Source organism: Schistocerca cancellata, chromosome 9 (assembly GCF_023864275.1).
Source record: "Schistocerca cancellata isolate TAMUIC-IGC-003103 chromosome 9, iqSchCanc2.1, whole genome shotgun sequence".
Lineage (NCBI taxonomy): Eukaryota > Metazoa > Arthropoda > Insecta > Orthoptera > Acrididae > Schistocerca > Schistocerca cancellata.
The window spans coordinates 189,526,415-189,814,772 of NC_064634.1; the positions used below are offsets into that span (position 1 = coordinate 189,526,415).

The 288,358-nt window shown below is 42.7% G+C and overlaps 1 protein-coding gene and 1 pseudogene across 2 annotated transcripts; one reads left to right on the plus strand and one right to left on the minus strand.

Moving 5' to 3' along the window:
- Positions 1–17,571: 17,571 nt before the first annotated feature.
- Positions 17,572–162,098, minus strand: LOC126100950 (uncharacterized). 2 transcript variants are annotated; one of them, XM_049911612.1, is made up of 8 exons: positions 161,988–162,098; positions 50,005–50,059; positions 35,296–35,384; positions 23,189–23,284; positions 22,269–22,328; positions 22,007–22,093; positions 20,226–20,302; positions 17,572–18,273 (listed from the first exon to the last, which is right to left on the minus strand). In XM_049911612.1, exons 1-8 carry the CDS (start codon positions 162,045–162,047, stop codon positions 17,910–17,912), a joined length of 888 nt encoding a protein of 295 aa, XP_049767569.1. In that variant the 5' UTR covers positions 162,048–162,098; the 3' UTR covers positions 17,572–17,909. The 2 variants fall into 2 exon arrangements, with proteins under 2 accessions (XP_049767569.1, XP_049767568.1); XM_049911611.1 differs by having other exon boundaries at positions 22,269–22,331.
- A 3,529-nt stretch (positions 162,099–165,627) lies between these two features.
- On the plus strand, positions 165,628–165,744 carry LOC126102500 (5S ribosomal RNA; annotated as a pseudogene).
- Positions 165,745–288,358: the final 122,614 nt, after the last annotated feature.

Below are 288,358 nucleotides of genomic sequence, written 5' to 3' on the forward strand. Positions count from 1 at the left end.
CAGCTTGTTCATGAGGGACAACATTATCAGTCTGTTTCGGCATTCTAGAAGTAAAGATAACATCTCAATGAATAGTAGAAGCTTTGAGTTATGAACAGCCACACTGAGAGATTGAAAACTTCTCTAGCTTACACAGACATCTGTACGGCTGTGCAAGTTGTTGTTGTTGCTATTGCTGCTGCTATTATTGTCTTCAGTCCAAAGACTGTTGCTTTAATACAGCTTTCCACACTTCCCTATCCTGTGTAAGGCTCTTCATCTCTCTGAAACTGTTGCAGCATACATCCATTTGAACCTGCTTACTACATTAAAGTCTTGGTCTCCCCCTACAGTTTTTGCTTCTACACCTCCATCCATCATCTATTTAACAATTTCTTGGTGTTAGCCTCGTCGTATGATCGCTGCCTTGATTCCTCAGGATGTGTGAATTGATTCCATACAAGAATGCACAACCGATAAATACTTTCATAAAAATCTTTCTAATACTAAAGATTAAATTTAGTCCAGCAATATTAATTCTCTCTTCCAGGAAAACTTTTCCTGCTGTTGCCTGTCTACAATTTATAATCTCTTTACTCCTGGCATAATTAGTTACTTTGATAAGCGAATAGCAAATCTCATCTACTACTATATCTGATTTTGACTGCACTCCATTTACAGCTATAATGAATATTGGATATGTGGTCTTATATTCAGTAAGCATATATTTTAAATGCAGCATAACAATCTGGAACTGTGTCGGAAGTTGCAGCAAGACAAGAAATGAGGAATCAGCAAGGCTCCCCCACCTGAAACCAATTGGATCTTAAGACAAAAAGAATAAGATTGATTTTGCATGGACAGTGCTTGTGGGATGTATGTTGATTCTTGGAGGTGTTCTCTTACAGAGTGATGGACATGTCATGTTTTGTAATCCTGCGACAAACTGCTGTCGGTGATGTATCTGTGTGACACTGTGAAACCATCTTTCCTTCTTTAAACTATGCCTTCTACTAATCATGCAGGATGCTCTTTTAATTCAGATATTTGTGACAGGCTGCTGCTAGAAGAGTGCTCATTTGTTTTGCTTAATGTGTACAGAACCTAACAGGTACTCCATGAAGCCCAATAATCTCTTCACGAAGACTTGCCTATCTGAAATTTCTATATTCCTGTGACAGTCAAAACAAGAAACTGTACTCAGTAAAGCAGTTTAGCATTTTGCTCTTTAATTTATCACAGCCAGTGTTATCAATAAAGTAGAGGAATATAATGTGACTGGCTCTACATAAGGCAAAAACTTCTATTGTTCAATTTAATATATTTTTCAGAATGTAAATGCATTTGTGTAAAATAGTTAGAACTGCACACAAATACTAGAAGGTGAGCTTATGATACTGTAAGGACTGATTTATCTGTTTTAATATTGTGATAAGATTTAGACATTTGTAATACTGGTATCCATTAATTTACGTAGTCTTAGACTGCCTATGTGAAACAGAGAAGGGTATGGACACATTGGTCATACCTGTTTAGTATTTCGGCTATATATTATCTTTTGGGAAATTTGTTAAATTTTACATATTTCCTGATTACTGTACTTGGTTACTGCTGCATGTGGAGTAAAAAGTTGTGCACGGGACTTAAAATTTGCAGCATTCCAAAGAGAAAGAAGTTATTTGTGTACTAAGCTGTGTTGTATACTACAGGGTATATGCCCCTGTTCTTCATAAGTTACCATTGAAATTATTGTGTGTGTGTGCATTATTTGTCATGTTAACATGTTATATTGGGGAAGCTTTTTAATTAAAATATGCGGTATCAGAAAATTTTATACCTGCCATGGACTGTTATGTACTAAATCGTAAAAAAAATTCCATTAATCTTATAATAATAGTTCTACAGTTGTTCATTAAATAAGTAAAAGAGTTTGTAAGAATATGTTAAGAGAGTTGATTGATATGAGAACTGGAAGTACAGTATTAATCATTAATCGTCATTTTCGCAGCAGCTACAAATCTGCATTGTTTTATAATATCTGATGAGTATTTAACTGAATAATCAGGTATTGCTGTTGCTACAACTTATTTTTAAAATTTATAATACACACTGTGCAGAAGACTTACATGTTGACCAAAGAGTATATTTAAGGGATGGTTTATTTTTGTGTAACATGAGTAACATTTTTAAGCCACAGACAAAAAGCTGTAGGCTATAAAATGGATCTTTCATATCGCTGCAGTACCGTATTTACTCAAATCTAAGCCGCACTTTTTTTCCGGTTTTTGTAATCCAAGAAACCGCCTGCGGCTTAGAATCGAGTGCAAAGCAAGCGGAAGTTCTGAAAAATGTTAGTAGGTGCCGCCACAACTAACTTCTGCCGTCGAATATATGTAGCGCTACACATGCATGCTTTGGCATGCTTTGTAGGCACAAAGATAAATACTGGCGCCAAAACCTCCGCGTCAGTAAATAAATTAAAAAAAAAAAAGGTGGAAGACGAGCTTTTTTTTCTCCGCCCCGAGTTTAGACCACTGCATTTTCATACATTATCCAACGAAGTAAATACAAATTCCGTATTGTTCATCTCCGAATGTTGTAGAATTTCAATGTACTACGAAAATCCGACTGGCAAGACTGGGATGTTTTTCAATATGGGCAACTCTACGTTCTGAATTTTTTCCTAACTGTGAGAAGAGATGGTTGGTAATGGTAACCTGATGAAATGTGAATCACAAGCAGTATTCTCTTCACCATTCACCATAAGAATAATACGAATATAAACATTTTGCCATGTATTCTTCCGTGTTTGTTGCTATCTCATTTAAATCCTGTCTGCCTAATAAACTACGAAACTACAGTGAGACAACAGCAAACGCGGAAGAATATACTTATCGTGTCATGTTGATATTCATATTATTCTTATGCCTAATAGTGATACAGTCAGAAATGAAGTACGGCAACTGACTAGATTTTTAAATCTAAGATGACTCTAATTTCTGTGCAGAATTTGATGTACTAAAGAAGCGGCCGCAAAGATTTTCAAACGGAGAAAAATTTTCGCCTAACTCTCGTTCAGAACGTGTTCTATCATACGCAGCCTATTATTTGGTTCTTGTTGATCATTCTCAAAGAAAGCAGCAGTGTAAGTAACAACTTGACATTGCTTCGCTAATGAGACGATTCGCCTCTTTTTAGTTGTAAGCGGCGCTAGCGTGCACAAAAGCAAGCCATGCCGCGAGCGGCGACAGGCCGTAAACACGCACTATCAGAATGCGACAAACAATGCATGACACAATACAGTGATGCATTTTCAACTTAGAGTGACGTAAACACCTATAACAGAGAAAACGACACTTATCAGATATAAGCAAAATAGGCAATCAATTCAAACCAGACGAAGCACGTGAAAAAGGAAGGGTACCCGTATAAATACGGACGGAGCGCCTGACGCATAGCAGTGGCTACCTGGTAAAGCTTAACTGCTAAGCTTACGACTCGAACCAAATTACTGTAGCTGTATCGTCATTCATTCGACCTAAATTGTATCTCATATTACAATCGATCAACTTTGTTTCGATTTGGAGGTGCGGCCTAAAAATTTTCTCTCCCATTGAATTTCGAGTCTCAGATTTCCGGTGCGGCTTAGATTCGGGAAATTTTTTTTTCATGATTTCGAGTCTCATTTTTCTGGTGCGGCTTAGATTCGAGTGCGGCTTAGATTCGAGTAAATACAGTATATGTTCTATTGTGAAACTTCCTGGCAGACTAAACCTGTCAGCTATATAGGAGCTCAGACATGGAATCCTGCCTTATCAATTGAGTGATCCAAGTAGGACTCTCAAACTATTTTCACAGGTTTAATTATGCCAGTTGTTGAGTTTGTTCATTTACTGTTCACAGTGATAAATTTTGTGTTATTGATGGTCTCATTCATGTATATGGTTTGCAAGGCTGCCATAACCAGAGAGATATTGCTGGAAACTTTGATTCATCTGCCACTGCTACCAATTTGGAGGAGGATTCTAAAACTCTTTCTAATCAGCAATAAATTTCCACTCAGCAGTAAAATCGGTGGAAGAAAACTCCCATTATGCATGTGTACTGGCCACCTTAAAGTACAAAATATGAAATTCATATCTGGAAAAGGATGGATTCCTTCTCAGTGTAAAGATGACCTGTTAAGTTGTAGACGGGCACAACAAAAAGACCGTTGCACATTACAGCTTTCAGTCAAAGCCAATTTGGTGATGCTGGTGGTAAGTGTAAAGTGTGTGTGTGTGTGTGTGTGTGTGTGTGTGTGTGTGTGTGTGTGTGTGTGTGTGTCTGTCTGTCTGTCTGTGTATTTTCTGTGCTGAAGAAGGCTTTGGCCAAAAACCATAATGAGTAACAGTCTCTTTGTTGTGCCTGTCTACAATTGAGAAGGTCACTTTGTGGTGAATAACAATCTGTTCTTTTCCTAATATTGTTGGTATTCCAACCTGGAGTTCCCATTATTGTCACTGACTGTAAGCTTCCATATATTCAACACATCCACATAATATTACTTAATCTGTCATGTGCTTGTACTACTCTGATTGTAAATGGTTGTTTATATTTGCTTAACCTGCAAATTGCAATAACTGTGGTATCCCTTATTGGTAGCAGTGCTCACCTGTGAAATGGTACACAATGAAAACATGTTTTATATCAAACAAGTTATGCTGAGGGATTTTTTTTTTTTACCAATGTTGAAACATTTTTGTGCATTTAAAACAGTCAGCAGCATATCTTTCTGCACCCCTGAGAGGAAAGAGTGTTAGTCCAGTAAGATGTCGGGGTTCCATGTTTGATTTCTGGCTGGGTTGGGGATTTTCTCTGCTCGGGGACTGCGTGTTTGTGTTGTCCTTACCATTCCATCATCGTTCGTGAAAGTGGCTAGATTGGACAGTGTACATACTGAATTTGTACAGGCGCTGATGACCGCACAGTTGAGTGCCCCACAAATGAATCATCATCATTATCATTATTATTATCCAGTAAGATGTGCAGGAGAGATTCTGTTAGGTTTGGAAATAATGAGAGGAAACATAGGTTCTGGCTTTGCATCCCAGTCCAGAAAGAAATTGTAAACTGCCAGGAAGTTTCAATTTGTAGGTATCTTATTTATAGATTATTGGTTTCTTTGTTTACAGGGAGAAGTGAAATTTGATTTTTTTTTTTTTTTTTTTTTGGGGGGGGGGGAGGGGGAGGGGGGGGGCGCGGGATGGGATGGGATAGGTATTATATAAAGGTGGGTGGGAGAAAGTTTGAGACATTTTATCCATAACTGTCTTCATGGGTTTACTAATGGGTGCCTATGTATATTCCCTTTTCCCCTCCTCATCTGGATTTTGTATTTATGAATTGTTCCTCCACCTGAGTTGTGTCCCTGCTGTATGTCCTTACATGTATGCAATTGGTAGCTCTCACCTATAACTCATGCTTTCGGACAAAGCCAGAAGCAAGAATTTTGGTTATTTTTTGTAATTTGCTTTATAAAAAAATCGCCATTTCATTTGCAAACAGAACTACAATCTTTTAACACAGTTGTTTAAATCTTCATGTCTGCTAAATTACGGTGGAAGCTGCTAATTCCAAAAACTGTATATAATAGAAATGTTCCTTTAATGTTGTTGCTTATTTTGATATTATGTCTTTGTATAGTAATAGCACTTAGTTTTCTTTATAATAATATTTATTTAAGAATATTAAACCTTAAAATGATAGAGTACAAAAAAGCTTCTCTTCCATTTGTAGCTTTAACAGGACATTAGTCCTTCTTTAGAAAATAAAAGGTTTGTTGTACATTGGCTTTTTAATAAAAATATTTTTCAGACTGTTTAATTGTGTTTTTTTTTTTTTTTTATAACAATGCTCTTAACCCCACTTCAGTCTCTGCAAGAAGTTCATAACAGTATGTACAATGTGCAGAATGTGATGCTTTGCTTATAGATCTTGTTATGCAGTACTGGAAAAAACTGTATATGTCTTGTAAATAGTTAATCCTGGGTTTGTAATGATATTTCCAATCTGAATCTGCAACAGCCCAAATTTTGAAAAACTGAAATAATTGTACATTCCATGCAGCTGCACCACTTGATATACAGTTATTTTGTACAGTCTTTTTATAACTGGTAGTACAGTGTACAGAATTATCTTTGAGAGAAAAAAGTACACATTGTTTATGTGTTTTAAACTTCTTTTTTTAACATGATAGAGGGAAATCTTGCTTTGAATAGATAACTGCATCCTCTCCAAAAAGTCTGATTTTACTATTAATATTGTCTTCAAGATCATTAATATGCAATATGAACAGCAACAGCCCCAAACACACTGCCCTGGGGCACACCAGAAGTTACTTCTACACCTGACAATGACTCTCCATTCAAGACAACATGCTGTGTCCTCCCTATCAAAAACTCCTCAATCCAGTCACAAATCTCATTTGATACCCCATATGATCGTACTTTTGACAATAAGCATAGGTGCTGTACAGAGTCAAATGCTTTTCGGAAATTAAGAAATACTGCATCTACCTGGTTGCCTTGATCTAAAGCTTTCAGTATGTTATGCAAGAAAAGTGGGAGTTGGGTTTCACATGAACGATTTTTTCGAAATTGATGCAGGTTGGCATTGAGGAAGTCATTCTGTTCAAAATACCTCATTATGTCTGAGCTCAGAATGTGTTCTAAGATTCTGCAACGCTTCAATGTCAAGGATATTGAACAGTAGTTTTGTGGATCACTTCTACAACTCTTCTTGTAGACATGAGAGACCTTTTTCCAAGAATTGGTCATGGCTTTTTGTTTGGGGGATCTACGATACATTATAGTTAGAAGAGGGGCTATCTCAGTTGTAAATTCAGTATAGAGTCTGACAGGGCTTGGAGATTTGTTCAATTTTAACTATTTCAGATGTTCCTCAACACTAGAAAACTATTGAATTCATCTTTTCAGTTGTATGAGGATTAAATTGAGCAATTCTCCTGGGTTTTCCTTTGTAAAGGTACATTTGAAAATGGAGTTATACATTTCAGCTTTTCCTTGATACGCTCAATGCCAGGTCCTGTCTCATTCACAAGGGGCTGGATAATGACTTCGGTGCCACTAACAACCTTTACATATGACCAAAGTTTCTTTGAGTTCTGTGAAACGTCACTTGACAATATTCTCCTTTAGTAGTCATTGAAGGCATCACACTTTGCTCTCTTGACAGCCAAATGTTTCATTCAGTATCTCTCTCCATCTATAGTTCTACACTTTGTTTTACATCTATTATGCATTCATCTCTGTTTCTTTACAGTGACTGTAGACCACAGAGGTTCCCTAAGATTATGAACTGTTCTACTGGATACATATCTATCCAGTATATTGTCAACCATTCTTTTAAATTTGAGCCAGAGCTCCTCTACATGCATCAGACCTGTGTGGAAAGTTTCAAGTTCCTCAATGAGATGCGACAGAACTGAGTTTACGGAACATATAATCTTTCTGCTTGTTTTAGTTGTCGTTTGTACTTTGGTAATCATTGTTGCCACAACCACATCATGCTCACTGATACTAGTTTCGATGTGGACATGTTCAAAGAGGTCAGGTCTATTTGTTGCCATTAAATCCAATGTATTTCCATCATGAGTGGGGTTCCTATCTATCTGTTCTAGGTAGTTTTCAGAGAAGGCATTTAGTAAAGTTTCACAGAATGTCTTATCATGCTTACCACTAACAAAGCTGTAATTTTCCCAATTAATTGTTGGATGATAAAATTCTCCTCCGATGATTACAGTATGATTGGGGAACTTACGTACGAGTGAACTGAGGTTTGCTCTAAAGTTTTCGGTTACATCATGAGATGAGTCTGGTGGATGATAGAAGGATCCAAACATTTTAGGTTCACCCCTGATATTGAGTCTTGCCAAAACTATCTCACATGCATCTTCAATTTCTACCTCGGTGGATTCGAGTTCCTTGTCTACTACGACAAATACACCACCACCATTTCCCATTTGCCTATTGTTTCGATATATGCTTAAATTTCCCCCCAAAATCTCACTGCTATCAACTTCAGGTTTCAGCCAGCATTCCGCAGGTGTACAGGAAAATACATACAAGGCACTATAGTTAGTGAGAGCATTGTTCAATTTTGGAGTCCCCACGAAGTAGTTTGACAACAGGCATGAAACGAATTTAGAAATATGCTGCTAGGATTGTAACAGATTTGTATAGTGTATACAAAAGTATAACAGATATGCTCAAGGAACTTAAATCAGAATCTCTGGAAGAAATGTGCCATGGTTCTTGTCAAACCCTGCTACATAAATCTGGTGAACCTATAACTGCGACCATTCTGCAGCCACCATCATACATTCAAACAGGAATCATTAGAATATGACACTTTAGGTTTCAGTATGCGAATGGGACAGCACAGAAAATTAATAGTATGGGCACCAGGTACCTTCCTCATGCTCTGTACAGCAGTCTGAAGTATACGTCTAGACTGAGATGCAGAAACAATTTTTGCCTCTCTGTTCTTCAGAAAAACACGTGTTTTTAATGAGGCTGGTTCCTTTCATAGTATACAGCGAATGTGTCTAGGCCAGTCTAAGTTTCTGCTGTCCCAATTGTTTGCTTTATGCAATGGTAACTGAGTTGTCTGCACAGATAAAACTTTAGGTCCCTTCAGGAAGAGGGTGATCATTTATACATAATGTTAAACATGGTGCTAACACAACTGCTGAAGGCAAGCCATTTCTATGTTTCCTCTTTCTGCTTATCTGGCCTTGGAATTCTACAAAATGACCTTTATCAGAATGTTTGTACTGTTCTTTTTAGCGAGGCAGCTGTTTCAGGTGTTAATCTTCATAGGTAGTCTGTTTTGCATCCTCCTGAAGTACTGATCTTAAGCAGTATCAGAGTGTCTATGTCACCTATGTTTGTTAGGGTTTGGAGGAACTGCACTAATATTTTCATCCAGCATAGAAGAAACTTTTTTTCCAACCAATCTTTTTTAAGTTGTAGTTCCTTTATAAACAAACAAAATGGGCCTTATATCTGGTACATTACTGAGCCATGTTGACTTTCTAACACAGGTGTAAACATAGGGTAAGCACTGCTACACTATGTCTTCACTTGCAACGAGGAAATCAGGGTTATAACCTCAATAACTTTTCTACCATCATCTGCTGTTGCACATAAGGGAGATGTTTTGGGTTTCAGCCCAATGACAGCAGAGCTTAACTGTTGCCATCCCTAGTACAGCTCCACATGGTTCTACGGCAGTCAAAATTGGCCCTCACAATCTGTAGGTGGAGTTAAGCTGAATTCTTCATGTGGAGGTTTATACACAGATAAACAGTGCTGATATGATCTCAGTGTCATTTGTTTTGGTGTAATAGATACTTCTGTACTGCCCACCTAGCCTTTCAGCTATCAGCACCATTTCTGAATGATTTTGCAGGCCATCTCCGTCTGTTTCTTTAATGCACAAAAGAGCACATTTGTTGTCTCACATATATTATGTGGCAGTTGTTCTTTGGCTGCTGACATTACTTATTGATGTAGCACATATGGTAGGCTATAAAGAGGACTGTTTTTTGAATTAATTTTCCATTAGTGCTATTGGAGTGGAAATATTGGCCAGTAACTAATTGTTCCCAGAGTATCGCAATTTTAGCTCTCTTCAGGGAGGCTCCTTTCCTGTTTGCAAGTTTACAGGCACTCTCTGAAGTTCAAGACTTTGATTGTAGTACCAGTTATCTATCACCTAATTTCCACACCTGTTCACTGCTCATTGTCTATTTGATGTGATGAATTATTGGCTTTCACAATGTCTCTTTGGAGAGGATGCAGTTATCTATAATGAAGTACTATATGAAAGAAGCTGCATAAATATTCAGTCTGATCTTGATAAGGAGATTAGCAACTTGCTTCAAATGTTCAGAAATGTACAACTGTGCGCTTCACAAAATGAAAAAATGTAGTATTCTATGACTATAACACTATATCAATGAGTCAGTTTTGGAATTGGCCAACGCATACAAATACCTGGGTGTTAACACTTTATAGGTATATGGAATGGAATTATCACACAGGCTAAGTCATGGGTAAAGCAGGTGATAGACGTCTGTTTATTGGTAGAATACTGGGAGATTGCTCACAAATCACTTGTGCCACTCATTCTAGAATATTGCTAAAGTGTGTGGACCTGTACTAAATAGGACAGGCAGGGGATATTTAAAGTATATAGAGAAGGGCAGCACAAGTGGTCACAGGTCTGTTTGATCCATGAGAGTGTGTCACAGAGATATTGAAGGAACTGATCTGGAAGGCTCTTGAAGATAAGACGCAAGCTGTCTTGAGAAAGTCTACTAATAAAGTTTCAAGAACCACCTTTAAGTGATTACTCTAGGAATATACTACAACCCCCTACATATCACTCGCATAGGGATTGTGAGAATAAGATTAGAATAATTACTGCACATGCCGAGACATTCTTTCTGTGCTCCATACATGAGTGGAACAGGAAGCAATCGTAATAACTGGTACAATGGAACATATCCTTTGCCATGCACCTCATGGTGGTTTGCGGAGTGTAGATGTGGATATAGACATAGATTTCCCAGAACCCTTCCAACAGATTTAAGTCTTCCATTCACCTTCCCTAACACAGATTTTGCATTGTTATTCCTTAGTATTACACATAATAACTTATATGAGCTGATGTGCTCATGAAGTTAACCATTAATACTGTAATCAGATACTATCATATTGTTAAGGGCATATCTTACATTTATCGTAATTTGAAGAAGGCCGTTATTCATTACACCAATGGACACTATGTTAAAATCTTTTTGCATTTCCTTAAGTCATCTCCTGAGATAGGAAAACACCGAATCACTGAGCATTACATTGCTTAGAGGCCATGTTGGACTGCACCTAAATTTTTAAACAACTGTTTAAAATGCATATACATCTTAGCTAACTACAAAATATTAAAAAAATTACAAAATTTGTAATTTTTTTAATATTCAACAATATATTCAATAAAATTAGCACCAACTGCATAAAAGAAGTTTGGAGTTTTAACAGGTAAAGAAACAAGCTGAATTCAGGAGTCAGAATGTTGCTATTACAAAGCCACAGCCATAGCCTAACATTGTCTAACTAGACTTATAAGCTTCTAAATGTATGTATTTATAATTTTTTTTTGTCTTGTACTGTAACACGACAATGTATCCAGTTGTTGTTGTTGTTGTTGTTGTGGTCTTCAGTCCTGAGACTGGTTTGATGCAGCTCTCCATGCTACTCTATCCTGTGCAAGCTTCTTCATCTCCCAGTACCTACTGCAACCTACATCCTTCTGAATCTGCTTAGTGTATTCATCTCTTGGTCTCCCCCTATGATTTTTACCCTCCAATACTAAATTGGTGATCCCTTGATGCCTCAGAACATGTCCTACCAACCGATCCCTTCTTCTGGTCAAGTTGTGCCACAAACTTCTCTTCTCCCCAATCCTGTTCAATACTTCCTCATTAGTTATGTGATCTACCCATCTAATCTTCAGCATTCGTCAGCAGTACCCTCATGAAAGTGATCCACAAATCAGTAAAATGACTATTACGAGTGCATAGAGCACAATGGAACATTAGCAAGCTGTGAACAATATTATTTATCACATTTTATGAGATTCAAAGCGTTTGAGAAAGCTCTTTATTCTGTTCCAATCAAATCTGTGTTGGTAATCGTTGATAAACAAGAAACTGATTCTTACTATTATACGTTTATAAATACAATACTAGGAGAAATTGAGTGACAGACAGAAACATTTAGAAATTAAGTCTTCTTTTAAGTGTGCCTGCCTGCAGCTCGCACCACCTCTATGTGGTGAGCAGGAATCTGTCCTAATTAATATTTTTATCCTATCCCAGCTTTTCCAGGGTTTGATATTAGGAGAAAAGGTTTACACTATCCATCACTCAGCCCTAGTATGGCACAGAAAGGAGTGAGGTATTCAGCCATAAAAATTGTTGAATGATTGACCACAGAACATGCCAGTAACTTAGTAATGTATAAGCCAATGTTAAAGCTTCCATTACATGTCATCAGAATGATGAAAAATCCAAAATTAAATTATTAAAATTGAAGGAAGAGTCTGTCACGATGATTTGATGTCATCACAACCTTCTCATCATCGTAGAAGGCATTTTCAGATCCTCAAACTCAAAACACGAAGAATACTTATTGCCAGTTTTAACTTTTAACAGTGAGACTTTAATTATTAAAGCAAAAATCCATAGAAAAAAATAAGGTTTCTTGGCAAAGAACAGAGAGATGCATGTTGCAAATAAGCAGGAAACAAACAAGTGAATCAGGAGGGAGATTATATATCTACATATGTACTTTGCAAAGCACTGTGCCAGAGGGTCATTAGCATTGTATCACATGTTTGCATTTTCTCCATTACAATTGCATACGTAGAGTGGTATGAATGCCTCCCTTAAACACCTCAGCATGTGCTGTTGTGATTAGTCTAATCTTGTCTTTGCAGTACCTACAGGAGTGATATATAGGGGAATATAACATATCAAGATTCACTGGTCAATACTGGTACTTTAAACATTCTATACAGCAGTGGAATTTTGAAACATTCTATACAGCAGTGGAAGACATAATACAAATATTTTCAACAAAATTGTGGTTAATGCTCAAGTGACTTCTGTCTATGTCATACTGTATGAAGACAGGTGCTTTGCAAGAGCCCATGTCATGAAAAAACTTAAGTTCAAAGATAGTCCTAGGAGGGACCAATGTGAATGCAAGCTTTCTGATAAAAGGAGCTTCATGCAGCAATACCAATATAGGCACTTCAAGCATTATCGTATGTTTTGTCTGTTTAATAAATATTATTGGAAAGTGACAATGGTATTGGTACCACTTCTGTTGTAAACACCAGTTGGAGTAGTTGAGGGGGAGAGAAAGTAAAAGAGAACGTGGGACCCCCCCCCCCCCCCCCACCCTTTTTTATTTAAGGAAATAGCAGTCATCTCAAGGAAATGACCATAATTACTGAAAGTAAAGGTTCCAATAGCAAAAGCTTGAAACAATTAACTGCAGGGGAAAAAATGTTACTTAGGCTTCACTGAAGAGGAGAGAGAGCAAGAGAGAGAGAGAGAGAGAGAGAGAGAGAGAGACAGTAACATCGATGGACATTAATGGGAAAGGTTAAGGCAACATAATCAAACTCACAGTCAAAGGCAATCGTTTATAATATATTTCTCCCTAAAGTGCTCGCCTGTTTTCAAAGCATGTAAAACAATTGTTCTAGAATCAATGAGTTTAATTTTCAAGAAAGTGAGAGTTATTGTGAAAAATATGACTCGTAGTGATGTGTTTGACACCAGAGTAGATATAATCTTCATCTTATTCCTGATAGCTGCAAAAACTTGCATGCTCCCTGCTTATGGCAGCTGCTCCTCCAGATCATACTATCAAACAACATACTTCAGTCCTGACTTATCAATTTCTAATATATATCACGTGTACTAGGATTACTTCAAAGTGTAACATCCAATACTAGCAATGTGGCACTGTCTTGCAAGATTTTTGTGGTATAATTTGAGATACCATTTAAAAACCAAAGGATGATCCATTTTTCAAATGTAATTAGTATGAACTAAAGGCAAAACAAACAACCAATAAAAACTTGAATCTGTTCAGAATCCTCTTGCCAAGGAAAGGCATACTTACTGAAGAGTAATCACAACTCAGATTTTCTAATCTCTTATTTTATCTGTAGAAATTTATGCTTTCCCCTCATTTAATGAGAGGTTTTGCATTTTACATGTGACAGATATGACCTCTTAATATGACTAAATGTGAAACAATCACAGTGTGCCTGGAGTCATCCAGTTGACTTTGGCCCTATGGTGACTTCAAGGTCACTATTAATGCACAGGTAGTCTTAGACACATTCATGTCTGGCATATCAGTCTCGGTCAGCACATTTTAGACAGTACCCTTGTCAGACTCAGCCATTGTGTACTGCCATTGTCTACATCTTCATGGTTTGCACCAAAGATTGACTCATGGCATGCCACTGGAACCAGTTTCATTCTTTGTTGGCCCTGGCTACACTGGGGGTTGAGCAGGCCTAGTTGTGCCGACCTACCGTGGCGGTTGTAACTTCGTCAGCACGGACGACAGATTTGCCTCCTGTGCACTGAACAGGTGCTGCCATCAGCAGGGTCAGAAACGGAGCCTCCATCGCCAGTGCCCTTCCTCTTCAGTCCGCTGTTATCAGTGTCTGTGTTGGTACCCCTCATAGTGGACTCCAATGTCCAGTGGTTCCTGACCCTCTGCCACCAGTCGTGCCCACCAGTTGCACCAGAGTCCTCAGGCGGTGGTGGTGTCCTCATTGCACTCACTTTTGTCGTTACACGCTGGCCCGAGTGGTCAGGAACTTCTTGTGCTTTGGGGTTATGCCCCCAGCATAATTACAGATGTCTCTTCAGCCACAGCGCGATGGATGGCAATGCCTGTTCTTTCCTCAGCTGCAAAGAAGGAGCTTAGTAACCTGATGGTTACCACTGCTCACAGCAGACATATGTCAGGCCACTACAGCAAGCATAGTGCATACTGAAGTCCATATGGCATGCCCATAACTGCCCAAGGTGGCCGCTAGGGGCAGCCCATTCAATTACCAGCATCACCAGGTCCATCGTGCATGCACAGCATCACACCAGGTACACATGACACGGATAGCGTCTTTATAATGGCATACGTGGGCCTCCGGGCCCTTAGTGTGTTCGAAACATGTAAACTACTTTCACTGTATTCTTGCTGATGTCACTCCATGACCTGATAAATTGTGTTCTTAGTTAGAACACATAGTGTACGGTTTTTGCCATTTTCATGACATGTAGAAGAGATACTATTTCAGAACTCTGTAAAATAATGTCCGCTGTGAAAGAGATTGGTTCTTGACATCATTCCTATCATGTATTTTTAGAAAGAGGTATAATCACTGCATATTGTAATCTCTCTGCAAAAAGTCAGAAGTTAGCAATTTTTTAGACGTATTTCCTGAGCTTAACATGTTTTATCCCATAGGTACAGGTATGCCAATACTTTTATAGCTCCACATGTACTAAAATTATGCATTATAAGTTAAAATACCTGCTGTCTATAACAGCTTTCGCTCATTCAGTCTCCATACCGTTGTTGTAAATGTAGAAATTGATGGTAGCCGTGTAGTCAGCAAAAGTGACTATGTTGATTTGGATTGTGTTGCAAAATAATACCGGATATTGCATTTATGTCTAAAATATTCTCTGCACACCAAGACTCTATCTTCCATCAGTTGTTTATGGTGTTTTACCTGCACTGATGTACTCAGAAAAGGAAATTATTTATTTTTTATTTTTTGTGGGGTGATGGGACATCTTGACTGAGGGGAGATAAAAAAATAAAAAAAAACATAATTATCTTTCAAATCATGTAAACTTTTCTGTACAACAAAACAAATATAAAAATCATCAACAACATATACATTACAAAAATATACAGTACACTCCAAATTGATTTCCTTAATGACTATTAATCATTGGTAGACAGCAGTATGTGGTTGCACTATGAAGTGATAATGTGAGCCAGATTTCCAGAATGTCAACAGCAGCTTGTAACATTCTGCAATGTTTAATCAGGGTTGCCACAAGTTTCCCTAAGGGAAATTCCCTGATATTTTACTGATTTCCAAATGAGTTTTAGCACTTTTCCCTGACAAATTTTGAGTCTCAATGAATTGTTTCTAGATGGAGAAAGGCCAAATGGCATATATGTTTCTTAAAACCACTGATGTTATTTTATTTCAAAAAACAAAACACATTTGGTGACAAAAATATGCATTCCATTGGAGTCACAAGATAGATTTAATATACCTTCACTGATTTCAGAAATAACCTCAGAAAGAAGTAGTCCTCTTGAAAGAAGTGTACAAGGTGGGGTAAAGTTTTGAAAACCAACACTATCGCCAATAAGATGTTGGTTCTACTATGTTTGTTATTGTTGGTTATTACCCACTGTGTCATATTTTACAGATATTGTGTGATTTTTCTTTCAAGAAATACATGAGTATATAGCTTACAAAATGCCAGCAACTGCCACAATTTTCTTCTTATCATCCGTACTTTCTAATATATAAACTACTTCTGAAGTGCCAAAATGTACTAGAATAAGTAAAATTTCTATAAAACACTGCACGATACAATGTATTTGTGAGACAGTTGCATTTTCTGAAATACATCGCCCATGGCGTCTGGTGTGCCAAGGAGCACCGCAGTCCTGGATCCACAGATAAATCACGAAAATCGGCCACATTATGTCACACACAAACAGACCTGGCCTACAGGCAGATTGGTGAGACTAAATTCAATGGGCACAGACTGTACATTAGTGGAAAACAATAGGCTTCAGATTGGCAGGCCCGATCTGTTAGGTACCCACAGAAATGGCCTGTGATTTTGACCCATCATGGAATTCCACTGATGTGGCCAGCTATTCACATTCACAGACACCATGTTGATGAAATGAGACCATGGAGATCAATCCATGAAACAGATACCTTGCGTGAATACTCCGAGAATGAATACTAATGAGGATAGGTAGCAACTCACTGTAAAGATGATCGCTGAGCTGCAGACAGGCATGTAGAAAAGGTAATCACACTCTCACAACAAAATTTTTGGCCATTGCCTTTGTCAGAAAACAAGAGCGTGCGCGCTCGCACACACACACACACACACACACACACACACACACACACAAAAAATCACTCAGACACAACTCATGCACACGTGACCACTGTCTCCGGCCACTCTAGTTGGCAGCTGCTAGGCGAATGACAAAAAGTGGTGGCAGCACTGACTGCAAGCTAAGGGGAGTGGTAAAAAGGGGAGAAGCAGTAAGAATGAGGGAGTAGGGAAGTGGCACATGTACTCAGCCGCACCCAGCCAATGACAGTACATGACATCTTGGTAAACAAATCATTTCATCTACTCAGACAGAAACAAGATTTTTCCAGTGTTTTTTTTTCATATTCCCCTAATATTTCCATGATTTCTCTAATATATCATAAATTTCCTGATTCTCAGAACTTGTGGCAACCCTAGTAGTACAAAATTAAATTGAACATTCTCTGGTGAGATACAGACTAGTTTAGGGACCGTACCATAATTAATCCTTATTCAGAGATGCAAGATTTTCTTTCCCTAAGTGTTACTGACTTAATATATTACAAAGATTTCTAAGCAAAATCATAGTAACAAGATTCACAACATACAATAATAGAATTTATTGTCATTGGTAGATGTGACGTTCTTGTTCTCTGGTGCGACAGGCAACACAAACGAATAAAAAATTAAAATCCACAGACGTTTACTTACTCAGTATATATGGTGGACAAGACTAGTAAACCATGGTGCCTCTAATTATTTATTATGTGTGCATCTTAGCTTTGAATACCAGCACAAAAGAAGGAAAATTGTATCGTTTTCTCCTAACATCATCTTCCTCATCTTCTTGTGTGTGTGTGTGTGTGTGTGTGTGTGTGAGAGAGAGAGAGAGAGAGAGAGAGAGAGAGAGAGAATATTATGAATTCTGTGATGATGCTGCCTATGTCTAATAGATAATTAAGACATCCTTCCTTGGGATCTTAATTTCTTTAACCAGTTCTTGGTATAGAACTATTATAATCATTAAATTTTGTACATTTAGACAAGTACAAAAATCATTATCTGAAATGTTTGTCAGCCTGTAGCACCAGAAAAGGTACATTAATGTAATTGCTTTTCATTCTGTCATTATAAATATTTCATGTAGTTCTGCATAAATTCACATATCGAAATGGAATATAATCAGTCAAAGTGCCACATCACGTAGTCGATGTGCACCATCTATAGAATCTGCCAGTGATGGTCTGCTACCATGCATGACACCGGGACCCATTCGTGGATGCCACTGTCGGTTTGAAACAAGTTCTATGTTCCGCAGGTCTAAAAGTGAATGTGATCTCACAAGGCCATTGCTGGCTGACCCTTGCCAAGTTCTTATATCCACCATTGATCTAGTCCGTGTTAGCCGTGGTGGCCTTTGAGGTAGCACCTGAGTGGGGTTAACAGCCCAATGTCTTTGCAGAGCTGTATGAAAAGTGGAGGCATCAAATTCACTGCCTGAGCCTAGTGGAAGGTGCAGAGGAACAGCTTGTCTCACTGGGACCACTGCCCTGTAATCATAAAGATTAAATGTAATTCCTCGTTATTTAAACACCAAACAACTTTAATTATTATTGTAAGAAAAAATTAGAAAAATATGTAAGTCACAGTTTCAACAATGGAAAATCTAGATAGGAATGTAACAATATTATGAAAAGGATATCTGCTACTCACTGATATAGCAGAGACACTGAATCGCAGATAGACACAACTAAAAGACTGTCAGAAAGTGAGCTTTTGGCCAACAAGGCCTTCATCAAAAATACACAACAAAGAAAAAAAACACAAACACACGCATGCACACAAACGCAACTCTCGCACACGTGACCACTGTGGTTATGTGTGTCAATGGCGTCTGTTGTATATTTTTAACAGAGGCCTTATTGGCTGAAAGTTCATTTCCCAACAGTCTTTTTGTCATTCCTATCTGTGACTCAAGATCTCCACTGTATGGTGAGTAGCAACATTTCTTTTCATAACTGAATTACAATTTGAATTACCTGATAGTTAGTCTTTAAACATTTCTGCAAATATAAGCTGAGATCTTGCGTAACCATAGGAATTTCATTGGACGATCTCAATACTTGTTATTAAAACTTCTAACATATGTCATAAACAAAAGTATTTCTTTTTTTTAACCAGTCATTGATCAGGTACTTTGATCGGCCCTTGTCTAGCTGAAGATGAAGCATAGGTATACCTTGATTTTGATGTAATATACCAGTTATGTTTTGTCAAGGAGTGGTATCCAACAAGGTACTTAAAAAAAAAAGACCTTCATAACTCAGTTAAAAATTTTATATATGAGAAGGTATTTGATTACAAAGAGATTGGGAGTGAATAGGCTTGTAGCAGAGATACTGTAGGAATGTCAAAATCATGTCAACTTCAAAGACATGGCAGCTTTAAAAAAGGGGCCTTCAATCACTTAATCAAAATTGAAGGAGCACAAATTTTGAAAAATAGTAATTTCTAGCTTTTACTCAACCAAGAGCAAGCTCTCTTATACAGTACCTAATTTCCATTGAGATGGGGTCTCACCTACAGCTGATTGATGCCTAATGTTTAGACATATACAACAGTATAGTGTGTTAAAATAATTTAGTTGTATAGATAAAAAAAAATCTACTCAACAAACGGTGGCAGAAGACACACATAAAAGAAGGCTGTAATTGGGCAAGCTTTAGGAGCCAGTGGCTCCTTCTTCAGGCAGAAGGGGAAGGAAGAGGGCAGAAGGAAAAAGACTGGAGACATCTAGGAAAAGGGGTAGATTTCAGGAAAGTCACCCAGAACTGTGGGTCAGGGGAGACTTACCACACAGGGTGAGAAGGAAAGACTGACTGTTTCCATTGTAGTACAGCTTGTTAGCTACTTTTGAACTCCTGCTCTTTTTTTAGTGTAAGTACATACACTCAGGCACACAACAGCATTGACAGCCAAAAGCATGCACCTGCAGCTGCAGTGTGAGATGATGTACCTACACCAGAAAATGAGTGGTTGCTTGGAAGTTAGTTTAATATTAAATGCGCCACACATCAATCAGGTACATTTGAGTGGTTGCCTTACCTTATTTTTGTTTATTGTTAGCTTAGTAATTCCGAAATAATCATTGTAAGCATTAAGTTAATATTGTCATTGGTTACAGTCACTGAGACCTTTAATTGAATATTTATTCAATGGACCAATTTTTTTCTGGAAAAGGTGTCATGTGAATGTTGAAAGCAAATACTACTATCCATCAACATTATTCTGACCGATTGTCAGACCTGCCTGAATGATTGGTTTTTTTTTTCCCCTCACTCTATAAAACTTGGAAGATATCTTGCACTTGTGATGTAGTGATAGCTGGTATAGAATGGCCACACTGGTTCTCAGGATAGTTTGTATGGGCTCAGTTATTACAATCAGGCCATTGTGTACCACCTAAGGAACTACAGTAAAATGTAACACATTTTTCCATCACCTGTGTGGTGCCCTTGGAGATGGAGCAAGTGAACCTGAACCCATAAATGCAGCATTTTGTATCCCTTGACTCGAAGCCTGTAAAGACATGAAAGACTTTATTATAAACTTCTACAAATAGTCAGTTTACATTGAATATAGATCTCATCCAAAAAAATGAAGTGAAACCAACTCTGTGTTGTAATATTTCACTGCATTACCACTATATACATAGATTAAAATATCCATTTATTTTGTTTCCATTACTGCACAGTTCTAGCTGTGAAGATGCTCTCAAACACTTGCATAAGTAAAATGCATCAAAATAGACATAACAGGGTTGAAAACCAAGAACTCATCAAATCACACACTGGTGTAAAAGTTAGGAGCTTGTTCACTCTATCAGACTTCACAATTAACTCTCCAACAATGGTTGATTTTCCTGTATAAAATCACAGACCAATTTTATTCGATTATTAGAGTAACAAGAAAGCCAAAAATTGAATTTATAAATGATTTTTAATTGACATTTAATGTACATAATTGGGGAATGCAAAAATTGTTTTCAGTGTTATAAACAAAGGAGAAATTTATTGATAGTTTTGCTGATTGTGAGTGTGGGATATCCCGAAGCAAGATTCCACATACAGTTTGCAAAAATAGTTACAAAGTTGCAGGCACAAGAAGGTAGGTGTGTAAGTGTGTGGGTGAGAGTTAAGAACATGTAAAATGTGACTTATGATGTTCCAGAAAAAGAGTCAGGTGGAAAATAGTGGCTTCTGATGTACAAATAGCCCAGAAATTATATCTGATATGACAACTGCATACCCTGCAAAATCAAATGAAAAGAGCTGAACACACACACACACATTACCTGTAGCTGGAGGGTTAAAGGCATGACACCAAGTGCATCTAGTAATCCCTATTCCAGATCTTTGCACCACAGGAAAATCCAATGCAGCAAACAGAAATCAAATCTCAGATCTCTACATATATAACCAGCAATGCTAGTGACTAGAACATGTAGGTAGCCACTTTTATAAAACATTAACCCCCTCTCCCCCCAACGCACCCTCCCCCTCCCCCAACACACACACACACACACACACACACACACACACACACAAAGATGCTTCAGACCTGCAAACAATCACAGGAAGAGTGTGTATTTAAACTGGAAAACTAGCAGGAGTAAAATTTTGTATACTGTTTTGTATGACTTGCAGCATGCATGAGTCAGCCATTGGTGAGAGATTGGCTGATTACCTGTAATCATTTTTGTTTGTGTACATTAAAAAAATTTAAAACACAACTTTTTGACTTCATATGAAGTTACAGCTCCACTTCACCTTGACTCATGTTCTTTAGATGAAAACTGAAAGCAAGTCCACTCACCATTCTGGAGATTTGTTTTGAATCAAACATTGTGGATTCCTGCAGTGATAACGACGTCCAAGAATTTGTATGATAGTTACCTTAATTCCCTATTTAGTTATTTCAATGTTCAGACACTTTTTCAATACATTTGAGGTGCCAAGAATCACAAGGATCTAAGGCACATCATTGTCTACTGTGAGGTTTTAGCATTTATTCATGCTTCAGACATCTTTTGATCTTATGGTGAGTCAGGTTCACCCATGCCATAGGCCCACAATGTATATATGAACGTTCACAAAAAAGCTGTCTCACTGATTTCCCTGGTATTCATTTGAATGTGAGCTCAATGATAGTGTGCTTTAGGCATTTATGGTTCACAGCACCCCATATAAATTCTCATAGTAGTGTAAGATTAGCATTACTAACAGTATGTAACTGCTGAAGCGTTCGGAGAAGGTGCTTCTCTTCATGCCAACATCGATAGAGGGCTCTAACACAGCCAACTTCACCCACCTGAAATGAAAGAGAAAATGCGATCATGATTGTTCATAATTTTGTTAAGTACTACAGTTCAAGAACATACTTTACAGTTTTATTCTGTGATCTTTGAATGTTTAAAATATGATATTTTGCTTCCAATTATAAATACTTTAAGAAGCTTTTCAGTAACTGAACAAATTAAACTTACATTGCAAATTAGGCGACAGATCCAGAAGACCAGTTCTGTCATTCCATTCAATGACGTCAGCTGCTGAGGAAGAGTCAACACATCATAATCATTGTCTGTTGCTTAACAACTGCATAGTGCAACACTAATTGAAAAATAATTTAGTAGTTACAAATCTCAAGCTAACACAGCTTTCAATTATTTCTATATTTTGTGAATTAGCTTTACTCCTAAGAAAAATAAAACATCATAAATATAATCAATGTATAATTGAAAATGCAGAAATCAAACCTGAAAATTAGTACTATTTGTTCCAGAGCATGAACATTCACACAAACAAAGATGCCAATATCAGAAATCTAATATTCTAACATTGTAGCAGTTCCTTTGTCAAGAGAAAGCAATAGATGGCTACAAACCACAATAGCAAGACATAAAGTAAGCTAAACAGAAATAGATAGCAGAAATAAACCCAGAATCTGAATAGACAAAAAGTTCAGAAAATAAATCCAAAAAAACAGATTTATCTGTCAGTTGGCAAATGTGAAATAGTGATAGCAACCAGACATTTTTCATAAATTTTTAAATGAGTAAAACAAATTCTTAACTGTGTTGTCTTCCTTCTGTAATCAGTATAAATAAATATTTTGCAAGGCAATTCAAATAGGTCTGTTACAAGTTCCATTTAAAATGAGTTACGTAGAATATTGAGACAGTAAATAGAATTCATAATAGCAAATATTTTCTTGTTCCTTAACAGTTTTCTAACCTTCACTGCCGTGGTAGGCCTTTTATGAATCAGATTTCAAATATTTATTAAACACTACAAATCACTATAAACAATACATAATTATATCAAATAAACTGCAAATTTCAGAAAGCTAAGTAGATACAAAAACTTCATAAATTACAAAATCTATTATTTGAATTGTAGAACCTACCCAGAAATAGAGACTGAGAAACAAAACAAGTCCAGCCTCAGGAAGCGCCAAAATTACTGCAGTAAAAAGCCATACCAGCAATAATGGGGAACGTTTCTGTAACATACAAAGAAGTATATTAGTTTAGAAGAGAAAACCATGCTTCTTATAATTGTTTCTAATTTTTTTTATTTGATGACACAATTACTTTTTTATGAACAATTTAGGAAAAGAAAGGTTGCTACTTACCATGAAAAAAGACACATCAAGTTGCAGGCAGGCACAATTAAAAGACAATTGTTCCATGTCCTCAACTTGACATGTCTTCTTTATAGTAAGTAGCAATCTGTCTTTTTCTACATTGTTGATATTTCTACCTGGAGTTTTAATTTCTTATGAAACAATCGTAACCAGTTTCAGCCACACAGACCATCTTCAGATGCTAAGAGCAGCATTTAGTGAACAAATGTTGATGTGTCATCAAACACATCACGATGCATGAACATTTGTTCACTAAATGCCACTCTTAGTATCTGGAGATAGTCAATGTGGCTAAAAACAGTTATGATTGTTTCATAAAAATAAAGAAAGAAAGAAAGGGTCATCAAATAAACAAAAATTATGAAAAATCAGTCACTATCTCCTTAAGTGAAATGTCACTGAAGCCAAACTTCTTCACATTTACAAGAGACTGCAGTAGTAACTGCCATCATTTTACAAGTACGGTTCACTTTGAAGTTCAAAGTGTCACTTTATCCCTATGCAGTGGTCATGTTAATTTCAATTATTAACTGTCTGCATATTTTTCTATCTAATGCGTCACACCAGATGAGTGTAATCCCAATGTTTGTGTGGTAGAGTAATTATGGTGTACGCATATGTGGAGAAAGTGTTTGAGCAGCAATTGCTGACATAGTGTAACTGAGGCGGAATAAGGGGAACCAGCTCACATTCACTGAGGCAGATGGAAAACCGCCTTAAAAACCACCCACAGACTAGCCGGCACACCGGACCTTGACACTAATCCGCCAGGCGGATTCGTACCAGGGACTGCCATGCCTTCCCGCCCGGAAAGCAGTGCGTTAGACCACACGGCTAACCGGGTGGGTGCAAATGAAAGGATTAGTACCAGATTTATTTAACTTACTTAATTCCTTTTGCATTATTGAAGATGAGAATTTAACTATAATGAAAAAAGTAATTTATAGGAAATGTTACTTTTCATTTCATCATTAAATACATATTTTGTTAATTCAGTCCAGGCATTATAATGTAGAAGTCAAGATTTAAAATTAATAATCATGTTAAAGTCAAAATTACAAGTATATTTACTCTCAGATATTATTAATATTATTTTGGAATTATGAATACCTTGCTTACACCCATCTTGTGGATTAGTAGGGCCGCCTTTCAACAGCTTAAAATATATTATAAGAAAGAAGTCTTGCCATGGTAGGCAGAAGCTGTGGTCGTGTGTGTGAGTTGTGCTTGTGTGTGTGTGTGTGTGTGTGTGTGTGTGTGTGTGTGTGTGTGTGTGTTTTGTACTTAAGAAGGAGGCCTCACATGTTTAGCAGTCTTTCTTTGTGCCTGGCCTGGGACTCAACATCTCGACTATATGGTGAGTAACAATCTATCCTTTTCATAATATTGACATTATTCCATCCTATATTTTTCATTACAAAAATAAGGTAAGATCATAGCAATAAAATCATGCTTTGACAGGTGATGCTACTGGTGATTCTGAACAAAAAACTTCTAATAAACATAAGCCCTTTTCTTAACCATCTCCGGGTAAACCAATGAAAACAGCTAGGAATGGGAAAGGTGCAGGTGATGGTAAATGAAGATACTGTTATGTTATGGTTTGTTTAATTGTGTATGTTTCCTCACAGAAGATGTTCAAACAGTCCACTGTCAACTTCAATGCATGGAATGCTCTTGTAGACAAGTGTTGTGTCACTGGGCACAAGCATGTAAAATATGAGTGAGAAGTTCCTCTCTTGTATCCACTCTGTGCTTGTAGATGTCGTTCTTCAGCCAACCCCACACACAGTAATCCAATGGGGTAAGATCGGGTGACCTTGGTGGCCAAGCAATGACTCCATGGCAACCGATCCAACAGGATACATTGCGTTGAGATACTGGGTCACTGGCTGTAGAATGTGTAGGAGCTCCGTCATGTTGAAAGTACATACGAGCTCATGCTGCCAAAGGGATATCCTCCAAGTATTCTGGTAACACATTTTGAAGAAAGTCAAGATACTGTGTCCCAGTAAGATGGTTATTTAAGACAGCTGGACTGATGAGTTGATCATCAATAATACTGCAGCACATGTTGACTGAGAAATGTCATTGAAAATTCATTTCCACAGTAGTGTGCACATTTTCATTTGTCCATAAATGAGAGTTGCACATGTTGTTGATTCCATTGTGGGTAATTGACACATCAGTGAACAGAATATGTGGATCACACATTGGCAATGATCCACTGACAGAATTCTAGCTGAGTTGCAGTATCTCCTTCATGCAGATGTACACTCTGCTGATGAAAGGGATACAGACCATGCTCATGTACTGTGAGTATCAGTCATGTTGGTGGAATACCAAGTCGGGCAGCAATTCTTCTAGAGCTATTAATAGAGTTGCGTTCCACTACTTGAAGAATGTTTTCAACTTCATTAAGAGTTTGTTGTATGTGACGTTCAGAGACAACATTTACGCTAGGAGCTTACTACACTCACACAATCCATGACACACCCTGCTATCTGGCACTCTGCGATTCAGAAACCATTGTTGGTATTCTCGCACAGCAGCTCTGGAATTCCCATTGGCCAAACCATAGACAAACACCATGTCAGCATACTCTGCATGTGTGTAGATCTGTGGCATTTTCACTACACAAAACTGTATTCATTGTTCACTTATTAACACTGTAGTACCGTGCACTACAACAAGCACTGTCGGACTGAGACTTGAGGTAAACAACTGCACCATATGCAAGTGAACTGCATACTGACATGGTCAGAAAGGATGACACTACACGTTTCTAGTTGTTTTCATTGGTTTGCCCAGAAACGGTTAAGAAAAGGGCATATTTTTATTAAGAGTTTTTTGTTCAGAATCACCACTAGTATCACCCCTCAAAGCATGTACCTTTCCTCATGACTCACCTTGTACATTAATGATATAACAAGGCCACGTAACTCAAAGCTGGTGAATAACATTGATGATACATTATTTATTAACTGGGGCTGTGCTGAATAGCTAACTTTACAAAACAATAAAGAGAACTTTGATATGATCACAGAATATCTACACATGAATAAACTTATTTGAATAAGGACAATGTAAATGTAATTTATTTGTCTCAAAAACATACAATGTTTAAACTGTCTGATTTGTTATACAGGAAACACGTGAAGTTGAAACAGAATCATAAGTATCCTTTTCATACAAAAACTAAAAAGAAGAAAAGAAAATACATGAGAAAGAAAAGTCTGATACTAGTTTATAGGCAGTACTGGTTCAAGAACAAGTAACTAATACAATAAAACATACTGACTTTTTTAAACTGAAATGTTGTAAACTTTTGATAGGTTTATTGCACTACAACAATCACAATATCATGTTTAAATGTATCTATAAATGTGTTACTTTGTTCAAATGTGTTCCATAAATTCTTGTATGTAGGAATAGCACTTCTCTACTAAAATGTTGTACAACCATCTTTTCAGTGAGATCAGCTCTATCTTAAATATATTCCTACCTTTTAGTTCATCATAAATCTTTAATCCTGTGCACAGCAGTGTTCAGGCAGAAATTTTTAACCCCTGTGTTGAAGTACGAAATGTCGTGTGTGATAAGTGGTATAATTTTGCCTGAAATGATATTTTCCAAGAGCCTGGTCATTATTGTAGAGGAAAATCAAAATTTCATAAATGAATAGAAAAAGAATGGTTGGTATTTTTACATTTTTAAATATTGGGTGGCCTGAATTTCTCAGCTGGGCTACACACATTTCTGTCAACTTTCTTCTGAAGCATTAGAAGTCTTACGTTGTTGGTTCAATTTTCCCAGAAGAACTAATGCAAAGTAACTCTTTTTGTTCTTTTATGAGTGGAACCAGGTAAAACACACAATGAAAAGACTCGACAATTCAAGTTATTTACTGTGCCTTTCAACTTAAATGTTTGAAAATATAATATAATAGGATAGATAAAAAATCTAATCACCAAGTGGCGGCAGGAGAAAAATGTATAAAAGTTAAGGAAACCTGCAAGCTTTTGCAGCCAGTGGCTTCTTCTTCTGGCAGAAAGGTTGAAGGGGAAGGAACAGGGATGAAGGAGAACAACTAGTGAGGTTTAGGAGATGGGGAGAGTTACAGAAAATTCATCCAGAACTCTAGGTCAGGGGAGATATACTGGAAGATGAGAAGATAGGACTGATTGTTGGAGACTGCACCAGACAAAATTTGAAAACCTGTGAGCTTAAAAGTGGAAGACAGGATAATGAGTAAGATGGAGATTACTAACAAATCATCACACGAGAGTTAATAACAGCAGAAAGCCAAGTGCCTTTTATGTCAGAGAAATGGAAGATTGGGGAAAATAGACAGGTCAGAAAATAATAGATATAGACAACTAAAAAGGGAGTCAAGAAATGAAAAGAAGAAATACTAGAACTGAAGAAATTAATGGAAACTAAGGTCAAATGGTTGGTGAGAAACAAGGACATATAACAATTGTTCACACTTGAAAGTTCTGAAAAACTGGTGTCAGTGTGAAGAATCCAGGTGGCACATGTGATGAAACAGGCACTGATGACATGACTGTCACATTGTAAAGCATGCTCTGCAACAGGTGTGTTGCCAGTATACACTCCATGTCTATGACCATTCATCCTAATTGATAACATGGTGGTAGTCAAATCAGTGTAGAAGGCCAAATAGTGTTTACATAACAGCTAGTACATGACATGTGTCATTTCACAGGTGGCTCACACTTTGATAGCGAATGTTTTGCCAGTTACAGGGCTGGTACAGATGGTGGTAGGAGGGTGCATAGCGTAAGTCCTATAGTGGGTCCATACACAAGGGTAGAAGCTATTAGGCTACAGGAATGGGTAGAGAAGGAGCATTTGGCCTGACCAGGATATTGCAGAATAGGAAGTCATAAATCAGAGCACTGATGGAGTTGCTCATTTTTTGGAGGGATCAGCAGTACCAGTATTGGATGTGATGGCCCAGTAAATCTGCTTTTGAACTAGACTGGTGTGGCAATTATGCACAGTGAAGGCTGAAGTGAGAATGGTAGTGTGTTACATTTTGACTGTTGCCATCCTTTCAGTGTCAAATGTTCTGTCCCATACAGCTTTGGCATTCAAGGCAAACATATTTATTCTTATGCAGACTCTTTACAGCTATACACCAGCATTCTCACCTCTGCCTTTGATGGACATAACTACTCCACCAGCCTAGTTCAAAAGCTGATTTCCTTGGCCATCACATATAATCCTGGTACTTCCGTTGCTTCCAGAAACAACTTAGGAGCACACCTCCTCGCACTCAGTACTCTTCTGGTCTTGAATGTATTAATCAGCTACTTTGACAAGGCTATAACTTCCTAAAATCATGCCCTGAAATAGCATTCATTCTGTTTGACATTTTGCCTAGAATAGTTATCAGTTAGGATGAATGGGCATACACAGAGGGTGTATACTGGCAACATACATTATCCTGTTGCAGAGGATGCTCTACAACATGACAGTCATGGCATCAGTGCCTTTTTCACCACATGTGCCACCTGGGTTCTTCCCCATGACATCAGCTTCTTAAAATTTTGCAGGTGGGAACCGTCATACAACATGTCCTCAGTTCTCACCATCCACCTGGTCTTAATTCACATTACTTTATTCAGTCTCAGAATTTCTTTTCAGTAACTATTCTTTTCTTCACTCACTTCTGTATCTTTTTCTTTCTGACCTGTCTATTTTTCCCTGTCCCCATGCATGGTGCACTTATCTTTCTGCCCTTATCAACTCTTGCACGATGTTTTGTTAGTAATCCCTGTCTTATTTACTATTCCTATCTTCCACTATTAAGCTTGCATGTTTGCAAATCTCGGACGCTGTCCTCAGCAATCAGTCCTTCCTTCTCATCCAATCTGGGACATCTCCCCTATCCAGGATTCTGGGCGACTTTTTTGTAACTCTCCCCATTACCTAAACTTGGTCAGTCATTTTCCTTCAACCCTTTTCCTTCCCCTTCAACTCTTCAGCCAGAAGGAAAAGCCACTGGCTCTGATGGCTCACACATTTCCTTAACTTATATATGGATTTAAATTTCTGTCCAGACTTAAGTCTAAAATCTGCATATGGCTTATTTCTGTCATTTCTTGGTCACTGTGAGGTTTTTTAATTCCAACTATTTTTGGTGTTTTAGCTCTAAAAGTCTTTTGTGATTAAGGTATTGTTAAAAATTATAATCAATCTGAAATGGACTTTAACACTGAATCACTGTCTACAGCTGTGACCTGTGATAAACATAAATTTTTATACATGATTGATGAACATCTTACATGAAAGAACATATAAGCTCCATCTGTAAAAATATTAGCTGTAACATTTACTTATTAAAACATCTCACACATATAATAACTCCACTTGTCCTTAAACAAATATCATCATCATCAGTTATCTGCTATATTAGCAGGTCCTTTGCCTCTCCATTTTCTGTGATCCATTGCTTCCTTCTTAAGGCTGCTATATGTTGTACCATCCATCATGTCATCCAGTATCTGGAATCTCTTCCTTCCTCGCTTCCTTTTCCCTTCTACATAACCTTCTAAAACTGTTTTTATCAGCCCATCATTCTTTCTTAATATATGCCCACTTCAATTTCTTTTTCTTTTCTTTATTACATCTAGTAACTGTCTTTTCTCTCCCACTGTTCTCAGTACCTCTTCATTTTTTACTTTGTCCATCCAACATATTCTTTCCAGCTTCCGCCATGTCCAGATCTCAAAAGCCTCCAGCCTTTCTCTGTCTTTTTTCCTCATAGTCCATGTTTCAGCACCATATAGAAGAACACTCCATACAAGACATTTTATGAGTCTCTTTCTGAGTTCTCTGTCCAGACCGCTGCAGAAGATTCTCCTTTTCTTATAAAACGCCTCTTTTGCCATTGCTATCCTTGTTTTAATTTCTGTGGTGCACTTCTAGTCGGTGTCTATCCTGCTTCCAAGATACTTAAAATTTTGCATCTGTTCTAGTGTTTCTCCATTCGGCAAAATTTTTATTTCCTTATTTCCTCCTAGTGCCAATACTTTTGTTTTATTTGTGTTAATTTTCAGTCCATATTTTTTTCCGTTAGTTGCAATGGTGTCCACCAAATCCTGTAATTCTTTTTCCCCTGTGGCTAGAAGGACCATGTCATCAGCAAATCTCAAACACCCTACTCTTCTTCCTCCAATTTCTACTACTTTGTCATCTAATGAGCATTGGTCAATCATATTTTCCAAGTAGAGGTTGGAAAGAGTAGGTGATAAACAGCATCCTTGTCTTACTCCTTTTCCTAGTCTGATCCAGTTTGTACTTTCTCCTCTCACTTTAACTGAAACTTTTTGATTAAGATATAATGAATTTATAAGTCTTCTGGTTTTCCAGTCCACTCTCTTTTCCCTCATTATAGTCGCCAGCTTGTCCCAAACCACATTGTCAAATGCCTTTTCTAGATCGGTGAAGCACATATATCCTTCCTTTTTCAATAAACCTTTCTCCCAACATTCGTAGGAGCCCTATTGCATCTCTGGTGCCCATATTCCGTCTAAAGCCAAACTGCTCCTCGCCAAGATTCTCCTCCATTACTTTTTCAAGTCTTTTATTAATTATTCTTAACATCACTTTGGCTGCATGTGAAATGAGGCTGATTGTCCTGTGCTTGATCCTTGTTTTTTCGGTAATGGAATCATTACTGTTGTCAGAAAGTCCTCAGGCCATTCGCCACTGTCATATATTTTATTACATAACCTCAATATTTCTCTTATACACTGTGTATTAATACACCTACATTTACAATATGGTACTGAAACTTTGGCTGGTGCACCCACAGTCTACTTGGGTAGAATATTCAGGCTTCAGAAGAGAGCAGTTAATATAAGGAAATGCCAGTCCTGTATGGACTACTTCTTCAAGTATAAGTTATCGATTGTGTACACTTTGTATGTCCTTAAGACAATTATGTTTGTAAAAGAGATTGAAGAAATATGCTTAATGAATGAATAAATTCATAATTACAATAAATGATCATCATAGGATACTGAGTAATAAAAGAGCTACAGATCACAGCCAACATGCTGCTAGAAAGTTGGCAAATAAAGGCAAGTTGAAACAGTTCTTAATTAAAAGATGTTTATATTCACTCAAAGATTGATTAACTCCATTACGTTGCACTATTTTCAAATATTGCAGTTTGTTAGTACTGGTTAATAGTTATATAACAGTATCTAATGTGCTACTTGTTGTACAGATTTGTTATATTTGTGGCATGTCATCACTGTTGTAAATATTCAGAAAATGATAATGTCCAGTACTGTAAAGTAATTATGGACAAATGAAGATTATTATTAGTATTGTTATTATTATTATTATTGCTGTTGTTGTTGTTATTGTTACATTATCAGGTCAACTACAAAGTAATGAAACTTGTAGACCATGCTTGGGACATGTGTTGCCAGTCAGAACACTTCTCTATTAATGTTCAGCTTCACAAGAAGAATAACAACTGTATTTCCAAGCAGGTAACTATAATTATTATTAAAAGCATAAAAATGTGATTTTTTATTTTTTTTTTTTGTTCTTGGTATCGACATTCAATACTAACATTACTTATATTATACAAAACTGCCACACTGACTGTGTACACCTAGAGCATGTTCTGAATCAAGATATAAATTCTTTGTATGTAGCTCCAACTTCAAGCTTTATTTATGGGTTTATTATGGAAAGGATAGAGTGCTACTCACTATGTAGTGAAGATGTTGAGTCACAGGCTGGCACAACAAAAAAGACTGCTAAACAAGTAAGCTTTTGGGCAAAACTCATTCTTGTTCTTCTGGAGTAGACAATACACACACACACACACACACGCATGCACGCACGCACGCACGCACGCACGCACACACACACACACACACACACATGACCACCATCTCTGGCACTGAGGCCAGACGCCATGGCAGGCAGAGACAGTGGTCACATGTTTGTTGTGTTTTTATGAACATCTGTGTGTTTTGTCTACTTCAGAAGGCATTCAGGCCGGAAGCTTACATGTTTAGCAGTATTTTTGTTGTGCCTATCTGCAACTCACATCTCCACTACATGATGAATAACATTCTATCCTTTTCATAATACTGTCATTATTCCATCATGAATTTTCCATTGTTTTATTTATGGTATGTTGCATCCTATATTTTCACCATTAAGTTTCATTAAACTTGTGACATTTCTCTCAAAGGGAACACATGTCACCTGCATGCAAGCTAAAGAATTTCCTCTAGACAATAACGCTTCAGTTGACTAGTAGAGTTATTGTACATCTGGAGGATGGGCACCCTGTATGGGTTATGTGTTGCTGGCCTGCAGGATGAGTGATGTCTGCACAATGAAGGTACCGTTAGAAGGGATCTGACACTACCTATCATCAAACATGTCATACAGTTTTGTAGATATTGGCAAACTCAAAATTATGCAGCAATGCTTTTACGGAAGGACATTCTTGAAGAGGACGCATTTCATTTTCTGCGGGAAAAGAGGGCATTATGGAACAATAATGAAAGTTGATAATAAATAAATAAACTGGTAACATGAATAATCTGAGCTGGTCAGTCAGATGTTAGAATATGCCCAGTGCAAATCTTGCAGAATATTAGGGAAGAGCTGTACTCCTACTGTGGGACAAACTGCTGCTAGGCCTGATGTAAGGCACTTAACCTTGTTATGGAGATTATGATAATGAGCATTTAGGAAAGACTTTCAGTGAGAGTCATTTCTGGTAAGTGTGTCACACAGTTAAACTAAACTCCCATCACCGCCATAGCAGCCACCCAGGAGATGCTATTGTATGAGTATTGTGACAACTCACCCTCGCATGGGTAATAAAATAAACTGAAGCACTCCAGTAAAAGCCCACCTACCAAAGTTTATTTGTCTCAAAGTAATAACTAACATACCAGAAAATGACTTTGACATAATTATTAACACATTATTTTATTAATAAATGGAAAGCACTAGTTTGATTTTGTTCTACGGTATTATTTTTATTCTGTTAATCACTTTTCAGGTTACAAGGCCATCTTCAGAAATTTACTGACTAGTCAGTAAACGAGTGTGTGTGTGCGTGTGTGTGTGTGTGTGTGTGTGTGTGTGTGTGTGTGAAGATGGCCTTGTAAGCTGAAAACCAGTCAATACAATTAAAGTATCTAATACTGCAGAACAAAAGCAAACTAGCGCTTTTCATTTCTTATAATGTTTCTCTATCAAGAAGCGGCAGAAGATTCAATTAACTTGATCATTATTTTATTGTTTTCCTTTTAATCTTAGTGTGTGATGGAAAGATGTCAATTGTTTCAGAACAGGGTTTGTAAATAGTAAGTGCAACAAATTTAGCTATGATCCAGAATAAGATAAATTTTGAGAAAATAAAAGTGATTGAAATATACTCTAATTACATTCTTGCAGCTATTTCACCTTTTGTAATATTGACTGCAAATGTCACACTCAAATGAAATGTTATCAAATGTAATTAATATAATTTAGCTACCTAAAATGAACATAGCAAATCTGTAATCATTAACAAACTTTCAAAGTAGGCTTAAAAAGCACTTCCTACACAATCAACATACAATTTTTGAGTCTGTAGTGTTTATACTCTTTTTTTTTGTGGGAACCTGCATTTATTGAACTGACTAGAGGAATTTTTTTCCTTCGGTATAACCAAAAAAATAGAAGTTTTGTTGATTAAATTACAAGTGAGAATATGTTGAAACAGTGACAATTTGTAATTTTCCTCAGTAAACTGGGCTTTATATTAACAATAGTTTGACAGAAAAGGCATGTCTACTTACTAGCCATCAAACAGAAACAACTGAAGCAGGTATGTCAAATGTACATGTATAACAATAAGGTGGAAAACAATCTACAAAGGCTATGTAGATGACAGTCATTTTTCCATTTATTAGGGATAGAAGCCATCGATTGCATTTCTGACTTGTATGCTTCGCCAAAGTCAGTTGAAAGATGCTTATGGCTTAATATAAAAAATACAACTTAATTATATATTTATGCACAACATGTCCAGCTACATTTCTTACTATACCAAAAGGTCTCCTTGTTAGTATGTTTAGGGATCTTAAAGCATGCATTAACACTATAGAAAAATTAGAAATATTAAATTTTTAGAATGTTTAAATGTAATTGTTCAATTGGTTCTTATGGTTATTAGTTGCTTCTCATTCAGCATACTTGTCCTACAAAATATTACTCTGGAATCATCCAGGTAGATCACCTTACTAAATACAGCAATGAAAAACATGTTACAAACCACAGAGGCATAATGTTTTTTTCAGTTTTCTTCCTGAAATGAGACAATTGCACATTGAAACTGAGTGTTCAGAAATGGGAGTACACATAAAAGATTTTACTTATGTGTAATAGACTTGTTCATCCCTCAAGTTCTGCAGACTCCATCAAGAATAAGAATCACCAGGGATGTGTAATGAGACACAATATATATTAAAAAAAGACAGTAAAATTTGAGAAACTTAATTTGTATACCATATTAACAATAAACTACCACTAAAGTGCTTAGCATGACATCTGTAACAAAAACATTTAGAGTGACTGATTGTTGCTTTACGGAAGTTCTTAATATGTAATATTAATCATGCAGTTACAAAAACCACTTGAATTATTAAAAAAAAAAAAAACATTTAGAATCTTTGTAAGACAATCACAAACAATTACCAAGATTAATAGTTGGGATTAAAAGGAAGTGTCAATGGCTGGAGGAATTACACAATTTTTGTATCATAACAGTACAAAAAAATGCAAGTAATGTATTGTAGTAAACTTACTGCTGTCAGGCCATGGAGCAGTACAGCAGCTAGAATGAAAGACAGGAGGTAAGCTGCACACAGAAGGTATGCTGGTGCAGGTAGGCGGACTGAAACAGATAACACACCAGAAAATTTAGCCCAAGTAATTTCACTGTGTGAGAGAGAGTTTTAGCTTAACTGCTTGGGGCAGATTTAGACTGGTAACCAGATTCATTGTGTCAAGTGCAACTATCCACAAATGCCTACAATTTCATAAAATCTTATAAGAGACCTTGATCAGTGTTAACTGTCATGATTAACTAAACTGAAAGAACAGTTCTGCACTACCCCAATATTATGGTGATCAAGTTTCTGACAATGAAAACTGGTTCTCTGAGAACATGGAGAGTTTATATAAATGAAATTTCTTTTCAGACAAAAAGAATGCATTGAGATTCATGACTGGCAAATGCAGGAGAGCTCACCCAAAAATTCTGCCCACTTGTAATTCAATGACCCAACTGGACAGACTGTTAATATAGTAGCATTTTGATGTTTAATGGATACATGATATAAACATAATGCTCTGTTTGTAAAAACAGAAGAAATATCATTCAAGATTAGTAAAGAAAAACTTGCAAATAGATACATGTTGAAGTGAGTGACAGACTGACCATCTCTTAATCAACAGATTGATCAGTTTTACCAGTCAGGCATTGAAACATGTAACTGTTTAGTGGAAACAGAAGAATAATAGAATTCACAGTCTGTATCACTTTTTTATTTGTGCCTCATTTCGTGATCATTAAAGGCCTTGCGTGAAAACAGAATATAAAATCTTAGAATTCCTAGCTCTGTTCAACTGCTGAGATGAAAAACACTAATGTCTGCTAATGTTATCTAGTACAGAAATGATCCAAAATTTAACATCGAAATCAGCATGTTTTTCAGAAACTCTTTGTGCTTTGTACAGTCATGGCAGATTTATATGGATTGGTTGAAGATAGTTGATGTTGACTAAGTAGGATATGCAATACACAATATACCATATAACATTTTAGGCTCAATAATCTTTACCTAAGGAAGCACCAACCCAGCGCACAAAAGCCATTCCAATTAGATGCTGCACCACGAAAAAGTACAGGTGTGGATTTGAGGAATTCTTGTAAATTTCATGCAGCTATGGCTAGAAGGTAGTTACTAAGGGGCCAATTTGCACATCGGATGGCAGGCGTGGGTAATGTTGATATTTCACAAGTGATTCTGTGAGGCAGTTTTACAAAACGGCTCACAGGCAGGAAGGCACAGTCCAGTGTGCACTATATACAAGTGAGAAGTAATCAGGGCAGCACAGGGTACTGATGTGCTGTGAACAACCCATACATTCCAGTCACAGCAGCACCTAGTGATCCGTGTGTAAGGTCTGAAGCGAACTGAGGAAAGCTGATGTTGTAATTACTAAGGAGCGATCCACTTGAGCCCTCCAGAGGAACTACATCAGGGGCATAGGGAAAAGATATATAAATATGAGAGCCTGGAGGCTCAAATGAGGCAGTCGTGTCACCATTCTGTCTGCATCTAGACCCAGAGAGAATGACGATTGTTTAAATTGCAGCCAACCACGACGACCTTCTGGTGATAGATATCAGTGGCCAACTTTCCCACTGAAGCTACCTCCAACCTCTGCAGCACAGATGCATCGTAGTTGTGGTGGGGTACGCCACACCTTGGAGCTGCACCAGTTCAAGGAGCGAGAGGGCTGCTGGCCTCTGCTTCCTGTGTGACATCACTCAGCAAACTGCAAGCTGCCGAGTTACAGACTCACAGCCTCCCGAGTGTGGAATTGTCTGCGGTCACTGACCGAGCTGCTAAGGCTCAGTACAATGACAGTAGCCAGCTGTTTCCCATCAGTGCTTTACATGGAGTCCATGAGTCACACTTGAGAGGGCAGTCAGCCATGTTCACGGCTATCGTGTGCATTAATGCATGAGGCAGCCACTTGGCCTAAGTGTGAATAGGGAAGCACTAAGTACACAAAGCTGGGCGACTGGGCACCATTGCTGCAGATTCTGGCATTATCGTCAGCACTGACCCATGCACTTACGCTGTGTTGCAACATCACTAAGTTCAGCAGGAGGCCCATTGTGTACCTCCGATGTAATAAAATCAATGACACACTTGCCTGTGTTTGAAAGCTTCAACGTGAGTTATCCCTCTCCCCCAAATCATACCTCTTGGTCGTTCTGATATATTATGAACTATGAGCTCGGAGGTTATAACACAGGAAAGGAGTAAGGTATGGCAGTTCTTGCTTCAGCGTGAGTTATCCCTCTCTCCTAAATCATACCTCTCGGTCGTTCTGACATATTATGAACCCGGAGCTCAGAGGTTATAACACAGGAAAGGATTAAGGTAGGCCTATGGCAGTTCTTGCATAAGGAGCAGTATAGTGAGATTTAAACATTCATTTAACATATTGAAGAACAAAAAAATCCCGATGCAACAAAAGCAGGTCACCTGTAACGAGAAATTATTAAACAAGTCACTACAAATATCTAAGCAGCTAAAATTATGAGTCTTTTTGTGGATTCTAGAATACAGTGGCATGTCTGATACCAAAAGGTAGATACACTCCTGGAAATGGAAAAAAGAACACATTGACACCGGTGTGTCAGACCCACCATACTTGCTCCGGACACTGCGAGAGGGCTGTACAAGCAATGATCACACGCACGGCACAGCGGACACACCAGGAACCGCGGTGTTGGCCGTTGAATGGCGCTAGCTGCGCAGCATTTGTGCACCGCCGCCGTCAGTGTCAGCCAGTTTGCCGTGGCATACGGAGCTCCATCGCAGTCTTTAACACTGGTAGCATGCCGCGACAGCGTGGACGTGAACCGTATGTGCAGTTGACGGACTTTGAGCGAGGGCGTATAGTGGGCATGCGGGAGGCCGGGTGGACGTACCGCCGAATTGCTCAACACGTGGGGCGTGAGGTCTCCACAGTACATCGATGTTGTCGCCAGTGGTCGGCGGAAGGTGCACGTGCCCGTCGACCTGGGACCGGACCGCAGCGACGCACGGATGCACGCCAAGACCGTAGGATCCTACGCAGTGCCGTAGGGGACCGCACCACCACTTTCCAGCAAATTAGGGACAGTTGCTCCTGGGGTATCAGCGAGGACCATTCGCAACCGTCTCCATGAAGCTGGGCTACGGTCCCGCACACCGTTAGGCCGTCTTCCGCTCACGCCCCAACATCGTGCAGCCCGCCTCCAGTGGTGTCGTGACAGGCGTGAATGGAGGGACGAATGGAGACGTGTCGTCTTCAGCGATGAGAGTCGCTTCTGCCTTGGTGCCAATGATGGTCGTATGCGTGTTTGGCGCCGTGCAGGTGAGCGCCACAATCAGGACTGCATACGACCAAGGCACACAGCACCAACACCCGGCATCATGGTGTGGGGAGCGATCTCCTACACTGGCCGTACACCACTGGTGATCGTCGAGGGGACACTGAATAGTGCACAGTACATCCAAACCGTCATCGAACCCATCGTTCTACCATTCCTAGACCGGCAAGGGAACTTGCTGTTCCAACAGGACAATGCACGTCTGCATGTATCCCGTGCCACCCAACGTGCTCTAGAAGGTGTAAGTCAACTACCCTGGCCAGCAAGATCTCCGGATCTGTCCCCCATTGAGCATGTTTGGGACTGGATGAAGCGTCGTCTCACGCGGTCTGCACGTCCAGCACGAACGCTGGTCCAACTGAGGCGCCAGGTGGAAATGGCATGGCAAGCCGTTCCACAGGACTACATCCAGCATCTCTACGATCGTCTCCATGGGAGAATAGCAGCCTGCATTGCTGCGAAAGGTGGATATACACTGTACTAGTGCCGACATTGTGCATGCTCTGTTGCCTGTGTCTATGTGCCTGTGGTTCTGTCAGGGTGATCATGTGATGTATCTGACCCCAGGAATGTGTCAATAAAGTTTCCCCTTCCTGGGACAATGAATTCACGGTGTTCTTATTTCAATTTCCAGGAGTGTAGTTCAGATAAACTAGCATTAACCTCAGTTGATATACCGAATGATAGACTTCCTTATCAAAACTGCTGAGTTACCTAATAATAAAGCAACCATGATGATATTCAAACAAAATAATAAAGGAAAAGCATTTGGAATGGCTGCAGTCAAAACTAAAATAATCTCTGTAGTTCACCTCTGGAATAAACATGTATCTAAATCTTGGTAAATTCCCAACCCAACTGTTTCACATACAATTAGATATGAATATGTAAGGCGGGGCGCTGATGAGGGTAGGATGCAGCAGTTATGCTGGAATGGTTTAATAGAAAAATCTTACGTTAATATTGAAATCACAAACACTAAATTTATAAATCATTTCCCAGTGCAACTTTCATTCCAGATGACAGCTGCGGGAGATATACGTTGTCTGCACCAAAATAACAGGATTAAAGAAACATGAGTGCCAAAATAATAAAAGGTACTCTATCAACATCAGAACAGCACCCCATTTCCCCTGTCAGCAATGGCAGGGATAGAGGGTCCAACCACACCTGTGCAAACAACAAAAGAACCAATAGAAACACTACCACAAACTTCAGATACAACAGCAGTATTTTCCCATTGTGAAGAGCAGCCATCAAACCCATAACAACTGTTCCTCTGCAATCATCAGCAACAGTTTCACAAATTTCATTGGCTGTTGGCCTATCATCAATAGCCCAAGGCCTTTCTTTAGTATTGGTGCCTCCACAATCTTCAGCAGGACAAGACCTTACACCACCTGGTGTGCCTCCGGCATCGTTAATAGTATCACAGGGAAGCAGAAGAAGCACAAGAACCAGGAAATGCACAACCATTGAGCATGTTTGATACCCGGCCTCACTTCCATGTCTAACCTAACTCAAATAGCTGCAGGCACACTGCATATAAGCTCAAACTGCAATTTACAGCAGTACAGTGCCATCAGAATGAAGAGTTTAGAAAATGACAAAAATTGTGTGTTTCACTAGAGCATAGTGGGTCCAAGAAACAAGCTGAACCAGCTGTCTGTTTGCATTAATAACAGCAATGCCCATATATTTTATTTTACTAAACATCATATGAAGGAAAGGACTGAAATGATGCAACTAGATCGGTATAAATTAGCAGCTTACTACAATAGCTGAACAATGAAGAAAAGTTGAGTGGAAATGTTTGTTAAAAATAACGTAGTAAGTAAGTCTACTGATGTTAAAAAGATCGGTACTTGGAGGGTTGTTATGGTGAATGTTGTGTTAATAAGGACAGAAACTGTAGAAATGAATTAAAATTTGTGCCAATGCCAGGACTTAAACCCAGGTTTCCTGCTTGCTAACAGTTGTGCTATCCACTACACCACCCTAGCACTGTGGCTAAGTCACCTGCATGGATTACCACAATCCAATACCCTCGCTAACACAAACTTCAATTCACACTTCAGCCAATCTGATTTTCCCCTTCTTAAAGAATCATATAGCACACCTGCCAGTAAATAGGAGATCCAGGTTCAAGTCCCAACCTTGGCACAGATTTTAATTAATTTCTTTAGCTTCTGTCTTTATCAAAGATATAGTTGAGACTCAATATGTCTCCAGGAAAATGTAATTGTGTCGATATGTAATTCTGTCGATCTTAACACTCTGCCTATTTATGTAATTACTGCCAACAAGGTTCTCCAGGAAAGTTATGTATATTCCTCAAGCAAGCAGATTCACTTTTGACTCACTTGTCTGAAACCAAAGAAATAATCATGCTTGATGATTTTAATGTAAATGTTCTTACTTGTAATAATGACAGGACATATTTTGAAAATGTAATGAAGTCTTTTAAACTAACGACAGTTGCTGACTTTTCTACAAGAGTGACAAAGAACAGCATGAGTCTAATTGACAATAGCAGGATTTTATAACAAATGTGTAACACAAAGCTTAACTGATACTTCTGACCATGGCAGGCAGCTATTGTAAATGCATGATGTTAAAAAAGTAGTAGTTTTGAAAAAAAAAAAGGGTAGGAGTTTTATCAATAGATCGTTCTGAATAATCAACAATAAAAGTCTGCAAAACTTCGACAGGCATTTGCAGCAGATGGAAAGTATATAAGGCTAAAAACGTCAATGAAATTTAAAATATTCCTGAATGAATTTGTTACCCTGTTTGAAGCTGTATTTCCAAAGCAAATTACAAAAAGTACCAACTTGAGTGACTGCAGGAGACAATGACTCACTAAGGGCATCAAAACATCTGTAAAACAAAGAGGAAATGCTTTCTACTTCACTAAGAAATTCTAATATATCTCAGGATAGGAGCACTACAAATTATATTGTACTAGCATCCTAAAGATTGTGATCAAAAAATCCTAGACCATGTTCATTAAATCTGAAATCAACAGTTCACATAATAAAATAAAAACTACTTGGAAGATGGTAAAAAGGGCATCAGAAAAAATTTCAGAGGATACAGACAGTATTGAATTCTGTCACAATTGCAGCATGGAAGATGATGGTGAAATAGTTGCCAATATATTCAACAACCATTTTTTGACTATAGCTGATAATATTGGTTGTAAAGGGCCTATGATTGAAGCCATGAATTTTCTACAAAAGTGCAGAACAAAATCCAGATGCATATACTCCATACCACAATAGATGAGATAGAGAAAGTGATAAGCAAAATTAAAAACAAGAATGCCTCTGGTGTGGACAACATATCTGTCAAAGTACTGAAGCATGGCTGTAAATTTATTGATAAAGTTCTTTGTCAAACATTTAGTGACTCTCTCATGATGGTACAGCCCCTAATAGACCCAAATATGTAACAGTCAAACCACTGTTCAAAAAAAGGTGATAAAACTGAGGTTTCCAATCGATGACCAGTTTCACTGCTAACTAATGTTTCTAAAATATTATAGAAGCACACATACAAGAGGATTATAGATCACCTTCATAAACACAATATCTTTAACAACAATTGGTTTGGATTCCAAAGGGGACTGCAAATACACAGCAAATTTTCTCATTTGTCTCAAATCCATAAATAATAAAATGTCATCAGTTGAAATCTTTTTTGGTCTATCTAAAGCATTCGACTGTGTAAATCACAAAATATTACTTAGGAAGGCTGAGTGCTATGGCTTAAATGATAACATACAGATGTGGTTCGAATCACATCTAAATGGCAGAAAGCAGAAGGTAATGTTCAATATTTGTGCAATGGCACCTGCCTGCTCTGACTGGGACAAAGTGAAATGTGGAGTGCCACAGGTCTTGGTGCTTGGTCCCTCACTATTCCTAATCCTTATCAATGGCCTGCCACGGTGTATGAGCCAAAAAGAACATTTTGCCCTGTCTGCAGATGACATAACCATTATGACTGACAAGGTAGCCACCTGCAGTCTAGAGAATATTCAAAGAAGATGTGCTTTGCTGCATTTCAAATGGTCTGTCCCTCAATCTTACAGACTCAGCTTATTCTGTTTCACACAGCACACAAAAAACAGGAAAATGTTGAAATAAAATGTAGTGACAAGAAATATTGAGAGTTGAGTCTCCCAAGTACCTAGGATTATATGCTAATAACAACCTAAACTGGTCAGTTCACATCCTCAACCTGTGTAAAAGACTGAATTCTGCAGCATTTGCCATTTGCTCAATTGCATCTGTGACTTGAAAACAATCAAATCTTCTGACCTAGGGCTTCCCATTCACTTACGACATGTGGCATCATATTCTCAGGAAACCAGCCATAAATAAATAAAATCTTTATTGCACAGAAGAGGGCCTTCAGAATTATTAGTAGAGCTACCACAGATGTTCTTGCAGAAATTTATTCAAATACTTGGGGATCCTCACCATCCATGACAATGAATTTTTTTAACTTATGTGCTATATCATACAATGAACAAAATAAACAGTGGATATTGTGATCATGTTACAAGAAGTGAGTGAAATCTTCAAAAGGATATGAAAATCTCAGAGTGATACAAAAAAAAAAGTACATTACTCAAGCAAAAACATTTCATTACTGAAGCAAAAAATTTCATGTCTTATTAGTCACTGGGGATATGATTAAAAACAGTTAAAACTTTATCTTTTGGATAGCTCTTTCTATTATTTACATATTTTTTTTAAATGTGTGATTGTTGTGAACTGTGTTTAATTTTAAGCATTACTTCGTGAACTTACTATGTTGCACTGTGCACATATTGACAGAATGCTTTTTCTGTGAATTATAATGCAAGTCTTATAATTTGTTTGTGTGAATATTAGTATTAGTATTAGTGGTAGGTAAGTTGTTATCTGAACACTTGGACCTCACTTTTCATGTACCTGTTTTCAGATGATTCAGATTGTAAGCCTCCTGATTATTTACACACAGGTTTTACATGTAATAATCTCATACATTCTACAATCTAGTGATATATTCTCATCAAGAATCCATGGAAATCGAAAACAAATAAAAGTAAATGCCTCTTTTTTATCTTCATCTCTCGCTCTTTGGTTTTTGTTCACCTCCCTTTGAACATGTTTTTGTTGGGTGAAATCTTGTCTGTTCATTACAAATTTTGCAATTGATTTTAAACTAGCTTCCCAATGAGCTAACACTTGAAAATTTCATTCCAGCTCAGAACTGGATGCCAGTGTAATATTAACTCATTTCTTCCTCTGGTGTTTGGCAGAGGGTACTTCATGTAATACTGCCATTTCCCCCTTTTCCTGTTTGAGTCACGAATAGTTTATGGGAAGAACAATTGCAGGTTAGCCTCCATGTGCTCGAATCTCTCTAATTTTTACCTTCACTTTTTAAGCAAGATATTTGTAAGAAGAAACAACATACTGGTTGACTCACGTGAAGAGAAACTGAAATAAACATGAAATTTGCCACATGTCCCTACTAAAATTTCATCAAAATATTTAAAATTGACTGAAAAATTTTACTCAACAAGACTAAAATGCAGAATTTAATTATTTAAATAAAAACTCATTTTCAATATACCACATTTTTAAATCTGACTAAAAAGTATAAAATAATTTATCCTAGCCCCATACAGACTCCTAACACCACACAGATGGTCTCGAAAATTTGTGATTGTGAATTTTGAGTAGGTATTTATTTATTTACCCATTCAGCATTTACAAAGGCAATCATCACATAATATCTTAACTAGAATACTTCCAGAGTTCTATACTGAATTACAATATTCTTTACATATGTTTTCATAATGCTATACAATATTACAAATATTCTTGAGCCATTCTATAGCTGAATCAAATAATCTATATATGTCCTTCAGTTCATCCTCATAGGCATACACTCCACACACAAGTAAATGACCCTTTGATTGAATTTCACTCACATTCAGGACTGTTATATAGTGCCCATCTGTTGTTTACATTTACCAACACTTGTGCTGACATGGTTCAAAGTTCACAATTTCCTCAGGAGGTTGAATCCATTCATCATCTCATGGGGGCCATCCACCAAATTTCATTTCTTATTAGATTAGATTAGATTAGATTAGATTTACTTTCATTCCAATTGATCCGTAGTGAGGAGGTCCTCCAGGATGTGGAACATGTCAGAAAAACAACAATACATGACAAATATTTACAACTAAAACAAATAAGCTAATGTACCATTCCACAGGTCCCAAGTGGAATGATCGTCATTTTTTAATGAACACTAAGAGTCATTTTACAAATACTAATGCACTGAATTTAAAATAAATTTTTTTTATTTATTTATAAGGTAATAAACAAGGAATACAACTACTGTAATACTTATTTACAATGAACACATTACTGCACTGAAATGGTGCAGAAGTTAGATTATACTTACACACAACCACACACACACACACACACAGACACACAAATTTTCAGTGAACACATTACTGCACTGAAATTGTGCAGAAGTTATGTTGTACTTATATACAAATCAGTTGGTTTTTACAATGAACACATTACTGCACTGAAATGGTGCAGAAGTTAGATTATATTTACACACAAACCCCCCCCCCCCCCCCCCCACACACACACACACAAATTTTCAGTGAACCCATTACTGCACTGAAATTGTGCAGAAGTTATGTTGTACTTATATACAAATCAGTTGGTTTTACTAAGAAATTCATCAGTAGAAGGAGTTGGCCACCAATAAATCCTTTAGGCTTCTCTTAAACTGAATTTCATTGGTTGTTAAGCTATTTATGGCTGCTGGCAAGTTATTGAAAATGTGTGTTCCTGAATAATGCACACCTTTTTGTACAAGACTAAGTGACTTTAAATCCTTGTGAAGATTATTCTTATTTCTAGTATTGATTCCATGAATTGAGCTGTTGGTTTGAAAAAGTAATATATTTTTAATGACAAATTTCATTAAGGAATAAATATATTGGGAAGCTGTAGTTAGTATCCCTAGTTCCCTAAACAGGCTTCTGCAGGATGTTCTTGAGTTCACACCACATATAATTCTTACTGCACGTTTTGTGCCCGGAAAACTTCAGCTTGGCTTGGTGAATTACCCCAAAAAATAATCCCATATGACATTATGGAATGAAAGTAAGCATAGTGTGCCAGCTTTTTCATTTTTATATCCCCTATGTCTGACAAAATTCGCATTGCAAACAGAGATTTGTTAAGACGCTTCAGCAGTTCTGTGGTGTGCTCCTCCCAGTTGAATTTATTATCAAGCTGTAATCCCAAGAATTTAACACTGTCCACTTCTTCTATCTTCTTGTCATCGTATGTTAGACATATACGATGTCCATTTACAGCCCATAGTTCTTTCCAAGTTGTCTCTGAGTCAAAGCCTTGCCAATTTTCCTTAAAGGTGGCCTTGATTTAAGTCTGTTTGTAGATGCCAAACATTTAGGGCATTCTGGATTGTCTAGGATTTTTCTGTACACTCTTGTGGCTAACCATGATTGTTGCCTAATTTCAGGGGGCTCTGTGTTTGCTAGGTTGCGAAGCCAGGCACATGAGATGGACTCGAGTGTTCCAGAGATTATTTGCATTGTCTCCTTCAGTTGGATGTCCAATTTAGTTAAATGGGCAATTCTCATCCAGACCGGTGAACAGTGTTCAGCAGACAAGGGGTACTGCTTAATTTCTAATTTTGCTCCCAAATATTTACATTCATCCCCAAGCCTGATGCATTGGCCATTCGTAGAAAGCTGTAGATTTTTGTTTGTATCTCTATTGTTAAAGTGCATTATTGTGATGGGTGTTTTGCTTGGGTCTGGATGTAAATGTCACTTCGAGTAGTAGGCATTCAATGTTTCCAGGTTTTCATTCAGCACTTTTACTTCAATATGCAATGACCAAGTCATCTGCATACAAAAATTTACATGATTTGGTGTCTAGCATGTCAGCAATACATAGAGTCAAAAGTATGGGTGCTAGTACAGAACCATATGGCAGACCGTTTTTCAGAACCACACAGTTGCTGTTCATATCATGTTTTGATTTTACTGTCTGTTAATATGTTTTTTAGTATTGTGTAAGTCTGTTTGCAGTTGATAATTTGAGCCCCTCAGTCCATTCTGTGTTGAAAGCTGATGCAATATCAATAAGAACCAGACCAGTTTCCATCTTTTTTTAGAAGCCTTTCTCAGTACAGGTTGTGAGGGACAACACCTGATCGCAACAATTTCTATCTGCTTGAAAATCTGCTTCTCACATAGGAAGGTTGGCTTCAATGTACAAAGAAAGTCTAGTCAATAGTATTCTCTCGTACAGTTTATAAGAGGTACATAGCAGGAATATTGGTCTGCAGTTCTTTGTATTATCTCCAGTCTTTTCGGGTTTTGGCATAGCAATGACTTTACTTTTGCTTCTTTCCAGACCTTCGGGAGTGTATTGGTTCTGATGCATTCCTTGCAGAGCTCAGCCAACCACCCTCTTCTTAAAATTCCCAGTTACTTCTAGAATTCTGGTACGATCTCATCAGGTCCAGCTCCTTTTACTGTCATTAGCTCCAAAGCCTGGGTAATCTTATCCGTTTCCACTTAATTCACAATGTCCGTGTCGGTTGAATAATTAAGTAATATATTGTTCAGGTTTTTCAAAAGGTCTTTCTTATCAGCTTTCTTTAGTTGGACTCTGGAGGTCTCAGGACAGTCACAATCTCAGATGGAATAGAACCAACCAAGAGATAGCCTGCGAGGTACAGTGGTGCTGCCTAAGTTCTGCAGCAGGCCCCTGCCCTTCCTGCTGGAATGAGTAAAATCTAGACTTCCCATTGCCTCCTTCCATCTGTTCCTGCATTTCTCATTCTTAGTGTTGACCAGTTTTTCCGCAGTCTTGCTCTCCCCACTCCTCTTAAATTGCTACATTAGTGTTTCAAACTTTTTTGTCCAGCAGGGGTTTTATTCCTTCCTAACCCTTCAAGGAGTAGCATTTAGGGCTGTCTTGTGTACCAGATTTATAAATCTGTTGTAGTTCTCAGGTCTCAACAGTATCCAATTTATTGTCTGCTTGGTGTAGGGTTGATATGTATTCCAGTCAGCTTTCCTCAAGTTCCATCATGAGACTGGTTGGCGTTTTATAACTGGGACTGATAGTCTGACCTTTACAATTACAACTGAGTGTCGGCTCCATGGGAACATCTCGAGCACTCTTCTTGTAGCTTGCACAGTTGTGTATGTCTCGCCGTCTGTGGCAAAGGTTAGGTCAGGTGTCAGTATTGCGCTCCATGCCTTTGATTTGAAGGTCATTGTGTCCTTGGAGTCGAACAGGAGATATAGGTCTATCAGTCACCTAATCCAATGCCTTCAGCTGCAGATCATAGATAATTCCATTTGGCATACTGACAGTTCAGATCATCAGCATAAGCTGCTGGATGGTTAGCCTTGGGTTAAATATCTATGAGCCACTTCTGTGCTGGATGTTTATAAACATTATAAAGCGTCAGCTCCCCCTGTTTTACACTTACAACATGTTCAGCGGGCATTACTTTTGTGTTTAAATTCCCTAGAAGTTCACCATATAGCGGAGATGCCGAGTTGCTGATAGGCACAACAAAAAGACTGTCGGAAAGTGAACTTTTGGCCACTAAGGCCTTTGTTGAAAATAGACAACGTACCCTCACACACTCACACAAACATAATTCACGTACGTATGACTGCACTCTCTGGCAGCTGAGTAGTGTCGCCTCAGCTCCCAGAGACTGCAATTGTGAGTGTGTGAGTTGTGTTTGCGCAAGTGTGTGTATGTTGTCTATTTTCTACAAAGGCCCTATTGGTGAAAGCTCACTTTCCACAGTCTTTTTGTTGTGCCTATCCACGATTCAGCATCTCTGCTGTATGGAGAGTAGCAACTATCCTTTTCATAATATTGTTACACTCCATCCTGAATTTTCCATTGTTTGATTTTCCCAACAAGGTCGTTCTTTACTAGGGTAGCCATTCCGTGCTTGTCATGACTGATGTAACCCACATTAGGGAATCCTGACACTTTGGGTCAACTGATAGTTTTGTGGGGGACTCTAAATAATAATATCGCTGACAGACAATGTATGCACTCTCTTCTGGAGCCATAGTTAGTATGCTCTATGCTTTTGTGCCGAATGTGATCTGAACATGTAACTTCTGATGTGGTGGTTTTCACAGTGCTGGTGATACAATAGTGAAATATTACCAACAGTGCTGTTTCCTACATACCATTTTATTTCCACTTAGAACAATATGTAGCGTCCATTCAGTATGAAAGCACAGATCATACTAACTATGGCTCCGGAAGAGAGCATCTACATCATCTGTCACTGATATTATTGTTTAGGGTTCCCACAGTTTCATCAGTCAGATTTGCCTCTTGTAGGAGTATGATACTTACTCTTTCGCAGGTTAAAATTTTTTCAAGGAATTCTCCCTTTGTCCTCATACAGCCCAGCCTCCTATGTTAAAATCACATACATTCAGTCTTTTCATGTTAAAACTGCTTATTTGCTCAGTTTGCCTTTATATGGACTGGAAGGTGACAGTGTGTCTCGTTTCTGTACTTGTGTACTTTTCACCACTGTGCTGCACTACAGCGTTCCCCAGAGTACACCATCTGGGAGGTTGTCTGTCATTCATAATTACTATGAAAATACTTGTAGGATTTAAAGCGAAGAATATGAGACACATTTAGCAGAGAACAGTAAAGAAGACCGTTATTCATGCATAATCTATGTATTGTATCCTTCCCCCTACTTTTAGTTTGAAATTTTACAAGTATTTTCATAGCAATTACAAATTAACAACCACAAATTTTCATGATGAGTCCTCTTTAATTGCTGAGAAGGAATTAGCAGTTTTGAAAGTTAAAATAGATTTTATCTGATTTTAATAGTGTCTATTAGCAATCTTTTGAATTTTGCTTCCTGGTAATCATTCTGTTGCCTTGAAATTCTAGTTTCCTTGAGCAAAATTTTCTTCTTGATACAATAACTTGCTTTTTAAACAGTCTCACTTCCAAACAAAGTGGAAATTCCTTCTATTTTCAATGAACTAAATCCACTGCTGTGCCATTTCACTCTGTAATCTCTTTAGCTTAATGTTCTGTAGACCTCATCAAGAAGGATAATAATTACATATGTGCAACAAGTTGAGAAGTAAATTTTTACTTTAGCTACTGATCTCGTTTTGTTGATTCCAGAGAGTGCATAAAAGGCCTCTTCATATGTTATGTTTTGTAGTTAATAAGATCAGAGGTTATCGTACCTTCAGCATCCAGAATCCACCACAGCTCAATGGTGAAGGCCACAATGTATGCCACCTATGAAACAAAACAAAAAATAATGTATTACAAAAGAAGTCTTATTACTGCAGCTATTTGTTGCCCCCATGTCAGCAACACTCCATCCTTAAGAATTAGATGTACAGCTTTGGGGATTCTACTACAACCAATAAATAACACTAACTAATTTTTGTAAACTCAACACTAGTTCATGGATGACATTTTCGGATGCTGGCTGCTAATTAGTATGGGACAATGCATTGCAAAAGTTCATGAATGGCTTTTAGGTCTAAAATTACCTCATAGATGGCGTCTTTGAGAGATGCTGACGGTTCTGTAAGTGAATGGAGGGGAGAGAAGATTAGACTAATTACAGCACGCAAAGAGGCATTTAAGGAGTCATTCTTCCCGCTTCCACATGCAAATGGAACCAGAAGAAACCCTAACCCAATGCTAAGTACCCTCTGCCATGCACGTCACGTCAAGGTATGTATGTTGAAGTAGTACATGTGGGACAGGATTCAAATCCGCGTGTGCTCATCCATATTTAGTTTTTTTTTTTTTCATATATCAAAGCAAGCGAATTTTTCGCCGCTTACTTCAAGGTCACTTTCTTTTCTAAAAAAGACGCTTTTCTAGTTAATGTCATTTCTTCGTACGCTTGTGTTATTTCCCTCTAATGCGAGTTGACCATCGCATTTCTGTTAACAGGAAGCGAGGCACCGACAAGCTTAATGACCGCATTCATTTCAAGGCAAAGTGTCAAACATTGTTAACACAAAGAAACTGGTCGAGTTAAACGGCAGTATGAACCGTAGTCGTGTTTTTGAGTAACGGAGAGAAATCGACATCCCGTGAGTTTCGTAACTAGTAAACAAGGTCGATTTGTTTCGCGCGTTGCTACGTAGCAAAAGCGACGTATCAGTTTGAGATGTATCGCAACAGTTGTGCTCCAGATATGTTTTCCTTTTAGTATTTACTATAGGCTTTGCAGTCTAGCATGAAAATAGGCAAGCATTCTTAATTATAACCTGTGTCTAACGTTAAATTACCTCCTATAAACTGTAGGAGATAACGTAAGCTTCCACAATGATTTTTCATTCTACAGCGAAGTGTGCGCAGGGTATGCAGGAGAACTTCTGTGAAATTTGGAAGGTAGGAGATGAGGTACTAGCAGAAAGGTAGCAAGTTCGAGTCCGCTCCGGCACACAGTTTTATTCTGTCAAGAAGTTTCAAAATAGCAGTTTCACTTGCAAATGATACAAATTTATTGTTACAAATCTCAGACAGTAACAGGATAATATAGTAAATCATGTTCCTGATGGAAGTGACTCATCGTTCATAATCTTTAACTAAAAAAATATAAAAAAAGTCTGTTGTTCCAGTTACTTAAAACGATGACTCAGTTAGTGAAGCCCCTAGACGGCACAATACTGGGCCTAACAGCAGACGTTAGAAGGAAAGGAGGAGGATCAGGCTTTACTGTCCCGCCATTAGTGACCTCGCCCAAGTTCGGATTTGAGAAAAACACTAATACGTATTATCAAGAGTGTGTGTGGGAGGGGGTGGGGGTGATTACATGCCCACTATAAAAAATTTAAAGAGGAAGAAAATTCGTTGATTTTTTCTGACTAACATTAACAACATACTTTTTAAAGAGGCGCTGTTGTGTAAGTATGGTTCTGAACCTGAAATGTCTTTTAGCACACTCTTAGCAGTTATCAACGCACTTTCAATAAGATATAGTATAAAGGGGGAGGGGACTTCATGATCACGACAAAAAAATTGTAAAAGTACAAATTTCGTTTGTTGTTGACTTTTACTGAAAACATACTTTTTAAAGAGGTGTTGACGTGTAGCATTTTAGAGAGATATTGAGAATTACGTAGCGTCCTGAACCTGAAAATACTGAATACGTGATTCATTGTGAAAAGTCACATCCACTGCTAAGACTTAAATTTTTGGGCTAAGTTTATCAGAACAATTTAAAACATTCATTGAATCTGGTAGAAGACTTCATTAAAAACAATTTTTTTCAAAATTTTGAGATATAATGTACCTGACTTACCTATATTTTCGAAAGGTGTATTGCAAGGGTTATGCAGTTTAGGGGAATCACGGAAAATGTAAATCTGGATAGCCAAGTGATGATTTGAATCTATGTCCTCCAGAATGCGATTAATGTCTGACCGTTGCGAATGATTGTAGCTGTTAAGCTCTTTTAAGGCACATGTTGACAACATTCGAGGACGTAGCCATAGGAGTTCGGACCCGCCTGTCACCATCAGCTAAATGAAATTACACGCTCTAGTTGCCGTGTACTGGAATTGAAAAATATTATGATTTTCAGTCTTACGATGTAAAAGGGATACGCTCTATAAGCACTCAAAAAGGTCATCGATAGATTTCGAATAGCGAGATAGCAATGGAATAGCCCATCCATAGTTTATCTAAAACCAACTGCTGTACTTTGTTGAAGTTACGTGAGCTCAGGTGTTGTTTTGTTAATCAGTCCAATTCTTACTTGCAGATGAATACAATATAAATGCTGCCGTTTACTGTTTTTGTACTGTGTGCTGTTGTGGTAGTTGCCAATTATAGATGAGTTTGTAACAAGAAAGAAGAGGTAAAACAATTTTGATTCTTCCATTAGCATTGAGGTAAGTTAGAAACATGTACGCATTACTATAATAGCCTACTTACATATCAACGCACCTCAACGTTACCACTGGAGTCGCTATTTGGAGACTGATAGAACTTTGCGGTTGCAGTATTTCAGAAATTCACAAGACAGAGGAGAGGTAAACATAATTACAAATAAAATTCACTTAAAATCAGTGCATAAAGATACATTTGGATTTGCCTGTGTCGGCAGAAAATGCTTTAATCAACAAAAATATCTCCCAACCTGTGATGGTTGCATTTCTTTAAAAAATATCCCCAAAAATCCTATCATTAGAAGCCTATATGGCAAGATAGCGCCCAATCTAGTCAGCCGGGCGGTACTCAATTTAGAAACTAGTTTTGATACAGATCGATAGGGAGGAGTTTGTGGAGAGTGGAAGGGGTATGTGATGACAGCACATCGTATAGTTCGTTTCTTAAACATGTTTTCAGTGGGCTGTTGAATTCCCACGATCCGACCTTGCCTTGCATCCCACCCTGCCGACTCCCCACCCCCCCTCCCCCTTTTCGTCCAAAAACTATTTATGCCCTTGTAATACTATAATAATTGAAGCCAGGAGACCAAACATCCACAATGCACAATTAGATGAAAATCAGTTGTCCATCTTTTGTTGTGATGCACTTTATTTTATTTTAAAACAATGAACAACAAGCAGTTTTTCCTAATACTTTACCGAATGGGGTAGCTCATGCTTAGGCGCTGAGCTATCAATCCTTGGATTTGGGAGGTGAGGTGGTTCGAATTCATCCGCCGAAAACCTTGAAAATGTTTGTGTGTGTGTCGTTTTCAGTTTAGGCCCTTACTATAGGCCGCAGCCAATTCCTTCAGAATACCTTTCTTCTCTGACAGATTCCATGTTCCTTAAAGATGCAGCCTCTCGGCATAAATGAAGAAAGCTGCATCATAGACGAACCAAACATCTCTTCGGAAACTCCCACCATTAAAAATCATATTTACATTGGAAGGCGGCCACCGATCTTCAATTTGTACCATGTCTCATTTGTGGAACGGCGATATATATCATGGCTCCAAGTTTTATTACATGAAAGATGTTCTACTATGAAATTTCTTATTCATAATGTCAGTGGAATAGTGAGTGCAACTGTCACAATTCTAACATATTTGTAAATAAACATCACATAAAAGTCAATGTATGTTGCGCATCATAGAAGAGTCCGCCCCATTACCTGAAGCCGGCACAGTAGCTCAGCGTGTTCGGTCAGAGGGTTAGCTGGCCTCTGTAATAAAAAACTGAGTTAACCGATCAACAACGAACGAACTTACGACGTCTGCCCCGAGCAGATGAAACGAACAATAGCGAACAAAATGATATATATATATATATATATATATATATATATATATATATATTGGGCGACGTGCGCGTCGACAGTGGGGATGTCAGCGCGTTGGGATGCCACGCACGGGGGCCAGGGTTCGATTCCCGGCTGGGGTGGGAAATTTTCTCCCCACAGGGACTGCGTGTTGTGCTGTTCTCATCATCATTTCATCCCCACTGTCGACGCGCACGTCGCCCAATGTGGCATCGCACTCAATAAGACTTGCACTTGGCAGCCGAACTTCCCGCCTGGGAACTCCTGGCCACTGACGCCATATGATCATTCCTATTTTTCCATCATAGAGGGACTTATTAGCACCAAAGACTGTACAACCGTATTTTCATGGATAAATACAAAACCATTTGTGAAATCGCATACATTAGATGATTATCTGATATCTGATATCAATGCCTGAATCACTGTTAAGACCACTCATAGTACCGGTGTAGCCCGTTTTGTTTTATAAATAAATTTGGTCGCTATAGCTTCAAGTTTTAATTCACTTAAGGAAATCGGAAAAAAAATTATTGCAATGAAAACAACTTTAATAAAATTTGATATTGAATTGGGGAACTTCGGATGATTCGATGTGCTGAAGGAGCCGGCCTGTGTGGCCGAGCGGTTCTAGGCGCTGCAGTCTGTAACCGCGCGACCGCTACGGTCGCAGGTTTGAATCCTGCCTCGAGCATGGATGTGTGTGATATCCTTAGGTTAGTTAGGTTTAAGTAGTTCTAAGTTCTAGGGGATTGATGACCTCAGATATTGAGTCCCATAGTGCTCAGAGCCATTTGAACCGTTTTTGCTGAAGGAACTCTGACTTAGATTCAGATGAGTCGTAAATTTGAATACAAGACTGTAGTAGGAGAAAGATACTTGAAAACGTTAAAGTTCGTAAGTTATTCAAACCAATGTAGTAAACCTTTATGTTAGAAGACTGAGTTGCGTTTTGTTAGCCGGCCGCTGTGGCCGAGCGGTTCTAGGCGCTTCCGTCCGGAACCGCGCTGCTGCTATTGTCGCAGGTTCGAATCCTACCTCGGGTATGGATGTGTGTGATGTCCTTATGTTAGTTAGGTTTAAGTAGTTCTAAGTCTAGGGGACTGATGACTTCAGATGTTAAGTCCCATAGTACTTAGAGCCATTAGAACAATTTTGCGTTTTGTTGGCAATAGGAAATACATTATATTCGAATTTTAATTCGTTTGGCAGTAGGATGAAGTTATTATACTGCAAAAAAAAAAAAAATGTTGTGCTTCCTGATGAAAGTTGGTTCTGTCCTGGTGCCAGTGATGGCTGGATGTTGGTTAGGAAGAGGCCAGTTGAGAGCCTGCAGCCATTCTGTCTGCAAGATGGACACGCTGGTCCCACATCTGGAGGAATGGTGAGGGGTGCATTTTCGTATGACACAAGGAGCATTCTCGTGGTTATCCCACGCACCCTAACTCCAAATATGTACGTCAGTCTGGTGATTCAATCTACTGTGCTGCAATTCATGAACAGCATTCCCGAAGGTGTTTTCCAACAGGATAAAACTTGCCCACAGATCACTGTTGTAACCCAGAATATTCTACAGAGTGTCGACATCTTTCCTTGGCCTGTTCAGTCACCAGATCTGTCTCCAGTGGAAGTCATGTAGGACATCATCGGATGACATCTCCAATATCATCCACAAACAGCCTTAACTGTCCCTGCATTGACTAGCACGTGCAACACGCGTGGAACTATATCCCACAAACTCATCCTCATCCGCTGCCTGTGCGACAACACAATGAATGCACGTTTGCATACTTGCTTTCAATATTCTGGCGGTTGCACTCGTTATTAATGCACCAGCATTTCACATTTGCAATGGATTATCTCGCGCTTACATGAACCTGTGATTTTGCTATGTTAATCACTTACATACGTCACCTCGACAAATGTAAACCCGAAATTTCATTACTCTTCATTCATTGTCTTTTGGTGTTGCGATATTTTTACTGTTGAGAAAATATGTTATAGTTTTTAAAGAAAAGCTTTTCTTGCTGCCGGCCGCGGTGGTCTAGCGGTTCTGGCGCTGCAGTCCGGAACCGCGGGACTGCTATGGTCGCAGGTTCGAATCCTGCCTCGGGCATGGGTGTGTGTAATGTCCTTAGGTAAGTTAGGTTTAAGTAGTTCTAAGTTCTAGGGGACTTATGACCTAAGATGTTGAGTCCCATAGTGCTCAGAGCCATTTGAACCATTTGAACCTTTTCTTGCTTAATTTCATAGACTAAAGACTGTGTGTATAAAGGCTTCCTGAAAACATAAATTGTATATAGAATTAAAAAATAAAGACGTGTGTTTTCAGAATAAAATGAAAAACGAAGCCTTTTAAGGTCTTCTTTAACAAATCGGAGCCCCTCATCTGACAAAATCCTGGTTACGTCCTTGCAACATCTTGCAGAAGCTCAATGCTGCTGCCGGATCGAGACTCAAACTCGAGACCTTCTGTGAAGTTTGAAAGAGAAGAGATGACATACTGACTGAAGTAAGACTGTGAGGAGGGTTCGTGAGTCATGCTCGGGTAACTCAGGCAATAAATCACTTGCACACGAAAGGCAAAGGTCCAATACCGTAACATACTCTGACCTTCCCCAGTACTAAACACTGAATTCGCGCCTTACTGTCATAGTCCAGTCAAATGGTGTTCAGAAAGGCCAAATAGCGAAAGTTCTGGAGATTTTTTTTTCGACAAGCTTTGAATACGTTTTCGAGGGCGCTGAATCCGAATTTTCAAAGTCTCACCAGAAATGGGTCAAAATGGGAAAGAACACGAAAAATGGATCTTTTATAGGTTTTTCGCTTAAAACTCAGAAACGATGCAATTTTCGGCAAAGTTGACTATTTATGGAAGTAAAGAGCATAAAATTTTCCACAAAATAGGTCTTAGTGACCTTCTTTTTTCTTTTTTTATGTGAGCCTAAGCAACAGCTCACTGCTTGTGTTTCTGGACGGATTTCTATTTAGCATAAGACTAGATGTTCTGTTTTCACCAATAATAAGCTTGCTGGCCACGAACCACCGCCGTACTGATCCTGGACAAAATGGGTTCTTCACTTTAGCTAGAGTGTGGTTGTCACTTCCCTCCCACAACACCTTGATAATTCTCAACTGGAACAGTTTTCTTTTCGGCACTTGGGCATGTTTTTTCTGAAACGAAAATGTGTCTCTCTACTTTACAAATATTAGTCATCAAACCGATTAAAGTGAAAATCTGATTTAAGTAAAAAAGTTGTTTTGAAAGGATAACACTTCATAGCATTTACTTCATTTATTGAGTTTGTAAGTAATACATTTCTTAACAATGGGTAACTCAAAATAGCAGTAAAATTTAGTTGCACTTTTACGCTGAACTTTGCCATTGCTGTACTCCATATCAAAATTACACTATCGTACTATGAAATTTCACGATAACCTTACAAACTTTTCAAGCCACCGAGCGTTACTAACAAGACGATATTCATTTTCCCCTCATTTCTTGTCCTCTGAAACCAGTCAATCACTCACTGTTGTAGCGTCCGACAGAAAATTTCAAAACATACACTTTATCAACATCTACAAACAGTTGATATGTTTTGGTGCGACTCGATTGCATACAACCGTTCCACACGAAACGTGGACGACGATGGTCCTCGCCTCGCATAAAGACGCATGAAGGGTAGCGCTTGGGTGTTGTTGAACAAAACTGCATGATAATGCTGCGCTTAGCTCCGATTGTTCCAGTGAATCAGCGATACGAAAGGGGTAGGATTTATTACGTCATACCACTATTGATAGTAGTGCCCCTTACCTAAGGTTCGTTCAGGTAACTGTTGCAGCCGTTGGAATCACGCGAATGTTATTGACGGAGACATTCTTCCAGTTCCACTGATCTGGGACTGACCGAACGCAGTTCGAGTAGCGGCCAATGAATGGTTGCAACTTACAAATAGTTTCGACTGATCTGGTGACTCCAAAGCATTTAATAACTGTACCCCAAAGAGATAAATTCGCGCATGCGCAAAGCTTTTGTGTTCAGTTCCGTTGCCTTCTCATGGAGAAAAAAGTAAGTATTTGGTTCCTGCTAGCCTCTTAAATGGATGGTACATCTCAACCTAGTGTCATTTTATTCCCTTGAGGGATTTTTCTGCAGAAATGTGTTGCACATATGAATTGTAATGTCATTTTATTACCTCGAGAGATTTTTCTGCAGAAATGTGTTGTATACAGGGTGAGTCACCTAACGTTACCGCTGGATATATTTCGTAAACCACATCAAATACTGACGAACCGATGCCACAGACCGAACGTGAGGAGAGGGGCTAGTGTAATTGTTTAATACAAACAATATAAAAATGCACGGAAGTATGATTTTTAACACAAACCTACGTTTTTTTTTAATGGAACCACGTTAGTTTTGTTAGCACATCTGAACATGTAAACAAATACGTAATCAGTGCCGTTTGTTGCATTGTAAAATGTTAATTACATCCGGAGATATTGTAACCTAAAGTTAACGCTTGAGTACCACTCCTCCGCTGTTCGATCGTGTGTATCGGAGAGCACCGAATTACGTAGGGATCCAAAGGGAACGGTGATGGACCTTAGGTACAGAAGAGACTGGAACAGTACATTACGTCCACATGCTAATACCTTTTTATTGGTCTTTTTCACTGACGCACATGTACATTACCAAAGGACGTGGAGGACGCATAAATTGGCCAGCCCGTTCGCCTGATCTTAGACCTCTGGACTTCTTTCTGTGGGGTACGTTAAAGGAGAATGTGTACCGTGATGTGCCTACAATCCCAGAGGATATGAAACAACGTACAGGGCTATTACAAATGATTGAAGCGATTTCATAAATTCACTGTAGCTCCATTCATTGACATATGGTCACGACACACTACAGATACGTAGAAAAACTCATAAAGTTTTGTTTGACTGAAGCCGCACTTCAGGTTTCTGCCGTCAGAGCGCTCGAGAGCGCAGTGAGACAAAATGGCGACAGGAGCCGAGAAAGCGTATGTCGTGGTTGAAATGCACTCACATCAGTCAGTCATAACAGTGCAACGACACTTCAGGACGAAGTTCAACAGAGATCCACCAACTGCTAACTCCATTCGGCGATGGTATGCGCAGTTTAAAGCTTCTGGATGCCTCTGTAAGGGGAAATCAACGGGTCGGCCTGCAGTGAGCGAAGAAACGGTTGAACGCGTGCGGGCAAGTTTCACGCGTAGCCCGCGGAAAATTGGCTCATGCCACAACTGGAGACCGACAGCGCCGACTTCATCTTTCAACAGGATGGTGCTCCACCGCACTTCCATCATGATGTTCGGCATTTCTTAAACAGGAGATTGGAAAACCGATGGATCGGTCGTGGTGGAGATCATGATCAGCAATTCTTGTCTTGGCCTCCACGCTCTCCCGACTTAACCCCATGCGATTTCTTTCTGTGGGGTTATGTGAAAGATTCAGTGTTTAAACCTCCTCTACAAAGAAACGTGCCAGAACTGCGAGCTCGCATCAACGATGCTTTCGAACTCATTGATGGGGACATGCTACGCCGAGTGTGGGAGGAACTTGATTATCGGCTTGATGTCTGCCGAATCACTAAAGGGGCACATATCGAACATTTGTGAATGCCTAAAAAAACTTTTTGAGTTTTTGTATGTGTGTGCAAAGCATTTTGAAAATATCTCAAATAATAAAGTTATTGTAGAGCTGTGAAATCGCTTCAATCATTTGTAATAACCCTGTATTGTGGCAGCCTGCGGCGACATTACACCAGATGTACTGCGGCGTGTATGACATTCATTACGCCAGAGATTGCAATTGTGTGCAGCAAAAGATGGCCACCACATTGAACATCTATTGGTCTGACATGTCGGGACACACTCTATTCCACTCCGTAATTGAAAACGGAAACCACGTGTGTACGTATACCTCACCCCTCATGGTAATGTACATGTGCGTCAGTGAAAAAGACCAGTAAAAAGGTGTTAACATGTGGACGTAATGTACTGTTCCAGTCTCTTCTGTACCTAAGGTCCATCACCGTTCCCTTTGGATCCCTACGAAATTCGGTGCTCTCCGATACACACGATCGAACAGCGGAGGAGTGGTACTCAAGCGTTAACTTTAGGTTACAATATCTCCGGATGTAATTAACATTTTACAATGCAACAAACGGCACTGATTACGTATTTGTTTACATATTCAGATGTGCTAACAAAACTAACGTGGTTCCATTTAAAAAAACGTAGGTTTGTGTTAAAAAACATACTTCCGTGCATTTTTTTATGGTTTGTATTAACCAATTACACTAGCCCCTCTCCTCACGTTCGATCTGTGGAATCGATTCGTCAGTATTTGATGTGGTTTACGAAATATATCCAGCGGTAATGTTAGGTGACTCACCCTGTATATGAATCCTTGGCTATCGAATGCGAAAGGATCTCAATATCTTCGGTTGTTCACTTTCAAAATGAGTCAATTTTCCCTCTTCCATACAGGGCTCGTATCACAAGAGCCGATAATGGTGCAAAAGCATGGCACCCTGCGACATCACCCACGGGCTCGACGTCGCTTCAAAAAAGAAGTATCGACGTATGTGCAGAAAAGATCAGTGCTGACACGTTCATATCACATGGAAGGTCGGTTAATGAAGTCATATTGACAACAAATGTCAGCACAATTCTGCCCTACGCCACCATGGACGTGCCTCACGACTGGATGGTTGTCGCACCCCTCGTACCCACATTTCACCCCATTTATTTATTTATTTATTGTTCCGTAGGACCAAATTAAGGAGAAGTCTCCATGGTCATGGAATGAGTCAATACATGAAATTATAACACGATATTAGAATTAGATAAAATGAAATATAAAAAAACATATTCAGGTGACAAGTCGTAAGTTTAAATGAAGAAAATCAACAATCTAACACTGGAATTTGCTTAATTTTTTAGCTCTTCCAGGAGCTCCTCGACAGAATAGAAGGAGTGAGCCATGAGGAAACTCTTCAGTTTAGACTTAAAAGAGTTTGGGCTACTGCTAAGATTTTTGAGTTCTTGTGGTAGCTTATTGAAAATGGATGCAGCAGAATACTGCACTCCTTTCTGCACGAGAGTCAAGGAAGCGCATTCTACATGCAGATTTGATTTCTGCCTAGTATTAACTGAGTGAAAGCTGCTAACTCTTGGGAATAGGCTGATCTTGCTAACAACAAACGACATTTAAGAAAATATATACTGTGAGGGCAATGTCAGAATTCCCAGATTTTTGAATAGGGGTCGACAAGACGTTCTCGAACTTACACCACATATAGCTCGAACAGCCCGTTTTTGAGTCAAAAATACCCTGTTTGAATCAGAAGAATTACTCCAAAAAATAATACCATACGACATAAGCGTATGAAAATATGCGAAGTAGAGTACTTTTCGTGTTGAAGTGTCACTTATTTCAGATACTGTTCTAATGGTAAATAAAGCAGCATTTAGCTTCTGAGCAAGATCCTGGACATGGGCTTTCCACAACAGCTTACTATCTATCCGAACGCCTAGGAACATGAACTGTTCCGTCTCGCTTATAATATGCCTATTCTGTCTGATCAAAATATCGGTTCTTGTTGAATTGTGAGTTAGAAACTGTAAAAACTGAGTCTTAGTGTGATTTAGCATCAAATTATTTTCCACAAGCCACGAACTTATTTCATGAACTACATTATTTGATACTGTTTCAATATTACACACAAGATCCTTCACTATCAAGCTGGTGTCATCAGCAAACAGAAATATTTTTTAATCACCTGTGATACTAGAAGGCATATCATTTATATAAATAAGAAACAGCAGTGGCCCCAGCACCGACCCTTGGGGAACGCCCCACTTAACAGTGCCCCATTGGGACTGAACATCACTACCACTCTCAATATTGCGGAGAATTACCCTCTGCTTTCTGTTGTTAAAGTAAGAGGCGAACCAATTGCAAGCTACTCCCCTTACTCCATAATGGTCCAACTTCTGCAGTAATATTTTGTGGTCAACACAGTCAAAAGCCTTCGTTAAATCAAAGGAAACACCTAGCGTTCGCAACCTTTTATTTAATCCGTCCAGAACCTCACAGAGAAAAGAGAATATAGCATTTTCAGTTGTTAAACCATTTCTAAAACCAAACTGAACATTTGACAACAAATTATGTGAATTTAAATGCTCTAGTAACCTTGTATATACAACCTTCTTGATAACTTTAGCAAACACCGATGGCATAGAAATAGGTCTAAAATTGTCAACATTATCAATGTCTCCCTTTTTATAAAGTGGCTTCACTACCGAGTACTTTAATCGGTCAGGAAACCGACCACTCCTAAAGGAAAAGTTACAGATATGGCTGAGAACTGGGCTAACATACATAGAACAATACTTCAGTATTCTGCTAGATACCCCGTCATATCCATGAGAGTTCTTGGTCTTTAGTGATTTAATTATTAACTCAATCTCCCTATTGTCAGTATCATGGAGGAGCATTTCAGGGAACAGTCTCGGAACACTTTTTTCTAAGAGCGCTATATGATTCCCTGTTGGGACTAGGTTTCTATTTAGTTCACCTGCTATGTTCAGAAAGTGATTATTAAATACTGTACATATATGCGACTTATCAGTAACACGGACATTCCCACTACGCACTGATTCTATATCCTCGACCTGTCTCTGCAGACCAGCAACTTCCTTTACGACTTCTTCTGATGCGTCTGCGATTGAGGTCAAAACGGCGACGTCTAGCGTTGAAATCACGCTGTTTTTTTATTGGTGTCTGAGGAAAATATTTCAGACAAACAGCCTCTCAGAGTCGAAACGAAAGGGCCTGTGGGGGTGGCATAAATGGCGTCAATGAAACCACGCCTTTCCTTAGGGCACTGATTCCCGCATATTTCGCGATCGAAAACGACAGTTCTCAGTGCGATCAGCAACAGGTCGACGTTTTTGACAACCTTTGGTGATGCTGACACCCCCGGATGTTTCAATCCAATACCCAAAAAGGGAAGTAGGAGTAATCCGCTGAATTACATGCCCGTATCACTAACGTCGATTTGCAGTAGGGTTATGGTACATATACTGTATTTGAACATTATGATGTACCTTGAAGAAAACGATTTATTGACACATAGTCAGCACAGATTCAGAAAATATCGCTCATGTGAAACACAACTAGCTCTTTATACTCATGAAGTAATGACTGCTATCGACAGATATGTCAAATTGATTCCATATTTTTAGATTTCCAGAAGGCTTTCGACACCGTTCCTCACAAGTGTCTTCTAACCAGACTGCGTGCCTATGGAATATCGCCTCAGTTGGCGACTGGATTCGTAACTTCCTGTCACAAAGGTCACAGTTCGTAGCAATAGACGGAAAGTCATTGAGTAAAACAGAAGTAACATCCGGTGTTCCCAAGGTAGTGTTATAGGCCTTGTATTGTTCCTGATCTCTGTCATTTACCGTCTTCTAAAGCCATCAGACGACAAAAACGAATTGCAAAATGATTTAGATAAGCTATCCGTATGGTGCGAAAAGTGACAATTGACTCTGAATAAAGAAAAGTGTGAAGTTATTCACATGAGTACTAAATGAAATCCGCTAAATTTCGATTACGCGGTAAGTCACACGAATCGGAAGGCTGTAAATTCAACTAAATACTTAGGGATTACAATTACAAATAATCTAAATTGGAACGATCACATAGATAACGGTGGGGGCAGAGCAAATCAAAGACTTCGATTCAGTGGCAGAACACTTAGAAGGTGCAACAGGTCTACTAAAGAGACTGCTTACTCCACAATTGCCCGCCCTATTCTGAAGTATTGCTGTGCGGTGTGGGATCCGCACCAGGTGGGACTGGCGGATGACATCGAAAAAGTTCGAAGAAGCGCAGCTCGTTTTCTGTTATTGCGAAATATGGGAGATAGTGCCACAGACATGACATGTGAATTGGAGTGGCAATCATTAAAACAAAGGCGCTTTCCGTTGCGACGGGATCTTCTCATGAAGTTTCAATCACTAGTTTTATCCTGCGATTGTGAAATAATTCTGTTGGCACCCACCTACCTAGGGAGAAATGATCATCACGATAAAATAAGAGAAATCAAGGCTCGCACAGAAAAATGTAAGCATTTTGTCCCGCCGTTCTAAAGTGGAACGGTAGAGAGACAGCTTGGAGGTGGTTCATTGGCCCCTCTGCCACGCACTTTATTGTGAACAGCAGAGTAATAACGTAGATGTAGATGTAGAACTCCTAGCTGAAGACATTGTGGAGCTGCTTCCCCATGAAACATGATCGTACGCTTCTGTAGTCCAGCGCTATTGCAGTTTTTGCACTCACTTACAGTTTGGGACAACAAGGAAACGTTTAACACCATTTTACCGAATTTGAACGTGATCCAGAGCATCACAGAGAGTGATTATGCTTTTTCAGCTTCCTGTTTCGCGCCCTCCTGTGGCGTGATACCGCGGGGGGGGGGGGGGGGGGGGGGGCATTGATACATGCGTGAATAAAACGCCAAAGGGTCCCACTAACGCTTAATAGTTCGGCAACACTCTCGGTGGCAGCATTCTCCTTCACTGTATCTTTACAGAGACAAAGGTCTCTAGAAGTTATAATCTGTACACAAGAGCGAAAATTGCAGTTGCGCTGCACTGTAAAGGGGTGTGACGACGTTCAGTGAGGATGCATTCCCACAGTGTCAAAAAAATGAAATGTGTGGGAAATCTTATGGGACTTAACTGCTAAGGTCATCAGCCCCTAAGCTTACACACTACTTAACCTAAATTATCCTAAGGACAAACACACACACCCATGCCCGAGGGAGGACTCGAACCTCCGCGGTACCAACTGCACAGTCCACGACTGCAGCGCCTGAGACCGCTCGGCTAAACCCGCGCCCCACAGTGAGGGATGATATGGGCAGCAACGTCAAAGATTCTCAAGAACGTCGTCCTGTTTCTCACCGCACTGAGAACTGTAGTTATCTACTGCGAAATATGCGGGAATCGACGCCTCAAGGGAAGGGGTGGTTTCACTGACGCACTTTACGCCACTCTCTGAGGCTTATACGTGTCTGTCCTGAACGTTAATGTGTCCCAATCCTTTCCCTTGGCCACACATAGGAAAACCGCGTGATTTCAACGCTGGGCTTCGTCTTTTTGCCTTCCATCGCAGATGGGTCAATGTTGTTGTTGTTGTTGTGGTCTACAGTCCTGAGACTGGTTTGATGCAGCTCTCCATGCAACTCTATCCTGTGCAAGCTTCTTCATCTCCCAGTACCTACTGCAACCTACATCCTTCTGAATCTGCTTAGCGTATTCATCTCTTGGTCTCCCTCTACGATTTTTACCCTCCACGCTGCCCTCCAATACTAAATTGGTGATCCCTTGATGCCTCAGAACATGTCCTACCAACCGATCCCTTCTTCTGGTCAAGTTGTGCCACAAACTTCTCTTCTCCCCAATCCTATTCAATACTTCCTCATTAGTTATGTGATCTACCCATCTAATCTTCAGCATTCTTCTGTAGCACCACATTTCGAAAGCTTCTATTCTCTTCTTGTCCAAACTATTTATCGTCCATGTTTCACTTCCATACATGGCTACACTCCATACAAATACTTTCAGAAACGACTTCCTGACACTTAAATCTATACTCGATGTTAACAAATTTCTCTTCTTCAGAAACGCTTTCCTTGCCATTGCCAGTCTACATTTTATATCCTCTCTACTTCGACCATCATCAGTTATTTTGCTCCCCAAATAGCAAAACTCCTTTACTGCTTTAAGTGTCTCATTTCCTAATCTAATTCCCCCAGCATCACCCGACTTAATTCGACTACATTCCATTATCCTCGTTTTGATTTTGTTGATATTCGTCTTATATCCTCCTTTCAAGACACTGCCTATTCCATTCAACTGCTCTTCCAAGTCCTTTGCTGTCTCTGTCAGAATTACAATGTCATCGGCGAACCTCAAAGTTTTTATTTCTTCTCCATGGATTTTAATACCTACTCCGAATTTTTCTTTTGTTTCCTTTACTGCTTGCTCAATATACAGATTGAATAACATCGGGGAGAGGCAACAACCCTGTCTTACTCCCTTCCCAACCACTGCTTCCCTTTCATGTCCCTCGACTCTTATAACTGCCATCTGGTTTCTGTACAAATTGTAAATAGCCTTTCGCTCCCTGTATTTTACCCCTGCCACCTTTAGAATTTGAAAGAGAGTATTCCAGTCAACATTGTCAAAAGCTTTCTCTAAGTCTACAAATGCTAGAAACGTAGGTTTGCCTTTCCTTAATCTTTCTTCTAAGATAAGTCGTAAGGTCAGTATTGCCTCACGTGTTCCAGTGTTTCTACGGAATCCAAACTGATCTTCCCCGAGGTTGGCTTCTACTAGTTTTTCCATTCGTCTGTAAAGAATTCGTGTTAGTATTTTGCAGCTGTGGCTTATTAAACTGATTGTTCGGTAATTTTCACATCTTTCAACACCTGCTTTCTTTGGGATTAGAATTATTATATTCTTCTTGAAGTCTGAGGGTATTTCGCCTGCTTCACAAGGAGTGAAATGCCGGTAAGAGAGGGTGTGATGGCGGGAAGGTCGCCTGACACATCCGCGTTGGCGTTGGGCAGAATTTTGATGAAATTTGGTGCCAATGTGACATCATTAGCCCACCTTACATGGTACGTGAACTGAGTTCTGGCCTTTTTTCCGCATGTGTCGACGCGTTGGTGACGACGTAAGGCGCCAGGCGTTTGCATCACTACAGGGGAAGGCTGTAGGCACCTTTGAGCCAAATTTCAAAATTATACGTCGCAATGGCAGACAATTACGGTATTTGGATAAAGTGATCCTTTAATTGTATTGCTCAGTGAATGTTTTCTGCCGCGAGATATTGTTTGGAGAAAATCGAATACAGTATTTATTCATTTGTTTGTAAGTAAGTGGAATCATCTACAAATGGTTTTATATATCATTCTCTCTTCTCTTAGTAGTAAGGAGTCAGCCACTACTCTCTAGTTTGGTAATTTTGTCAAACGAAATAACTTAGCTAAAGATATCGATTTTGATGACGCAATTTCAAAATTTGCATTAGAAAAAGTTAGAAGGAAGACGGTCTAAGCTACACGTTATAATACACTACTGGCCATTAAAATTGCTACACCACGAAGATGACGTGCTACAGACGCGAAATTTAACCGACAGGAAGAAGATGCTCTGATATGCAAATGATTAGCTTTGCAGAGCATTCACACAAGGCTGGCGCCGGTGGCGACACCTACAACGTGCTGACAACCGATTTCTCATACACAAACAGCAGTTGACCGGCGTTGCCTGGTGAAACGTTGTTGTGATGCCTCGTGTAAGGAGGAGAAATGCGTAACATCACGTTTCCGACTTTGATACAGGTCGGATTGTAGCCTATCCCGATTGAGGTTTATCGTATCGCGACACTGGTGCTCACGTTGGTCGAGATCCAATGACTGTTGGCAGAATATGGAATCGTTGGGTTCAGGAGGGTAATACGGAACGCCGTGCTGGATCCCAACGGCTTCGTATCACTAGCAGTCGAGATAACAGGCATCTTATCCGCAGGGCTATAACGGATCGTGCAGCCACGTCTCGATCCCTGAGTCAACAGATGGGGACGTTTGCAAGACAACAACCATCTGCACGAACAGTTCGACGACGTTTGCAGCTGCATGGACTATCAGCTCGGAGACCATGGCTGCGGTTACCCTTGATGCTGCATCACAGACTGGAGCGCCTGCAATGGTGTACTCAACGACGAACCTGGGTGCACGAATGGCAAAACGTCATTTTTTCGGATGAATCCAGGTTCTGTTTACTGCATCATGATGGTCGCATCCGTGGTTGGCGACATCGCCGTGAACGCACATTGGAAGCGTGTATTCGTTATCACCATACTGGCGTATCATCCGGCGTAATGGTATGGGTTGACATTGGTCACACGTCTCGGTCACAGCTTGTTCGCATTGGCGGCACTTTGAACAGCGGACGTTACATTTCAGATGTGTTACGACCCGTGGCTCTACCCTTCATTCGATCCCTGCGAAACCCTACATTTCAGTAGGATAATGCAAGACCGCATGTTGCAGGTCCTGTACGGGGCTTTCTTGATACAGGAAATGTCCGACTGCTGTCCTGGCCAGCACATTGTCCAGATCTCTCACAAATTGAAAACGTCTGGTCAATGGTGGACGAGCAACTGGCTCGTCACAATACGCCAGTCACTACTCTTGATGAACTGTGGTATCGTGTTGATGCTGCATGGGCAGCTGTACCGGTACACGCCATCCAAGCTCTGTTTGACTCAATGCCCAGGCGTGTAAAGGCAGTTATTACGGCCAGAGGTAGTTGTTCTGGGTAATGTTTTCTCAGGATCTATACACCCAAATTGCGTGAAAATGTAATCACATGTCAGTTCTAGTATAATATATTTGTCCAATGAATATCCATTTCTCATCTGCATTTCTTCTTGGTATAGCAATTTTAATGGCCAGTAGTGTAATAATGTCGCGTGGCACTCTGGTTTGGTGCAGATCTTTCATTTGTACTCCGCTTTGGCGACTTGTATGTCCTTCAGCCAACGGCACCCGACTTTCCCGCTACGGTCGTCCAGCGAAGTACTAACCGGGCCCAACGTTGCTTTAACTCCAGTGACCGGACGGCAACCGGTGTCGCCAACGTGGCGAAGCTGTTGGCAAGCTACATGTTAGTAAGAAGATCTTTCATTATTTGTACTGCTTCATTAATAATCACTTAAACTGAGTTATTTATTGAAATGCGTTTTACTCGTTTTCATTCATAAAAGCTATTTATAAGATAGTTGACATTATATTTTACTCACTTAATCTCTTATATCAAAAAAGTGCTTCCTCGAACAATATTATTTGATGTTTTCCGGGCACAGAAACGTGCAGTAAGAGTTATATGTGGTATGAACTCAAGAACATCCCGCAGAAGCCTGTTTAGGGAACTAGGGATACTAACTACCGCTTCCCAATATCTTTATTATTTAATGAAATTTGTCATTGAAAATATATCACTTTTTCAAACCAACTGCTCAATTCATGGAATCAATACTAGAAATAAGAATAATTTTCACAAGGATTTAAAGTCACTTAATCTTGTACAAAAAGGTGTGCATTTTCCAGGAACACACATTTTCAATAATTTGCCAGCAGCCATAAAAAGCTTAACAACCAATGAAATTCAGTTTAAGAGAAGCCTAAAGGATTTATTGGTGGCCAACTCCTTCTACTCCATTGATGAATTTCTCAGTAGAACCAACTGATTTGTGTGTGTATATATATAAGTACAATATAACTTCTGCATCATTTCAGTGCAGTAATGTGTTCATTGTAAATAAGTATTAGTTGTATTACACGTTTATTACCTTATAAATAAATAAAAAAACTTTTTTATTTTAAATTCAGTGCATTAGTATTTGTAAAATGATTCTTTCATATAGTGTTCATTAAAAATGACGATCATTCCACTTGGGACCTGTGGAATGGTACATTAGCTTATTTGTTTGAGTTGTAAATGTTTGTCTTGTATTGTTGTTTTTCTGACATGTTCTACATCCTGGAGGACCTCCGCACTACGGATCAATTGGAATGAAAGTAAATCTAATCTAATCTAATCTTTCGTGGGGTGGAGAGTCACAAACCTCTGTCAACTACCTAGCTACGCTACCGCACACAGGATTTATTTATGCCTTTTAACCAGTGAGGAGTCTTTGTGTAGGTATTTTTTTTAATAATTACTATGACGGCAATCTTCCAGGATGCCAGAACCTTGCCGGGTCTTAGTGTGCCAAATAAGGCTGCAGTAGGGTGTTTATTACGAAAATTTTCTGGTGGGCCCAATGAATTGTATTTGGTGACACCAGGATCTAGAGACTGACTAAGAGACCTAGACATTCAGTTATAAATTTCTGTGTGTTTGTCTGTTTGTTGTTATGTATTTTCATGCACATTTAACAATCATGAAATCAAGGAACATTGCTTCAACCTGTACGCCATTATCTACAGCTCCATGGATCTCATGGGAACAGAGCGAGTCGAGTTTCGGAAGATCTCAGTTTGCGGGATCCATGTCGATTTTCGTTACTGAGATTTTCATTCTCCAAAAAAGCCATAACATGTGAGCATAAAAAATGTTCCACAATTCTATAACAGATCGGCTTCTGCGATATAGGCCTATAATTACGTGCATTTGTCCTGCGACCCTTCTTGATAACAGAAACGACGTGCGCTTTCTTCCCGTCGCTAGATACCCATCGTCGCTCCGGCGATCTACGATAAACTACTGCTAGGAGGGAAGCAAGTTTGCCGGCCAGAGTGGCCGAGTGGTTCTAGGCGCTACAGTCTGGAACCGCGCGACCGCTAAGGTCGCAGGTTCTAATCCTGCCTCGGGCATGGATGTGTGTGATGTCCTTAGGTTAGTTAGGTTTAAGTAGTTCTAAGTTCTAGGGGACTGATGACCTCATAAGTTAATTCCCATAGTGCTCAAAGCCATTTGAAGCAAGTTTTTCCGTATAATTTCCGCAGGATCTTACAAGTATCTCATCTGCTCCAGATGTCATTCCGCTACTAAGCGATCATACTGTTTTTCCGTTCCGCGATCACTAACCTCAATACCTGGCATTTCAACGTTCGTGCGATGATTGAAAGGGGGGCCATATTACGATCGCCCATGGTGAATTAGTTACGCAAGACAGAGTCCAGTATTTCTACCTTCTGCTTGTCATCTTCTGTTTTGGTGTCAGTATGGTCACTGAACGACTGAATAGATGATTCCGATTCACTTACTGATTTTACATAATATCAGGACTTGTCAGGATTTTTCGTCACATCGCTTGACAAAATTTTACTTTCAAATTCATTGAACGCGTCTCTCAGTTCTCTCCTTACACTAACTTTCGCTTCGTTCAGCTTTTACTTGTCAGATAGGATTTGAATTTGCTTAAACCCTGAGGATGTTTTCTTTGCTTCCGTAGCAGTTTTCTAACGCAGCTATTAAATCACAGTGTATCTTTCTCAGCCTTTATAACCTTTCACGGAACATAGTTGTCTAAGGCGTATTGAACAGTGTTTATGAATTTTATCCCATTTGCTCTCCACATTTTCGTCCTCAGAACAGCGTATTTGGCGTTAATTAGGTAGATAGCCTGTACTTTGTATCCTGTCACTCTTGGTAAGCAAAGCTATTTTTCTTTCTTAACATTCCTTATACAATGAAATGACAAAAGTCATGGGATACCGATATGCAGATATACAAATGCCGGTAGTACCGCGTACACAAGGTATAAAAGGGCAATGTATCGGGGTAGCTATCATTTGTACTCAGATGATTCATGTGAAAAGGTTTCCAACGTAATTATGGCCGCACAACGGGAATGTACAGACTTTGAAAACGGAATGGTAGTTGGAACTAGATGCATGGGACATTCCATTCCGGAAATCGTGAGGGAATTCAATATTTCGAGTTCCACAGTGTAAAGAGTGCGCCGAGAATACCAAATTTCAGGCGTTACCTCTCACCACGGCCAACGCAGTGGCCGACGGCCTTCACTTAACGACCGAGGGCAGCGGCGTTTGTGCGGAGTTGCCTGTGCTAACAGACAAGCAAGAATGCGTCAAATAGTCACAGAAATCAATGTAGGACGTACGACGAACGCATCCGTTCGGACAGTGCGGTGAAATTTGGTGTTAATGGGCTATGGCAGCAGACGATCGACCAGAGTGCCTTTGGTAAGAGCACAACATCGCCTGCAGCGCCTCTCCTGGGCTCGTGAACATACTGGTTGCCCCTAGACGACTGGAAAACGGTGGCCTGTTCAAATGAGTCCCGATTTTAGTTGGGGTAAGAACTGATGGCACGGTTCAAGCGGGGGCGCAGACCCCAAGAAGCAATGGACCCAAGTTGTCAACAAGGCACTGTGCTAGCTGGTGGTGGTTGCATGACGGTATTGGCTGCGTTTACATGGAATGGACTGCATCCTCCTAGCAACTGGATCGGTCATTTACTGCAAATGGTTATGTTCGGTTACTTAGAGACCATTTGCAGCCGTTCAGGGGCTTCATGCTCCCAAACAACGATGGAATTTTTACGGATGACAATGCCCCAAGTCACCGGACCACAATTGTTCGTGATCGATTTGAAGAACATTCTGACAGTTCGAGCGAATGATGTGGCCACTCAGATCGCCCGACATGAATTCCATCGAACATTTATGGGACATAATCGAGATGTCAGTTCATGCAGAGAATCCTGCACTTGGAACATTTTTTAATTATGGACGGATATAGAGGCAGCATAGTTCATTATTTCTGCAGGGGGCTTCCAACAACTTGTTGAGTGCATGCCACGTCGAGCTACTGCACTATGTCGGGCAAAAGGAGGGCCGACATGATATTATGAGCTATACCATGACTTTGCGGAGAAGAGAAATTTGTTGCACAACTTGACTAGAAGAAGGGATCGATTGGTGGGACATATTCTGAGGCATCAAGGGATCACCAATTTAGTACTGGAGGGCAGCGCAGAGGGTAAAAATCGTAGAGGGAGACCAAGAGATGAATACACTAAACAGATTCAGAAGGATGTAGGTTGCCGTAGGTACTGGGGGATGAAGAAGCTTGCACAGGATAGAGTAACATGGAGAACTGCATCAAACCAGTCTCTGGACTGAAGACCACAACAACAACAACCATGACGTTTGTCAGCTCAGTGTAATACCTGTAGTCATTGATGTTATCACAACCTTATTATCACTGATGCCCACCTCTACCTCAACTAATTTGGAAAGTTTGGGTCTGTTTGTTGTTGATGATGATGATGAAGTCCCATATTCCTAGACAGAGCTTAGGGGAGCGATACGGAAGACCCGCACTACCGTACTAGGCAAGTCCTAATGGAGGTGGTTTGCCATTGCCTTCGTCCGACCGTAATGGGGATGAATGATGATGATGAAGACGACACAACAACACCCAGACATCTCGAACCAGGAAAAATCCCTGACTCCGCCGGGAATCGAACCCAGGACCCCGTGCTCGGGAAGCGAGAACGCTACCGCGAGACCACAAGCTGCGGACTCTGTTTGTTGCATAAGACGTTACCATCACAAGTCTGTTCGAAGTAATTCTTAACGTCAAACGGATCTTTGGCATCATTTTTGATCGCATACCAGGCGTCAAGTTGAAGTGTCCCTCTATTACGATAGCGTGACAGGAAACGTATTCAAGATATTGTGCAAGTTCTGTATGAAGCGCTGTGCCGCTACAGCTCCCGACGCAGGCGGCCTAGCATCCGATTATCATGTTAGACCCATCTTTGGTAATTGCGTGTGTTCTGATGGATGTGCTGATGACGAGATGTTCATTTAACTGAGGTGCTCAAACGAGTGTCCATTTTCCTGAATGCACAACTCAGTGAACCTTCTACATGAACTGTGCACGAGATGGAAACTTTCTGGTGTTACACAGCGACAAGCTTCCTCGATGCGCTGTTCGAAGTCATATTCGGTCAGGTTGTAAGAGGTACGTTGACATGTGGGTGATGTGGATATTAATCAAACAGTAACAAGACAGCAATGCTCAAAATTCGGAGGAGGTTCTGAACAGACGATGTTGCGCGTTGAATTTCATCTGGAGTTATCGTAGCACACGCCGTTGTTAAACGACGGTTCATGTCCTAAAGGAGTCATTGGTATTCCGTTATAGAACTCTTATTTTAAATTTCTCCACAAACAGAAGTCCAGAGGGCTTAAGACTAGCGACGGTGCACGTAATTTTGTTTCCTGAGCGATTTTGAAATGTTCTGCTGAAAAGGTCGGTAATAATCTGTGCGGAATGGGCGAGACGTTTGTCCTGTTGGTACCACATCAAATGTCTTACATCTACGTGTTAATTTTTTTCCTTTCAATAACGGCGGATGTACGAACTATAGAGACTTGTGGCTGTTCAGAATCCTATCAATAAACTGGGAGCCAAAGTTGTGATTGAAAAGTCCATACCATATGTTGACTGACCCAGGTTGTTGTTTATCTACTCCTCTCAACCAGCGTGGACATTCAACTGACCAGTAGTGCATATTCAGCTCACTGAAACTGACAACGCCCGGGCAAGCGATGTACTGATCCCCTGTCCCTCCACACAGCATCCAGTGAGACCATTGACAAGGGCGACACGGCAATCAGTCGGTACCGATGGGCCCAACAGAGCAGGTGGATGGCGTTTACGATTAGTAGCGTATATTACGAAGTCTTTATTTGTTCATGGCCTGAACGATACTTCATCCGTAAACATAAACTTGCATAGAACCGCGGCATAACTTTGAACTTTTCGTAGGCATCATTAAAACCCAGTAACGGATTTAGAAAGTCATTGCCATGATGCTACTTGTAGAGCGAATTGGGGAAAGGAGGAAATGCCTTGTTCGCAGAACACTTTTTGACTGATAACGCTCGCAGATACAAGCTGACGCTCGGTTACATGTGGGTCGTGTGCTTCCGCTGCCAAAACAATAGTTGCATTTCTCTCATTGTTCTTTTTTGTTGACTTATTTTATTCTTCACTCTTCACATTTCTGAATTACATGGTAATGTTCGCAAATATGGATTGTGAGGGTTTGGCATGATCAGGAGACCTTTCAGCATACAGCCTAAGCGCTGCTCTACCCGATTGGTGGTAATTATTAGCTCTGCGTTCTGGCCGTGGTGGATCATTCGGAACCGACCGACCGCCGCGTCATCCTTTGCAAATGGCGTCATTTGATGAAGTGCAGAGGAGCATGGCGTCAGCACACCTCTCTCCGTTGTCGGCTTTCTTGACCTTGGAGCCGCTACTCCTCACTTACGCATCTCCTCAGCTGGCATGACGAGACTAAGTGCACCCCAAGGAAGAATCCATTCCGGTAACGGAATCGAACCAAAGTCTTCCGCATAGCAGTCAGACACGCTGACCACTAAGCTACGGGCTAACAGCTGGTGTCATTCTTCATAAACCAAAACCGTATCCACATTTTCTTCGGTCGCATACATTGCGAAATTCTGAACAGTTTCACGAGAATGTTGTCTAATCGCTGCAACAGCGCCGGCCGCGGTGGCCGAGCGGTTCTAGGCGCTTCAGTCCGGAACCAAGCGACTGCTACGGTCGCAGGTTCGAATCCTGCCTCGGGCATGGATATGTGTGATGTCCTTAGGTTAGTTAGGTTTAAGTAGTTCTAAGTTCTAGGGGACTGATGACCTCAGATGTTAAGCCCCGTAGTGCTCAGAGCCATTTGAGCTGCAACAGCAGAGCACAAATTGACAGGCTACAAGGGCTCAGGTTCAAAATGGTTCAAATGGCTCTGAGCACTATGGGACTTAACATCTGAGGTCATCAGTCCCCTAGAACTTACAAGGGAACCTCCCCATCGCACCCCCCTCAGATTTAGTTATAAGTTGGCACAGGGATAGGCCTTGAAAAACGGAACACTGATCAATCGAGAAAACAGGAAGAAGTTGTGTGGAACTATGAAAAAAATAAGCAAAATATACAAACTGAGTAGTCCATGCGCAAGGTAGGCAACATCAAGGAAAGTGTGAGCGTACGAGCGCCGTGGTCCCGTGGTTAGCGAGAGCAGCTGCTGAACGAGAGGTCCTTGGTTCAAGTCTTCTGTCGAGTGAAAAGTTTAATTTTTTATTTTCAGACAATTATCAAAGTTCAGGCACGCACACATAATCAACTTCGGTCTCCAAAATTCCAGGACATGTTCACATTTGCTTGGACATATGCAGGATTTGACGGTCTACACACGGAAACATTTGAAAATGTAAAAAACGTATGTTTTGACAGAGCACAGGGAAAACTGTGCGACTGTGAAAATGTTGCATTCATTTGTTGCAGTTTATGTGACAAACTCTTACGTTTTCATCACTTTTTTGGGAGTGATTATCACATCCACAAGAAAACCTAAATCGGGCAAGGTTTAAGAACCTTTTTACCCATTCGCCAAGTGTACAAGTTAGGTGGGTCGACAACATATTCCTGTCACGTGACGCACATGCCGTCACCATTGTCGTATAGAATATATCAGACGTGTCTTCCTGTGGAGGAATTGGTTGACCTATGACCTTGCGATCAAATGTTTTCGGTTCCTATTGGAGAGGCACGTCCTTTCGTCTACTAATCGCACGGTTTTGGAGTGCGGTCGCAAAACACAGACACTAAACTTATTACAGTGAACAGACACGTCAATGAATGAGCGGACAGATCGTAACTTTGCGAAAATGAAGAAAGTAAAATTTGCACTCGAGGGAAGACTCGAACCAAGGACCTCACGTTCCGCAGCTGCTCACTCTAACCACGAGACCACGACGCTCCTCAGATCAGATTGTCCTTAATGTTGCCTGTCTAGCGCATGGACTACTCAGTTTGTATATTTTGCTTATTTTTTCATAGTTCCACACAACTTCTTCCTGTTTTCTCGATTGATCTGTGTTCAGTTTTTCAAGGCCTATCCAGTGTGTCAATTTATAACTAAATCTGAGGGGGGTGCGATGGGGAGGTTCCGTTGTTTGAACTACTTAAACCTAACTAACCTAAGGACATCACACACATCCATGCCCGAGGCAGGATTCGAACTGACTGAAGCGCCTAGAACCGCTCGGCCACACCGGCCGGCCAAGGGCTCAGGAAAACACACAAATCCTGCCTGAGCTAAGTGTTAGCTTACATTTGGCACCGGGGGCAAATGTTTCAATGTTTATGGGACATGTTCTCCAGACGGCGCAACTTTGATTAGCGGCACTGTCGTCTTATTACTACATTCTAAGACAAAGAAAAAAAAGGACTCATCATGAAGAAATTATCCGAATGGGGCGGGAATCGGTAGATGGGATGTATATGTACAAACAAATGATTAGAATTTCAGAAAAAAAATTTGGATGATGTATTTAAGAACAAATGAGTAACGCTTTGGCCCGCCTCTGGTCCTTATAGAAGCAGTTATTTTGCTTGGTATTGAGTGATACAATTTCTGGGTGTCCTCCTGGTGGATATCGTGCCAAATTCTGTACAACTGGCGTGTTAGAGAGTCAAAATCGCGAGACGGCTGGACGGCTCTGCCGGAAATTGGTTCAAATGGCTCTGAGCACTATGGACTTAACATCTGAGGTCATCAGTCCCCTAGAACTTAGAACTACGTAAACCTAACTAACCTAAGGTCATCACACACATCCATTCCCAAAGCAGGATTCGAATCTGCGACCGTAGCGGTCGCGCGGTTCCAGTCTGAAGCGCCTAGAACCGCCGGCCCTGTCCGAAATGTTCCAGACTGTGTCAGTTGGGGAGATATCCGGCACCTTGCTGGCCAAGGAACGGTTTGGCAAGCACGAAGACAAGCAGCAGGAAGTCTCGCCGTGTGCGGGCGTGCATCATCTTGCTGAAATGTATCACCAGGATGGCTTGCCATAGAGGGCAACAAAAGCGAGCGTAGAATATTATCGACGTACCGCCGTGCTGTAAGGGTGCCGCGGATCACAACGAAAGGGGTCCTGCTATGAAATGAAATGGTACCACCGACCATCAGACGTGGCTGTCGAGGCGTATGGCAGGTGACAGTCAGATTGGTACCCCAATTCTATCTGGGGCGTCTCCAGACACATCTTCGGCCTGGAATCTCATTGACTGGAGTAGACTTGTCTTCAGTGACAAGTCCTGCTTCGAGTTGATTCCCGACGACCAGTGTGTCACCTGAGTAACAAATTCATCAAGGACGTTTCACTAGCTCTAAAGCTGCCCAAGTTGATTGTTGGTGATGTGATTGTGAAGTGGAAAAGGGAAGGAACAATGAGAGCGACATCAGGACCAGGTACCCTCCATGTTCTGACCGACAGGGACCGCCGAGGATTCCAAAGGGTGATTGTAAAAAACCGCCTGAAATCAGAGGAAGGAATCACTGGTGAGCTCCACAGTGCTACGAGTCGTTCAGCTAGCACAATGTCTTTGCGCAGGAAGTTAAAAAGAAAAGGAGACAATGGTCTAACAGTTCCTCATAAGCCACAGACCTCTATAGTCGATGATAAGCGGCGCCACTGAACAGTGGACGATGGGAAATGAGTGATGTAACACGCTATGCCCTATCTCAATCCGACGGAAGCGTTTGGGTTTGGCGAATGATTAAATGGTTCAAATGGCCCTGAGCACTACGGGATTTAACATCTGAGGTCATCAGTCCCCTAGACCTAACTAACCTAAGGACATTACGCACATCCATGCCCGAGGGAGGATTCGAACCTGCGACCGTAGCGTCCGCGCGGTTCCAGACTGAAGCGCCTAGAACCCTCGGCCACAACGGCCGGCGAGAATGCTTAAAGAATGTTACATGCCATCATGTGTAGCGCCAACAGTGAAGACTGAATGAGGTGGTGCAACAGTGTGGGGTTGTTTTTCGCTAAATTCGGAAGGATATGAACACGTTTTACGACACTGTGTACTGAGTACAGTAGAGAAACAGTTGGGAGACGATGGTTGCATCAGTATGACAATGCACCCTGTCATAAAGCAGCTTGTGTGAGGTAACGGTTTCTGGACAGTACCATTCGCGAAATGGAATAGCCTGCCCAGAGTTCTGAACTGAACTCAGTGGAACACTTTTGGGAAGAGTTAGAACGTCGAATTCGCTCCAGACACCAGTGCCTTTGGTTTCAGCTCTTGAGGAAGAATGGGCTGCCACTCCTTCAGAGGCATTCAGACAACCCACTGAAAGCGTCAAAATGGTTCAAATGGCTCAGAGCACTATGGGACTTAACTTCTGAGGTCATCAGTCTCCTAGAACTTAGAACTACTTAAACCTAACTAACCTAAGGACATCATACACGTCCATGCGCGATGCAGGATTCGAACCTACGACCGTTGCGGTCGCGCGGTTCCAGACTGTAGCGCCTAGAACCGCTCGGCCACTCTGGCCGGCGCAAGCCTTTCAATTGGACGGCACTTACTTGCATGCTCCTAACCTACCCCAGTTATGTAACTGGGGAAAATAAATATACAGTTTAACACGGAATTCGAAGCACGTTCGTTCCTCACGTCATTAAAGAGATGAAGATTAGGTTAAAGGCATGCTGAAAATTTCCGTGGTCCGACTGGGATTTGATACAACGACCTGTCGATTTCGAGGCACGTGCTTTACGACTAAGTCAACAGGCCTACTCCCAATGTTGGTGTAAATAAGGCTTTATAAATCGTTCTGTCATGTTCAGTCATCCTGTTCATTGTCCTTAGTAAGTGTAGGAGCGGTGTTCAAGTAAAAATTAAGGTCGCTACCATGGACAAAGGGCTGTCCGTGTTTAAGGCATGTGGGGTTTTCGGATTTGCCCTTTCAATCCAAACAAATTTCAGCATGACGACTTACAACAATGTGAGATCTTTAGAGATGTTGTCCTTGAAGATGAAGAGGTTCCGAATGCAACAAATGGAAATGAAGTGGTTGCATCTACAAACGAGCCACATATCCCCAAAAGGAGTCAAGAACGGATTCCTGGATCTTCATCAGATGTTCCACTTCTAGTAGGCCTAGAAGAGGTCACAACAACATCAACTAAAAGTGCATGTGTCAAGCACGTTAGTGTATTTGATATATCTCCTGTTCCAAAACAAAAACAAGTTCTTCCTAAGACGATACAAGCCAAGGGATAGCCTAAGGGAAAGTCAGTGATCCTTACAGCAACTCCAGAGAAGAATAAACTGCTAATGGAGTTATCAATAAAGAAACAATAAGAAGCCATGAAAAAGAAAGCGGAAGGAAACAAGAAAAGAAATCTGAAGGATAAAGCAGATAAGTGCAGAAATCTGCAACTTAAAAAAGTCTCAAAGAAGAAACAGACATTATATAAGAAGAAACACCACCAGGAAAGTGAAAGTAGCAGCGAGAATGACCTAAATCTGGACTTGCAGAACATATGTGATGACGATGAAATGGATAATATTGATCCATTGGCGATTTCAGAAGATGTCTGTTTAGTTTGAGAAGAGTTTGGGAAAGATTGAGAACTATGGTACCGATGCATTTCTTGTAGCAGATAGTCATGAAGAATGTAGTGGCTGAAACACTCCAAAAGGTTACAAGTGCTGTGTGAGAAAATGAACTCTTTTCACATCAATAAAAATGTAAAAAACCAAAATTATAAGAGATGTTTGTAGAATTACATTATTTCATTCTTAAATATACTGTTTACTATTTGTAGTAACTAATAAGCAAATAAAAATAGCAATTATTGTACATTTTTATGGTTTGTTTGTTTTATGTGTTATTACCCAGTACTTTGCGTGTCATTACCCTCAGGGGTGGGGAATACCACTCATTTGCACTTTTTTTATTTTAAATAAAGGTACTGTTTAAATAAACAGTACCTTAATTAAGGTACTGTTTATAACTATTTACAGTGTTCAAGTAAAAACCTCGTGAACAACACCATTCCTGTCGTTCAGATGCGCACGAAGGGCGCGAGTGGGGTGTTTTTTCGTTTCGGTGCTCTTCGGTGCCTGCTTTGCACCCTCGAGCAGCCTCCGCAGCGCTGCCAAGGGATACGCGAGGGAGGCATAAAAGAATTTTTCCGTCTAAGGGCTGTGGGAAAGTTGGGGTGAGGCAGGTAGCCACACAGCTGTGGGAGGGGTGGGAGGGGGGGGGTGAGAGGAGCTGCGGCTGGTATCGACTTGGGCGTCGCGTCCCGCCAGACACTGATCACGTCCTCCCGGCTGGCGCTGGTCGATACTCGGTGGGCGTAGCCACTGGCCGCTCCTCTTCAGCTGCGGCGAGGGAAAAGTGAAAAGTCGTCGCCCTCGCACGACGACGTCATCCGTACAACTGACAATTTGTGTTCCATACATTGAAATTCTGAAGGAAGCAGGGCTAAAATACGAGCGAAAGGCTATTTACAGCTTGTACAGAAACCAGACGGCGGTTGTAAGAGTCGAGGGGCATGATACGGGAGCAGTGGTTGAAAAGGGTGTGAGACCGGGTTGTAGCCTATCCCCGATGTTAGTCAATATGTATACTGAGCAAGCAGTAACGGAAACCAAAGGAAAATTTGGAGTACGAATTAAACTTCAGGGAGAAGAAATAAAAACTTTGAGTTTTGCTGGTGGCGTTGTAATTCTGTGAGAGACAGCAAACGACTTGGAACAGCAGCTGAACGGAATGGATGCTGTCTTGAATGTAAGATGTAGGATGAATATTACGAGGGTAATCCCAAAAGTAAGGTCTATTTTTTTATAAGTACATAGACCTGTTTATTTCTACAACGGTTTACATCAGTTTACAGAACATTTAGCTATTTTTCGGCATAATCACCATTTCTGTCGATGCATTTTTGTAGACGCTGTAGCAGTTTTTGTATGCCATGTCATACCAGCTCGCCGCCATGCTGTTCAGAAAGTTATGAACCTCTTCTTTCACCTCGTCGTCGGAGCTGAATCGCTGGGACCACAATTAACGCTGACAGGTACTGTGAGACTGAAAAAACTCAATTCCGAACCGAAGGAGAGGAATGTTTAGCAAGGGCGTACACATTCTCCATGACAACGCTCGTCCACACATCGCTCGGCAAACCGTTGCTTTCCTGCAACAGTTTCAGTGGAACATAATCACCCACCCACCCTATAGTCCTGACTTGGCACCCAGTGACTATCACCTGTTCCCTAGGTTAAAAGAACATTTGGCCGGAAAGCGATTCATCTCCGACGATGAGGTGAAAGAAGAGGTTCATAGCTTTCTGAACAGCATGGCAGCCAGCTGGTATTACATGGGCATACAGAAACTGCCACAGCGTCTACAAAAATTGATCGACAGAAATTGTGATAATGTCGAAAAACAGCTAAATGTTCAAGCTGTAAACTGATGTAAACCATTGTAGAAATAAACCGGTCTATGTACTTATAAAAAGATAGGAGACCTTACTTTTGGGATTACCCCCGTAATAAAAGCAAAACAAGAACAATAGAATGTAGTCAATTTAAATCAGGTGATGCTGAGTGAATTAGATTAGGAAACGACACACTTAAAGTAGTGGATGAGTTTTGCTATTTGGGCAGCAAAATAACTAATGATGGCCGAAGTAGAGAGGACGTAAAATGTAGGCTGCCACCGGCAAGAAAACCCTTCCTAAAGAAGAGAAATTTGTTAACATCGAATATAGATTTACGTATTAAGAGGTCTTTTCTGAGAGTTTTTGTATGGAGTGTAGCCATGGACGATAAACAGTTGAGAGATGAAGAGAATAGAAGTTTTTGAAATTTGCTGCCGCAGAAGAATGCTCAAGATCAGATGGTTAGATCACGTAACTAATGAGGCACTGAGTAGAATTGAGGAGGCAAGAAATTTGTGGCACAACTTGACCAAAAGAAAGGCTCGGTTGATAGGACACATTCTGAGATATGGAGAGATCACCAGTACTGTGGGGGAGGGGGGGAGGAGCTTGGGGGCGTGGGGGGAAGGAGGTAAAAATCGTAGAGGGAGACCAAGAGAGGAATACAGTAAACAGATTCAGAAGGGCGTAGGTCGCAGTAGCTATTCGAAGATGAAGAGGTTCGCACAGAACAGAAAGCATATACAGCTGCGTCAAACCAGTCTTAAGGCTGTCGACCAAAACAAGAACGTCGGTACATGTTTACAACAACACAAATCATCATCATAATATCCAGTTTAGGGACCCTTGCCTGTTCCAATTTCAAGTAGACTGCAGCTAATATTTCCATCTCTTCTTGCGATGCCAAACACGCCTTTCTCTCGAGGTGTATATTTGCGTCTTAATTCAGATATTTGTCCATCAGCTTGGAATGTGGTCATGGCATTTCTCTGTGTACTCTTCTATTTTCTGAAGTATGCTTTTGACATCCAGTTCATTTCGAATTTCACTGTTCTTTATCCGATGTATGAGTTTGTAGCCAGCTAGTGGCCTCAGGACTCTCATCTCTGCTGCCTTCAGTCCTGGCGTCAGTATACAAGTCTCTGACTCATAATTGCAACTGGTACTGCCTTCACATCTAGTACAGTTTATTCGCTTATTTGGGGAGAGTGCGATTTATACTACATTCCAATTGTTCAAATTTTTGCAATTTGTATTCTTCATCACTGAATGTAGAGGAGAAGGTGTAAATATTGGCACCATCCTTTGTTTTTGATTGAAACGTAGTTTATTTTGGGAAAATTCTAATTTTTTACCTTCACTAACAATTATAATAAGTGTGTTAAATGATAGGAGGTAAAACAGTGACTAATATCAATTATTATGAAAAGGAAAGTTGCTACTCACCAATGGCGGAGATTATAAGACACATACGTCATAAAGACTGACATGCGTGAAAAAATGCCTCATCTTGCATGAAGTTTTAATACAAAATATTTGATCAGGTGAACATCCGCAACTTAGGAACATATTAATAGAAAAACATCCTCTTCAGCTACCAGTAATTTTCTTAATTTATTTCACGAGCAGTTTCGAGGTTTAAAACTTTATCTTAAGGTGCCACCAACTGCGAACAAGAGGAGTTGGTGGCACCTGAAGATGAACCGTTCGTGGAGTAAATTAAGAAAATTACTGGCAACTGAAGCGGATTTTTATTATATAAATAAGTTCTAATACATCTTTTCTGTTCTACTAAGACACTCCTACCGTCGAGTCAACTTTAGGAAATCTCTGAGACCTGGCAGCGCTTTTGACAGCTTTCAACTACTCACTGCTAACGGCTGTAGGCGAAAACAATAGTCGTCTGCAGAGATATGAAGAGGCTTTGGCACAGAGATGTTTACAAAATCGCGTTGTAGATACGCGAAGCAGCTGCGCCCAGCATACAGAAACTCTACGGTCGTAACAGAAAATTGGTGACATGAATACCCGCACAATTCCGGGTTTGTCAGCTAGTGTTTTTAATAAAGCTGGATAAAACATTACAAAACAGTACACCAGTCTACAAAGAGCAGCGTGTTTATTTAAGCAATTTAAATGCAAATCGAATCAAAAGTTATTTACAGAAACTGCAAACTGACATGACTCCTTCAGCCCCAGCGCAATGTAAGTGTCTCCACACTTGACACATGAAATTCCACGTAAGTATCTGCTGTATCCCTAGCGTTGACATCCAGATCTTTATCACTGTCAGCAAGGAGACAATCGTAGGAATCCGATGAACGCGATCTTTTCGAGGGCGGGATTTTCTTTTCCTGAAGGCCTTTGGTGTTCCCACCACTGCCCACTAGCATGTCTCCAGCCCCGGAAAAACTCAACGACGTCTCCTTGACAGCACTTTCGTGCAGCGATTGGCTAACTGATCCTTGTATGGCTTTCAGCAATGAGGCCAGGCTTGCAGCCTTGCGTCCCCGTGTGGTGGTTCTCTAATTAATGTTGGGAACAGGAAATACGTCGAACAGGGAAACTGTATTTGAAGTCCCCATGGAACAACACGATGTTTAGAAGAGGGACCAAATTTACAGCAGCCCCTCCTAAGCAAGATAGCCCCTATCACATGTAACGTACAGACGTGGGTGACTAAAGACTTGTATATAACTAAAAGAAGTTTAGGAGTCTGCTTTCCGAATATCACTAAAATTACTTTACAGTTACCACAGGGACATAAAAGAAAACGTGTTCACAAACCTGCCAAAGGTTTGCGGTCTAGAACAAACACCAATTCGTACAATAACCGACATTGCAGCCACACTAACTGAAAAAAAAAGTTTCCAACAGCTCACAGCAAATGCTAGCGTTTACAGTCCTGGCCATCTGTCTGCGCCACCTCACGTACCCCTGTGGGTGCCCGTTTTCACACTTTCTCCTCTTATATATAAGGTTTCACATACCAGGTATTTAAAATATTTATTTGTTCCAGCTGTTTATCTTCAGTTATCATTTTTGTTCTTTACCGTGAAATGTAATTAGCTTAGTTTTATCTTTAGATATTGTCACATCATAATCATTTGCTATCTTCTGGAGGCATCGACTCTATCTCTGTAAGTTTTCTTCCGTGTCCGCTAAGATTATTTTATCATCTCCAAACAAGAGCGATTTATATTGTTATTATTAAATTTACAATAGTGCTCTGCTTTATACTGCCGTGTATGTACGACGACGTCTCTGTATGAAGGGTGGTAAGAAACTGTCTAAAAAGCTTGTCAGGATGTTGCAGGGTAGGTTGTGCTGAGAAATAATTGCTAAGAAAAAAGTTCAACATGATGCGCGTTAATTAGCATTGGAATTAGCCAATTTGGCAGTTGCGCTCGCAAATTCAAGCGGCTCGCCAGAGACGGTGTCGCTAAACGTGTTCTTTGTTTGGTTTCCTAAAATCCAACAAGAGAGATATACAAAAGCTGGACATCGGACGGTAGTAAGGATCGATCCCGAGCTAAAGAGCGAGGTGTGTCTGGCGCTATCAAGTACTGTGCGAGAACGACTGACACTAATTCTGTCCGGTGGGCCGCTTGAATTTACGTGCGTTAACTGTATGATTGGCTAACTTCAGTACTAACTAACTCGGAAACAGCGCAACGTATCGAATATTTTTCAACAATTATTTCTCAGTACAACCTACCCTGCAGCATCCTCACAAGCTTTTCAGACTGCTTGTGACCACTCTGTATATTACGTAATGTGTGTGATGAAGGACACAAGTCAAGTGCCAGTTTGATGTCCGGAGCAGTTTTCTTTGTATAGCTTTCCGTGGTACTCATACGGTTGGTGACGGATTTTGCAGTGAGTGTTCGACACACCTGAACTATTTACACCGATAGATGTCATGTCATTGCATCTTCACTGGTTTCATCCTCTTTTAAGCTAGGATCCACAGGGAAGGGTGTGGGGAATGTGTCATGCAGTCATAACGCCCCTACCATTCCCCCAACTGAACATTTTAGTAAAACTGTTTATATTTCCCAGATGAACTTCAAAGAATGCAGTAACAAGAGAACCGAGAGTCCCGAAAACGGCAAGAAATTCTAGAAAACTGCGAGCTATTTATAATTAGCTGAGGATACTTTCAATCAAGCCAGATAACGTCACTCATTCAAAAACCATAGCTTCTGCTGACAACAAACCCGATGCGGTTCGATAGTTCACAGATAGGAATCCTAAATCACAGAAAGCTGAGTAAGCAAAGACAGTTACTCTCCCCGTCAGCAACCCCTCCTCTGTACCCTTAAAAAAAAAAAAAAAAAAAATTTACCGGAAAGTCTGACTTTGCGAATGTAGGCGGTAATTACTACAAGAAACAGCATTTCCTGATTTCTTTATTTACATACTCACATAACCAGGGTAACACGAGAACCGAGAGTCTCGAAAATGGCAAGAAGTTCTAGAAAATTGCAAGCTATTCACTGTGTTCATAATTGTAGAGCTAAGTGGAATACTGATGATGGTGACTGCACGCTTCGATTCTATGTCGTCCTAATGTTGTTGTCGCTGAAGATGTACGAGTTCGTTGCTATTGCAGTCCTTACACCAGTTGATGAAGAAGTACTCAAATTTCTGGGCAAATGAATTTCAAACGTTGTGTTTCTATGAATTGGAATTTGTCGGAAATTATGCTAAAGAGATGAATACACACCGCTGTAATAAATTAATATTATAATTCTTCTGTGTTAAAATATTTTATTCTACTTTGTTGTTATTACTATTGTTAGTAGCGAATAAGACCATTAGCTCTACGCAAAGTGCTTGGAGGTGAACGTTTGTGCCCAAATTTCTTTTATTCTCTTCCTATGGGCTTCATTTCTCTCTGAAGACCATATTGTACCACTTTTCTTCTTCGGTTTTACCTCTTGCTCAACTAATCCTTCATGAATTATGAACGTGAAGATTTCACCGTCTTGGAATCTTCTGGGGTAGTTTGTGCCAGTTTCAGATCAGTTTTGATCTCACTAACCCATTTCATCGTGCACGGTTTTGTTTTCTCCTATTCTTAAAAAACAGGCACTTGTTTTGTAAGCATGTCTGGACTCATTCTTTTTATTCTTGTAACGTGTCCATAGAATCTTAACCTGCATTTCCTTATGTCACTATGTTTGTGTATTTTTTCATTACCCGATTGCTTGTGAGTCGGCATCGGTCATCTGTAAATTTTGGACCCAGAATTTTTCTTACGAATTTGCGTTACTTTTTCTCAAAGTTTCCAGTGTCTGTTTTTCGATTCAAAATTAGTGTTTCTGATCAATAAAGGCAATCTGCTTTAATTACTGTATTGTAGCGTTACCCTGACACAGCCTCTAAGCCCGCATCGGCTGCGCTGTTTATCCCTTTGCCCCTGAGACAAGTGACCAAATTTACTTTTCTCACGACCGAATTTGGCAACGCCAATTAAAATTAAGCACACCTTGAAATATTAATGTCCCTTTAAGTATTTTTTTGTTACTGAGCAGGAAAGCTAAACTCTTAAGTAGCCATTAATGCTAGTTGGCGTTTTTGGACTGGGCGGCCAGCCGCGGTGGCCGAGCGATTCTAGGCACTTCAGTTCGGAATCGCGCGACTGCTACGGTCGCAGATTCGAATCCTGCCTCGGGCATGGAAGTGTGTGATGTCCTTAGTTAGGTTTAAGTAGTTCTAAGTTCTAGGAGACTGTTGACCTAAGATGTTAAGCCCCATAGTGCTCAGAGCCATTTGAACCATTTTGGACTGGGCTATTGCTTGCTAGTTGCATATTATACGGCTGAGAATCGCGGGCCGCACGAATACTTGATTCCGGCCGCATGTATGCCACTAGCCGTAGTTTAACGATAACTTGACTGCCACATGTGATCGGACCTTTGGGGCTCGGTGTCAATCGCTTTCCTGAAAGTCTAAAGTTGTAACGGTAATTGTGGATGTAAACTGTATATAATTTATGAACGAAAACTTAAATTGTTTGGGATTCGCAGACGGCTTAGTGTCACTGGCTAGTAACTATCAAGAAGCCAGAAATCAAATAATAAGTCTACAAAATATAGCATAAAAAAATAGAACTCCGAATATCATTCGAAAAGAGTGAGATAATGGTTGCAGGTCCTGTAGTCATCAACCACATAACAGTAAATTATAATAAAATAATTTAAATGCCTAGGACAAATTATAACATATAACTTGGACGGCGAACCTGCATAGCAAGAAAGAACTAATAAACTGATGAAAGCTCAAAAATTAACATGGTATAGCTACAAAAATAACGACTATCAATGAAACCACATTAAAACATTACAAGACGATGGTTCAACCAGAGATGACATACAGAGGTAAAACTCTTTTCAAAGTCAAACAGACAAACAGAATCGACAGAATTCTAAAAGAAGAGAGAAGAATAGCTAGAAATGCATAAATAAGAAATATGAAAAGGCGGAAAATATTCGGATAGCGACAAATGAAGTGGTGTAGAGTGAACTGGATCCCATAACAGATACTACACGGAAGAAAACGATCTCCTTTTTTTGGGTTAGATTATGAGGATACCAGAAACCAGATTGCCGAGAAAAACTGTAAAGAAACTTTGGAACGTGAAGCAGCAAGTAGGATAGATAAAGGAAATCAGAAAGGATTTGAAAGAATTAGAATAAACCATGGACGACTTCCAAAACAAAACAGAAAACTTAATGAAAGAGAAAAACATAAAAACAAGACTTAAAGCAAAAATGGACAAACTACGTTCAATAAAAAGAGGGCTTACAGATGAGGAACAAGAAAGGTCAGAATGAATGAAAAGATACTGGGCAATTCGGAAAGGAACTTAATGAAGAAGATGGCCAGAAAATGATTGACCAAAGTGGTCCTGTGAAGCCGTAAAAGCAGCAGAAGAAGAAGATATCCCGCACTACTGTCTCCTACATATCACTCCAGAAGAGATCCCGAAGATAAGATTACGTACAGCACGCACAGAGACATTTAAGGAGTCATTTTTCCCGCGCTCCGTACGAGAGTGAAAGTTTGTGTATATATTGTCCCGGCTAGTTAAGAACCATGCCCTGCCGTTTGGGTCGGGCATAAGACATCTTTGAATCACGTTGTGAATCTAGTCGTATGAACTAGCAGTTGAAAATTGATCGCGTTTTTCAAGAGATATTTCATACACTTTCAATCACGACGGATCCAAACACAGTTTTTTTTGTTTTTCTGTTTACTCTATAGAATAGAGTTTCAGTCTATTTTTACTAATTTGCTTCCCTGAGTAATTTGATTTTGTTGCTTTAGCAGTATGTATGCATTCGTTGAATCCTATTAAATCTGTCTGTAAAAAGGTTTATCAGCTTCCTTCAATAACCCTTGAATGTTCAAAGATATTATTGTCTATGTGCTAGCTGATTATGGAATTTAGTAAACACTGGGAATGTCTCGTATATTTCTGCTTTATTGACACAATTAAGTTCTTGAATTAATGAGAGACGGCACAGAGGAATCAATGAAAGGACAGTTGATCCTAGTGTGTATTGTTTCGGTATGATAACAGTCAGTCAGTACTACATTACTTAGTGTACCTATCACTAAAGATGTGCTTTCCCATTAAACTGTCCTTTGCCATTAATGTCCAATAAATTATAAATATGTCTCTGGGCCTTACTGTGTCTAAGCTTCTCTGTTGTCACAACAAGATATTAATTATGGATTCGAAGCCTTTCAATGTCTGTTCAGCACAAGTTTAATCTTTTAACGGGCACTATTTTTCACTTCTCGTTTATTAGCGGCAAAGATACTAGTGTGATAAGGTCCAAACTATTTTCGGTCCCAATACTCTTTAATAATTCGCATACAGCGAATCAAGTCTAGTTCACCATAAAAGTTTCCGTATTGTCAATAAATCTCTTCACAATCGTAAGTATACGATCGTAGCGTTTCGTTTAACACGTACAATCACCTTTCACTTGAATATCAATGTTCGTATACCCAGTCACTTCTTATTGCCTCCCTCTCCGAATTTATCCCAAAATAATCTATTCTCCACCACTTCAATGTCTAATTCAGTTCTAAGAATGCAATTTAATTAGGCTTCTAATCCCAAAACTCCGACTACCACGGAAGAACTGCGAACACAATCGCCACCGCTGAAAACAAAAACTCAAGAGACCTAACAATGCTGCGTATTGGTTTATACAGGGTGGTCCATTGATAGTGGCCGGGCCAAATATCTCACGAAATAAGCGTCAAACGAAAAAACTACAAAGAACGAAACTCGTCTAGCTTGAAGGGGGAAACCGGATGGCGCTATGGTTGGCCCGCTAGATGGCGCTGCCATAGGTCAAACGGATATCAACTGCGTTTTTTTAAAATAGGAACCCCCATTTTTATTACATATTCGTGTAGTACGTAAAGAAATATGAATGTTTTAATTGGACCACTTTTTTCGTTTTGTGATAGATGGCGCTGTAATAGTCACAAACGTATAAGTACGTGGTATCACGTAACATTCCGTCAGTGCGGACGGTATTTGCTTCGTGATACATTACCCGTGTTAAAATGGACCGTTCACCAATTGCGGAAAAGGTCGATATCGTGTTGATGTATGGCTATTGTGATCAAAATGCCCAACGGGCGTGTACTATGTATGCTGCTCGGTATCCTGGACGACATCATCCAAGTGTCCGGACCGTTCGCCGGATATTACGTTATTTAAGGAAACTGTAAGTGTTCAGCCACATGTGAAACGTCAACCACGATCTGCAACAAATGATGATGCCCAAGTAGGCGCTTTAGCTGCTGTCGCGGCTAATCCGCACATCAGTAGCAAACAAATAGCGCGAGAATAGGGAATCTCAAAAACGTCGGTGTTGAGAATGCGACATAAACATCGATTGCACCCGTACCATATTTCTATGCACCAGGAATTGCGTGGCGACGACTTTGAACGTCGTGTAAAGTTCTGCCACTGGGCACAAGAGAAATTACGGGACGATGACAGATTTTTTGCACGCGTTCTATTTAGCGACGAAGCGTCATTCACCAACAGCGGTAACGTAAACCGGCATAATATGCACTATTGGGCAACGGAAAATCCACGATGGCTGCGACAAGTGGAACATCAGCGACCTTGGCGGGTTAATGTATGGTGCGGCATTATGGGAGGAAGGATAATTGGCCCCCATTTGTTACTACAAGATGTTTCACTGCGTGACAGAATGGCGTTGTACTTCCAACATGATGGATGTCCGGCACATAGCTCGCGTGCGATTGAAGCGGTATTGAATAGTATATTTCATGACAGATTTGACGTCCCCGGATTTCTTTCTGTGGGGAAGTTAAAGGATATTTGGTATCGTGATCCACCGACAACGCCTGACATCATGCGTCAGCGCATTTCAATGCATGTGAGAACATTACGGAAGGCGAACTACTCGCTGTTGAGAGGAATATCGTTACTCGTATTGCCAAATGCATTGAGGTTGATGGACATAATTTTGAGCATTTATTGGAATAATGTGGTATTTACAGGTAATCACCCTGTAACAGCATGCGTTCTCAGAAATGATAAGTTCACAAAGGTACATGTATCACATTGGAACAATCAAAATAAAATGTTCAAACGTACCTGTATTTTAATTTAAAAAACCTACCTGTTATCAATTGTTAATCGGAAATTGTGAGCCATATGTTTGTGACTATTACAGGACCATCTATCACAAAGCGAAAAAAGTGGTCCAACTAAAACATTAATATTTCTTTACGTACTACACGAATATGTAATAAAAATGGGGGTTCCTATTTTAAAAAACGCAGTTGATATCCCTTTGACATATGGCAGCGCCATCTAGCGGGTCAACCATAGCGCCATCTGGTTTTCCCCTTCAAGCTAGACGAGTTTCGTTGTTTGTAGTTTTTTCGTTTGATGCTTATTTCGTGAGATATTTGGCCCGGTCACGATCAATGGACCACCCTGTATATTACATTCAAAACAAAACGCAGCTCTGTTATGTCTTCCTTGGATTTCCCTTTGTACTACTTTGCGTTACTCTATTTCGAATATCTACTGTTTGTAAAATTTTAACTAACTGTTACTTCGAAATACTACTACCGTTTTTTGGCTCTTAGGTCATTTCGCATTACAGAATTTAATCTAATACTCGTTTCTGTGTAACCACTCTCTTAAGAGCGGTTAAAGGTGGTATCCTCTGCCATGCTCTTCGCAGTTTACAGGATATGGCAGCAGATTTCCTGCAGCAGTTGTGGTCACGAACGGCAGCAGGATCACCTGTCTGAGTTGACCCCCTTGGGCCGGGACCACGGAGGTGCGTCAGAGTGCGGCGTGGCGCGCAACGTAGTACGAGCCTTGACCGCGGAGCAGCGCCCATTCAGACAGCAGAGGAGAGGAGAGGAGAAAGCCAAGGCCGAGCTGCCAACTAGGCAGCTTTCTCCGCTTTCCCCAAAGCTGGCAGAGCGCCGGAGTCCGCCGCAGGACCGCCATCTCCTGCTCTTGTCTGGCACCCGCCAACGGAAGCCGTCTGCTTCACTGCCCAGCGATCGGCGGAAGCCGCAGGCGACTATCAGAATAACGGAAACATTTCCGCTGCGGAACATGGCGCGCCCATGACGTCACTGGCACGTGCTCGCTGCCGTTCGTTATCCGCAATGGCCAACAAATCCTACGCATTTGTCACTGCAAACATTTCAGTCTCACGATTCAACCTGTAACGTACACTGTCTAATCAAAAGCATCCGGACACCTATTAGTGGACGTTAACACGAAGCATGTCAAGCTCTTGCCTTTGTAATTGTTGGAAGCGACGTGGACAGTTTCGATGAGATGTCTGCATCTCTGTGGAGGAGAGGCAGTACATTCTTCCTCGAATGCCGAAACCAGATAAGGTAGTGATGTTGGACGCTGGTGTCTGTAGCGGAATCCACGTTCTGACTCACCCCAAAGGTTTCCCATTGGGTTCAGGTCATCACTCTGGGGAGGTCAGTCCCTTTCAGGAATGTTACGGTCCACAAGTAGGGGAACTGTGGGAAAGTTGTCGCAATCGGCCCATTACTCTCCTTATGTAAACAGTGACGTCTCTTGGCTTTGGTCCATGTGTAAACAAACGTGTGCTCTTTCCACTGTAAACATCACTGTTATGTTTATGCAGGTGTAATTTACGCTACTGGCCATTAAAATTACTACACCACGAAGATGACGTGCTACATACACGAAATTTAATCGACAGGAAGACGATGCTGTGATATGGAAATGATTAGCTTTTCAGAGCATTCACACAAGGTTGGCGCCGGTGGCGACAACTACAACGTACTGACATGAGGGAAGTTGGCAACCGATTTCTCATACACAAACAGCAGTTGACCGGCGTTGCCTGGTGAAACGTTGTTGTGATGCCTCGTGTAAGGAGGAGAAATGCGTACCATCACGTTTCCAACTTTGATAAAGGTCAGATTGTAGCCTATCGCGATTGCGGTTTATCGTATCGCGACATTACTGCTCGCGTTGGCCGAGATCCAATGACTGTTAGCAGAATATGGAATCGGTGGGTTCAGGAGGGTAATATGGAATGCCGTACTGTATCTCAACGGCCTCGTATCACTAGCAGTCGAGATGACAGGCATCTTATCCGCATGGCTGTAACGGATCGTGCAGCCACGTCTCGATCGCTGAGTCAACGGATGGGGACGTTTGCAAGATGGGGACGTTTGCAAGACAACAACCATCTGCACGAACAGTTCGACGACGTTTGCAGCTGCATGGACTATCAGCTCGAAGACCATGGCTGGGGTTACCCTTGACGCTGCATCACAGACAGGAGTGCCTGCAATGGTGTACTCAACGACGAACCTGGGTGCACGAATGGCAAAACGTCATTTTTTCGGATGAATCCAGGTTCCGTTTACAACATCCCCATGGTCGCATCCGTGTTTGGTGACATCGCGGTGAACGCACATTGGAAGCGTGTATTCATCATCGCCATACTGGCGTATCACTCGGCGTGATGGTATGGGGTGCCATTGGTTACACGTCCTGGTCACCTCTTGTTCGCATTGACGGCTCTTTGAACAGTGGACGTTACATTTCAGATGTGTTACGACCCGTGGCTCTACCCTTCATTCTATCCCTGCGAAACCCTACATTTCAGCAGGATAATGCAACACCACATATTGCAGGTCCTATACGGGTCTTTCTGGATGCAGAAAATGTTCGACTGCTGCTCTGGCCAGCACATTGTCCAGATCTCTCACCAATTGAAAACGTGTGGTCAATGGTGGCCGAGCAACTGGCTCGACACAATACGCCAGTCACTACTCTTGATGAACTGTGGTATCGTGTTGAAGTTACATGGGCTGCTGTACCTGTACACGCCATCCAAGCTCTGTTTGACTCAGTGCCCAGGCGTATCAAGGCCGTTATTACGGCCAGGGGTGGTTGTTCTGGGTACTGATTTCTCAGGATCTATGTACCCAAATTGCGTGAAAATGTAATCACATGTCAGTTCTAGTGCAATATATTTGTCCTATGAATACCAATTTATCATCCGCATTTCTTCTTGGTGTAGCAATTTTAATGGCCAGTAGTGTACATCTACATCTTCATGGATACTCTGCAAATCACATTTAAATGCCTGGCAGAGAGTTCATCGAACCACTTTCACAATTCTCTATTATTCCAATCTCGTATAGCGCGTGGAAAGAATGAACACCCATATATTTCTGTACGACCTCTGATTTCCCTTATTTTATCGTGGTGATCGTTCCTCCCTATGTAGGTCGGTGTCAACAAAATATTTTCGCATTCGGAGGAGAAGGTTGGTGATTGGAATTTCGTGAGAAGATACCGTCGCAACGAAAAACGCCTTTCTTTCAATAATTTCCAGCACAAATTTCTGTGACACTCTCTCCCATATTTCGTGATGATACAAAACGTGCTGCCTTTCTTTCAACTTTTTCGATGTACTCCGTCAGTCCTACCTGGTAAGGATCCCACACCGAGCAGCAGTATTCTAGAAGAGTACGGACAAGCGTAGTGTAGGCAGTCTCCTTAGTAGGTCTGTTACATTTTCTAAGTGTCCTGCCAATAAAACGTAGTCTATGGTTAGCCTTCCCCACAACATTTTCTATGTGTTCCTTCCAATTTAAGTTGTTCGTAATTGTAATACCTAGGTATTTAGTTGAATTTACGGCTTTTAGATTAGGCTGATTTATCGTGTAACCGAAGTTTAACGAATTCCTTTTAGCACTCATGCGGATGACCTCACACTTTTCGTTATTTAGGGTCAATTGCCACTTTTCGCACCATTCAGATATCTTTTCTAACTCGTTTTGCAGTTCGTTTTGATCTTCTGATGACTTTATTAGTCGATAAACGACAGCGTCATCTGCAAACAACCGAAGACGGCTGCTCAGATTGTCTCCAAAATCGTTTATATAGATAAGGAACAGCAAAAGGCCTATAACCCTACCTTGGGGAACGCCAGAAATCACTTCTGTTTTATTCGATGACTTTCCGTCAGTTACTACGAACTGTGACCTCTCTGACAGGAAGTCACAAATCCAGTCACATAACTAAGACAATATTCTATAAGCACGCAATTTCACTACGAGCCGCTTGTGTGGTACAGTGTCAAAAGCCTTCCGGAAATCCAGAAATACGGAATCGATCTGAAATCCCCTGTCAATAGCACTCAATGTGTAAACAAACAATGTACGTGTGCTTTTCCCACTTTAAACATTACTGTATTGTTTATGCAGGTGAAATTTATGACCATAACGTAAAGGAACTGTACATCATTGTTCCTTTCGTTTACTTATTTAAGTCCCAGATGTTTATTTGTCTGAACCCTCTCAAATTTCCAGTTATGCCCTTTCCTCCTCTGTACCCCCTCCCGCACTACTCTTTTCCTACTGTTCGAAAAAAATGGTAGGAGATTCAAATGGGTGTTATATTATTGGCTGAATTACTAAGGTCTATCTATCACAATCCACCGCCTCCTTAGCTGAGTAGCCAACGCATCTGGCTGCCATGCAGTGCACTCGGGTTCAATTCCCAGCCAGGTAAGAGATTTTCTACACTCGGGCGCTGGGTGTTGTGTTGTCCTCATCATTATTTCATCATCATTGACACGCAAGTCACCCAATGTTTCGTCAACTGAAAAGACTTGCAATTTGGTGATCTTCCCCTGGGTGGATACTCCCAGCCATCAATGCCATATGGTCATTTCATTTCAGACGACATCAGGCACTTTGACCCCGCAATTGATGTGTGAAAAATGATGAGACGTTTTCCTGTCAGCTCAGTTACTATAATGTAGCGACGTCATGGCTGTCCAATTGCACCTTCTGCAACATATGACCAGCTTCCATTTACATTTACATTTTTTGGGCAATCTGTTGCAACTTTGTGGTTATTTTGCCCATTTTCTCCCAGTATTCCAAATATCCAGTTTTCGAGATCTTCATCGAAAGGCACGCGTAAATACGAGATACATGTTTGACTTTGCGTCAGTTTGGGGGCAACCTGAAAGTTACATTATTCTTGAAGAACCGAGTTTGCGGAGATCGCTAGCAATTCCTTTTATTACCATGACTGGTTTCGAAGGATCTACGCTGTCATCATTGGATCTTATAACATTATTAGTTGTACATACACAACTAATAAGACTACAAGATCGGATGATAACAGCGTAGATCTGTCGAAACTGTTCATAGTAATGAAAAGGATTGTTAGTTATTTTGGCAAAATTGATTCTTCAAGAATAATCTAAATAAGAAAATTATTACAGTGGACTACTTAAACAAATATATTCTTGTACCAATTTTGCAGGTCACTGTTGACTGGCGTGCTCGTGCGCCCGACTTAAATCCCACCGAGCACTTGTGAGATGCATTGGGGAAATGTATTGCAGAACGTCCATACGGACCAACAGTGCTTTGATGAGCTTGTGGATAGTATGCCACGACGAATACAGGCATGCATCAATGCAAGAGGACGTGCTACTGGGTATTAGAGGTAGCGGCGTGTACAGCAATCTGGACCACCACCTCTGAAGGTCTCGCTGTATGGTGGTACAACATGCAATGTGTGCTTTTCACGAGAAATAAAAAGGGCAGAAATGATGTTTATGTTGATCTGTTTTCTAATTTTCTGTACAGGTTCTGAAACTCTCGGAACCGAGCTGATGCAAAACTTTTTTTGATGTGTGTAAGAAAACTGAGCAAAGCGATTACGTATCTGGGGAATACAGCGTCCAGTGACAGTGAAGACTTCTGATTTATTATCTGTTCTGTAAATATTATACTACTCTTTGTAATCACTGTATTTAAGTAATCGATAGTTAAATTACACATTAATACGAAGCACTTGGTACGATTTTACCCCGATATTTTCACGAAAAATCTACGGCGCGAATCCGAACTTCGTGCACATAAATTGTTTTCCTTTCGTGTTTGGCAGAGTGCACTCTTCACAACCGTAGATTCAAATACTACAGATAAATGTATTTATGAGTTTCTTTCTTTTTCATATATTAAGATGCATGTTTGTTAACAAATTAGTCGTATCTCTTATGATTTCACTCAAAGCACGCCCACTGCAGCCGAAGTCTTAAATGGGAATAGGTAGGGTTGGCATAACTAGCTGGGACCCCGTCAGGACGCTTCGAGACGAGGCTGTAGAACTGAAGTAAAATTTTATTTAATATAATTACTTCTTATTTAAAACAAGCCAAGCTCGTAACAGTATTTTGCAAAATCGGGACAAAATTGAGTTTTGCCGGGATGTCGGGAGAGGAAGGTCCATAACGGTGACGGTCCCTATGTATCGGGATGGATGGCAACCCTAGTAATAGGAAAAGCTCACGCAGGATCGGAAACGAACTGTTTCTAAACTCTAGTGCTAGTGGAAACACCTGTTACGCCAGTGTAGTGTAAGCTATGCCTGAAGATGACCGCTCACGCGATTTTGAAACAAGTAGTTTGCTTCTAGTGAACTTTTCAGTACACGATCTTCACTTTGAAGTGTTGAGTTTAGTTTGAAAGTAAATTCATATTATTCCCTATATTGTAGGCTATGACAATGAGTAGCCCGCCAATGACAACGAGATTGTTGAACTACCACAGTGGTACGTACAGGTTGTACCGGACAAAGCTATTTCGTGTTGTACCATAAAAACTTAAATTTCGATAGTTTTTCCCCCTTAACAGACAAATATGGGAAAGTAATATGAAGGGAGCCATAGAAAACGTCAGACTTCTCGAAAAGTGTATCAGGAAAGCGGCTGAGAAATATTCGGTCCCGAGAAGTACTTAAAGCTTCACGAGAAAATAAAGAGACGGTCACGAAATCTGTTTTTAGGAAACAATAGGTTTTTTCCGAGAATATTCATTATTGAACAGGAAACAGTATTGTGCGAATAATGGAACTTCGAGGAAGTCTGGACTTTATGCATACCGAACGAGGTGGCGCAGTGGTTATCAACTCAGCATGCCGGACTCGTATTCGGAGGACGACGGTTCCAATACCCATCCGACCATCTAGGTTTAGGTTTGCCGTGGTTTCTCTAAACCGCTCTAGTTAAATACTGGCTCCTTTAACTAGGACACGCCGATTTCCTTCCCGTCCTTTCCTAATCCGCGCTGGTGCGACGGGACAATAAACTTTAATCTTCCTTCCTTCTTTTTTGAATTGAGTGCCACATTTGTGAGGGTTGATTCCATGAAAATTGTGCCAATATGGGACTGAAGACTACCACAGGGTATGATAAACGCTTCACTAAAAGTTAAACTGATGTTTGTTCCAGGACTCTTCTGTTCAAAGCTTTAACTTAATAGTGAATATTTAGTCCATAAAGAACTGTATCATGAGTCCTGTGACGGTTGATAAACGTAAATAAAACAGTATATTGTTAGTCAGCTTCTTGTTTTGTCTCGCTGAGGCAGTAAACTGTTTTATTTATATTTACTCTAGTATTTATATTGTGCATTTTTGCGTGCTTGACTCACCTTTCTCCCAATGTGAAAACTTATCAGTAGAGCTCGGATTTGCATCCACTATAAAGTATGAGTATATATATTGCATATGCATTAAAAATCTCGTACACATGCCTAAAACATTAAAATATGCATAAAAATAAAATTATTATTATTTCAACATTCTCATATTTATTGATCTCGATTAAGTAATAATATTGTAAATTTATTCATTAACTCAGTCATCGACAAAATTGATATTTATTACTCTCTCTCAGTCTATTTTAAGATTAGTTGCTTTTATTGCAATAAAAAATCAAATACTTTTCAGAGGTTTTTGAAAGAAACTATTTCTTTCGTCGCTAAAAATGTTATTAGGAGAGAAAGATCTCTCTATTTCACACGAAGTAAACAGGACAGTATCGAAAAGAAACTACGTCACTTATAGAATAAGCAGTATGTTTTTTTTCTTCAGATTCTTCTTGTAGCTCCTTAGTCATATCGCGAAGAAACCTTAAATCTGGATTCCCTGCTTGAGTTTTCTCAGTTTTGTTACGAAGACGTTTTTCTATTTCTTTTGGTATGTCTCCATCGACAACTGTTTCGTACACCAACAGGGCAACGGGTAAGAGGCATCTCTTTTTCTTCTAAAAGTGTGATTGCCGCTAGGGGTTTACTGAAGTAGGTCTTAATAAACCCTTATTTGCTCTGAGGACTCTTCTAATTGCAGCAGGGATGCTTCTTGCGTCATGTTTGTCCATCACGTCGAGCACCTTTTTCACACCTTCTAAACGATCAGTGTAATATAGACCTGCTTCAGTCCACGTTGTCCATCTCGTGCACCACATCAGTAAATAATTTCACTTTTGATGGCGCCTTCACAAACGCACCTTTCACAGAGGAAATTTTCCTTCTGGAAAACGCACTCGAATTTCCTCTGCCAACCGGAGTTAACAAATCATACGAACTGCCTTAGGATAAAATACCTACAAAGCTTAGCAGCTGCAGTCATGCACGCTGCTGAATCCGTAACTTACCATCAAGAACTTTTCCTCATTTTCTTTAACAGGCTACAAACCACATAGTGCGTCACGAACAACCGTAGCAATTGTTGAATGGTTTTTTTCTTCCAGTAGTCTAAGAGCAATGAGATGGGGTGTTCTTGGTTTAGATTCCGTTATTTTTCCCACAACGACGTTGGCAATAAATCCCCCACACTCGGCTGTTTAATCTACAAATAACCACAAGTTTGAGTCACGGATATTCTCCTATTTCTTGTGTTACCTGAAAGTACACATCGTACTTCCAAACACGCTCCGCTGACGAAGCAAATAACCTTAACTGCTCTTCTCCTTCGGCACTGTAATACTCTGTTATGCTCCCTCTCACACTGCAGAAATTACGAGCAACAGGACACTAGTTACAAATTTAAAAATTAACTGATAATGCCAATTTTTAATCCTTGGAAATGCTATCGTTGCGGTAGATGCCTTCGTTTGTTAACGTAATACAAACTATATTGACTTTTATGATGCGAAGGGCGCATCTTACTTTAAAGATTTGCCGCATGATTATTGAACCCAATTTAATTTATGTTTTTCGGTGCCCTTTTATAGACATTGAAACATGTTAGACAACAGTCCTTCTACGCATACAGGACGTTAAAAGAAAAAATTGTTCGGGTTTGTCTCTTATTCTTAAAGTATCGTGGTGAAATACTTGTATTTTCAAGAATCATTGCTGAAAAAGAAAAATATATGCATAAATGTGGACAAAGTAGTTAAATACCCACGAATCCCTATTATGGTATTCCCTTACTTAATGTTCATATACAACGAAGAATTCAAGCTTGTGTGCATACATAGTTGTAGTTGTATAATAGTACTGACAATGTTTAAATTATTACATAAGAGAAAGAACATTATATTTGCAGATAAATATTACTAATCGAGCAAAGTCGGTCTTACTGTCCACGGTGGCTTCTTTGTTTCTATATAAACTTTTAAAATATTGGTCCAAGGTTTTTAATAACAAACCTGTGGAATATTATGTTGCTTTTGAACACAGTTTCCATTTATTGATCTGTTCTTGACGCACTTCTTAAGAAAACACATTGTGCAACATTTTTCACTAGAAAAAGTACGTGGTCGGTCAGAGAATAACATATACCAAAGTCAATAGCAGCTAAATCTACTCTGTCGCCATCTTGGCGCTATTTAAAGCTATCTGAAGCAACCGTGACACACTTGGCGCCAAAATTTCTATATGTTTGTATTACGAACCCAGCTTCCAGTATCTTCTAGAACAAGATGTAGCCTACATTAGTATTAGTATGATTGTCTTAATTCAGTTTTTTCATATTTAATTTATGTAATGTTTTCTGGAAATCATTATTTACGTGAAGATTTATACGCCTGATGGTTAATAACAAAGGTTGCGAATTTTGACAAAATGAAAAATAACAGCTTCCCGTATCTGTACAAGACTGACTTTGTAGTTGATAATAAAAGTACAAAACTTGTAAATGAAACAGGAATTTTGTTTACATGAAAACTGAAACATAACAGTTTTGTCTTCACTGTAAATTGGTTTTTAGATATTTAGCTTGACAGCTGTGATTACTGATTTTCATGGTTGAAGATCGTTACTGCGAAATCGATCGATATGAATAATAAAAAATATTTTGTCAGGGACATAGTAATTCGGCAATTACATACAGTATGTTCAAAAATATCTTCAGATGTAACTATATAATTTAAGAATGAAAATTACTCAAATATGGCCAAAATTAATACGGAATCTCACATTTCAATTGAATTACGAAAGCTCTAAAGAGCCAAGATTCATTACACCCCTTACATATGTATTGATATGCACAAACATGCAACTATAAACTAAGTCCTTATATAAGTATTTACATGCACAAACATGCAAAAATCCGAGCTCTGATTATCTTTAAGATAATAAGTTAAACTTGTTTAATGTTTACAGCCATTTACAGTCGAATTAAAACACTTTGTAATAAAAATAACTGTTGTCCGATAAAAGTTCTAAAAATTTAAATGACCAAAATGCAAATGGGTAGAAAAATATTTAAAAACTCATCGGGTATATATTTATACGGCATTAACTATCGTATCATAGCATTAATTTAGTGTAAAAATGTTCCAGTACAACTCAAGGAAGAAACTATAATTTCAAAAAAGCTTACGTGTCCAATACTTCTCGACTGGCCCCTAGTCCGGGAAGACTGTTTCTGTTAGTCATAGCCCATGTTCAGTCATGTCGCCAACCCAAATTTGTCTAGGAGTAGTATTTTTCCTGTATTGCGTCACTCGCTTCGTGGGAATGAGCCGAGTGTGGGAGGTCGCCGTGACGAAACTCGCCTGTGTGTGTAAGCGCCGCAGTTTGCTGCTCGCGGGCTCCTGGGAGTGGTCAGTGAAAGCTGCAGGAAGACAGGCGGGAAACACGGGCGCGTCTTTTTCCCATCTGTTCGAATTCGGAAAGCGAAAGCTTTGCACTCGCGGTGCCACTTACCAAGTGCAGCCCTTGGAAGCTCGAGGAAGCGTGCTGGCTGATTTATAGGGCGCTCATCGGATGTTATCAGTGTTTTTGCCAAACGAATTTCATACTATTGTGGCTAAAATGTTTAAAACTACGTTTGAAAAGGTAAAATGAGGTGGTGTATTTTCAACCCTGCCACGTGACAGTTTCGATAATACCGAATTCTGTGGCCCATTCAGTTATCAATATCAAACTCTATCATGTGATGAAATGTAATCATGCACAAGTCAACCACATGCTGCAATATAAGGCTTTTGAATATTCGGATGAATTCCAAATCCTGCAACATGAACAGAACTATTTCATTTTTTTTCTGTTTCAAAACCTACAACGTGAACACACCAATCATAGTCCTTCGCACCAGGTCACACCACTCTCGTTGCCTTGCTCTTCGGCTGTTAGAGCAAGCAAGGGCCAGTTAGTCTTTGTAAGCTGCAGCTGTGAGTTCTGAATGCGTTCACAGCCAAGATGGAGAGCACGGGAAATGCTACAAAATGCAGCCCAGGCGAAGCGAGGAAAGAACATCGTCAAACATATCCGAAACAAATGCAAAACATGGGCTGCAGAAGAGATCCACAACATTGCTTTTGTGTTAATAAAAACTCTAAGCCTGTTAAAAAAAAATGGTTCAAATGGCTCTGAGCACTATGGGAATTAACATCTGAGGTCATCAGTCCCCTAGAACTTAGAACTACTTAAACCTAACTAGCCTAAGGACATCACACATATCCATGCCCGAGGCAGCATTCGAACCTGCGATCGTAACGGTCGCGCGGCTCCAGTCTGAAGCGCCTAGAACCGCTTGGCCACAGCGGCCGGACTAAGCCTGTTAACCACTTATTTTTCACGTTGTTATCCAGAAGATAGAATATAGCATTATATTATTAATTATGAAAGATGCACGTGCTCTAAAAATGTTACTTCATATTTCTTTCACTGTTACCTTCAGCTTGGGTTTCGAAACGGGCAGTGTCTCGAAAAATGAACTGTGTGCGTTTTGTCGGAGCCTAGGGGACAGATCAGCTCGTGAGCCGTACAGAGATCTGTAAACGGCCGAGCGGTTCTAGGCGCTTCAGTCCGGAACCACGCTGCTACTACGGTCGCAGGTTCGAATCCTGCCTCGGGCATGGATGTGTGTGATGTCCTTAGGTTAGTTAGGCCCAAAATGGTTCAAATGGCTCTGAGCACTATGAGACTTAACATCTGAGGTCATCAGTCCCCTAGAACTTAGAACTACTTAAACCGAACTAACCTAAGGACATCACACACATCCACGCCCGAGGCAGGATTCGAACCTGCGACCGTAGCGGTCGCGCGGTTCCATAGTGAAGCGCCTAGAACCGCTCGGGTTAGTTAGGTTTAAGTAGTTCTGACTCTAGGGGACTGATGATGACCTTAGATGTTAAGTCCCATAGTGCTTAGAGCCATTTGAACCATTTTTTTGATCTGTAAACCACAACTACTACCAACTGGTGGGCCCTTTCTCTCCGCTCTTGCCTCACTTGTCTTGACACTACTAGGCTTGTATAGGGTGGATTCGAGCTCCTCTGACAAAATTTCGAGGTTGTTCACGACTATTTTGTTAGTATTTTGGCATAATACATTCATGGTCTCCTGTGACTCGTTACAGACTAATAATATAACTGAAATTTATTCGATTTGTTTCTCTGGGGACGGCTCATGCAAGATTTTACCAATTTACTACAGTGCGGTGGATTGTACCTTTTGACTTAGTAATCACAACTAAATTGAATCTGGCCGAACACGCCGAGCTGTCTAACATAACACGCCTAAAATCCTTCAGACTCTTACGCTTGCCTCGTATTTTACAGGCAATTTCAAACAAAAATACTGACGTGGTGCTGTGAGCAACATAGCACTCACAGTGCCGGAAGGGATGACGTCACATCAGAGGATGTGCAGCCAAACACAGAGTTGACCGTCGTGCGACTGATCATCATTTCAGTACTCGACACGCGGAGAAAGCGCCATAACATGTTTTCGTCCATTTTATTTGCACACCTCCGTGCATTCTAAGAGAAATGGCGTAATTTTAGTTCGGTTTCCCGCTCTTATTCATAGAGAAATGGCGTAATTGTAGTGCGATTTCCAGCTTACATTCAAAGAGAAGCTGTTTTTACACATCAGCATATGATAACCAACTACCACTGGTTATCCCAGTTAGCTTTGTTTCTGCGAAAATACCTTCGCAACAGCGAAAAATCTTGTAATATGCAATTCCCGAAGTGCACTATACAAAAAACAGAGTAAAGCAACGATCGTCAACAGACAGAAAAGTTCGGTGATGTGGTTACTGTAGCTGTGAGCATAATGTAGTTGTAAGACTCTTCCATTGCATTCAGTGAACCCATACGTGGAATGAATATCGGCGGATTCTCCAGCAATAAAAGTATGCATACTGCCGAGTAATACTTTCAACGTACAACTAACAATGGCAGAAAAACAAACCCTACAGAGAACCGAACAATGCTGAATACTAGCTTCTGAGGGTCGAGTAAGAGTAAAGTGGTCCTTACTGTTGTCAGCAGCAAGTACCATGGCTTAACGGAACAACTTTACTTCCAAACAAGAAACACAGCACTCATTGTCGACTTTTGCCCTGTTGTGCAGACAGGACACTTTCAGTACAGTACCGATAAAATAGTAAATGAGGCAAGAAGTCGAACTAAATTAATTACTCTGTAGCGAGACACCGGTCTCTTATCCAGAATACCCAGAAAATATCCCTGAACAACCTCCAAAATTTTCTCGGTGCATCCCGGATTCATCCAGTTCATGTCCATATAAATAACACGATGGTGTACAAAACTGAAGGACGGTTCACGTACATAATACTGGGGCTACAACTTGGTTCCGCCGTTTTTTACTCAAAGTTCGAGGCTTTATTGTGAGCATCTTACAAAAAAATTACGCTTCAAAGTATTGGCCATCGCTGGCCACTACTTTCTCCCATCTTTCGGGCTGCATACGAATCCCGCGGCGGAAGAACTGGGCGTCTTTCGAGAAGATCCATGCATCGATCCAATTTTGCAATTGTTCATATGACAGGAAGCACTGGGCAACCAAGTCGTGTGTCATTGAACTAAAAAGTTGGTAGTCAAAGGGAACAATGTCTGGACTATAAGGCGGGACTTCCCATTTCAACGTTTCCAGGTATGTTTTGGCGGGTTTTGCGACACGGGGCGAGCACTGTCATGCTGCAAAATCACCTTTTCATGTCTATCGCTGTATTGTGGCCGTTTGTCTATCAGTGATCGGCTCAAACACATCAACTGCTTTCGATAACGATCTCCTGTGATTGTTCCCGTCGGTTGCAGTAGCATCGAAAGCTTTCTCTCTTTCACAACTGGGCGTCTTTCGAGAAGATCCATGCATCGATCCAATTTTGCAATTGTTCTTGAAGCAGAGAAACCATTTTCTGCAAAGTTCTGTCACTAACGGGCGTCTCGTCATAGGTCTTATCCAGCTTTTTATGAGCCTCAGCCGCAGATTTCTTCATATCAAAGTAGAAAATTAAAACCTGCCGCAGATGACGAGAATTGGGCTCGTAAGTAGACATATTCAGCCGAGAATAACTTTAAGATGCAATCAAAATCGACTAATATTTTGATGGTATTATGTCCTCAAACGCCCAAGCTCATTGTACGACACGACCTACAACTTGCGCCACTACTTTCCACTAATGCCGTCTACTGCAAAACGGCGGAAGCAAAGTTGTAGACCTAATACATTGGTATATAAAATTTCACGTAAATAATACAGTGCTGTATAATCAAAGAAACATTAACAAATACAACATCAAAAGTAAAATTCCAAGGAGAAATTTCACGGCATTTCGAGGTCAAAAGCGGCGTCAGACAAGGAGATGCGCTGTCCCCGGTTCTCTTCAACTGTGTTCAAAATAAAGTCATAGCAGAATGGAGAAAACTCACGCAAAAACATGGAGTTGAGAAAGTCCAAATTGGAGGGAAGTGCTACAAAGCCATTGAAACCAACTGTTTTGCCTTCGCTGACAATCTCGCCTGTTTAGCTTACACACAAAAAGACACAATAAAACAAATAGAATTACTTAAAGAAACTGCTGAAAAAGCAGGCTTGCAAATTTCATTTGAAAAGACAGAAATCATTACAAATATCAAAAATCCACCAAAGAAAATAACTACGAAATATGGGAAAATACAGGTATCTAAACATTTTAAATATCTTGGTGAACTAATTCAGCCTGTGGCAAAAGGTCATCCAGCCTGCAGGGCTAGAATACAAAAACTAGAGACAGCAACTCACTACTGCAGACAAATGTATTCAAAAAAATGTATATCCAAAAACATTAAACTCAGACACTACCAGACTGTCATTAGACCGCAGATACTATATGCATCAGAAACACTGGCAAATTTTACATATGCAGAACAGATAGAAAATCGTGAAAGAAGAATTGTGAGGACAATTCTTGGACACAGGAAAATAACAGATGATCAAGGCAAGCCTGTATACAGACTAAAAAGCAACAAAGAAGTGTATACGAAGTGCAGCAAAATTACAGACGAAATTAGAAGAAGAAGATGCTCCTTTTATGCTCACATCATGAGGATGAACCCGAATAGGCTTACAAAACAAATATTTTCGTACATCGCAAATCTAAAAAATAAAAATTTATGGTTTATCAACACAGAAAGAGATCTAAAAGAAATGGACATAGATCAGGAAACAATATTTAACAGAAACATTTTTAGAAAAAAACTGAATTCATTCACGGGTTTCGGTGTGAAAATTAAGAAGACTTGTGGAACTAAATGGTCTGAAGAGAGAAAAGCCGCCTTCAGCGCAAGAATGAAAGAAGTGTGGACTGAGAGAAAGAAGACTTCCCAGAAGCGCAAGAAATAACTGTTTTCACGGTCTTTAACGGCCAAATTTGTATAATAATAATAATACAGTGCTGTACAAAAATGAAGGATGAACGTGAGGGCCCTAGAAAGATTCAGTGGGGAAGAGCTCCAGTCTCACTATAGCGTTGGCTGGTGACTGTACCACGTTCAAAGATCTGGATGTCAGTACGCCCGTGCAACATTATGCATCACCGCATAAAACAGCTGGACCACCAACACGATCATGTATGACGATGTCCCGGATGCATAGCGTGTTCCCACCTTTCGTCGTATGAGTGTGATCTCAGCATTGTCAAACATGATCGTCTTGGTGATTTAGGTGTTACGTTGTGGTGAAGTATAATGTTACATGAGCGTAATGACCTCCAAATCGTTGAACATAATACACTCACTGGTCAACGTTATTGTGATACTATACTAGGGTGGCCAAATTATTTTCGGTGGAAACCGGGACCCATTCACCCGGGTGCCAATGGACACCTCATTCTACATGTACCCAGGCTAATATTAATGTTTTGTTGATACATTTTGTTAACCCGATTATTATAACTAATAAGAAGATACAAAAGATTGATATAATCTAGATTATCTGTATAATTAATGACATTTAATAAACGTATACAGTAATAAAGAAATGTACACTCCTGGAAATGGAAAAAAGAACACATTGACACCGGTGTGTCAGACTCACCATACTTGCTCCGGACACTGCGAGAGGGCTGTACAAGCAATGATCACACGCACGGCACAGCGGACACACCAGGAACCGCGGTGTTGGCCGTCGAATGGCGCTAGCTGCGCAGCATTTGTGCACCGCCGCCGTCAGTGTCAGCCAGTTTGCCGTGGCATACGGAGCTCCATCGCAGTCTTTAACACTGATAGCATGCCGCGACAGCGTGGACGTGAACCGTATGTGCAGTTGACGGACTTTGAGCGAGGGCGTATAGTGGGCATGCGGGAGGCCGGGTGGACGTACCGCCGAATTGCTCAACACGTGGGGCGTGAGGTCTCCACAGTACATCGATGTTGTCGCCAGTGGTCGGCGGAAGGTGCACGTGCCCGTCGACCTGGGACCGGACCGCAGCGACGCACGGATGCACGCCAAGACCGTAGGATCCTACGCAGTGCCGTAGGGGACCGCACCGCCACTTCCCAGCAAATTAGGGACACTGTTGCTCCTGGGGTATCGGCGAGGACCATTCGCAACCGTCTCCATGAAGCTGGGCTACGGTCCCGCACACCGTTAGGCCGTCTTCCGCTCACGCCCCAACATCGTGCAGCCTGCCTCCAGTGGTGTCGCGACAGGCGTGAATGGAGGGACGAATGGAGACGTGTCGTCTTCAGCGATGAGAGTCGCTTCTGCCTTGGTGCCAATGATGGTCGTATGCGTGTTTGGCGTCGTGCAGGTGAGCGCCACAATCAGGACTGCATACGACCGAGGCACACAGGGCCAACACCCGGCATCATGGTGTGGGGAGCGATCTCCTACACTGGCCGTACACCACTGGTGATCGTCGAGGGGACACTGAATAGTGCACGGTACATCCAAACCGTCATCGAACCCATCGTTCTACCATTCCTAGACCGGCAAGGGAACTTGCTGTTCCAACAGGACAATGCACGTCCGCATGTATCCCGTGCCACCCAACGTGCTCTAGAAGGTGTAAGTCAACTACCCTGGCCAGCAAGATCTCTGGATCTGTCCCCCATTGAGCATGTTTGGGACTGGATGAAGCGTCGTCTCACGCGGTCTGCACGTCCAGCACGAACGCTGGTCCAACTGAGGCGCCAGGTGGAAATGGCATGGCAAGCCGTTCCACAGGACTACATCCAGCATCTCTACGATCGTCTCCATGGGAGAATAGCAGCCTGCATTGCTGCGAAAGGTGGATATACACTGTACTAGTGCCGACATTGTGCATGCTCTGTTGCCTGTGTCTATGTGCCTATGGTTCTGTCAGTGTGATCATGTGATGTATCTGACCCCAGGAATGTGTCAATAAAGTTTCCCCTTCCTGTGACAATGAATTCACGGTGTTCTTATTTCAATTTCCAGGAGTGTATTACGATTTTGCAAAATTTTACAGCCATTCAACTTTTAATCAACTGATATTAACATGACCTTTAATGTTACTGAGCACTTGTAGATGGAATTGACCTTCCTTGGAGAAAAGGGTATTTTTCACTGCCTCCAGCCTTCTTGATCATGTCTTTGTTCTTTGAGACACAGTGATAAAACTCGGCACAATCCATTTTGTACTTGTACAGGATCTGCAGGATTGCTTCAAGAGAGTCCACCTCCATTCTGTTTCTTTCATTAGTCCACTGGATATTCATGAACGAAAATATTCTTTCCACATTGGCATTATGGGCTGGGGTTGCAAATAAATACCTTGCAATTATTACCAACACAGAGTAATGCTGAAGATAGTCACAGCTTTTAAAAAAACTCACCCACTTCTCATGACATTCCAATGGTGTTTTTTTTTTTTTCACCATTCCACTTGTGAAGAATTTCTTCAACAAAATTTGTCAGTATGCCGAACTGATCAAAGAGAATGGAATCATCGATTTCAATCTCTTTACTCTTCAAATAAGAAACTGTCTCTTCAACACTTTCCCATTTTGGCATTCTCTTCAGTAACACCCAATCAAACACCGGCGATGAGGGTAAATATGACGCGCTCCACTAGCTGAGATATTCTACACAAGTGTCATAAAACTTGTTAACTTCTTCTCTAAAACTCCTTTCCGCTGCTTCTGATACTTCTGCTCTTTTAAGGACAGATTTAACATTAAAACAAATGAACTGCTGTTCTCTCCTCTTAGTAACAGTTTCCAGAGTATTTTTCAAAACATCATTTACCTCTATTACACTTTTCGTGCTTCCCTCAATTTCCGTTATCCCATGCTGCAAAGTGCTAAGCTGACTGTGAATGAACCATAAGTAGGCTTTACTTAAAGGGTTACTGAAAAACTGAACCAATATTTTGGGGGCTTTGTCTTCATTTAGGATAAAATCTTTTAACGGTTCAAACAGGCGTATTACTCTTTCAACTGCTGGAAACAGTGATAAGCAGCGAGTTTTCGAGTGACACATTACATTCATATATTCAGTTCCCACATAATCACAGAACTCCTTAAGTCTCTCTGTTCTAACAGTATATATGTAAAAGTGTGAGTATACCTTCATGACGATAGTTTCAACATCACAGCTTAAACTGTCAGCAGATGTCTGCACGCTATCGTGTAAAACATGTGCAGGGCACCCTATGCCTTCAATGTCGGAACGTCCACTATGACTTATACTAATAAAACAGTTACATACGGAACACTCTGCTTCGTAATCAAAACGACCTTTCTTAATGAAATTCCATTCCTTGGGATAACAGTCACTGAACTTGCAGGCACGTTTCGGCATTGCGTTTCACAGTACTGCAGCAATAATACCACTAAAATGAGAAAAAAACTATTGCAGTTTGTCTGTCAAAACGTTAACTACTACATTGTCCTGACAATGAGTGTGTGAGTAAGTGGCGCGACAGTCGGACGGTTTCATACCTCTGTTACAATAATACAACTTACTACTTGTTGGCCAAAGTACCGCTCAAAGTAAATTATTGCCTGAGTGTATCAATACTGATACCGCGATTACTAGTATGGGACAATGGAGGTTTTAGACAAATAAGCTAAAACATATTAATTTCTTGTGTTGTATTTCCTTTAATATAGCGAAATCCCAAAAATTAGAGAAAGTTTCACGAAATGTATTTAAAAACTGAATTCCGGGACTTTTGAGCGTCCCGAAACAAATTTTCGGGACACCGGAACACAGGGATGAGAACCGGGACAATCCCGGTTTTCCGGGACGTTTGGTCGCCCTATACTATACTCACGCCCCATATTCGTCTTTTTAATTTTTATGGATGACAGTGTGCGACAGCAACGAACAGCGCAGGCAGAGGAGCTCTTTGAACGAGTGGATATTCGGCGAATGGGCTGGCCTACCAGTTTCTCCGACGGAAATCCCATCGAGTACATGTGGGACACATTGGGGACATGGGCTGCAGCAAGTCCGCATGCACCGGCAGTTATCAGCCGCGCTGGTGCAGGAATGCACGCCGTAACACAAAAGATTCTTCCCGACATTGTGGCCAGCATGGGCGCATCTTACAGAGCATGTACTTCCGTGCTTGGTGATCACATGCCCTATTAAAAACCATTCCCTGCCTTTTGTAATGTCTAGGGTGCCACCACGAATCGTGGTGACTTTATGTGACTTTGAATCAAAGTCTTTTCTTCCCTTTGGGCGTTTCTTTCAGTTACCCTGAGTGCTATACTGCTGCAGTTCTTTCTATGTATGATCCAAGTTTCATCGAGGTACGTTACTTGGCAGTGACTCAATGCGAAATTAACTTTTCCACATCAATGTAGTATGAAATGAACTAAATCAGTGTTTATCAACGAGAGACCCGCGACTCCTTAAAAATGAAATAGGTTGTAATAAAATGGAACTGACAGCTGTTATGAAGTATTTTTCAGTTACTAAAAAGAAAGCAATTGGAAATTATACCTACATTTGTAAATTTAAATTTTCTACTTCACTAGATTTTTTTGCCCTGACGCCTTTATACAGGACTATTTCAAGCCAGAGAAATTCTTTGTTAGAGCATTTTTTCATAAGCAGTTGAACATCAACTGCACCACACTTCGGAATTTCATGGACTTCAAGTTCCGCAAAGCTACCACCACTACCACCAATTACAGTTTTTTAGTTAACAAAAGGAATAAATGTTACTCATTACTATACTTACAAACATCAAACCTCCCCCACCAATTCTGTGATTCAGTTTGTGAGAAGTTTAAATATATCAAAATGACACACACAAACACACACACACACACACACACACACACACATACACAAAATTGGTTTTTAGCCTCTTCCTTTCCAGCAAAGGTAAGAACAACTCTGAAGCAATAATGTTGCACTTAGGTTTTATTATTATCGAAGCAAAAATTTTTTGCTCCTTTAATTTTTAATGAGTGATCAGTTAAAAATTAAAAAAAAACGTGGGACTTGCTGTATTGTTAAGCAACAAAGAAACTACACTGGTTGTTTTTCCCTTTTCTTCAGTAGCAAGATCGTGTAATTAGATAAGAAAAACACGGTTTAAATGGCCCTCAGTTTTTCAAGTTTTTATCGCCACTTCACAGTTTTAACCCATGCCGTTTTCGAAGCTTGATATAATAATCAGGTTTTTCACACACATTTTCTTTGTCGATTTAACTCGATTGGGATTCAAGTATGACGTCACCGTACACACCTCCAGCCTCAACGAATGGCGTTAGTCATTTTTCCCCCTTCAACATTCCGTCAAACAACAGACGAGGGAAAAGTTTTACAGGAGAAAACAGGTATTCGAGGCATAACATGCCACGTGGATGGAGAGGGATAAACAGCAGATGTATACACATTGATTTGTCATCAGCCATTCGTCTCCTGTGCTGTTTAACGTTCTTTTGTGTGGCGATATTTGTTAGATTCGCAATAGGTCGATGGTTGCTATTGTCTGCAGTGAAAGGGAAGACTATTGGTGATGTTAAGTCGGACAATGCTTCTGAAAGTGAGCCTTCATGTTCGCAAGCGACTACAAATGAATGTCAGGGAAAGAATAGAAAACTACGCAGGTACTGTGATGACTAGCTTCGTTATGGATTAACACGCATAGGAACTGATGTCAGCCGGCAACCTCAGTCTGTCTTGTGCTGTGAAGTACTGACCAACGAAAGCATGACAACTATTAATCTTCGAACACGTTTGGAGACGAAACATGAGGAACACGTTAGTAAGTCGACAGAGTTGTTTATAAACAAGCGCAAGCGAGATGAAACGCAGTAAAAGTGTAATTTCAAAGACTGCAGTCGTCGGTAATAATAACGCGTTAGCTGCTTTAGCTTCATATTATGTGTCATTGCTAATTGCTAAATCTGGGGAACCCCACACAGCTGTGGAAAATTTAATCCTACGAGCTGCCAAAATTTATGTGACACTGTGGTAAGTGATGCAGGTGCTAAGGAAATGAGTCAGTCCACCTTTACAACGATACGGTTAAAAGAAGAATTGACAATATTTCTTTTAGTGTGAAAGAACAATTAATTTCAAAAATTCGTGGTAGCTCATTTTATACCTTACAACTTGATGAAAGTACAGACTTAGAAGGAAAAGCAAAGCTGTTGGTTTTCATCCGCTTTGAGCGCAAGGAGAGAATCCGTGAGGAGCTTTTGTTCTGCACAGAGGTTCTTCGAGCAACGGCAGAAGATGTGTTTTGTGCTTTTAATTCGTACATAACAAATTACGACATTAGGTGGGATAAATGTGTAGCTATCTCTACGGACGGAGTACGTGCTTTTACAGGTTTGAAGACGGGCCTAATGGCTCGAGTGAAACCTTTAGCATCAGAAGTAAAGGGTGTCATTGCTTCATACACGGACAAGCTTCAACAGCGAGAAAAATGACTGAGGATTTGAGATGTATCCTGGATGAAGTTACAAATTTTGGTAATTTCGTTAAATCATGTTCTCTAAATCCGCGTCTTTTCATTGTTTTATGTGAAGAAATTGGCAGCGAACACACTCAACTTTCCTCATGTACTGAAGCGCGTTGGTTGTCAAGAGGGAAAGTTCTATGTCGTTCCTTTGAGCTGCTTGATGTAGTGCACTTGTTTCTTTTAGACAAGAAACATACTTTTTCAAGAGAGAAATTGTGTGATTTTGATGGGTTATGTAAAGTGACCTGTTTGGTGAATATTTTCTCCATCCTCTACGAACTTAACTTAGGCCTGCAGGGAAGAAATGTTGATGTGTTCCAGGTTGAGAGTAAAATCCTTTCATAAATGTACAAATCTATGATATACAGTGTATAAATCTCTCTGACACAGGACACGAACAGCTTCTGGAACTATTCGGCGACACTTCATGGAAAAACTTTTTCGAAGAAAATGAACTTTGTAGCCTTTGGTTGCTTGTGTGCTGTGAGTATGAAGAGTTGTCTAAAAAGACATTGCAACGTTCGATGCCTTTCCCTTCCACTTACTTGTGTCTGCAGGAATTAAAACCTTAAAGCGAAACGTCTTAATGTGGAATCTGACCTAAGGCTGATGATGACAAAATTTATTTCAGATTTGAATGGAATTATGTAAGAACATAAAGAATTTCATTCTTGACATTAGGGACCCCAAATTTGAAAACATTGTTTATCAAGAGATCCTTAAAAAAAGAGACATTGATTTTCAGTTACTGTACTGTCTGTAATACGGTGTGTACTATATTGTTACTGTAGTACTGTAAGTTATTGTATTTTCAATTGAAAATTTTTTCACTAGACAACAATCAGGTATTTTTAGAATAAATTACTTATTGCATTATTTTTCTTGAACTTTTTCTTGTCAATGATAATTCTAATCAGCACATTTTTAACTACCATGTAGAATTTCAATTAGCATTGCAAAGGAGTCCGCAGATTACATTCCGAATAAACAGGGGGTTCACGTTATCAGAAAGTTTGAGAACCACTGAACTGTATCATTTGAGATTTGATGATAGCATTGTACCTCTGCCAGATCACGTTAATGAACTACAGACTGAGTTAAATGAACCCATCTGCACATGAATATTGCATAAACGAAACTCCAGAAAAATTACCTAATAGACTTAGTGATGAAGGTAGGCAACATCGCACTTGAATACATACAACAATTTACAAACCTTGGACAGATTTCGTCACTTGCTGACAACAAGCAGTGGAATTTTATGCCTAGCACCTGGGAAAGACTGTGGAGGTTAGGATTTTTCATACTGTTAAATTCATCCTTCCTACCTTCAGTGCGGTTTGCAGACATGGGCTCTGACGCAATTTCAGGAAAACAAAATCAGGCTGACAGAGAGGAGATGGAAAGAAGCATGTTAAATGTAATTCGTGGAAAGGCAGTTAGAAATAAAGACCTAATAAATAAAACATGGGTGAAGGACGCACTGATACCAGATAAAGTACCGAAACCGGCCGTGTGACCGAGCGGCTCTAGGCGCTTCAGTCTGGAACCGCACGACCGCTACGGACACAGGTTCGAATCCAGCCTCGGGCATGGATGTGTGTGATGTCCTTAGGTTAATTAGGTTTAAGTAGTTCTAATTCTAGGGGCTCATGACCTCAGATGTTAAGTCCCATAGTGCTCAGAGCCATTTGAGCCATTTTTGAAAGTACCGAAATTGCAATTAGTACGACATGTCAGCTGAAGAATAGATGAAGTATGGAACAAACTAACATCAGACTGAAAGCCTGTAAAAGGAAAAAGAGTAGAGAAATAATGTCAAGGTGAACTGTTAACATAAAGTAAACGATAGTGGGCAATAATAGCGTGAAACACAGAGCAGTCAGAACACTTGATAGGAGCTTTCTCCCACGTACAATAAAGTCATTAAATGAGACAAACCTCCTTACTAGAGGATAACATTCACAGAGTGATGATGATGGAGATTCGTCTTGATATGATCTCTACAATAGGCCAGATCCTTTGCAAAGAGGTCCTCAATAAATGGAAATTGTGTGCGCCTGTTCAAAACACCTCTACATTCCTTCTGCCAGTTTCCCAGATGTGTAACCAGCAGGATAGAGATAAGATTGACTTAGATACCAGTAAAGGATTCTTGTGGAATCAGAGCGGTTTCGAATAACTGGTACGCTGCAAGAGTGCATGAATGGTACATAGTCTTGCTGGATATACAAATGTCCAGATATCAGCAATAAATTCATATGCAACCACAGTAGTTTCCAACAATTTTTACAATTCTGGAGTCCACAGGTGGTACATAGTCTGGCTGAAGATACAAGTTACATATGTGTCAGTAAAGCATCCTTATGCCACCAAAATGGTTTTCGAAGCACTGTTACAGTTCTGCATTGCATGGACGGTGCATTATCTTGTTGAAAATACAAGTTCCACAGATATCAGTGAGGTGTCCTTACACACGCACAGTTGTTTTCGAACTACTGTGGCAGTTCTGGAGTGCAAGGTGGTGTATTGTCATGTTGAACACTCATATTTCCCAGATATCAGTAAAGAATCCGTAAGCAAACAGAGTGGTTTTAGAACCACTGTTAAAGTTCTGGAGTGCATGGATGGTGTATTGTCTTGTTGAAAATACAAGCCGGACAGGGTGGCCGAGCGGTTCTAGGCGCTATAGTCTGGAACCGCGCGACCGCTACGGTCGCAGGTTCGAATCCTGCCTCGGGCATGGATGTGTGTGATGTCCTTAGGTTAGTTAGGTTTGAGTAATTCTAAGTTCTAGGGGACTGATGACCTTAGAAGTTAAGTCCCATAGTGCTCAGAGCCATTTGAACCATTTTTGAAAATACAAGTTTCACAGATATCAGTAACAGTCATTATGCAGCGAGAGTAGGTTACGAACCACTGTTGCAGTGCTGGAGTGCATGGGTGATGCATTGGCTTGTTGATCCTATCAGTTTCCGAGCTATTAGTAAAGCTTCCTGATGCAACCAGAACAGTTTTCGAACCACTGTTACAGTTCTGGAGTGCATGGTTGGTGGACTGTCTTGTTGAACATACTAGTATTGCAGATATCAGTAAAGATCCCTATGCAATCACAGCGGTTTTCAATCCTTGTTACAGTGCAAGAATACATGGTGGGGTATTGATTTGTTGATCTTACAAGTTTCCTGTTTGGTATTGTACATAAACAAAAAGCACTGCAGCAATCTTCCAGCAAGTGTTTGTGGAGTTCATCTCTGAGGGACGGTGGCACATATATAACTGCATATATAACTACAATTTCATTTGTAAATAGGATGTTTAGGTTTTTATGTTGGCAACGCCACGTAGCGCTCTACATGAAAATCACTGTCTGTGCTGTGTGAAGTCTGTGGCTGGTTTGCATTGTTCGAATATTTGCTATTGCAGGATTGGGTAGTTGGATGTGAACAGCGCGTAGCATTGCGCAGTTGGAGGTGAGCTGCCAGCAGTGGTGGATGTGGGAAGAGAGATGGCAGAATTTTGAGAGCGGACGATCTGGACGTGTGTCCATCAGAAAGAGTAAATTTGTAAAACTGGATATCATGAACTGATACAAGTATATTATCACTTTTGAACATTATTAAGGTAAATACATTGTTTGTTCTCTATCAAAATCTTTCATTTGCTGACTATGCCTATCAGTAGTTCGTGCCTTCAGTAGTTAGAATCCTTTACTTAGGTGGCAGTATTGGCGCTCGCTGTATTGCAGTAGTTCGAGTAAAGAAGATTTTTGTGAGGTAAGTGATTCATAAAGGGTATAGGTTATTGTTAGTCAGGGCCATTCTTTTGAAGGGATTATTGAAAGTCAGATTGCGTTGCGCTATAAATATTGTGTGTCAAATGGTTCAAATGGCTCTGAGCACTATGGGACTCAACTGCTGAGGTCATTAGTCCCCTAGAACTTAGAACTAGTTAAACCTAACTAACCTAAGGACATCACAAACATCCATGCCGGAGGCAGGATTCGAACCCGCGACCGTAGCGGTCTTGCAGTTCCAGACTGCAGCGCCTTTAACCGCACGGCCACTTCGGCCGGCTATTTTGTGTCAGTTTAGTGTTAATCAGAATAAGTAAAGAGACAAATGTCTGAGTACGTTCAGTTCCGCTCAGCTGTTTGAAAATCAAATGATGTAAGAGGTTTACCAGCACAGTCATTCATTAATTTTTCTAAGGGGAGGTTTCACATTCAACGTAAACATTCTGTATAGGAGTATGGTAGCACTGGAGTGACATGTACAGAATCAGCAAGAGGAACTCTTCACTGCATTTGATTTTAGATTGACTTGTAACGTGTTCTTGATTTATACAGGAGTGCTATGGTAATGCGGAAGTGGGTAGTGGGCAGATGAGGACGGGAACGAAAGCACACCACATTACACGGCAGCAAATAGCGCCATTTACCCCGTGTGTTTCGCAGAGTCAGATGAACATCTAGTGACGATTTACATGTTAATGGGCGTTCGGTGACGGCTATTTTGTTCTCATAATCGTCAGTACGGGGCGTCAACAAGAAAATGCCTCTATTTTTATAAATGGATTTCCATTGCTGTCACGCCATGAAAGGGCCCTGCCAATCTCCTTCCCCATCATTCCAAACTTGTGCTCCACCTCCAATGACCTCGATGTCGACGTGGACGTCTTCCTTCATTCTTCTTCGTAGTGTCCCTGTCGTTTGTTCCAGAATCGACTTTTCAAGAGAGTGGCAGAATCAGGAACTCAGACCGCCACCTAGAGAGCGTCCCAACACTGACAGCTGCCAGGAGAGAGTAGTGGAAGTACGTGATTTGGGGGCTAAGAGAACATGACAGAGAGCAGGCAGGTCACACCACAAAGCACTGGGTGTTTCCCAACACTATATCTTCTACATCAAGCATGAGCAACATTTGATGTCCCGGGGACCTGATTCACGTGCTTATTGAAGCTCGCTGGCCGTCTCGTGACGTGACGCGACCGCAGCGCTCCTAGCGCATACCGTGAAACACATAGCGTCCGCGACGTTAGTGTTTGTGAGATAAGGCCCTTTCTCGACACGTTGGTGGTAAGTTCCTATGAGACGAAACTTTCGAGGTCATCGGTCTCTAGGCTTACACACTACGTAATCTAACTTAAACCAACTTACGCTAAGGACAACACACTCACCCATGCCCGAGGGAGGACTCGAACCTCCGACGGGGGGAACCGCGCGAACCGCGACAAGGCACGGTTACCCCGCGCGGCTTTCTCGACATGCCACGCCAACAAATTATGCCACAGAACACGCGTTTTTGAGAGTACACACATTTTATGTTCACCCCATTTACACCGTTCAAAAGAAGTAGGGGAACAAGAATTTCAGAGTCCGGCATAGTGTTTCTTTCTTTCACTTGCGCGCCTTCGTCCCGCAATGCACACAGGGTCGGCGTGGTTACAACGGATTTGGCAAGGTTAACTTAAACGGGTGGCCGGATGTCGTTCCTGCCGCCACCCCATATCCCCAGGACGGAATCAGTGTACTCCAGCTGTCCGCGTCTAGTTCATACCATGAAATAGTGTGGAAGTGTTACAAATGTCTGCGCGTCCTGTAACTGAGGCGGGATGTGGGGACCAGACCGGTATTCACCTAGTGGGATGCGGAAAACCGCCTAAGAACCACATCCAGGCTGGCCGACACACCGGCCCACGTCGTTAATCCGCCGGGCGGATTCGATCCGGGGCCGGCGCGCTACCCGAGTCCAGGAAGCAGCGCATTAGCGCTCTCGCCTAACCTAGCGGGTTTAGCGTCTAGCATAGTGTATTGAGCTATAATTGAGGACTGGATATACTACCAAATTATACCATTACCTTTCACAAATTAAGTACACAGCAAAACATCATTACATCGTCGGTCGTTTACATAAAAAGAATTAAAATGTCCGATAGGTGTTGAAAACAAAGTGCAAACAATCGTTTATCCCGTCATCCTGGGTGCTTTTCATTGGACTTTGAGAGCTTCAATAATGTGTGTAATGATCAGCCGGAACATTAGACCATCGACCTACTATCGATATGAGCCCGTCCAGGCAATAACAGCGTCACCTGGCGAGGAATGACTGCTAGTCAGACTTACGCACGGTGCATGTAGTACCAGTGAGCGTGCTGTCCGTGAGTAGAATGGGGAAGGAGCGCGAGCTATCTGAGTTTAACCGAGGGCTGGTAGTAATGGCCCGGATGCTCGGCACGAGCATTTTGGAATCTGCTTAACTCGTCGTGTTTGAAGAGTGCTGTCGTGAGTGTCTACAGCACGTGGTGAAACAAGGTGAACCACGTTCAGATGTCGTGGGATTGGGCGGCTACCCCTCATTTCAGATGTTGGACATCGTAGGCTGGGCAGACTGGTGAAACAGGACAGGCCGCGAGCTGTGACGGAACCAACATCAGACTGATGCTGGGCACACAATGCACGGAACACTCCTAACGATGGGCCTCCACAGCCGAGGACCCATGCATGTGCCAATGTTAACACGACGACATCGTCAACTACGACTGAAATGGATAAGTGACCATGGGCGCTGGACGTAGAGGCAGTGGCAGAGCGTTGCATGCTCTGATGAATTCCGATACCTTCTCCATCATGCCGATGCGCGAATCCGTCATCTTCCAGAAGAACAGTTCCTTGACACCTGTAATGTGGGACAGGGACAAGCTGGTGCAGGTCCATTATGATCTGGGGCACATTCACATAGTCATACATGGGTCCATTGGAGCTCGTGCAAGGCACCATGACGGCCAAGGAGATTCGTACTCTGCAGATTACGTACATCCCTTTATGACGATCATGTTTCCTGACGGCAGTGGAATTCTTCACCAAGATAATGCGCCAAGTCACTAGGTCAGGAGTGTGATGGAGTGGTTCGAAGAACACAGTGTCGAGTTCCAGTTGATGTGCTGGGCCCCCAAGTCGTCAGATCTGAAGCTGATCGAACCATCTGTGATGTGACTGAACGTAACGTCAGAGCTCATCGCCCCCCTCTCCGAAATTTACGGGAATTAGATGACTTGTTTGTGCAGATGTGGTGTCAAGTCCCTTCAGCGACCTACCAAGGCCTCATTGCTTCCATGCCATGAGGCGTCGATGCTGTTATCTGTGCCAAATATGGACATGCCAGTTGTTACTTAGATGGTCAGTGTACAGACTCCGTGAGCATTTAACACTGCGTGACACCAACGTGGCATGCTCCTTGTCAGTCTACGGAGGTCATCCTGTGGTATTGGTTCCCCTCCTTCAGTGAGACCCCACGAGTGTTCTTGGAGAGTCTATGGTCGAGCAGGATGATCACAAACACATCTATTAAACATGTCTCACATATACATGGTGGGGGTTTAGGTCAGTACTCACGGTCGACTATTCCATTCTTCAATGTCCAGGCTTCTCAGGACATCCCTGCTGACGCCAACCACATAGGCCCCACCATTAGAAAGAAATTCAGGACTACCGCCATATGCAGCAAGCACCATATGGTCCAACAAGATCTGTTCGATGTACTGCCTGACGGTAAGACGACTACGAACAACGACAGAATCCGTACTGCTGACTACAAGTTTCTGTGCACGAACACCGCCATCGCCTTGTGTCAGAGGATATCTGGACTCGTCTGCGAATAACACGCTTTGCCAGTGACGAAGTTGCCAAAGGACATGGGAACGGCAGAACTGAAGGCAATCTGCCAAATGTTGTCGTCTCAAGCGGGGTACTCGAATAGGACGCCTGGGTCGTAAGGTCCTTTCTCGTAACGTGTTCGTCACAGTCTGATCGGACACAGCCACTTCAGTGGCTCTCCTGAGATCATCGTGCACTGCTCTGACCGTGGACGACGCCGCAACGCAGAATTGGACAGATATCGGTCATCAGGTCGGGTGGTAACGCGTCGGCGACCTTATCCAACTTGCCTTGTGTACTAACCTGTCTCCCTGTAATGTGTCCACAACCTGTGGATGACACATTGAGAGGCACTGACATCTGCAGTAACACGACCGAAAGTTCATTCTTTTTTGATCAAGCAGACCACCCTTACAACTTGCACTGTAGTAATATGTCGCATAGCATGTGCTTGATTGAGTACAACGTCCACAGATTACAGCTGGCATTTATCTACCTCACTAAGGAACACTGAGATACCGGTACTCACTTCCTTCTGGCGAATGATTTTAATTGTTGCCTGCATTGAAACTGAAGATCTGAAGGGTTGATACACGTGTTCTCCTAATTCTTTTGAACAGTGTATTTACGCATCGTGAACATTGTTACTTTACTTCACGGCGTTTTACAATAGCCTCCTTAAAGACTTCCGATGCAAAATTATGCAGCGCGTCGCTCTCTCTCCCACGAATTTGTCCCGCGGGCCTCTGGTCGACCCCACGTTATTATTAATGAAGATAGAAATTTGGGATGATATTCAACTTACGTGTCGAAATTAAAAGTTTCCCTGGAGCCATATGTAATCTGCTAATTGATGTGGTTGCCAATGGTGCAGGTTCAGCGTTAAATTGACTGACGCCGCTTTCGTAAAGGAAATAACTCACCCTTGTTAATTTTAATATCAGTATAGGCATAGCCGACAGTGTCCTTTTATTTAGACCGTTCGGTATACACACACGTGGCACATGACCATTGGACGAGAAATCTTTCTAAATTGCTGTCACTGAGCACTGAGTTGTCAGAGTAGCCCAGATTACTACGAGGAGTGTGAGAAACGTAATGAGACTGATTTTTTATCTACTGAAATGTTTGTTTCTGCAAACAACAATATTATCGATTAAAACTGTGTGCCAGACCGACACTCGAACTCGGGACCTTTGCCTTTCGCGAGCAAGTGCTCTACCAACTGAGCTACCCAAGCACGACTCACGACCCCTCCTCACAGCTTCAAGTCTGCCAGTACTTCGTCTCCTACTTTCCAAACTTCACAGAAGCTTGTCTGTGAAACCTTGCTGAGCTAGCACTCCTGGAAGAAAGGATATTGCGGAGACATGGCTTAGCCACAGCCTAGGAGATGTTTCCAGAGTGAGATTTTCACTCTGCAGCAGAGTATGCGCTGATATGAAACTTCCTGGCAGATTAAATCAGTGTGCCAGACCGATACTCGAACTCGGGACCTTCGCCTTTCGCGGGCAAGTGCTCTACCAACTGAGTTACCCAAGCACGACTTTTGAGGGTTTTCTGTCAACTTTCTTTCGCATTCACTGAACGATTCTCGAACGGATGACGTTAGGCAGCAAAGTCTAACAGCACTGTGGGGCTGGACTGTGCGTTATCGGCTGAGCTTCCTGGAGTGTTCTAGTAGGGCAAAGCCGCTAGCGCAGTTTGTGCCGGTGACTCAGGCCAGACTAAGCGACAGGCGCTGCATTCCGTCACGGGGGACGCGTGCGCGGCGTACACAGCCGCGGCCGGCACTGCGTAGTTCAGTATGGGAGTGCCCTGCGCCCAGCCCCGTGGGTGCTACGTGGGCTCCGCCAGCACGCGCGTCTTACGGCATACCTACTTCCATGTAACAAATTTGACGAGCAACTGTTCAATGCGTAGCAGAGCCTATGTTCTAATACACTACTGGCCATTAAAATTGCTACACCAAGAAGATGACGTGCTACAGACGCGAAATTTAATCGACAGGAAGAAGATGCTGTCATATGCAAATGATTAGCTTTTCAGAGCATTCACACAAGGCTGGCGCCGATTTCTCGAACACAAACAGCAGCTGACCGGCGTTGCCTGGTGAAACGTTGTTGCGATGCCTCGTATAAGGAGGAGAAATGCGTACCATCACGTTTACGACTTTGATAAAGGTCGGATTGTAGCCTATTTCGATTGCGGTTTATCGTACCGCGACATTGCTGCTCGCGTTGGTCGAGATCCAATGACTCTTAGCAGAATATGGAATCGGTGGGTTTAGGAGGGTAGTATCAGTAGGAGTCGAGATGACAGGCATCTTATCCGCAAGGCTGTAACGGATCGTGCAGCCACGTCTCGATCCCTGAGTCAACAGATGGGGACGTTTGCAAGGCAACAACCACCTGCAGGAACAGTTCGATGACGTCTGCAACAGTATAGACTCTCAGCTCGGAGACAATGGCTGCGGTTACCCTTGACGCTGCATCACAGACAGGAGCGCCTGCGATGGTGTACTCATCGACGAACCTGGGTCCACGAATGGCAAAACGTCATTTTTTCGGATGAATCCAGGTTCTGTTTACAGCATCATGATGGTCGCATCCGTGTTTGGTGACATCGTGGTGAACGCACATTGAAAGCGTCTATTCGTCATCGCCGTACTGACGTATCACCCGGCGTGATGGTATGAGGTGCCATTGGCTACACGTCTCGGTCACCTCTTGTTAGCATTGACGGCACTTTGAACAGTGGACGTTACTTTTCAGATGTGTTACGACCCGTGGGTCTACCCTTCATTCGATCCCTGCGAAACCCTACATTTCAGCAGGATAATGGACAACCGCATGTTGCAGGTCCTGTACGGGCCTTTCTGGATACAGAAAATGTTCGGCTGCTGTCCTGGCCAGCACATTCTCCAGATCTGTCACCAATTGAAAACGTCTGGTCAATGGTGACCGAGCAACTGGTTCGTCACAATACTCCAGTCACTACTCCTGATGAACTGTGGTAGCGTGTTAAAGCGAGACAAAAATCGGTGTACGCTTCCATAAGTACCCCAAAGTCTCCTATAGCGGCGACGAGATACACTACGTGATCAAAACTATCCGGACATACCCAAAAACATACGTATTTCATATTAGGTGCCTTGTGCTGCCACCTACTGCCAGGTACTCCATATCAGCGACCTCAGTAATCATTAGACATTGTGAGAGAGCAGAGTGGGGCCGCTCCGCGGATCTCACGGACTTTCAAATGTGGTCAGGCGATTTGCTGTCACTTGTGTCATACGCCTGTACGGGAGATTTCTACACTCCTAAACATCCCTAGGTTCACTGTTTCCGATGTGATAGTGTAGTGGGAACGTGAGGGGACACGTACAGCACGAAAGCGTACAGGCCGACCTCGTCTGTTGACTGACAGAGACCGCCGACAATTGAAGAGGATCGTAATGTGTAATAGGCAGACATCTATCCAGACCATCACACAGGAATTCCAAACCGCATCAGGATCCACTGCAAGTACTATTACAGTTAGGTGGGAGGTGAGAAAACTCGGCTTTCATGGTCGAGCGGCTGTTCATAAGCCACACATCACGCCGGTAAATGCCAAACGACGCCTCGCTTGGTGTAAGAAGCGTAAACATTGGACGATTGAATAGTGGAAAATTGTTGTGTGGAGTGACGAATCACGGTACACAATGTGGCGATCCGATGGCTGGGTGTGGGTATGGCTAATGCCCGGTGAACGTCATCTGCCGGCGTGTGTAGTGCCAACAGTAAAATTCGGAGGCGGTGAGTTATGGTGTGGTCATGCTTTTCATGGAGGGGCTTGCACCCCTTGTTGTTTTGCGTGGCACTATCTCAGCACAGGCCTACACTGATGCTTTAAGCACCTTGTTGCTTCCCACTGTTGAAGAGAAATTCAGGGATGGCGATTGCATCTTTCAACACTATCGAGCACCTGTTCATAATGCAAGGCCTGTGGCGGAGTGGTTACACAGTCCCTGTAATGGACTGGGCTGCACAGTGTCCTGACCTGAACCGTACAGAACGCCTTTGGTACGTTTTGGAACGCCGACTTCGTGCCAAGCCTCTCCGACCGACATCGATATCTCTCCTCAGTACAGCACTCCGTGAAGAATGGGCTGCCACTCCCCAAGAAACCTTCCAGCACCTGACTGAACGTATGCCTGCGAGAGTGGAAGCTGTCATCAACATGGGCCAACACCACCTGTAAGTCATTTTCAGCCAGGTGTCCTGCTGCTTTTGATCACATAGTGTAGTTACGCGAATTATACGCATTGATGCACAGTCCCCTTCGAATATGGGTTTTCTAAATGGACATATTAGAGTTTCGCGAGAGTAACGTTGTCTTTTTCTTTTCTGCCTACTGTTTCCATTGGCTATTTTCTTTCTCCAAGCAGTGTTTCACAGCTTTTAAACACGTCAGTGTCATTATTAACCCTACATAAGCTGGTGCAAGAATATATTCTTTACTGATGAGGCTAGTTTCGTCGATCTGGACATAATCTAAAGTATCTGGACACCTTTTAGCGGATATTACTGTGGGCTGTGTCCACCGTTCGCCTTTATAATGACTTGAACTCTGCTGGGGACCCTTTAGATGAGGTGTCTGAATGTCTGTGGAGGGGTGGCAGCTCATTCTTCCTCAAGAGCCGAAAACAGAGATGGCAATGGTATTGGACGTTGGGTTTTGGAGCAAAGCTGGCGATGTAACTCATCACAATGAGGTTCTCTTGAATTCTTGTCGGAACTTTGGGCAAGCCGTTCCACTTCAGAAACCATTGCCTCACAGATGGTGCTTTACGACAGAGTCCATTCTCATGTAGTTAGAAACAATTATCGTCATGAAACTGTTTCTGTACAACACAATGCTGTAAAATGCGTTCATATCTTTCCGAACTGTCTTAACCACAATAAGGGAACCACACGCTAACCACAAAAAACAACCCAATACCGGAACACCATTTCCTCCATCTTTCACCGTTGGCACTACACATGATGTCGTGTAATGTTCTTCAAGAATTCGTCAAACTCAAATCCTTCGTCATTGGCCGAGAGACCCCTTACGGGGCAGGTCCGGCCGCATCCGTGCAGGTGTTACTACATTCGACGCCACATTGGGCGACCTGCGCGCCGGATGGGGATGAAATGATGATGAAGACAACACAACAACCAGTCCCTGAGCGGAGAAAATGCCCGACCTAGCCGGGAATCGAACCCAGGCCTCTTAGGACGGCAGTCCGTCACGCTGACCATTCAGCTATTGGGGCAGACATCGACGATAATAATGGAAGCTGAATAAATGAATCAAAATTTGAGCCACAGCCAGGATTTCAACCCAGGTCTATTTGCTTACTAGGCAGGAATGCTGACCATTACACTACCGCAGCACTATGGCTGAAAACTACCTTGAGCAGTTAAACAGAGAACCGACTCGTGGCGATACATATTAGACCTTCTGGTGACAAACAGACCCGAACTATTTGAAATAGTTAACGCAGAACAGGGAATCAGCGATCATAAAGCGGTTACTGCATCGATGATTTCAGCCGTAAATAGAAATATTAAAAAAGGCAGGAAGATTTTTCTGTTTAGCAAAAGTGACAAAAAGCAGATTACAGAGTACCTGACGGCTAAACACAAAAGTTTTGTCTCAAGTACAGATAGTGTTGAGGATCAGTGGACAAAGTTCAAAACCATCGTACAATATGCGTTAGATGAGTATGTGCCAAGCAAGATCGTAAGAGATGGAAAAGGGCCACCGTGGTACAACAACCGAGTTTGCTGCGGAAGCAAAGGGAACTTCACAGCAAACATAAACATAGCCAAAGCCTTGCAGACAAACAAAAATTACGCGAAGCGAAATGTAGTGTGAGGAGGGCTATGCGAGAGGCGTTCAATGAGTTCGAAAGTAAAGTTCTATGTACTGACTTGGCAGAAAATCCTAAGAAACTTTGATCTTATGTCAAAGCGGTAGGTGGATCAAAACAAAATGTCCAGACACTCTGTGACCAAAATGGTACTGAAACAGAGGATGACAGACAAAAGGCCGAAATACTAAATGTCTTTTTCCAAAGCTGTTTCACAGAGGAAGACTGCACTGTAGTTCCTTCGAAACAGAGGATGACAGACTAAAGGCCGAAATACTAAATGTCTTTTTCCAAAGCTGTTTCACAGAGGAAGACTGCACTGTAGTTCCTTCTCTAGATTGTCGCACAGATGACAAAATTGTAGATATCGAAATAGACGACAGAGGGATAGAGAAACAATTAAAATCGCTCAAAAGAGGAAAGGCTGCTGGACTTGATGGGATACCAGTTCCATTTTACACAGAGTACGCTAAGGAACTTGCCCCCCTTCTTGCAGCGGTGTACCGTAGGTCTCTAGAAGAGCGTAGCGTTCCAAAGGATTCGAAAAGGGCACAGGTCATACCCGTTTTCAAGAAGGGACGTCGAACAGATGTGCAGAACTATAGACCTATATCTCTAACATCGATCAGTCGATCAGTTGTAGAATTTTGGGACACGTATTATGTTCGAGTATAATGACTTTTCTGGAGACAAAACATCTACTCTGTAGGAATCAACATGGGTTTCGAAAAAGATGGTCGTGTGAAACCCAGCTCGCGCTATTCGTCCACAAGACTCAGAGGGCCATAGACATGGGTACCTAGGTAGATGCCGTGTTTCTTGACTTCCGCAAGGCGTTCGATACAGTTCCCCACAGTCGTTTAATGAAGAAAGTAAGAGCACATAGACTATCAGACCAATTGTGTGATTGGATTGAAGAGTTCCTAGATAACAGAACGCAGCATGTCATTCTCAATGGAGAGAAGTCTTCCGAAGTAAGAATGATTTCAGGTGTGCCGCAGGGGAGTGTCGTAGGACCGTTGCTATTCACAATATACATAAATGACCTGGTGGATGACATCGGAAGTTCACTGAGTCTTTTTGCGGATGATGCTGTGGTATATCGAGAGGTTGTAACAATGGAAAATTGTACTGAAATGCAGGAGGATCTGCAGCGAATTGACACATGGTGCAGGGAATGGCAATTGAATCTCAATGTAGACAAGTGTAATGTGCTGCGAATACATAGAAATATAGATCCCTTATCATTTAGCTACAAAATAGCAGGTCAGCAACTGGAAGCAGTTAATTCCATAAATTATCTGGGAGTAAGCATTAGGAGTGATTTAAAATGGAATGATCATATAAAGTTGATTGTTGGTAAAGCAGATGCCAGACTGAGATTCATTGGAAGAATCCTAAGGAAATGCAATCCGAAAACAAAGGAAATAGGTTACAGTACGCTTCTTCGCCCTCTGCTTGAATACTGCTCAGCAGTGTGGGATCCGTACCAGATAGGGGTGATAGAAGAGATAGAGAAGATCCAACGGAGAGCAGCGCGCTTCGTTACAGGATCATTTACTAATCGCGAAAGCGTTACGGAGATGATAGATAAACTCCAGTGGGAGACTCAGCAGGAGAGACGCTCAGTAGCTCGGTACGGACTTTTGTTGAAGTTTCGAGAACATACCTTCACCGAAGAGTCAAGCAGTATATTGCTCCCTCCTACGTATGTCTCGAGAAGAGACCATGAGGATAAAACCAGAGAGATTAGAGCCCACACAGAAGCATACCGACAATCCTTCTTTCCACGAACAATACGAGACAGGAATAGAAGGGAGAAATGGTTCAAATGGCTCTGAGCACTATGGGACTTAACATCTGAGGTCATCAGTCCCCTAGAACTTAGAACTACTTAAACCTAACTAACCTAAGGACATCACACACATCCATGCCATAGGTAGGATTCGAACCTGCGACCGCAGCGGTCGCGCGGTTCCAGACTGTAGCGCCTAGAACCGCTCGGCCACTCTGGCCGGCATAGAAGGGAGAACCGATAGAGGTACTCAAGGTACCCTCCGCCACACAACGTCAGGTGGCTTGCGGAGTATGGATGTAGATGTAGATTAAAGTTGCTGCATAGACTTCCCAAGTCCAATGTCCTCCCCAACACAAAATTCAGTTCATATCTTCAGCGTTGGACACATTGGGGAGATCGTGTACCTTAGGTGATCTTATAATTAAATTTTCGCGGAGTATAGATGAAGATGTAGTAGTGTCGCACAGTGTACCTCGAGTAACAAAGAGGGTGAACTTGATACTATTCGATTACAAGGTCAATGGAGATCTTGAGCAGGTAATCTCGTGTATGTAGGGGTAATACTAAATACTAAGAAGCAGTGTATCAATCTTAGGATAGGTGGATGGAAGGCACACTCGTTGGAAAGTTTGTGAGGAAGTGCAGTGCATCTGTAAAGATGGTCACAAGACGGTAGTGCGTCGAATTCATCTACACTCCTGGAAATGGAAAAAAGAACACATTGACACCGGTGTGTCAGACCCACCATACTTGCTCCGGACACTGCGAGAGGGCTGTACAAGCAATGATCACCCGCACGGCACAGCGGACACACCAGGAACCGCGGTGTTGGCCGTCGAATGGCGCTAGCTGCGCAGCATTTGTGCACCGCCGCCGTCAGTGTCAGCCAGTTTGCCGTGGCATACGGAGCTCCATCGCAGTCTTTAACACTGGTAGCGTGCCGCGACAGCGTGGACGTGAACCGTATGTGCAGTTGACGGACTTTGAGCGAGGGCGTATAGTGGGCATGCGGGAGGCCGGGTGGACGTACCGCCGAATTGCTCAACACGTGGGGCGTGAGGTCTCCACAGTACATCGATGTTGTCGCCAGTGGTCGGCGGAAGGTGCACGTGCCCGTCGACCTGGGACCGGACCGCAGCGACGTACGGATGCACGCCAAGACCGTAGGATGCTACGCAGTGCCGTAGGGGACCGCACCGCCACTTCCCAGCAAATTAGGGACTCTGTTGCTCCTGGGGTATCGGCGAGGACCATTCGCAACCGTCTCCATGAAGCTGGGCTACGGTCCCGCACACCGTTAGGCCGTCTTCCGCTCACGCCCCAACATCGTGCAGCCCGCCTCCAGTGGTGTCGCGACAGGCGTGAATGGAGGGACGAATGGAGACGTGTCGTCTTCAGCGATGAGAGTCGCTTCTGCCTTGGTGCCAATGATGGTCGTATGCGTGTTTGGCGCCGTGTAGGTGAGCGCCACAATCAGGACTGCATACGACCGAGGCACACAGGGCCAACACCCGGCATCATGGTGTGGGGAGCGATCTCCTACACCGGCCGTACACCACTGGTGATCGTCGAGGGGACACTGAATAGTGCACGGTACATCCAAACCGTCATCGAACCCATCGTTCTACCATTCCTAGACCGGCAAGGGAACTTGCTGTTCCAACAGGACAATGCACGTCCGCATGTATCCCGTGCCACTCAACGTGCTCTAGAAGGTGTAAGTCAACTACCCTGGCCAGCAAGATCTCCGGATCTGTCCCCCATTGAGCATGTTTGGGACTGGATGAAGCGTCGTCTCACGCGGTCTGCACGTCCAGCACGAACGCTGGTCCAACTGAGGCGCCAGGTGGAAATGGCATGGCAAGCCGTTCCACAGGACTACATCCAGCATCTCTACGATCGTCTCCATGGGAGAATAGCAGCCTGCATTGCTGCGAAAGGTGGATATACACTGTACTAGTGCCGACATTGTGCATGCTCTGTTGCCTGTGTCTATGTGCCTGTGGTTCTGTCAGTGTGATCATGGTGATGTATCTGACCCCAGGAATGTGTCAATAAAGTTTCCCCTTCCTGGGACAATGAATTCACGGTGTTCTTATTTCAATTTCCAGGAGTGTACATTTACACGATTACTCTGCAGCTCACAATTACGTGCCTGGCAGAGGAATTCTAGAGTATTGTACCAGCATTTGGAGTCGTTATCGAGGAGGCATGTCAGTCCATGTCGAACGAATTCTAAGACGTCCTGCTAGCATCATAATAGGACGACATAGGGCCATACAACAGGGTGACATGAATGCACATAGAACTTTTTTTCGTGCAGTTCAATAACTGTCACCCTATAAGTTAATTACTATGCCACCTGGACGCAGGGTTTATCGCAGCTGCACGGATATGTCTGAAAGAACAGACAACACACATTCATATAATTTACAGAGGAGAAACAAACTGCTGGACCTCTACGGCAGTTTTCACAGCAGTGTCAGAGAAGAGATGCTGGAGCTAGGCTTCTCCCGTGGGACGGGTTTAGAGGGGAGAGACTTGCATTAGGATTCACGGCGAGGCTGGTGTCGCAACCCGCCATTGTCCGCCGGCCACAAAGAGCCATGGCGTGGGACTCCGGCCCTCTGCACCTGCTGCTCACTGCGGTCGCAGAGCCATCCTTCCCTGTCGCCACGCCTCATGCTCCCTGCCATACGAGGCGTTCCTTCCTCCTCGCTTCTTCCGATTAATACGAGTAAGAGATGAGAAACACATAATTATAGCCCAACCTCGCTCACATCTCTTGCAGGTTACTAGAGAGTATTATAAACCTACACTTTATTTTGTTCCTGGAAGAAAACGAGCTTCTCTTATAAACCAGCTGGGCTTCAGAAAGAAACACTCTCTACGATCGGACTGTCATCTCACCTTACACACTATACGAACAATCAAGTCAACGGAGACCAGTTACTTAATGCTGGCCCCTGTTTCGACTGTACACAAGGTTGGCTTACTCCTACATGTTGGTCAGAGTCCTGAAGATGGCGTACTGAAACGCCGATACTGGTCACATAAACAAATTACGTTCAAAATATAGACAGCAGAAGGTGTTTTTAATTTTACATTTAAATTTACATTTAAACAAATATATTGAATACATCACCTCCTCTCTGTCTCTCTGTCAAGTTCTTCTTCCTCCCTCTGTCTGTCTACCTCATCCTCCAGTCTATCTCCTCCTCCTGAACCTTTCTGTCCCTTCATCTCCCCCTCCCCCTCTCTTTGTCCATTCCCTCCACTTCCTCTCACTGACCATATCCTCCTCCGCACTTTATCCGTCTCTGCTACCCCTCTTCCTTTTCCACCTCCCCACTAGCCCTCTACAGCTTCTATCTGCCTCACGTATCTCCCCCTCCCTCCTCCCTATGTCCTTTTCCTTGTTCCCCCCACTCTGTCCATCCACTCCTCTATCCATCTCCATCTGTCCCCAGTGATGCTTGTTGGCAATTGTGCTCCTGTGCAGTACACTTCAATAAAGCAAGCCAATACTACTCCCAAAACACGCCTCTCATGTGGTGCAGGATACACACCAGGTTCTTGAAAATAATTTATCTGGCCCTAACATAGAGGCCGCCATTCAGAGCACATCGATAAACCAAGCTAAAACTATTGCTAAGCTAAAACTATTCCAACAGAACACAGCTGTCACGCTGGACAACCTAACTTTTGGGGCTCAGAAAACTGTTTGTTCCCCCTGCCTTGTTGGCTGCCCTAAAAATCTGGTTGATTTGGTTTGTTCCCACACAACATACCTGTTATGCAGGGCAGCCTATACGCCAAGGGATGGAATATATATATAATTAAAGAAACACCTTCACCTACTCTAGAGAATTGGGAGGAAGCACACTAAACATGGGCTACACTAATTCACTCTGGTGACTGTTCTACCTGTCACAGAGAATTGTGACTAATTACTTGCATATAGACCGATAGAGTGTACGTGTATGCAGTCATATCGACATCCATCGCCTCTGGGTGCTTCACTTTTTTGTCTGGCAGTATTTGACGATATCTCCAGAAGCATCCACCGCCATCATCGTGGGTGGTCAGCAGTACATCTTCTGTATCACATAAATTTTATTTTTCAAGCGAAAACAATCGAGATTTTTCACAAGATTTACCAGTATTCCAGAACATTAATAAATATTTTCTAAAGTTCTAGAACATTCTTCAGTGTTCTAGAAAACACTTGGAAACGGCACATATCAAATATTCTCAGCACAAAATCAAACTACATTAGATTTCCAACAAAAACGGTCCTATGCATTTTTCCTCTAGAACTAATTGGTTTCCATGTTGTAGGGGATGAAAAACTGCAGATTAATAAAAAAAAAAAAAACAGTGTTTTAACTGTATAAAATTATTGTTTGTTGTTAAAGCTCACCGAATAACTGCAAATAAGTACTTACTGAATAAACGGAAAGTTACTCCCCTGTACAAACACAAGCTCAGTGAAGTTATTTTCTCTGCTTACATAACAGAACTGTACAGGAAATGCTGGAGAGATGTAGTCTGCCTGTAAACTGAAAAGCGAGCAGCGCTCACGGTGGAGGACTTCGCCTTCCGCAGAAAACACTAAGCCGCCGTACAGGACGACTAAGGATCGGTTGCCCTCTAGCAGTGGAAAATAGTGATTTACGTACATTCTCTCCATATCCTTTCCTCGCGTTAGTACTAATAGCAAGTCATGTCTGTATTCCAAGCCCCCAGGCTTGTCCGCACACTGAGTCTCCAATGATTCATAAGGCGAAGTACGGAGCGGTCGGTATAATTTTGTGTAAGACCACGTCGGTGCTTTTTGTGACGTAGTGTGGTGGAGCGAAGGGAATCACTTGCTCGCTTGTCGGTTTGCAAACCTATGAAGGAGGGAAGTACATGACCACAAACGGCGACCTGCCTTCCCCCACACTTCTAACTTCCACCCCTCTTCCATTCTGTTACACCCCCAGAACACAATGCATCCCTTAATACTGTTGTACTGCACTCATGTGCGGTACAAACATTTAACATTTGTTCTTAACACATTTCATTTAACAGTGAACAGTAATTGCCTACTATGGTTAATAGCCTGCGATTTTCCCATCCCCTGCTTCCAAGACAAAAAAATGAACAGGACGTTTCTGTAGGGAATTTAATGTAGTTTAATCTTGTGCTGGGAAACATTTGCGAAAGAAGACGTGGTTTTCGAAATATGCAAGAAAAACGTAAAAAAGAAGAAAAACGTAAAAAAGTGAGCTTTAAACGCCTCCTCCCAACCCCCACGCTCACATCCCACCGGTCGGGGTTTTTAGTATGGTGTTCATGGCATATTTTCTGTGCAAAAATTTGAGAGTACACGAATTTTTTCCACTAATTTTCGGTCGTTGACTGAACTATATAGAGGAAGCTATGTTAATCGTGAATTTCTTACGGAAGAGATCACTTACAAAACAAGTACCACATACGTAAATACTGCCCGAATATGAGGGTTCCGACGAGGACATACGAACAGAAGACACGGGGCATGTACAAAGAACGGCGCCAATTACCTTCGACTTGTCTACCTAGTTGGGTAGTGTAATTGAAATGCTGATAAACCGCAACTGAGCAACAGTCGAAGTAAGAAGCCCGATGTCTCAGAAACATAAGCAGAGAAAATTTGAAGAAATGTCTTTGGTACGAAATCTAGGAACCTTTTTCAATCCTTTACCTATAGCTCCCTTAGGTCCAGTGAAGTCAAAGTTATACTAATAACATGGCACTCATTCCACCCACAGCTCACAGATGAATGAAATGGGAAGAATCACCCTAATGTTCTAAAATAAACCGCTGGTCATTAATACTGAAACACTATGAATGTGGCATACGACAAACTTCAAACTGAAGGATACTACACGCTTGGATATGCTAATGATTAGCATTTCAGCGCAAGCATACGAAGTATCTAAGTTACTATTATGTGGCTTGATGGCATGTTCGAAAGAACAGACACCACACATGTAATAGTATTCTATGCTTTGACGGCATTTCACGATATCTTCATTGTGGATGCTACGAGCAATGATGGTGGACACGGGGGCACCAGTGATGTAGTGTGCTACGAGGTTGGAATTTGGGTTGGACGAGAAGCGTGCTCAGATAGACGAGCGCTCGCGTAATGTGGGAAATCGAAGTTCGAGTCCTGGTCTCACACATAATTTCATTTGTTAGTACTGAATTATTTCAATGCCCCCATGCGGCTGACGTCAATATTTATCTTTCGTCAAGTAGCTAGCAGTAACGCTATTTTCATTCTCTATATAAGGACTTTTCATTCAGGAATCATATTTTAATGTTGTTTGTTTGTGATAAGATTGTGTTATGCGCAGTGTAAGAAGGAAAAGTGTTCACTATAGCAGAAGTCGGAATTCGTCAGCAGCAGGATCGTGGGCTATCGGGACTGCAGCGTGTCGCTGTGCGATATTGCTGCTCGACTAGGTCGATATCTTGCGACAGTCATGCGAACATGGAGTAGATGAGTTCTGGAGGGCCATAGTAAACGACATCCAGAATCTCAATGACACACGACTAGCGCCCGAGAGGATACATACTATTCGCTCGGCAGTGCCGGGTCGTACAGCGATATCACTCACCTTGAGTCAGGAAGTGGGCTTGTTTGCAGCAAGACAATAGTGTACAAAAAGAGTGCGATGGCATCTGACAACCACGGACAGTCAGCATGAGGACCGTTCTTGCGGCTTTCCTTGACGCGGCAGCAGAGACAGGCCTGCTGTCAGTGTGTCAAACGACAACACAGGACGCAGAATGGGCACCATGTTGTCTTTTCAGATGACTCCCTGCTCTGCGTCGAGATTCACGACGGACGTATCTGCTTCTCCTGATACTCCTTTTACTAAGTTAATTGGACAACCGATCGCTCCACAGATGGAATGACGCAAGGTAGTAAAAGTTATCTGTGACTCTTCAAATGTAACCAAATCCCTGTTGAAACAAATGACTCTAGCTTCGGTAACGAGGGATCTGGTTGTAAGATAGCTATAATTTCGCACCTTACAAGCACTCATCCACATACTTTGCCGTGATCTACAACCACATTAGGTACTATTTGATAGGTAGTAAATCGTATATATGAATATTTAAAGGAGACTGACATTGTGACATAATACGTGTAAATAATTGTTAACCTTATTGCATGAAATGTGACGGAGCGTTTTTATTACCATACTAGTAGAGATTGGAACGACAGTGGAAATGAAACGGCAGACGGAACTCAAACCCTGCGTGGAAAGCCCAAACAGGTGTGTTGGTCCTGCTTAAACACAGGAAATAGCAAGACAGACGTCGTAGCACCTAAGCGCTGGAGCACAATAGAGTCGCAACCGGGCTTGCTTTGTAGCCGAACTGGAAGGATTATACTTCGAAAACTACGAAAATCTTGGACGCAGGTGAGAGGAACGAAGAAGCGGCACCTCAGAAACCATGCAGGCTGGGTTATTTCCAAGGAATTTTACTCAGAAGCGTACCATTGTACGAGTATAGGTTTTTCCTCGCAAACTTTCCGCGCTGGACGACAACAGACTAAAATATGGCTGGTCGGCGTTAGGAAGAACCTGTAGAGAGGGAAAATATTCCGTGGTTTCGGAAATATGATTCGTTTTCGGAATTACAAAGGTGGGGAGCCAAGCCTTGCTGGGAAGCCAGCGCTGGAGAGACGTGGTCTTCCGTTTTGAGCTCCCGTGTGTAACGGTCGCTCAGTATCAGCTTCTTGTTGGTACGGACGGACTTGCTGTCTTTGCTCTCACGAGATCTTATACTTAGAACGGTTAGGCACTGTACTGTTGTGAACTTATACGATTCTGGACTTCGCCTCTGGATTGAAAGTCGTTGTTGAGTACGCAGCGGTCAGTGATTGAGAGCACTTCTTCTGCCTATACTTACGTTGAGGCGTTATCTGAACTCCGTCCTTGTGGCTGGGAGTTTGCTTTTCTCGTCTGTAGAACAGAGAGGAGAAGACAGTATTAGAATATAGTAGTCAGAGGACTGCCTTCAACCATCCTACTCTTTGAAAGAGTTAATTTTGTGGCTGGAGTTCTTCCATCGTCGCAGATGTGTACGAAAACCATCACTCCGACGCACCGGACGCAGTACATATGGTGATATTGCTAATTGTTTTGGCTTATTAGGACTATAACGCTAAACAGCTGTGATCATGTAGGATTTATTTACACTGACGGTGTACTCCATTGTAGATCATCTTTAAAAGTAGTGTCTTCTAGTGTTTGGTACGTAGATGATGTCAGTCATTTCGCGTTATTGATATTAAACCGCGCACTCAAAATAAGGGGCAGAGTTGGGCAACTGATTTGTAATTTTACTTAGGAAAAGTAAACTTCGTAATATAAAGGTTTTTTTTAAAAATCTACAATAAATATATAAGCAGGAACAACGTTTATCATTTAGTACGATTAGTTGCCCTCATCATTCATTTATGTTTAGATAATTTATAGAATTAAGAGATCCTAAAATCTGGTTCAGAGGGTAGTCAGATATGGCTAAATCTTCATTTTAGCGTTTATTATTTTCCGTTGCGCACATTCATTTTACACCCGCCTGGAATAGCATCTTGGATGATCTCCCTCACTCCCTCTCTCATCTGTCTTAGCTTCCATGTAGGTGCACGGTTCGCTAGAGTACGGTAATTTTAATGTGTGCGTATTTCCGACAATGTATCAGTTAATCTATCAAATTATCTTATTTAAAATAAGCCTTTGTATCTGCGTTGTAATAACACGTATTTATCTGTTTCAGCATCAGTTTGAGACGAAGCAACGTAGAAGTCTTGATTAGGTGATGTTTTGGCCGGCCGCTGTTGTAACAGGCCGGCCAGAGTGGCCGAGCGGTTCTAGGCGCTTCAGTCTGGAACCGCGCGACCGCTACGGTCGCATGTTCGTATTCTGCCTCGGGCATGGATGTGTGTGATGTCCTTAGGTTAGTTAGGTTTAAGTAGTTCTAAGTTCTAGGGGACTGATGACCTCAGCTATTAAGTCCCATAGTGCTCAGAGACATTTGTTGTAGCAGTCTATGTGCAAATTTGCATGATCAGTCATATAACCTGTCTTTGTTATCTTTTCATGATTTACGAAGTCCGATTACAATTTTTCGTACGCATTTTTACACACGCTGGTATTGGCAATTCTGACCTTCATTAACGATATGCAGTCTAGCATCACCCTATTGATACCGGACCACAAAAACGAGATACGTCGATTTTTTAAACACAGTAATTTATTAATTCGATTTTCTTTATCAGAACATCTCGTCTTCTTTGTAATATTGCTGCTCCCAACAATTCCTTTAGTAAAAAATTTTTAATGATTAACTCTGACCAGGAGAAGAAATAATATAGTGTGGACGACCGGAGGATAACGAACGTAGGCAGATTACATTCTTTATCGTCATATGAGCCCAGCACCTGGCGCGGTGGCGTAGGATTCCACAGAGTACACAACTCGATCACCTCTGGTTCATGTAGCCGGTAATTCGGTCAGTAGGGGTTCCATTTCTAGCACGTCAAACCCGGTGGCTCAGTATCTGTGATCGAAGCACGGTTTCAACTTGATGTTCAGCTAGGTTAGAGCCATTTTTGATACCAGTGGCGACGGCTCTTTGTACTAAAACTCTCGTCCTGTACACCCTTGAATCACCTACACATTTAATCATTTATTCTTCCTCGTGTACTGGATACGTACAGTAAATAAAATTTCGTTATTTGCAATACTTCATAGAGTTGCAATTTTAAAGGCAACCTGTTTAAAAAGGCACTCTGCTCAGTCCTTCATTATAATTTATAGAGTAAATATATAGAAAAAGCCTAACATCTCTTCGGCAAAAAGATGACTAGGCATATATGGGCAAAGCAACGGAAAAACTTACAAAGTAATAGAACGAAAGGAGAAGGAAGGGATTTAAGAATTAACATCACGCCGACGACGATTTGATTAGGGACGCAGTGTAAACTCAAACTGCGGTTGGATAGCGAGTGAAACTGATCGCGCTTTTTGAAAGAAACCATTTTCGGCAACCACGTCGAGCGAAATCTGAGTGGCTGGTCGGGGATTTGAACCGCCATTCTTCCGAATACGAGTCCATTGTCTCACCACTGCGCCACCTCCCTCGGCATCATAGAAGGAACCACCCCGGCATTCACCTGAAGTGGAACGGGATATTCACGAAAGTTCAAAATCAGTATAGCTGAACCTCGAATACAACTCCACAGCCGTAACCATTACGTCATCTCGCTCTGCTTATACGAGTCTACCCTGTGGAACACTGCAGTGTACTGCTTGTGATTCATGATACCGATGATGGTACACATCTAAGCAAAATGCTAATTGTTTATAACTTGTGCAACAGCTGCTGTAGAAGACTTCGGCCAAGCATATCCTACTCACAGACTCAGTAGCTTTTTCCATAATTTGCACGCCCTGTAAGAGACTAGCACGCTTCCAAGTACTCTGGTGCCACCTATTAGACGACAACTATTGTGAAGGAGGAAGAGAATATTCGCGTCGAGATGTATCGTAGTCCTACTATCAGCACGCGTCTTAGCGTTCCTCAACACGTATGTGGTTACTGCCTACTTCATTTTCCTCCTGGGAAAACCAGGCATGTAGGTAACAAAAGCAACCGCTCACTGTTTAGTCAATGGGTTCTAGGTAATCATTACTTGCTTCTCGCAACATTTTTCGGTTGGGAAGATGCATATTAATAGTAACATCAGACTTTTTACAGATGACGCAGCTACCTATAACGAAGTACTTTCGGAAAAATGGGATACAGATATTCAGTCAGCTCTTGATAAAATTTCGAAGTGGGGCAAAGATTGGCAACTTCTTTTAAAAGTTCCGAAAGGGACTATTTGTCCATCTATAATAATTTTGGCTCTCATGGGTCCAATACCTGAAGTGGCTCTACTTTTGTTTTGTATATCCGTATTTTCATTCCGAATTTAACGTCAAATGACGCAACAACTGTACTGAAATTTGAAACATTTCGTCAGATTCTCCTATCATGAGATGATCATCAGCAAAAAGAAGAGTCATGAAACTAAAATTATCACTTCTTTATGTGCTGTTTAATATAATCAACGATTTACGAATGATATCTACAGCAGAAGACAAATGAGTAGCTTTGAGATATGAAATAATGAATGCAGCAGGGGCTCAAAATGGAAAAAATAGAAAACCTAGTAAAATTCTTGGATATCATAGAAGATACCGAATTTAATTGATAAGAGGAGAAAGTATAAAAAGGCTGCAAATTAAACAGCTGAAAGTGGATGCAAATATCTATAAAATGAGAGTGACAGGAAGTCCAAAATAGCAAAGCAAGAATGGCTAGAGGACAAATGTAAGGATGTACAGTAGAATTATATATCAGGAGGGGAAAGATAGATACCATACATAGGAAAATTAAAGAGGAGTCTGGAGAAAAGAAAAGCATCTGTATGAATATCAAGATCTCAGATGGAAAACCAGTACTAAGCAAAGAGGGAAAACCTGGAAAATGGAAGGAGTTATAGAAAGGCTACTCAAGGGAAATGAATCTGAAGGTAACATTACGGAAATTGAAGAGAAAGTGGATGAAGATGAGATGGGAGGTATGATACTGCGAGAAGAATTTGATAGAGCATGGAAAGACATAAGTCAAATCAAGGCCCCTGGAGTACACGACATTTTGTAGAATTAACGATATCCTTGGGAGTGACAACCGTGACAAAACTAGTCCACCTGGTGTAGTTGTATGAGAAAGACCAAATACGCTGGGAGTTCAAGAAGAATGTAAGAATTCCAATTCAAAAGGAAGCAGTTGCTGACACGTGTGTATATTACCGAACTATCGGTTTAATAAGTCATGGTTAGGAGATACTGAAACGAATTCTGTTCAGAAGAATAAAAAAACTGGTAGAAGCCAACCTCGGGGAAGATGAGCTGAACAATCGAAGCAATATAATAAGCCAACGTTTATAGTATTTGCAGACTTAGAGAAAGCTTTCGACTGGATAAGCTCTTCGAAATTCTGAAAGTAGCAGCGGTAAAATACAGGGAGCTAAAGGATTACAATTTGTAAAGAAACCAGACTGCAGTTATAAAGAGGGTCAAGAAAGGGTAGCAATGGTTAAGAAGGGAGTGAGACAGATTTGTAGCCTATTCCCGGTTATTCAGTCTGTACACTAGGCAAGCAGTAAAGAAAACCATAGAAAAATTTCGAGGACGAATTAAATGCAGGGAGAAGAAATAGAAACTTCGAGGTTTGCGGATGATATTGTAATTCTGTCAGAGAGAGCAAAGGACTTTCAAAAGCACTTGAATGGGGCGGACTGTATCTTGAAGGGAGGGTGTAAGATGAACGTCAAGAAAAAGCAAAACAAGGATAATGGATTGTACTTGAATTAAATCAGGTGATGCTGAGGGAACTAGATTAGGAAACGAGACACTAAAAATAGTAGATGAGCTTTTCTCCTTGGGCAGTAAAATAACCTATGGTGATCGAAGTAGAACGAATATACGCTGAAGCGCCAAAGGAACTGGTATAGGCATATGTATTCCAATACAGAGATACGTAAACAGGCAGAATAAGGCGCTGCGGTCGCCACCATCTATATAAGACAACAAGTGTGTGTTACCGGCGCACGAGCGATGGGACACAGTATCTCCGAGGTAGCGATGAAGTGCGGATTTTCCCGTACGACTATATCACGAGTGTACTGTGAGTATCAGGAATCCGGTAAAATATCAAATCTCCGACATCGCTGCGGCCGGAAAAACATCCTACAAGAACAGGACCAACGACGACTGAAGACAATCGTTCAACGTGACAGAAGTGCAACCCTTCCGCAAATTGCTGCAGATTTCAGTGATGGGCCATCAACAAGTGTCAGCTTGCGAGCCATTCAACGAAACATCAACGATATCGGGTTTTGGAGCTAAAGGCCCACTTGTATGGCCTTGATGACAGCACGACACAAAGCTTTACGCCTCGACTGAGCCCGTCATCATCGACATTGGACCGATGAAGACTGGAAATATGTTACGTGGTCGGACGAGTCTCGTTTCAAATTGCGTCGAGCGGATGGACGTGTACGGGTAGGGCGATAACTTCACGAATCCATGGTCCTTGCATGTCAACAGGGGACTGTTCTAGCTGGTGAGGGCTCTGTAATGATGTGGGGCGTGTGCGGTTGGAGTGACTCTGAGAGGTGACACGTACATAAGCATTCTGTCTGATCACCTACATCCACTCATGTCTATTGTGCATTTCGACGGAGTTGGGCATTTCTAGCAGGACAATGAGACACCCCACACGTCCAGGAATGCTACAGAGTGGCTCCAGGACCACTCTTCTGAATTTTAACACTTCCGCTTCCCACCAAACTACCCAGACATGAACATTATTGAGCGTATCTGCGATGCCTTGCAACGTGCTGTTGAGAAGAGATCTCCATCCTCTCGTACTCTTACGGATTTACCGACCTGCAGGATTCATAGTGTCAGTTCCCTCCAGCACTGCTTCAGACGTTAGTCGAGTCCATCCATGCCACGTCGTGCTGCGGTACTTCTGCGTGCTCGCGGGGTCCCTACACGATATTAGGCAGATGTACCAGTTTCTTTGGCTCTTCAGTGTAAAACGGAGAACGGCTTGCCAAGAAAAGCGTTTCTGAAGAAGAGAAATTTTCTTAGTATCGAAGAGAGATTGAAAAATGGGTAAGTCTTTTCTGAAAGTAATTGTTTGGAGTGTAGCCTTGTGTGGAAGTGGACAACGCGGGCGATAAACAGTTCAGACAAGAAGAAAATGGAAGCATGTAAACATGAAATGTAGGAAGGGGAAGGAAAACGAAAGGGTGAGTGCGAATTCGTGACTTCCAGAGGCACAGGGCATTGTGGTAATGCAATGGCTATGCCGGACCGGAGCTCGAGGCAGGATTTACCAATTCTCATGAGTGGTTGCCTAACTGCTTCGACCATCTGACACGATCTCTGATCGACTCAGCCTTTCAGCATGCAATGCAGCGTTCCTCGTCCATTAAACACACTACTCGAAAATCCTGATTCCCGTAATATTTCGGACGATAATTGTGCATTCGTACTGAAAGAAACGTCGAGGAGCTGTCCACCTCTTTTGTCAGAAATGTAAATATCTCAATGGTGTCTGTTCTGTCGGGTTCTGAAAATTGGATGGATATATTAGGTAACTAATGAGGAGGTACTGAATGGAACTGGAGAGAAAAGAAATTTGTGGCACGACTTGTCTACAAGAAGGGATCGTTTGACTGAGATGTCAAGGTTGGGTTGTTTTGGGGGAGGAGGCCAAACAGCGAGGTCATCGGTCTCATCGGATTGGGGAAGGAAGGGGAAGGAAGACGGCCGTCCCTTTTCAAAGGAACCATCCCGGAATTTACCTGGAGTGATTTACGGAAATCACGGAAAACCTAAATCAGGATGGCCGGCGCGGGATTGATCCGTCGTCCATCCGAATACGAGACGTCAAGGAATCAGCAGTTTTGCATTAGGAGGAAGTGTATGCGCGAGTGGGGGGGGGGGGGGGGGGCGTTGAAATTGTAAATAAAGTTCTAGAGGGAGACCGAGAGATGAGTACAGTAAACGGGTTCAAAAAAAATGGTTCAAATGGGTCTGAGCACTATGGGACTTAACATCTATGGTCATCAGTCCCCTAGAACTTAGAACTACTTAAACCTAACTAACCTAAGGACATCACACACATCCATGCCCGAGGCAGGATTCGAACCTGCGACCGTAGCAGTCTCGCGGTTCCGGACTACAGCGCCTAGAACCGCATGGCCACCGCGGCCGGCGAAACGGGTTCAGAAGGATGTGGGTTGCAGTAGTTATTCGAAGATTAAGAAGCTTGCACGCTATTAGAGTACCAGTCTTCGGAATGAAGACCACAAAAAGAACAACAGCAATGTCAGTATAGACTCTGGAAAGGATGGAGGCAGTAGACAGCCTTGTCTAATACTTCAATTAATTTCGGCAGATTCTTTCCCATTCCTTACAGCACAGATCCCTACTTTATTATTTTTGCATAATGAATGAATTGCCTCAATTAGATACGAACGTCTTTCCATAATCAATAAAAAGATAATAATTGATAATACAGTACTGGCCATTAAAATTGCTACACCAAGAGAAATGCAGATGATAAACGGGTATTCATTGGACAAATATATGATACTAGAACTGACATGTGATCACATTTTCACGCGATTTGGGTGCATAGATCCTGAGAAATCAGTACCCAGAACAACCACCTCTGGCCGTAATAACTGCCTTGATACGCCTGGGCATTGAGTCAAACAGAGATTGGATGGCGTGTACAGGTACAGCTGCCCATGCAGATTCAGCACGATTCCACAGTTCATCAAGAGTAGTGACTGGCGTATTGTGACGAGCCAGTTGCTCGGCCACCATTGACCAGACGTTTTCAATTGGTGAGAGATCTGGAGAATGTACTGGCCAGGGAATCAGTCGAACATTTTCTGTATTCAGAAAGGCCAGTACAGGTCCTGCAACATGCGGTCGTTCGTTATCCTGCTGAAATGTAGGGTTTCGCAGAGATCGAATGAAGGGTAGACCCACGGGTCGTAACACATCTGAAATGTAACGTCCACTGTTCAAAGTGCCGTCAATGCGAACAAGAAGTGACCGAGACGTGTAGCCAATGGCACCTCATACCATCACGCCGGGTGATACGCCAGTATGGCGATGACGAATACACGCTTCCAATGTGCGTTCACCGCGATGTCGCCAAACACGGATGCGACCATCATGATGCTGTAAACAGAACCTGGATTCATCCGAAAAAATGACGTTTTGCCATTCGCGCACCCAGGTTCGTCGTTGAGTACACCATCGCAGGCGCTCCTGTCTGTGATGCAGCGTCAAGGGTAACCCCAGCCATGGTCTCCGAGCTGAGAGTCTATGCTGCTGCAGACGTCGTCGAACTGTTCGTGCAGATGGTTGTTGTGTTGCAAACGTGCCCATCTGTTGACTCAGGGATCGAGACGTGGCTGCACGATCCGTTACAGCCTTGCGGATAAGATGGCTGTCATCTCGTCTGCGATACGAGGCCGTTGGGATCCAACACGGCGTTCCGTATTACCCTCCTGATCCCACCGATTCCATATTCCGCTAACAGTCATTGGATCTCGACCAACGCGAGTAGCAATGTCGCGATACGATAAACCGCAATCGCGATAGGCTACAATCCGACCTTTATCAAAGTCGGAAACGTGGTGGTACTCATTTCTCCTCCTTACACGAGGCATCACAACAACGTTTCACCAGGCAACGCCAGTCAACTGCTATTTGTGCATGAGAAATTGGTTGGAAACTTTCGTCATGTCAGCACGTTGTAGGTGTCGCCACCGGCGCCAACCTTGTGTGAATGCTCTGAAAAGCTAATGATTTGCGTATCACAGCATCTTTTTCCTGTCGGTTAAATTTCGCGTCTGTAGCACGTCATCTTCTTTGTGTAGCAATTTTAATGGCCAGTAGTGTAAGTAAAGTGCTCGAGGGAGACCGAGAAATGAGTACAGTAAACAGGTTCAGAAGGATGCGGGTTGTAGTAGTTATTCGAAGATTAAGAATCTTGCACGCTATTAAAGTACCAGTCTTCGGAATGAAGACCACAACAAGAAAAACAACATTGTCAGCATAGACTCTGGAAATGATGGAGGTAGCAGACAGCCTTGTCTAATACTTTAATTAATTTCTGCAGATTCTGTCCCATCCCTTGCAGCACAGGTCCCTATTTTATTATTTTTGTATAATGAATGAATTGCCGCAGTTAGATACAAACGTCTTTCCATAACGGATAAAAGATAATAACTGATAATATAAATTCTCTTCTTTTCTCAGTTGGTAGGTGTTTAGTTGACTGGACAACCTTTAAATTTGTGTAATTTATATAAGTCGTACAACTTTGCTTCTGCTGTTTTTCCCCCAACAATTGAGGCTTTAATGAAACAAATTGGTTAGACATGTATCATTCAAAGTATTTTCCATCGCTGGCCACTACTTTCTTCCATCTTTCGGGCAGTGTGCGAATCCCGCGCAGAATAAATTGTCCATCATTTGAAGCGATCATGAGATCGGAAATGTTGGTCAACCAGGACATAGGCCATTGATCTAATAAGGTGATAGTCAGAGGGAGCAATGTCTGGAGTATACGGTGGTTCGGGTAGGACTTTCCATTTTAACGTTTCCAAGTACGTTTTGACCTCTTTTGCAACGTGGGATCGAGCGTTGTCGTGCTACAAAATCATTGTATAGTGCCTCTCGCTGTATTGCGGCCGTTTGTCTTTTAATGCTCTGCTCAGACGCATTCATTGCGTTCCATAACGAGCACCTGTGATAGTTTCACTTGGTTTTAACACCTCATAGTACACGAAGCCGAGCTGGTCCCACCAGATGCAGAGCATGATCTTGAAGCCGTGAATATCGGTTTGGCCGTCGACGTGGAAGCATGGCCGGGATATCCCCACGAGTTTTTGCGTTTAGGGTTATCGTAATGAACCCATTTTTCGTCACAATGCGATGCAGAAATCCCTTCCGTTTTTGCCTCTGAAGCAACTGTTCAGAGACACAAAATTAGTTCAAATGGCTCTGAGCACTATGGGACTTAACATCTATGGTCATCAGTCCCCTAGAACTTAGAACTACTTAAACCTAACTAAGCTAAGGACATCACACACATCCATGCCCGAGGCAGGATTCGAACCTGCGACCGTAACGGTCGCGCGGTTCCAGACTGGAGCGCCTAGAACCGCTCGGTCACTCCGGCCGGCGTTCACAGACACACAAACGCCGTTCAACGTCTCTTCGTTTCAGCTCACGCGGGACCCAAGTTCCTTCTTTCTGAATCATGCCCACAGCCTTGAGAAGTTTCGAAATGGCTTGCTGTGTCACTCCCACTAAATGCGCCAGTTCTTCTTGAGTTTGACGCGAGTGTTCACTACGCAATGTCTCCAATTCTGCATCTTCGAAAACATTCTCTCTTCCACCACTATGCCGGTCTACGACGTTAAAATCACCGTCCTTGAAACGTTGAAACCAGTCACTACACGTTCTTTCACTAATAGCGTCCTTACCATACGTACTTGAGAACATTCGATGAGACTCAGCCGCTGTTTTCTCATATTGAAACAAAACAGTAACACCTCCCGCAAATTAAGAGAATAAGGCTCGTAAACTGAAATTTTCAATCAAGAACAACTTTATGATGCAGACAAAAATCGACTAATGTTTGAATGAGGTTATGTTGACCGAGGTCCAAGCTTACTGCGTGACGTCTGCGATCTGTTTCTTTCGACCGCTACTTACCGTTGTCGCCACCTATAGCAAACGGCGGAAGCAAAGTTGCACACCTTGTATGTAACCAGTTTTCGGACTGAAGACCACAACAACGCCGAGCGAGGTGGCGCAGTGGTTAGACACTGGACTCGCATTCGGAAGGACGACGGTTCAATCCCGCGTCCGGCCATCCTGATTTAGGTTTTCCGTGATTTCCCTAAATCACTCCAGGCAAATGCCGGGATGGTTCCTCTGACAGGTCACGGCCGACTTCCTTCCCCATCCTTCCCTAGTGCGATGAGACCGATGACCACGCTGTCTGGTCTCCTTCCCCAAACCAACCAACCAACCAACCAACCACAACAACAACAACTACGTGTTCAAGTTCTGCAGATGACGTGTAAGGTGGACGGGCGGTGCATTGACCTCTGTCCCCGTTCCTCCCCCGCAGAGTGAAGGGGCCGGAGCGGCTGATGTAACGGCAGCACGCACCGGACGTCCGAGGCGACGTGAGCGGTCTTCCGTGTAGGCCGGGGCGCCGGGAGGAAGCGGGCGGCGTGCTCGCCGCTTAGCACGCCCCTCTTCCGGCACACTCCGGCGTCTGCCGTCTGCCGCCTGCGGTGAAACCTGCCGGCCGCCGGAATGCGGACGGCCAGCTGTGCAGCGGCGACACGGCGGCCAGACGCCGGCCCAGTTCTGCTGGCCGATTCGCACTGCGCTCGGCGGGGCGGAAAGCGACGGCCGTGAGCTGACACTACACGGAACGTCAGCACAGCGGCGCTTAGCTCACAAGGGAACCTCCCCATAGCACCCCCCTCAGATTTAGTTATATAAGTTGGTGCAGTGGATAGGCCTTGAAAAACTGAACATAGATCAATCGAGAAAACAGGAAGAAGTTGTGTGGAACTATGAAGAAAATTAATAAAATGTACGACACTACAATACAGTAATCAAGACCGAAGCACTATATGCCAGCGAAACACTCACACTCCATAGAAAAGGCGACCTGGAAGGCATCCTGAAAGAGGAACGCAAAATTATCAGAAAGATTCTTGGCCCAAAAAGAACTGAAGATGGATACAGGTTACAGTCTCGGAAAACTACAGAAAAATTATCTAACCTCGCCGCAGACATCCGGAAAAGAAGACTAAAATTTTACGGTCATATCCACAGACTCCCAACACCCAGACTCTCCCACAAAATTTTAATATACATTGAAAAATTGAAAACCATACCCTGGATAAAAGAAACCAAAACAGATCTAGCAAATGCACAAATAAATTCTTCAGAAGTTATAAACAGAAATGTATACAGGCAAAAAATCAATAGTTGGAAAGTACAACCCGAGAATGAAGTTTGCAAGAGACAGGGGACAAAATGGACAGAGGAAAGAAAGAGAATTCATGGGGAAAGAATGAGAGAAGTTTGTAGAATTAAAAAATTGAATCGGAAAAGCTTTGCGTGATCCGTATGGGTCCAATCGCACATAATAATAATAATAATGTACAAACTGAGTAGTCCATGTGAAGATAGGCAACATCAAGGAGAATAGAAGCCTAGGTGCGCCGTGGGACTGTGGTTAGCGAGCGCGGCTAGAGAACGAGAGGTCTTATGTTCAAGTCTATCCTCGAGTGAAAATTTTAATTTTTTATTTTCAGTTTATGTGACAAACTCTTATGTTTTCATCACTTTTTTGCGAGTGATTATCACATCCACAAGAAAACCTAAATGTGGCAAGGTAGAAGAATCTTTTTACCCACGTACAAGTTAGGTGGGTCGACAACATATTCCTGTGATGTGACGCACATGCCGTCACCAGTGTCGTATAGAATATATCAGACGTGTTTTCCTGTGGAGGAATCGGTTGACCTATGACCTTGCGATCAAATGTTTTCGGTTCCCATTGGAGAGGCACGTCCTTTCGTCTACTAATCGCACGGTTTTGCGGTGCGGTCGGTCGCAAAACACAGACACTAAACTTATTACAGTGAACAGAGATGTCAATGAACGAATGGACAGATCATAACCTGGCGAAAAAAAGAAAGTAAACTTTTCACTCGAGCGAAGACCTGAATCAAGGACCTCTCATTCCGCAGCTGCTCACGCTAACCACGGGACGACGGCACTCCTGAGCTCACATTGTCCTCGGTGTTGCCTATCTTGTGCATGCACTACTCAGTTTGTATGTTTTACTAATTTTTTTCATAGTTCCACACAACTTCTTCCTGTTTTCTCGATTGATCTGTGTTCAGTTTTTCAAGGCCTATCCACTGTGCCAACTTATAACTAAATCTGACGGGGGTGCGATGGGGAGGTTCCCTTGTCAGAACTGAACGATGGATGATCTGCAGGCTGTTAACCGAGGTCCGAGAGAACGGAATAGATTCTCAGATACAGGGTGTGGACAAAAATACGGAAACGCAAAATATTACGACGACTTATACGTTATAGCAAACCGGTTTGCACCCGAAGCAGCTTCCAGTCTGCTCGGAATGTATAAATACTGGTTCTGTACACTTGTCAGGGGAATCTAAAACGCTGTACGGACACATTAATAACACAACTGCCAATGTTCGACACGAAAATGCAGTAACCACTCACAGACGGCAGCTGGTGTGCTCATTGACACAGCGAAGCTGGTTAAAAATCTTGGCATAACATTGTAAACCCATATGAAATGGAACGAGCATTTAAGGTCGTTATTAGGTTCAAATGGTTCAAATGGCTCTGAGCACTATGGGACTTAACATCTGAGGTCATCAGTTCCCTAGAACTTTACTTAAACCTAACTAACCTAAGGACATCACACACATCCATGCCCGCGGCAGGATTCGAACCTGCGATCGTAGTAGCCTCGCGGTTCCGGACTGAAGCGCCTAGAACCGCTCGGCCACCGCGGCCGGCTCGGTATTAGGGAAGGTCAGTGGTCGACTTCAGTTAATTGGGACAATGTTGAGGAAGTGTAGTTCACCTATAAAGGAAACCGCTTGTAATTAGCGCGACCCATTCTTGAGTACTGCTCAGGTGTTTGGGATCTCCGCGAGGACCGTTTAAAGGCAGATGCCGAAGCAATTTAGAGGGATGTTGCTAGACTTGTTAGCAGTAGGCTCGACGACAAGTGATTATTACAGAGAGGCTAAATTCTTTTTGCGAAACAGTGTCGAGAATATATAAGTAATAGGGAGGTGGGGCAATTAATTACTCCCACCCTCCCCCACGAACCCACCACTCCCATCCCCATATGATATCATGTGTTTTCCTCAGCCGGCTTATGGATTCTCACCCCCTCCCCTTCCACACCCCTCCCCTTCCACACCCCTCCCCATCCACACCCGTACCCTCTCCATCCTTACTCTATTGCAGAGAATTTCGAATTTTGGCGGGGATCTCGAATTTTGGCGGGAGTTTCATTATCCCTTGACTGTGCTGACATCGCCCCCCGCCCCCACTCACATGGGAATTGAATGGAAATTAAAAATGGTGATGCCCTTTCCTGAACTTGAAGCCCAGTGCTTCTGGCAAGAAAGCCCAAGTGAGCCCTCCCAACACATGGAAACTGTCCAGATGCAGGTTAGTGTATTTATTTCGGTTGGGATACTGAAGTAAAGATCGGTCCTAACTATGTAATTAATCATAAAGATCGGTCCTGATTACACAGTTATATACATAGCGCTACACAAGAGGGCCTAAACTCGTTCAAACATTGACAATGCCATACAACTGGTGGTACGCTGCTGAGGAAAAATTTCACAATACCACTCAAAACTCGTGGCAGACGTATTCAAACTCTGCCCTTCACGTACGAGCTGGTGGGAAAAAGGCTGTAGCGGAAGGTAATATCTTTATTTTTTGGTGGGAAATGTGTTCACTGAAGCCGGCCGTTGTGGCCGAACGGTTCTAGGCGCTTCAGTCCGAAACCGCACTGCTGCTACGGTCGCAGGTTCGAATCCAACCTCGGGCATGGATGTGTGTGGTGTCCTTAGGTTAGTTAGGTTTTAAGTAGTTCTAAGTTCTAGGGGACTTATGACCTCAGATGTTAAGTCCCATAGTGCTTAGAGCCATTTTTGTGTTCAACTGACAAGATGCTGGCGTTGGACAGAGAGGAGTTTAATAAATGTATTATCTGTAAGCATACAGCTGAGGACTGTATCTATCACTATTTGACGTCAGACTTCACTACAGATGCCTCCCACTGCGTTGCTTGACGATCACCCTGCACCTCAGGTAATCGAAGCCAATACACGCTACCACAACTAATGGAAAATGTTTCACTGTTCTAATTACGTGTCGAAATCATCGTGAAAAGAAACAGCACTCACAATCAGTGGGTGATAATGCAACACATGTACTTGGGACTGTGGAAAATTATCGTCGCAAAAGATTGCACCAGGGGAGAGGGGCAGCACTTGGAAATTGTGTTCTCCTTGGCGTAAGGTCATAACCTAGCGAAGTTAGAGGCACGCTTACCTCCCCTCATCCCTCCCTCTCTCTCCCTCCCTCCACCTGCGGTGGGGATTTGGGCTTTTTTTTACAAATGGCCAGTTGTCACCGGTTCTGCCAGCTGCAGCCCTTGACACATCTGGGAGCAGAGTCTTCGTTCAGGTGCTGTTGGAGCACCCTCCTCGGTGGACCACATGGCTGAGTGCTCCAGGCTGTGGCTCTGCACTACCACAAAAGGCCTTAACGCCGGCGGCCTACCAAACACAGTGAGATAAATGATGCTAAAAAGTAGCCTCGACCTGACCAGAGCACAGCTGCCTCGCAACCTCATACCGTCCTGCGATGGAGAACGCACCACCTATAAGCAGGATCTATTAAAGAAAGGAAACACAATCGTAGCAACTATAAATGTCCTCTTTTCACAAAAATAGGCGCAGTCCCTTTTCTTTTAGCTTTATAAGCAAACCTGGTAGAGTTTTTATGTATGACTACAGGACACAATTCACATCTCTCCCTCCCTCTGTCTCCCATTATTTTGTGACATCCAACAAAGTGAAAAAAATCACTACAGCACCTCTGCTGATTACACATGGTTATATTGTTAAAGCCATATGGTTTCTGAAGTGTTAGTAGTGAGGAATGCAGCGCTCTTAATACTCTAATACAGAACATATTAGTCCAACATCAGACCTACAACCAACCTGCAAGTTTCCTACCCCAATTACTATGGTGACAAACTTTAAAATGATAAAATTACTTCCATCTACACTATTCTGGTGTCCTAGGAAGGCATCGTCAGTATATATCCGCTGCTGGAGCTGCCTATGAACCAACTAGAACGAAGGCAGGTGACTACTGTCCTGTCTCTTAGGAAATTAATGGATTTTATAGGTCTTTCTAAGCTCGAAACGTATGTACCCTCAATCACACTTCCCGCATCAGTCGCGCTTATTATTAGTAGTAGTAGCGATTTTGAGGGATACGATTATGGCTCACTAGCAAAAAGAGCGAGGAGAAAACGGCACGAATATTTTCGATGGTTGATACACTGTGTTACCACCCACGCCCTGCTGCACGAAAATGCACATGGAGAAGCAGCAAGTTCTTATGAGGGAGTAAGCACCACAATCAATAGCCAAAGCAGATGCAGAGTCTTATTGCTGCAGGCCGCTGTGACCTAGCGGTTCTAGGGGCTCCATTCCGGAACCGAGCTGCTGCTACGGTCGCAGGATCGAATCCTGCCTCGGGCATGGATGTGTGTGATGTCCTTAGGTTAGTTAGGTTTAAGTAGTTCTAAGTCTAGGGGACTGATGACCTCAGATAGTAATTCCCTTAGTGCTTAGAGCCATTTGAACCATTTTCTTATTGCTGTTTACAGTAGCATCACTATGGCTGTGGCAGCATTCCTCTTGCACACATAAGCCCTGGTCTGATGTTACGTAGTTTCGCTAACACTATTAAAGGTGATATATGTGGCATCGGTCTACTCTCCTTCAGAACATTCTAAGGAATGGCTTAAGTCTACTTAATAGTTAAGGAATAATATTGCTTGTGAGAACCAGCCGTAATTCAGTAACATCTATATTCGTCTGCATGAGAACACAGTTCTGGATTGGGATACATATGTTTCGTCTGCTTTAATATAACGCCTCTGTGTAATACTTATATTGCTTTTATTAAAGTATGTTACGAAAACCCACATAGTTTACTGGGGCGGGGGGGGGGGGGGGGGGGGGAGGGTTATGACTGAGTGCAGACAGAGCATAATTTTTAAGGTTTTCTCGGTCTCGAGTGTCTGGCTACCTCAACCAACCTCAGCTCCCTACATTTCATGGTACTTTTTCTCTCATTTATGCATTCACAATCAATTTACGTAGTTTTGCAAGTTTTTCGCGATTTTACATAATTCGCCGTATTTCCCTCAATTTTACGTATTCCCCATCAATTTGTCGTAATTATACCAGGTTTTCCTTGGTTTATACCGATTTTATGTCACCTTTCATGTTTTTTCGATAATTTTCTGGCATACCCATGCGTTGTTTGGTTTCATACAAGGATATTTGCGTGTCCTATACACCAGCCTACTAAAAAAATCCAAAGAATTCCCCTCTTCCTGATGATCGACAGGCATTTGTTTCGATAGGAAGATCATGAAAAGTAAAGTAACACGAATGGTGCAGAATGGAAACTCGAAGTATGGAAACAAATCCGTGAACTGCTACGACACATCAGAGAGCTTGTCTGCAGGCTCGTGTAGCGGTGCACTTGATGGAAACTCAAAGTATGGCACAGTTCTACATGTTCATTTAACTTCTACTCTGCCGTGCAGGGATCTGCAACAGGGAGTTGACATGTGTACAGAGTTGATTTGTGCTGCTGCTCTGATATTTTTTCCCCGTGAGTATATGCTCTTATTGCTTACCAAGTGAGCTTCGGTACTTTTGTTTATACCTTCCAAATCTGATACGTCCCCACAACCCTATCAGCACATCTACAAACTGTACATTTCAGGTATTTTTTATCCTAGTAATAATTTATTCGTTAGTTGACAGTATGCCGACTATACTTTGCATCGTGGGACGTGAGAGTTTCCATTCTCTGTACTTACAGAGTGCGCACCCCCGGCAGCGTAATGTATAAAAAATGGTTCAAATGGCTCTGAGCACTATGGGACTTAACATCTATTGTCTTCAGTCCCCTAGAACTACTTAAACCTAACTAACCTAAGGACATCACACAACACCCAGTCACCACGAGGCAGAGAAAATTCCTAACCCCGCCGGGAATCGAACCCGGGAACCCGGGCGCGGGAAGCGAGAACGCTACCGCACGACCACGAGCTGCGGACCGTAATGAATAGACAAACAATTAGCAAGTTATGCATTCGAACAGCAACAGTCCGTCGCTGACAGCTCTAGACACACACATATATATAGATACTACGCATGCATATTACCAATCGCGAAGTCTCGATTTTAACCAATTGTACGTTATTTTCGACAGTGCTCAGGCTTGCAAATAGAAAAAACTCTTCGCAAAACGATTTTTTACGGGATGTAAGCACATTTAAATCCATCCTGCTAAAGAACCTAACATCTCCGATGCAAGTTATATTACCGATCTTTCGTGAACAATATTGTCTAGATTCTCCAGTAATAACAACAAACCAAGATATCGTGCTGCGCCTATCACACCCCGTTTTATACTCTTAAAGATCCACGATGACGGCACATGATCATCCCAGTTCCGCTATTTTATATGCTGTATGTCCGCTGTAAGGATGGAGACAGTCCTTCGCGTGTTTTTCTTATGTACGGGATAGAACAGCATATTAGTCGAACGGTATAGTACAGCACTGTACTCGAATGCACCCAGTCACTCACAACCAAATGTTCTACAGATGCGTTGCATTTGCTCTATTTTCTGTATGTCTTTGTCCATGTGTGTGGCGTGGATGGCTCCAACTAACCTGACCCAGTTCTCTCGCTAGTGGATCCACCTTCGAACCCTGCCACGGATGTAGCGGATTGTGGATCCACATCTAGACACCGTTCCGGATATAACACGGGGTGGAAGCACACTCTAACGCAGGCCTACTTTGGGTCAAGGGATCCATCCGCAACATTGAATGCATAAAAATTTGAACTTTTCTCCTCCCAGGAACGTTGGAATTGTGTTTCTATCTTTTGTAGTTCGGAAGCAATAAATCTTTGAATTCCGTTCCTTCTTTTTGAATAGCCCTGTATTTGTAAAATACTCCGTTAATGCACGTTCTCGGAATTGTAACAGTAAACCAATCCGTGATATATGCTCTCTTGTAGTGCGTGCCACTGAAGTTGGCTGATTATTTCCGTCATACTTTCGCTCTTGCTAAATGGACCTGTGACGAAACCCACTTCTCTTCTTTGGATCGTCTCTGTTTCCTGTATCAATCCTATCTGGTATGGATCCCAAACTGACAGGTAATAGTCTAGTATTCGTCGAACGAAAGTTTTGTAAGCTGCTTCCTCCATTCCATAATACTTTCTGAGGATTATTCCAATGAATCTCAGTCCGTCATCTGACTTAACTGCGTCTAGCGTCACTTTAAATAGTTCCGTACGCATAATCCCAGACGTGTAATAGAGGTAACCTCCTCCAGCGATAGTTCTGTAATCGTGTAACCATACGGTAACGTGTCTTTCCGCGTATTTATGCACAATATGTCACATCTGTTTATGTTGAGGGTCAACTGGCAATTCCTGGACTAAGCGTCGATCCTCCTGCATTTCGCTACAATTTTCTAACGTAGGGACTTTTCTGCGAATAACGGCATCACCAGAGTCTTCCGTCGCTAACCGCTGCGTCGTTTGGATTTGGTGTGAAAGGTGATGATAGTATAACACTTCCTTGAGATAAACCCGAAGTTACTTGTACGCCTGAAGATTTTCTCTGTTCAGAATGATACGCTTTGTTCTGTTTGCTGGGACTCTTCAGCCGGCATTTGTGGCCGAGCGGTTCTAGGCGCTTCAGTCCGGAACCGCGCTGCTGCTACGGTCGCAGGTTCGAATCCTACCTCGGGCATGGGTGTGTGTGATGTCCTTAGGTTAGTTAGGTTTAAGTAGTTCTAAGTCTAGGGGACTGATGACCTCAGATGTTGAGTCTCATAGTGTTCAGAGCCATTTGATTTTTTGGGACTCTTCAATCCCACCACAAAGCTGGTATGAAATTCCTTACGTTCGTACTTTAATGGTCAGCGACAGTACGGGATTATCGTGGGGAGTCTAATGGGGCGCAGAGCGAGCTGAACTTCATACGATATTTGTTTGCGGAATCCATGTTGATTCCTACCGAGGAGATTTTAGGTCTCCTAATATGTCATAGCACATGAGCAAAAAAGTGTTTCAAATCCTACAAAAGACCAACGTTAGCGATATTTAGTCGTGACGGAGACAAGCAGCATACCATTACTATTGTATTCGAACATTACACGAATGTTTTATCTACTAATCCCCATTCATTTGCATTTAACCATATTTCAAGCTGCTGTCATTCAAAGCACCGAATTGAAATTCTGTCCAAGTGATCCCGAATCCTCGTACGGTCACCGAACGACGCCATTTTCCAATAGACGACAGCGTCATCAGCAAGCAATCTAACACTGCTGCCCACCAATCCGACGAATCATTTATCCACCTGGAGAACAGGAGTGCTGCTACAGACTTAACCTGGAGCTTACATGACATTACCCTCATCTTCGTCTCTGGTGAATACTGACTGTCCCGGAAACCCACTGGATTCTATCAGTCATCAAGACTTCGAACCAGTAACGTATCTGATAAACTATTCCGTATGCTCTGATCTTAGTCTGCAATCTCTTTTCACGATGTTTCAGTGACTGTTGTGGCTCCCTCCAGATGAATGTGATGCAATAACCATCCCGCAAAATGAGGTGGATTCATTTCTGAAGAGTACATCCCTTCACTCATTCATGATACAATCTTGATGTCACTGATTCCACTAGAAACAGGTCCATGTTGGTAATCTTAAATGGGAATACGCAGTGCCAGGCACATAGCATAAAGAGCAGCTGCACTGAGCTTGAGGTATACAGTATGTCAGGGAACTGCAGCTCCTCTAAGCACTCCATATAACTACATTCCAGACAATGTTTGTAGTGAAGTATAGTCAGATATTGGTCCTGTTATGGAGTGTTTACTCTTGGTTGGCCTTGTCAGTGGCTTGCAACGAACATTCCCTGTATCTGGAAGCTATTGCCGAAGCCTTGCAATGACGCTTTGATGCACATTCACCGCAGATGGTGGACCGTATCTCACCTACATGAAGGCATCTGAAGTTTATACCGTGCACAATCGGGTCAAATGGTGTCTCCGTTATACAGGGTGTACATGAAGTCCGGGAACACTTTCAATTATTTATTGCACAAGAACCAAACATTGTACAGATATCATACATATTGAATTTTGAAGAGAAACCCTTAAAGTTCTTTTTCATGTATATCGCCACAGCGTAGTTTGGTAATTTGCTGATAGTCAGCGCTAGTCGCAAACATGACGCTTTCTGGTGCGGAGCGAGCTTTCTGTATGTTGAAGTTCGACAAAATACAAGTGTGCTACAGCTCTAGAATCTGGGGTGCAAAGCATCCACACGAATGCATTGAATTTGAGCGTGATTCCCCAAAGGTAAATGTTTTTTGTGCCTTGTCACGTCGAAAACTGTACGGGCCATTCTTATTCGCCGAGAGCACTGTCACTGGATATTCCTACTTGGACATGTTGCAGCAATGGCTGATGCCTCAAATGCAATCGGACTCTCCGTTCACCTTTAAGCAGGATGGGGCTCCGTCCCATTTTCATCGTGAAGTTCGTGGGTACCTGAACACGGAGCTGCTGCATAAATGGATCTGTCGTGCTACGGAAGGAGACAGCTGTTTCATGAAATGGCCTCCCCGATCACCAGATCTCACTTCGTGTTACTTTTTTCTGTGGGGAACACATTAAAGATCTGGTGTATGTACCGCCTCTACCACGTGATATAGCAGAGCTTCGGGAGAGAATGTGGGAAGCGACTGCCACAGTCAACGATGCCATGTTGGGACAGGTATGGCAAGAATTCAATTACCGTATTGACGTCTGCCGGGTCTCTCATGGTTCGCATATCAAATGTCTGTAAAAAAAAACTTCCAGAGTTTCTCTTCAAAGTGCAATGTGTATGACGTCTGTACAATGTTTAGTTCTTGTGCAATAAATAATTGAAAGTGTTCCCGGACTTTATTCTTACCCTGTATTTAAGATGTACAATACACGAAGAGTCTACTATTAACACTACTCGTAACGCAAATACAAACATGTCTGATACGTTACGGGCCTATTGCCTGGTTTTTGGGTTTATTTTTGTTTGTTTGTTTAGGCGCTTCCATCCATGAGACGTTCATATATGGAGAAATGGTCAACTCTCCAGTACGTCCAGTATCAACGGTATATTGCTTGCCTCCGTCACCTCGAATAAATGGAGCTGACGTCTTTTGTGGGATTTCGAAACACGTCTTATGCATGGTAGTGTATTGTTATATGTTTGCAGACCAAAAATCTCCTCTGTAAGAATCAGGGGTCCCACAAACAGCGATCGCGTGAAACGCAACTCGCCCTTCCCGCACACGAGCCTCTGCAGCAGATGCCGACGGCCAAGTTGATATCGTGTTCCTTGACTTCCACAAGGTGTTCTATAGTGTCCCACACTGTTGCATAATCAATAAAGTACGAGCTTATGGAATATCAGATAAGCTCTCTGATGGGACTGAAGAGTCCTAGCAAACAGAACACAGCTTATAATTCTTAACGGGGAAAATCTTCAGGCGTAAAAATAACTTCCGGTGTACCTCAAGGAAGTATCATACGATCATTACTTTTCACACTATATCCAGACGACTTACTGGTTAGCCAATTTCTTCAAATTCTCTTCATTTCTGTTCATAGTTCTTCATATTCTTCTAAGTAGCTAACATCTTCACATCTCTGATCTCTTCATATATCTATTTTAGATACCATGCTTGTTACACGAAAAGTGCAATTTACGCAAACAAATCGGTTCACAGTTCACCTAAAACAGTGGCTCTTTAAATTTATACAACAGTGTTACCTAAGCGCCATTTTTCACACAGCAATTACAAATAGCGTGCACCTCGGTAGCACTCATGTGTGGGCAAACCCGACTGGATACAATATCTACAACGTGCTTTTGAGTCCATTTCGGGGATCTGATTACGTTTGCCTTCATAAGCGCCCCAAATATTCCGGCAGTATTCAGAGTAAATCACATCATGATCCTGCAAGTTGTCCAAGTTGTGTCTAACATATCATACTGTTGTGCATTCACTGTGCCCTCTCCTCAAACTGATTTATTTTTCTCGTTGCATTTAAAGTCACCTCATCAGATTTACCATTGAACTTTAAATAATATGAGAGATACAAGATAGATATTGCTAATCTTGTGATAGGATAGTTCGGCTTCTTCTGCTGATATGCTGCATTTATCGACTTTCGGAGCGCACCACAATTCACTGCTTTAAATTGAAATTCCTTGCATTGATTCTGCATATGGTTTGAAAGCATCATAAGGTGCGATGAAGTTGTCGAATTCTTAAGACATTCTGCACGGATTAAAAAATACATTCGCAAATCAATTTGCAATCTATGGAAAATATTTATTCGGATTCCACGCTTCAAGCTTCGACAATTATTAATTGAAACAACTAGATTACAAAGAAATAATCGATGATGTTCTTGAACTGCAAGGTATTATAATGCACGATATTTCATCTGGCCACCTGCCAGACGTCTTCTTGGTAAGCTATAGGAGAATGCTCACGACGGTACACCGGATACTGTCTGAACGGTGGTCAGATGAAATATGGTGCTTGATAGTATCCTGCAATCCCTGAAGATCCGCTGTTATTGAGGAGGCTGGCAAAATTTCAAGATTCACAACAAAAAATAATTAGTTGGAAAATGCGAAAGTATAATCTACTAGCTAGGGACTTGAGAAAGTAAGGTAGCTAAGATCATAGCACAACAAGATTGGCACATTGTCAGAGGAGAGTTCATGTTTCCTGGAGAGACAGTTCTGCTGCGTTAAGGATAACAGGTGCGTCATAGAGCGAGTGAAATGGAAACGTACTCCAGTGTTGAAGTACGCGGAACAGTATGATTCTTGGGGGCAAAACTTCTTATTTACATATAGATTCGCTGAAAAATCCTGGCGGTATATGGAGTAATTAAAATCTCTCGTCCAGCCGCAGTGAAGTGACACTAACAGCCGGCCGCTGTGACCGAGCGGTTCTAGGCGCTTCAGTCCGGAACCGCGCTGCTGCTACGATCGTAGTTTCGAATCCTGCCTCGGATGTGTGATGTCCTTAGGTTGGTTAGGTTTAAGTAGTTCTAAAGGGGACTGAACACCTCAGATGTTAAGTCCCATAGCGCTTAGAGCCGTTAGAACCATTTGACGCTAACAATTTGGTCAACGCGACAACAAACGTGAGTGGCGGTCATCGGAAAGTCCAGATCTTGCACCATCCCAGTTCCATCTTTTGAGTAAACTGAAATAACATTTAGAGAAAGAGATTTTCGAACGCTGAGGACGTTCACAAAGTGGCTACTGAATGACTCCGTGACCAAGGAACGGATTTCTATCGTCGAGGAATCGAACTATTGATAGGATGTTCAGACAGTTGTTTATATAGACTGGTGGCATCGTTGGCAATGGCGTCATGTATCTGCGTCAGTTTGAAGTGTAATACAGCGTTTAATAAAAGTTACGTGGCCTGCCTCAATAATGTGAACTTACTTTTTAAAGTCCCCTTGGATATTGATTCTTCCGGGTCATTCCTGAACACTGTCAAGAAAATCTGATAGTTCTTACAGATGTCAGAGATACGAAAGAGCGTCGTGTACAAGTACCACAAGTGATACATTTGACAAGGTCGTGAAAGCTTCGTTGATGGACGAGAATTGAGCACTGACATTACTGGTTTCGAGATTATCACAGCAGAAGTCCCTGTCATTGACTAAGAAAACTAATATTGTAACAGCCTTACAGCACGGCATAATGAGCAGTGCAATTTGGAGATGCAACTGTATGGCGTTTATGTGAACGTCGTTAACGAAAACTGAATACAGTTAGGAGAACGTGAACTATCAGTTCAACGGACCGCGGACGTTGACACTGCACTGCCAGAGAAGAACAACAGCTTACAGTTCTGAGGAAGCAAAACATGACACGTGACGGCGGTCCTCACCAGAGCGTAGACGGCTGCTGCCGCCGCGGCCGGCACCAGGCGGCAGCACGGTCGCGCCATGCATGGCTCCGCTCGGCTCCCGTCGGCGGCTTCCGTGGCACTGAAGCGAAGGCGACGGCGAAGGCGCGCCAAAGCACGGACAACGCCTGCCCGGCGCCCCACCAGGCACCAGCCGCAGCGAGAGACAGAGGGGCAGGCGAGGCGAAACACGGCCTGGTTGCACAATTCTCTTAGAGCACCATTCACACCTGTGCTGGCCGGGAATGGCAGTGCCGCGGTCGGCGCGCCCCTCCAATGGAGCTGGAGTCGCGTCGAGAGGCAGTCACACAATACCTTGCCGAGAAGATGCTTTATGTATCCGTGTCAACACCAACTGAAACTGAAAGGAGCTCACCTGAAGATGAAAGCCAACACCGGCCAGCTTTCTACAATATTTTTTGTTCTGTATGAACTGTTCTTTTACTTACAAAACCGCCAATAGAACACAGTTGACTATAGTGCTCAAAGACGACAATAAGCTGGTGAACAACTTTGGAATATATGTCACTAGACAGGTGAACGGTGAACTACACCGGCTGCAGGTTGCCTCTCTAACTGCTTCCAGAAGAACAAAATTTTAATTTTCATTATTTCATATATTTAGTGACCGAATTTTAAAAATTAGCATTCTGTTATAATCTACTCATTAACGGGTATAATCTTATGTTAAATGCTTAACCACAGAACATCAAAATATAAGATGCACAAGGCTCGTTGGTCGGTTGGTCTGTAGGGCAAAGGGACTAAGCGCAAGGCCCGTGTTAAGATACGGAAATAGAGCTTTCTCTGTCTCCCTCTCTCTATCTCTCTCTCTCTCTCTCTCTCTCTCTCTCTCTCATTCAACCCCCCCCCCCCCCCCCCACACACACACACACACGAACTCGTAATAAGGACCACAGTGCTACGAAACCGTCTTCTGTTTTTAACGAAACCAAAACAAATGCGGAAATCGAGGTGATCGATTGATAAACTTGAAGCACTCCAAGTGGCCCGGCTGCGAACCAAGGTTGCATTATAGGAAGTCCTTTAAATATAATAACGAACCTCTTCCAAACCTATTGTCGCTTACGTGCTTAACGTCAAACATTTAACACATTAACTTATTTTTAATCAGACGTTTGATGCTCATTGATACGTGGGTGCTCGATTCTTTTGGGGAGTTTACTACGAGGGCGTCCTGAAAAGTGATGCTTCCTACTTCTTTATGCGAAAACTCGTAAAGATTTTTTAAAAATAAAACAAACTTTATTAACATTCTACGTCTTTATTCTTCGTCTGTACATACTGTATTTATTTCTCAACGTAGTCACCCAGGCGACGAACACGTTCCTCCCAACGAGAGACCAGTTTGTTGATACCGTCACTGTAGACTGTTTGACTTCACTGACGGAGCCACAACCTCACCGCTGCTTCCAACGTACCATCACTAACAATGTGAAGTTCCCGAATGTGGGAGTGGCCGAGAGGTTCTAGGCGCTACAGTCTGGAACCGCGCGACCACTACGGTCGCAGGTTCGAATCCTGCCTCGGGCATGGATGTGTGTGATGTCCTTAGGTTAGTTAGGTCTAAGTAGTTCTAAGTTCTAGGGGAATGATGACCTCAGAAGTTAAGTCTCATAGTGCTCAAAGCCATTTGAACCATTTGAGCCCGAAGGCGGTCTTCAAATTTTGGAAACAGATGAGAACCCGATGGGACCAAGTCGGGACTGTACGGAGGATGATCGATGACAGTGGGCCCAAGGCGTCGGATTGTTGCAGGTGTCCCAGCACTCGTGTATGGTCTGGCGCTGTAATGCCGAAGGAGAGGGTGCTCCATGCTTGGACGATCTCTCCGAATTTGCGCTTTCACTTTTCGGGGGACCTCTCACGCACCGACATAGTTACGTTACACACCGCCATATTGCACGCTACAATTCGGAGCCCTGTGGCGGCAAAGGTTGTATCAGCGAAGCGGGAAAGTTGACCCAGTACTATGTCTGACGTGTAATACCTCAGCCGATATTGAGAACAGAATGAAAAATTCAGCCGGCGAATGTGGCCAAGCGGTTCTAGGCGCTTCGGTCCGGAACCGCGCGACTGCAACGTCGCAGGTTCGAAGCCTGCCTCGGGCATGGATGTGTGTGATGTCCTTAGATTAGTTAGGTTTAACTTGTTCTAAGTTCTAGGGGACTGATGACCTCAGATGTTAAGTCCCATAGTGCTCAGAGCCATTTTGAAAAATTCAGAGGTTTTACGTTTCAGCACGCCCTCGAAATATACACTATTTGGCCAATAGTCTCTGGACAGTCATAGATTGATTCCAAAGACTCCATTTACGTTGTTACTAACATATGTACCAGTTGTTTTCAACCTTTCTGGACAAGCATACCGAGCCTATTCGTCAACGCCGATGTCGTGTAATTTACGGTATATGCTAGGCTAGGGAAGAGGTGAAAGTGACAGAAGTGGGAACTCCAGTTAGCCACGCATTTAGAAAAAATAACATTTTTGGCGCGAGTCGGACGAGAGATGAGCCGTTTTTGTGAGCATCCTTTGCAGGCAGCGGTTCGCTCAGCGTAAGTGGCATAGAAGGGTAATCCGAGGGTCGTCGGTTCGAACCGCTATGTGGGAACATTTCCTACTCTCAGTTTTAACATTAATTACACTGCAAATAAACCGAAATAAAGCTCAGTATATTTCATTTATTAACATATTCATAAAAGGAATGAAAATGGAACACAATGGAAAATTTGGTTCAAATGGCTCTAAGCACTATGGGAAAAAATCAGTATATCACCTCATCCATTGGAATTACATCACTGATGTTGTAATTTGTATCACCTTTCAGAATTGGCGCGGTTAGAAATAGCATCAATGTGTCATTCAACTGCTTGGCGAAGTCTTCAACATCTTTGAAAATTTGATATGGAGTATAAATTCCCTAATAATCTAAAAAAAGACAGTAAAGAAATACTTCGACGAACTGTTTTTAACGCAGTGATTGACACGATTTATTAGCAACTAAATATATAGTTGCATGGAATAAATGTGGTTATAGAAGCAGACACAGAAATATAAACTTCGTTAATATTTACTGCTGGTGACGAAAATGTTAAAAATAAAATACCTAAGTATGAAATTAATCATTCGGATAATGTTCTTTCCTCTGTTTTCAGCACAGTACATGTTGATAACACCTGCATTTAATGTACAAACACCGAAACAGTCTGGTGTACATGAGACAGAGAGATTTTATTATTAAGACGTAGCTGACTGTTATCAACTTACACTGACAAATGCGTAGCCATCCTGAAGAATCTAACAACATCAGGGACTGTAGCAAAAGCTGAGCATTCATTTTCCGTACTAAAAGTAATAAAGAACTACTTACCTTTCGTTAATGAGTCAGCGGCGAGTGCCTGGTTTGACAGTATCTTCAACAGAAAACGAAAGAGCAAGCCATATTAATTTTTCTAAAATAATAAGCAATCTAACGAGGAAAAAGTCATTGAAGTAAAGCAAAAACTTAGATCACTATTCAGTAGCACATCATGTGTTGCAGAAATTATTCTTTCTTATGTACCAGGTGGCTGTAATTGAAATGCATCTATTCCCGGAGCTCGGCAACGGCCTTGCCGCAGTGGATACACCGGTTCCCGTGAGATCACCGAAGTTAAGTACTGTCGGGCGTGGCCGGCACTTGGATGGGTGACCATCCAGCCGCCATGCGCTGTTGCCATTTTTCGGTGTGCACTCAGCCTCGTGATGCCAATTGAGGAGCTACTCGACCGAATAGTAGCGGCTCCGGTCACAGAAAACCATCATAACGACCGGGAGAGCGGTGTGCTGACCACATGCCCCTCCTATCCACATCCTCAGTGAGGATGACATGGCGGTCGGATGGTCCCGATGGGCCACTTGTGGCCTGATGACGGAGTGCTTTTTGCTTGCTTTACTCACGGAGCTCAAGTGTGGGCTGTAATTACTGTATGGCAGCGAAACTTTGTAGATATGCTAATGCGTTAATCTGGAACCGATTTACCCTAGAAAAAACATTAGTTCCAGTTGTGGCAACCTGATGCAAATCCGGCGCTATGAATGCAAGAAAGACTTTAGATGTGCTTTAAGCACTATGGGACTTAGCATCTGAGGTCATCAGTCCCCTAGACGTAGAACTACTTAAACCTAACTAACCTAAGAACATCACACACATCCATGCCCGAGGCAGGATTCGGACCTGCGACCGTAGCAGCAGCGCGGTTCCGGACTGAAGCGCATAGAACCGCTCGGCCACAGCGGCCGGCGGAAAATTAGGGATTGCAAATAAATTGCGACGAAGGGATTGTAAGGTGTACACGCCAACTTTGTAATTAACATTAGATATTATTGTTTTATATTTTATGCTTTACACGTGCTGGGATAATAGTCATCGTAAAAACAAGGGAAGCAGCAATTTTCTCGGCATACTGCGCACGTTATAAACGCCGTAGTTTTTCGATTACTTGGTGGTCTTAAAGTTTCCATACAAAAACAAACCCTGTTTACATCCAAACAATGGGAAATCCAGGATGGAATGTAACAATATGATGAGAAGGAAAGTTGCCACTCATCATATAGCGGAGATGCTGAGTCGGAGATAGGCACAACAAAGAAACTCTTACAATTTAATAATTGAGAGTCTTTTTGTTGTGCCTATCTGCGACTCAGCATCTCCGCTATATGGTGAGTGGCAACTTTCCTTCTTTACATTCATTTAGTTTTTCATTAAACTAAGCGTAACGTATCTTTCCGCCTAATATTGGCGAGAATAGCTTGTGATGTACAGAGGAATGTATTTTGATAAGTCCTCTTGGGATGTGATTGAATTTTTCTGTCTCGACAAGATAACAGCAGTTTGGAACTTTTTTTTTGTTCAAACTCTTCAGCTGACGGTGAGAACAGACATCGCAGGATTGCCCTAGCGGTATGGATTTGCGGTGAATCACTTCCACACTGCATGCTGGCGCCCTTACTCATCCTGAAAAAGTCTCGTCCTGTGATTGTGGATTTGTTGCCCCCTTCGAGTCAATAAACAGAAGAAATTTCATCACATCAACTGCAATATTTTGAACGTTAAGACGGTTTATTTGCAGTTTAAGTAACGTACAAATTGAAAACAAAGCGACTCGATTCCACAACCTTCGGGTTTCCTTTCTCTAGTCTTTCCGCTTCGCCAGCCAATCTCTTTAAACTACGCTAACGTCAATGGCTCATTACTCCCATGACGCCCGCCAAAAATACTACTTTTTCTAAAAGCCCTGCGTATACCGTAAATCTGAATGGAATGGCTGATGACGAGTAAGCGCGGTCTCCTTGTAAGACGTTGCCTTGTACGATATCAGATATTAGGTTGACACCAAACTTTAGATGGAAAAAATTAACATTCATATTTTTGAAGTAGTGAATGATATCGACTTCTACTCCACAAGACATCTTACGGTAGGGCCCACATGGAGTACCGTACTCCTGGAACCGTTATCTTTTCACCCGTTCTCCGTTACGTTCGCGAATAGCACGTGAGTAGAATGATTTTTGGCAAATTTCCATATTAGCTCCAATATCTCTTATTTTCTCACGTGGTCGTTTCGGGAGACGTATGTGGGACGAGACAAAACGATCCTCTGACGAAATGTACTGCTCTTCGTTGTATCTTGTCTATCTCTTCTGTTAATTGAACCTGTTAAGGCTCCCAGAATGATGACCAATACTCAAGGACCGATAGAGCAAGGGTCTTGTAAGCCGCTTCTTTCGTGGTGAGTTAAATTTGCTTAAGATACTTCCAATGAATCTCAGCTTGACATCTGCTGTTTATACAATTTGTTTAGTTAACATTTAAATAAATGAAATTCTCATGTAATTGTTAAGTGTCTTGCTAATAAAAAATTACAAATCAATGACACGGTTGCTTCTGCTTGTTTCTCACAAACTTAGAAAAAAATAGTAATTAGGCGTCTGCCAATATCCGTCATAAATCATACTCCAAGTTCATACAGAACATCACTTCGTTTACTACCCACCGACCTACCGCCGAACAATGCGAGTTCTGTCTCATCGAATCTCTTTCTAGTGTGTTGTCTTTGCTGACTGAAACATATTGTACGTTGCTTCGAATTTCACAAACCGAAACTATTATTTCATTTACTGAAAATGATATCATAAGGAAAGCATTCACTTGTCAATTTTTCAATCAACAAAATAGTTGCTAATAGAGTTTATTAGTGAAGACAAGTGAACATTACTTCCACAACATGGACGGTAAAAGAAATAACCAGAACTGTAAAAACAGCCCGGACTACGGTTAAGTTTTGAAAACGGAGCATCCAGTATCAGTATGCAAAAGTTTATATGCGGTACGTATGACCTCTTTTGACTGATGACATAAGGGATTTTAACGCGAAAGCCATTCAGGAATTAAGGTTTGCTCTGCGACGAACGGAGAGATGCATAATGGGAATTAAAAGGAAGTCTATGAAAAAAAGAAGGCAAAAGTGGAGGACAAAATTATGACTTTAATAAGAACCAGATGAAGGTGAGTGGAATACGTGATAAATGTCGAGTGATCTAGCGGCCCAGTCGATGTGAAGTTGGGCTTCTCACTCTTCGTTGAAGCAGAATCGAATCCATACAGCTCTGTGGGCATAGTTGTTGGCATCTTGGTAGATGGGAATGTCAACAGCATACACATCATGAAGATGTGGAAGGAAAAGGCCGACGCTTGGTCGAGTCAAAATGTGCATCCCGCTTCATTTTCATGGCAACCTGAATGAGTGAGTCCAAGTGATTGAACGATCACCTCCCTTCAAACACATTCTAAGACGAAAAAACATCACGAAGGAATTATGTGAATGGAATGGATATCGCTAGATGTGATGCAGATGCACAGACAGATAAATTCAGAAAAGTTGGTTGGTTTATTCAAGAGAAAGAGCTTCACAAATTAATAACACGTTAGTTCACCTCTGGCCCAGTCCGCCCCAATAGCTGAATGGTCAGCGTGATGGACTGCCGTCCTAAGGGGGCCTGGTTCGATTCCCGCCTGGATCGGGGATTTTATCCGCTCAGGGACTGGGTGTTGTCTTATCGTCATCATCATTTCATCTCCATCCGGCGCGCAGGTCGCCCAATGTGCCGTCGAATGTAATAAGACCTGCACCAAGGCGGCCGGACCTTGGCGTATGGGGCCTCCCGGCCAATGACGCCAAACGCTCATTTCCATTGCCTCTAGCCCTCACGTAAGTAGTTATGCGGCTTGGCATTAATGGAGCTGTTGGGTGACCTGGAAGATAGGGCGCCAAACTCTGTCAAATTGGCGCGTTAAATAGTCAAAATCCCAATCCCGAGCTGGTTGGACGGCCCTGTCCACTATATTGCAAAGGTTCTCAATTGGGGAGAGATCTGGGGACCTTGCTGGTCAAGATAGGGTTTGGCAAGCACGAAGACAAGCAGTAGTAACTGTCACCATCTGTAACTGGGTATGCATTATCTTACTGAAATGTAAGCCCAGGATGGCTTAGCCTGAAGGACAGAAAAACGGGCTGTAGAATGTCGTCGACATACCGCTGTGCTGTAAGGCTGTCGCGGATGACAACCAAAGGGGTCCTGCTATTAAAAGAAATGGCATCCCAGATCATCACTCCAGTTTGACAGGCCGTCAGGTTGGTATCCCACTGGTTTCTGAGGCGTATCCAGACACGTATTCGCTGGTGATCAGGTCTCCATTCGAAGCGAGACTCATCACTGAAGACAATCTTACTCCCATCAATTAGACTGGAGGCTCTGATGATCAGGGAAGACGTGTCTGGGGACGCCGTGGTCAGTGGTGGGATACCAACCTGTCATTCGCCATCTGACAGCCAGGAGTGATGGTCTGGGGTGCCATTTCATTCTTTCGTTGTCATCCACAGCATCCTTATGCCACAGTGATATGTCGACTGTATTGTACGCCCTATTTTGGTGCCATTCACAGCAAGCCATCCTGGGCTTACATTTCTGCAAGATAATGCGCTTCCGTGCACGGCGAGAGTTTCTATTATTTGTCTTCGTGCTTGCCAAACCCTACTTTGGCCCACAAGGTCGCTGGATCTCTCTTAATTGATAACGTTCCGAGCATTATGGGGAGGGCTTTGCAACCAGCACGGGATTGACAGTATTTGGCACGACATTACTCGAGAGAAAATGCAACAGCTCTATCAAGCAATGCCTAGGCGAATAACTGTTTGCATAAAGGCCGAAGGTGGACTAAAGCATTATTGAGTTGCTCAGTTTGTGAAGCTCTTTCTCTTGAATAAATCATCCAATTTTTCTGAAATTGTAATGATTTGTCTGTACATGTACATGACATCCACCGATATCAGTCCCATTCGAATATTTCCTTCGTGGTGCGAGTGTAGCAGTGTGAACTACATCCTCCACATATTGCGGTTAAACGACTGGTATCATTCAAAAGAGACAAAACAGCAATTCGTCGAACCACACTACAAGCCTCCATTCAGCTGCTGCTCAGTTTCTGTGTTGTTAGGACCAACGAAGACTAGGGAGGTGTGAGAAATGACACCAACTGCATGCACTTCCAACTGTAATGTTCGCTCGGACACTGGTTGAGATGGACTATTTGATCGACAGCAGCAATTCCTGTTCGATTTGAAACCGGCTGTTATTTGCAAGGCGTTATATTCTTTTCCATCCCGTGTCGGTTAGGATCATTTTGCGATCACTCTTCTTTCACCATGTTATCTGGCTGCGAGTGGCACTCATTCCTTGCAGATATGTTGGGCACTAGACGTTGATAAACAATCAAATGGGGCAACTTTATTCGCAGTGTGGTTATGGGAATGTCCTAAACACCTGCCCTTCTATCTATCTCCATGTCAACCCGTCTTATAGCGACGGGCACATACACACAACTTCACTTGCGTCAGCGATGGAGAGTTTGGTACTAGTTCATCTACATCTACATCTACATAGATACTCCGCAAGCCACCGTACGGTGCGTGGCGGAGGCTACTCTGTACCACTACTAGACATATCCTTTCCTCTTCCACTCTCAAATAGACTGAGGGCAAAACAACGTTTGTGTGCCTCCGCATGAGCCCTAATATCCCGTATCTTTATCTTCGTGGTCCTTACGCGCAATGTATGCTGGTGGCAGTAGAATCTTTCGGCAGTTATCTTTAAACGCCGATTCTCTAAATTTACTCAGTAGTGTTTCTCGGAAAGGACGTCGCCTTCCCTCCAGGGATTCCCATTGAGTTCCCGAAACATCACGGTAACATTTACGCGTTGTTCGTACCTAGCGGTTAGAAGTCTAGGAGCCAACCTCTGAATTTCTTCGACGTTGTCCTTCAATCCGATCTGGCACGGATCCCAAGCACTCCAGCAGTACTCAAGAATAGGTCTCACCACCGTCCTATATGCGGTCTCCTTTACAGGTGAACCACTGTCTCCTAAAATTCTCCAAATAAACCGAAGTCGACCATTCGACTTCCCTACACGGTTCTCAAATGCTCGTTCCACTTCATATAGCTTTGCAAGGTTACGCTTAGATATCTAATCGACCTACCCTTGTCTCTGATGAACACTCGCCGTCGAGGACAACATCCTGGGTTCTATTATTTAGGAAGTCTTCGAGCCACTCACACATCTGTGAAAATGTTTCATATGCTCGTTCCTTCGATAATAGCCTGCAATGGGGCACCGTGTCAAACGCCTTCCGGAAATCTAGAAATGTGAAATCTGCCCATTGCCCTTCATCGATAGTTCGCAGTATATCATGTCAGAAAAGAACAAGCTGAGTACTGCACGAGCGATGCTTTCTACAACCACGCTGAGTGGTGGACTTAAGCTTCTCAGTCTGAAGAATTTTTTTTTTATATTCGAACTGAGAAGTTAGGGATATTGGTCTGTAATTTTGCGGGTCCGTTCTTCCACCTGCGCTTTTTTACAGTTGCTTGAGACTATGCGCTGGGAGAGAGATTCACGATAAATGCAGGCTAGGTAAGGGGCTACAACATCTGTAGCGACCAGAAGGCACTTCCGCGGAGGTGGCTATTACTTTGCTAGGTGAGCGTATTTTACGCGTACTGAGAGCTCTAGTTTCATGTGCAGTTCAAACTCATTCAGTTATCTCCATCAACACATTTTATCGCTAGACACCTCATTTGAAACTCAACTGTTCCACGAACCCGCCAAGGAAATAACTGTTAGGTTGCAAGGGGAAGGCCATTGTAGACTCGACGTATGAATTTCCTTTTATTTGCAGACGCAACAACGTTCTATGACACAATCATAACCGGTTTTGTTCTACAGTGGCCATCTTCAGATGCGACGATAGGAAAAAGGAGTTCCGCAATCAAGTTCTGAAAGTCAAACAATGCCGACAGACTGCCGTGTCTTCCTCTATCATATGGCGTCATCTGGATGCGGTCTACAGGGAAATAGCTTCACCACAGTGCTCTCGCGGTAGTTGTCATACCTAGATCCTCGACGGCAAGTAAATCCTCAGTTCAACTCACGAGACGGTGTGCACCCCGTCCAGTCCTCTCATCAAGGAAAAATTACTGGCACTAGCGGGAATTGACCCTGAGTCTTCCACTGGCCACTCGGCTACAATAGGAAAACAGAACGAAGCGCATGTTAATATCTTGAAACATGTAAATTTTTTTGCCAGTTCTACTCGTGAGTACGTCTACATGTACAGTCGTGGACAAAACGAGCGAGACCCCTCGCCTTTTCGTTATGCTTATCCGCACAGCTTTAAAGACTGCTACACAGCATAACAGGCAAGGAGACCAAGTGCTACCAACATACTATGCACAGGCGTGAAATTGAAAAACTATCCGAAATTTGTCAGACTGTTTTCAATCATATGTAAGACTTTACTAACGCTGATTAGTGTGTTAACCACAACACCTAAATGTAAGATATAAATGAAAGAAGAAACGCTAATTAGTACGAACTGTACTAATATGAATGAACTTCAGCTTATGGAGATAACATAACTGTTTTAGTAAGACAAAGTACCCCAGATCGTTACGAATTAGCCAAATTTTTGCGCATTCGGCGGCGAAGTGGTCTGTGTCACCGTTCAGACCAATCATACTGGGTTACCGTTGCTGACCTACCATGAAAGTGTGCAAATTTAGCAATGCGTGAAGATTCATAACGAAATTCAGTTAAAAATCATTCAGTGCCACACTTACGTCAATTCAATTACTGACAGAAGCGGAAAAAGTAGGCAGTAACAAGTATGAAATTCTACAAGAGTTTCATATTGACATCCACAGGGCGCCGGTACAGAATAAAGGTAGCAATCAAACGCATTGGGGGCGCGAGAATTTCTTAAAATTCCCTTACTGATAGTCTATCTGCCACCATCGAGATTAGAACCAAAAACAAACCAGACCTCCCTTGCAGTAGCAAACACCTTTCACTACGCTAGCAGACAACCCAGGTAAACAGCCCTCTATTATTACCCCAGACATGAATAAGCTGTCAATTTCGATATGAAAATGGCAAAATGATCTGCAGTTTCTGTTGCATAGAGCTTCCTGGACTCAGAAACATGAATTGTCTACCTTTATGTCACCGTTTATGTGACAATCATTCGGGATGTTTATCGAAATAACAAAAAACTGTTATTAGCGAGTAAATTTAGCAGAATAATTCTGCAACACCCCAAGCAATAAATGGCGACGTAGCTGCCAAACGTATTCTACAATGTTTCTAACTCTCCATTAGACGTGCCACAGCCAGAAAACGTTCTTTAGGCGAAGTGTTCCTTAACGTAGCTAGCAATGGGAATGCTCGCACATCTAAAACGCGGTGACATTAATAGTGGGATCTGAATTACCATGTGTATAGGCAAATGAATTTTATTTGCATTCTTGTAGACGTGATTTGAATCGAAAGCGTAGCTACCATTAATATGCTGATGTATCGACTGCAACTGGAACATTTCGAATAAAGAGTAGGGGAAATTATTATGCGGCCATCTCCAGTAACTGTGGTAGCTATTTTCGTTGTTAGGATTTCGTCACGTAAGTCGGTAAAAATGGAACCCTACTAGTCTCACATTCTTGATCGTCTGTCTGTCTACCCAACCCTTAAAACCCGTTTATCTCGAGTACGGGTGGACATAATAAGCGGAAATGTATCGCACTTCCTGCGGTATCGGTCCCTTGGTGCTGTAAAAAAGTGAACTATGTCAACGCATTCTAAAGATATGCCCGTTTATGCGAAGAAAATTTACGCGAAAGGTCAAAAAATGGGTCTAAGAACTATGCCACCAAACTGCTTAGGTCATCAGTCCCCTAGATACAGAACTACTTAAACCTACCTAATGTAACACACATCCATGCCCGGGGAAGGATTCGAACTGACGGCGCGAGGAGCCGCGCGGTCCGCGATATGACGCCTTTGAGCACACGGCTAACCCTCGCCGGCAAGGTATTAATATCATCTGGTGTTACTAAAATGTTATTCACTTCTGGTGAATGATTTTCTGCGCAGTTCATTTAAGAAAGAATAACTAAAATACATTTGATGTTACGGAAGAGGAAGGACGCCTAATTCATTTCCCCTTGTCTTTATTCATGATGTTAGATTCGCAATCTGAGCATACGTACTATCCATAACCACACTTTTGATCCAAGTCATAGTCACATATATGCGAATACAACATAATGGATTATACATGAGGTATTTCGTTTGCCACGAAGTGGTGGCAGACGAGGCTGTGGCGTCTTCGAAGCGCGAGTTTCTCCAGTGCTAGCTGTCTCAGCACATCAGCTGAGCGAACCTGCATATTATGTTGGTAGCGCTTTGTCGCCTTGCCTGTTATGCTGTGTAGCAGACTTTAAAGCTCTGCGGACCAGCATAACGAAAAGGCGAGGGGTCTCGCTCGTTTTGTCCACGACTGTACACGACTATCCTGAAATTCACACTTAAGCCCAGGTCCTCATTCAAGGAGCAAAAAAATAGGCAAAGTTTGGGATTTTCTTCTGGGACAATGGAAAGACATACTAAGGATATGTTTGGGGTTTATGAGTGATCATACTTTAAACTTTTAGACTTTCAATAAAAAAAACCGCGCCTGTAATTATGGTTTGATGAAGGGCTTGCGAGTTTTAAGTACGCAGACTGGTTGCATTGTAGCCCCTCATAAGTTTTTTGATATTAAACAGCAATAATATCAGTCCATACTACATTAAATTTATGGGATCTTATACCTAACCACAATTAAATAACCTTAAATTTAACGATATGGTGCAAGAATTCTGAGTTCGATTTTTTTTCACTCTTCATGGCTTTACAAAAAAATAGTTAATATTAACATATTGCATGTACTTCACGTATACGCTCCCAAGAAAAGCGTTAACCTGTTGGGGATCGAAGGTAGAAGTTAATAGTTTCAGCTATTTTTATTTTATGCTCCAAGCAGTTTTGAAAAATAGTTTCTAGAGAAAAACCTGTTCGAACTTTAGGGAACACTTTTATATACGTTAGTAGTTACATTTGCATAAAAATTACATGTTATTTTATATTTTGATGTCGCTGAACACAAATCTGAAGTTATAGAATATTCAAGTGGCATCTGAAGATGGCCACGGTAGACCAAAACCGGTTATGATTGTGTCATTGAACGTTGTTCATCTGAAAGAAAAGGAAATTCATATGTCGAGTCTACAATGGCCTTCCCCTGGCGACCTAACAGTTATTTCATTGGCGGGTTCGCGGAACAGTTGAGTTCCAAATGACGTGTCTTGGGATAGAGTGTGTTTATGGAGAAAACTGAATGAGTTTGAACTGCATATGAAACTAGAGCTCTCAGTACGTGTAAATTACGCTCACGTAGCAAAATGCTAGTCATCCACGTGGAAAAGCCTTCTGGTCGCTTTGTAGCCCATTACTTAACCTGAATTTATCGTGAATCTCTCTCCCAACTCATAATCGTTTTTCCCACAGCTATCTGAGAGTGGAATGTTAGAGAAATTCTCTGAAAGTACGAGTAGTTGGATGAACAAGTGTCGTAGCGCCACACATCCCCCACATACACGGTCCAGTCTCATTAACGTGACCATCGCGTGCAGTAACACCCACAATCGGCAGATGGCAGCACTAGCAGTGAAGAGTAAATGAAGCGTTTCGGAGAACGCGGTAAACAGTGCAGTCGTCCTCGTAATGCGGAAACGAAGCGTTTTATTTGACGTACAGTAGTATATGATCATTCACTTTCGGGGCAAGGGTGGAACCATTTCCGGAACGGCTAAGTTTCTAAACTGTTCTTGTGTCGCTTTGGTTAACTGACTGTGGGGTACCACGCGCCACAGATGAGGAGACGTGCGAATGGACGTGCAACTGTTGAGCAACGGAGCCCCCAGATGAACCAAGGGGCTGCCAACACCGTCCTCTCTACGATCCTTTAGCGAACGTTGCTGCTTATGTGAGCAGGCGTCTGGTTCGCATCCAAGTTGACTGCTGTCCATTGGTGACGAAGGGTGGAATTTGCACGTCAGTACTGCAACTGGAAGTCCACTGAGTACCGACAGGCGGCCTTATCACATGAATAACGATTGATGTTCAGTCGGACAGATGGCCGTTGGCATGTGCTCCACGAAATGTCTGAAAGCAAACATCCTGCAACGTTCGTCCAACTACTCATACTTTCAGAGAATTTCTCTAACATTCCACTTTCAAATAACGGTGGGAAAAACGAAAACTTAAACCTTTCTGCGCAAGCTCTCATTTACAGGGCTATTACAAATGATTGAAGCGATTTCATAAATTCACTGTAGCTCCATTCATTGACATATGGTCACGACACACTACAGATACGTAGAAAAACTCATAAAGTTTTGTTCGGCTGAAGCCGCACTTCATGTTTCTGCCGTCAGAGCGCTCGAGAGCGCAGTGAGACAAAATGGCGACAGGAGCCGAGAAAGCGTATGTCGTGCTTGAAATGCACTCACATCAGTCAGTCATAACAGTGCAACGACACTTCAGGACGAAGTTCAACAAAGATCCACCAACTGCTAACTCCATTCGGCGATGGTATGCGCAGTTTAAAGCTTCTGGATGCCTCTGTAAGGGGAAATCAACGGGTCGGCCTGCAGTGAGCGAAGAAACGGTTGAACGCGTGCGGGCGAGTTTCACGCGTAGCCCGCGGAAAATTGGCTCATGCCACAACTGGAGACCGACAGCGCCGACTTCATCTTTCAACAGGATGGTGTTCCACCGCACTTCCATCATGACGTTCGGCATTTCTTAAACAGGAGATTGGAAAACCGATGGACCGGTCGTGGTGGACATCATGATCAGCAATTCATGTCATGGCCTCCACGCTCTCCCGACTTAACCCCATGCGATTTCCTTCTGTGGGGTTATGTGAAAGATTCAGTGTTTAAACCTCCTCTACCAAGAAACGTGCCAGAACTGCGAGCTCGCATCAACGATGCTTTCGAACTCATTGATGGGGACATGCTGCGCCGAGTGTGGGAGGAACTTGATTATCGTCTTGATGTCTGCCGAATCACTAAAGGGGCACATATCGAACATTTGTGAATGCCTAAAAAAACTTTTTGAGTTTTTGTATGTGTGTGCAAAGCATTGTGAAAATATCTCAAATAATAAAGTTATTGTAGAGCTGTGAAATCGCTTCAATCATTTGTAATAACCCTGTATTTTATTACGAAAGTCATTTCTATTGCGGCTTGAAGTCAAGCGCCGGAACGCCAGTCGGAAACGAGAGAGTAGAAGGGCTTTGAAGAAGACGTCAGCCGATTGCACGCTGACCGACCCCTCTCTAGGACGACAAAGCGACAGTAGCGGCCTCTTTGTGAAGATGTGAAGGGAATGCAAGCGCCGCTCCCGCCTGGTGACGGCCCACTTCTACAGCAGCATGAGGCTTAGGCACTTTAAGACCAGCCACTTAGCAACTGCATCTACTGAAGAGATTTCTTATTTCCACGTCGCCCTTTGTTTGCGAGACTTCTGTGTTATTGTCAAAGTTAAGTAAGTGTCGTGTGAGTAGGGCCTCCCGCTGGGTAGACCGTTCGCCGGGTGCAAGTTTTTCGATTTGACGCCACTTAGGTGACTTGTGCGTCGATGGGGATGAAATAATGATGATTAGGACAACACTACACCCAGTCCCTGAGCGGAAAAAATCTCCGACCCAGCCGGGAATCGAACCTGGACCCTTAAGATGGACATTCTGTCGCACTGACCACTCAGCTACCGGGGACGGACATTGTCAACATTAAGTACTGTCATTGTTACCAGAATGAGATTTTCAATCTGCAGCGGAGTGTGCGCTGATATGAAACTTCCTGGCAGATTAAAACTGTGTGCCCGACCGAGACTCGAACTCGGGACCTTTGCCTTTCGCGGGCAGGTGCTCTACCATCTGAGCTACCGAAGCACGACTCACGCCCGGTACTCACAGCTTCACTTCTGCCAGTACCTCGTCTCCTACCTTCCAAACTTTACAGAAGCTCTCCTGCGAACCTTGCAGAACTAGCACTCCTGAAAGAAAGGATATTGCGGAGACATGGCTTAGCCACAGCCTGGGGGATGTTTCCAGAATGAGATTTTCACTCTGCAGCGGAGTATGCGCTGATATGAAACTTCCTGGCAGATTAAAACTGTGTGCCCGACCGAGACTCGAACTCGGGACCTTTGCCTTTCGCGGGCAGGTGCTCTACCATCTGAGCTACCGAAGCACGACTCACGCCCGGTACTCACAGCTTCACTTCTGCCAGTACCTCGTCTCCTACCTTCCAAACTTTACAGAAGCTCTCCTGCGAACCTTGCAGAACTAGCACTCCTGAAAGAAAGGATATTGCGGAGACATGGCTTAGCCACAGCCTGGGGGATGTTTCCAGAATGAGATTTTCACTCTGCAGCGGGCACACAGTTTTAATCTGCCAGGAAGTTTCATATCAGCGCACACTCCGCTGCAGAGTGATCTCATTCTGGAAACATCCCCCAGGCTGTGGCTAAGCCATGTCTCCGCAATATCCTTTCTTTCAGGAGTGCTAGTTCTGCAAGGTTCGCAGGAGAGCTTCTGTAAAGTTTGGAAGGTAGGAGACGAGGTACTGGCAGAAGTGAAGCTGTGAGTACCGGGCGTGAGTCGTGCTTCGGTAGCTCAGATGGTAGAGCACCTGCCCGCGAAAGGCAAAGGTCCCGAGTTCGAGTCTCGGTCGGGCACACAGTTTTAATCTGCCAGGAAGTTTCATATCAGCGCACACTCCGCTGCAGAGTGAAAATCTCATTCTGGAAACATCCCCCAGGCTGTGGCTAAGCCATGTCTCCGCAATATCCTTTCTTTCAGGAGTGCTAGTTCTGCAAGGTTCGCAGGAGAGCTTCTGTAAAGTTTGGAAGGTAGGAGACGAGGTACTGGCAGAAGTGAAGCTGTGAGTACCGGGCGTGAGTCGTGCTTCGGTAGCTCAGATGGTAGAGCACCTGCCCGCGAAAGGCAAAGGTCCCGAGTTCGAGTCTCGGTCGGGCACACAGTTTTAATCTGCCAGGAAGTTTCACTGTCATTGTTAGTTTCGTAATAAAACTCATTAATACGATTTGTTTGCATGTTGTCTACCGAGCCGACAAGGCAGGTTTCCTAGACTCATATATTCGACGAGTATGCAGGATTCAACAATTTCTCCCTATGCAGGTGGGAGTCAATAAAATATTATTACATTCGGTGGAGAAAGTTCGTGATTGAAACTTCATGAAAAGATTCCCACACAACGAGGAGCGCCTTTGTTTTAATGATTGCCACCGCAACTGTCATATCATATCACTGACGTTCTCTCTCCTTTTTCGCATTAATACAAAACGAACTGCCAATCTTCGAACATTTTCGATATCGTTCGACGAACCTACCTGGTACGGATCTCATACTGCGCAGCTATTCACCACAAGAGGACTGACAAGCTTAGTGTAGGAAGTCTCATTAGTAAACCTGTTGCATCTTCTAACTGTTCTGCCAATAAAAGGCAATCACTGGTTCGCTTTCCCCACATCATTTTCTGTGTGAGTGTTCCAATTTTTTTAGTTCTTCGTAATTGTGACCCCAATATACTTACTTGAAATTAAAGCCTTTGAATTTGATTTATCGCGTAACCAAAATTTAATTTTTTAGTACTCGTGTGGATGAACTCACTTTTTTTTTATTACACTACTGGCCATTAAAATTGCTACACCACGAAGATGACGAGCCACAGATGCGATGCTGTGATATGCAAATGATTAGCTTTTCAGAGCATTCACACAAGGTTGGCGCCGGTGACGACACCTACAACGTGCTGACATGAGAAAAGTTTCCAACCAATTTCTCATACACAAACAGCAGTTGACCGGTGTTGCCTGGTGAAACGTTGTTGTGATGCCTCGTGTAAGGAGGAGAAATGCGTAACATCACACTTCCGACTTTGATAAAGGTCGGATTGTAGCCTATCGCGATTGCGGTTTATCGTATCGGGACATTGCTGCTCGCGTCGGTCGAGATCCAATGATTGTTAGCAGAATATGGAATCGGTGGGTTCAGGACGGTAATACGGAACGCCGTGCTGGATCCCAACGGCCTCGTATCACTAGCAGTCGAGATGACAGGCATCTTATCCACATGGCTGTAACGGATCGTGCAGCCACGTCTCTATTCCTGAGTCAACAGATGGGGACGTTTGCAAGACAACAACCATCTGCACGAACAGTTCGACGACGTTTGCAGCAGCATGAACTATCAGCTCGGAGACCATGGCTGCAGTTACCCTTGACGCTGCATCACAGACAGGAGCGCCTGCGATGGTGTACTCAACAACGAAGCTGGGTGCACGAATGGCAAAACATCATTTTTTTCGGATGAATCCAGGTTCTGTTTACAGCATCATGATGGTCGCATCCGTGTTTGGCGACATCGCGGTGAACGCACATTGGCAGCGTGTATTCGTCATCGCCACACTGACGTATCGCCCGGCGTGATGGTATGGGGTGCCATTGGTTACACGTCTCGGTCACCTCTTGTTCGTATTGACGGCACTTTGAACAGTGGTCGTTACATTTCAGATGTGTTACGACCCGTGGCTCTACCCTTCATTCGATCCCTGCGAAACCCTACATTTCAGCAGGATAATGCACGACCGCATGTTGCAGGTCCTGTACGGGGCTTTCTGGATACAGAAGATGTTTGACTGGTGCCCTGGCCAGCACATTCTCCATATCTCTCACCAATTGAAAACGTCTGGTCAATGGTGGACGAGCAACTGGCTCGTCACAATACGCCAGTCACTACTCTTGATGAACTATGGTATCGTGTTGAAGCTGCATGGGCAGCTGTACCTGTACACTCGATCCAAGCTCTGTTTCACTCAATGCTCAGGTGTATCAAGGCCGTTATTACGGCCAGAGGTGGTTGTTCTGGGTACTGATTTCTCAGGATCTATACACCCAAATTGCGTGAAAATGTAATCACATGTTCTAGTATAATGTATTTGTCCAATGAATACCCGTTTATCATCTGCAGTCCTTCTTGGTGTAGCAATTTTAATGGCCAGTAATGTACTTAGAGACAAGTGCCACTTTTTGTATCATTCAGATGTCTTGTCTTAATCATGTTGCAATGGTTTTGATCTTCTGATGACTTTACTGGACGTTAATTCACACCATCATCGCTGCAAACAGTTTAAGAGGGCTGCTCGCGCGGGGTAGCCGCGCGGTCTGGGGCGCCTTGTCACGGTCCGGGCGGCTCCTCCCGTCGAAGGTTCGAGTCCTCCCTTCGACATGGTTGTGTGTGCTGTCCTTAGCGTAAGTTAAAGTTAGATTAAGTCGTGCGTAAGCTTAGGGACCGATGACCTCAGCAGTTTGCTCCCATACGACCTTACCAAAAATTTCCCAATTTTCAATTTCCAGGGCTGCTTAGATTGTCCCCTAAATCGTTTATACAGATGAGGAACAGCAGACGGCCTATAACACTTCTTTGGCGAACTGCAAATATCACCTGTTTATTTCGATGACTTTCCGTGAGATACTACGAACTGTGACCTTCCAGACAGGAACTCAAGAATCCAGTTGCACAACTGCGACGATACTCTTATAGGCATGTAATTTTATTAGATGCCGCTTTTGAGGAACGGTGTCAAAAACCCTTCTGGAACCTTAGAAATATGGAATCAATTTCCGATTCCCTGTTGGTAGCACTCATTATTTCACGTGAATAAGGAAGTAGTTGTGTTTCACAAGAACCGTATTATCTGAATCCGAGCTGACTACGTGCAAATAGATCGTTTTCGTCGAGGTACTTCGTAATGTTCGAAAACAGAATATGTTTCAAACTCCTACTACAGATCGACGTGACTGATATGGGTCTGTAATTCAACGGATTGCTTCTGTTTCCTTCCTTGTGTATTGGTCATGAATGCTACATATGGAGCTATTTGCATGAGCATACTTCGAAAGGAGCCTAATTGGTACTGTAAAATGAGGTGAATTAAAATAGTGAGATGGACAGAAACGAAACTTCCTAAAAATTTCTATACTGTCGTGTCGGAAGATAAAGAGGAATGTCATTCAAAGACTGACAGTGAACCAATCTAAGACGGAAACTATGGATTTCAAAGTTGATGGCACTGTCAGATGAAGTTTTGTTCACTTTATGCCAAACCTCGGATGTGATGCTGAATTTGCTTGCTTCGAACTTTACCTTTCACTGACAATCTAAGTTGTGTTGTTCTAATTTAAATACGTGTTAAGAAAGTTCGCAGTTCCGTTCCGTTAAGTAAAAGTTGCGTTTTAAAGTATCCTTTAATCTAACTTATGTTTACTAATTGAAAATGTATGGTTGTGTTTTAGAAATTTACGGGGTGAATAGAAACAGAAATCGTCAGCGTTTGTTCAGAAGAACACCTAGAATCTGACGTAAGTGAGAACCACATGGTTGTGTTATCAACTCAGGAGACTACGCTGTGATTAAAGTATATGGAAAAAGTAAGCACTCATTTAGATTCCATGCACATAAAATTTGTTACTTAGAAGGAAAAATGATTTTTTTAAAAAAAGGGTGGTTAAAAACGTTTGTTGTAGCAGATGAGGAGTCAGTTTTTACTCAAAGACGTTGTTCGAAAGCCTTTAGTTGCTTGTTGCAGGTACGACTTTTAGATTCAAAGAAGTCATTTTTTAACTTGATGTCAGTTACTTAATGCATTAACAGGCAAATCAAGTTCATCAGTTCAATGTTATAATAAAGTAACTGGACATATAATAATTTTTATTTTAAGAATGGAATCAAAAAACTAGTCAATGCAATATTTTTGGTTTTGTATTGAATAAAATCTTTCTTGAACAAGATAATTTTTGTTTCTTATTCTCCTAGATCAAATAAAAGATTTCGAAATGTTTCCATTCACCCCCAAAGCCCAATAAACAGAAAAAATAGTAAGCTTAACATTGATGTTTTTATTCACTCCTCTCTGTGGCGTGAATAGAAACACCCTTTTATTTTTTATGTTATAAACCACTAGCTTGGTTCCAAACCTAATTATAAGGTTAAAGTCAGATGCAAGATCTATAATCCCATATAATTCTGATTTTCATATTTCTCTTTATACTTACCGCATTTGACGATATACAGCCTGGACCGGAGGATATCCACTTCGAAGTTACGTTGGCAGCTGTTCTTGATTCGAATTCAGGAATATTTATGTCTTTTCTGTTGGTAAAGGGAAGTATAATTAAAATGCATGCGGTTCATACCTATTGGTTACGGGCAGCATTGAACAAAACGATCATTACATGCGTTGTCAAACTAGACTAAGTAACAAAACTCAGAGAAATATACAGGTATAAGGAAATGTATTCTGCTTTCCCTACTCTTTGCGATTGGTGCTCATGTACGACGAATGTTTAAAATTAAAAACCATAATACGTATCAAAGTGCGACGCGGTGATGCACTGTGAGTTAGGGGCGCCCTCCACTTCCGAGTATTTGCCCAGTAGACGTAAACAGTTCGCAGCCGGAATAGGAGTGAGTAAACAAAGGATTACCACCCTCTGCCGTCCGGGTCGCGTCGACTCTTTTGTGCTCGTGGCCGTTGGTGTAAACATCTCGCACCCCAGCCGTCGGAAATATGACGTCATAGCGAGATCGCTCCTGTTTTTCCACTTATGAACTTTACACTCTACTTTTATACATGGCCCAGTCACATTAATGTGACCATCGCCTATGTTCGACGTCATGTGCAGTAACCACTCACAGACGACAGGTGGCAGCACTAGCAGTTAGTTAGCTACGTGTTCCATTGATCAATAGCACGGAAAACCGTTATGATGTGGAACGTGTCAAATGCACAAGAAACGCGCACAGGAAACAAGGGTTTGTTTTTTTTACTGTTATACCTAAATATGTGTATTATCTTTCCCATTCCCTTAAATGGCACAAAATGCATATAATATATCTCCAAATTTATTTACTCATATTCAAGAATTCATCTATGCTATAGAAGGAGTTGTCACGGATGTATGATTTCAATTTGTTTTTGAAGCTATTTCTGCTGTCTGTCAGACATTCTATTTCATCTGGTAATTTATCAAAAAGTTTTATAGCAGCATATGTTACCCCTTTCGGTACCAAAGATAGGTTAAATAAAGGATAGTGTAGGTCTTTCTTTTTTCTAGTTTGTAATCATGAATGTTGCTGTTGATTTTATACTGGTCCATGTTGTTGAGAAAAAGTTTCATTACTGAGTAAATGTACTGTGAAGCAGTTGTAAGAATTCCTAACCTTTTAAACAGATGCCTACAAGATGTGCGACTATGAACCCCACACATTATTCTAACTACTTTGTTTTGAGCAGTGAATACCTTTTGCCTAAGTGTTGAGTTGCCCCAGAATATTATTCTGTATGACAACAGTGAGTAGAGGTATTCAAAGTATGTTAGCTTACTAATTTCTACATCCTCTAAATTGGCAATTATTTTGATTGCAAAAGTTGCTGAACCTAGTCGCTTTAGGAGATCCAAAATATGACTTTTCCAATTAAGATTCTCATCTATATGTACACCCAAAAACTTAGTATGCTCTACCCTGGCTACTGACTTCTTTTGATGTGTTATGTTTATTGAAGGAATTATACTTTTTGCAGCAGAAAATTGGATGTACTGTGTTTTTTTTAAAGTTCAGAGCAAGCCCATTCCCAGAAAACCAATTAATAACTTTTCCAAAGACCTTATTTGTATCATTTTCTATCCGACTTTCTTTTACTGGATTCAGCATAAAATTGGATGTACTGTGGTTTTTCAAAGTTCAGAGCAAGCCCATTCGCAGAAAACCAATTAATAACTTTTTCAAAGACCTTATTTGTATTATTTTCTATCGGACTTTCTTTTACTGGATTAATAATTATGCTTGTATCACCAGCAAACAGTGTCAGTTCAGCATCTTGTTTCACATAAGAAGGGAGGTCATTCACATATTTCAAGAACAGGAGAGGACCCATGATCGAACCTTGTGGAAACCTAATGTAATTTCACCCCAGTTAGATGAAATGGAAAACTCCTTTGAAGCATATAAAGAGACTTTTTGCTTCCTGTTCTGTAGATATGACTTAAACCACTCAATGCTGTTCCATTTATACCACAGAATTGTAATTTCTCTAACATAATGTCATGGTTCACACAATCAGATGCTTCGGATAAGTCACAGAATATTCCTACTGGTGACATTTTACTATTTAAAGACTCTATTATGTGGACAGTGAAATTGTATATTGCTGTCTCAGTGGAACAGCGTTTCTGAAATCTGAACTGTGATTTACTAAGTATCCCATTACTCAGTAATTAAAACTTGCGGGCTAAGATGCCGTGGTCTGTACTTCTCCCTGACGTTTCGTTGCCAGCTGCGGGAAACATCATCTGAAGTGAGTCTACGATTGGCTGCTAGGCCGTGGAGGTCCTGTTTATATAGAGCGCGTAGAGGGCGCCACCACTCGTCACATGTTGTCAACAGCAAAACTATCTCTGGCTGGCGTCATTACTCTCGATCGAAGGTAATCGATTGTCACATCTTTGGTACAAAGTCGATCGCCATATGTTATCTAACTTCAAGCCTTCTTCTTTCCTGTTAATAGCCCGGAAGTTTTAATTACTGAAGACGTCGGCCGTGAAAGCATACACGCTATGATTATCCCATTACTGCTGAGATGGCTAACCATTCTTGAGTATATTACTTTCTCAAAGATTTTTGAAAATGCTGTAAGCAGGGATACTGGCTGATAATTATTGACATCTGTGTTTTCCCCCTTTTTGTAGAGAGGCCTGACAATGGCATATTTTAACCTGTCTGGAAAAATACCATGAGTCAGTGATGCATTACATATGTGACTCAAAACATCAGCTATAATTGCTCTACATTGTTTTAATAACTTGTTAGAGATGTCATCTACTCCAACAGAACATTTATTTTTCAAAGATTTAATTATTTTACTTATTTCACAAGAGGTTGTTAGATGAAACTTAATCTGACTAAAATTTTTCGAAACTGACTCTTCTCTGTACTGCCTGACCTTTTCTTTTGAACGATTCTCACCAATTTTTTCTCCTACACTTAAGAAGTGATTGTTAAATACATTGGCTACCTGTGTACTGTTGGTTAGAATGGTCTCATTCTCTTTAACAGTAATACTACCTACCCCAGTGGTTACTTTTCCTGTCTCCCTTCTAACAACATTCCATAATGATTTGATTTTATTGCTGGAGTTGTTAATTTCTTCTCTAACATACATATTTCTTGATTTCCTTACAACTTTTCTCAGTATGTTACAATAATTTTTATAGAATAAAACTACTTCTGCATCTTTACAAGTTCTTGCTGTCTCATACAGTTTTCTTTTTCTTTTTGAAGATACTTTAATACCTTAGTAATCCAAGGTTTCTTTGAAAAGTTTGTGGTGTTACATTTAGTAATTTTCTTTGGAAAACAATGTTCAAAAAGGGATAGAAATTTATCAAGAAATATGCTGCATTTATCATTAGCATTTGGCGCATATATACATCTTCCCAGTTTACATTTCCTAAACTTTCTCTGAAGTGAACTATAGATACTGGGTTGAGCACCCTCACACTTTTACTTAATGGTTTCTGATGTGTACACCCTGTTACGTTTTGTAAGTTAATGAGTTGTGCATCATGGTCAGATGATCCGTTTACCACAGGGAAAGCATGTGTTTGTTCTACATCCTCTTGCTGTACAAATACATTATCTATTAGAGTACTACTGTCCTGAGCTATATGTGTAGGGAAATTGGTCACTGTTTCTAAGTTATATGTTGTTAACAACACTTCTAGTAAAATTTTCCTATCAGAATTGCTTGGAAAGTTAACACTGAAATCACCACAGATTAATAACTTCTTCTTTTGGTCTGACAGACAGCATAATAGGGAGTCAAACTTTTTTATGAATAGCTCCCAATCTCCTAGTGGAGACGTGTACACTATTGCTAATATCAGCACAACATTATCTAGCTGAAGTTCACATGCATAAACCTCAAAGTGCTGATCAACACAAAATTTGCTTACTTCAACAGTTCTGTATTTATACGCTTGTTTTACGAAAATGGCAACTCCTCCTTTATCCATACTAGTTCTACAAGTGTAAGATGTTAAATTATACCCATTTATACTGACATTTTCCATTCCCAAAGTTACTTGGTGCTCAGACAGACAAAGTATATCAATCTCATTCTTATTTTTCAGATCATCTAAACACATTATCAGCTCATCTACTTTATTTTTTATTCCCCTGATATTTTGGTGAAGTAAATTGATACTGCCCTTAGCTTTATCCCTATTTGCTGTGCATGAAGTTTCTTTTCTTCTTTTTCCCATGGTTGTTGTCTGTCTGGAATTTGGCTTTAACCTAAGAAACCTGTCTGCATGGTCCCAATAAGCACAGGAATCACCCCTTGTGTGACTGTGGCCCCCCTTACAGTATCTGCTAATAGAGAAGCTAACTTATCTTTCCCCTTACTATTAAGGTGCAGGCCATGTGTAGTGTAACCCTACCTACCAATAGCATCAACTGGAACAACGCTCATGTGAGACTTTGCCAGTGTCTGAAGCATCCCGTTCAGCTCAATGTTAACACGCCTTACAGCAGTGTTTACCCAGGGCTGATCATGGCGCTGAAAGACCTCCACAAACCCCACATTCGCGTGCCCAGTTTCTGCTCCTATTTTATCCAGGTCACTGCTAATACTATATCTTGGATTCATAGCCAGGCTGTTTCCTGCTCCCCCAACTACAATTACCTGATCTTTCTTCTCAAAGTCCTTGCATAGCTGATTTAAGTTTTCTGTCACCCGGCTAGGGTTAGCACTTGGTTTCGCAAAACTTGTGACCTGGGACTCTGTCACTAATTTCTCATGAAGCTGTTGGCCCACACCCCTCCCATGGCTGCTACCTATAAGCAGAATTTTTCTTTTCCTATTCTGGTTTGATCCCGACCTGTCTTTTTTCTTTAAGCTAGTATTCTGCTTCAACCTACATTCAACTACAACTGAATGAAGCCCTTCCTCCACTACGTCAGATAGCAAGCCAAACTGATTTGTAAACTGAATTGGACGGTATAAAAGCGTGCCGGGAGGAAAAAGTGCAGCAGTTGTAATGCGGAAACGGAGCAATTTATCTGATGGTCAAAAGAGCATGATCATTGGCTTTCTGGCCAAGCGTGGAAGCATTTGCGAAACGGATAAGTTTGTAAACAGTTCGTGTGTCGTCGTGGTTAAATTATAAGGTGCATGGGAAAATGGGCTATCCAACATCGGCGCTGAAGGAACTGTAGCGCAGCACGGGCCATAGATGACAGGGCTGAACGTCGGCTGCAGCGATGTGTACAGAGGAACAGACGTGCAAGTGTTGAGCAACTGACCGCCCAGATAAACCAAGCAGCTACCAATAGTCTCTCCTCAACAGCCGTTCAGCGAACGTTGATGCATGTGGGCAACCGCAACAGGTGCCTGGTACTTGCACCCATGCTGACTGCTGTCCACTGGTGACGAAGGGTGAAGTTTGCTCGCCCATACCGCAACTGGATGTTCACTGAGGAGCGATAGGTGGCTTTTTCAGATCAATCACAGTCCATGCTCCATCGAAAACATAGCCATCGGCGTGAATGGCGTCAAACTACTCAAAGCAAATACACTGCAGCAATCGTCGGAAGGGTCCAGGCCGGAGGACGGAGCTTTTTGGTCTGGGAAATGTTTTCGTGGCGTTCCCTGGGTGATTTCGTCATTCTGGATAGCACAATGGACCAACAAAAGTATGTATGTTCGCTTTGGGACCATGTCCACCTCTAAGTTTTCTCTCGGCTCGGTGGCGTCTGCCAACAGGACAGTTCGAGGTGTCACACAGCTTGCAGTATACATGCGTGTTTCAGAAGGCACCAGAATGTACCCGCCTGGCCTCCAAACTTTCCAGATTTAAACCCACTTGAGAATATGTGGGACCATCTCCATCGGGCTGTTGGCGCCATGGATCCTCAACCGAGAAACCTAGCGCAGCTGGCCAAAGCACTGGAGTTGGCATGTCTCCGCATCCCTGTCGGTTCCTTCCAGAACTTCATTGACTCTTCCCGCACGCAACAGTGGTCCGTGTTGCAAAACGTTGTTGTTTAGCTTTTGACAGGTTGTTACATTAATGTGTGTAAAAGGTTCTTCAAAAAGTGCACTGATTTTTAATCGTATAGTATACTAGCTTTACCCGGCGAACTTCGTTCCGCCTCTAAAAATCTTTATATGTTATAGCTGACACGGCAAACGTTGCTTTGCCATGTAAATTATCTCTAGCCTATAAGAATAGTGTATACGTGTAGTACAATGTATACGTGTAACACAATAGCTTGAGACACAAACAATAATAATGGCCGAAAACTGTGTAGGGAGTGAGAAAAGGCTTAGAGAGAAGTCCGGCAGTATCGGCTACTACTAGTTTTAGCGTTTCTACGGCAGGTCGCGCGGATTTAGCCGATACACGGCTCGTCCAGGAGCATACAAACATAGCGGCAACTTCATGTCGAAACGTGTTCACCAGCATTATGAATAAGGCCAAGCACACACGCATCGATTTTTATCGTACGTAAAAATATTGTACGATTAAATTCTTTTAGAGGAACAAAGGAGAGCTTAGGAACTTCTTTGTTCCACTAAAAGAATTTGATTGTACGATTATTTCCGCATGATAAAAATCGATGCTTGTGCGCTAGGCCTAAATGTCGGTTTGGCGAATGACGCGTGCTGCCTAGTTAAACTTCTTAGTTACGTCGATTCAAAGAGGGATATTCGAGTCGTTGCTTTTGGTACGTTTTCTTCAATTACCTATCTATCGAATAGTGAAAGACTATCACCGGTAGACACCTGGTGGGGATAACTGATCAACTGGTAATTGATCAGTTATCGACCAGGGTTGAAAATTATTAAATTACTAAAATCGCTATTAACCCTTTGTTTCCTGACATAAGAAAAAATTTACTTTTTAACATTTTCTTTGCAGAATTGATGCTATTGTGGCCTCAAATGACGGTAGGATTTTTTGTAAAATTTTATTTTATTTTTCACAACTTTTTTCTCTCCTGGTACTCAGAAGTACCGTCAGACTCCATGGACAGAATCACAATATGCGCAGAAAAATGCTCCAATATTTATAACTTGTACTTTATTCCACATAAATATTAAATATTTTTACAATAGAAAATTAATTAACAGAAATATGATATTTCTGAATTTTTTAAAAAATTTCGATAAATTTATTCTAGAGCAACTTCACAATACATAGTAACTTAGCTATACATTTTTGACAGTATATACATATCACATATTTAGTGTTAGTGATACCTCATGAAATTGTAGGAAACAGTTCTTTTTCTCATTGTAGTACAAATACACTTTACATGTACTACATTTTGAATGTGGTGTCGACTGAATTTTATTTTTCGCACACATTTCGCATCGTCCTCTTTTACAACTGAACACTACAAAATGGTTTTCTCAGTTGCCAAGACGTACATTCTTCGGAACAGAAAAGTTATCCTTCCTTCTCTTTGGGGGAGTTATTTCATCTTTACCAGAGTTTCTCTTTTTGAGATTTGGCACTTGCTGTTCATTCATTACCCTAGTGCCAAAGCACTCCTGAATTCCAGCCGTGGCAGTGCCCCATGTAGATCACTGGAAATGACGTAAGCATTGACAAAAGCAATTTCTATTGCTCCCCAGAAGAGACGGTGCCACTGTTTCTTTGATCGCCTGTCAAGACCATAAGTTGAACGTAATCTGTCTGCATGATCCACACCACCCATGTGTTTATTGTAATCACATACAATAACTGGTCATGGTATAGTCATACTAGTTCCAGCTTTCTGTTTTCTTGTCACTACGCTCTGTTCAGTGCCATGGAAGTTTGACGCAAAATACACTACTTTATTTTCCCTCCACTGAAATACTGTCAGGTCTAAAGATGACTCTCTGTGATTTGATTCCCCACGGTTTAGACATTTTTCTTTAGGTAAATTCCCTGGCAAACCTTTCCTGTTTGTTCTAATTGTTCCACATGCAAATGTATTTACGGATTTCTGTGTGAGAAAAAGTGGACAGAACAACTAGTGAGAGGTAACGTATTGTTGCTACAATAAACTGTTCGCACAACCTGACGGTACTAATACGTCCGCCTTATATTTTCCACTTTATCTCATTCACTTGTAACGTAATGCTTCAAGCTATTATAAAAAAACAAAGAAGGTAAGTACGTACAATGGAAAACTCAACGGAAGTTTCAATAAACTGCACACAAGTTCAGGCAACACCATGGAAACAAGCACATACACTCCTGGAAATGGAAAAAAGAACACATTGACACCGGTGTGTCAGACCCACCAAACTTGCTCCGGACACTGCGAGGGGCTGTACAAGCAATGATCACACGCACGGCACAGCGGACACACCAGGAACCGCGGTGTTGGCCGTCGAATGGCGCTAGCTGCGCAGCATTTGTGCACCGCCGCCATCAGTGTCAGCCAGTTTGCCGTGGCATACGGAGCTCCATCGCAGTCTTTAACACTGGTAGCATGCCGCGACAGCGTGGACGTGAACCGTATGTGCAGTTGACGGACTTTGAGCGAGGGCGTATAGTGGACATGCGGGAGGCCGGGTGGACGTACCGCCGAATTGCTCAACACGTGGGGCGTGAGGTCTCCACAGTACATCGATGTTCTCGCCAGTGGTCGGCGGAAGGTGCACGTGCCCGTCGACCTGGGACCGGACCGCAGCGACGCACGGATGCACGCCAAGACCGTAGGATCCCTCGCAGTGCCGTAGGGGACCGCACCGCCACTTGCCAGCAAATTAGGGACACTGTTGCTCCTGGGGTATCGGCGAGGACCATTCGCAACCGTCTCCATAAAGCTGGGCTACGGTCCCGCACACCGTTAGGCCGTCTTCCGCTCACGCCCCAACATCGTGCAGCCTGCCTCCAGTGGTGTCGCGACAGGCGTGAATGGAGGGACGAATGGAGGCGTGTCGTCTTCAGCGATGAGAGTCGCTTCTGCCTTGGTGCCAATGATGGTCGTATGCATGTTTGGCGCCGTGCAGGTGAGCGCCACAATCAGGACTGCATACGACCGAGGCACACAGGGCCAACACCCGGCATCATGGTGTGGGGAGCGATCTCCTACACTGGCCGTACACCACTGGTGATCGTCGAGGGGACACTGAATAGTGCACGGTACATCCAAACCGTCATCGAACCCATCGTTCTACCATTCCTAGACCGGCAAGGGAACTTGCTGTTCCAACAGGACAATGCACGTCCGCATGTATCCCGTGCCACCCAACGTGCTCTAGAAGGTGTAAGTCAACTACCCTGGCCAGCAAGATCTCCGGATCTGTCCCCCATTGAGCATGTTTGGGACTGGATGAAGCGTCGTCTCACGCGGTCTGCACGTCCAGCACGAACGCTGGTCCAACTGAGGCGCCAGGTGGAAATGGCATGGCAAGCCGTTCCACAGGACTACATCCAGCATCTCTACGATCGTCTCCATGGGAGAATAGCAGCCTGCATTGCTGCGAAAGGTGGATATACACTGTACTAGTGCCGACATTGTGCATGCTCTGTTGCCTGTGTCTATGTGCCTGTGGTTCTGTCAGTGTGATCATGTGATGTATCTGACCCCAGGAATGTGTCAATAAAGTTTCCCCTTCCTGGGACAATGAATTCACGGTGTTCTTATTTCAATTTCCAGGAGTGTACAATCTTCTGTTTTCACAGCAGCGCGCGAAAAACAATTTCAAGCTCTGACCGCCAAAGAGGTCTATGTATTGCACAATAACATCTATGAAACAGTAGAGCAGAGTTACTGTTACGTACCGACAGGCTTTCAGATCACGAAACTGCACCACGAGAAAATAATGAGAGTCGAAACTTACTGGTACTTTCAAGTACCGTCAGGCAACAAAGAGTTAAAATAGGAGCTGGTAGTAGAAAGGTGAAAATTTAGGGTTGCGTGTAATTTTTAATGGGGTGGACCACCCTTATCACTTAGGGGTATGAAAAATAGAATACGACCGATTCTCAGACGTACCGAATATACATGTAAAATTTCATCAGAATCGATCGAGCTGTTGATCAATTGATAATTGATCAGTTATCGACTGGGATTAAAAATTATTAAATTACTAAAATCGCTATTAAAAATAAGGTTTGGTGGTAGAAGGGTGAAAATTTAGGGTTGTGCGTGTTTTTTAATGACACATCATAAAAAATAAAAAGTTCTGTCCAAAAAATAAGAAAATTTTTTTTTGGGTGGATCACCCTTACCACTTAGCGGCATGGAAAATAGATTACGAGCGATTGTTAGACCTACTGAATATAAATGTAAAATTTCATCAGAATCGATCGAGCCGTTTCGGAGGAGTATGGCAACTGTGACACGAGAATTTTATATATAAGGATTTTTTGATTTTTTTTAGGTTGACCGCTTTGTTGTGTATTATTTCCGTTTCCGGAAATATTCCGATTGTTGCTTCAGTCTGAATTCCTCGCTTTTCTTCAGTGTGTGTGCAGTACAGTGCACTGAATAGTTAACTGTTGCGCACCGTATGTTAATACTGCAAACATTTTATCGAGATACAGAAAGTTTTACAGCAACTATGAGACGTCGCCGCGCGATTCTAGGGAATGGACCAACAGTTCTCAGATTTTCAGTAAGTTCAATGAAGTGGGTTCAACATTTAACGCTAGGAGTTCTGTACGAGTCGGTCTGGCCGATCTGTGCAAAACATTGTAAGTCTTGACAGTGTGTCCAGTCAAGTCGGTTCTTCGCCGTTCCCAAGAATCGACCTAAGAAAATTTTCAGTCCGGCGAACTTTCCGGTATGATGTCCAGTACCTACCTTACAGATTTAAGTTAATGCAGAAACCGAGAGAAACCGTTCATGAGAAAAGGCGACATTGTTGACCGATTTTTGAGAATAAAACTGCAGGACGACGTTTTGCGAGGATCATCATCTTCAATGACGAGATGCACTGGATTTGTGAACTAGCAGAACTGCCATATCTAGGCTCAGAAATTCCTTGCTTGGATCAAGAGAGGGGAACGTGTCCATTGCGAGTCACTGGTGTATGGCAGTAAACCCTGAAACATCCCCGAGTTGAACGAGGCAATTCGACGTGTTGTCGGCGAAGTGCAAGTGGAATCTTGTCAGGCAGTTATAGCGAATTTCACGGACAGAACTTTTCTGTGCCACCATAGTAGAGGAGATCATACGCCAAACCATTTTACATATATGAAATGGGAAGGTATGACGAACATGTTTATCCAAGGTGTTTGTTTTAACTTGAGACAACTGAATATCTCGAAAACGAAGCATCGTACAAAAAAAAAAAAAAAAAAAAAAAAAAGATTCTAGGTGAAAAGTTAATAACAGTAAAGGGGACATCTGTCTGTGCTACGTCCTCCTTGCGAAGGCGGCGTCAGCTTTATATTTGCAGATGGGACCCCCCCCCCTCCCCCCTCTATTTTTATTCGTGATGGATGGAGCTGTTATCAACAAATAACAAGTGTGCCTGTTTTTGCAGCCAAGAACCGACGCAACGGATTCTACATTTCATGTAAATCTAAACCTTCGTGTTCTACCGGTTGGTATTGATGATCAACTATTACTTAATTGTTGCAAATGTGATTGTACTGTTCATGTAATATGGACAGACACTGACATTTCTGGCAAATAAGCTACTTGTAAGGTAATGTAGTTTTTTCTTCACCACAGTGTTGATTGTGGCGAGTCCCCAAACTATTGGAATGCTAGATTTCGGTGGGTGCCCTCGAACCCCGCCATCAGGATAACTGATTTTGTTTGTTTCCATCCAACCGTCGTAACTATCACGCTGACATCTACGCCGCTACCGGCGGAATACAAACCACAACCACTGTAATAAGGTAACAAGCGCACCTGCCATGGATACGCTCCGAAATCAAGCAGTTAAAAACAAACATTCTGTATATTTTGTTAACGTGTTTTGAAAAAATAAGGTTCATAATTTGATACACCAAACCTGGCGCGCTTTTGGTAACTTCGATTGGGTTTTTATATCTAAATATTTGCCACACATCCAGCGCAAATAGTAGAGAAGGCAGTGTATTTCCATGATTTTTGTTGTTACGGACTTGGGCAATTCCAACACGACAATGCAACACCCCACTCTTCCAAAATTGATACAGAGTAGCTCCAGGAACACTCTTCTGAGTTTAAAAGCTTTCGCTGACCAGAAACTCCCCAGATATGAACACTATTGAGCATATCTGGGATGCCTTGCAATTTGCTGTTCAGAAGAGAGCTCCATCCCCCCTCGCACTCTTACGGATGTACGGACACCCCCGCAGAATTCATGGTGTCAGTTCCCTCCAGTAATACTTGAGACAATAGTCGAGTCCATTCCACGTCATGTTGCGGCACTCTTGCGTGCTCGCGGGGCTCCACACGATATTAGGCTGGTGTACCAGTTCCTTTTACTCTTCAGTGTAGGCTGTATTGATTCAGTATATGAAGGTTCTGAGGTGAATCATAACAATAATAATAAGGTGGCATGGGTCAGTCCACTTCGCTATGCACACAGCTCACAATCATGGCAGATCGGAAGACTGTCGCGTTCCCTTTGTGATGCAACCCGTGGCACCTCCACTGCTTAAGTTAAGCCTGTTGACTGCGATCCACCAACAACAAACAAACAACAAAAGAATAAGAGCCGATTATAGGTACCACTGGGATACCACAACAATGGAATAGTCTATGGCAGCACAACAACAATAAGAATCAGTGGAATTCCAACACAATTCCACTATCAGGTAAATATAAGTAGTACTCACCAGCAAAGAGATCCAGTACAGAACTGTGTTGTTGACGCAAGCTACCAAGAGCTAAATTCATCAGTAAATGCTACCGAGGGGACGAAAGACTCACTACCCAGCAATGACCAATCCAGCAAACTAGATCTGGCCACATTACACCATCCAATGACAGGCAGAGAACATAATTCAGTGAACCTGTTGAGATATAACGAAGATGTGGACATTTGAGATGAGTTAAGTGCCGACCACTAGAAAAGTCATGATCAATGTAAATATATAGCTCAGACCACTGTTAATGCTATAATGGGAAATCTATTGACTACAGTTGTTACTGATACATGTGCTACTGTGAATGTGATGTCAAGGAGTTTATTTAGCAAGATTAGTGAGTTACGATGGTACCTACTTACCTATTGCAAAACTGCAAGATCATTGGAGCAGTCAATTTCTGAAGGAGAGAGACTTCTCCTCGAGCAACTGCTATTTTAGTATCGATGGTGAAAATATCATTGTAGATTTGATGAAAAGGACAGCTGAACATGGTAAATTCTGCCTAAGCATGAGAGATAAATTTATTAAGACAAAAGTTGCACAAAACAGTAGCCAGCCTCCTCATTGTATTTCGGTTCAGAATGACAAAGACCAAAAAATGACAAGGCGACAGAATCTTCAACTATTAACTGCTACCGCAGACCAAACTAAAATATATGTTATTATATGTTATTGCAGTACATACGCGTCTTTAACAAGAGCCCAGGTATCATACATACTTATCAGTATCGCATGGACGTAATTCAACACAAAGTTGATTGCCAAAATTCACACTCCATGATACGGACGAAATGAGAGGCGCTTGCGAAACACATACCACAGATGTTAGAGCAGAAAGTTATAGAACCATCACTGTCACCTTACTGCAGCTCTTTATTATCAGTAGCTGAATAGGGTGTTCTAAATGCATGGGCTATTAATTAAATCAGTGTTACAGTTGATTTAGACTGGAAAATTTAGATGAAAAACTACAAAAATTTCGTGAGGTTACGTTCTTTACAAGCATTGAACCATTAGAACACTTATTTTAACTGTGACCAATTCCAATTTGTAACTGGAGTTCATTTGTTTGTTTAAAAACAATAATACATGACAGTAAATGTTAACATTAAAACCATAGGACGATGACAAGAACTCAAAAGCAGTCAGAACGCTGCCAGACAGCTGTAGCATCCCAATAATATGATATGAGTAATATTTGTGCCACTGTCTCACCAACATTTGTCGAAAGCAATACATTTGCCATCATTGCTACTGCTGGAGACACCAGTTTACGCCACAATAAAATCTCATAACTGGGAACTATTGTAAATACTGCCAGGTAATTTGAAAAATACATAGCACACCTTATGCGTAATACTTGCATCATGTATTGACGATCTCATCCTGCTTTATAGCCATATGCGCTGTCATTCCCTCTCCTGTATCTAATTGTTACATTAAAGACCCACAGACCCTTTCTACTGCATATTCTGTCCACTCCCTCTGTGTATAATGATTTTTTCGTAAGTGTGTGTGTGTATGTGTGTGTGTGTGAGTGTGTGTATGCGTGTGTGTGTGTGTGTGTGTGTGTGTGTGTGTGTGTGTGTGTGTGTGCCATCATGTCTTTAGTGCTATACCGCAAATTTTAACTATTGGAAATGTATACATACAGATATTCTGTGTTACTATATCGTATCTGGATTTTTCTGGATTTCCATATTTTTTACATTTTGCTATTTTTGCATATTTCCCACATTTTTCCGTTTTCCGTTTTCTCGCCTATTTTTTCTTTTTTTCATGTTTTCCACATTTTTTTATAGTCTATATGTAAATATGCAAGCATATAATACACTCTTATTGCTTACCTAACCTGGTGTGAGTTACTACTTTTACTAGTGATCGACAGAAGTCTAATAACGAAGGCAAAAGCGGAAACGGATGTCAAAAGCCAATTTTAGCGGAAGCGAATGCAGAAGTCTATATGTTAAGAAAAAAGTAACAATTCTTTATCAAACGCTGTTTTTTACTATACACAAAATTTATCAATGGCAGCTTATAATTAACAAAAAGTAATTTTGCCAGTTTTTCACACCCCAATCTGTTTCGATGTTCTTCGTCTATGAGTGTATGAATAATTGTTCACTGGCTTCTCTACTGCGAGGAACTGACAAATACTGGCGAGACGGTGGCGATAGCTAGTGGTACTAGTGTCCATTTTATTTCCACCACAGTAGCCGATCATCTTTTAGAGAAAGTCTTTTTTTCTTTTTTTTACTCCAGTAGGTTTAATTGTAGCACATTGTTGTTTTCGTTAGTCGTAGTCGGGTCTTGCTGGTCTTCGTTCACATTTAACATGAATTCTAACGTTAATTAAGATTCTGTGATTAGCCCACAACTTGTTGAAGGCTGATTTTCAATTTCAAACCGGAAGGTTTTAGGACTAATGAGTTGGGTTCTCTGGCTTTCATCATCATCAAATTAAGTATTTGGGACCCAGCTTGCTCTGTGACAATGCAATTGAAAAAGTTTGACTTGTATCGCGTATCTAAATACTGCGCAATTGTGTGCATATCGTTTTTGGTCAGTTCTCCAGATCTCATGCTTGTATTGAATTCATCCCGTAATTTTCTTGTAAAATTTTGAAACTGTTCTGAAGTATTAGGTTTTGTTTCTTCTTGCTGTAAAGTGGCCACAAGAACCTGAATTAGCGGTATGACTGATGAAATGCTCGCTTGAGTTGCTTAAGTTTCTAGTAATTCCTTCGAATAATTTGATTACTTCTACAAATTTTTGAACATTTATCCAGTATTCAGTGGAGATGATCGTAACTGGATTTGAACATAAGTGCAAAATTAGCGAATCCTTGAGCTTTGACAATCGTTTCATTATATAGAACGTGCTATTCCAGCTGGAAATGGAAGAAATTAAATTAACAGATAGGATTTTCATAAAAACAAAACACACAATACTTACACTAAAGATATATCATAAAATTAAAATTCATTTATATTTATTTAAGAATATTTACCTGAATGACAGATAAAGCTGGTTGATTAAGGCGTTCCCTTTGAATTTTGGCCAGCTCGGTTTGTGCGTCCAAGGAATGACTGAAATGGGTGGTGATTTTTTTCAACTTAGCAGTAAGTTGTAGGAGCCACTCCTGCGATTCCGCGCTAGCTCGAATACAAAGTTGTATCTTGATGTACTGCACAATTCACACCATCAAAGCCAGACATCTGCATGCTTTAACCATGTTAGATACACGATCACGAACGATACAATGCACTCACTGCTTGGTGACTTATGCCCCATTCTTGAAGTATCGTTTCAAATTTTATCGATATTACATCAACCGAATGACACCAAGTCAGGAATTCACATTTGAAAATTGTAGACATCTTTTGAAAATTCTTTGAAATACCATGATACGTCAAACTAAGTAATGAAGTTCCAGAATTTAGATCAGACATATGTCAGTTGTGAAAGACATTTTTCAAATTCTTCAACTAAATTTTTTATTTTTCTTGCCAGATAGTTGTACAAGTTATCGCACAAAATACAAAGTAAAAAAAAATCACGATCCTTCAACGTATACTTTGGAAGAGCAGCTTTCATTACTATGCGAAAGCGGTACCCTCGACAAAATTAAGTGAAAAGTTCCGGAGGGTAATCATTTCAGCAATTACATTATTCATTTGTTGGGACTTTACGTGTGAGAAATCTCAATAATCCATTACTTGCAGACTTTGTTGCAATGTAAGTTGTTTTTTAGCATCTTTGGTCGGAGTAAAAGATACCTACAGTAACGACACTATAACAATAGTAAAAACACCCAAATAAATTAAATATGTAAAAAATAAAAAAATAAAATTCCAAGTTGTTAAGTAGAGCACGATAATAATTCGCAGCATGCTCAGCTGAAGCGACAATTGTAAAAGAAACGTTTCTGAACCAATTTATAAATCACACTGCAGTTTTTCTGTAGGATGTTAATCGATAAATATTGGATTTTGTTCTTCATATTTCATACTAGGTTTCAGCAACTTATTTACCATCATTAGTGTTTATTTTAGGATTGATGATGGTAAAGAAGTTGCCGACACATGGCATGCAATATGGAGAAATTGTCTGAGGTGTAACATATTATCTCCTGCCAAGGTCAATCGTAATCTGCACCAGAAGTCCTTATCAGTGCCCTTGAGATGAGAGCGTTATCTGGGCTCGTACTCACCCTGCATAACTATTTGCATGTAACGCAGTGGCGTAATATGAAGTTTCACTTGAGCACTGAGCACAGTTCTGAGATAATACGAGTTCTGAGCCCGGTGATCTATATAGATCACTCCCCATGGCATCATGTGAAATGAAAAAACAACGTTGTGCAGTAGATAGTTGATGAAATATCGTAGTTAAACACAGGTGGCTAAATTAAACATGAAATACATGTGTCACAACTCACATAAATATATTTAGAAAGGCTTGAATCGAGCTACCAAATGAAACAAAACGTCTCTATAAAATTCTAGTTTATTGCTAGATGCATTAATATGATTCTAGCCACTGAATAAACTATATAAATAATGACGAAAGGGTACAAAGGTGTGAAAATATATACGAAGCACCTTGCCACAGGTGAGTGGATTTTAGATAGAAATGATGCAAAAACAATGTCCACGAAAATCGCCAATGATTGTTGAATAAGTTGATAGCATAAGAAAAGGTCCAACAAAGTTTATACAAGTAGCAGTTCACTTGCCTAAGTTCATAAGGAGTGCAGCTAGCTGGCTGTGTGGATTAATTAAGAAAAATGAAACTTTGACGTGAAACAAGTAACTTAGCAGTCCCTTCATCACAATGTGTACAAATATAGCCCATACTTACCACTCTGCTGATATTCAGGTGCAGAGGATGTCTAAGTAGTTGCTCAGAATTATAAGTTCAGCACTGGCATTGTGATGAGGTCTAAGGTGAAGACATCTCCCTCTGCAATAGGCCTACTAAAGTGTAGTCATCTCTCCCTGAAGATCTAGAATGAAGTGGTGCACTGTATCAAGTCTTCTCCTCCACAAATTCTAACTGATTCCGCCAGCGCCAGATTCTTGATAGCCAATACCAGTATTCTTTCTGAGTTATGACCAATGAAAAGTTTATGGCAACTCCAACAATTTCCCTTTTTCTAACGAAACTGCCTTGGTTAACCAATACTGCTCAGTTCTCACTTAGAGTGGAGCAGTAGATAGAAATTCTCTTGAATTATGTGTGTTTTCGAATTTCGCCCAATAGAAACAGCTGCATATCTCACGAAGGAGTCTCCAGCACAACAATGAAATTAATTGTCATGAGCCAACAACGGGCCTCCTTGCATAATTTAAACATCTACCCCTTAGGCGTCCTCTGGTCCCAGCGGCTATGTAACATGCTGAGTGTGTTGCATTTCTCTGTCCTTTGGAGATCTTTGTCTTTTCTAACAGGCCCTCCTCAAGCTCCTCAAACACTGAAAGTTTACAAAGTGCTGGCCACTAATGGTCTGCCACCCCTATGGCACCATGTTCCCAGCAAGTACCTGACTTATTGTTGACTTTCACCAGAAACATTTTTATGGTCTGTGTGCCATGCTCTCCTCGAAGCTCTTGTGGGTTCTCACAGCAGACTAGCCGTCCCAAGTTGCAGAAAAGCACTACAAAGATCTGTCACCATACACAATTAAACGAAACAATACTACTTATATTTCAATCATTAGTGTTAGATTTAATTGTATACATACTTTTATGCAGAATTAATAATTTAAATGAATTGAGTAAGTCATCTGAATAATTGATTATTAAAAAGGCTATGAAGTAGTTTTGGAAAACTGTTCCGTAACAGTAACTATAGACATTGGGGCACTGGGGCAATTGCTTAAATTTCTCCTTCATTTTGTCTCCAACATCCAGCACACTGTTACTGCGCATGTGAATTTTTACCCTTCCCTTACTACGGAACTCAGTAGATGGTTGCGGGGGAGAGGACCACTGATTTCTCAAAGTTGATCTGGTGCCCTTCCGTAAGGCTGTATTACTCTTTCGCTCATTTATCCAGATTTCTATTCTTGATGTGCCGTCTACGTTTAGAATGGCGCTCGGCTATGATGATGAATGTCGCCACTTCCACATGGCGCATTGTAGACACTAGTTGCTTCCAAATCTAGGCTCTCTTTCACTGAACACAGAAAATCCTTAATTTTCCGTGGAGTCGGAATACTGGTCTAATACCGTGTTTACGTAATAGGCGCTCATTTTGCTTGCGCCCGCCATGAAGGATTGTTGTGGGTTTGTCTTTTTCTGCTGGCTAGGTGGTTTTGTGCCTATGTGGACCAATCAATGCAGCGCCAATTTGATGTCGTTTGAATCCGTTTTTTTCTTGAACACTTTCTTAAGGTATTTCAATTCAGATCCCAGGTGATTATTGACTGAATTGTCTGTGCTCTGTATAATAACGTTCTGGCGACAGAACGCTTTTGAGCTGGATGATGCAAAGTGCAGTCATTTAAATGTAGAGCGAGGCGAGTCAGCATTCTGTACACAGAATGACCCAATCGCCCATTCAGTTCACTTTTAACCATTGCGTCCAATCTGGCAATTTCCCTTCCGCTCACAGCAGACAGTCGTCTCCTGACGAAGAAGATGGCGTCAGTCTTCGAAAGCTCGAGTTTTAACTCTGATCTGACGCGGCCTGATGACCGAGAAGATTTTATAGAAGGATGGAAAAGCATTAATTAATATTAATTTTTAGTATAAATCTGTTGTATTCACAAAAAATAATGAGCTCAAACAGAAACAAAAAGTCAATTTGAAAGAATTACCAGGTGGTTATAATTACAGTGCAACTACTCACGGAGGTCTATCGTGGACTGTAATTATCGTATGGCTGTGAAACTGATATACACTGAGAAAAATTAGTTCCATTTTTGGTCACCAGGTGCAAATACCGCTGAAAGCCGACATCGTAAGATGGCGTTCTACATTTTTTGTATGATGATATGACATCGACGCTGTCATTTGACAAAGATAACGTGAGTGGACAGTATGGATATCGAGAAGAGAGACCGTGCGCAATTAGTTAAACTGTTTTATGTTGACGACAAATGGTTCAAATGGCTCTGAGCACTATGGGACTTAACTTCTCAGGTCCTGAGTCCCCTAGAACTTACAGCTACTTAAACCTAACTAACCTAAGGACATCACACACATCCATGCCCGAGGCAGGATTCGAACCTGCGACCGTAGCAGTCGCGCGGTTCCGGACTGAAGCGCCTAGAACCGCTTGACCACCACGGCCGGCACCGTAACATGTTAAGACAGCAATTACATTGCTGCATTGAGAGAATATCGCCAACTGAAATGTCTAAGGAGAGGCACAAGGTCATTAAATGGCTTACACAAGATTATAATGTGCTTGATGTAGCACTTCGTCCTATCCCAGTGGAAGTTATTGACGACGTTGCTGTTGCTCTAACTCACCATGCAGCACGTGCCCGAGGTAGCGGTAGTGCTCGTGCAGTGTCACGGGAACTGTTTATCCCATGATCAACAGTACAAAAAGTTTTCCAGTCTATTTTACACTGTTACCCGTTCAAGATTGTAATGGTCGCCTAGTCGTAGATATTGCTGATTGCTATAATCGCACTATTTCACTCCCATTTACGGAGCTTGTTAGCACTTGATGTTAGGTTGGCACCATTAAAATGCATTGTGTTGTGGTAATCGCTGCTACTTGTGTAAGTAGGCTGTTTAGGTTTTCTTATTGGTAACGCCACGTAGTGCTCTGTATGAAAATCACTGGCTGTGCTGTGTGCAGTCTGTGGCTAGTTTGCATTGTTGTCTGCCATTGCAGTATTGGGCAGCTGGACGTGAACAGCGCTTAGCATTGCGCAGTTGGAGGTGAGCCGCCAGCAGTGGTGGATGTGGGGAGAGAAATGGCGGAGTTTTGAAATTTGTAAAAATGGATGTCATGAACTGCTGTATGTATTATGACTTTTGATGACTATTAAGGTAAATACATTGTTTGTTATTTATTAAAATCTTTCATTTGCTAACCATGCCTACTAGTATTTAGTGCCTTCCGTAGTTTGAATCTGTTATTTAGCTGGCAGTAGTGGCGCTCGCTGTATTGCGGTAGCTTGAGTAACGAAGATTTTTGTGAGGTAAGTGATTTGTGAAAGGTATAGGTTAATGTTAGTCAGGGCCATTCTTTTGCAGGGATTTTTGAAAGTCAGATTGCGTTACGCTAAAAATATTGTGTGTCAGTTTAAGGACAGTCATGTATAATTTTTCTAAGGGGACGTTTCACTTGCTGGATCGCTGCTGTGTCTCGATGCTGATGCTGGCTCTAAATCTGGTTGTCTAGGGTTAAAAACATGAGGTCCCGTGTTTTTTATGTGCTTTTGATGATAAAGAACGAGAGAAACCAACAAATATGTAAACTTCAAATATTTATTACTCTGGTGGCCATCTTAATTCCACTGTCCACCAAAGACCATGACACAACACAAAGTAGTATTTCCTTTACATGTTCTTTGCATTGTTTATCCACCTCAAACAATAACACACAAACACACTTTACCAAAGTGACATTCCGACTGCGCCCCCGACCCTTCTTGCTGCTGGTATTTATAACATTGTCAAAGAACTACTAAAAAGAGATATAGTTTATAAGTCACATGTACATCTGTTATCATAATTTGTGCAGAAAAGTTATTAATTTGCATCGAGTGACATAATTTAACATGTTATTAAAATGACAGACAGATTTGTTGACTTGACAGAATAATTCTTTGTTACAAAAAGGCCGTTTTTTAGAAGTTTGTCAATTGACTTCACTAATTTGCATAAATAAGTAAATAACATGAATTATTAAGAATTGCATTGGTTTTCGTCTAAAATAGGATTGATTACGTGAATACTGAGTGAAAACGCTCCTAGTGAACAAATAGGTTTCACTGCATGATTTTTATTTAAGGAGATCCAAAATACCTAAGTTGGCCACTATTTTTCGTACTTCATATTAATTATTTAAGATGAACTTAGTGTTTTTACATGATGACATTTGCTGTATCAGTGATCAAGTGATATTAACTTTTGTGTGGGCCAGTTATTCAGTATAATTTAATGGGTTGACTGTTTATTGAGACATGTTATGCAATCATTGTTAACATACACAATAACTTTTCTATAATCATAAATATTCGTTAAACTGGTTGAATTTGGAGGGTATCGCATACTTCGGTAAAGTAAAGCTCTTAATATGTTCCGTTACAAGATCCAGATGGTGCAGCAACAGATACCTCATGATACACAATAACGTTCTGAATTTGCTCTTCGGTTTCTGGCATGGATCGCAGTTGATGACATGTGTCTGGGCAATATTATATGGAGTGGCGGGGGCACATTATACGCTACAGGTGCAGCGAATACACAGTATTGCCGAATTTGGAGTACTGTTAAATAGCGTGCACTGGCCGTGTATAATTGTGTGACATAGATTCACAAGCACCTTCATTCTCGGTCCGTTCTTATTTGAAGAGAATATCCGTACTTATTTGAAGAGAATAGATACAGAGGCCTGGCAAGTGTACTGTGACCTCAGCACGTTACCGAAACCTCATTGTGCAGCGTGTGATTCCTGCTTTGGAAGAGGGCAGCTGTATGGAAACTACTATTTTCATGCAAGATGCCGCGCGGTCTCATGCGCCTTGTCACGGTCCGTGCGGCTCCCCCCGTCGAAGGTTCAAAAATGGTTCAAATGGCTCTGAGCACTATGGGACTTAACATCTATGGTCATCAGTCCCCTAGAACTTAGAACTACTTAAACCTAACTAACCTAAGGACAACACACAACACCCAGCCATCACGAGGCAGAGAAAATCCCTGACCCCGCCGGGAATCGAACCCGGGAACCCGGGCGTGGGAAGCGAGAACGCTACCGCATGACCACGAGATACGGGCCCCCGTCGAAGGTTCGAGTCCTCTGCAACTCTAGCCACAAATAATCCTGATCTAATAGAGAGTGTCATGACGGATACATGGATTAGTGAAGACAAGGTCATGGTGGCGAGGCTCAAAACCATATCAACCAAAACCACCAAAAATAAACGCAAAATATATCTATTTAAAACAGCAGATAAAAATTCGCTTCATGCCTTCCTAAGAGAGAGTCTCCATTCCTTCCAAGCTAATTATGTAAGTGTAGCCCAGATATGGCTCAAATTCAAAGATACAGAATCGACAGCAATAGATAGACTCATACCGCATAAGTTAATAAGAGTCGGGACTGATCCACCATGGTACGAAATTTCAATCACCAGCTTTCTCTTCCGAATGCGAAAATACTTTGTTGACACCCACTTACTTAGGGAGAAATGATGATCATTATAAAATAAGAGAAATCAGAGCTCGAACGGAAAGATTTAGCTCTTCCTTTTTCCTACGCGCCATTCGAGAGTGGAATGGTAGAGAAGTAGTATGAAAATGGTTCGATGAACCATCTGCTAGGCAGAATTGCAGAGTAACCATGTAGGTGTAGATGTAGACAATCTTTTTACGTTCAGAATAAAAACATAAAAGACTAATTAAATCAATACTGAATAATGTCGCAAATAGTAAATTAATGTTTAATACTGGAGGCCTCCTGAATGGAACAACAAGGTAAAATAAGTAATTTCAAAGAAGTACATCAGTTTGAAAATTGTTGTGATCTTCAGCCCAACGACTGATTTGGTGCAGCTCTCCATGCTATTCTATTCTGTGTAAGCCTACTCATCTCCAAATAACTACTGCACCTTACAGCTTCTGAATTTCCTTACTGTATTCATCTCTTGGTCTCCTTCTGCGATTTTTGGCCCCCATACCTGCCTCCAGTACTAAACTGGTGACCCCTCTATGTCTGATCCCTTCTTCTAATCAGGTTGTGCCACAAATTTCTTGTCTCCCAGACTGTATTCAATACTCTCTCGTTGGTGGTCCACCCATCTAATCTTCTAAATTAATGTGTAGCACCACATTTCAAAAGCTTCTATTCTCTTCCCTCTTCTAAACTGTTTATCGTCCATGTTTCACTTCCATACATCGGTACACTCCATATAAGTACTTTCAGAAAGTGCTTCCTGACACTTAAAATTATACTCGATGATAACAAATTCTTCTTCTTCAGAAACGCTTTTCTTGCGACTGCCAGTCTACGTTTTATACTGATAGCCAAAACATTATGACCACTAATCACAGCGACATTGGGTGCCGCCTGGTGGCATTTCGGTCACGTGACGAGGCAACAAAAGTATATAAGCGGAGCAGATCACCCTAGGGAAAATATGGGAAGCAAATGAGCGTACGGCATTGTGGGCCGGGAGTCCCCTATTCGGGGAAGTTTGGCCTCCGAGGGCAAGTACTTATTGCATTCGACGCCACATTGGGCAATTTGCACGTCGGAGATGGTGATGAAATGATGATGATGACAACACTACACCCAATCCCTGAGCGGAGAAAATCTCTTGCCCCAGCCGGGAATCGAAATCCATTGACATAAGCGATTTTTACAAATGGCAGATTATTGTTATGCAGAACCTGTGAATGAGCATCTCGAAAACGGGGAAGCTGGTTGAATGTTCGTGTGCTAGTGTCGTGAGCCTCTACGGAAAGAGGTAGAAGGACAGTGAAACGACCACTAGGTGCTATATGGTTGTACGTCCACGACTCTTCACAGGGGTTCGGAGGTTTGTCTGCTCTGCAAAGTAGGAAAGACGGTGATCTGTGGCATCTCTGCCGAAGTAGTACAATGCTGGTGCACGCACAAGTGTGTCAAAGCACACCGTTCTTCGCGCGTTGTTTAAGATAGAGGGAGCTCCGCATCAGACCACCACTACGTGTTCTCATGTGGACCCAATGACATTGTCAGTTACGATTACAGTGGGCTCGGGACCATCGGTATTTGACCGTCGATCAATGGAAACGTGTCTGCTCTTCGGGTGGATCACATTTATGCTATACTAGGTTGCTAGTCGTCTCCACAAACGCTGTCATCTAGGTGAACGGCGGCTCGAAACGTGTAGTGCGCCCCGTACGCTAGCAGTATCATGCTATGGGAGACATTCTCATGCGCTTGCGTGGGAAACGTGGTAATGATCGAAGACAGCTGCGAACCAACTGCATCCCTATATGCTCAATGTCCTCCCCGACGGCGATGTCATCTTTCAGTAATATAATTGTGCGTGTCTCTGAGCCAGAACCGTGCTACAGTGGTTTGAGGAGTATTGCAGTGAACTCGCGTTAATGTCTCGGCGACCAAATTCGCCTGATATAAATCGTGTGGAACCTATCTGTGTCATTATCGAGCTCCATCATCGCTTACGCAAACCAGCGGTCTGTTATTTAAGTGAATTACATGACCTGTGCGTAGACATCTAATGGCACATACCTCCACAAACCTACCAACAAACTTTTGGATCCTTGATACGCAGAATCAGTGATGTATTTCGTTCCAAAGGCGGACAAGTCAGCTGTTAAGCAGGTGGTTATAATGTTTTGGCTCATCAGTGTACAGTATATCCTCTTTACCTTGGCCATTATTAGTTATTTTGCTGCACAAATAGCAAAACTAATCTACTGCTTTTGCGGAAGGCAACGGGAAACCACCACTGGAATCACTTTCCTAGACGCTCATGCGGTGGACCTCTCTGACGTGGCTACCACCATGACAAGACCTGCCGTAAGGTAGAACACAAAGTTTTATCTACTGCTTTAAGTGTCTCGTCTCCTAAATTAATTTCCTCGGCATCACCTGATTTAATTCAACCACATCCCATTATCCTTGTCTTGTTTCTATTGATGTTCATCTTATATCCTTCTTTCAACACTCTGTCTATTCCGTACAGCTGCTCTTCCAAGTCATTTACTGTCTCTGGTTCGAATGGCTCTAAGCACTATGGGACTTAACATCTGAGGTCATCAGTCCCCTAGACTCAGAACTACTTACACCTCACTAATCTAAGGACATCACACACATCCATGCCCGAGGCAGGATTCGAACTTGCGACTGTAGCAGCAACGCAGTTCCGGACTGAAGCGCCTAGAACCGCTCGGCCACAAGGCCGGCCATTTACTGTTTCTGACAGAATTAAAATAGCATCGGCAAAACTCAAGGTTTTTATCTCTTCTCCCTGAACTTTAATTCCAACTGCAAGTTTCATTTAATGCTTGCTCAGTGTACAGTTTGAGTAACATCGGCGATAGGCTACAATCCTGTCTAACTCTCTTCTCAACCACTGCTTCCGTTTCATTCCACTGGACTTATAACTGCCGTCTTGTTCTCACATGAACAAAATGGTCGATTGGTCGATTTGTTTTAGAAAAATTAATATTTCGTGCTTTTTCATTTTCTACAGAACTGTGAATCTGCAACTTCATCTATTCTTTGCGAATCACAGTAAGCTTCGATACGTTTTTGCTGAACCATTCATTAATGCCTGTTCTTCTTCCAACTGGGATGAGACGTGGGAAGACTGAATGCTTCTGCCCCTTTGTGCGAGCTGTTATTTTCATAACTTTTGTTGCACTGTCACTACGAGACAGACACATGGACGAGGTAGACACATTCGTGGTTTCTGCTCTAAAAGATGAGTCCTGGAATTTTCTACGCGCGTTCTCGAGAGGTGTTCGGCGTATTGTTTCGAGTTCCTCCAGGTAAAATTTTTCAGCATTTATTTTACACTCTTTCGCTAGTCAAACAAGCCTGTAATCATTCGCTCTAGCTTTACCCTTATTGATATTATTTCTAGACCTGATAAGCATACCTGATTCATTGCAGAACTTAAGTAGAGGGTGTCCCACATAAAACTGGTGTGCCTCATGCACTGGTTGATCATCTCTAGTCGAATTGCTTATCAAGTGGAAACACTGTCTCGAATGTTGGCTACTCTGCATTTTATCGGAAAGCTGAGTGCAGCTATTTGTTCATGCGTCAGCTGTTGTGTGAAGCTCCCAATGTTGACTTGTTGTGGCAATGAGGCAGTTTGCATTAGAACTGCGAATTCATATTGTGGAGTGTTACATAAAGACAGGCTCCATCAAGGAACGTAAAGAAATGTTTCAAGCTAAGTATTCTGGTAGGAAACTCACTATGACCAGCACTACTCAAGATCTGTACAAGAAATAGAGGGCTGTTGGATCCGTTCGGAATGTTTAGAGGAATAGCTGACCGACAATGAGTTGGACCCCTTGCTTTATTTCGTGTCAAATGAGGCCTGGTCTCATTTGTCAGGCTACAAAAACTCCCAGAATTGCAGATATTGGTCGCAGGACAATTCTGCATGAAGACCCTCTACAATCAGAGAAGATGTGTTGTCCGGCATGCGAATTATTGGCCCCATATTTTTCAATTACACCTTAAACAGTGCCAAATATATAGAGATCTTTGACTCTTTCTAAGCTCAATTAACGTACACGAGGACGCTGTATGCAGTATTCCAACAAGATGCAGGAACCGCTCACACATCGAGCCTAAGTGTGGCCCACATTATCAACAAGTTCCAGAAAAAAGATTTGTCAGTAGAGGCCTCTGGCCCTCAAGCTCCCCGGACTTATCATCGTGTGATTTTTATTTATGGGACACACTAAGAGCAAAGTGTATGCTGACAGTCCTCGCACAATATACGATCTTAAACGGAACATTACTAGAAAAATTAACAACATCGCGCCTGCAGAACTACAGCGTAACGTCATCACATGAAGTCAGCGATGCGTGAATCCCCATGACCACCACTTTCAGCATCTCTTATAAGCAGGTAACTACAAATGATTAGCGTTTCCACCATCAAAAAAATGGTTCAAATGGCTCTGAGCACTATGGGACTTAACCTCTAAGGTCATCAGTCCCCTAGAACTTAGAACTACTTAAACCTAACTAACCTAAGGACATCACACACATCCATGCCCGAGGCAGGATTCGAACCTGCGACCGTAGCGGTCACGCGGCTCCAGACTGTAGCGCCTAGAACCGCTCGGCCACCCCGGCCGGCCTTCCACCATCATTTCTTTTTTAGTTAGTTCATTGTCCCTTAATGACGGACGTGAGGCTACCGGTTTTATGTAGACACGCTGTATTAAAAAAAAAAAGCTTGGACAACAGCTGTGTATCCTATTAGATATATCAGGAAGGCCTTAAATAAAGTTGTTAAGAACATCAACTGTGCTGGAAACAGAAAATAAATGGCATGAGAAAATTTCTTTGAAAACCTGAAGTGCTACGTTTTTAACACTTTGCCGTCCGCACGTCTCGTACAAATTTATCCGCTTGGCGCCGGCAGCGCTAATTCGGATTACTTGGCTTGTCGCCGCCGTTCTTGACATTGTCGGGAGATTATAAAATGTTACGTTTTACTAATCTCAGCATTAGTTCTCATAATCTCTCAATCCTGTTGCTCTACTTTCATGAAATTTCGGAGATATACATACGTAAATAAATACAAAATTTGTTTGTTTCGTATATTTGTCTATTTGATTTTCTTTGGTACTTAGTATTTCTCTTTCATATAATATGCAGCAAAACAGTCTCCAAGATGTAACGCAACTCCACAAGAGTTGCACATTACGTTTGTTGTTCCTTTTTTGTTTTTGGAACATACATGGCAGTTTCTTCGTTTTCGTTTATTCGTTTCGGAAATACGTAGGCCTATTAGTTGGTGTTGCTTTATGTGACCGGAAAATCTGTCAACCGGATCATGATGAGGCCTACGCGATGTAGTGGCAACCTCCAAGTTTTGCTCCGCGCATTCATCGTAAATAATCGTATCGTCTCTTTCATCTGCCATGATGAAAGTGCACAAGTACTAATAAAACAAAAAATCTTGTTGACGTGTAACTTATTGTCACCTAAACAAAACACCAACAGAATGCAAAAGATACTAAAGTGCTGTCGCCAGCCACTGCGCGATACTGTGCTGACGACACCATTGTGGTGTCGCCGGCCGTTGACCGCTATTTCTCGCACGACACTACAGTGGTGTCGCCGGACGGCACGGTCTTACGATCTTCGTCAGAGGCGATAGATACGAAAAAAGCATTATGTTGCTGATATACGTCTACGACATACTTCATTCCTTTGAACCAGCTATTTAGGTGCAAATAAACGTGATCAATCATTATGCAAAAATGTGCTCTTTAAGCCCAATTATGGGTTGTCAGTCTCTCGTCCTTTCAAAGTTTGTCGAGTTACTTGTTTATTGCGTTAACTCGATTATTAGACATTTTACACTCAGTGGCCCACCTTTCACACATGTTGAAAGTTTCGTCAAGCAGTTTGAGCAGTTTGTCGCCTTAGCCTATTTTTTGATGCTAGCTATTTCTGAAAGCAACGGAGCGAGATGTCGCAGTGATAGACAGACATTGGACTCGCATTAGGGAAGACGGCAATTCAAATTCCGCCCCCCCCCCCTTCCCCCCATGCAGATTGAGGTTTCCCATGATTCCCGCCTCCACCCTCCCAAATTACGAGTAATTGCTTGAGGCAAAGGCCAGAATGGTTCCTATAAAAAGAATACGGCTAATTTCCTTACCCATCATTCCATACCTGAGTTCGCGCTCCGTCTCTCATGACCTCGCCGTCGAATGTGCGCAAAATTTGTCTAAAAGGGGAAAAGATCATAAATTTGCTAATTTTTATACAAACGATTTGCTGACTACCCGGCATTGCTGAGATATGTATCTATTCCAATATTCTGCTAGTCTATCTTCCCCTCTCCCCTCTATCTGTCCGTCTGTTTCTCCCTTCTCTGTCCATCTGCTCCTCCCCCTCTGTCCATCTCCTCCTACCCCCTCTACCAAAGAAATCCTTGAGCGCGAGGTCTCAAACGCCAATGATGTTTACAGCAGACGCCCCACATATTGTCTACTATGCAACCACGTTATTAGCTGCTAACAGCAACTGGGCGCCGGACTGGAGATATCCAATTGTGAGCACAGCATGGGGCTACGGAGCTTAATTGAACTGCTTAGTCGACGAGTAACTCACAACAGTGCTACGATGCTAGTGGTGTAGATAAAAAGCAGAGCAACGGCAACGATAAACAAATCAAACATTCAATTGTACCGTCCGCAGCTCGTGGACTAGTGGCTAGCATTGCTGCCTCTGGATCACGGGGTACCGAGTTCGATTCCCGGGCCGAGCGGTCAGAGGCGCTGCAGTCATGGACTGTGCGGCTGGTCCCGGCGGAGGTTCGAGTCCTCCCTCGAGCATGGGTGTGTGTGTTTGTCCTTAGGTTCATTTAGGTTAAGTAGTGTGTAAGCTTAGGGACAGATGACCTTAGCAGTTAGGTTCCATAAGTTTCACACACATTTGAACATTTGAACGTTTCAGTGGTTCAAATGGCTCTGAGCACTATGGGACTTAACATCTACTGTCATCAGTCCCCTAGAACTTAGAACTACTTAAACCTAACTAACCTAAGGACAGCACACAACACCCAGCCATCACGAGGCAGAGAAAATCCCTGACCCCGCCGGGAATCGAACCCGGGAACCCGGGCGTGGGAAGCGAGAACGCTACCGCACGACCACGAGATGCGGGCTTGAACGTTTCGATTCCCGGTCTGGTTGGGGAATTTCTCTGCCCGGGGACTGGGTGTTTGTGTTGTCCTCATCATTTCATCATCATCATCAGTCGCGACAGTGGCTCGATCGAACTGTGTAAAAGTTGGGTCTTTGAACGGGCGCTGGTGACCGCGCAGTTGAGCACCCCACGAACCAAACATCATTATACATTGGATTGTACCTAGAACAACAGCTGCCGAAGTTGAAATTTCGTCAGAAAAGAACCCAAGGAATTTCGCAGAGTGAGAAAGAAGCGCCATATGAAATTTTAGCACTTGCGCAAGATGTCAGTGGAATGTATGGTGTCGTATACGTTTGATTGTGCGGACACTCTACATGAGGAGAACAGATTTCGAATAAGTCCTTAGAAATACGACATTGTAGAGCACAAGAAAAACTACGGATATTCAAAGGAAGGACAAGGCGGACTTGTTAAAAAAACTGGTGTTCGCGTGTTTCAAGGACGCTCGCTACAATTTACAGGATGTCATTAAAGTGGTCTACTGCAATATGCATAACAAATCGCGCGTGATATGGATTAAAGTGTTTTCAAGGGAAACAATGGCTGGTGTAATAACTTCAAACAGTGCAACATAATTGGAAGATAACGAAATTTCAAACAAAGCGTCAACCAAACGATGCGCAGCAAACTCCTGAATCGGCCTTAAAATTTGTGGATGAGATAAACAAACTAATCCCATAGTTCAGCAAGGAATTTATGTTCAACTCCGACCAGTCGGAATTTGAAGAGGAAATGCATTGAAGGAACCCTGCAAATTAGAGGTTCGAAGAGAGTGGTATTAAGATCGACGAACATCAATGCCTTAACGCATACGCATACAAATATGCCGACTGTTAATCTGGATGGTAGATTGGTTGGAATGCTATTTATTGTACTGCGAGAAGTTGGAGGTGCTCTGCCCCCTACGATTCTTCCTCGTGTGTGTGATCTTGCAAGGGCAGTGGGGAATGTTTACGTCACAAGTTAGAGTGGGAAAATGGGCTTAAGAGAACTACAACTGTGCTATCAGCACTGCTTTTGGCCAATAGATGATCGAAATAACTTGCTTTTGCTTGATTCCTGGTCTGCGTGTAAAAAACATATTCCCTTCGAGCAAACTAGCTTTCCTGAAAAGTGTGTGACATTGCAGTTCATACCATCTCGAACCACCGAACAAATTCAGCCTCTGGAGGGGTTTTTTTTTCGTGCCTATAAAACATATTATCGCACTATCTACAGCTACAGCTACGTCATAAAGAATAGAAAACTTCACGATGAGCTCCACGACAGACTGGTTTGCATTTAGCAGCATGCCATCACATTCCATCAGTTATCATACCCCGCTACACCATTATGAGTGTATATGCTTCCTTTAAGATTGGATACCTAGTAAACATCCTGCACAGTTTGCAACTCCCAAGGAGTTCGCCTTCGATCTTGATGGTGCGAACATTGTGATCATTGTGACGTACCACTTTTCATTCGATGTGGGGGAGGGGGGGGGGTGCAAGTTAACGGTTTGTTTTGACATTTCTAGAATGTCGATTATGTGAAGTGTGAAGTGTGATACGTACATTCCACAGAATGTTATCTCTGCACCTCCTGGACACCCATTTTCTGTCGCCCTCCTGATGTACGTGCAGAGTCATTGGCAGCTAATATTTTTCCTGTCATAATTGTTAACACAACATTTTTAAATGAGCCTTACTGAAGATTGAACTTGCGACCTTGCACTCAATGGGTTCCTTGTAAGTGAATCTCTAGCCGCGTGGGGTAGCCGCGCGGTCTAGGGCGTCTTGCCACGGTCCGCGCGGCTCACCCCGTCGGAGGTTCGAGTCCTCCCTCGGGCATGGGTGTGTGTGTTGTCCTTAGCGTAAGTTAGCTTAAGTTAGGTTAAATAGTGTGTAAGCCTAGGGACCGATGACTTCAGCAGTTTGCTCCCATTAGTAACTTACCACCACACCACATCCTCCTCCTCTATCTCCTAATCCGTTCTAAGGCCATCTCCTTCTCTCGTCTCTCTTTGTCCATCTCCTCATCCTCCCTCTCTGTCTCCTCCTCCTCCTCCTCCTCTCTCTGTTCATCTCCTCCACCTCCTCTTTTTCTCACTTCGTTATCACCCTACCCCAATAGGAAGTTGCTGATTCTTACCCCACAGTGTTTCTCTCCAAATATTAAGTCGTATGTCTATCAAGATTGGCTGAAATCGATCCAGCGATTTAGGAGGAGTATTTTACTCGTGGTTTTGTCCCCATACGCACGTGTCACATACATTTCAAGTATATTTAACACATCTGAATATATTTGTACACATAGCTCATCTGTATCTCTAGTCAATTTCGTCCTGGAGTTTAGTTTTCATGCAGTTAAACGTTTATGACGTCATATTTCCTGAACTATGAGTCATACAATGATATAACTTTTTGCTGGAAGTCACTAAGTGTTCTCATCATCAAGCACTGGTTGAGTGTAGTCTGGCTAATACGCGCTCCATTTTAAGCAAAAGCTAGTTTTTCACGCTTCTCTATTTTTGTGACGTCATATCTCCTGAACTATTTCTCGTACAACGATATAATTTTGCAGGAACATTCAGTGGTAAATGTGAATACTGTTTGCAAAGTGCGTGGGGAATAAATTTAGAAGTAAAAAAGTAATAAACTAAAATGTCATGCATGATGCGGCAGTGTTACAACATGAAGAGGAAAATGTATTAACAAGCAATAAACGTTTTTCCTTTCCTTATTTTGTGGGGGTTGTCAGCGACAAAAAGTTTCTTTAAGGTTTGAAATTATGTGTGAAGTTTGTTGCAAGTCACTAAGCGCTCGAATTCTCAATTACGAGGTGCATTCAAGTTCTAAGGCATCCGATTTTTTTTCTCCGTACTGGAAAGAGATAGAAACATGCGCATTGTTTTAAAATGAGGCCGCGTTCATTGTCAATACGTCCCAGAGATGGCAGCACTGTACGGCAGATGGAATTTTACCGCCAGCGGCGAGAATGAGAACTGTTTTAAATACTTAAAATGGCGACGTTTTCCTTACTTGAACAGCGTGCAGTAATTCGTTTTCTGAAATTGCGTGGTGTGAAACCAATTGAAATTCATCGACAGTTGAAGGAGACATGTGGTGATGGAGTTATGGATGTGTCGAAAGTGCGTTCGTGGGTGCGACAGTTTAATGAAGGCAGAACATCGTGTGACAACAAACCGAAACAACCTCGGGCTCGCACAAGCCGGTCTGACGACATGATCGAGAAAGTGGAGAGAATTGTTTTGGGGGATCGCCGAATGACTGTTGAACAGATCGCCTCCAGAGTAGGCATTTCTGTGGATTCTGTGCACACAATCCTGCATGACGACCTGAAAATGCGAAAAGTGTCATCCAGGTGGGTGCCACAAATGCTGACGGACGACCACGTGGCTGCCCGTGTGGCATGTTGCCAAGCAATGTTGACGCGCAACGACAGCACAAATGGGACTTTCTTTTCGTCGGTTGTGACAATGGATGAGACGTGGATGCCATTTTTCAATCCAGAAACAAAGCACCAGTCAGCTCAATGGAAGGACACAGATTCACCGCCACCAAAAAAATTTCGGGTAACCGCCAGTGCTGAAAAAATGATGGTGTCCATGTTCTGGGACAGCGAGGGCGTAGTCCTTACCCATTGCGTTCCAAAGGGCACTACGGTAACAGGTGCATCCTACGAAAATGTTTTGAAGAACAAATTCCTTCCTGCACTGCAACAAAAACGTCCGGGAAGGGCTGCGCGTGTGCTGTTTCACCAAGACAACGCACCCGCACATCGAGCTAACGTTACGCAACAGTTTCTTCGTGATAACAACTTTGAAGTGATTCCTCATGCTCCCTATTCACCTGACCTGGCTCCTAGTGACTTTTGGCTTTTTCCAACAATGAAAGACACTCTCCGCGGCAGCACATTCACCAGCCGTGTTGCTGTTGCCTCAGCGATTTTCCAGTGGTCAAAACAGACTCCTAAAGATGCCTTCGCCGCTGCCATGGAATCATGGCGTCAGCGTTGTGAAAAATGTGTACGTCTGCAGGGCAATTACGTCCAGAAGCAACGCCAGCTTCATCGATTTCGGGTGAGTAGTTAATTAGAAAAAAAATCGGAGGCCTTAGAACTTGAATGCACCTCGTAGTGGAAGAATAAAGCATGAGTATGCGTTCGTCGTGGGCTTCACTTCTTTTTCACCTCTATCCCACACCCTTATGATAGGTAGGATGTTATTATTCCCAAGTGATTATTTCCAGACAATAAGTGATATGGGTACCAAGTCCGGTTGAAACCAATTATATATATAATGAGTATGAATTGGTAAGTTCGAGAACGTATCGTCTCCCAAGAACGATTTGGGCATGATTTTCATAAAACTTATTGTATCTCAAAGTTTTTAGGGTGGATTATTTTGATATCTAATTGGTATACACATTTCTTCAGTGTATGCTAAGCTCAATGATGTGAAACTAGATCCCAGCGTATCCAATGAGATATATTCAAAAAACTTATTTATTTACATACCATTAATATTAAGTGTTGACTGAAATTTAGAAATCCAGTACCGAAAAAAGTCAGAATGATTGAGCAAACCCTATTGTATAGTGACGAAAGTAGCCAGAAAAATATACATTAACTGTCTTAAAGCGGAGAAACAGAAAATAAACTTTAAAAAACCCCTTATTCAGCTGTGATATCATCTATAAAAATTTGTTTCCGTACATATACTTGCAATTGGCCACGTAAATGGAATAACTGAATTATTTTCATGCTTTTTATTATTTAATAACGGCTAGTATAATGAAAGTAGAGTAAAAGCATTTTAAAGCTGTATTATTTGGGCACTTTGGGTAACTCAGGATCAGCATTCAGTTACATAAAGTTGGGAAACCTCTCAAAACCACCATGAAGTTGGTCGCCACAATAGACTTTTAACAGCCTAGGACTGAGCCAAACGTACTTCCGCATTTTTTCCTCTCTACTCCACCGATACATTTCAGTTCATGGATGGGCAGTATGCAATTCATCTAATGTGTAAAATGTAATGTGGAGTCAGCAACCTGTCACGTGCGTTCTTTCCCCACAGAGAAATGGTATAGTACTGTGGTGTTTACGTTGTGCAGCAAAGGAAAGCTGTATCCTTGTGGGGAATTCGAGACATTTTTCGGGCTCAATTATGCTGTCTGCGAACTTCGTCGAATCGACGAGCCACACTTTAGGGCCGGTCTCTTAGCGCATTTTGTTGAAGGATGGGTGTGGAAGCGATAGAGAAAAGATTGGGGACTCTGTGCTGTAAAGGTTTGCGTTCATCTTAACTGCAGGAGAGCACCACACCAGGGAAACGGAATAACATCCCATGGACAGAGTGACATCCAAACAAATCTAACTTATAAATAATGGAAAAGCCACAGTATCGTCTATTGTGCTCGGCAGTTAGGAATCTGCAGTTCCGACGTCACGGAAAATCGTTGCTAGAAATATGTAAAAAATTTTTAATGAACAGAAAATCGGTACCCCTAGACTCCAGGAGGGGTAACTGCCACCTCTTGCTCCCTTCCTTTCACCCTGTCCCCCTCCACTCTCCTTGTTCAGGTCTGTGGCCCTAATGTTCTGCGTTTATTTCTGACTGCGTCTTTTGCAAACAGTCATATGCAACTGCAAAGTTCATAGCATCAAACTACAAGGCCTTACCCCATTTATACTGGGTCTAAAAAAGGCAAGATTATGTTTTTAAGATCAACTGCTACACTTAATTCGTTATATTTGTTACTCTTACGAAATGTGTTTGCCAGAGCCTTAAGAACGTCGGTTAATCTCTGAGTTTTTAGATGGTTTCTTATCTGACAGTCCAACGCGTTGGGTTTGATGTATTTAGCGTTACCTTGACACTATTCCTTGAACAAGTTTTTAAATTCTTACCCATTTGTGGATTTGGATGCAGTGTCTTTAGTGCTACCTTGGAAGCACTCACGGAACAAGTTTTTAAATCCTGACCCATCTTTCACCGTAAAATTTTTAGATATTTTCAGGTGTTTCAAAATACATGGCTGTTTCTCGATCCGTCTCTTCGCTTCTACAGTGCCTAAAGATTACATTTAAATTGTAACTTGATTCTTTGTTGCACACCAATTCTGTATACCGCTCTTAACAGATGTTTTGTCGCAGGATTGGTAGAAACACTTGCTCACATATACTCCTTTCCTTTTATATATGCAGTTAACTGATGCTCATATCATAATGCATACTGGCATCTGTCCTTGGTAAAGGAGGTAAATGATTCCCCTAGTTTTACGCCAGTATGATTTCCGAAACAAACTTTCATTATTTTGACTCAGTGACAAACATCTTTTAACTGATCGATTTTACGAAAGTTTCCACTTTTCCGTCCCATTTTTTATTTGTTTTCCAGAGGAACCTTGTCTTCGTTGGGACTGTCCTGATCGTCCCGGCCTAGTTACACACCTGCTGTCATCGCTGGACAGTTTTCTTAATTGTGCAGTAAGTATTTTCGGATTAACCTCTTAGAGACATGACGCAGTTCTCAACAATAAACGTACGCCTGTAGCGGCCCATGCCGTTGCTTAGCATTAGTCCGAGACTAGGCAACTGGCGAGCACCATGAATGTAATCGTCCCCGGTCAGGAAATCTGGAGAAAACCGCGAAATGCTGTCAGCAGGTAAGCGATAAACAAGCAGCTGAGTTCCTCCAATCCGCGCTACCCAACACACAGACAAGTCGACTATACCTTTCTCCGAGCGCATAACATAAATTCTTATAGGAATGTATACGTAATGAATTTGGAGATCTTCGACAGAGCTGTTATATTCAGGGTAATTGATTTTACAAACCTGTCATCCAGACCGTTTATCAAAATTTCCCTGAGACAGTTTGTGTTGGAGGAGCACGAGTTTTTAAATTTTGTAATTACAGTAAAACTAGAATACTACAAACTGTACTTTCTCCTACAAAGTTCTCGTGCCAAGTGGTGTCTGCATTCGCTCGTGTAGACATTGTTCGACAAGTCGAGTATGTCACACACATGGATTGAAGCACAAATTTTCATTCAAATATCATAAGAAATAATATATTTTATAAGAATTTCTAACGATTTTCAAACAGTAAACTGTATTTTGGTTAGAAAAGACAAATTTTCATTCAAATATCATAAGAAATAATATATTTTATAAGAATTTCTAACGATTTTCAAACAGTAAACTGTATTTTGGTTAGAAAACTAATTTACTTTTAAAATCAGAGGTGACTGTCCTTAAACTGAATGAAATCCGATTTGAAATTTCTGTTTCTGCTTAGGTATAATTAAATAATATGGGTTAGCCGTTGCCTTTGTGCCAGCATACTTCGTTTCTCAATTCCAGTACAGTGTGCCCACATGCTCTTGGACTACTAATCTCCCTAGTCTTGAATCATCGAAGGTCTCTGGAATTCGATTTGCTAATATGTTGATTATCCTCGCTGACAATATTGGCGATAAAATAATGCTGTGCGAGATATGCTTTACATTATAGTTGTGAGTTTATAGTAGTGAATTTGATTTGCAAATTACCTCTTACGCCATTGTGTACTCCCTAATCTGACACAGTGTTAATCGTTCACTCTTGTGAAGAGCTCGGAACAGTCGCGGACGGGGGACTGAGTTTTCACCAGCAATCGAAACGCAGTGTATCACTTCGGACTGATCTTCATTTGTTTCCGTTCGCTACCAATCTTAGCTTTTTTCAATATTGTGTGCAAAGAGCATCTTCATTGAACGTGTCAGTAAATTTAAACCATTTCAATTTCAGTTGCTCATAACATTTAACTTATTTTAAGGTCGAGGGGTTGCGTTGCTTTCGTTTACGAATACATAGACCTAGTGAATATATTATCATCTGCTAGCCAAAATTGAGTAAACGAGTCGCATATCTTTATGTGAGACTGATTTCCAAAACCAACTTTGGTTATTTTAATCTGTGGAAAGACTTTACTTGACTTATCGATTTTACCAATTTTTCCATTTTTTACATCTACATGCACATGATTACTCAGCTGTTCACAATATAGTGCCTGGCAGACGGTTCAATGAACCACCTTCGCCGGCCGGAGTGGCCGAGCAGTTCTAGGCGCTACAGTCTGGAACCGCGCGACCGCTGCGGTCGCAGGTTCGAATCCTGCCTCGCGCATGGATGTGTGTGATGTCCTTAGGTTAGTTAGGTTTCAGTAATTCTAAGTTCTGGGGGACTGATGACCTCAGAAGTTAAGTCCCACAGCCCTCAGAGCCATTTTTTTTAACCACCTTCAAGCTGTCTCTCTAGTTACACTCTCGAAAAACGCGGGAAAAACGAGCACTTAAATTTTTCTGTGCGAGCCCTGATTTCTCTTATTTTATCGTGATGACCATTTCTCCCGATGCAGGTGGGTGCCAACAGAATGTTTTCGCAATCGGAGGAGAAAACTGGTGATTGAAATTTCATGAGAAGATCCCGACGCAACGAAAAACGCCTTTGTTTAAATGACTGCCACCACTTCAATTCACGTAACATGTCTGTGTCATTATCTTCCTGGTTTCGCGACAATACAAAACGAGCTGCCGTTTAATTTTTACTTGCTTTCTTTTTCTTCGTTTCTTTTTTTCGTGGCCCCGCGTCCTTCACCCTGGGGGTCCCCCAGGCAGTGAATAGTTCAAAGCTGCCCTAGCTTAGTTATACCCCTACCATGATCAATACTCATAAGGAAACGTGGCAAAATTTTTTTACGGTTTTTAAGATATTAATATAGTTTTTTTGTCTTTTCCTATTATATCATCTGAAGATCACCACAGTAGGTCAAAACCCTAAGATTATGTCGCAGAATACGTTCACAATATCTGAATCACTGATCATCGATGGGACTTTTTTTTCAGTGGGCTCAATTCGCTTTCCCGAGAGGAGTGAGAAGGTAGAGCGGCGTGAGGCTCGTCCGAGATGTGGAACGGCTCTACTGGCAGCTGAAGAACGCACTGGACTCAACCGGCTGCATGTCGTGGGTCTTGACTACAACATAGAAACATGTCGTCTGGGATCAGGTGCCGTCCCCGGTTCCCTTCAGCGGCTGACTGTCGCCGTGAAGGCCACTCCGCTTGCCACACTCGCGTGGTGAAAGTACAGCTTGTGATTTGTAGCTTTGTCTCCAGGAACGATTGTGGTCCTATGGTTTGTAGCCAGGGGGGAAGGCTTAAACATGAGGCTCCGTCGATTCTGCAACTATTTCGTGTGAAATTTTCGTGAACTGAGGACATGTGCTATCCGGTGCGGAGTTTTTGAGTCCCTCTTAACAGCTTAAGCGTAAAGTACATTCCATACCCACCTGGCCTGGATGATGTGTGCTGTTCAGGTCAGGATGTTTTGGCTAGAGCAGTTCCTCTGGATACCGGATGGTCAGATACGTATAGTACGCCAAAAAGCAATTAGTGGCTTAGCTCTCGTTGTTGTGGAGGAAAATACACATTAGGAGGAAAATACTCATTACTACAGGTCATAAAATACACTACTGGCCATTAAAATTGCTACACCACGAAGATGACGTGCTACAGACGCGAAATTTAACCGACAGGAAGAAGATGCTGTGATATGCAAAATGATTAGCTTTTCAGAGCATTCACACAAGGTTGGCACCGGTGGCGACACCTACAACGTGCTGACATGAGGAAAGTTTCCAACCGATTCCTCGTACACAAACAGCAGTTGAACGGAGTTGCCTGGTGAAAACTTGTTGTGATGCCTCGTGTAAGGAGGAGAAATGCGTACCATCATCTTTCATGTTTGATAAAGGTCGGATTCTAGCCTATCGCGATTGCGGTTTATCGACATTGCTGCTCGCGTTGGTCGAGATCCAATGACTGTTAGCAGAATATGGACTCGGTGGGTTCAGGAGGGTAATGCGGAACGCCGTGCTGGATCCCAACGGCCTCGTATCACTAGCAGTCGAGATGACAGGCATCTTATCCGCATGGCTGTAATGGATCGTGCATCCACGTCTCGATCCCTGAGTCAACAGATGGGGACGTTTACAAGACAACAACCATCTGCACGAACAGTTAGACGACGTTTGCAGCAGCAGCAGCAGCTCCGAGACCATGGCTGCGGTTACCCCTGACGCTGCATCAGAGACAAGAGCGCCTGCGATGGTGTACTCAACGACGAACCTGGGTGTACGAATGACAAAACGCCTTTTATTCGGATGAATCCAAGTTCTGTTTACAGCATGATGATGGTCGCATCCGTGTTTGGCGACATCGCGGTGAACGCACATTGGAAGCCTGTATTCGTCATTGCCATACTGGCGTTATCACCCGGCGTGATGGTATGGGGTGTCATTGGTTACACGTCACGGTCACCTCTTGTTCGCATTGAAGGCACTTTGAACAGTGGACGTTACATTTCAGATGTGTTACGACCAGTGGCTCTACCCTTCATTCGATCCCCACGAAACCCATCAGCAGGATAATGCACGACCGCATGTTGCAGGTCCTGTACGAGCCTTTCTGGATACAGAAAATGTTCGACTGCTGCCCTGGCCAGTACATTCTCCAGATCTCTCACCAATTGAAAACGTCTGGTCAATGGTGGCCGAACAACTGGCTCGTCACAATACTACAGCCACTACTCTTGATGAACTGTGGTATCGTGTTGAAGCTGCATGGGCACCTGTACCTGTACACGCCATCCAAGTTCTGTTTGACTCAATGCCCAGGCGTGTCAAGGCCGTTATTACAGGCGTGTCAAGGCCGTTATTACGGCCAGAGGTGTTTGTTCTGTGTACTGATTTCTCAGGATCTATGCACTCAAATTGCGTGAAAATGTAATCCAATGTCAGTTCTAGTATAATATATTTGTCCGATGAATACCCGTTTATCATCTGCATTTCTTCTTGGTGTAGCAATTTTAATGGCCAGTAGTGTAGTTAATATTTAATTACAGAAATGTTCGAGATAATTTCTCAGAATTACTGTCATTCATTGGCAGAAAGAACGAGCATGTAGTAGTTGGAACAGACGTTGACTGATATTGACCGAAACCAGCAATAAATGATAGTGAAACATTGAAATGGGACATGAATATGTACCCGAGGAGTCGGATGGAAACCAGTACTAACGGTGCATTCTTTGCAGTAAAAACTCCACAGTGTCTGATGAGATAAAACAAGACGTAGAATGCAAGATAATCTGGCTCAAGATTAACGTCAAAGATGGGCTAAAATAGTAATTGGATGTTTCTGTTGTCCTGTCACATCAAGTGTCAAAGTGCTGGAATACTTCAAAGAAAGTTTGGGAAATGTGGCGCGTAAATTTTCCTATTATGCCATAAGAATAGGGGGAGATTTGAGCCAGGTATTTATAGACGCGTTTAGAAGCGTACGCAGCGACGAAGAACTACTGTATTTTATGAACATTATTTTGAACAGTTGGTGATACCATCAATCTGCAAGGGAAATGTATAGGTTGGCAACAAAGAGCCCAAAAGTCTTTGATTCAGCGAACCTATAGATAGGAATTACCGACCAAAATCTTACTACAGTTTCACTGTTCCGTGCAAAATTGCGAAAGATAGATAGATACTTCTATTTGACAAGTGAGACAAGAAAATGATAAGAAACTACGCCAGGAGACGGCAGAACACATTCAGCTCTGATGAGAGAGAAGTTGAATGATCTCTGACACAAATTATTGTTTGATGGTCGTCTTGCAACCTAGATATCGCTAAAGAGAACCATAAATTTCTAGATCTTTCACAGTACGAGATTTTAATTTATAAATAAGAAACAAGAAGCTTTCACAGAGACTTCCATTGATTTCGTAACGGAATCGTGTTCAGTTTCTAACTGAGCTTGTAGAAAATAGAAACACGTCGAATATCTTATGAAAGAAGAAAATGTACAGATACCACATACTGAAAATAGGAAATTTAATTCAGGGTAACGGGTTGCTTAGAAAGAGGTCAACAGTCTTTTGTACGAGGATGAAGACATTCTTCTCAGAAATATTGCTTCGAAATATTGGCAATTGAGGCAAGGAAAACTGCAGTTTAACGTATTTAATATTTGTTTTCCTAATCTGTGTCTTACCGTCAGACAGTGTGATTCAGCTGCTCGTAATTCTGTCGTTTTATGCAACCCGCAGTGTTATATTTGCCCTTCGAAAACCGCGCGCGACATTTTTGTATTCTCTTGCTGGCTACGCGTAAACTATCAGTCCTACACAAAAAACAAACGGAATAGTATTTGTAGAAAATTAAATATGAAATTTTGTATTGATATACGTTTTCACTGGAAGCCACGGTTTAGAGTTATTCAAGAAAAATATACAATATTTTCCTTCAAACGTACTTCCAGCCCCACACACATCGCTCACCAGTTAGGATTTTTAGAATGTTGTTCTTGATACTTCCTGCTACCACTGTACAGAAATTTCCGATTACACGAATTAGTCCCGATATTTGACATTATTTGGTCTCTATTGATTGTTCTATTACGCCACCAGAACAGTCGGCCATTTCGTTATCATTATTAATGTAAACGTGCCCTTGAGGGAAATGAAAGAAAAACTACTTTTGTAAACGTTACCGTATAACTACTTACCTTGACAATTCGATCGAAACCTAACCCTCAAAAGCACAGTAGTTACGTAGTGAGAAGGCCTGAGGAATACAACGATGCAATTGTTTATTTTATGCTGTTTAAATTCACACAACTGTTAAGTAAAATTTTCCGCAGCGTAAGTTTTACAATTCGTAAATGCTCGACTAAGCCGGTGTCTTAATAAGGCCAGTCAATAAAGGCCAAAAAAAGATAGAATCTCGCGAATAGTTAGAGTAGTCAGAAATATTTGTTCACTGGTAGGAGAGGGTGCCACGAACAGCGTACTAGAAATTCTCACCTGTGAGGGATGAGTGTGGGAGTGGAGGCTCAGTTATTAATTTTTGTACGTTTCTCTTGAATTACCTTAAAACAGTGTATTCCAGCGAAAACGTATGTCAATACAAAATTTAACTACATTAAATTTCCAAGATAGGTTCTGTTCGTTTTTCTCTAGGACTAATAGTTTGCGGGTAGCGAGTGTAGCGAGTGAGAAAATACGAACATCTCGCGCGTGGTTTTTGAAGGCTGGGTATAACATTAAGGGTTGCATAATATGACAGCGGTAGGGCAACTGACTCATCCTTTATGATCAATCTGGATCTTTAGAATGTCTCCAAGTCTCTTCCGTGCGTGCTTTCCTCTCCTACGATTCTTAAGAATTTCGCTTATCTCATCATGCATTCTTTAAACCTCTTCATCATCTGTGGAGCTAGTAGGTATATATTGTTATACTGCTGTGGTAGGTGTCGGCTTTGTGTCCGTGCATATCCCCACAAAATATTAAGTTGATAACTATCAATCGTTTGGTATAAATAAAGGCTGTTCCTTGGAGTACATTGTCCCTTACCACATGTGAAAGAAGTGCGATTTGTCTGTTCCCTCATGTAACTGTTAGACCTACATCTGCATCTACATGGCTACTCTGCAGTTCATACTTAAGTGCCTGGCAGAGTGTTCTTCTAACTACCTTCAGACCATCTTTCTACCTTTCCACTCTCTAACAGAATGTGAGGAAAATGATCACTTAACTCTTTCTGTACGAGCTCTGATTTCTTTTATTTTATTATGATGATTATCTCCGTTTGCAGGTTGGCGACAGTAAAATATTTTCACATTGAGAGAACAAAGTTGACGATTGAGATTTCGTGCAAATATCTCGCCGCAACGGAAAATGCATTTGTTTTAATGCCTGTCATCCCAATTCGCTTACCATATCCGTGACACTCTCTTCCCCATTTCGCGATAATACAAAACGATCTGCCCTTCTTTGGCCCTTTTCGATGTCCTCCGTCGATCCTACCTGGTAAGGATCCCACAAAGCACAGCAATATTCTTGCACAGGACGAACAAGGGTAATATAGGCAGTCTCTTTAGTAGCCCAATGGCCTAAGCATTCTGCCAATAAAACGTAGTCTTTGGTTTGTCATTCCCTACAACATTTGTTAAGTGATAGTCCTAATTTAAGATGTTCGTAATTGTAGTTCTTGTGTACTTACATTGATTGTCCGTTCCGTCGGTTCTTGCTAGAAGATTTTATACAGTATAAGTGAAACACACAGAACACAGGTGTAATAATCTACAATATTCGTTATTTGCTACACGAACCGATTGTCGGCTGTTACACCATCATCGGATACAAAGATAATTATGTGGTACAGTGAAATTTCGTTGGCTGAATTATTTTAAACCAGTGCATCTACAGAGTACCTCAATTTCCAGAGATGAAAAACGTTAATGTTCGAATTAAGAACAAAACGAGAGAGATTATTTAGGTGTAAATACAAAGTAAGATTATTTGACTAAGATAAAATATGTGACACATTAACTAATGAACTAGCGACAAATTACAACAGTTGCATATAGAAGAAAATAACTGAAGAAGAAACTTTGGTCTCATATTCCAAAGATGTGGCTGAACAAAATAATCTTGTGTTTAATAGCTCCTAAATTACAAACATATAAGATATAATAGTGATATGAAGCAGGTGAGTCAAGCATTTGTGGTTATACAAAGTAAATTTTTTTTAACACAACGAGAGAAATTGTAGTAACTGAAATAAAGGAAAGTGGGGCATGTGAGTTGGAAGGGTAATTTACAACGCAGCGTGGATGGGATTATGAGGAGTGTCTGCAGTTAGAAATGCCGATTAAGGGAACTGTGTCTGGTCATTCAGCTATAATCTTGGCTTGATGGAGATGCATTTGTTCATTTCCATAATTTCAAGACAGTTCACCTTCCTTCCTTTGTGGGTGTGATGTACTGCTTCATGACTCATCCATTAACTATGGCCGTTTTTTGACAGCAAAAGTAGAATTTCCTTTTCAAAGTTTTCGTCCTCTATGCTGCTCCTTCAAGCGGGTACGTATTGCAATTCCAGACTGACCTACATAGAATTTGCCACAGTTACAAGTAATTTTATATATTCCACTCTTTTCCAAAGCTGGAGTGCTGTCTTTGCCATTGGGCGAAAAATGTCATACAGAATTGTGCACATAAAATTATGTTTTTACGTTTTTGGATTTAAGCTTTCTGGCTATATTCCGTGAGACCTTGCCTAAGTATAGAGTTGAGCATCATTTATTGCGTTGTAGTGGATCAAGGACAGGGAAAAGAAAAGAGTACACCTGTCGTTTCTACTTTTTGTGCATTAAGGAGTCTACTAAGGTTTGATGACAGCCATTGTTTGCTGCTATTTGTTTGACCGCATTTAATTCCATTTGGAAGTAGTCTTCACTCGTGGGGATGTATATTATTCGGTGTACCATTGAATTAAATGCACAGTGTTAATGGGTCAATGAGCGTTGAGAACTGCGTGGTATTACCACATCTGTGGCGGTAGGTTTCCTTTAAATCTTGAAAGTATTAGCCGAAATGATGTCTTTAGATTTGTGTGATTTATCGTGTAACCGAAATTGAACGGGTTTCATTTTTTAGTCATGTGGATGATGTAACAAAAAAAATACCGTCCGAACAGGCCGCGAATGCCTAACGGTACCGATCGGCCGTCAGCCCTTGGGCATCACCGGATGCAGATCGGAGGCATGTGTTCAGCACGCCGCTCTCCCGACCGTTGTCAGTTTTCCTGACCGGTGCCGATGTAATGTCTCTTGCAGCGGTCTCTCCGCGATATTTTCAGAAATTTTATAAATTATATAACTCAGTACATATCTCGAAATATCTCTTCTTATCTTACCGATTATCAATGCAAGGTAGTTTCAAGCCCAATTATTTCTTGGAGCGTCCATTTACTCCATGGAATAGCTTCTCTGCTATCTGTTTTCTCTTATGAAAAGAATAGGGGATTTCCTGCCGATTAGTCGTGAAAGAAGGATGTATATGTATGTATTGTTGAGCTAGTCGCCATCTTGATGAGATTCTGTATGAGAAGGAATTTAATACATGAACTAAACTAAAGTAAATGTGTTCGCGTATTATTTAACTGATTATTATTGACAGTGTCTGCTTACTACGCTGTGTTGCACGCGATCAGTGGGGAACGTCTGATTTACACTGGACGAACCTGCCGTTTTGTATGCTCAAGATATCCAGTTACTTCAAATAAATAGGCTAACATGGTCTTACCAGCAGATCTCCGGTCTTCCCCATGTGATCACCGAAAGTTAATAATTATTACAAATGTTTCCAGGAGATCGACTGACAATTTTCGTCGCACCGAGACTTCGAAATTGCTTTACTGCCTTATGGAATTTAAGTTAAGCTCAATTTAATCAGGATAGAACAGTATTGAACTGTGTGAATGTGATAAGCCTGCTTTGTCAATGAAAATTCCCTTAATATACGCATGTTTTTACTATCCTGATCAGTGAAGCTAAATCAGGCCGGTGTGAGAGAGGTTTTTAAATTTTTAGATCCCACACAAAATATATTAAACCACCACTACTCAATCAAATAGCTCTTCGATTGGACTCACAAGGGCTGAGTGCACCACGCTTGCCAACAGCGCTCGGTAGACCCGGACAGTGACCCATCCTAGTGCTAGCCAAGTCCGATAGCGCTTCACTTCAGTGATCTGAAAAGAACCGGTGTTACCACAGCGGCAAGGCCCTTGGCTCGATGGCATAACACATTTCCTAATTGAGAGATAATTGGCACTTTGTGCACCGTACACATACACTCCTGGAAATTGAAATAAGAACATCGTGAATTCATTGTCCCAGGAAGGGGAAACTTTATTGACACATTCCTGGGGTCAGATACATCACATGATCACACTGACAGAACCACAGGCACATAGACACAGGCAACAGAGCATGCACAATGTCGGCACTAGTACAGTGTATATCCACCTTTCGCAGCAATGCAGGCTGCTATTCTCCCATGGAGACGATCGTAGAGATGCTGGATGTAGTCCTGTGGAACGGCTTGCCATGCCATTTCCACCTGGCGCCTCAGTTGGACCAGCGTTCGTGCTGGACGTGCAGACCGCGTGAGACGACGCTTCATCCAGTCCCAAACATGCTCAATGGGGGACAGATCCAGAGATCTTGCTGGCCAGGGTAGTTGACTTACACCTTCTAGAGCACGTTGGGTGGCACGGGATACATGCGGACGTGCATTGTCCTGTTGGAACAGCAAGTTCCCTTGCCGGTCTAGGAATGGTAGAACGATGGGTTCGATGACGGTTTGGATGTACCGTGCACTATTCAGTGTCCCCTCGACGATCATCAGTGGTGTACGGCCAGTGTAGGAGATCGCTCCCCACACCATGATGCCGGGGGTTGGCCCTGTGTGCCTCGGTCGTATGCAGTCCTGATTGTGGCGCTCACCTGCACGGCGCCAAACACGCATACGACCATCATTGGCACCAAGGCAGAAGCGGCTCTCATCGCTGAAGACGACACGTCTCCATTCGTCCCTCCATTCACGCCTGTCGCGACACCACTGGAGGCGGGCTGCACGATGTTGGGGCGTGAGCGGAAGACGGCCTAACGGTGTGCGGGACCGTAGCCCAGCTTCATGGAGACGGTTGCGAATGGTCCTCGCCGATACCCCAGGAGCAACAGTGTCCCTAATTTGCTGGGAAGTGGCGGTGCGGTCCCCTACGGCACTGCGTAGGATCCTACGGTCTTGGCGTGCATCCGTGCGTCGCTGCGGTCCGGTCCCAGGTCGACGGGCACGTGCACCTTCCGCCGACCACTGGCGACAACATCGATGTACTGTGGAGACCTCACGCCCCACGTGTTGAGCAATTCGGCGGTACGTCCACCCGGCCTCCCGCATGCCCACTATACGCCCTCGCTCAAAGTCCGTCAACTGCACATACGGTTCACGTCCACGCTGTCGCGGCATGCTACCAGTGTTAAAGACTGCGATGGAGCTCCGTATGCCACGGCAAACTGGCTGACACTGACGGCGGCGGTGCACAAATGCTGCGCAGCTAGCGCCATTCGACGGCCAACACCGCGGTTCCTGGTGTGTCCGCTGTGCCGTGCGTGTGATCATTGCTTGTACAGCCCTCTCGCAGTGTCCGGAGCAAGTATGGTGGGTCTGACACACCGGTGTCAATGTGTTTTTTTTTTCCATTTCCAGGAGTGTATCATGTCTAAGTTATTTTGGATTGATTTTGATCTTCTTATGACTTTAGAGATGGTAAATGACAGCATCCTCTGCAAACAGTCTACGAGAGCTGCTCAGATTGTGTCTTAAAACATTTATGTAGCTTAGTTAAATGCTTTTATGAACGCGCTGCTTACAAGTACGGGATGTTCGAAAAGTCTCTCCGGAGTGCCGCATGATTGTTAGCCGCGCGTGCCGTATGACTGTTCGCCTGCCTGGGCTACTTCCCTTCAAGTGGACTCTCCCAAAATTCCACTGTTTCGTCTATCTCAGCCAGAGTCCGTAGTATCGTTGGTGTGTGTCGTTACGTGTTGACGTGAACGTTTAAGTTTAGTTCCTTTGTTCGTTTGTTTCGCTTTTGTCAATGTTAAAATGCTAATCATTGAAGAACGTGTGTTTTTAGTCGAACAAGTGTTCAAAGCTGGAGGTAAATGCACAGTTTCAGTTCGTCAAACATTTAATTCAGTTTTCCCGTATACAACACTCCCACATCGCGATAATGTGCGACATTTGATTAACAAATTTCGAAGTACGGGTTCAGTGACAGATGCACCGAGAAATGGTCATCCTAGCGTTTTGTCTGAGAATAAACTACTCGATATTTCCGATAAAACCTGGCCAGGAAATCGATGTTAGTGTCGGAACGGCCCACACAGCTGTAAGGAAAAAATTAGGACTTTTCCCATACAAAGTGACAGTCGTGTAAGAGCTGAAAAATACTGATCACGGCAAGAGACTGCATTATTGTCAATGGCTTAAAAATTTCGTTCAACAAAATGGAAGGGATATTCTTAATGAAACGTTTTTCACTGATGAGGCGTGGTTTCATTTATCCGGGTACATTAAATCGCAAAATTCTCGTATGTGGAGTACTGCAAATCCAGGAAATTCATGTGAACCACTTCATTCTGTGAAAATAGGAGTTTGGATTGCAATTTCTAGACGTCGGATTGTGGGTCCCATATTTTTCAGCGAAACAATAAACGCACAACGATACTGCAGTGATATTCTGTACCCATTCATAGAACTTGTATTAAGGGGCTCCGGAAAGGCTCAAACTCATGAAAAGTTCAATTTTTACTTTTTTGCGTTTTCTGAATCTGCAGACTATTACCTTTTAATAGATATATAATTTATTCAATTCCGAAGACTACAACTATTTTTAAATTTTTTTTGAAATGTGTTCTACATGGGCGTGACCCACTGTGGCGCTGTTAAACTGCTGTCAAATGGTGTTATTATTAACGTCCGTGTTCATCAGGTACATTTTAGTGATGTGAGATAAAGTATGTGTTGTGGCTAACCTGTGATGGTTCAATATATATCGCTGGTGTTATTGTCGATTGTTTCATGTTTATTTACTCTGTCGTTATCTCGAAAATATTCGTAATTAATTCTGTTTCTTGAGTCTCTGTTTTGTTGAAGTATAATAATGAGTAAAAGTAAAGTTATTAGAAATCCTCTGAAGGCTTTTAAGAAAAGGAGAAATGTTGGAAAGCCAAAGATATGTGTTATTACTGTAAACAATAAAGACGATAACCAAGTGAGTGAACCTAACCTCTCAAGTACACCTGCCCATAGCAGTCAAAGTGGGAAAGAAAATACTTCACAGAAGAAGCTTGGTTCAATGAGTGAAAACTATGAATGTTTTATGGGCGAATCGGATGTGAATGAAATATTTGATATGTCGGTTCTCAAAGGAATTTTTTCAAACTGTGTAAGATGTATTCATTGTAGTGAAGTTGGTCTGGAACTCTCCATAATAAAGCACGTAGGACTTGCTAGTGAAATACAACTGAAATGTGATAAGTGTTCATACATGACCACCTTTTGGAACAGTGCTGCAGTAACTGCAACTGAAGAAAATGGTAGCAAAATCTACGAACACAACATTAGATTTGTTTATTCCTTGCGTTCAGTTGTTAAGGGTGCTACTGCAGGTGCAATTTTCTGTGGCATCATGAATCTTCCAAATCCTCCAACCAAGTTTACGACCTATAATAAATTAATAGGGTCTAAAGTAGAAGATGTCTGTATAGAATCTATGAAGAACGCTGTGGAAGAGGCAGTAATGGAAAATAATGGTAACAGAGATTTGTCTGCAGCGTTCGATGGTACCTGGCATAAACGGGGACTCGCATCTCTTCATGGTGTAGTATCTGCCACCAGTATGTATACAGGGAAAGTTTTAGATGTAGCAGTAATATAAAAGTATTGTAGATGTCCACAAAAATATAAAGGTACACATGAAAATAATTGCAAAGCTAACTATAGTGGCAGTAGTGGAGGAATGGAAGTGGCTGGTGTTGCCAGTATATTCCAGCGTTCTGAGGCGTGTGATAAAGTGCGATATGTTAATTACCTTGGTGACGGTGATTCTAAAAGTTTTAGACATATTCAAGGACTGAAGCCCTATGGTGACGATGTTGTAGTGCAGAAATTTGAGTGTATTGGACACGTACAGAAGCGAATGGGAACAAGACTTCGGCGACTGAAAGCTTCGTACAAAAAACAAAAACTCAGTGATGGTAAAGTGTTGGATGGGAAGGGAAGGTTAACTGACAGTGTAATTGACAAAATACAGAACTATTATGGAATGGCTATTAGGCAAAATACACAAAGTGTCGACGAAATGAAGAATGCTGTTTGGGCTCTTTTTTTCATACTTCTTCAACCGATGAAAATCCCCAACATAGCTTGTGTCCCAAAGAAGAAGACAGTTGGTGTAAATATAACAAAGGATTGCTAACTGGTGAAGTGTACACTCATAAGCATAGTCTGCCTCATGCAATAATGGAGGTGATAAAACCTATTTTCAGAGACTTAGCAGCACCTGAACTGTTGAAAAAGTGTATTCACGGAAAAACTCAAAACCCCAATGAAAGTGTAAATAGTGTTATATGGTCGAGAATCCCCAAGACTGTATTTGTTGGAATAGAAACACTTCACTTTGGTGTGTATGATGCTGTTGCGACTTTCAATGATGGCAACATTGTAAGGTGCAAGGTATTTAGAAATATGGGAATGAAGATAGGTTCTAACATGGTACGAGCGATGCTTGCTTTAGACAAGGAACGCCTTCGGGCTGCAGACAGGGCTGTAAAGAGTCTAGAAATACAAGCAAGAGTAAACAGGAGGAGGAACAAGAGGAAGCTGGAGGAGGAGTTTGCAGAGGATGAAGATAATTCATCCTATGAACCTGGAATGCACTAAAAAGTTAATCCAATCTTTGTCACTCGATTCCCAAAACTTTTATTTTCTCATGCTAATTACATGTTTTCTAAGGATCTTCCAAATATATTTGTTTCAAACTTTCAGTAAATGTTACACAGTACCTTCTGCATAATTTAACACAGCCTTTTTCCAAAAAACTGTATATTTTTGAATATATAAATAAAAAATAGCAAAAAAATTTTGTGAATTTTCATTACAATTGAAAAAAAAACATCTTTAATAACTGAACTAAAATTTTGTAAAATCCCTGTGTTAAGGTTTAGCCCATATTCCAATAAATAATCTGTAAAAAGTTCAACTTCTTACCTCAAATACTTTGTGAGGAAAGATGTAATTTATAAGCGTTATTTTAACATTGCAAGTATAGGTCGTTCTGGAGCCCCTTAAGTCAAATACTGAACGGTTATTTCAACAAGATGGTGCAACCGCGCATACAGCTCGCGTTTTAATGTCACTGTTTGCTGATGTTTTTGGTGACCGCGTAATTTCACAATGACTTTGGTCTCCACGATCGTCTGACCTAACACCACCTAATTTTTTGTTCTGGGGTGCAGCGAAAGCAACGGTCTACAAAAACCGTCCAAAATCCGTCGATGAATTGAAAACTGCAATATCCACTTCCACTGCTTCTGTTACAGAAGAAATGTTACAGCTTGTGTTTGGAAACATGATTAGACGAATTGAATTGTGAATTCAACAACAGGGGGGACACTTTCAACATTTAATGTGAAAATTTGCAAGTAAAAATGAATATTCAATAAATTAATGACTTGTGTTTCACTGAGTTTCATTTCGGTATATTTACTGCGGCACACGGCACGCGCGGCTAACAATCATACGGCACTGCAGAGAGACTTTTTGAACACCCCGTATATACACCGATGAGCCCAAGCATTATTGGCCACTGCCCGCCGCAAGACTGGGGCAGCCTCGTGGCGTTGTGAGCACGTGGAGCAAAAAGGAAACAATACAAGCGGAGAAGAGAAGAGTGAGGAATAATTGTAGCCATGATATGGGCCGCATATACGGAATCCGCTGACGTCAGCGACTTTGACAAGTGGCAGCTGTTATGGCCTGGAATCTAGTAACGAGCGTCTTGAAAACAACGAAGCAAGTCTGCTGTTCGCCTACATCTGTGGAAAGCGGTTGCAGGCCGGTGGAACCGCGAGTAGGCGATAAGATGTTGGACGCTCACCTCTCATCACAGAACGTGGCGGCGATCTGTGGCAAATCTGGCGACACAGTAGAAAGCTGCTGCAGGCACAAGCGTTTCAGTGCACACCGTCTTAGCGCGCATTCCTGGAAATTGTGTTCTGCAGCAGACGACCGCTACGTGTTTCCAGGTTGATCCAACGAGATCTGCAATACGGGGTGTTTATAAATGAGTATCAGGGTTTTAACGCTTTACAGTATTTATTATACAGGGTGATTCAAAAAGAATACCACAACTTTAGGAATTTAAAACTCTGCAACGACAAAAGGCAGAGCTAAGCACTATCTGTCAGCGAATAAAGGGAGCTATAAAGTTTCATTTAGTTGTTCATTTGTTCGCTTGAGGCGCTGTTGACTAGGCGTCAGCGTCACTTGATGCTAAGATGGCGACCACTCAACAGAAAGCTTTTTGTGTTATTGAGTACGGCAGAAGTGAATCGACGACAGTTGTTCAGCGTGCATTTCGAACGATGTATGGTGTTAAACCTCCTGATAGGTGGTGTATTAAACGTTGCTATAAACAGTCAACTACCCGAAGCGATGGATCGCCCGCCAGGCAGCCCGTGACAGAGCACTTCATCACTGGCCTCAAAGAAGCCCTGATCTTACCCCCTGCGATTTTTTCTTATGGGGGTATGTTAAGGATATGGTGTTTCGGCCACCTCTCCCAGCCACCATTGATGATTTGAAACGAGAAACAACAGCAGCTACCCAAACTGTTACGCCTGATATGCTACAGAGAGTGTGGAACGAGTTGGAGTATCGGGTTGATATTGCTCGAGTGTCTGGAGGGGGCCATATTGAACATCTCTGAACTTGTTTTGAGTGAAAAAAAAACCTTTTTAAATACTCTTTGTAATGATGTATAACAGAAGGTTATATTATGTTTCTTTCATTAAATACACATTTTTAAAGTTGTGGTATTCTTTTTGAATCACCCTGTATTAAACTTACAATTATAAATGATATGTCAAATGAAATAGCAACTCAAACAGTTTTACCAAGAACCTTATAAATGTTCAATGTGAACACCATTTGACACACGGCACACATCAAGTCTATAGCAGAGTTCTTCCCAAACGCTGATGAGTGTGTCTTCAGTAATTGTAGCAACAGCTGCTTCAACCCGATTTCTTAATTCAGGGGGTCTGCTGGTAGCGGAGGTACGTACACACGATCATTGGTGAAGCCCAAAAGAAAAACATCGCATGGCGTTAGGTCGAGTGAACGTGGAGTCCATGCAAAGCATGCCCTGTCATTGGGCCCCTTGCGGCCTATTCAGCGCTTGGGTACAGTGAAGTTCAACCAATCGCGTACTTCGCTATGCCAGTGAGGTGGCGCACCATCTTGTTGGAAAATTAACTTCTCTGGCTTATCTTCTTCCAACTGAGGGAAGAGCCATTGCTCTAGTGTATCAAGGTCTGTTCACTAACTCTTGGTCGTACTGTGCTCTTCCCTTTACAATGGCAGCCGGTATTTTCAAATTGATGATACCATCTACGAATCACTTGGAGGATCTTAACCGAACTTCAGCCGGAACGCACGTTGCACAGTAACTATAGATTCGGTCTTTGCAAACTGCAAAACACAAAACGCTTTCTATTCACTAGTCGCCATCTTCGCTACTACCGCTGTCTAACGGATTGCGGCGGAAATATTGCGCGCTGCGCATGCGTACTGGTGCCAAACACCACTGTTTGAGTTGCTCTTTCATTTGACATATCATTTATAACTGTAAGTTTAATGTAATAAATATTATAAAGCGTCAAAACCCCGATATTCATTTATAAACACCCTGTATTATGACTGCGGTGTGTACAGTATCATCGAGATTGGACCGTGAGACAATGGAAAAGTGTCGCCTGTTCGGATGAATCACTTTTCTTGTTACACCAGTTCAATGGTCGTGACCGTATGCTTCCTGTCCCCTCCCCCCTTCCCCCTCCCCCCCCCACCCAAAAAGTGAATGGCTGCTCGAAACACGTAATGCGCCACGGATGTAGGCCAGTAGGGGGTGTAGTATGTTATGGGGGACATAGTATGGTATGGAAGACATTCACCTGCGCTTGCATGGGGCCTATTTTAGTAACAGAAGGCAACATGACAGTTGTGGATCACGTGAACATTATTGTGGACCATGTGCATTCCTGTTCTGTATGAAGTCTTCCCCCAACGGCAATGCCACCTGTCAGCAGGATAAATGCCGGTGTCACAAGGCCAGAATTGTGCTGCAGTGGTCTGACGAGCTTGACAGTGAACTCACACTGATGTCTCGGCCACTAAATTCGCCTGATCTGAAACTGATGGGACGTTCAACGTTAGATGACCTCAGTTTCCTGACCTCCCTGTGAAGTTCATCCTGTAAGATTTCAATGGGATTTAAGTCAGGTGGCAAAATTGGCCAAATCATATTCCTCAGTTCCCCGCATTTCTCTTTACTGTTGACAAACCCTCTGCACAGTTCAGAAGCATGTTTGGGATCGTTGTTCTGCTGCTGAACTAGCCCACGACCAACAAGTGTCTTGCAGTTGGAACTGCATTGTTGACCATTAACCCTTAATACCCTTCCTTCTTTAACGTTCCTTTAATTCTCACTAGGTCGCCGATTTTATCACCAGCGAGACAACCCCGCACCAAGACCGACTCTCCATCAAGCTTCACTATTGGCGACACACACTGACTCTTCTTACGTTCTCTAAGAAAGTTGACGAACGAACATTCGACGACGGCTTCCAAGTACTTCAAATTTAGATTCTTTCGTGAACAACACCTTGCACCATTGCTGTGGGTTGTAGTTTTTATGTTGCTGTGCCCATTGTCGTCTTTTCATCTTACTTTTTTGCATAGTAAAGGTTATTTGGCCGCTATGCACCTCTTTAGACCTTGCTCGCAAAGACGGCGTTGCATTGTTGATACAGAGATTGGTGCTGCTCGCATATTATTTACTTCCTCGCGAATTTCACACACGTTCACACGTGTGTGAAATCTTATGAGACTTAACTGCTAAGGTCATCAGTCCCTAAGCTTACATACCACTTAACCTAAATTATCCTAAGGACAAACACACACACCCATGCCAGAGGGAGGACTCGAACCTCCGCCGGGCTCGCCAATTTCAGGTAAAGTAAGACTCCTCTGACATTCTGTTCTGATTTCCCCTGAATGAATAGAAGATATTCTTGACTTTGACACGCGTTTTAGCCACAGGAATACTTGATAATTTACAACTGTCATGGACAAGCAAGTCATCACTTGGCGCACTAATTCACAAACTGGTCTCTTGAGGTACAGTGCTCAACATTAAGGTCACTACAAGTTCCTCTCAAACATTACTCATTGGTCCTAGACGATGATGTTGACTTGTGCACCTGAAGTCTCGAAATGGGCAGAGCTCTCGGTTACTCGACTCTACACTAATCTCAGCACGAAGACACCTCTGTTGCTGAAAGGGAGGAGTGGCTTTCTGAAGCGCCTCCCTTACGTACTTGCGGTCTGCAGTGAGCCCTCGATAACGTGTGTGGTACCGCTTCGGGTTTGTCGAGCTTGGCGTGTGTAGTGTCCCTTTTGCAATATTCACCCTTATCAAGGTGAAACATAAATAAAACCGACAGTATGTGACTCAAAATTAATTGCAAACATTGATTTATCATTGATTTAACTGTAAAAATATACAATATATATATCGATAAATGCAGAAAAGACATTATTTTTATTGTATGAGATTATAATGTGATTATCTTTGTTAGAGTATAAAATACAATGCAATGCTCATTCTTCTGTCTAGTCTGTTTTGTTCTGTTCGTTCTGGTGTGAGGTAGAATAAGTACGCAAGCTATTGTGCTGTGCTAGCATTTGTTTCTGTCGTAACGTAATTGCAAATATTTAATGGTGTAAACTGTGTCCTAGTAAGAATATATTAGTATAAAGTGATCTCCGTGTGTTATTTCAACAACCTACGCCACATTTATCTTATGAAAAGAATATTTAATGAAAATTATTTAGCATGTTTCCAGCTGCTGCAGAGCGAGTAACAGTAATCTCTGACTGTTAACAATTAGCCGCCATTACGCGGTACATTTAAAAATATTTTTTCACAGCACAATGTCTGATAGCCGGAGCGGAAGAAATTATGTAAAAATATTCTGTGAGATTAATTGAAGGAATCCAGTGAAATAATTTTATTAAAACTTGTCTATTTTCTGTGATAGTAATAATTTCAGAGCTGAGTACTACTACGCTATTGCATTTGCAGTAATTTGTAGGGAGCCTGGCGTTCGATAAAACCAGATATAATACGTAATTGGCAACCGACGAAATTCATTATTTTGCTTATTATATCTCTTTTGTATTTTTTTTGAAAGCTAAAAGTAAAAAATAACTCCACTAAGGATCAGTGACGGATCACGATAAATCAAAGGACAAACGAATTTACTAGGAGAGTGTTTCCGCTAACTAAATAAACAACATAACATTATATTTCTTTTAAGAGATATAATACGTGGCACCGCTCTTTGAGGATGATTGTACACGGGGTCTTCCAGATCGCAAAAAACTTGCATTGGCACCAGTTTGCTATAACTGCTGCAAGGTATAGACCACTGTAGATTGGGTTACACCAATTTTTTTTATTTTATTTTATTTTATTTTATTTTATTTTATTTTTTTTTTTTTGCTTCTAGAATAGCCTTCCTAATGCAGAGTTACAATTACAGCGCGTTTCTCAATTCCGGTGCCAACGGCCTTGACACTGTGGTAACACCGATTTGCCGCCAGATCACCGAAGTTAAGCGCTGTCGGGCTGGGCTAGCACTTGGATAGATGACTATCCAGTCTGCCGAGAGCTGTTGGCAAGCGGGATGCACTCAGCCCTTGTGAGGCAAACTGAGGAGCTACTTGATTGAGAAGTAGTGGGTCCGGTCTCGTAAACTGACATACGGCCGGGAGGGCGGTGTGCTGACCACATGCCCCTCCATATCCGCATGTAGTGACGCCTGTGGGCTGAGGATGACTCGGAGGCCGGTCGGCGCCGTTGGGCCTTCGAAGGCCTGTTCGGACGGAGTTTAGTTTAATTCCGGACTCCTCCTTCCATTCCTTTAGGAGATAACATGGTATGAACTTGATCAGGTATAGAAACGTACTGCTAGACGCACACAGTGTTCTGTACGCCAATGCGAACTACACTCCTGGAAATTGAAATAAGAACACCGTGAATTCATTGTCCCAGGAAGGGGAAACTTTATTGACACATTCCTGGGGTCAGATACATTACATGATCACACTGACAGAACCACAGGCACATAGACACAGGCAACAGAGCATGCACAATGTCGGCACTAGTACAGTGTATATCCACCTTTCGCAGCAATGCAGGCTGCTATTCTCCCATGGAGACGATCGTAGAGATGCTGGATGTAGTCCTGTGGAACGGCTTGCCATGCCATTTCCACCTGGCGCCTCAGTTGGACCAGCGTTCGTGCTGGACGTGCAGACCGCGTGAGACGACGCTTCATCCAGTCCCAAACATGCTCAATGGGGGACAGATCCGGAGATCTTGCTGGCCAGGGTAGCTGACTTACACCTTCTAGAGCACGTTGGGTGGCACGGGATACATGCGGACGTGCATTGTCCTGTTGGAACAGCAAGTTCCCTTGCCGGTCTAGGAATGGTAGAACGATGGGTTCGATGACGGTTTGGATGTACCGTGCACTATTCAGTGTCCCCTCGACGATCACCAGTGGTGTACGGCCAGTGTAGGATATCGCTCCCCACACCATGATGCCGGGTGTTGGCCCTGTGTGCCTCGGTCGTATGCAGTCCTGATTGTGGCGCTCACCTGCACGGCGCCAAACACGCATACGACCATCATTGGCACCAAGGCAGAAGCGACTCTCATCGCTGAAGACGACACGTCTCCATTCGTCCCTCGATTCACGCCTGTCGCGACACCACTGGAGGCGGGCTGCACGATGTTGGGGCGTGAGCGGAAGACGGCCTAACGGTGTGCGGGACCGTAGCCCAGCTTCATGGAGACGGTTGCGAATGGTCCTCGCCGATACCCCAGGAGCAACAGTGTCCCTAATTTGCTGGGAAGTGGCGGTGCGGTCCCCTACGGCACTGCGTAGGATCCTACGGTCTTGGCGTGCATCCGTGCGTCGCTGCGGTCCGGTCCCAGGTCGACGGGCACGTGCACCTTCCGCCGACCACTGGCGACAACATCGATGTACTGTGGAGACCTCACGCCCCACGTGTTGAGCAATTCGGCGGTACGTCCACCTGGCCTCCCGCATGCCCACTATACGCCCTCGCTCAAAGTCCGTCCACGCTGTCGCGGCATGCTACCAGTGTTAAAGACTGCGATGTAGCTCCGTATGCCACGGCAAACTGGCTGACACTGACGGCGGCGGTGCACAAATGCTGCGCAGCTAGCGCCATTCGACGGCCAACACCGCGGTTCCTGGTGTGTCCGCTGTGCCGTGCGTGTGATCATTGCTTGTACAGCCCTCTCGCAGTGTCCGGAGCAAGTATGGTGGGTCTGACACACCGGTGTCAATGTGTTCTTTTTTCCATTTCCAGGAGTGTATTTCTACACAGACAGCTGAAGGTGTGAGACCCATTCGAATGGAATCGTGTTACGTAAGGTACGTTGAGTATTGACGTGGATACCCATCAGCGCCCCTCTACGCAGGCAACCAGTCAAATACACAACAGAGGTGCTTAGTCTTCACATATTTATACTTGTTTTGTTATAAGAAGGGTGAAATGATAACATATTCAAAGTGAAATCCCTGTTTTAACGACAAATCAATGGTTGTGATAGGTGATCGAAAATTTTTTTCCGGTAGTGCAGCTCTTCCAATTATTTCACCGAGTTGGTTGTCGTAATGGCAAAGGAACTGTATTCACATTCTCGAAACACGAGGCTTAAATTCTCCTTCGTTATTCAAATTTCGGTTTTCCGTAGTTCCACTGATTAAATTAAGATGACTTATCTTCGAAAATGACATGATCAAATTCCTTCCCCAGCCTTCCCCAATCCAAGCTTACAGTCCATCTCTTAACGGCCTAAGTAGTTGTCGAGGGAGCGTCAAACTCTTAAATCTGCCTTCCTGCTTTCCCATTACCTCACTGTAAGATACCTTTTACGGACTCTTCATTCACATTGCCTCGTAAGACTACCAAGACAGGGCTACTGCGTGCCGAGTGAGAGGTATTTCCCGTCTCCTCGCTATTATTAACTTTCTCTTCCGTTTCTAATCATTGCACGAGAAAACAGGACAATCTAAGAGACAGCGACAGGAAGAAGTAGAACTCCGAATAAAGTTAACCGACTATACAGGCTCAAGTCAAAACAAGGCTCCGAGAGTAGATGACTGATAGCGGTGGGAGAGCCAGCCAGGACAAAACTCTTTCACGTGGTGTGCAACATGTATGAGACCAGTGAAACACTGTCGGTCTTGATGAAGACTACAATCATTCCAATTACAAAGAAAGCAGGTGCTGACAGGTGTGAATATTACAGTTTAATAAGTCATGGTTGCAAAATACTAACACGAATTCTTTACAGAAGAATGGAAAAACTAGTAGAGGCCAACCTCGGACAAAGTCAGTTTGGATTCCAGAAAAATGTAGGAACACGTGAGCTAGTTCTGACTCTACGACCTTTGTTAGAAGACAGTTTAAGGAAAGACAAACTCACGTTTATAGCATTTGTAGAGTCAGAGAAAACTTTTGGTAATGTTAAGTGCAACACACTCTTTGAAAGGCTGAAGGTAACAGGAGTAAAATACAGGGAGCAAAAGGCTATTTTCAACTTATAAGAAAACCATATGGCAGTAATAAGAGTCGAAGGGCATGACAGGGAAGCAGTTGTTGAGAAGGGAGTAGACACGCTTGTAGCCTATCACCGATGTTATTCAGCCTGTAGATTGAGCAAGTAGTAAAGGAAACAAAAGCAAAATTTGGAGTAGGAATTAAAGTTCATGGAGAATAAATAAAAGCTTTGAGGTTTATCGATGACACTATAATTCTTTCAGAGATAGCAAAGGACTTGGAAGAGCAGTTGAATGGAATGGGCAGTGTTTTGAAAGGAGGATATACAATGAACATCAACTGAAGCAAAACCAGGGTAATGGCTGTAGTTGAGTTAAATCAGGTGATGCTGAGGGAATTACTCTAGGAAACGAGAAACTTTAAGTGATAGCTGAATTTCGCTATTTGGACAGGAAAATAATTGATGATGGGCGATGTAGAGAGGATACAAAATGTAGACTGGCAATGGAAAGAAAAGCGTTTCTGAAAAAAGGAATTTTTAACATTGAATACAGATTTAAGTGGTAGGAAGTCGTTTCTGAAAGTATTTTCATGGAGTGCAGCCTTGTACGGAAGTGAAATATAGACGACAAACAGTTTAGACAAACAGAGAACAGAAGTTTTCGAGTCGTGGTACACAGAAGAATGCTGAAGATTAGATGGGCAGATCACGTAACTAATTATGAGGTACTGTATGGAACTGGGGAGAAAAGAAATTTGTGGCGCAACCTGAGCAGAAGAAGGGATCGGTTAGTAGGATATACTCTAAGACATCAAGGGATCACCAGTTTAGTTTTGTAGGGAAGTGTGTGTGGGGGGGGGGGGGGTAAGAATCATAGAAAAGATGAATACAGTAAGTAGATTCAGAGGGATGTAAGTTGCATAATTACTTGGAGTGAAGAGGCTTGCACAGGAGAGAGTAGCATGGAGAGCTGCATCAAATCAGTCTTCGGACTGAAGACCACAATAACAACTACGGGCTACACCCTAATTCCACTGAAAAAATTTCTGACACTATTAGGGATATTTTCTGAGTATTTTGATGTAAGGGACCTGCGACCTTTGGTGGATGGTTGCAGAGCAATATCATTTCGTTGCTTCGCGAAACTCAAGTTATCTGTGTAGGCCTATCTACATTGCACTGAAAATAATTGCAAAGCAGTGCAGATGTCGACGGTCTGCGCTATACATCTTGTTTGGAAACAAACTTGCTCCATTCACTCATGGAACTTGCCGTTGACAACAGCAATGCCACCTCACTATTCGTCTTCAAGCTTGCGTTCACTGCTTCTCGGTTCTGTGTCGGATTTGCTCTCCCGACCCTGTGAGTTGTACGTTAACAGTGACACACGTCAGAATGCGTAGGTTTACTGTTCTGGAGAGTCGGCCGATATGCGCCACTTGTGTGGATTCACTGGCTGCAGCGGAAGATCGACGGGATGATGCTATGCTCAGCTGTTTGTCAGCGACGGCAACCACATCACAGTATTTTTGCATCTGAAGGTTGTTGCGTTACTCTGTATTTTGTGTTGTACATTTTCCTAATTGCGCGTTATAGAGTTTTTCATTCTTGTGAAGGTATTTTCACTGAATCATTGGTAACTGAGGCAACAAACCGAACAAAACATAATTACATCATTACTGTTTAACGAGCCACCAGGACCACTTTCACCTTCCACCAAAACACTCTGTGGCTGCTGATGCAAAACTTTTCTTTGATTCTAGTATTGTTTAGATTAGATTAGATTAGATTTACTTTCATTCCAATTGATCCGTAGTGAGGAGGTCCTCCAGGACGTAGAACAAGCAGAAAAATAATAATACATGACAATTATTTACAACTGAAACGAATAAGCTAATGTACCTTCCACAGGTCCCAAGTGGAATGATAGTCATTTTTTTTAATGAACACAATATGAAAGACTCATTTTACAAACACTAATGCATTGAATTTACAATAAAAATGTTTTTTATTTATAAGGTAGTAAACATGTAATAGAACTACTATAATACTTATTTACAATGAACACGTTACTGCACTGAAGTGGTGCGGAAGTTAGATTGTACTTACACACACAAACACACACACACACACAAACACACACACACACACACACACACACACACACACTTATTTATAATGAACACATTACTGTACTCAAGTTGTGTAGAAGTTATATGGTACTTATGTATACACAAATCAGTTGGTTCTACTGAGAAATTCATCAATGGAGTAGGAGTTGGCCACCAATAAATCCTTTAGGCTTCTCTTAAATTGAATTTCATTGGTTGTTAAGCTTTTTATGGCTGCTGGGAAGTTAATGAAAATGTGTGCTCCTGAATAATGCACACCTTTTTGTACAAGAGTAAGTGACTTTAAATCCTTGTGAAGATTATTCTTATTTCTAGTATTGATTCCATGAATTGAGCAGTTGGTTTGAAAAAGTGATATATTTTTAATGACAAATTTCATTAACGAATAAATATATTGGGTAGCAGCAATTAGTATCCCTAGTTCCCTAAACAGGCTTCTGCACTATGTTCTTGAGTTCACACAACATACAACTATTACTGCTCCTTTTTTGTCCCAGAAAACTTTAGCTTGGCCTGATGAATTACCCCAAAAAATAATCCCATATGACATTATGGAATGAAAGTAAGCATAGTAAGCCAGTTTTTTCATTTTTATATCCCCTATGTCTGACATAATTCGCATTGTAAATAGAGATTGGTTAATACGCTTCAGCAGTTCTGTGGTGTTGATTTATTATCAAGCTGCAAACCCAAGAATTTAACACTGTCCACTTCTTCTATCTGCTTGTCATCGTATGTTAGGCAAATACTCGTGGGACATCCCTTACAAGTTCTGAACTGCATGTAGTGTGTGTGTTTTTTTTTAAAGTTTAGTGACAAAGCATTGGTTAGGGACCAGTGATTAATGTCCACAAATATTTTATTAGCAGATCTTTCTAAGACTACACTTGATTTGCTATTTATTGCAATGTTTCTATCATCGGCAAACAAAACGAGCTTGGCATCTGGTAATGTTACTGATGAAAGGTCACTGATATACACAAGAAAAAGTAAGGACCCTAAAATGGAACCTTGTGGGACCCCACATGTAATTAGTTCCCAGTTGGATGATGCCTGATAGCTTAATACATGTCTCTTTCCTAATAACACCCTTTGTTTCCTACCAGAAATATAAGATTTGAACCATTTTGCAGCATTTCCTGTTAGACCATAATATTCTAATTTACTTAAAAGGATATTGTGATTTACATAGTCAAATGCCTTTGACAGATCACAAAATATACCATTTGTCTGCAATTTTTTGTCTAGTGAATTCAGCACATTCTCATCATAAGTGTAGACAGCCTTCTCAATATCAAACCCTTTAGAAGTCCGAACTGCGACTTTGAGAGTATGTTATTTGAGATAAGATGGTTATAAAGCCAATTATACATTACTTTTTCTAAAATTTTCGAGAATGCTGGCAAAAGTGAAATTGGACGGAAATTTGATGCTATTCCTTTATCTCCCTTCTTAAACAGTGGCTTAACTTCACCATATTTCAACCATTCAGGAAATATTCCACTGATAAACAACTGATTACACAGATAGCTTAATATGTTACTTAACTCAGAATCACATTATTTAATTAGCTTTGTTGATATTGATATTGATATATCATACCCACTAGATATTTTTGATTTTAAAGATTTTATGATGGAAATTATTTCTGCTGGGGTAGGGAGGGTAAAATTCATATTATGGAAGTTACTTGAAATGTCTGGTCTGAGGTATTCCATAGCAGCATCTACAGAACCTGACAACCCCATTATTTCAGTAACAGTTATAAAACGTTTGTTAAAAAGTTCTGCAACACTATACACATCTGTCACCAATGTACCATTTACTCTCAATGCTATTTGTTCCTCTTTATGTCTGGTTCTACCAGTCCCCTCCTTCACTAATCCCATATTGTCTTTATTTTGTTATCTGATATGACTATCTTTTCCTTGTAATATATTTGCTCTCATGTGCCGATGTAAATCAGAATGCGAGATGTGATCAAAAAGTAACAGGAATTTATTAATTCCGGGGGCTTTATACACCCGATTTTCAAATTTTTTGTCTTGTTGGTACACAAGTTCCTCGTGCATGTTTGGATTTGCAACTGTTTTGACTATTTAGTTTATTGTTGACAGTCGAAACATTTTCCAGTGCTGAGCTAGATTTTACTTTCGAAAAGAATGGATCAAAGCATTTGCATTAAATTTTGCTTGAAAAATAAAGCGCAGCACCGCATTCTAAATGTCGGCTATGGCTTTTGGCGGATCTACTAGCAATAAGACAAGAGTTTACGAGTAGCATAAACGTTTCCAAGATGGTCGAGAAGACGTTGAAGAAGACGACCGTCCTGGGCGCCCTAGCACATTAATTACTGACGACAATATGGAAGTTGGTTCTGTACTATCTCCGTCTCACCACCACAGAACTTACTGATGGTGTTAGCAGATCCTGTGGCTCATGTCAAGCAATTTTTTCGGATGTTTTGAACACGAAATGTGTAGCAGCAAAGTTTGTTCCGGACATGCGTAGACACCGATCAGGAATTGCTGAATGAAGTCGACAACGTCCCAGAACTTCCAAAGAAGTTAGTAATAGGTGAGGAATCATGGGTAAATGGGTACGATGTCGAAATCAAGACCCAGTGGTCCCAATGGAAACAATCTAAAGAGCTAAGGCAGAAAAAATTCTACAAATTCGATCACACGTGAAGGTTCTTCTTACTGTTTTCTTTGGTTACAATGGGATAGTGCAAAAAAAAAAAAAGTTCAAATGGCTCTAAGTACTATAGGACTTAACATCTGAGGTCATCAGTCCCCTAGACTTAGAACTACTTAAACATAACCAACCTAAGGACATCACACACATCCATGCCCGAGGCAGGATTCGAACCTGCGACCGCAGCGGCAGCGTGGTTCCGGATAGTGCATCATGAGTTCTTTCCTTACGATCATACGGTCAAGGAGGCTATGGGGCGTTTGCGTGAAGCAATCCGAAGAAAATGACCAGAACTGCGGCGGAACCACTCGGGGAAATTGCTTCACTACTGTGCTCCTGCTCAAACATCATAACTTGTTCATGATTTTTTGGTAAAAAACAAAAACCGTTATGTTGTCTCGACCACCTGCAACTTCTTTTCATTCCGGAGGCTGAAGAGAACCATGAAGGAACGTCGGTTTGCTACCGATGATGAGATAAAAGCAGGGTGACTGGAGGAGCTGAACATCATAACGAAAAGAGAGTTCTAGAAGTCCCTCCAAGAACGGAAAAAACGCTGGCATAAGTGTACTGTATTATATCTGAGGGGGATTGCTCTGAAGGGTACAAAGTTCAGGTTGATGAATAAATAAATATTCCTTAAGAGAAACAAAAATATCTGTTGCTTTTTGATCACACCTCCTATATGTTAGGATACAGCCTTTTAACAAACAATATAGCTTTTAGGACGTACATGTTTACTATGATCAGCACCCCAGTTTTTGGAAACAAATCACGGCAAAATTTCTTATATTTAGCATCCTTTATATATTTATAGCCCTTATTTAAAGATCAGCTTATTTATATTTGCTTTGGATGTTGCTCCCGAAATACCTATTCCGTTGTTCATGTGTAAGGCAAATGAAGTACGGTATGAAGCCTTTAGGACGACATTAACTTCGAAAAACTTATTAATCGTATTGATTGCAAATACAAGGACCAGTCACATCAATGTGACGTCAGCATGCAACAACCACTCACAGACGACAAGGCAGCAGCACTAGACATGGAGGGTATACAGGGTGGGCCACTGATCGTGACTGGGCCAAATATCTCACGAAATAAGCGTCAAACGAAAAAACTACAAAGAACGAAACTTGTCTAGCTTGAAGGGGGAACCCAGATGGCGCTATGGTTGGCCCGCTAGATGGCGCTGCCAGAGGTCAAACGGATATCAACTGCGTTTTTTTTTAAATAGTAACCCCCATTTTTTATTACATATTCGTGTAGTACGTAAAGAAATATGAATGTTTTAGTTGGACCACTTTTTTCGCTTTGTGATAGATGGCGCTGTAATAGTCACAAACATATGGCTCACAATTTTAGACGAACAGTTGGTAACAGGTAGGTTTATTAAATTAAAATACAGAACGTAGGTACATTTGAACATTTTATTTCGGTTGTTCCAATGTGATACATGTACCTTTGTGAACTTATCGTTTCTGAGAACGCATGCTGTTACAGCGTGATTACCTGTAAATACCACATTAATGCAATAAATGTTCAAAATTACACTCCTGGAAATTGAAATAAGAACACCGTGAATTCATTGTCCCAGGAAGGGGAAACTTTATTGACACATTCCTGGGGTCAGATACATCACATGATCACACTGACAGAACCACAGGCACATAGACACAGGCAACAGAGCATGCACAATGTCGGCACTAGTACAGTGTATATCCACCTTTCGCAGCAATGCAGGCTGCTATTCTCCCATGGAGACGATCGTAGAGATGCTGGATGTAGTCCTGTGGAACGGCTTGCCATGCCGTTTCCACCTGGCGCCTCAGTTGGACCAGCGTTCGTGCTGGACGTGCAGACCGCGTGAGACGACGCTTCGTCCAGTCCCAAACATGCTCAATGGGGGACAGATCCGGAGATCTTGCTGGCCAGGGTAGTTGACTTACACCTTCTAGAGCACGTTGGGTGGCACGGGATACATGCGGACGCGCATTGTCCTGTTGGAACAGCAAGTTCCCTTGCCGGTCTAGGAATGGTAGAACGATGGGTTCGATGACGGTTTGGATGTACCGTGCACTATTCAATGTCCCATCGACGATCACCAGTGGTGTACGGCCAGTGTACGAGATCGCTCCCCACACCATGATGCCGGGTGTTGGCCCTGTGTGCCTCGGTCGTATGCAGTCCTGATTGTGGCGCTCACCTGCACGGCGCCAAACACGCATACGACCATCATTGGCACCAAGGCAGAAGCGACTCTCACCGCTGAAGACGACACGTCTCCATTCGTTCCTTCATTCACGCCTGTCGCGACACCACTGGAGGCGGGCTGCACGATGTTGGGGCGTGAGCGGAAGACGGCCTAACGGTGTGCGGGACCGTAGCCCAGCTTCATGGAGACGGTTGCGAATGGTCCTCGCCGATACCCCAGGAGCAACAGTGTCCCTAATTTGCTGGGAAGTGGCGGTGCGGTCCCTTACGGCACTGCGTAGGATCCTACGGTCTTGGCGTGCATCCGTGCGTCGCTGCGGTCCGGTCCCAGGAAGACGGGCACGTGCACCTTCCGCCGACCACTGGCGACAACATCGATGTACTGTGGAGACCTCACGCCCCACGTGTTGAGCAATTCGGCCATACGTCCACCCGGCCTCCCGCATGCCCACTATACACCCTCGCTCAAAGTCCGTCAACTGCACATACGGTTCACGTCCACGCTGTCGCGGCATGCTACCGGTGTTAAAGACTGCGATGGAGCTCCGTATGCCACGGCAAACTGGCTGACACTGACGGCGGCGGTGCACAAATGCTGCGCAGCTAGCGCCATTCGACGGCCAACACCGCGGTTCCTGGTGTGTCCGCTGTGCCGTGTGTGTGATCATTGCTTGTACAGCCCTCTCGCAGTGTCCGGAGCAAGTATGGTGGGTCTGACACACCGGTGTCAATGTGTTCTTTTTTCCATTTCCAGGAGTGTATGTCCATCAACCTCAATGCATTTGGTAATACGTGTAACGATATTCCTCTCAACAGCGAGTAGTTCGCCTTCCGTAATGTTCGCACATGCATTGAAATACGCTGACGCATGATGCCAGGCGTTGTCGGTAGCAAATATCCATCAACTTCCTCAGAGAAAGAAATCCGGGGACGTCAGATCCAATGAACGTGCGGACCATGGTATGGTGCTTCGACGACCATTCCACCTGTCATGAAATATGCTATTCAATACCGTTTCAACCGCTTGCGAGCTATGTGCTGGACATCCATCATGTTGGAAGTACATCGCCATTCTGTCATGCAGTGAAACATCTTGAAGTAACATCGGTAGAACATTACGTAGGAAATCAGCATGCATTGCACCATTTAGATTGTCATCGATAAAATGGGGCCAATTATCCTTCCTCCCGTAATGCTGCACCATACATTAACTCATCAAAGTCGCTGATGTTCCACTTGTCGCACCCATCGTGGATTTTCCGTTGCCCAATAGTGCATATTATGCCGGTTTACGTTACCGCTGTTGGTGAACGACGCTTCGTCGCTAAATAGAACGCGTGTAAAAAATCTGTGATCGTCCCGTAATTTCTCTTGTGCCCAGTAGCAGAACTGTGCACCACGTTCAAAGTCGTCGCCATGCAATTCCTGGTGCATAGAAATATGGTACAGGTGCAATCGATGTTGATGTACCACTCTCAACACCGAAGTTTTGGAGATTCCCGATTGTCACGTTATTTGTCTCCTACAGATGTGCGGATTAGCCGCGACAGCAGATAAACACCTACTTGGGCATCATCATTTGTTGCAGGTCGTGGTTGACGTTTCATATGTCGCTCAACACTTCCTGTTTTATTTAAATAACGTAACTATCCGGCGAACGGTCCGGACACTTGGATGATGTCCAGGATACCGAGCAGCATACATAGCACACGCCCTTTGGGCATTTTGATCACAATAGCCATACGTCAACATGATATCGACCTTTTCCGCAATTGGTAAACGGTACATTTTAACTCGGGTAACATATCACGAAGCAAATACCGTCCGCACTCGCGAAATGTTACGTGATACCACTTACTTATATGTTTGTGACTATTACAGCGCCATCTATCACAAAGCGAAAAAAGTGGTCCAACTAAAACATCCATTTTTCTTTACGTACTACACGAATATGTAATAAAAATGGGGGTTCCTATTTAAAAAAAAAAACGCAGTTGATATCCGTTTGACCTATGGCAGCCCCATCTAGCGGGCCAACCATAGCGCCATCTGGGTTCCCCCTTCAAGCTAGACGAGTTTCGTTCTTTGTAGTTTTTTTGTTTGACGCTTATTTCGTGAGATATTTGGCCGGGTCGCTATCAATGGACGACCCTGTATAAAGAGTGTCGAGGGGACGCGGAAAACCATGCAGTCGTTGTCGTAATCCAGAAACAGAGGTATCTCGGCGGAGGTTCGAATCCTCCCTCGGGCATGGGTGTGTGTGTTTGTTCTTAGGATAATTTAAGTTAAGTAGTGTGTACGCTTAGGGACTGATGACCTTAACAGTTAAGTCCCATAAGATTTCATATACATTTGAACAATTGAACAGAGGTATGTACCTTGGGTATGATCATGCCTTTGGGCCAAGAGTGGAGGCACTTTTCCGAAATGGCTAAGTTTGTAAACCGTTTGCGTACATCTGTGGTTAAAGTATACTGTGCACGGTAGCACGGTGCTGTCCAAAACCGGCGGAGAGGCAACTGTAGCGCACCACGGGCTACAAATGACACGGTGAGATACGGCTGCGGAGATGTGTAGAGACGAATAAATGTGCAACTGTTGAGAATCTGACCGCTCAGGTGAACCAAGGGGCTACCAACAGCGTCTCCTCAATGACCATTCAGCGAACGTCGCTGCGTATGGACCTCCGTAGCAGGCACTGTTTCATGCACCCATGCTGACTGATGTTCATCGGCGGCAAAGGCTGAAATTTGTACGCCAATACCGCAATTAACGTCCACTGAGTGACGAAAGGTGGCCTTTTCAGATGAATCATGTTTTGTTCTCAGTCGGATAGATGGTTGTTGGTGTGTACGCCGTGGAACGTCTGAAAAACATCCTGAAACAATCGTTGGAAGGGTCTAGGCCGGAGGAGGGAGCGTTATGGTCTGCAGAAACTTTTTGTAACATTCCCTGAGTGATCTCGTCATTCTGTAAGTAACAGTGAATCAGCACAAGCACACATCTATCCTTGGGCACCACATCCATCCATACATACAGCTTGTTCTTTCCTCCAACTTGTCGTCTTATAAAGTTGTTTCCCCAGTGCAGAAGACAGCTGGTCGGTCGTCGGATCTTCTTCGGCGGAGGCTGCTACGCTATCTATTCGAACCTGTGATTGTGCTTTTTGCGGGATGTCACTCCCCTATGTTGGTCTCCGTGTCTACTGAGGGCAAGATAGAACTGACATTGATGATAGGCGACACTTCTCATTAATGTATCCTGTTTGGTTATTATTCAAATATTCGCACATTTACAATGTCTTTTACAGCACTCGACATAGCTTCCTTAATTGTATGGTAACTTTTCCATCCAACTACCGAAATATAATATAATACACATGCCCAGCTTTCCGCTAAAAACTACACAGAGTGAGTGTTACATATTCACAACTAAGTTATGCCTGATATAGAGTACATGTCCAGCTCAGAAGAACACCCGAAACAGAGTAACCGTTACATAGTCACGTCTAAGTAGCGTACGAAACTGAGATACGTGTCCTACCCTCCAGAATGCCGGGAACAGAGATACGTGTCCGTCCCTCCAGAACGCCCAAGACAGAGACACCATGTCCGGCCCTCCAGAACGCCCTAGACAGAGATACGTGTCCATCCCTACAGAACACCCGGAACAGAGATACGTGTCCGACACTCCAGAATGCCTGAGTCAGAGATACGTGTCCGGCCCTCCAGAATGCCTGACACAGAGATATGTGTCCGGCCATCCAAAATACCCGAGCCAAAGGTATGTGTCCGGCCCTCCAGAACGCCAAACACAGAGATACGTGTCTGGCCCTCCAATATGCCCGAAACAGAGATATGTGTCCGGCCCTCCAGAATGCCCAAAACAGAGATACCATGTCCGGCCCTCCAGAACGCTCGAGACAGATACGTGTCCGGCCCTCCAGAACACCCGAAACAGAGATACCACGTCCGGCCCTCCAGAATGCCCTAGACAGAGATACGTGTCTGTCCCTACAGAACGCCTGAGACAGAGATACGTGTCCGGCCCTCCAGAATGCCTGAGTCAGAGATACGTGTCCGTCCCTCCACAACGCCCGAGACAGAGACACGTGTCTGCCCCTACTGAATGCCTGAGACAGAGATACGTGTCTGGCCCTCCAGAACGCCCGAGACAGAGATACGTATCCGGCCCTCCAGAATGCCCGATACAGAGATACGTGTCCGGGCCTCCAGAACGCCCGAGACAGAGATACGTGTCCGGCCCTACAGAATGCCGGAGACAGAGATACGTGTCCGGCCCTCCAGAATGCCTGTGAAAGAGATATGTATCTGGCCCTCCACAACACCAAAGACAGAGATATGTGTCCGTCCCTCCAGAATGCCCGAGACAGAGATGCGTGTCTGGCCCTCCAGAACGCCCGAAACAGAGATACCATATCCGGCCCTGCAGAACGCCGTAGATAGAGATACGTGTCCATCCCTACAGAATGCCCGAGACAGAAATACGTGTCCAGCCCTCCAAAATGACTAAGACAGAGATACGTGTCCGGCCCTCCAGAACGCCAAAGACAGAGATACCATGTCCGGCCCTCCGGAATGCCCGAAGCAGAGATACCGTGTTCTGCACTCCAGAATGCCTGAGACAGAGATATGTGTCCGGCCCTCCAGAATGCCCAAGACAGTGATACGTGTCCAGCTCTCCAGAACGCCCAAGACAGAGATACGTGTCCGGCCCTCCAGAATGCCCCAGACAGAGATACGTGTCCATCCCTCCAGAACGTCCGAGATATAGATACGTGTCTGTCCCTACTGAACGCCCGAGACAGAGATACGTGTCTGGCCCTGCAGAATGGCGGAGACAGAGATAGGTGTCTGTCCCTCTCAAATGCCCGAGACAGAGATGCGTGTCTGGCCCTCCAGAACGCCCGAAACAGAGATACCATGTCCGACCCTCCAGAACGCACTAGATAGAGATACGTGTGTGTCGCTACAGAATGCCCGAGACAGAGATTCGTGTTCATCCCTCCAGAATGCCCGAGAAAGAGATACGTGTCCGGCCCTCCAGAATCCCCGAGTCAGAGATACGTATCCGGCCCTCCAGAATGCCTGAGACAGAGATATGTGCCCAGCCCTCCAGAAAGCCCGAGAAAGAGATTATTGTCTGGCCCTCTATAACGTCAAAGACAGAGGTACGCGTCCGTTCCCCCAGAATGCCCCAGACAGAGATACATGTGAATCCCTCCAGAACGTCCAAGACAGAGATACGTGTCTGTCCCTACCGAACGCCCGAGACAGAGATATGTGTCCGGCCCTGCAGAATGACGGAGACAGAGATACATGTCCGGCCCTCCAGAATGCCTGAGAAAGAGATATGTGTTTGGCCCTCCAGAATGCCAAAGACAGAGGAACGTGTGCGACCCTCCAGAATGCCTGAGACAGAGATGCGTGTCTGGCCCTCCAGAACACCCGAGACAGTAATACATGTCCGGCACTCCGGAATGCCTGAGACAGAGATACGTGTCCGGCCCTCCAGAACGCCAAAGAGAGAGATACCATGCCCGGCCCTCCAGAATGCCCAAAACAGAGATATCGTGTCCGGCACTCCATAATGCCTGAGACGGAGATACCTGTCCGGCCCTACAGAATGCCCGAGACAGAGACATGTGTCCAGCCCTCCAAAAAGACCGAGACAGAGATACGTGTCCGGCCCTCCAGAACGCCAAAGACAGAGATACCATGTCCGGCCCTCCACAATGCCAGAAACAGAGATATAGTGTCCGGTACTCCATAATGCCTGAGACAGAGATACGTGTCCAGCCCTGCAGAATGGCGGAGACAGAGATAGGTGTCTGTCCCTCCTGAATGCCCGAGACAGAGATGCCTGTCTGGCCCTCCATAACGCCCGAAACAGAGATACCATGTCCGAACCTCCAGAACGCCCTAGATAGAGATACGAGTCCGTTGCTACAGAATGGCCGAGACAGAGATTCGTGTTCATCCCTCCAGAATGCCCGAGAAAGAGATACGTGTCCGGCCCTCCAGAATCCCCGAGTCAGAGATACGTGTCCAGCCCTCCAGAATGCCTGAGACAGAGATGTGTGTTCGGCCCTCCAGAATGCCCGAGAAAGAGATACGTGTCTGGCCCTCCAGAACGTCAAAGACAGAGATACGTGTCCGTCCCTCCAGAATGCCCCAGACAGAGATACATGTAAATCCTTCCAGAACGTCCGAGACAGAGATACGTGTCTGTCCCTACCGAACGCCCGAGACAGAGATATGTCTCCGGCTCTGCAGAATGCCGGAGACAGAGATACGTGTCTGGCCCTCCAGAATGCCCGAGAAAGAGACATGTGTTTGGCCCTCCAGAACGCCAAAGACAGAGGTACATGTCCGACCCTCCAGAATGCCCGAGACAGAGATGCGTGTCTGGCCCTCCAGAGCACCCGAAACAGAGATACCATCTCTTGCCCTCCAGAACGCCCTAGATAGATATACGTGTCCATGCCTACAAAATGCCTGAGACAGAGATACGTGTCCAGCCCTCCAGTACGCCTGAGACAGAGATACGTGTCCGACCCTCGAGAATCCCCGAGACAGAGATACGTGTCTGGCCCTCCAGAATGCCCAAAACAGAGATACCATGTCCAGCCCTCCAGTACGCTCGAGTTAGATAAGTGTCCGGCCCGCCAGAACGCCCGAAACAGAGATACCATGTCCGGCCCTCCCGAATGCCCTAGACAGAGATACGTGTCTGTTCCTACAGAATGCCTGAGACAGAGATACGTGCCCGGCCCTCCAGAACGCCAAAGACAGAGATACCATGCCCGGCTCTCCAGAAGCCCGAAACAGAGATATCGTGTCCGGCACTCCAGAATGCTTGAGACAGAGATACGTGTCCGGCCCTACAGAATGCCCGAGAAAGAGATACGTGTCCAGCCCTCCAGAACACCCGAGACAGAGATACATGTCCGGCCCTCCAGAACGCCCGAGACAGAGGTACGTGTTCGGCCCTCCAGTATGCCCGAGACAGAGATAATGTGTCTGTCCATCCAGAATGCCCGAAACAGAGATATGTGTCCGGCCCTCCAGAACGCCAGTGAGGGAGATACGTGTCCGGCCCTCCAGAACGCCCGAGACAGAGATACCGTGTCCGGCCATCCAGAATGCCCGAAACAGAGATGTCGTGTCCGGTCCTCCAGTATGCCCGAGAGAGAAATACATGTCCGGCCCTCCAGGCCGCCGGAAACAGAGTGACTAGTGCAGCCGAAGTTTACTTCGCCTCCCAAGTGCGCCATAGCGACCCGAAGATGCCTGAAATACTTGGGTTTCAATATCGTTACTCTTATGTTTCTCAAAACTAGTGAAATGTAATGAACAAAAACGATAGACTCGTGGTGTAACCATGAGAGATTGTCATACTAAAAATTGGGTTATATACAATGAAAGGTATATGAATAATTAATAAGAGAATTTAGGCGTTTGGTGCCTAGCACCCGAACGTGGCGACCAGTCAGAATGAAGTTCAGTGCAATTGGCGGACTATCCCACTGGACTGGTATATACTGAACCATCTGTCGCTTGTACCTCACTCAATTTTTGCACCATATGCTACTTGACGTGTATCAGGCTGCATCAAGGCGAGCTTCCAGCAAAATAAAATACTGGCGGCCACAGCCAGGAATATCACACAATGTACGTGCGTGGTTCGAAGAGCAGCAGGACGAGTTTGCTGTACTCACCTGCTCACCAATCTCCCACTGTAGCATATATGGGACCACCTCGATCGGGCTGTACGCACCATGGATCTTCGACCGAGAAACCTGTGGTGTCACCGCCAGACACCACACTTGCTAGGTGGTAGCTTAAATCGGCCGCGGTCCATTAGTACATGTCGGACCCGCGTGTCGCCACTGTCAGTACTTGCAGACCTAGCGCCACCACATCGCAGGTCTAGAAAGACGGACTAGCACTCGCCCCAGTTGTACGGACGACATTGCTAGCGACTAGACGTACGAAGCCTTCCTCTCATTTGCCGAGAGACAGTTAGAATAGCCTTCAGCTAAGTCCATAGCTACGACCTAGCAAGGCGCAGTTAACCATATCTGGAGAGAGTCTTACTTGTATTCACCATAAACGATGTATACCAAAAAGGATGGATTAAAGTTAAGTATTCCCAAAGCAATGTACTTTTCTTATTAGCATTCATTGAGCATCCTGTTTCAGACTTCACGATATTCTGGGTGAGCTTATAGCGTGCCTATTCGGCCCCTTCAGAATAACACTGTGTCGGCACTTCTGTCGACACATAACATTGGCGACGAGGAATAGTGACGCGCCCACGTTGCAGTCCTTTTGATAGTAACTTGCTCTGATTTGAATTGCTTGTGTCATGGCTTCGCCACAATCTCCAGATGTACTGTCCGAATTTTATCGCTTGCAGAATCAGCAGACGCAGGCGTTATTGGATGCCCTGGGACAGCTCGTCCAGGGTCAACGTGCGCTGCAAAACGATGCGGCCGCCGCCGCTTCATCGCTACCGCAGCCACAACATGCAGTTGCACCGCAGTTTCGCCAGTTTGACCAAACCCACGAGACATGGGCGGAATATTCAGCCAGTGTTTCTCGACTATGTGAGGAATTTGCAGACATTTTTGCACCGGGCCTTGGTTGCGCTAAGAACTATGAAGCACGTTTGGAACTCAAAGTCAACGCGCAACCGAAATTTTTCAGAGCGCGCAATGTTCCCCACGCATTGCGTGACGGGGTCGCAAGAACATTACACGATTTAGAATCCCAAGGTGTAATTGAACGTGTGCAGGCTTCTCTCTGGGCCTCACCCTTAGTACTTTTGCAAAAACCTTCCGGCAAATTGAGACTTTGCGTGGACTTCAAGGCAACAGTGAATCCACAACTAGTGACTGCTACTTTTCCTTTGCCCCGCCCGGAAGATCTTTTTGACAAACTGTGCCCGGGAAAATATTTTTCAAAGTTGGACCTAGCAGATGCGTACTTGCAAATACCGGTGGACGAAGAATCCCAGCGCGTATTGGTGGTTAACACGCATCTTGGATTGTACAGATTCAAAAGACTGCCATTCCGGTGTGCATCCGCCCCTGCATTATTTCAGCAATATTTACAAACTATTTGTGCGTCGGTCCCTACTGCAGCAAACTATCTGGACGATATAGTGATCTCCGGAAAGACAGAAGCGGAACATTTACAAAATCTCCGAACATTATTTCAGGTCTTGCGACAGAATGATCTTCGTTTGAGGAAGGACAAATGTGTGTTTTTTGCTCGTGACTTGCCATATCTGGGACATGTAATCAATGCTCAAGGCATACATCCGAGTCCAGAGCACCTCCGTGCCATACAGGACTTGCCTTCGCCGCAGAATTTGAAGCAGCTACAGAGTGTGTTGGGAAAAATAAATTACTACCATACCTTTATTCCGCATGCCTCTTCCATTTCAGCTCCGCTTCATCGCTTACGCCGTAAGGGTGTTCCGTTCGTCTGGTCGACGGAATGCGAACGCGCCTTTCGCCATTTGAAATCGGCGTTGCTTTCAACTACTTGCCTTACGCCATTCGATCCCCAGAAACCCCTTTTGTTGATGGTAGATGCCTCGGATTTCGGGATCGGTGCTGTGCTTGCTCACAAAGATGGTTCGCATGATCGCCCTATTGCCTTTGCGTCCAAATTGCTCTCGTCAGCGCAAAGAAATTATTCCCAGATAGAGAAAGAGGCTTTGGCTCTCGTGTTTGGTGTTACGAAGTTCCACGATTTCTTGTATGGTCGTCACTTTACCATCATCACAGACCACAAACCTTTGACATCGCTTTTTCATCCGGACAAGCCTGTACCTCCACGTACAGCGCAGAAATTCATTCGCTGGTCTATTTTCCTCTCGCAGTACCGCTACGATATCTTGTACCGGTCCACTGCTAAGCACGGCAACGCTGATGCGTTGTCCCGTTTGCCTGTTGCCGAGGATAACGCACTCGATTCTTCTGAACTTGCTTGCATGTTCATTGATGCGGAAACCGATGACGTGGTCGAATCGTTTCCGATTGATTTTCGTCGTGTAGCTACAGCAACAGCTGCTGACCCTGTCCTTGCTACCGTTTTGCGTTTTGTTGCTACGCAATGGCCCTTGTCGAAGTCGCGGATCGAGGATCCGTTGGTTCGCAGATTTTTTTGCTCACAAGGAGAGACTTTTTGTACGACGTGGTGTTTTGTTGTTGCGTTCTGATAATGATCAGTCTAGGGTCGTGGTCCCACGTTCGTTACAGTCCTCTGTCTTAAAGCTTCTCCACCAAGGACATTGGGGTATAGTGCGTACGAAACAACTTGCTCGTCAGCACTGTACTTGGTTCGGAATCGATGCTGCGATTACGACTATGTGTTCATCTTGCATGGCGTGTGCCGAACAACAATCCGCGCCACCGCGGAAATTCTTTGCATGGCCGAAAGCCACTTCCCCTTGGCAACGCTTACACATAGATTTTGCTGGTCCATTCTGGAATGCTCGATGGTTGGTTGTTGTCGATTCCTTCAGTAATTTTCCTTTTGTTGTCCGGATGTCTTCCACGACGTCATCTGCCACCATCCAAGCGTTGTCTGCTATCTTTTGCATTGAAGGTCTTCCACAGACTATTGTTTCCGACAATGGTCCACAATTCATGTCCGCAGAATTTCAGTCATTCTGCCAGGCCAATGGTATTCAACATCTGACATCCGCGCTGTTTTCGCCTCAGTCACACGGTGCCGCTGAACGTTTGGTCCGGACTTTCAAGTCACAGATGTTGAAGTTGAAAGAGTCGCATTCTCGGGAGGACGCGTTGTTGCTCTTTTTGTCTTCGTATCGCTCTCAGCCCCGCGATGGTCGCTCGCCGGCTGAGTTGCTTCACGGTCGTCCTCATCGAACCTTGATGTCTTTGCTGCATCCGCCGCATCAGGTTCCTGTGCAGCGGCAGACTCCTGCTTTTGCTCCTGGCGACGCTGTATTCTATCGCAACTATCGCGGCTCACGGCGTTGGCTCGCAGGGCGCATTCTTCGCTGCCTCGGCCGCGCGATGTATTTGGTTTTGGGGGCCTCTGGTGAGGTGCGTCGGCATCTCAATCAGCTGCGCCTCTGTCGTCGCCTGGGTTCTGCCGCTCCCCGTCTGCTTTCAGCGACGGAGCCGTCCGGTCAGCGCCCTGGGGACCCATCTACTGGCTCGCCTCATCCCCAGGTGTTACCGACGATGCCTTCCATTTTGCCTCATGGCGTCGCGCCGCCGCCGCCGCCGCCGCCGCCGCCGCCGCCGCCGGCGCAGCCCGCAGAGGACGCTTCGCTGCAGCCGCCATCCGCCTCCCTGGGTCACGCGCCGCCGATCGCTTCCCGTGACCAGCTGTCCTCCGCCATGGAACACTTGCCCTCTCCGGACCACATGGCGTCATCGCGCGTCGGATACCCCGACGCAATGGAGGTCGATCCTTCGGCCACTCATGTCTCATTACGGGCGCATACGCCGCATGTTGACGTGCACCCTGGAGTAGGTTTCCAGGCGTTTCCTAGCTCCCCTCGGACCGAATGGCCGGGTGCGGGTGGCACAGCCTCGCCTGTAGTTAGGCTCCCCACCTCATCGCATACGTCAACATGGGGCCCTCCCCACGGCGGGCGGAAGCCTTATAACACAACCGTTCGCCGATTTGCGGGGGAGGAATGTGGTGTCACCGCCAGACACCACACTTGCTAGGTGGTAGCTTAAATCGGCCGCGGTCCATTAGTACATGTCGGACCCGCGTGTCGCCACTGTCAGTACTTGCAGACCTAGCGCCACCACATCGCAGGTCTAGAAAGACGGACTAGCACTCGCCCCAGTTGTACGGACGACATTGCTAGCGACTAGACGTACGAAGCCTTCCTCTCATTTGCCGAGAGACAGTTAGAATAGCCTTCAGCTAAGTCCATAGCTACGACCTAGCAAGGCGCAGTTAACCATATCTGGAGAGAGTCTTACTTGTATTCACCATAAACGATGTATACCAAAAAGGATGGATTAAAGTTAAGTATTCCCAAAGCAACGTACTTTTCTTATTAGCATTCATTGAGCATCCTGTTTCAGACTTCACGATATTCTGGGTGAGCTTATAGCGTGCCTATTCGGCCCCTTCAGAATAACACTGTGTCGGCACTTCTGTCGACACATAACAAAACCTAGCGCGGGCCATGGTTCCAAATCCCTGTCCGTATCTTCCAGAACCTCACTGACACTCTTCTTACACGTCTCGCAGAGGCCTGCGCTGCAAAAGAAGGTTGTTCAGGCTTCAGACAGGTGTAAGTAGGCTGTTTATGTTTTTATGTTGGTAACGCCACGTAGCGCGTGGTATTGAAATCGCTAGTTGCTCTGTGTGCAGTCTGTGACTGGCTGGTACTCACTGTTGGAAGTTATTCGCCAGTGTGTAGTGTCGGACAGTTGGTTGTGAACAGCCCGTAGCGTTGGGCAGTTGGAGGTGAGCCGCCAGCAGTGGTGGATGTGGAGAGAGAGATGCCAGAGCTCTGAGATGTTAATATGAGCGGACGATCTGGATATGTGTCCGTCAGAAAAAGAAATGAGTTAAACTGGATGTCACGTATACATATGAAGGGTATAGGTTATTGTTGGTCAGGGCTATTCTTTTGTAGGGATTACTAAAAGTCAGATGGCGTTGCGCTAAAATATTGTGTGTCAGCATAGAAAAGATCAGTATAAGTAAAGAGTAAACTGTCTCAGTACATTTAGTTTCACTATGGTGTTTGAAAATCAAGTAACGTAGAAGTTTTACCAGCACAGTCATTCTTTACATTCAAAGGGGAAGTTACACAGGTGGTCAAGTTAATGTGACTGAACAGTGAATATTCCTACATACCTTAGGTGCTAGAGTGTCAACATGCATGTCCCGTTTCAGAATGCTTTTAATGGTTAATACATTATATTTTATACGGTTTTTTTGCCATTTCACTACCTATGTACAGTTTAATTTCATCACTGGGTCTACTGTTGTCGAACTCCGTGAGAGGTATCTTACAGGTGCTTATATGTTGGTGGCTTTCATTAAAATAGTGAACCGTTTCATTTGTCGTATTATTAAAGTGGTTCTCTAGTTCATTAAATGATTGCTTGGGTGTTGCAATGTAACGAAGAAGTAAACAGAGAAACTTGTTTATTACACACGATGGCTGTTGCAGTGTAACGAAGAAGTGAATAGAGAGACAGCCAGTTTAAGGCCAGGCGAGGTGGAATTGTCCACATCTACATGGATGGCCGAGTGGGAGCATGTTTGAGATGCGACAATGCGATGAAATCCCGACACCAAAGAGCCACCAGGCTCCCTGTTGAGCCCACCGCAACAGCTGCTATGGGGCATTCTTCCCTGCTGCCTGAAGAAACTGGTAGCCGCCTAAAAACAAGATGGGTGAATCACAAGCCGGCATTTGAACTGTATATGTTCTCTTCACTACAAAAGGATCGTTATATGCACCTACACTACTGGCCATTAAAATTGCTACAGCAAGAAGAAATGCAGCTGATTAACGGGTATTCACTGGACAAATATATTATACTAGAACTGACATGTGATTACATTTCCACGCAATTTGGGTGCATAGATCCTGAGATATCAGTACCCTGAACAACCACCTCTGGCCATAATAACGGCTTTGATACGCCTGGGCATTGAGTCAAACAGAGCTTGGATGATGTGTACAGGTACAGCTGCCCATGCAGCCTCAACACGATACCACAGTTCATCACGAGTAGTGACTGGAGTATTGTGATGAGCCAGTTGCTCAGCCACCATTGACCAGACGTTTTCAATTGGTGAGAGATTTGAAGAACATGCTGGCCAGGGCAGAAGTCGAACATTTTCTGTATCCAGAAAAGCTCGTACAGGACCTGCAACATGCGGTCGTGCATTATCCTGCTGAAATGTAAGGATTCACAGGGATCGAATGAAGGGTAGAACCACGGATCGTAACACATCTGAAATGTAACGTCCACTGTTCAAAGCGCCGTCAATGTGAACAAGAGGGGACCGAGACGTGTAACCAATGGCACCCCATACCATCACGCCGGGTGATACGCCAGTATGGCGATGACGAATACACGCTTCCAATGTGCGTTCACCACGATGTCGCCAAACACGAATGCGACCATCATGATGCTGTAAACAGAACCTGGATTCATCCGAAAAAATGACGTTTTGCCATTCGTGCACCCAGGTTCGTCGTTGAGTACACCATCGAAGGCGCTCCTGTCTGTGATGCAGCGTCAAGCGTAACCGCAGCCATGGTCTCCGAGCTGATAGTCCATGCTGCAGCAAACGTCGTCGAACTGTTCGTGCAGATTGTTGTTGTCTTGAAAACGTCCCCATCTGTTGACTCAGGGATCGAGACGTGGCTGCACGATCCGTTACAGCCATGCGGATAAGATGCCTGTCAAAACGACTGCTAGTGATACGAGACCGTTGGGATCCAGCACGGCGTTCCGTTTTACCCTCCTGAACCCACCGATTCCATATTCTGCTAACAGTCATTGGATCTCGACCAACGCGAGCAGCAATGTCGCGATACGATAAACCGCAATCGCGATAGGCTACAATCCGACCTTTATCAAAGTCGGAAAGTGATGGTACGCATTTCTGCTCCTTACACGAGGCATCACAACAACGTTTCACCAGGCAACGCCGGTCAACTGCTGTTTGTGTATGAGAAATCGGTTAGAAACTTTCCTCATGTCAGCACGTTGTAAGTGTCGCCACTGGCGCTAACCACGTGTGAATGTCTGAAAAGCTAATCATTTGCATGTTCTTCCTGTCGGTTAAATTTCTCGTCTACAGCGCGTCATCGTCGTGGTGTAGCAATTTTAATGGCCAGTTGTGTACATGTAGGCAAAGAGGGCTATCCGACAACAGGTTGTGTGAGGATGTCTAGAGACGAGCGAGTTCGGGAAACACTTCCTGCTGGACTCTTCTGAAGTGTGGATCTGCGGAGATGATGTCAGAGATAGGTTTGCGTGTAGTGATGTGCGACATCTGCCCAATGCCCAGGTGAGATGCTGCACGTACACTGCTTTGCATGTTTGGCATTCCCTCTTCGTCTCAAGCCTCATTTCGTGGTACAGTTATTTTAAAGGAAGTAATCAGTATAGGATTGAAGGATGCGCTTCTCCTCAGTCATTCAGTGGCATACCACTGTTTAATGAATGCTATAGACGTTAACTTATGCATCCTAAATTGTAAGTATAGGAGTTTACTTGTGATTGTCTAAGGCAGTTGTAAGAGGTGCACGCTTATAGCAAGAAATCTAGTTATCTTATCTGCGATTTACTTATTTCCGTGTTGTTATCAGGTGGCGACCTTGGAATCTCGATAACCACTACTGATGTTGTGCGCTTGCTATATGAAGAATGTTGAGTGTATTGATTGTGCAATAGGGCAAATAGATGAAAGTATGGCTTGGATACAGCTGTGCTACGGCATTAAAAAGCAAATCGCGGTCTGCTGGATTCAGAAGGTGACGGAATTCGGCACGCAGTAGCATAGCTCGGTCACACAATTAGGCTGAAATAATGCAAAAATTTTCGGGCAATATCTTTACTCTGTCATTTGTCCAAGCTATTTGAGCGAATCATTTTGGTTCAGCTTGCGGCACTCATAGACGTTAAAAATGTTTCAAATGGCTCTGAGCGCTATGGGACTTAACATCTGTGGTCATCAGTCCCCTAGAACTTAGAACTACTTAAACCTAACTAATCTAAGGACATCACACACATCCATGCCCGAGGCAGGATTCAAACCTGCGACCGTAGCGGTCACGCGGTTCCAGACTGAAGCGCCTAGAACCGCACTGCCACATCGGCCGGTCATAGACGTTAAGCGCATCACAGAACAAGCCGGCTTCCGACCTTGGCGGTCTTTACTGGCACATGGCAGGTTTTGAATCATACACAGCGTATCGATGACAGCTTCGAGAAACGTGTCGTCACCGGTGTTCCAGTGTTGTTTTTGTCGGCCTGAGTACGGCCTAGAACACGGTGAACATCAGGTATACTGTTGAATCCTGCCTTCATCTACATCTACATTTATACTCCGGAAGCCACCCAACGGTGAGTGGCGGAGGGCACTTTACGTGCCACTGTCATTACCTCCCTTTCCTATTCCAGTCGCGTATGGTTCGCGGAAAGAACGACCGTCGGGAAGCCTCCGTGCGCGCTCGAATCTCTTTAATTTTACGTTCGTGATCTCCTCGGGAGGTATAAATAGGGCGAAGCCATATATTCGATACCTCATCCAGAAACGCACCCTCTCGAAACCTGGACAGCAAGCTACACTGCGATGCAGAGCGCCTATCTTACAGAGTCTGGCACTTGAGTTTGCTACACATCTCCGTAACGCTATCACGCTTACCAAATAACCCTGTGACGAAACGCGCCGCTCTTCTTTGGATCTTCTCTATCTCCTCTGTCAACCCGACCTGGTACGGATCCCACACTGATGAGCAATACTCAAGTATAGGTCGAACGAGTGTTATGTAAGCCACCTTCTTTGTTGATGGACTACATTTTCTAAGGACTCTCACAATGAATCTCAACCTGGCACCCACCTTACCAACAATTAATTTTATATGATCATTCCAATCCAATGATCAAATATGTGAGGTCTAGGAAGCCTGCCTTCTTGGATCGCTGGACAACATTCAAACAAATCGTATTAATGAGATGTATTACGAAATGAACAATGACAACACTTAACTTTGACAAGACCTCAGAAGTGTCACAAGTAAAGGGCGACATGCAAATAATAAATCACTTCAGTATGTACCATTCCTAATACAAGTGAAATAATACAGTTGATTCTTCTATTCAGGTCGCTAGTCGTGAAGCTTCTGTAGAACTGGGCCGCGACCAGTCGAGCGCAACGCTGATGTCCAATTCGCATAGAGACCACTGCTGTCGCGTTGTCGTCCTGGAGAGGGGTCGGTTTCGTTCACGAGCTGGCGCTTTACTTTCTGCCGTAACATATACAGCACTACAAAAGATTACGGCTTTTGAAGGTTACTGCAGAGCTGCCCAGGAACTGAAGAGTCTATGTTAGCTTTCAAAACACTAAAAGTTCGAAACCTGCATCCGGCCATCCTGATTTACGTTTTACGCACTTTCCCTAAATAGCTTCAGGCAAATGCCGGGATGGTTACTTTGAAATGGCACGGCCGACTTCCTTCCCCATCCATCCCTAATCCGACGGGACAGATGACCTTACTGTTTCGTCCCCTTCCCCAAATCAACCAATCAACCATACGTTTGTGGCGGAAAACAGAAAATTGTCTCCCCCAAGTAAGTGTTCTTGCCACCACACTATTTAATTTGTAAACCAACGACCAACCACGCTACAAGGATTGCATCTCATTTATTTATGCCGACGATTTGGCCCTCTCGATACAACATAAGACATTCGAAGACGTCGATAGGCAACTTTCGTCTGCTCTTCAGGATCTGTAGAGTATTGCGAAGCCAACAGTCTGAAGTCAAATCCTATCAAAACGGTAGTCAATGCTTTTCACTGCCGCTACAAGTATGCCAACTACGAGTTAAAAATCCCGTGACTGGGAACTTCTCTCAGTCACTGCTGAGCGGCTAAATATTTCGGAGTTATTCTTATGCATGCTCGAAGGAACATTGCATCGGGTTTCTTAAGAACACAGGAACTGCTATTTCGTTTCTAAAATGAAGCGCCAAAAGAAACTGGTACAGGCATGCGTATTCAAATACAGAGATATGTAAACGGACAGAATATGGCACTACGTTCGGCAACGACTATATAAGACAATAAGTGTCTGGCGCAATTGTTAGATCGGTTACTGCTGCTATAATGACAGGTTATCAAAATTTGAGTTTGTGCAAGGTGTTATAGTCGGCGCACGAGCGATGTGACACAGCATCTCCGAGATAGCGATGAAGAGGAGATTTTCCGGTAAGACTATTTCATGACTGTACCGTGAATATTAGGAATTCGGTAAAACACCAAATCTCCAAAATCGTTGCGGCCGGAAAAAGATCCTGCAAGAACGGGACCAACGATGACTGAAGAGAATTGTTCAGCGTGACAGAAGTACAATCCTTCCGAAAATTGCTGCAGATTTCAATGCTGGGCCATGAGCCATCAGTAACTGTCAGCGTGCGAACCATTCAACAAAACATCATTGATATGAGCTTTCCGAACTGAAGGCTCACTCGTGTACCCTTGATGACGGCACGACATAAAGCTTTAAGCTCCGCCTGGGCCCGTCAATACCGACATTGAACTGTTGATGACTGGAAACATCAACAGTGACATTGGAATGTTGAAAACTTCAAAATGGTTCAAATGACTCTGAGCTCTATGGGACTTGACTGCTGAGGTCATCAGTCCCCTACAACATAGAACTACTTAAACCTAACTAACGTAAGGACATCACACACATCCATGCCCGAGGCAGGATTCGAACCTGTGACCGTAGCAGCAGCGCGGTTCCGGACTGAAGCACCCAGAAGCGCTCGGTCACAGCGGCCGGCCTGGTCGAACGAGTCTCGTTTCAAATTGTATCGAACGGATGCACATGTACGGGTATGGAGACAACCTCCTGTATCCATGTACCCTGTATGTCAGAAGGGCACTGTGCAAGCTGATGGAGGCTCTGTAATGGTGTGAAGCGTGTGCTGTTGGTGTGATATGGAACCCCTGATACGTCTAGATACGACTCTGACAGGCGACACGTACGTAACCATCCTGTCTGATCCCCTGCATTCGTTCATGATCATTGTGCATTCCGACGGACTTGGGCAATTCCAGCAGAACAATGCGGCACCCCACATGTCTGGGATTGGTACAGAGTAGCTACAGGAACACTCTCCTGAGATTAAACACTTCCGCTGACCACCAGACACCCCAGACATGAATATTATTCAGCTTATCTGGGAGGCCTTGCAACGTGCTATTCAGAAGAAGAGATCTCCATCCTCTCGTATTCTTAGTGATATATGAACAGCCCTGTTGGATTCGTGGTGTCAGTTTCTTCCAGCATTACTTCAGACTTTAGTCGAGTCCTGCCTCGTCGTGTTGCGGCACTTCTGCATTCTCGCGGGGGCCCTACACAATATTAGACAGGTGTACCAGTTTCTTTGGCTCTACAGTGTATTCATTTCTTTATAAATATTTTCTAATGCGTTTGTACTGATATATAACTTCGCTAGGAAATAAATATACAGTACTGGCCATTAAAATTGCTACACCAAGAAGAAATGCAGATGATAACTGGGTATTCATTGGACAAATATATTATACTACAACTGACATGTATTTGCATTTTCACGCAATTTGGGTACATAGATCCTGAGAAATCAGTACCCAGAACAACCACCTCTGGCCATAATAACGGCCTTGATACGCCCGGGCATTAGGTAAAACAGAGCTTGGATGGCGTGTACAGGTACAGCTGCTCATGCAGCTTCAACACGTTACCATAGTTCATCAAGAGTAGTGACTGGCGTATTGTGACGAGCCAGTTGCTCAGCCGCCATTGACCAGACGTTTTCAATCGGTGAGAGATCTGGAGAATGTGCTGGCCAGGGCAGCAGTCGAACATTTTCTGTATCCAGAAAGGCCCGCACAGCACCTGCAACATGCGGTCTTGCTTTATCCTGCTGCAATGTAGGGATTCGCAGGGTTCGAATGAAGGGTAGAGAGACGGGTCGTAACACATCTGAAATGTAACGTCCACTTTTCAAAGTGCCGTCAATGCGAACAAGAGGTGACCGAGACGTGTAACCAATGGCACTCCATACTATCACGCCGGGTGATACGCCAGTATGGCGATGGCGAATACACGATTCCAATGTGCGTTCACCGCGATGTCGCCAAACACGGATGCGACCATCATGATGCTGCAAACAGAACCTGGATTCATCCGAAAAAATGACGTTTTGCCATTCGTGCACCCAGCTTCGTCTTTGAGTACACCATCGCAGGCGCTCCTGTCTGTGTTGCAGCGTCAAGGGTAACCGCAGCCATGGTTTCCGAGCTGACAGTCCATGCTGCTGCAAACGTCGTCGAACTGTTCGTGCAGATGGTTGTTGTCTTGCAAACGTGCCCATCTGTTGACTCAGGGATCGAGACGAGGCTGCACGATCCGTTACAGTCATGCGGATAAGATGCTTGTCATCTCGACTGCTAGTGATACGAGGCCGTTGGGATCCAGCACGGCGTTCCGTATTACCCTCCTGAACCCACCGATTCCATATTCTGCTAACAGTCATTGGATCTCGACCAACGCGAGCAGCAATGTCGCGATACGATAAACCGCAATCGCGATAGGCTACAATCCGACCTTTATCAAAGTCGGGAACGTGATGGTACGCATTTGTGCTCCTTACACGAGGCATCACAACAACGTTGCACCAGGCAACGCCGGTCAACTGCTGTTTGTGTATGAGAAATCGGTTGGAAACTTTCCTCATGTCAGCACGTTGTAGGTGTCGCCACCGGCGCCAAGCTTGTGTGAATGCTCTGAAAAGTTAATCTTTGCATATCACAGCATCTTCTTCCTGTCGGTTAAATTTCGCGACTGTAGCACATCATCTTCGTGGTGTAGCAATTTTAATGGCCAGTAGTGTAGATGTTTTGAGATATGATTTCACTTCTCAGCATATTACCATACAAAAGTGACCAGTAACATACATTATGAAGTTTTATTTAGCAATTAATAAACTATAACGTTTTTCTTTCTTCAATTCCGATACTATAGTCCGTTTTTTTGTGTCATGGATGGCAGTCCAGAACCTCACTTACACTGTTTGGTACGGAGCCAAGCGAATAGACGTGACGCGAGGGTTACGACCAGTGTGAACTGGGCTTTATTTGTCGGACCAAAAGTTCTGATAATGGGGGAAGAAGAGCTGTGCAGCATAGCGAGCGTGTGACGCGCCGAGTTGAAGGGCGACGGTCGATGACCTTTCCGTTGGGAAGGCTGGGCGCCGGGCGCTCCGTAGCGGCCAGATGGCGGCGGAGCCGAGGGGAGCGAGCAGGACGGAGGCGAGAGGAGCCGCCCGCTGCCTGCCGCCTGTTGGAATCGATGGCCCGCACTGCGACCCGTCGCGCCGCGATGTATCTGTGCGCGCGGCGAGGGACTTCTTTCCGAACTCGTCAGCGGCCGCCTCCCCTTGGCGGGATCAATAACCGCCCCTGGCGAATGCGCGCCAAAAGTTCTGCCAAGGCAGCGCGCAACGCGCAAGACGGCGCCCGGACCAGACCCGCCGTTTGCTGCGGCTCCACGCCCTGTGGCCGAAGCACGGACAGGTAGTAATTTCAGAAGTGCCGAAGGAAATGTCGCCATAGCTCGAAGACTGGCTGGATGCAGCGCTTCACGCCACTCTGTCCTATGCTAGTCTCTTATCTTCCTGTACCTGCTGCCAGTGCCGCATTAAACCATTACGGCGCCCGCAGCAAATGCTACGAACAGGCCCTCGGTTTGCTTTAGGCTTCAAAGTTTAGATTATAAAATAAAACTGCACTTCATTTTTGCCCCAAAATGATACGTACATTTTCCTGGACGGTTATCGTCATACAAACATTTGAAACATAAATTCTTTTCGCTCCATGAGGTCGGTCAGGAACTGTCTGAATGGCATGAAATGGCGTCGCAGAGTAGGTTGTGCGGAGAAGTAATTGCTAAGGAAAAAAATTCGGGACGACTAATAAACTTAAATGGATAACCCAGGGTATAAAAATTTCTAGTGCCAGGTAGATGAAACTCCACAGTGAACTGAAATATAATTAAAACAGACGTTTTACTGAGTATGTACGTCATTTTACGGCTATATTTTAAAAAAGTTGTGAAGGCAGCCAAACAAATGGCAAACAAGACGTTCACTGTACAACGTAAAAGTAAAACAAAAGCAGTTTGGTCTGTTGTCAAAGCAGAGTATGGTTTTAGAGTTCGCAGTAATGAAATATCTAGGGTTAAAGTAGATGATAGCTTTAATGTGGCCGGCCGCTGTGGCCGAGCGGTTCTAGGCGCTTCAGTTCGGAACTGAGCTGCTGCTACGCTCGCAGGTTCGAATCCTGTTTGGGCATGGATGTGTGTAATGTCCTTAGGTTAGTTAGGTTTAAGTAGTTCTAAGTCTAGGGGACTGATGACGCCAGATATTAAGTCCCATAGTCCTTAGAGCCATTTGAACCATTTTGAGCTTTACTGTAATCCCGGCTTCAATATCGGAGTGCTTAAATGAATTCTTCATAAATTTGGTAAAATCAGATGTTGATGTAACGGAGTATAACAGTAAATCCCTTTGGAATCCACCAAGAAGATGAGTATCGTACGGATTTTTTTTAAAAAAAAGTCACAATGAAGTGTGTGGAAAATATCATATTATTATTAAAAAATGAAAATTCTACTGGGTGGAATGGGATACCCATTAAAGTGATCAAAACAATGTGTGGCACGATAACACCTCCCCTATCTAAAATATTCGAACAGTCTTTTGAACAGTGATGCTTTTCCGATGTGTTGGAGTACGCCGAAGTCAGACGTCTGTTCAAGAAAGGGTCAAGGGAAGACATGGGAAACTATCGGCCTATTTCTAAACCAATTTGGATTTCGACCAGGAAAAAACACTCTGGGCGCAGTGAATAACTTTATTGAAATGATAGGCAAATCATTGGGTCAGAGGAATAAAGTTGCAGGTATCTTCTGTGATCCCACAAAAGCATTTGACTCCATGAACCAAGACTTGCTTATCTAAAATTAGACAAATAAGGAATTAAGGACAATGTTCCAAATTGGCTAACATCATACACAACAGAAAACAAAGGATAACTATCACCTCAGATGCAGTGAATTATTGTTCTAGATGGAGTACAGTATCACAAGGTGTACCTCAAGCCTCTATTTTGGGACCAGTACTGTACCTGTTCTACGTGAATTATTTCTGTTTTAATTGGAGCTGATGATACAGAAAAAATTACGAGCTCCATCGTAAGCACACTGGATACCTCCAGAAAACTGGTTCCAATTAAATGGGTTGAAGCTGAACATTGCAAAAATCCATGTGGTACATTTCAAAACCAAACATTCAAAATGTGTGGAAATTAAAATACAACATAACAATCATCCTATGATAGAAGTTGACGGGGTCAAATTCCTGGGACTCAATGTGGACAAGAACTTAAGCTGGAATACACGTACTGACTTCCTATCAAATAAACTAAGCAGTTTTGCATTTGAAATTCAAATACTAGCAGATTCCACTGACGAGGACAAGAAAAATTGCTTATCATAGTTTTTTGAATCTGTCATTAGGTATGGGATAATTGTCTGGGAAAGTTCAAGTGGTGTATCTCGAATACTGAAACTACAAAAGAAAACTGTCCGATACGTGCGTACCGCACAGCAGAGTCTTGCGCATTATTTCGGAAACTACAAATCCTAACTGTTCCCTCCACATATATTTATGAAATTATAATCTTCCTACATAACAGACAAACATTATTTGAGGAGAATCATTTTAACCATACATATAACACAAGAAATAAAAATAATTTTATGCTACCCACACACCAGTTGAAGTTATATGCACGGACTCCACAGTATATGGGGATGACAATATATAACAAGTTAATGGGCAAAAACATATTTAATATGAAGGCAGAAACTTTAAAAACAAGGCTACAGCAGATTCTGTGGGAGAAATGCTACTATTCAATAGATGAATTCATAGAGGATGAAGTGATAATTTGAGCAAGGGGTAATTAAATGCTATATTTTATTGTACACACACACACACACACACACACACACACACACACACATATATATATATATATATATATATATATATATATATATATATAACAAAATCGTATTATTATTATTATTATTAAGATGCTGTTTGTTAACATCACCTGTTCATTATTTATGGTGAAATTTTACCACAGTTGAAGTGTCCCCTGCACCTGAATTAAATGATTTAGATTATGTACGTTACGAGACAAATAAACCATAATTCACAATTGCGCCGTTTCCGAGTTAATTAGCATTGAAGTTAGTCAATCAGACCGTTGAGTGTGCAAATTCAAACGTCCCGCCAGAGACGGTGTCTCCAAACGTGTTCTTCGTTTGGTTTCCCAAAACGGAACAAGTGAGTGATACAAAAATTGGACATGGGACGATAGTAAACGCCCCGCCGAGTGGCCGCGCGGTTTGAGGCGCCATGTCACGGACTGCGCGGTCCCTCCCGCCAGTGGTTCGAGTCCTCCCTGGGGCACGAGTGTGTGTGTTGTTCTTAGGATACGTTAGTTTAAGTTAGTTTGGTCCCTTAGGAATTCTCACACACAACAACGATAGTAAGGATCGAACCAGAACCAAAAGGCTGAGCATTCTCGTGAGCTGTCAGCTACGCTATGAGAACATCTGACGCTAACTGTATCAGGCAGGTCACTTGAATTTGGGCTCGCAACGACCTGAATGGCTAACTTCAGAGTTAATTAACTCGGAAACGGTGCAACGTATCGAATATTTTCCTTAACAACTATTTCTCTGTACGGCCTACCTTGCAACACTCTTAGAAGCTTTCGAGACTGTTTCTGACAAACCTGTATAAACGCTACTTTAGTGCGATCACATTTTTTAAATACAAATCCACTTCATTCAACTTGTGAAAAATACAGAGTTAACATAAATACAGAAATGAAACATTCAACGATAAGAAATTTAAAAAAAGAATTATATTTAAAAGCAAAAAAATTAAAATAGAGATCATAATCTTTCTGACTACGATTTAAAAAAAAATATCGTTCTGTAATTATTCAAAGCGTGACCTTTCGTTTGTGAGCCTAGAGCCTTAGCCATTATGTTACCGAGTTATTGGATAAACTCAGATTATTTTAATGGCTTAGTGTCTCACGAGGAATTATTTTTGTCACATTTTCATAAATGATGGTCCACTATGCTACTGCCCGCATCTCGTGGTCGTGCGGTAGCGTTCTCGCTTCCCACGCCCGGGTTCCCGGGTTCGATTCCCGGCGGGGTCAGGGATTTTCTCTGCCTCGTGATGGCTGGGTGTTGTGTGCTGTCCTTAGGTTAGTTAGATTTAAGTAGTTCTAAGTTCTAGGGGACTGATGACCATAGATGTTAAGTCCCATAGTGCTCAGAGCCATTTGAACCATTTGACCCACTATGTTACAACAATACACTGAGATAACGGAAGTCATGGAATAGTGATGTTCACATATATTGATGGCGGTAGTATCGCGTACGCAATGTATAAGAGAACAGTGCATTGGGGGGGGGGGGGGACCTGTCATTTGCACTCAGGTGATTAATGTGAAAAGGTTTCCGACGTGATTATGGCCACACGACGGGAATTAACAAATTTTGAACAAGGAATGGAAGTTGGAGCTGGACGCATGCGATATTCCATTAGGGAATTCAGTATTCCGAGAGCCACAGTGTCAAGAGTGTGAGCCGAGAATACCAAGTTGGAGCATTACCTCTCACCACAGACAACGCAGCGGCCGACGGCCTTCACTTAACGACCGAGGGCAGCTGCGTTTGCATAGAGCTGCCAGTACCAACAGACAAGCAACACTGTGTGAAATAAGAGTAGAAATCAATGTGGGACGTAAGACGAACGCATCCGTTTGGACAGTGCGGCGAAATGGGCTGCATTAGACAACCGACGCGAGTGCCTTTGCTAACAGCACAATATCCCTGCAGCGTCTCTCCGGGAATCGCGACGATATCGGTTGGACCCTAGACGACTGGTTCAAATGGCTCTAAGCACTATGGGACTTAACATCTGAGGTCACCAGTCACCTAGACTTAGAACTATTTAAACCGAACGAAACTAAGGTCATCACAAACATCCATGCCCAAGGCAGGATTCGAACCTGCGACCGTAGCAGCAGCGCGGTTCCGGACTAAAGCGCCCTAGAATCGTTCGGCTACAGCGGCCGCCTAGATGACTGGAAAACTGTGGCCTGGTCAGATGGGTCCCAATTTCAGTTGGCGAGAAGTGATCGTAGGGTTCGAATGTGACGCATAACCCACGAAGCCGTGGACCCAAATTGTCAACAAGACACTGTGTAAGCTGATGGTGACTCCATGATGGTGTTAGCTGTGTTTTCATGGAATAGACTGGGTCCTCTGGTCCAGCTGATCCGCTCATTGACTGGAAATGGTTATGCTCGGCTACTTGGAGACCATTTTCAAGCATTCATCGACTTCACGTTGCCAAACAACTATGGAATTTTTTTACACTACTGGCCATTAAAATTGATACACCACGAAGATGTCGTGCTACAGACGCGAAATTTAACCGACAGGAAGAAGATGCTGTGATATGCAAATGATTAGCTTTTCAGAGCATTCACAGCATCGTGTGGCCAGCGGTCACTTTTAAAAAAAATGGCTCTGAGCACTATGGGACTCAACTGCTGAGGTCATTAGTCCCCTAGAACTTAGAACTACTTAAACCTAACTAACCTAAGGACATCACAAACATCCATGCCCGAGGCAGGATTCGAACCTGCGACCGTAGCGGTCTTGCGGTTCCAGACTGCAGCGCCTTTAACCGCACGGCCACTTCGGCCGGCTCACTTTTAAAAATCAGCTAAAATTGTTACTACTCATTCTCGAGTTCGACACGCAGAAGACCATTCTCGATAGTTTTCTTTACACACAGGGTCGGAGCCCACTGACGCGCGGAGCCAGCAGCTTTTGCTACACAGCTAATCCGGCACTGACTACCGCAAACCACGGGCGTTCACGGAAATATACAAATTATTCTAAAATCGCCATTTTTATAGGAAAACTTGAAAATTCCTCTTACAACAAAAATAAGCAGTAAAATGACGAAAATTCCGTCCACAGGCCCTGCCGCGCGCATCACTGCCGACCGATCGCCGTGTGGTCGTCCGCCAGTGTCAATGATTAATACTTCTCAACGTGTAGAAACAGGAAATAAGACTTTCCAAAACTTTATTCGGTTTATGCCATCTTATCACATCTTTCACCTCTGGGAATGTTTGTTGATGTGAAAAATGTCGAGTTCCAATTTGGTTCGTAATCCTCGTTAAACTATAGGTCAGGGCTTAATTTGGACCAGAACGCGCCGCAACGGCCTTCCGGCACCTCCCAGCAATTTTTTTCCTTGCACTCACTGGAACAAGTCGACACCGAAGATTTAAAATAGTATATGTATATTAAATCGCAATGTTACTGTATATTAAATCGCAGCGTTACTGTAATTTGCAGCTGCACCTGTGCCAGTGAACGCGACAGATGGGTGACGTACGGAGGTTCAAATGGCTCTGAGCACTATGGGACTTAACGTCTGACGTCATCAGTACCCTAGAACGTAGAACTACTTAAACCTAACTAACCTAAGGACATCACACACATCCATGCCCGAGGCAGCATTCGAACCTGCGACAGTAGCGGTCGCGCGGTTCCAGACCGACGTGCGGAGGGCGAGGTACTGTGTGTGTGTGTGTGTGTGTGTGTGTGTGTGTGTGTGTGTATCGTACACCCAAGACATGTTGAGTTCCGTTCCGACGTTATGATTGGTACATATCAATGACCTTCGTGTCGACTCTGTTTCGTTTGCGACTGCCAGAAACCTCAGAGATCTATAGTATAACCATGGTAAATTAAGCTTCTTTTCGTGGAGACATATTATACTGACATTCGTGTCCGAATGTTTCACTTATTTGTAGATCGAATGTAAATCAATCCATTTGTGATTAAACCAATCCATTTGTGAGCAGACGACAAACGACGTTTAAAGCATTTACTAAATATGAAACTCTGTGTCTCATGTAGCATTGTGCTTTGTTTTTCATTACTCTTCGGGAAATCGGAATTTTATGTGACCCCCAATGGGCCAGGAATATGCTGATCGTAATTAATCAGTGAATTGTTTACTAATTAATACTGGACTCACGGTCAGCGAGCAGCTACAGTGAAGCTGTTTGAACATTTTGGCTGGCGGTAATTGAAAGCGTATCGTCTTAATCACGAATACTACTGACTCATGCCGATGTGTACCGAGCGGAAGTAGGGAACAAACTACCACGGCGACAGACGGTAGCTCCTGTTCTTTGTTGTTTTATTGTTTTGATTATATGAAATCATTTTTTAAAAACCTGAATTTCAGAACAGTATTTTGTAAAACACTATTTCTCATTATAAATTTTGTGACAAATTTTCAAAAACGTCGAAACGCGATTTTTGTGGCTTGTAGGAGGGGATGTATGGTCGAAGAGGTGCATTTCGGAACGTAAAATGTTAGAAATTAAGTTCTGCTGTAGGTCACCCTGTAACTGGCTGGGTGAGTCAGTTCGAAGTTCGGAGGAAGGCAACGGCATACCACTTCCAACAGCACCGCGTCAAGTCAAGCACTGTGCTGTTCAAACCAGTTTTCGGATTGACGACAGCTTTACTTTAATACTGTGTGGTTAAAAACGTTCACATCTGAACTCGTCAATAGATACATTCCATCAACTTCAAGAGTTCTACACTACTGGCCATTAAAATTGCTACACCACGAAGATGACGTGCTACAGTCGCGAAATTTAACCGACAGGAGGAAGATGCTGTGATATGCAAATGATTAGCTTTTCAGAGCATTAACACAAGGTTGGCGCCGGTGGCGACACTTACAACGTACTGACACGAGGAAATTTTCCAACCGATTTCTCATACACAAACAGCAGTTAACCGGCGTTGCCTGGTGAAACGTTGTTGTGATGCCCCGTGTAAGGAGCAGAAATGCGTACCATCACGTTTCCGACTTTGATAAAGGTCGGATTGTAGCCTATCGCGATTGCGGTTTATCGTATCGCGACACTGCTGCTCGCGTTGGTTGAGATCCAATGACTGTTAGCAGAATATGGAATCGGTGGGTTCAGGAGGGTAATACGGAACGCCTAGCTGGATCCCAACGGCCTCGTATCACTAGCAGTCGAGGTGACAAGCATCTTATCCGCATGACTGTAACGGATCGTGCAGCCACGTCTCGATCCCTGAGTCAACAGATGGGCACGTTTGCAAGACAACAACCATCTGCACGAACAGTTCGACGACGTTCGCAACAGCATAGACTGTCAGCTCGGAAACGATGGCTGCGGTTACCCTTGACGCTGCAACACAGGCAGGAGCGCCTGCGATTGTGTACTCAACGACGAATCTGGGTGCACGAATGGCAAAACGTCATTTTTTCGGATGAATCCAGGTTCTGTTTGCAGCATCGTGATGATCGCATCCATGTTTGGCGACATCGCGGTGAACGCACAATGGAAGCGTGTATTCGTCATCGCCATACTGGCGTATCACCCGGCGTGATGGTGTGGGGTGCCATTGGTTACACGTCTCGGTTACGTCTTGTAGGCATTGACGGCATTTTGAAAAGTGGACGTTACATTTCAGATGTGTTACGACCCGTGGCTCTACCCTTCATTCGATCCCTGCAAAACCCTACATTTCAGCAGGATAATGCAAGACCGCATGTTGCAGGTCCTGTACGGGCTTTTGTGGATACAGAAAATGTTCGACTGCTGCCCTGGCCAACACATTCTCCGGATCTCTCACCAACTGAAAACGTCTGGTCAATGGTGGCCGAGCAACTGATTCGTCACAATACGCCAGTCACTACTCTTGATGAACTGTGGTATCGGGTTGAAGCTGCATGGGCAGCTGTACCTGTACACGCCATCCAAGCTCTGTTTGACTCCATGCCCAGGCGTATCAAGGCCGTTATTACGGCCAGAGGTGTTTGTTCTGGGTACTGATTTCTCAGGATCTATGTACCCAAATTGCGTGAAAATGTAATCACATGTCAGTTGTAGTATAATATATTTGTCCAATGAATACCCATTTATCATCTGCATTTCTTCTTGGTGTAGCAATTTTAATGGCCAGTAGTGTAATTTTAAAGGTAACTGGCACAATTAAAGTTTAATAGAATGTCGTTTGAGAGCTAAATTTCTGGTGTGTGAAGCGTAATCTGTGCCATCGTGGCGAAACGAGTGTGGAAACCTGCCAAAACAGCCACAGAATGCCCAGTGCAATCGACTCTCTTAACAGCATATGAACCAAGATGAGCCCTGTCTCCCACAATTTAACACATTATTTTGCTCCCATGCCAACAGGACTGCTAAAATTGGCATTTGACACACTCCCGCAATGCTGTTTAGTGAAAAAATAAAATAAAATGAAATACGAGCTTACCGAGAATCGGACCAGATTTGGGACTGGATTCAAGACTTCATGGCATACAGAACTTCACACGTCGCTCTTACGGCAGATGTAAAGGTAGCTTCCGGAGTACTCCAGCGAAGTGTGACAGGACGGTTACCGTTTATACGTTTATACTTGTATATACAGGGTGTTGGGAAATTCCCATTACAAATTCCTAGAACTTGTAGAGGGGAGTGTGCACAAAACACTTTTAATAGGAACCCACGTCCGGAAACTTACTGTTTCCTTTCTACAACGGTTTCAATACAGATGTTTAACTCACTCATTTCTGCTTGAGGGATTGCATTAGGCGTGACGCAGTATAGTTATTAGGTAGCATTTCGAAAGGAAACATAACGAAACATCCATTTATCACTTAAGACGGTTTTTTGTATTAACATTTAAACATTACGCGAATACATTATTCCGAAACACAAAAGAACCCAGCAAACAGTACGTACAGAAAAGTACTGATGCAGTGCAGCAGTGGCTCTATGTGGCGACCACCGACGTTGTTACAGACATTGTACCTACGAAGCATGTTCTGGTACACACTCTCCATCCCATTTGATGTCTCTTCAATTTCTAGTGCAGCCGCCCGAACTCGTGTCAGTAGATCTCTACAGGAGTCTCGTAAAATAAACTTTGCAAACCCTCACAAGAAGTTGTCTGACGTAGTACACATCATTCTGTCTACCCTGTTGCTTACCAGGACAAGCAACTCCGAGACTTTTCTCTTTCCCTCAGCAGACGTGGACTTACACATCTCAATTGAAACCGTCGTAGAACGGAAACGGTTCTTTTCCGGACATGAGTTCCAGTTGAAAATATTATGTATTCTCTCCCCTCTACGAGTCCTAGAAGCATGTAACGCGTGTTTCCGAACACCCCGTATATCCACTGAGGGCTGATTGTAGGGTTCGAGTGCGGTGCAGATCCCTCAAAGGCCTAAGCCATGGACTTAGGTTGTCAGTAAGGCACTGTGGAAGCTGGTGGTGGCTCGTTAATGGTTTGGGCTGTGTTTACGTGGAAAACTGGTGGAAGCCGACCTCGGGGAAGATCAGTTTGGATTCCGTAGAAATATTGGAACACGTGAGGCAACACTGACCTTACGACTTATCTTAGAAGAAAGATTAAGGAAAGGCAAACGTACGTTTCTAGCATTTGTAGACTTAGATAAAGCTTTTGACAATGTTGACTGGAATACTCTCTTTCAAATTCTAAAGGTGGCAGGGGTAAAATACAGGGAGCGAAAGGCTATTTACAATTTGTACAGAAACCAGGTAGCAGTTATAAGAGTCGAGGGGCATGAAAGGGAAGCAGTGGTTGGGAAGGGAGTGAGACAGGGTTGTAGCCTCTCCCCGATGTTATTCAATCTATATATTGAGCAAGCAGTAAAAGAAACAAAAGAAAAATTCGGAGTATGTATTAAAATCCATGGAGAAGAAATAAAAACTTTGAGGTTTGCCGATGACATTGTAATTCTGTCAGAGACAGCAAAGGACTTGGAAGAGCAGTTGAATGGAATGGACAGTGTCTTGAAACGAGAATATAAGATGAATATTAACAAAAGGATAACGAGGATAATGGAATGTAGCCGAATTAAGTCGGGTGATGCTGAGGGAATTACACTCCTGGAAATGGAAAAAAGAACACATTGACACCGGTGTGTCAGACCCACCATACTTGCTCCGGACACTGCGAGAGGGCTGTACAAGCAATGATCACACGCACGGCACAGCGGACACACCAGGAACCGCGGTGTTGGCCGTCGAATGGCGCTAGCTGCGCAGCATTTGTGCACCGCCGCCGTCAGTGTCAGCCAGTTTGCCGTGGCATACGGAGCTCCATCGCAGTCTTTAACACTGGTAGCATGCCGCGACAGCGTGGACGTGAACCGTATGTGCAGTTGACGGACTTTGAGCGAGGGCGTATAGTGGGCATGCGGGTGGCCGGGTGGACGTACCGCCGAATTGCTCAACACGTGGGGCGTGAGGTCTCCACAGTACATCGATGTTGTCGCCAGTGGTAGGCGGAAGGTGCACGTGCCCGTCGACCTGGGACCGGACCGCAGCGACGCACGGATGCACGCCAAGACCATAGGATCCTACGCAGTGCCGTAGGGGACCGCACCGCCACTTCCCAGCAAATTAGGGACACTGTTGCTCCTGGGGTATCGGCGAGGACCATTCGCAACCGTCTCCATGAAGCTGGGCTACGGTCCCGCACACCGTTAGGCCGTCTTCCGCTCACGCCCCAACATCGTGCAGCCCGCCTCCAGTGGTGTCGCGACAGGCGTGAATGGAGGGACGAATGGAGACGTGTCGTCTTCAGCGATGAGAGTCGCTTCTGCCTTGGTGCCAATGATGGTCGTATGCGTGTTTGGCGCCGTACAGGTGAGCGCCACAATCAGGACTGCATACGACCGAGGCACACAGGGCCAACACCCGGCATCATGGTGTGGGGAGCGATCTCCTACACTGGCCGTACACCACTGGTGATCGTCGAGGGGACACTGAATAGTGCACGGTACATCCAAACCGTCATCGAACCCATCGTTCTACCATTCCTAGACCGGCAAGGGAACTTGCTGTTCCAACAGGACAATGCACGTCCGCATGTATCCCGTGCCACCCAACGTGCTCTAGAAGGTGTAAGTCAACTACCCTGGCCAGCAAGATCTCCGGATCTGTCCCCCATTGAGCATGTTTGGGACTGGATGAAGCGTCGTCTCACGCGGTCTGCACGTCCAGCACGAACGCTGGTCCAACTGAGGCGCCAGGTGCAAATGGCATGGCAAGCCGTTCCACAGGACTACATCCAGCATCTCTACGATCGTCTCCATGGGAGAATAGCAGCCTGCATTGCTGCGAAAGGTGGATATACACTGTACTAGTGCCGACATTGTGCATGCTCTGTTGCCTGTGTCTATGTGCCTGTGGTTCTGTCAGTGTGATCATGTGATGTATCTGACCCCAGGAATGTGTCAATAAAGTTTCCCCTTCCTGGGACAATGAATTCACGGTGTTCTTATTTCAATTTCCAGGAGTGTAGATTAGGAAATGAGACACTTAAAGTAGTAAAGGAGCAAAATAACTAATGATGGTCGAAGTAGAGAAGATATAAAATGTAGACTGGCAATGGCAAGGAAAGCGTTTCTGAAGAAGAGAAATTTGTTAACATCGAGTATAGATTTAAGTGTCAGGAAGTCGTTTCTGAAAGTATTTGTATGGAGTGAAGCTATGTATGGAAGTGAAACATGGACGATAAATAGTTTAGACAAGAAGAGAATAGAAGCTTTCGAAATGTGGTGCTACAGAATAATGCTGAAGATTAGATGGGTAGATCGCATAACTAACGAGGAGGTATTGAATAGAATTGGGGAGGAGAGGAATTTGTGGCACAACTTGACAAGAAGAAGGGACCGGTTGGTAGGACTGTTCTGAGGCATCAAGGGATCACAAATTTGGCATTGGAGGGCAGCGTGGAGGGTAAAAATCGTAGAGGGAGACCAAGAGATGAATACACTAAGCAGATTCAGAAGGATGTAGGTTGCAGTAGGTACTGGGAGATCAAGAAGCTTGCCCAGGATAGGGTAGCATGGAGAGCTGCATCAAACCAGTCACAGGACTGAAGACCACAACAACAACAGAATGGGTCCTCCGGTCCAACTGAACCGATCATTGACTGGAAATGATTATGGTCGACTACTTGGAGATCATTTGCATCAAACAACGATGTAATTTTTTTGGAACACAATGCGGCATGTCAGCGGGCCACAATTGTTCGCTATTGGTTTAAAGGACATTCGCGAGAATGATTTTTCCACCCACATCAATGCCACTGAACATTCATGGGACATAACCGAGAAGTCAGTTCGTGCATAAAATCCTGCGCCGGCAACACTTTCGCGATTATGGACACCTGTAGAGGCAGCATGGGTCAATATTTGTGCAGGTGACTTCTAACGACCTGTCGAGTCCGTACCACTTCGAACTGCTGCACCACACCAGCCAAAAGGAGGTCCGATACGATATTAGGAGGTATCCTATGACGTCTGTCACCAGCATATTGTTAGAAATTTCTTCCTCAAATTAAGGTCTATCTTTTACACTAGTATACTTCATTTAGTGAGAAATGCTCTCTTTACTGTGCTACTACGAATGTTTATATTACATGTATGTAAAATAGAAGCGTACCTTCCCAGTGATCACTGTTTCCCTTAGCACTGCGACCGTGAGCACATGTTTGCACCAGTGTGGGAATGAAATTCTATTTCTTTCCGCCTATCCTCGGGAAAATCTATCCTCCTGTCATACCTTTTTGCCTTACTTCTTGTGGTTTGGTGGTTGCAGTTTTGGTTCACAAACTATTAGTATCTGTTTCGATAGCTTAAATAAATTTACATTCGATAACCTAACCATGCAGGCTCATAAAAGCCATACAATTTGTGTAAAAATTTCTTAGATCGTCGCTGAGCAGCGACCACCTGATATTTCAAAGAATATGTTACGCGCCACGGCGCAGAATACGAATTGTTCATAAATTGTATCGATAGCAATATCTTATCTTTCTTAGTCTTTGACAGGTGAAGAATTGCAATCCTCTTCTGTTACCACAGTCCTGATATTTTTTTTAAAGACGCAGGACGCGTATGTCCGTGGTCCGCAATCACTAATTAGTTATTATAAAACATTACTTTAAAAAAATGGCTCTAAGCACTATGGGATTAAACATCTGAGGTCATCAGTCTCGTAGAACTACTTAAACCTAACTAACCTAAGGACATCACACACATTCATGCCCGAGGCAGGATTCGAACCTGCGACCGTAGCAGTCGCGCGTTTCCAGACTGAAGCGCCCAGAACCGCTCGGCCACTGCGGCCGGCTAAAATATTACTATTGTTCAGTGCTATGCAAGAATTTATGTGTGCATCTAAGATGAAATATCGAAGATGTTAAAGAACTTTATTTAAAGAAACAGCCAGCAAGATAGAAAATTGAAATTGTACGGAGCCTGTTGTTTGCAGTACTGACTAAGGTAATTAAATTGGTTATTGTGCTCTCAAATGCTGTAGTGCCTGCTTATTACTTAAAGTATTTCCATGCTATCCAACTCCTACTAATGGCAACAGAAATAAAGGTGTTTTTATAGTTTTCATACAGCTACCAGGGACCGACTGCATGTCGGCAAAACGTCGTAGTTAAGGCACAAGGCGTATTGCCATTTACCTTGTTTGTGATTTAAACCCAATTTCTTTTAACGTGTGGTGTAGTATAGCAAAGAAAATTTCCAGCTCTGTCTGGTCTCTTAGGTTTCACTGTTCGTAATTGCTGTGTCTCATATTCGGTCGTGATCGATCATGATAAATTAAGTGGCAATGCTCACTCTGTTCTTAATCTGGAGAACGCTACGCCTTCTGCAAACGTTTTCAGGTGACATATAAACTATCACATACAGTACTTAAGTTTTCGAAAAGTCTTTGCTCTTCCCGCCAAGAAGAGGTGCAAATCTCACAACAGATTTCTGAATCTTCACAAGAGAATAATAATTTAATCAAAATATAAATATATTTTTTTTAAAACACCACACTATCCTCGGGGAAATCTATCCTCCTGTTATACCATTTTATTTGTGGAAGGTATCTCTACTTCTGTTTTGCCTTACTTCCTGTGGTTTGGTGGTTGCAGTTTCGGTTCACAAACTATTTCACATTTGTTTCCGGAGTGAAATTTTCACTCTGTAGCGGAGTGTGCGCTGTTATGAAACTTCCTGACAGATTAAAACTGTGTGCCGGACCGAGACTCGAACTCGTGTCCGTTGCCTTTCACGAGCAAGTGCTGTACCATTTCAGCTACCCAAGCACGACTCACGACCCATCCAGATTTGTTGTTTGGAGCACCAAAAGCTTACAATAGAGGACACACAAATCAAGTAAGCTTCTGTCTCAGTAGAGGCACCATGAATACTCGCACCAAGCATCCAAAATTTTGCGCCACATTGGGCAAAGACAAAACGATGAACAGATGAGCGGTGACAATAGCATAGAGTCTCTCGATGAGTTTAATGTCATAACTTTATTCGCAAATCTCATCTTGTGTATTAAAACGTGTGACACCAGGTGACGGTGAGGGTAAAGTGTAAAAGGTGTGAAAAAACGTTGTGTGTACTTACAATTAAAAAGCAAAACACACCACAGATGCACAAGAGGACGGAAATCACAAATGCAAGATATACACCACAACTACTCTCTCTAAAGTATTTCAGAATTAGTATCTCTTAAACCGAACTCTTCTGATCACTTTGCGGGGCCTGCTGTCAAACTATAGAAAGTCAAAAATGGAAGCCGACTTGTACAAATCTACTTTCATACTCAATAAAATTTTAGATAGGCAATCAAAATAAGAAAACCGCACATATTATTGTTTTTAAGCTTGAAATATAAAAGTAACCATGAACTTTATATAATACCTTTACAGAAATAAATCGAAACCCACAGAAGATGCACATAGATATCGAAACGTTCCTGA

Bases quoted from the DNA above. Each gene is read 5' to 3' on its own strand.
- LOC126100950 (XM_049911611.1), bottom strand. From the start codon at position 162,047: ATGGCGCGACCGTGCTGCCGCCTGGTGCCGGCCGCGGCGGCAGCAGCC. The intron at 20,303-22,006 runs GTTAGTAATGCT...ATGTCTTTACAG, and splicing joins CGCTTCAGCAGTTACATACT to GCTTCGAGTCAAGGGATACA. The intron at 18,274-20,225 runs GTGATGGAAAAA...TTATGATTACAG, and splicing joins TCTCCAAGGGCACCACACAG to GGCAGTGGTCCCAGTGAGAC.